The sequence below is a fragment of the Pelobates fuscus genome, chromosome 12 (assembly GCF_036172605.1).
Source record: "Pelobates fuscus isolate aPelFus1 chromosome 12, aPelFus1.pri, whole genome shotgun sequence".
Taxonomy (NCBI): Eukaryota; Metazoa; Chordata; class Amphibia; order Anura; family Pelobatidae; genus Pelobates; species Pelobates fuscus.
This window is the reverse complement of record NC_086328.1, coordinates 38,429,034-38,673,169: the sequence shown is the minus strand read 5'-3', so window position 1 is coordinate 38,673,169 and position 244,136 is coordinate 38,429,034. Positions and strand designations below refer to the sequence as shown.

Genomic DNA, 244,136 nt, shown 5'->3' with positions numbered 1-244,136 from the left:
CAGTGGAGCCCTTTCTGACAGCTTTTTTCGCAACAACCCCAAAATCCAAGGTTACCAATACTCTGGGGAAGAGGTAAAGGTATCCGCCTTTGTGGACGACGTCCTTTTCACTATTACGGACCGGCTTCACACCCTTCTGCAGGTGAAGTCGGAAATACACAAATTCGGAACCCTCTCTAATTTTAAAATTAACTCAGAGAAATGTGAGATCCTAGGGATCTCTGTCCCCCCGAACCTGCAGACTCGCATCCGACAAACTCATAAGTACTCATGGACAAAAATGGGACTAACATATCTAGGAATACGTCTAACTCCGACACAAAAAAACATATACACACTAAATTACCCCCCCCCCTCCCCTTATGGATAACATTAAACAAGATTCCAAAAAATGGGACCTACCCCATTTTTCCCTAATGGGCCGAGTCAACATAATAAAGATGATGATTCTGCCAAAGGTATTGTACATGTTCCAGGCCCTTCCTATCCCACTCCCAGGAGAATTCTTCTGACATATGAGATCCATATTCATGAGCTATACATGGGGAAACAAACGGGCAAGACTAGCTTACTCCACATTGACATCCACCAGGGGAGGGTTGGGACTACCTCATCTATACAAGTATTATGTCGCTGCCCTACTCACACGCATCAGGGAATGGACGGATATGACCAAGAGGAAATCATGGTACGGGCTAGAACAGAGCTTTGCGAAGGTCCCCCTCCATACGTTACCCTGGCAGACATGCCAACTTCACAAACTATCCCCTACACTCCATCCATTGATACACAACACCCTCAGGGTGTGGAGACGACACAAGGAGGTTTGGGGATTATCCCTGGGTCTTTCCCCGTATTTACCTATAGCAGCCAACCCAGACTTCCAAAATGGCCAGGGAAGCACCATACTATCCTGATTACTGGGGACCCATAATCCCGACATCACAGCACTTGTGACAGAGGACACCTCTCCCAAACTTAAAGTACTCCCCAATCTCAACAGGCAAGAGACGCTTCTAGACATCATGGGAAAGGCCCAACTGACCAACTTCCTGACCCACTCAGTCCTTCCCCACTGGCACACAAGGGACAAAACACCATTTGAACTTCTCTGCACTCCAGGGCATAAACTCAGACGACCCCTCTCAGCCATATACCGCATTCTACACACAGAAACAGGGGAACAACCAAGACCCACATTCCAACACAAATGGATGAGAGGCCTTCACATCCATATGACAGATGAGGATTGGGCCCACATTATGGTTACGGGAATTAAAACTCCACTCAGCATAGCTCAAAAAGAAACCTTCTATAAGAGGGCCACTAGATGGTACAGAACACCGGTACAGCTACATTCCTATTGGCCAGCAGTCAGTGACAAATGCTGGAGGTGCGGGAAGTACAGGGAGACATGGAACATATATGGTGGAACTGTAAAACCATAATACCATTTTGGACACAAATCCTAGCAGATATTACTAAAATGTTACCCAAGCAAGCGCAACTGTCCCCATCCCAAATTCTCCTAGGGTGCCCCGAGCCTTCAAGGAGTTACCCAAACAGCAACTCCTGAACTTACTTCTAGGAGAGGCTAACGCCCTGATCCTAAGGTACTGGCGATAAACTGTGATACCATCAAGAGAGATATGGATCCAACAGGTAGAAAAGATAAGGGAATAATAGGAGATACATTGGTCTACTTTGGGGAAGAGAGACAGACATCTCAAGACCTGGGAACCGTGGCTCAAGTTCTGGGGAAACACCACATAGGAATCACAGATTGGACCTCACGCAAGTAAGGACTATAGACGAGTAATACGCAACCTCATAATCCCATCTAGAACCTTAGCGGGAATAATATTAACTATGACCGACTTGGTACGCAGCAGGACAAACTACCCATTACCCCCCTCATCCCCCCTCACGACCCATCCACCCTACCGAATTCATCAAAACCACTCGCATAATGCTGATACATAGAGCTTTGGGTTAAAAGTGAATTTGGGTAGAATATGTGATATGTTAGCGTTCCCCTAGATGTAACCAATATGCTTAACCCTTTTTCTTTCTTCTGTATCCCTTCTATACTTTTTGATTGAAAACAAAATGAAATTATATTAAACAAAAACATATATGAAACAATGTAAAATAAAGTTAAGTATCTATAAATAGGTAGAGAGAGGAAAAAGGGGGAATGTTGCCTAAATGTCTAGTTGGAAAAAACAGACTTAAGTGAAGTTCCTGTCTGAATCCAAGAAATTCAAAACAAAATAGTAGTACATATAGTACTAGGATATAATCTATAGTGTGAACTTGGCTGGAAGTTGGTGGGTTAACTGAAACGACAAGTAACTGGTGCTGATTAGTAGAGATGAGCGGACACCTGGATGTTCGGGTTCGCCGGGTTCGTCCGAACTTCGGCAAAAAGTCAATGGGACCCGAACTTTTGGCACTAAAATGGCTATAAAAACGTCCTGGAAAGGGCTAGAGGGCTGCAAAAGGAAGTAAAATGGAGGTAAGAGTAGGACAAGTGCCCTGCAAACAAATGTGGATAGGGAAATAACTTAAATAACATAAAATACATACAAATCTAAAATAATAATCTTGAACTAGGAGGAGGAGGTGGATGTGGAGTAGGAGGTTGAGGAGGCGGTGACCGTGGCAGTGTAGGTGGAAGCGGCGGTTGAGGCGGAGGAGGTAGCCAACACTGTTTTTTATTAGTTTTTTGTTTTGTTGTTTTGTAATTGGGGTAGCCCCCAAAATATTGGGACATATAAAAAAAGAAAAAGAATAAGTGCACTTGAGTATAACAATGGTTGGGTGAGGCCGGTATAAATGTCTATTCTGCACAAGGTACAGACAAGTGTGGTGGGATCCATGCCTGGTTCATTTTAATAAACGTGAGCTTGTCCACGTTGACTGTGGACAGGCGGCTGCGCTTGTCTGTGATAACGCCCCCTGCCGGTGTATTGTCCGCTTGTTCAGACAATACACTGGCTACAGGGCAGGCCAGCACCTCCAAGGCATAAAGGGCAAACTCAGGCCATGTGCCCAATTTGGAGACCCAGTAGTTGAATGGGGCAGACCCATCAGTCAGTACGTGTAGGTGTGTGCACCCGTACTGTTCCACCATGTTGCTGAAATGCTGTCTCATGCTAAGATGTTCCATATCAGTTGGTGGTGCTGGTTGTTGTGGCATGCTGACTGTTGCTGGTTGTTGTGGCATGTTTCCACATTTCATCCATGCTAACCCTGCCTTCTGAGGTACTGGCGGTGCCCCAGCTGCGTTGGCGACTTCTTCCTCCTCTGCCTTCTCCTTGTGCTTCCACTGAGCCCCTGGTGTCAGTTGGGAATGCCCTCAGAAGTGCGTCTACCGGTGTGCGCTTGTAGTCGCGCATCTTCCGATCACCCTCCAGTGAGGTGAATTAAGGATGGCACGTTGTCCTTGTAATGGGGATCCAGCAGGGTGGCCACCCAGTAATCAGCACAAGTTAGAATGTGGACAACTCGGCAGTCGTTGCGCAGGCACTGCAGCATGTAATCGCTCATGTGTGCCAGGCTGCCCAGAGGCAAGGACAAGCTGTCCTCTGTGGGAGGTGATGTGGGACTGATGCCCACGAGCTGCGTTGGGTGCCACCCTGCTGTAAACACGGTTCCTCCTCCTCCTCCTCCTCCTCATCCTCCAGAACTGTGCCCTGGCTGGACAATTGTGTAACTGGCCTATGCTGGTGCAGGAACCCACCCTCTGAGCCACTTGTGAATGACTGGCCTGATAACCATGGAAATGACCCCTCTTCCTCCTCCTGTTCCTCCTGTGCCACATGCTCTTCCATCATCGCCCAAAGTGTTTTTTCAAGGAGACATAGAAGCGGGATAGTAAGGCTGAGAAAAGCGTCATCGGCACTGGCTATGTTTGTGGAGTACTCAAAACAGCGCAAAATGGCACACAGGTCTCGCAAGGAGGCCCACTCATTGATGGTGAAGTGGTGCTGTTCTGCAGAGCGACTGATTCATGCATTCTGCAGCTGAAACTCCACTATCGCCTGCTGCTGCTCGCACAGTATCTCCAGCATGTGCAAGGTGGAGTTCCACCTTGTGAGCATGTTGCATATAAGGCGGTGAGCTTGAAGGCCGAAGTTACGCTGCAGCACAGACAGGCGAGCAGCAGCAGGGTGAGATCGCCGAAAGCGCGCACAGATGGCCCGCACTTTCTGCAGCAGCTCTGATATATCTGGGTAGTTTTTCAGGAATTTCTGCACTACCAAATTCAGTACATGCGCCAGGCAAGGGATGTGCGTCAAAGCGGCTAGGCCCAGAACTGCTAAAAGATTTTGTCCATTATCGCACACCACCAGGCCGGGCTTGAGGCCCAGTGGCAACAACCACTCATCAGTCTGTTGTTCCATGCCCGTCCACAGCTCCTGCGCAGTGTGGGTTTTTTTCCCCAAACATCTGAGTTTTAAAACAGCCTGCTGTCATTTCCCCCTGGCTGTGCTGAAGTTGGTGGTGAATGTGTTACGCTGACCGGATGAGGAGGTAGTAGAGGAGGAGGAAGCAACAGGAGGCAAAAGAGAAATGCCCTGCAATCCTCGGTGGCGGAAGGACATGCTCCAAACTGCTATCCGTCTCAGACCCAGCCGCCAATACATTTGCCCAGTGTGCAGTTAGGGAGATATAGCGTCCCTGCCCGTGCTTACTGGTCCACGTATCAGTGGTTATGTGGATCTTGCCACAGATGGCGTTGCACAGTGCACACCTGATTTTGTCCGCCAATTGGATGTGCAGGGAAGGGATGGCTTGTCTGGAAAAGTAGTGGTGGCTGGGAACCATGTACTGTGGGACAGCCACTGCCATCAGGTTTTTAAAAATGTCTGTCTCCACCAGACTGAATGACAGCATTTCAAAGGCCAGGAATTTTGAAATGCTGGCATTCAGGGCCAGGGATCGCGGGTGGGTACTTCCTCTTTCTCTCCAGTGTTTGGGAGATGGACAGCTGAACGCTTCCATGGGACAGTGTGGAGATGCTTGGGGATGGTGGTGGACGTGGTGGCGTCGCTGCCGCATCCTCTGTTTGCTGGGTGGCAGGTGCCACTGTGACTCCAGAGGTGGAGGAAGAGGCCGAGACAGCAGCAGAAGAGGAAACAGGAGCCTGAGACCTTTCTTGGTTTTTGAGGTGCTTATTCCACTGCAGCTCATGCTTTTGCTTTGCGTGCTTTGCATGGTCATGCAGGTTGTGCTCAGGTTTAGAACGTTTATGCCTCGCTTCAGGCTCTGATTGCACAGAGTGCAAACCACTCGTGTCTTGTCGTCAGCACATTGTCTGAAGAACTGCCACGCCAGGGAACTCCTTGGAGCTGGCTTTGGTGTGCTCGGTCCCTGGGTGCGGTGGGCAGTAGCAGGCGTACTGTCTAAGGGACGGCCTATCCGCTTTTGCACCCTGCTCCCTCATCTGCTGTGCTGGTGCCTCTGTGCGACTACCGCCTTTTCCTCCAAACTGGACACATCACTTGCATGACTTTGATTCCATGTGGGGTCTAGGACCTCATCATACTCCACATCATCTTCCACCCACTCCTCAGCCCTGCCCTCCTTGCCGGTCTGCACACTGCAGAAAGCCACAGCTGTGTTTCGTCATCATCAGAGACATGCTGCGGTGGTGTCAGGATTACAGAATGATCCAGCACGTAGAATTGTGTAACACAGAGGACTGATAGGTAACGTATACCGGACCTTAGAATGGCCGGACTAACGTACCAAAGAATAGTCAGAAATAGCCGAGGTCAAGGGAAACAGAAAGAGACACAACGATAAGGAAAAGCCAGGAGTTAGGGATGCCAGAAAACAGGGAAGTCAAAAACAAGCCAAAGTCAAATAACCAGAATTACCAGAATCAATAACGCGCTCTCGGACAATCACACTGAAAACACGACAGGGCACTGAGCAGGATGAGAACTGGGCCTAAATACTCTTCCTCTAGATCTGATAGGCTGTAAGCGGCCTTTGACCCCAAAAGCAGTTACCAGGTTCCCATTTGCATAATTGCTGCTCAGCATTAACCCTTCTGTGGATTTGGTTGCTGCTCGGCACAACTTTTCCTGTGTGGACAGTAAATGTCATTAACCACATTTTTTATAAGAGGATGAATATGTGACAGGTGGTCCTCGCATGTCCACATCCTGACACATAAGTGGTTGTGCATCAGTGCACTCAATCTCTTCCACTTCTGGGGCAGGGCTAGGTAGATGGCCCACGGAAACCCCGCCAGCAGAATCATCAAAAAGCATAAGAGACTGCTGCATGACTTGTGGCTCAGACTGCTTGGCTGATTTGCAAGGGGCTGAGGTGAAAAACAGATGGCCATGGGCTGCAGGTGCCAACTCTGAGCTTTCAGCAGGGGACCGGGTGGGAGACAATGTGAAGGAACTGGAGGCACTGTCAGCCATCCAATCTACTATCACCTGTACTTGTTCTAGCCTCACCATTCATATCGTGGCATTCGGGCCTACCAAATAACACTGAAGGTTCTGTCGCCTACTCGCACCTGAGGAAGGTGTTTCACTTGTGCCGGTAGCTGGCACAGATCGACCACGTCCTCTCCCTGCGACAGGAGCTCCACCAACACCAGCAGCACCACGACCAGGACCCTTATTTGATGCTCTCCTCATTCAAAGTGCGATGTAACCACAGTATTTGATGGTTTTTTTTGACTCTCAGATATGAAGTGCACACCCCAAATTTACTTTTTAGCACCATAAAAATTTACATTTTTCAAAGTGCTGTGATAAGGTGAGTGGGGTGGTCTGTGAGGGAGTTTATATTTCGTACCACAACTGATATAAGGTAACAGACAAGGAAATATTTGTTATATTAATCAAATGTCGGGCTGCATCACATACAGGGGAGCGACTTAATACTACTTAGAAATGCAAATTGGTATGTGAGCGCTCCAAAAATCAGATATAATAAAATAGTGACCACTGAAGTACTGTACCTCAATTTATACAGCAAATAAACACAAAAAATAAAACCTAGTAATAAACCAGGGTTAATAAAAATGAATGAGTGGGTAGCATTAATGATCTTGCCATGTGTCAACAGTATAAAACATATTTATTCAGCATAGACACAATATAAAAGCAACAAATTTTATACCACAAAAAAATTAACATATATATCGACAACATAAAAGTCCAGAGCTAATGTCAAGAAAACAGAAGTATAAGCACAGTGTGGGGCCCCCTAAACACTGGCACATAGGCTGCTGGCAAGAACTGTGCACTTATAAAAAATATATATGTGGGGTATGGAAAAAATAAATAGGAACAAAAGTAGAATGATCCCCCAGCTCCTGCACTATCCCTATCGGGGGGAGCTCATCAACCAACCAGGCTATCGGGTCTGGGCTAAGGGGGCAGCAATGGTGAAAACCCAGAGTACACAAAATCAGTAGATACTCTGGGAATCAGCCAGAGCAACTTACCCTGTTCGCCCGACCTCCGACCCTAGGATAGGGTATATATACCCACTTTGGTGAAAGTTGGATGTTGTCTTGATAAAGTCCTCCAGCAAGGACGAAACGCGTAGACGGTCGTTCACCTATTTCGCCGTGCTGTACCTCTGTTCCGGACCTTCATTTGCGGTCTGGCCGTGACGTGTGGTAGCTGTCGTGATCGGATCGCTCACTGACTCACATCTCGTGTTGAGGGGTTGGCGTGCTCCCTTTACCTCGCTCGGAGGTCGGGCGAACAGGGTAAGTTGCTCTGGCTGATTCCCAGAGTATCTACTGATTTTGTGTACTCTGGGTTTTCACCATTGCTGCCCCCTTAGCCCAGACCCGATAGCCTGGTTGGTTGATGAGCTCCCCCCGATAGGGATAGTGCAGGAGCTGGGGGATCATTCTACTTTTGTTCCTATTTATTTTTTCCATACCCCACATATATATTTTTTATAAGTGCACAGTTCTTGCCAGCAGCCTATGTGCCAGTGTTTAGGGGGCCCCACACTGTGCTTATACTTCTGTTTTCTTGACATTAGCTCTGGACTTTTATGTTGTCGATATATATGTTAATTTTTTTGTGGTATAAAATTTGTTGCTTTTATATTGTGTCTATGCTGAATAAATATGTTTTATACTGTTGACACATGGCAAGATCATTAATGCTACCCACTCATTAATTTTTATTAACCCTGGTTTATTACTAGGTTTTATTTTTTGTGTTTATTTGCTGTATAAATTGAGGTACAGTACTTCAGTGGTCACTATTTTATTATATCTGATTTTTGGAGCGCTCACATACCAATTTGCATTTCTAAGTTTATATTTCAACTGAATTGTTCAGAGAGGAATTGTCCAGGGGGAGTGTGTGTTTCTGTGTGTATATAACCAAAATGAATATTTAGTTATGGGCCCCTGTGGTGGAGCATTTGGAGAGCAGGGTGGGCCAGTGCTCCACTCCGCAGTTTAGCGTTTTTCTTGGGAGACATAGATCCAGGACAGGGTTTTTGGACTGTCTCCAACCCACTGCTCAGCTGCAGGTAATCAGCTGCAGCAGTGGGAATAAACCCCTCCCTGCTGGGCAGGTAAGGGGAGAATGTTTGTTTTCTCTCTTGAAGAGCTGGAAGCAGCAGGCTGACTAAACACTGGAGTGCTGAGAGCTGATAAAGACACTAGGTTGGTGAAACCAATATTATTTTGTTATAGTTTAACCCCTGAGAGATAGGGAATCTGTTAGTTAGTGCTCAGACACGCTAGGATTTTGTTTATAGGGATTTGTGTTATATTTATGTTTTCATTTACTGCTGTCTCCTGTGTGGACTTACAAATAAAGTGCCTGGAGTATATGAAAATAAAAGGAGTGTGCCTGTTGTTTACCCTAGGACCGTGCTATCTGCAAACAAGGATCACAATATGGTGGAGAATGCGGGTACAGTAGCACATTGAGGGTCTGTGGGTGTGCCAATCATCCGTCAGTCTGCTTAGTGAGGACTCTTATTTTTGCAGACCTGTTAAGCCAATAAATAGCACAGCACCTTTAAGACTGTTATCTGCCTAGCGCTAAAATGGAGGAAATGGTGAAAGCTCTGGTACAGGCAACCGCTGTACAAGAAACAAATCGTCTACTGGTTACACAGGTTGAGAACCTGAAAGAAGCCCAGCAGATGGATAGAGCTGCCCTTACTGAGGTGTTGCAGAGAGTGATATTGCCATCTGCAGGGAGCCCCCCTGTGGAAAGGGGATTCCGTATCCGTGCCACTGACTTCCTGCATAACATGACAGAGGTAGATGATGTGGAGGCTTATCTCACCACTTTCGAGAGGGTTGCTGCCCGGGAAAGATGGCCATTGGACCAGTGGGCAGGGCTTCTAGCTCCATGCCTGAGTGGGGAGTGCCAAAAAGCCTATGAAGACCTACCTTCCGACCAGACCCAGGATTACAAGCAACTTAAAGCTGAAATTCTAAAGCGCATAGGCGTAACACCAGCCATTAGAGCCCAAAGGTTTCATAATTGGGCATACGACGTGAGTAAACCTACCAGGACCCAGATGTATGGCTCGCTCAGAAGTGGCTGGAGCCAGAGCGCAACCCTGCTACCAAGATAGTGGAGATGGTTGTTATGGACCGTTTTCTCAGACACCTGCCAACAGGACTGCGACAATGGGTCTGCCAAGGGGAACCTTTGGGATCCAGAAGCAATGATGTGCCTGATTGAGAGGTATTTGGTCGCCAAGGAGCCATACAGTAATGATCCTCATCAGAAGTCCCGACCGGCTAACAACCGGATAAGCGGGAAAGTGGGAAACAAAGGACAAAACTTTGTACCGAACCTTGGACCATATGACAGGGGTGGCAGAAGGTCCCCACCAGCTCCATTACGGCTACAAGACTAAGCTGTGGGACAACTCCGGTGCTTTAAATGCCATGAGCCTGGACATTTTGCACATAACTGTCTAGAGAATGGAGAGCCCATGCAGTGTGATGTAGGAACAAGGGCTCTGCATAGGACTGTATTGACTTGCTCAAAGATGTTTGTGTGTGTGGTGACTAGAGCTATTAATGCAATGCATTTAATAATGGTGAGGGTGGAAGGAAAGAATGTACAAGCTCAAGCCCCCTCCTCACTGTAGCAGATGGTGTCAGGGCTGTCCTAAAAGACTGTACTATTATTGCAATTCGTGTGTTATTGTTATTCCTATGGTTAAAATGTATGTGGAATTCATATAATAGTTCGGTAGTTTCCATCCGTACTCCATACGAATGTAAACTACTGAATCCCTAGACCACCTCAGAGAGAAGTGTGTATCTTATTAATCGTTTACACTTCTCTAACTGCAAGTTAATTGGTACTTTTGTGCAGTATCTGGGTGGCCGCTGTTCGGGATACGAACACGTGGCGGCGGCCATCTTACGCACGAAAATCTCAGCGGTGTTTGGTTGTCGAGTGTCCGGAACTCAAATCGGACACTCGATTACCCGAACACCGCTGAAACCTCCATAGCTCCGTAACTCACGAACGGGAATACTAATCAGTCTCCTGTTCGGTAGTTTCAAAGTACCGAACAAGGGGGTTCATACGAATCCAAGATTAATCATGGATGGAAATGTTTAATGTGTATTTTACCTCCCGAACGAAGACCGACCGCAGGGCCAAAATCTATGGAACCCTTTTCGGATACCACCTCGTGTGCGGTCGGTCAAATTATACCCTACACCCAACTCCCGAACCCCTGGACCGATCTGGGTGATTTTTGGATATGTCAGTCACCCAGATCAGTGCTACTAGAGGGTAGCCCCAGAATTATTGTAACTACTTGTTTTAGGGTACATCCAGAACTGGGGGGAATTTACAGTATGTGTAACGGATCACCTGGCACCCCGACCTGGTACCTCCGTTAATGGATGCTCCTAGTGCTTCCTGAGGACTCCAAGCACTCTGGCAGACACCACAATCACCGAATCCGAGAAACCTTTTAAATTCTCCCAAGCATATGAATGCTGTAGACCATTGAATAGGAACCATACGAATAGGCTTGTACTCCTAGCAGTCAACTGGAACAGCATACAATAAATCCTTCCCCCAATAATGAGACGACACATCACTTTGAGGTTAAAACAGGAACTCTGGACTGTCTCATCCAGCCTGGCTTTTATTACAATAATACACATACAGGCCACACCCAGGGGGAGGCATAAAATAACCAATCACATACATGGTTCAGCCCACACATCCCCTCCCCTCAGATAACATTAAACCCAATTATCCGGTACACTTTTTCAGCCAAGTTCTGGATGTACCCCAAAACCCGGGGGTACACCTTTAAATCCAGCATCGCTGGATAGCCCTTATTCAGGGGGACAACATATCCAAAATTCAAGTAATTCGGATGAATGGTTCGGGAGATATGGGGTTCCAAAGATTTGACCGACCGCATGGGTAAAGTATCCGAAAACAGTTCCATGCATTTTGGCCCTGCGGTCGGTCACAAACAAGGGAATGAAAACAGACGAATTGCCTGTGTTATAGAGCCTGGAGAGGGTTTGAATGAATTCCCTTGTTTGTGGGGTTCTTTCTACCGAACGGCGGGTCATTCGGTAGTTTCCATACGAATTTCTGGAAGTATGGAGGTCTCAGCGGTGTTTGCCTAGTCAAGTGTCCGATTTTAGTTCCAGACACTCGACGGCAAAACACCGCTGTTCGGTAGTTTAAGATGGCCGCCGCCACGTGTTTGTTTCCCGAATGGCGGCCACCCAGAGGACAAAGAATACATTACACTGATTGCCAATTACCCGTTCGCAACATTGTTGCAAACTGTAATTGGAGGCACACTTATTCCTGGGTGGTCTGGTTGTTCGGTAGTTTCACTCAATATAATAAATGGAGTGATTCTACCGAACAATCAGATGAATGCTGCATACATATCCCAGGTTAAACTTAATACACATATACACATATAATATTACAGGCAATATACTAGAATATGTATCACAGTCTTAAAGGGACAGTAGTCCCAAAAGTCCCAATATGTCCATAGATGCTGTTAAAAGGGCCAGTAGCAGCGATATACAGTACAATATGCCCCAAATAACCCAGGGGCCATAGTCAGCAGGTAGGAGGCTAGCAAACAGGCTTCTCCAGGGCCCAGTGGCGAGGTTGGTTTCGCCACAGTATGTATAATGGGATTAAGTGTCATACTGAGGGGAGGAGATGTGTGGGAGGTAACGGTTATATTATTGGTTACTGTCCTAATTAATGTGAATCCCTCCCTTGCATGGGAGAATGCTTTATAAGGAGACTGTGTGTATTAAAAGTCAGTTCTGTTCCTGATGCTGTGTGTCGTCCAGTTATTGGGAGTGCTGTTGGGATATTATTGGATTCTTTTCCCTGCTGAAATTACTACTCTATGGATCTATAATACTTGTTCCTGAGCCTCACTGGGATCTATAGTGGAGTTAACCTGTGAAATATCAGGCCTCCGCTACACTCACTGCTTCCCTCTCAACAGCCAAAAGTGATGGAAAAGTTGTTTCAAGGGGACTAACACCTGGACTGTGGCATGCCGGAGGGGGATCCATGGCAAAACTCCCATGGAAAATTACACAGTTGATGCAGAGTCTGGTTTTAATCCATAAAGGGCAGAAATCACCTAACATTCCTAAATCACAATGGATATGGATTGACACCTGACATATGACATATTGACACCTTGACATATGGATTGACACCTGTCCTCAGAGACCCTGATACACACTGACACAGAGCAGAATAGGGACTGTTCCCCCTACATAGGGTCATTTGGCAGATATGGATTGACACCTATCCTAAGGATCCCTGATACACACTGACACAGAGCAGAATAGAGACATCAACAGGCACGACAGCATGAAAGACCCCATTTGCACAAGGTGGGATGCCGAGCTACTCATTTCCCGTTCCTCCTCCTCACACAGAGCAGAATAGGGACTGTTCCCCCTACATAGGGTCACTTGGCAGACATGGATTGACACCTATCCTAAGGATCCCTGAAACAGAGCAGAATAGAGAATGCTCCCCCTACATAGGGTCACTTGGCAGATATGGATTGACACCTATCTTAAGGATCCCTAAAACACACTGACACAGAGCAGAATAGAGAATGTTCCCCCTACATAGGGTCACTTGGCAGATATGGATTGACACCTGTCCTCAGAGACCATGATACACATTGACACAGAGCAGAATAGAGACTGTTCCCCCTACATAGGGTCACTTGGCAGATATGGATTGACACCTGTCCTCAGAGACCATGATACACACTGAAACAGAGCAGGATAGAGACTGTTCCCCCTACATAGGGTCACTTGGCAGATATGGATTGACACCTATCCTAAGGATCCCTGATACACACTGACACAGAGCAGAATAGAGACTGTTCCCCCTACATAGGGTCACTTGGCAGATATGGATTAACATCTGTCCTCAGAGACCATGATACACACTGACACAGAGCAGAATAGGGATGTGGAATAGCACCTGGGGAGCTGGGGGGGTGCCGTTGATGTGGAGCAAGACGCAGCAGCAGAAGAGGACTCGCCAAGGAGGTTATGGAAGAGGATGGAGTAGGAGGAGTAGAGGAGGTGGCAGCAGGCCTGCCTGCAAGTCGTGGCGGTGTCACCAACTCCTCTGCACGCATTCCATGCTTGGCAGCCGTCAGCAGGTTTACCCAATGCGCAGTGTAGGGAATATACCTGCCCTGACCATGCTTTGCAGACCAGGTATCAGTGGTCAGATGGACCCTTGCCCCAACACTGTGTGCCAGACATGCCATTACTTCCTTTTGCACAATAGAGTACAGGTTGGGGATTTCCTTTTTTGAAAAGAAATTTCGGCCGGGTACCTTCCACTGCGGTGTCCCAATAGCTACAAATTTTTTGAACACCCGCTTGAAGGACACTGACTGCTATTAGCTTACAGTGAAAAGCTGTTTTTCTTTTTAAAGGCACGCTATTGTGACACCAGATATGAGTGGCAAAGTACACTGGCAGAGGTTGGCAGAGTACACGCTGAAGGCCTGACACCCGCTTGAAGGACACTGACTGCTATTAGCTTACAGTGAAAAACTTTTTTCTTTTTAAAGGCACGCTATTGTGACACCAGATATGAGTGGCAAAGTGGACTGGCAGAAGTTGGCAGAGTACACGCTGAAGGCCTGACACCCAGACGCTTGCAGACAACTAACTCCTATTCAATCTATTACAGTGAAAACATTTTTTTTTTTTTTATATGCAAGCTATTGTGACACCAGATATGAGTGGTGGCACTGGGCAAGTGGGCACAGTATCCACTGTGAGCCTGAAAAAAAGCTGCCAGGCAGGCAACTGCAATTACATTACACAAAAAAAACAAAAAACAAAAAAACAGACTGATGTTCCAGCCCTAAAAAGGGCTTTTTGGGGTGCTGTCCTTACAGCAGAGATCAGATGAGTCCTTCAAGACTGTAGTGGACACTGAATACCCAAGCCTAGCTATCAATTTCCCTATCTAATGAGCAGCAGCTACACTTTCCCTCCTCTATCTAAGAATGCAGCTTCAGAATGAATCTAAAATGGATGCTGTACAGGAGGTGGGAGGGTCTGGAAGGGAGGGTCTGCTTCTAATTTGCTGGAATGTGTCTGCTGACCGTGAGGCACACGGTCAAAGTTTACTCAATGATGACGAATAGGAGGCGGATCGAACCGCGCATGTGTTCGCTCGCCGTGGCGAACGCAAACACGCTATGTTCGCCAGGAACTATTCGCTGGCGAACAGTTCGGTACATCACTAGCGATGAGCCTTCCATGGGTGAAGATGGATTAGTTATATTGCAGTGGTTTTTTTTCTTTACTGGCATTTGTATTTGATTTGTGAATCCGTTATACCTATTATTTTCATTAGTTATGTTAAGAATTATTGATTTTTATTTGCCCTTTTTTCACAGATATCAGGTTAATTTTCTCCTCCCTTCATTATTATTAGGATGAAACGATTGAGGTAGGGTTATATATTTTTATTGGGGGGGAGAGGGAGGGAAAGGGGGGTGGCTAATGGATTGGATACCTCAAAGAGGTAGTGGTAATAATATTTAGAGATGTGGGCAGTAGCATGTACATCCCATTTAATTTGGGTTTAGCACTGGGTGGGTCCTGAACTAATTAAACACATCAAGACTGCAGTGTTAGCAGAGCCGGATTTACCCTCCTTCTTGCCCTCTAGTGCAGTGTTCCCCAACCCAGTCCTCATGGACCACCAACAGTCCAGGTTTTGTTAGTATCTCCATTGGAATAAAGCAGGGACACACATAAATCCTGGACTGTAGGTGATCCATGAGGACTGGATTGGGGAACACTGCTCTAGTGGATTGTGGATAGTGGGTATAGTTGTGTGACAGGAGCTATAGTTGTGTGATTGGGGCTATAGTGGGGAATGTGTGCTGTTGTGGAAGGATAGGGACCACTGTGGGGGGATAGTAAGTATAGTGGGGTGATGGGCAGTACTGGAGTGATGAGGGCTGTAGTGGAAGGAAAGGGACTATTGTGAGGTGGATGGAGGCTATAGAGGGTTGACAGGTGCTATAGTGGGGGATAGGGTCACCCTACTACAGCCCCTATCACTCTGCTAGAAATCCTATAGGGTTTGCAGTGGGGACGACATTTAGAGTAGTATTTATAGGGGTCTTAATAAAAATAAAAATAAACTACGTTTCTTTAAAGATTTCCCTCTCCCTGAGGCTTACCTTGGGGCCACAGAGGGGAGAAGAAAGTATCAGACAGGTTCTCTGAAATGTAATAGAGTGTTGTTGTGGTAACACGCGGCAATGCTCTGACACTGTAGAGGTGAGGGAAAGCAAGTGCAGCCTCTTCATTCAGCACCCGCCACAAAGGAGGAGAATGGGCTGGCCAGTGAGGGAGATCTTTGATTTCCCCATATGCCAATGCGTCTCTCATGCCTACTGCCCCAGGGACATGACAGTGGTGGCCTTGTGGGAAATCTGACAACGAGCATTGGGAATACAGGTATATATGTAAATACAGATTATGTAACAATGCACATAAGAAAGTACAATCTTAAATTTTACAAAGTTACATAACATCACCTATTTTAGCATACAAATATGGGAATCTAGTTGCACTGTTTGTCCATATTGTTTTAAGCCCACCACAGCTTCAAAGTACACCGATATCTGTGGGTCATACACTAATTATAACATGGGAGATTAACACTGCCATGCTTATTGTTTAAACTGCTTCCAGAGTCCGCTCAATTTAATCTTTACTGTGGTCACCTCCAAAGGGGCACTTAGAGTGGATGGGTGGTGTGCTCAGCTCAAAGTGAATCTGTATTCCTAATGCTACAATGTTCTTTTTTTTTTTTTTAATTCTTTATTTTTGAGTGCAGGATGAAAGTTACATACATGTCGGTGTTGTCATTTCAGTAGTAATCGGCCAATAATGGTTAACAGAGCTACGACATTGATTAAGACTGCACAATTTTTGTTTTTAGTAATCAAGCCTGACACAATATTTAGAAAAAATGATATTAAGATAAAAATGCAAACAGAAACAGCTATGAGCATCAGCCCATCAGAACTGCCTTAATGGTAAAGAGAAAAGTAATGATAGTTACATGCTTGTGTATCTATAGCAATAGAGTCTGCCGTTGAGCCTGCCGCCGTAGTATAAGATATAAGAATTAAGACTGCTGAATGGTTGATTTTAGTATTCTAGCTTGTCACGATTTTAAGAATAAACGATATTAAGAACAAAAGAAAAATGCAAACATAAACAGATATGGGCATCAGCCCATCAGAACTGCCTTAATGGTAAAGAGAAAGTTAGTGATAGTTACATGCTTGTGTATCTATAGCAATAGAGTCTGCCGTTGAGCCTGCCGCTGAAGTATAAGATATAATAATTAAGACTGCTCAATGGTTGTTTTTAGTATTGAAGCTTGACACGATATTAAGAAAAAACGATACTAAGAACAAAAAAGAATGCAAACATAAACAGATATGAGCATCAGCCCAACAGAACTGCCTTAATGGTAAAGAGAAAGGTAATGATAGTTACATGCATGTGTATCTATAGCAATTGAGTCTGCCGTTGAGCCTGCCGCTGTAGTATGAGATATTAGAACTAAGACTGCACAATTTGTGTTTTTAGTATTCAAGTTTGACACGATATTAAAAAAAAACGATATTAGAAAAAAAAAAAATAATAAAAAAAAAAGTAAAAAACTAAATGCAAACATAAATAGAGAGTAGATCTAAATTTGTCTGAGTGAATCGTTCTAACGTGAATACAAAGCTTAGTGAGACACACTCACACTAATACTATGGGCCTGGAAGCTTAGGTGGGCCTCTAATGTTATGGCCTCTGGTTTGTCAGTGCTGTCGTGTAGTTAGTGATGTCCCTGTTACCCTGGGACGGGGGGGGGGGGGAGCGGTGTGACATGGAGTCATCCTTTCCTCGGTAGTTATGGTGACCTGCGGGGGTCTGCTATACATGATGTCTGAGCCCTCTCTCCCGTCATGGTAGGGTGTCTGTGGTCTCTATTGTTAGGGGACTGTGTCTATCTATAAGGGATGGAATGAGAGAACAGTGTCCCGAAAGGTTGCAATATTAGTCCCAAGTTCAGTTCAAGTTGAGCCTGTGGCTGAAGGCGTTGGGCGTCTGGGTATAAATGCTGGAGCTGCTGCATTGCCCCAGTGTAGAGGGTAAGTGGGATCCGTTGGGGGCGTTGGTGTGGTAAGTGAGTCCAGGGGGAGTTCCAGTAGTCTCAGGGATCTGTCGGCCTCCTGTAAGTTGCGTATGTTGTGTGTGGCATCGCCCTTAGTGACCTGCAGGGTATGGTTCGGGCCCCAGCGGTACCTGACATGCTTCGTTCTCAGGAGGGAGGTGAACTGTTGTAGTGTTTTCCTCCAAGCCATGGTAGCTCCCGAGAGGTCTGGATAGAATGTGAGGTTCATTCCTTCAAAGGTGTAAGTCGGGTGGTCTCTGACTGCTGTCAGAACTGCGGCCCTATCCTTCAGGGTCTGGAACTGTGTGATGACATCTCTCGTGGCCGAAGATGGGGCCTTAGGAGGCTTGGGGATGCGGAATATGCCTTCAATAGCTACCGCTTTGGTTAGTTTCGGGGTGAGTAACGTTGTCAACAGCCTTCTGAGTAGGTGAGGCAGCTCGGCGTCCGGTACATTTTCCGCTATGCCCCTGATCTTTAGGTGTTTCATGCGGCGTTTATCCTCCAATGAGGCTAGTTTCAATTCGTGGACTTGGTGTTGCTTCCTGAGTTCTTGTACCTCTTGTTGCAGCTCCATGATTTGGCCTTTCTGGGTGTCTGTGGTTACTTCCACCGCTCCCAGGCGGCCATTAAGTCCTTGCAGGGTTTCTCTGAGTGAGGCTACATCGGCCGCGATTTTCTGGTGGTGATCTGCCATTAAATCCCGTATAGCTTCCATGCTTACTGGTGTAGAGGAGGTAGCAGGTAGTTTTTGTTGCGTCCGGGCTGGCAGTGATTGTGGCTGGGCCTGTGTGGTGTCCCCCTCCGCTTCATCCGACGAGTCTTCATAGAAGTCGGAACAGCCGCCGTGGAGGGACTCCATTCTAGATTTTGAGGCTTCTGAGGCCTGCCGCCAAAGCTCGCCGATATGCATGCTTTGCCTCGGTTTTTCGGGCTTCATTTTTTTAGTTTTCCGCCCCATGAGGTATTAGTAAGTATATGGCTTTGTATGTAGCTGCCGTGTAGAGAAGCCTCCAGGCCCTGGAGCGTTGGCGCGTAGTAGGCCGCAGGCTGGTGTCATGGCTTGGTGAGTTTTGCCAGGTGCAAAAGCGGTATCAGTCGGTAGGGTGTCAAGCAGGTCAGTCCCCTGGGGTGTTTTTATGGTTGGATGGGGCTTAGGTGGGGGGATATTTGGCGGATTCAGGCTGCATTTGGGAGAGCTCTCAGGAATGGCGGCCGTTCTGGTCGGTTAGCAAGCCCCGCCCCTCGCTACAATGTTCTTTTAAGAGAGCCCTCTCCACTGCTTTCTGCTGCACCTAATTATTTCAGTGAAGTAAAAGCTATACATTATTACTGATGTTTAAATCCTCCATTAACATTAGTATCAAATGTTCATTTTGAATACAATTTTATCTATCAAAATCTCCTAATTTCTAATATATGGGTCTTTAAAATGGGTATCTCCCATTTTGAGGTAAGTGCAGAGTGGGAGAAGTTTAAAAGAACACTATAGGGTTACAAATAAAAACATATATTCTTGATCCTATAATGTTAAAAAAAAAAAAAACAGGTCCCTTGGCTGAGATCATCAGAATTGGCAATCTCAACCAATCCAATGCTGTGTGTGGAAGCAAATGCAATGCTGGAAAATCAGCATCTCCTCGTAGAGATGCATCTCTATGGGGGAAGTTCAACATCTCCATGCAGAGCATGCAACACTGACCCAAAAAAACACCTCTAGTGGCCATCTCAGTGACTGTCATTCGAGGTGTTACAAGGCAGTAATGTAAACACTACCTTTTCTGAAAAGGCGGTATTTATATTAGAATGCCTGTATACTATACATACTATACACACCAGAACAATTACATTGAGCTCTAGTTGTTCTGGTTAATATAGTGTCCTTTTAAGTATTTTGAGCACCTAGGCATTGTTTATGTGTTTCACAAGTCAGAGAGACAGAGCCCAGGGCTCTAGGAGTAGGTCCCAATTGACCAATCTGGAAAACCTTAATCTTAGGCTTTTCCTATAATGCTTCTGCTGCTAAATGTAAAATCTGACCACCCTTCTATGTAACGGTATTGTTGTAAAATAATATATCATATTCAAATGTATAGGAATCATAAACTCGTTTGTATTTTTAATTATATTTTAAATTATTCACAGTTATTTTAAACAAGTTTTTCAGCTTTTAGATTCCTTTGCATGTAACTTTGAGATCCACCCATAGACAGTATGCTTCTGTTGCGTGTAACCAAACGTTAAATACAAGAATCTTCAAATTCAACACATAACAAACTTTCAAAATGTTTCCCATTGTGCCCCTGCTGCTCATTCTCACCTTTTTGGGTAAGTAATGTAATACTTTTTATTTATCATTTTGATTAGATGGTCTTGGACTTTTTTTTACATAACCTTAGGTCTGACATTGAATGAGCTTAAAGAACTATACTAAATATTCAGCAACTGAAATTTCTATTCTGAAAGTCATATTTTAAATAGGACACAAAGTGATCAGATTTTTTACTCAACATGCTTTTCCTCTTCAAATATTTTTATGTTGTAAGTGTGTGTGTGCTAGCATGTTAAACCATATAAACAAGTCTATCAAAGTGTGCCAAGGACTGGTAATATTTGACATGCAATGTTTCTCTACGCAGTGGTTTCCAACCTTTTTTGACTTGAGTACCCCTTGGCAGACCATTTCCATAAATTTTTACCCCCATATTAGCAAAATGTTTGTAATTAATATAGTTACTATTATTTCAAATGTATACGTTTTTCTCTGCCCAATTTCCCATTTTTTCTACCTGCTCGTCCTCTGACAGTGGGTGTGGGAGTGTGACAGTGTGGGGGCAGTGTGTGGGAGGGTGACATTGTGGGGGGCAGTGTGTGGAAAGGTGACATTTTGTGGAGGCAATGTGTGGGGAGGGTGTCAGTGTGGGGGAGTGGGGTTACAGTGTGTGGAAAGGGGATTGTGGGGGGGGCAGGATGTAGGGAGGGCAGTTGGGGGGGAAATGTGTGGGAAGGAGGACAGTGTGGATGGAGAATAGGTGACAGTGTGTGGGGGAAGTGTTTGGGGATGGTGACAGTGTGGGGGAGGACAGGTGACAGTATGTGGGAAAGTTGACGACAGTGTGAGGGGGGTGACAATGTGGGTGTGTGTGTGTGTGACAGTGTGGGAGGAGGGCAGGTGAAAGTGGAAGGGGCAGTGTGTGGGGAGGGTGACATTGTGGGAGGGAGACAGAGGGGAGGGGGCAGTGACAGTGTGAAAGGGTAGAAGTGACAGTGTGAAAGGGGCAGTGAAGTAAGGAGGGGGCAGTGGCAGTGTGGTAGGGAAACAGTGGGGAGGAGGGCAGTGACAGTGTGGGAGGATAACAGTAGGAGGGGGGCAGTGACAGGGTGGTAGGTGGGCAGTGACAGGGTGGTAGGGTGACAGTGGGGGGGGCAGTGGCAATGTGGGAGGGATACAGTAGGGAGGGGGCAGTGGCAGTGTGGGAGGATGACAGTGGGGAGGGGGCAGTGGCAGTGTGACAGTATGGAAGGGTCGCATACATACAAATTAGGACACTCACACATATATACAGATTCAGACACACACATACATACAAATTCAGACACTCACACATACATACATACATAAATACAGATTCAGACACTCACACATAAATACAGATTCAGACACTCACCCATACATACAGATTTAGACACTCATACAAACATACAGATTCTGACACTCACACATACATACAGATTCAGACACTCACACATACATACTTACAGATTTAGACACTCACACATACATACAGATTCAGACACTCACACATACATACTTACAGATTCAGACACTCACACATACATACAGATTCAGACATTCTCACACATACATACAGATTCAGACATTCTCACACATACATACATATTCAGACACTAACACATACATACATATAGATTCAGACACTCACACATACACAGACATACAGATTCTGACACTTACACATACATACAGGATAAGATTTTAGCCCCCCTCCTGCCTTTTGACAGCAGGAGGGTGACTTCCATTAATGGGGCTGTTAGGAGTTGGGTTTCTTGCTTCCAGTCCTGGTCCGGCTTGCCACATCGCGAATCGACGCCCCCTCCCTCCCGCGCGGCTCGGAGTAAGTCAGCTGGGAGGAAGTGACAGGATCACACTTCCTCCCAGCTCTCCAGGCGGACTGGGTCCCTTAATGGCAGATGTCCATCAGGTGGCCCCAAGTGCATGGGCCATCCGATGGACTGGCGGTTCCCAGCCTGTGCGGTGCGGCTGCACGGACAGGGCTGCCATTACCGATTTCTGTTCGTGTACCCCCTGGAGCACTGAATTGTACCCCTGGAGGGGGTTGGGAACCGCTGCTCGAGGGTACTGAGTTGATTTTCCATGGTACTCTTTAGAGGCATACTGAGTTATTCAGTAAAGTGAGACTTCAAAGTAAATTTAAAGCCAAAGTAGCTGAACTAAAAGAATCTCTGATTTAGAGAAAAATTCCAGTTTGGCAATTTTACCTTGCATTTGAAAGTCACTTTGAGTTCTCACTTTAGTGAATGACCCTGTGCCTTCAGCTGTGGATCAGAAAGAGAGTGCATGGACCTAGGGTCACTTCTGATTTGGGAACCTTTCAGCCACTTTCAATTCCAATTTTTTGTGTACCTTAATAAAAGCACAACGCTTGCGCAGCAGACACATACCAGTCAGGGAACCTTTTTTTGTAGGGGTTATTGAAAAGCACTTTAATCTATTACCATATGAGGAACTACTGGCGGTGTGGCTGCACCGGGTCCCATGGGCAAACCCGAAAGGTAGGCAGGTCTCATTAGGGACCTGTGGCCCTTCAGCAGCACGGCTGGCCCCCTTTAATATGTGCACAGTGTGCTGGGAGGAGAAAGTGACAACCTATCACTTCCTCCCAGCTTACAGACCATGATGAGTCTGGGAGGACACAGAGGAGGCACAGAATGGGAAGGAGGGCTCACTGCATGCCAGACTCCCATCAGTGTAAGCCAGCCCCAGAAAGTCACCTTCTTTTGCTATAATATTGATTAGACCCTGAGCAAAGCATTTGCTTGGGCCCCCTGGGCTCTGCATCTCCCCTACACACACACACACACTTTCTGGCATGCAATCATGCCCTCCACCCCAATGCAGTAGGGAACTAAAGTAGAGAGGGGCAAGAAAAATTGCCCCTATCGCAAAGATGAGCAAAAGTTATATCCCCATCTGTCGTGCAACTCCAACAATGCTTTGACAGATGGGGCTCTTGTTTGTGTGATTGAAATGTAAGCTTGTTTTTTATGGAGTATGTTTGTGTAAATGTTGAGATGTGTTTGTATGTGGTGTTGGTGTTTGAATGCAAGCATGTATTTATATGTAGTGTTCGTTTTTGAATGCAGGGGTGAGTGTATATAATTGTAATGTTTAACACATAGGTGGGTTTGTTTGTTGTTTTGATGCTTAGATGCAGTAGTGTGTTTGTATGTGTGTTGAAGTTTGTAGTGTGTAGTGAGTTTGAATGCAGGGGTGTATTTGTGTGTAGTGTTGTTTTGTGAATGCTGAGATATATGTACATATACACATATGCACACACACACACACACACACACACACACACACACACACACACACACACTGAAACACATGCAGATACACATATATAAACACTGACACACATTCAGATACAGTCACCAGGGCCGTCTTTAATACTGATTGGACCCTGGGCAGGTATTTGATTGGGGCCCCTTGACCTAGCCCTTCCCCTTCCTAGCATGTAATCACGCCATCAACGCCCACACAAAAAAAACAAAAACATACTTAGCCGTCTCATTTCTTACTGAGACAAAATACACACACTAACACACAGGTACAGACATACATAGAGAGATACGCAGACACACAAGTGCATACACAGATACACATGCAGATACACACTGACACACCTACATACACTGTTGCACAGATACACTCACTGACAAACATGCAGATAAACAGAATCACTAACACACAAACACACTGACATACATGTAGATACACACAATAACATATTGATTAATACACGGACCCACAAGCAGATACACAGATGCACACAGATACAGATGTTATAGTATAATTTAGAAATAAACAAAGATGTTTAAATGTCTATCTGTTCCTGTCCAAATTAGAGAAAATTAAATTGCGTATATACGCTGAAGTAATTCAGACTGACACACGGAGTTCAGGTTAAAATAACTTCGAGGAAATTTATTGGCAAGTGAAGCAAGAGCGGGCTCGCAGGCCCTTTTAAGAGGCATTTTGCGTCATTATTGATTATCAAGATATCAGTAAATAAACATCATTAATTGGATTAATTGTTAAGTGTCTGGGTTAGTGTCCACCTATCAATATAATTAATTGGCTCAAAAACTAAGTGGTTAGCTAAGTGTCCACCCACCGATAGGTGGTATTGTTCTGGACACGGGTGGGGACAGAGGGCTCAAGCGCCATCTTCCCTAGCATGAGGTTTACTCGGTGGAAAGGGGGGCTTGAGCGTCATTTTACACAGTCAGTGATGTCAGGTCTTGTGGTCAGGTGCAAGGTTCTCTTATGAATAGAACATTTCATTAGTACAGTGTTCTCATGGCCTTCAAATTATACTATGTTGCAAGTTATAGGGAAATTCAGCAGTTCCTGAGTTAGTCATGTCTTTATAGAGAATACAGTCTCTGTTCATTGTATTAAATGTGCTGGGAAACTCTGTCATGTAATGTAGTTTGAAATGGATCAAAATGGAGGATCTGTCAGGTAATGAGGACAAAATGGAGGGTCTGTCACAATGTGAGGTTAATATGGGGTTAGTACAATAATTCAGTACAAGTTCAATAAAGATTTTAATAATTCTACATCAGTCCCCCCTATGAAATGTTAGATTCTAAGAGATAAACTTTATTTGTTAATACCAGAAGACGTGTTAGCCCAAAGGCACAGAAACCCTGTGGCCGCTAGCTAGGTGTTAATGCAAAGTGCAATTCTGTCCCTAACTCTGACCCTAATAGGCTAACTCATCGTCAGTATGGCTCTCGAACACTTCACTCCCATGGGTGGCCCATGGTGGCTTGTCCACCACTTCTCCACACGGGGCCTTTACCATTCACTGACAGATGCTGTCCCTAAGCTGGTCCCTTCCTAGAACTCTCGCACTTTATCAACAAAAGGGATAGTTTGCAGCGGTAAACAGGGTGAGTTGAGATCTTGGAAATCTTGGTCATCAACTTCTAGATGCGTGAAAGTAGGTGTCGCTTGGTCTACAGTCTTCATGAGGGATTTTCTCAGACAAGGGAGGACACAACAAAAGAGAAGAGCAAAGATAAAAAGAAAAATTAGTATTGCTATACCAATATGCATTAAAGCCTTTTGCCATCCTGTCATCCAACCAAACCATCTTTCCCAGGGATCTTTTATCCCAGAATTCCTCTTTAACTCTTCAGAGAGCTCATTCAATTTTTCTATGGCTAAGGTAACTTTACCATTAGGGCCTGTGTTTTCTGGGATGTAGGTACAACATGTCATGGTGTCGGGCAAAATTTTACATACTCCTCCTTTTTCGGCTAGAATCATATCTAAGGCCATTCTGTTCTGGAAGGCCATTTGGGATGTGGCCTGCAACTGTTCGGCTAATCCCTGGAGGGCATCTCTGGTGTAATTAACAAAGCGCTGTTGGTTATAATAGATGTAATTTATCCAATTTAAATTCTTGTTTGCAGTAACTATGGTAAAAAGTGATTCAAATCCTGCAGCAACTTCATCTCTTGCTTTAAATTCATTGGGCACCCCTCTAGGCACCCCAATGGCATCAATATAAATGTGAGGATCAAAACTTCCTTTTACTGGGGCTTCGCGCTTAACCTTAGTGTGACTGGACTCATGGGTGTTGAGGTGTGTGTCAGAGATAATGTGTATGGGCATAATGGCTTTAGCCAAAGTACACTCCCCCCACCATTCTTTGTCCATTCTGGATCTTAGCTGTAAATCCCCACATAACCAGTAAATATCCCCTAATGATCTAGTATGAAACTGCAACAAGTTCATGGAGACATTTCTGTAGGTAGCACAATACCCCTTAGAGAATTTACCCAAGAATCTACCAATTCCATCATAATTAGCATAACAAGTGTAATTACCTTTATATACTGTAATACCATCTGGGGGTTTGACATCCTTGGTTAGAAGAGGATACTCTACTGTCCATGCTTTACATATGGACCTGTTGAAATCGTAGTGATAGGCAAAAAGACTCAAAACACATTCTTCTATATCTACTGGCAGGATTAAAGGCACGGTGCCCAGATGAGGCCGGGCACCGCCACACACATAGCATGCGGTCTTGTTATGCTTATTGGCATTATATTTCATCCATTCTAACCATAAATTGACATCATTAAAACCTGTTTCAGCGGCCATGGTATCTTCAAAGGTGGGGTTAGCAATGGCCATCATGTCTTGAAAGGTCTGGATGTGTGGTTTTAATGGATTAGGGACCATATGGGTGGCCCCTTGCCACTCAGAAGAGTTGCACATATCTTTGAGGTAGAAATGCCCTAACTTGTTATAGGAACCCTTTTTCCAATACATTCCCATTACATACTGGTCTGCATCAGTTGGACTTGGATGCTCAATATTGAGGATTAATTTCATTGGTGTACCCCCCCCAGGCTTTCTCAAAGTCATTCTCTGGAGAAGGGATCTACCATGATCATCTACTTTAGATAAGGCACTTTTTGGTTTGTAACCCCAGGCAGGCCCGGCATTCCATCCCGCCGCCCCCCAATGGTCACAATTGTGCCCCCATTGTTTGTCAACTACACAAACATATGGGTCTTTTGCATGAGGGATATCTCTATAGATATTCTGAATTTGTGATGTAGGGAATGGGCATTCTACGATGTCACAATAATCAAAGGTATAGGTAGCCACATGGGTACATGATGAATTATACCAGAAGGTGTACCCACTAACATCTTTGGTGATGGCTACCTGCTGGGCCTTAATTAGGCTAATTAAGGAGATGATGTACCAGAGGTACATGGTTGTGCGGTATCTGCTTCCTCTGGGGCAGAAGACTTCTTGCAGTGGGAAGCGTGGATCCAATGTGGCCTGCCGGCCAATTTGACGGAGGTTGCGGTGATCAGGAGAACTTGGAATGGACCGTCAAATCTTGGTTCCAGGGTATTTTTCCGCACAAATTTCTTGACCAGAACCCAATCTCCGGGAAGCAGGCTGTGGGTACCTGTATCCAAATCGGGATCTGGAATTGAAGAGAAAACTTGGGCATGTATTTTGTTTAAGGCACTTGCAAGTTCAGTTACATAGTCTACTAAAACATCTGATTGAAGCTGTAACTGTTGCGGATAATAACAACCTAGCCTGGGTGCTGTTCCAAATAGAATCTCATATGGGGATAATGAGTGCTTCCCTCTAGGTGTGTGCCTAACGCTGAATAGGGCTATTGGCAGGCTCTCTGGCCAGGGCATCTTTGTTTCTTGTGACATTTTTAACATTCTGGCTTTTAAAGTGCAGTTCATGCTCTCTACTTTAACACTACTTTGTGGGTGGTAAGGGGTGTGAAAGGCTAGGGTCACCCCCAGAGCAGTCCAAATTTCTTTAGTCACCGTTGCTGTAAAAGCTGGGCCCTGATCACTTTCAATGACTTCTGGAAGTCCAAATCTACATACAATATCTGCGAGTAGACGTTTTGCTGTTGTTTTGGCAGTGATATTGGCCACTGGGTAAGCTTCTGGCCAGCCTGAGAACATGTCCACTATTACTAGTGCATATTCATGAGGCCCACTCTTGGGCATTTGTATATGGTCAATCTGAATTCTCTGGAATGGGTACATGGGTTTTGCCAGGTGTTTTGGAGGCACCTTGATTGGTTTTCCTGGATTGCATTTTGCACAAATGACACAGGCCCTACAGAAGCTGTTGATCAATGTTGTGATTCCAGGTGCTTCATAATACTTTTGTATGAGGGCGGCCATTAGGTCTTTTGACAAATGTGCAGGTCCATGTGCCCATTGGACAACTGCTGGATATAAATTTTTCGGAAGGCAGAACTTGAAGTTGTTGTAGTATATTCCGTCCTTTAGGATAGCGCCTTTCTTCTTCCATTTCTGGATTTCTTCAGGGGTAATTGCAGCTTGCTGTTCTCGCAAAATTCTTAGATCAGTGGGAAGGGTTTGCAGGGTAAAAATAGGAACTTCTTCTTGTCCGGACACTTCTTCATCCACTTTCTGCAAATCTCTGGCTGCTTGCTTAGCAGCCTGGTCAGCCAAATGGTTGCCCTTTGCTTCATCTGTATCCAACTTCCCATGTGCCTTCACTTTCAAAACGGCCACTTCTTCAGGGAGTAGGAGGGCATCCATTAGCTCCTTGATTGCAGAGCTGTGTTTGACTGGTGTACCGGCAGTGGTAAGAAATCCTCTTGTCTTCCAAATGAGGCCGAAGTCATGTGCCACACCCAGAGCATATCTTGAATCTGTATAGATGTTGGCACGTTTTCCTTCGGAAATTTTGCATGCTGAAGTCAGGGCTTGTAATTCAGCTTCCTGCGCAGACATTGCAGGTGGTAAAGATGATGACTTGATAACTTCATCTGTTGTGGTTACGGCGTACCCTGTATGGTATTTTCCTTCTTCATCAGCATACCTTGAACCGTCCACAAACAGGGTAAGATCAGGATTTGGTAATGGATTCTCATGCACAGTTGGTAAGTGTATTGTCTCCATTTTCATCTGTTCAAAACAGTCATGAGGTGTTTCTGGGTCATAATCATTCACTATGAGCAGATCTTGAAATTATTTTTCCAGGAAATGGCGTGGCCATGCTTCAAGAAGATCAGTTGTTGGGTATTTGGCAATACCATTTTCCTGTAGCTGTGATTCATCCATGGTGGCCCATAATTTTGCCATGGGCCCAAGATCATTCCATGACCTTGTTTTTAACTTGGTAACGGGGACATGTGGGATAGCAGTATCCCAATGACGGTACAGGTAATTGAGTTCTGGAGGTAGTTGGATCAGGACCATGCTATTGCCTTCAGAGTCACAATAGAAATCTTGAGCAGTGAGCTTCACATCTATCCAATGATAAAGCTCATCTTCATAGCAAGGTTCAGGAGTAATGTTTGGCTTGTACCACATGGTACAGAAGGCGTAATCCGGGCCTTCACAAAGAGGTGTATTTTCTTCATAAAATGTTAAATCTGGATGCATCCTCTTGATGCACCCGCAGAGAAGGTAGATGTAGGTTTCATCCATGATAAACCCATAGTAGATACCCCCCTCAGGGAGTGGAAGAAGAGTGGATGGATTAAGAACTTGACATCTTTGTATGGAAATGTTGTCAGGCAGAAGAAGATGACATTGTAGACGCAGGTGTCTGGCAGGAGACACGTGCTTGAGCTGGACTTGGTTGATAATGGCAGAGATGTCACGAGGGGCCAAAACAACCAGAGGGTGGCCGAGGACCAGGTCTGCAGTTCTTTCAATAAGTTCTCTTGCAGCAAAAACAGCCCTAAGGCAGGAAGGAGTCCCTCTGGCCACAATATGCAGCTGGCAGGAAAAATATCCAATAGGCCTTTGGCGGCCTCTTAAGTCATTAGTTTGGGTAAGAACTCCTGTAGCATGGCCTTGTCTTTCAGAGACAAATAATTTGAAGGGTTTGGTATAGTCTGGTAGGCCCAAAGCAGGAGCAGAAGCAATGGCACGTTTTAGAGAGTTGAAATTATCCAGAGCTTCATTAGTCAGGCAGAATGGGTCTGACTTGAGTGCATCATAGAGAGGTTGCATAAGCAGAGAGGCTTCTGGGATCCATGCTCTGCAGTAGGAAATGAGGCCTAAAAAGGCATGAAGAGATTTTGAAGTCCTTGGAGGTGGGATATCCAGTACCGCTCTTACTCGGTCCCGAGTGAGATGTCTGGTACCTTGAGATAGGCAATGACCAAGGAAAATTACTGAAGGTTGACAGAACTGCAGCTTGAGGAGTGAAGCTTTGCATCCTTGTTCTGCTAAATAGCAAAGGAGACTAATTGAACAGTCTTCAGTTGTGGGTATATCATCTCTACAGAGCAGTAAATCATCCACATACTGGAGCAAGACAACTTCTGGGTGTTCAGCTTGCCATGGGTCAAGGATGGAGCACATGGCTCTTGCAAATTGACTTGGAGAATTTTGTGCCCCTTGGGGCATGACAGTCCAGGTATACTGTTGCATTTCATGGGTGAAAGCAAACAAGTATTGACAGGTTGGATCCAGTGGAACACTGAAAAAGGCATTAGCCAGGTCAATGACTGTGAAATACTTTGCAGATGGTGGGACTCCAGAGAGCAGAGTGTGAGGGTTTGGTACAAGAGGGGTGTCCAGGACAGTTGCTTCATTGACAGCACGGAGATCCTGAACCATCCTGTACTTTTCTGGCTCACCTTTTGGAGTTTTCTTCTTCACAGGAAACAATGGAGTATTACATTCTGATTTACATTTCACTAGAGCACCCTTCTCCAAGAGTGCTTTGATTTGAATTGAAATGGCTGCAGCCTGTGCTGGTTTTAAAGGATATTGTGGTTTTCTTGGTAACTTAGCTCCTGGGACAAGCTTTACCACCACAGGTGGGACATTTAGGTGACCTATGTCCTCTGGGCCTGAGGACCATAATTTAGCAGACACCTTTGTTTTTAACACATCTGGAAAGTTGGACCTCTGTTCTGTTGCTGCCCCACGGGGTTCTTCTAAATGCAGCATCAGAGGTAGGGAGCATAAGGCTGAGGTGTCTGATTCAGATAGAGGTGTAGACATTTCTACTTGTCCATCTGGAGTGAAGGTGATAGATGCCTGCAGGCGTGAGAGGACATCAGCGCCTAACAGGTTAATTGGGCATGTGGAGGATACCACAAACCGAGCAAGCAGGCTAGTGCCAACTCGTAGTGGAGTTGTTAAAGGACTGTGTCTTGGCTGGCCATCCACTCCAACACAAGAGACATCAATATTTGACAGAAAGGATGGGTCTGGCAGGTCTTGTTCGCGTAGAACACTTCGGGCTGCACCTGTGTCAACAAGAAATGTGGTGGGTTGGCCTTCAATGGGTAAAGTCACTGTAGCAAGTGCCCCCCCCTTGTCCCCTGTAGACACTGCCATGACAGGGGTTAATGACACAGGCTTGCCAATTTCCTAATCATCTGGTTCCTCAACTATTGGAACTGTTTTAGTGGCTTTGGGAGCCGGGGCAGGCTTAGGCAGCCTCTTGGGTTCTTTCTTGGTTTCAGGGCAATCACTTCTGAAGTGTCCCTTAGCCCCGCAATTAAAGCAGTGTCCATCCTCAGGTTTGGTGCCTTTTGGTACAGGAGTGGAGTGGGACACCATGAGGGGAGCTGAGGTGCGTCTCCTGGGGGTCTGGGCAGATTCCAGACCTCTAGCAACTAAGAGTAAAGTATCCAGAGGAACAACCTTATATTCAGGGCGTGCAGCAATGATTCCCTTACGTATGGAGTCTCTAACACCTTGGACAAACGCACCTGACAGCATTTGTGAATGAATCTTGTCAGTAAGATCAAACCCCAAATCTGTAAACATTTGATACAGTCTTGCATGAAACCTTTCCACTGATTCTCCTTTATCTTGTATAATATCAGTAAGGCCAGCAGCTTGATCTGCAAGTTTGTCTTTCAATTGGTTGCAAAAAGTTACTCCGGAAGGGTAATCAACATCACTTACAAGCAGATCTGTACTGAGGTGGCGGGCCATGCTGGGCCAATATGCATCCCGGGCTTTAATAGCACAAATGCTTAGTAAATCACGCCATGCTGCGGAATATGTCTTTTGAATTTGAACTATCCCTCGGTAAAAAGGCATAGGCTGCTTTTCTGGGTCAGGGAGTGACTTCATTAAAGCACTAGCTTGAGTGGGGTTAAAGGCAACATATTTAGGAGGGGCCCGTTCTCCCCGACCCTTATGTCCAAAAGGATCATCGATGGAACGGTGGGCCGAGACCCCCGCAGCCTCCAGTGAGTCCTGGGATACCCTGTCATCCTCTTCCTCCTCTATTTCTACGATCTGGGCCCTTCTGCGTGAGGGGACCGCCTGAGGTGACAGAACCGGGGGATGGGAGGGAGTCCCAGATGCGGGGGTGGCTAGTGGGTCATAGTCTTGGGATAAGTAGTCACCGGGAAGTACCGGCATCAGGGGTGCTGAATGACTGGGGGCCGCCATATTGGGGGCGTGAAAGGAGGCTGCATTGGGGTTAAGGGAAGAAGTGGCGGCCATGTTGGATGTGGGCACATCCGGGGCAGACTGTGCCGGACTGGGCATGACCGGAATCTGGGGAGTGGTTTGGGGAAGGGGGTATGGATAATTTGGATAGGGCAGGGCCATGGGGTATGGGAAAGGGTATGGCCAGGCTGGGGAGGGCAGGAGAGTTGGGTGGGGATTGGGAAGGAGGTGGGAACTTGGGCCGTGGTAGGGGCGGGTAAAGGAGAGGACGGAGAGGGATTAGTAGAGTTGGGTGTAGAAGGAGGAGCCGGAGCGGGTGTAGTAGGATTAGCGGCAGCAAGGGAGGAGGGGTTAATTAGTTGGGCGGATGCAGATGGGAGGGTAGGATTATCAATGGAGAGGGAGTGTAGAGAAGAAATGGCAGATGAAATATTAGGATTAGGTACAGAAGGTAGTGTGGGGATGGATGAGGATGATGGGAATGTTAGGGATGGGGAAGGGGAAAAGAAAGATCCATCAGAATTCAGGACCGGGCAGACAGGGGAGGTGACGGGATAGGCATCGGGAGGATTGGGAGTGGGGAACATAGTCAGCTGGCTATCACCTATTGCTGACTGAACCTTGGGGATAGACATCCCCTGGGCGCCATTTTGGGGCGCTGGCTAAGGGAACACCCCAGCAACACAGTTATTATGATACACAAACAATTTCACACCCTTGTGATTTATTTCTTCCTCAACCCAACCTTCCTGCTGAATAGCCTTCGCTACTCTGTACCACGCTTCAGCAGTCTTTATTAAACCGATATCTGTAAGCTTGCCTTTCTTCTCTGTCAGTAATCTACGCCAGCTTTCTGGCTGCAATCTACCACATGAAGGCACAGCAATTTTACACACTTTAGCAATCTTTTCAACACCTTTAACCATCTCCTCTCCCTCTCTGTCTTCAACTAAATCACATGCGAGCCAGCCCTTACTGGGCCTACTCAATTCCTGCCCCATATTCCCCCCTATACAGGCGTCCCAGATATAGGGAAAGAAAAATGAAACAGAACGTCTACAATGCTCGACTGCCACTCAAGAAGGGTGGGTCCCCCTCAAGTGCGTCTTCCCAAAACGTAGACTAGTCACTGAATCCGCCTACCCGGGGTGGTAGACACGGATTGGAGCGAGGTGAGAAGTGTGTGACCAATCACTTCTCTATCAAGAGAAATAGGAGTGGATAGAGTAATAATACAGGAAGTGTAGGAAAAGTAAAAAGTAAGGAGAAATTTTAGAGACAGACGCAGGAGTTTGAATGACTCCTAATTAAACAAACAGGACAACAATACAATTGAAATACAGTGCATGCATCACAGTTCAAATAAAATCAACAGTAATCCTTTCCTTTACTCGCGTGACCGAAGTCACCTCCCTCAACCTCGTAGTGTCCCCGCTCGGAGAACGACTTTCATAAGTCTCACTACCAGCGGCCACAGGAAACAGCAATCCTCTCCGACCCGAATCCTGTCTAGCCTCCCTCGTTACAGCAGTCCACTAAGTGTGGCCACCTCTATCCTCACTCCCGTAGCGCCCCTATGAACCCACTCATAAGTCTCACTACTACGTGGTGCTGGAGACAAGCAATGCCTGCTTGAATCCGCCCGCCACAAATAAAAAAATTGGAATTCCACCAGCCTCAGCGCTCGAAGCTGTGGGTTACCACCTCTCTGCAAGCAGAGTTACGTGCACAATGAGGCTAGCTAGGCTATCAAAGTGACACAAGAAGGATCACAGGAAACTATGAGTCTACACAATTTCCACAGTTCCAACACACCTCTTTTTCCATACAGCCACAGTCACGAGGCTCCTAAAAGAGGTAAACAGGCAAAGAAGACCCCCAGGAAAACATCCACAGGTCCACCCCCCTTTTTCCATACAGCCACAGCCACGTGGCTCCTAAAAGGAGTAAACAGGCAACAGGACTCCAGGCAAATCCCCCGGGTCCACCCCCATTTATCCCAAAAGGGGTAACAGACAAACACAGGACCCCCAGGCAAACTTCCACAGGTCCACCCCCCCTTTTATCCCCAAAAAAAGGGGAAACAAATAAACACTCAACCCGGGCACTTAACTAAAACAGGCCAATTCAAACACACCCAGGCAACAGATAGACTAAATGCAGGTAAACAAGTGAGTAACGAGACACCGGGCAAGATATTACCTGTCTTTGATGTCCTCCCGGGAAGCAGTCACAGACACGTGGACGGGTCAATCAAAGGGGCCGGAACATACCGGTGGCTCTGCAGAAGTCTCTACCGTGTACCTGGAGGTGATCAGTCTCCTTTCCTTCCCCCCGGATTCCTCCGTCCAACAGCGTCTTCCTTAGGACGGCTCACCGGTCAGACATAGCCCGGTGCCCCACGTTGGGCGCCAAATTTGTTATAGTATAATTTAGAAATAAACAAAGATGTTTAAATGTCTATCTGTTCCTGTCCAAATTAGAGAAAATTAAATTGCGTATATACGCTGAAGTAATTCAGACTGACACACGGAGTTCAGGTTAAAATAACTTCGAGGAAATTTATTGGCAAGTGAAGCAAGAGCGGTCTCGCAGGCCCTTTTAAGAGGCATTTTGCGTCATCATTGATTATCAAGATATCAGTAAATAAACATCATTAATTGGATTAATTGTTAAGTGTCTGGGTTAGTGTCCACCTATCAATATAATTAATTGGCTCAAAAACTAAGTGGTTAGCTAAGTGTCCACCCACCGATAGGTGGTATTGTTCTGGACACGGGTGGGGACAGAGGGCTCAAGCGCCATCTTCCCTAGCATGAGGTTTACTCGGTGGAAAGGGGGGCTTGAGCGTCATTTTACACAGTCAGTGATGTCAGGTCTTGTGGTCAGGTGCAAGGTTCTCTTATGAATAGAACATTTCATTAGTACAGTGTTCTCATGGCCTTCAAATTATACTATGTTGCAAGTTATAGGGAAATTCAGCAGTTCCTGAGTTAGTCATGTCTTTATAGAGAATACAGTCTCTGTTCATTGTATTAAATGTGCTGGGAAACTCTGTCATGTAATGTAGTTTGAAATGGATCAAAATGGAGGATCTGTCAGGTAATGAGGACAAAATGGAGGGTCTGTCACAATGTGAGGTTAATATGGGGTTAGTACAATAATCCAGTACAAGTTCAATAAAGATTTTAATAATTCTACATCACAGACACTGACACATATACAGATACACAGACACACATGCAGCTACACATACACACAGAATGATACACATTCAAATACAACAAATGACACTCACACAGATGCAGATACACACTGACACACATGCAGATACAAAGACATGCAGGCACACATACAAACATACACACAGATACATATATACACATATAGCCATACACATATACAAACAGACACAGAGACACACAGATATACATATATACAAAGACACACATACGGACATACAGAAACATACGGATACACAGGGTCATATAGAGACACATGCAGATACAGAAACACACACACATACATACAAACAGATACACACATGCATACACACAGACACTTACATACAAACAGATACACACATACAAACAGACATACATACAAACAGACAGACACATACATACATGCACATTTTTATGTGTTTTCTACCTTTGGAGTGCAGGAGGCTGGTTCAGGCTGATGGGAGTCAGAGCTTTTCTTCTCCTCCTCCCACACGGCGCTCGGTGAATGCTGGGAGGAAGTGACCGGCTGTCACTCCCTCCCCGCATCCTGACATCATCACAGTGGATCTGTTCGAGCTCTCAAAGCGGCCGGGCACTTGAAAATCCATTGCCATCTGGTGGCCCTTAGAGCATTGGCCAACTGATGAGCCTCCACATCGCACGGGCCGCGGTGGTAGTTCTACGCGGGCCGCACGCCCCACGGGTCCGGAGGGCTAAAGGGGCAACTGCTTTGGGCCCCCAAAGACTGACTGGGCCCAGGGCAGCTGCCCCTTTTGCCCCGTGTTAAAGAAGGCCCTGACAGTCACACAGATGTACGTACTGACACATAGATACACAACCTGACACACATATACACACACACACATATATACACACTGACACATACACAGATACACATACTGGCAAAGTACAGATTAACACTTTGACACAGAAACACCAATACACAACCTACACACATGCAGATACACAGATACACACACTTACTACATACAGATATCCACATTGACACATACACACAAAGATAAACATACTGATACATACAATGACAGCATTTCTCTTTTTCTGTTTAATTTAAAAACATTTTTCCCTTTTTTCTTATATATATATATATATTATTTCTATGCTGTTTGTATAAAAAACATTTTCCCTTTTTTTTTCTTTTTCCCTCTTTTTTTTTCTCTTGCTGTTTTTATTCCCCTCCTTTTGTGTGCTCTTGCTGAACTAATTACGGAGAGTGCCACTTAATTTCCACCTGTGTGGGATTTGTACTGCCAATATAAACCCACTACTGACTCACAGAGCTTGCTCACTGGAGTTTGCTTGAAAGTAGTCTATTTTAAGTAGGAGTTGAAACAACAGGAGTTTAAACTATAAGCGAGTTTAAACCATGATGATTAATATTGTTTTGCTCACTTGTGTTTTTTAGAAACTAGTGATGCGTCAAGTTTGCGAGTTTTACTCAGTGCACATCCTGCTGCATGTATGCATGCCTGGATGAATCTGTCCAGGGTCCATGTGGCAGGTGTGAGCGAGTGGCTTTTCTGGAAGCTCAGATTGGAGATCTGGAGAGGCAAATTGCAAACACTGAGGGAGATTGACAATCTTGAGAGGAGTTTAGTGGGTGCAGGCAGTGGAGTGGGAGGAGATGAGACAGTTGGTGAACAGGCACATAGCTTGGTAACAGTCGGGCAAGGAGGCAGGCAGGGAGGGAAGAGGAAAGGTTTAGCTAATCCTGATCTTGTGCTGCCTAACAGATTTGCCCGTTTGAGTGAAGATGCTGGGAGCATCAGCTCAGGAGTAGCTGTACTGCAGGAAGCTGTTCTTTCTAACAGACGTGGGAACAGCTTGTACGGGTGGGGTTGAGAGTGTAAGGAAGGCTAGACAGGTTGTGGTGGTGGTAGGGGACTCTATTATTAAGAGAGTAAATAGGGTAATCTGTCACTCTGATCGTCTCAACAGGACAGTTTGCTGTCTCCCGGTGCTCGGGTCCGGCATGCTGCTGACAGAGTGGAGGTATTATTGGGAGGGGTTGGGGATGACCCAGCTAATATAAGTAAAAAATACAAATATCAGTAAAAAAAAAAGTCCAATAAAAAGAATCTTACTCAGATTAAATATAGAATAAGGTGCTTAAACAGGAGTAATATCCTCAGTGTATTTTTCCGGATGAATCCACTCATATGAAAGACAAAAACCAGATAAAAAAAAAACAATAGTGCAATATGAATGGTCCAATGTGTATATAAATGAAATAAATGGGAATAAAATCACATTTAGTAGAGCTATAGCTAGCTCTAGTGTGAAGGGCGTACAGCAGTATAATCCCAGTTTATGGGATATGGTGTGGGTTTCTTCCGTCTGGGATATGGTCCACACTCAGGAAAGTGGGTAAAAAGAGACAACTAATAGTGCTCACTGAAAAAAAAACAGTATTATAATAACTAAAATACTACTCACAAGCAAGGAGTAGGCTATCTGCTCCTTGGTAACAGCGCTGGTGGTATGATTCCCACCTCGGATTCCTTGGAGGGCAGGATACTAAAAAATGCCAGCTGAAAAAAGTGTATAAAAAAGATAGTTGGCACCAGGGAAGTGACCAAAAAATCTTTATTACAATACACAATTAAAAATCCACAAATGTGTTTCGCCTCAGGGCTTTATCAAATGGAATATTTTAGCTTTTATATCAAAATGGGGAACCTAGAGGCAATAGCATACACTAAACAATATGATATAATAGGCATAACTGCTTCCTCTCCTCCTTTATTTTTCTACTTTTTTTCAGTTTTTTCAAATATTTTCTGATCGTTTCCTTTTTATCTCCTTTTTTTCACGCTTTTCTTTTACCTTCCTTATGTCAATGTCCAAAAGTAAGGCTGAGCTAGTTAACCCACTTATAATTATTAGCCAACAACAATTCTCTACTTCTCCTGCCTATACATTTTCTTTCTCCTATTTTACAACTGCTCTGCTCCGCTTCTGCCTCACCCTGCTATCGTGCATCAGCTCCCACTCCTCCCCTTCCTCTTCCCACGTGTTACACTCGCTCGTGTTGGCACACACGTGCATGCATGTGTTCTCTTTTTCACATGCACGCATTCTCTTGTTTTCATGAGTTTGCATGCATATGTATGCATTCATGCGCGTTTGTGCACTCGCGCCCGCCCACTCTCTCGATGGAAGGAGGATTCAGCTTGTTGTGCTGCCGAACCCCCTACCGCCCACCTGGAATCCTGAAACCCCCACAACTGGGCGGTAGGGACCAGGTTGACGACCCATGGTCTAGATGACTATTCTTGTTCTTAGGTAGAACATTGGCTTAAGGATAGAGTACAACGAGTTGTCATTAATGGTAAATTTTCAAGCTGGTCAAAAGTGGTAAGTGGTGTCCCTCGGGGTTCTGTTTTGGGACCGCTTATATTTAACATATTTATAAATGATCTTGCAATAGGCATTGAAAGCCATGTTTTAGTGTTTGCATATATGAAAAACAATCTCAGGCACTCACTGTGATTACTTCCAGGCAGTTTATTGCAACGTTTCGACCTGAAAACAGGTCTTTATCAAGCTAACACCACAGTGACAAAAAAGCATTTTTATACACACATAATAATCAATCAATGTGAAATTACAAAATTCATTAACATAGAAAGTGATAAAAAACAGATGATGAATTAATTTAGTTGATGGACTCATTAAATCTATGTTTAAGTACCTTAAAAAAAATGGGAATGAACCAGCAAGTACTTGGCACACATAAGAGATTGAAATAAAAGTAGAATGAAAATAAAAATGAAAGGAAAAGGCATCAGAAAAAAATCCATGTATTAGAATAGACAGATCAAGGCATTATAATTAACTTATACTTTAGTGTTTGCAGATGACACAAAACTTTGTAAAGTAATACAATGTGAGCAGGATATTGCTTTGTGGCAGAAGGATTTAGATAGATTGGGGGTCTGGGCACTAAAATGACAGATGAAATTTAATGTAGCGAAATGCAAAGTTATGCACTTCGGGGTCAAGAATGCACACGCAACTTACACCCTAAATGTTAGTGAATTATGGATAACCACACACGAGAAGGATTTGGGAATTGTTATAGACAACAAATTAGGCAGCAATAAGCAATGTCAATCTGCAGTTGCAAAGGCCAGTAAGATTTTGTCATGTATAAATAGGGACATAAATTCTTAGGACGAAAATATAATTTTGCCTCTTTATAAATCACTGGTAAGACCATACCTTGAATATGCTGAGCAATTTTGGGCACCTGTTCTAAAGAAGGATATCATGGCACTAAAAAATATGAAGAGACGAGCTACAAAATTGATAAAAGGAATGGAGCATTTTAGTTACGAAGAAAGGTTAAACAATTTAAATCTCTTTAGTTTGGAAATACGGCACCTCAGAGGGGATATGATAACTTTATACAAATATATTCAGGGCCAGTACAAACCATTATCTGGAAGTCTATTGATAAATATGGCTATACAGAAGACAAAAGGTCATGCATTTAGCCTGGAAGAAAGGAGATTTAATCTAAGGCAAAGAAAAGGTTAAGAACTATAAGGATATTGAATTCTCTGCCTGAAGATGTGGGTTTATCAGCGTCCATACAGATGTTTAAACAGGAATTGGATAAATACTTTCAGAAACATAACATGCAGGAATATAATTTAGTGGGGTAATAGCTGCTTGATCCAAGGAGATGTCTGCCATTTTGGGGTCAAGAAGGATTTTTCCCTAGTTTGTTGCCAAATTGGAAGCGCTTCAGACTGGGTTTGTTCCCTTCTTTTGGATCAACAGCAAAAACATATGTGAAGAAGGCTGAACTTGATGGACGCAAGTCTCTTTTCAGCTATGTAACTATGTAACTATGTAACATATAGGTACACACACTGACACATAGATACAGACACATATAGTGACAGACATACTGACACACACACATACACATACACAGACAGATATACTGACACACACATGCACACTCTGACAGACATACAGACATACACACAATGACTGACAAACTGACACAAACATATACTGACAGACATACTGACACACACAGACACATACACTGACAGACATACTGACAAACACAGACTAATACACTAACAGACATACTGTCACACACACTGACATACATACTCACACTCATTCACACATACAGACACACACAGACACACACAGACACATATACAAACATACTGACATATGCTCAGACAGACATATTGACACACACACACACACACACACTGACAGAAATAATGATAGACACACTGGCAGACATACTGACACATACATACACTGACAGAAATACTGACACACACACCTACACACACACTGACAGACACATACACATACACACTGGCAGTCATACTGACACACACTTACACATGCACTGACAGACAAACTGACACACAGACATATGACACTCACACACATACACTGACAGACATACTGGCACACACATACACTAGCAGACACACTGACACACACAATCTGACAGACATACTGACACATCCACACACACACACACATACATACGGACATACTGACACACACTGACAGACATACTGACACACATACACATACAATGACACACACGTACATATACACTGACACACACACACACGTAGTGATAGGCATATTGACACACATTCAGACACACATACACACACATACAGATATACTGACACATACACAGACAGACATACTGACACACACACACAATGACAGACACGCTGATACACAGACACATGCACTGACCAACATAGTGACTCACGCATACACAAACATACAGACATACTGACACACACAGACATACTGACACACAGACACAAAATGCAGTTAAAGGAACAGTGCACACACAAGTAAAAATACAGTTTTACATTTAACAAGGCTATTTAAAATGTGTATATGTAATACATAGTTACATAGTTACATAGCTGAAAATAGACTTGCGTACATCAAGTTCAGCCTTTCTCACATATGTTTTGATAAGTAGGTATGGGTATGTGTGTGTATCTATGTGTGTGTTTGTCTAGATATGTTTGTATCTGTGTGTGCTAGTTTGTGTATATATGTACGTATGTGTGTACCTGTGTGTGCCAATGTATGTGTCTGTGAAGGTATATGTTTGTATCTATGTGTGTGTATCTATGTGTTCCAGTGTGTGTATGTGTGTATATGTGTATGTATGTTTGGGTAACTGTGTGTGTTCACCAATGTGTGTATGTGTGAGCACGTGTAGGTATGGGTATGTGTGCATCTGTGTGTGTGTAGGTATGTGTCTGTATATGTTTGTATTTCTCTGTGTGTGTATGTTAAGACATGCATCTGTGTATGCCAGTGTGTGCATGTGTGTATCTGTGTGTGTATGTGTGTGTGTCTGTTTTATGTGTAGGTATGGGTATGTGTGTATCTGTGTGTATGTGTGTCTGTGTAGGTATATTTGTATCTATGTGTGCATGTTTAGGTATGTGTGCCAACATATGTGTCTGTGAAGGTATATGTTCGTATCTATGTGTGTATGTATGTATGTATAGGTATGTATCTATGTGTGGGTATCTGTGTATGTGCACCAGTGTGCATGTGTAATTATATGTGTGTGTTACAATCCAATGCCACATTACATGCAATCAGAATCCAACACTTCATGCAAATACACCCTGCAATCAAATGCCAACACTACATACAAGCACACCCATGCATTCAAACACACTACACACATACACCACTGCTTTTAAGTGTCAACAGTACAAATTAATACACAACTGCATTCAAAGGCCAACACTACACACACATACACCCCTTCATTCACACACACATACTCCATACATAAACATACTTACATTCAAACACACAAACAATGCTCACAATTAAAACCCTGCAATGATAGGCAAATGGTAGATCCCCAGCTGGCATTGCATTGTAGGATATGTACAACAGGTGGGGTATTAGAAAATATCTGCTATCAAAATCATGCATGTACCTACTGAAGAGTGGAAACAGATTGACTTCTCATTATTTTTACAGAAAATACCCTCTAAGTCTCCTTAAATATAACTACATCTTGTGCTAGGGGGGCGAGGCCCCTCGCAACAGGTCCCTTTCTGCTTTAGTTCCACCTTAGTCTCTTACCACCACATAATGAAATTGTCAGTGTCACCTGGAACTTGACAGATTAATTCTGTTATTTGCCAATTGCGCCATCAGGAGCCATTTCCCTGTCCATATTGGGAAAGTACCACTCTGATAGAATCCCACAGAGAATTTTCACTGTTGATGTCAGTAGTAAACATTAGTATTTGGGCTAAGGGTAATGTAAGCCTGAGGGTTGACAGTAGTGGATTTAGAGTTTTAGGTTTAAGGTTAGGGTGTTTAGGGTCAGGAGACTACAGGTTATATGAGACATACAGGTTTATTCACTAAAGTAAGAATTCAAAGGGATACGTAAGCAGGGCCGGCCTTAGGCCTTTAGGCGCCCTGTGCGAAAAATCTATACAGCGCACCCCGCCACCCCCCATCATACATGTATGATGTAATGTTTGTGTTGTCTGTGTATGTGATAGTAGGTATGATGACTGTGTGTGATATGTATGCTATGTGTTGGCTGTGCGTGATATTTGTAATGCGTGTATCAACAGTGTGTGATATGGGTGTATTGGTTTTATGTGATACACACACAGGAAGACATCCACACACACAGAGGCAGGCAGTCACACACACACACAGGCAGACAGTCACACACACACACACACACACACACACACAGGCAGTCAGTCACACACACACACACACACACACACAAGCAGTCATATACACACACACACAGTCACACACAGTCACACACAGGCACACACAGGCGCACACACACACAGGCAGTCACACACACACACACACACACACACACAGGCAGTCACACACACACACACACGCACATAGTCACACACACACACACACACACACACAGGTGCACACACACATGCAGTCACACACACACAGGCAGTCACACACACACACACACAGGCAGTCATACACACACACACAGGCATACAGACACACACACAGGCAGTCATACAGACACACACACACAGGCAGTCATACAGACACACACACACAGGCAGTCACACACAGACACAGGCAGTCATACAGACGCACACACAGGCAGTCACACACAGACATGGGCAGTCATACAGCCACACACACAGGCAGTCACACACAGACAGACAGTCATACACACACAGGCAGTCATACACACACACACACAGGCATACAGACACACACAGGCAGTCATACAGACACACACACAGGCAGTCATACAGACACACACACAGGCAGTCATACAGACACACACAGGCAGTCAAACAGACACACACACACAGGCAGTCATACAGAGACACACACAGGCAGTCAAACAGACACACACACACAGGCAGTCACACACATACAGTCATACAGACACACACACACAGGCAGCCACACACACACAGGCAGTCATACACACACAGGCAGTCATACACACAAACACACACAGTCATACACACACACACACAGATATACATACACACACACACACACACACACACAGGCAGTCATACAGACACACACACACACAGTCATACAGACACACACACAGGCAGTCACACACAGACAGTCATACAGACACACAGACAGGCAGTCACACACAGACAGGCAGTCATACACACACACAGGCAGTCATACACACACACACACAGGCAGTCATACACACACACACACACAGGCACACAGACACACACACAGGCAGTCATACACACACACAGGCAGTCATACACACACACACACACACACACAGGCATACAGACACACACACACAGGCAGTCATACAGACACACACACACACACAGGCAGTCATACAGACACACACACAGGCAGTCACAGACAGACAGTCATACACACACACATACACAGGCAGACAGTCACACTCACACTGACAATCACACAGTTACCTGTGGAGGTAATTGTGGAGGCAGACAGGCAGTGCAGCTCCTGGAGACTGTTTGTTGGGGGAAGCAGGGACTCCTTCCTGCTTCCCCTGCAGCAGTTCTCCGGTGCGTGTAGCCCCGCCCCCGTATCACGCTAAGCTCTGCCCCCGCCGCACCCTAAGCTCCGCCGCAAATCTTTTTTTTTTACATTCCAGCTGGCCATGTGTGAGCTGTGTCGGTCATAGGGCACCCCCCCTCCATGGCACTCCTAACTCCTAAGGCTGGACCTGTACGTAAGGCCAGCATAACAGAATTGAAAGCATTCCTGACATGTTTTCCAGTTAGTCTATTTTGACCTTAAATTTTAAATTTACTTTGAATTCTTACTTTAGTGAATAGCTCTGATAGACGTTGAGGTATTATAGGATTACAGGACACTTAGTATTAGAAAATATCTGCTATCAAAATGTCATGCATGTACCTACTGAAGAGTGGAAACAGATTGACTTCTCATTATTTTTACAGAAAATACCCTCTACGTCTCCTTAAATAAAACTACTACCTAACCTTACCAATAACGAGCTTAAGACATAGTCTTCACTTGCAAAAAAGGTAGCATGGGGACCAGATCTTAAACAATTACCACCACTAGTAAATTCATTTCTTCAGGTAGTACTAATACTGGTAGTAATATAGTATTACAAAGTAATATAATCTATATTGAATATAATCTTTATTAATTATACTACATGTGCAAAAGGTGAACAAAACAGTAAAAAACAAGATTGTGAAAAAATAAAATTAAAAATAAAAATAATAATTGTTAAAACAAATTGTTAAAAAAGAGAGAAGTCTGAATGAGCTTATACTTGTAGTCTAAGAAGTTACTTATACCTCACAGTTCTTATATACAGGCATGAACTGATATTGCAACTGCAGATTTCCAGTGATTTTATTTCCAGTGATTTATTTAGTGATTTCCAGAGTGCTCTTATTCAGTTAAAACAAATTCCAAATTAATCAATACAGCCGATTTGCCAGGTGGAATATTTTGGAGAGGTTACTCTGATGCCAGAGAAGCTACAGTGTTGTCCACATCAAAGTGGGGTATAGGGACACAAAGGGTAAAAGTAGGGATACAAAGTAGGTTGTTAGAAAAGTATTAATTGAGGGCTTAGTAGGTAATTCTTGAGAGTTGCAGGAGAGGAGTCATGGAGGGTGGAGATGGAAACCTGCTAACAGATTAATTGATATGCTTTCTTGAAGAAAAGAGTGGAGACCGGGTGAAATTCTTACAGAGAAGGGAAGGGAGTTCCACAGATGAGGTGCAGCTCTGGAAAAGCCTTGGAGGCAAGCGTTAGAGGTGGGAGTATGGACAGAGGATAGACGTAGGTCTTTGGCAGAGAGTAGGGGCCTCGACGGCAGGGAGTGCTGCAAAAACGTGGAAGGCTGCAAAATACTTCTTAAACTGTTTTCTTCTTGTTACTAGGGGTTAAAAAAAATTATATTCAAGTATTTTAGAGAATCTTTCGATTTGCCTTTAGTAACTACTAACACCCCCACCGCCTTCCATTGTAACTCACAGCACCAAAAGCAATACAGCTTCTTTAGACAGTTGCCATTATATTCCTATAGTGCTTGGCCTGTGTTAAACCCATTTGTCTGCTTTGACGTTTATAATGTAAAGCATGTACCCTGCAGTAATGTAGTTATTTTAAAGGGAAAACAAATCTCACTTACTGTATACAAGGATCATGGCTTTAGCACCAGCATGCCACTACCCTTTAAGAGATGCAGGTTCTGTAAAGGAGCAAAGGTGCAAAACAAAATGATGGCAAGTGCCATGTAAATTGGAAAACACAAGGAAATGTTTATTGCACCATGATCCCAAAAAAAGGGGAGGGAATCTGAAGAGGTGTTTCGGGGGCGAGAATAGAACCTTCCATTCCCTGGAATGTCCGTACGTAAAGTGAGGGTATGTAAAGCGGTGTATGCCTGTACACTTGGAGCTCCTTTCATTACAAATTTGTTACCCGTCAAAGTATCAATATTGGTCCACTTGACACTTCATACGGTAGAGTAAATGTAGCAAAAGCTATATCAAAACGGCAATTCTCAATTATATAGTTCAATGGGTTAATCTCAGAGAAAGTCTATACAGTACTAGGAGCGGTCTATATAATTGTAGATTATGCTAGCTTTAGTGTACATATATAAACAAAAACACATAGAGGTAAAACCACTATTAAAATGCACAGCATCCTGTGTTGGAATAGAAGGATAAAAATAATAACTTATACTTAACTGTATCAGGCAATATTCACTAGTACAGGAATATTGTTTCTAAAAGGAAATAGATAAAACATACATAGTGTAATCTATTACAATACAATGTACAATGAGTGTGTATATCATTTCACTCACAAGTATGGAGCCGTGCCAGGCTCTTTGTAAATAGCCTCAGGGTGCCAGTACTGGCTTTGGTAGGTGTCCACAGGTAAGACAGGCAGATGAAATTCAAAAAATAATTTATTAGAAAATTAAAATCTGGACATATAAAAAGCAGTGTGTAATACACAAATATATATATACACTACTGCACAGTGTCCTTGTAATGTAACAATACAAAATTACAGCAAATACAGCATACGCATTTCGACATAAAAGTCTTCCACAGTGCCATGTTGATAGATGCTCTGTGTTCACAATTTATGAGGTTAAGTTGATTGCTGAATTGATTCACCTGCCGGTCGAATACATTACTTCCGGGTTGTGGTCACTTCCGGTTGCGTTCGTCACTTTTGGTTCCGGTCGGCGTCGTAATGATGCCGCTTCCGGTCTCTTGTGTAACTGATCTCTCTAATAGGAAGTGCAGCAGTGTCCATATTGGAAATGGGCATATTTGCCCTTACCTTGCGTAATGCAAAATCTACAGTGTTCTGTGGACTTAGAAACACTTAGATTAGGTATTACAGACATGTTAAAAATACATAGTAACAAAATAACCCATAAACTAATGTATACAAATTAATATAAATAGAAACATAGTGAATATAATTAAGTACTGCTGGAAATGTAAACATTAAGCAAGATAAAATATAATATTTTATTAAGAATATAAAAATGTTAAAAATTATACTAAAAAGATTCCTTCAGCCTTTGTCACATGTGTTTTTGCTGTGTAGGTATGGGTATTTGTGTGTATCTATGTGTGTGTGTGTGTTTGTCTAGATATGTTTGTATATGTGTGTGCTAGTTTGTGTATATGTGTAAGTATGTGTGTACCTGTGTGTGCCAATGTATGTGTCTGTGAAGGTATATGTTTGTATCTATGTGTGTGTATCTATGTGTTCCAGTGTGTGTATGTGTGTATATGTGTATGTATGTTTGGGTAACTGTGTGTGTTCACCAATGTGTGTATGTGTGAGCACGAGTAGGTATGGGTATGTGTGCATCTGTGTGTGTGTGTAGGTATGTGTCTGAAAAGGTATATGTTTGTATCTCTGTGTGTGTATGTTAAGGTATGTATCTGTGTATGCCAGTGTGTGTATGTGTGTATCTGTGTGTGTATGTGTGGGTAACTGTTTGTGTGCACAAGTGTATGTATGTGTGTGTGTCTGTTTTATGTGTAGGTATGGGTATGTGTGTGTATGTGTGTCTGTGTAGGTATATTTGTATCTAAGTGTGCATGTTTAGGTATGTGTGCCAACATATGTGTCTGTGAAGGTATATGTTTGTATCTATGTGTGTATATATGTATGTATGTATGTGTAGGTATGTATCTATGTGTGGGTATCTGTGTATGTGCACCAGTGTGCATGTGTAATTATATATGTGTGTTACAATCTAATGCCACATTACATGCAATCAGAATCCAACACTTCATGCAAATACACCCTGCAATCAAATGCCAACACTACATACAAGCACACAGATTAATTCTGTTATTTGCCAATTGCACCAGCAGGAGTCATTTCCCTGTCCATATTGGGAAAGTATCACTCTGATAGAATCACACAGAGAATTTTCACTGTTGATGTCAGTAGTAAACATTGAATGCGTAGTATTTGGACTAAAGTTAATGTAAGCCTGAGGGTTGACAGTAGTGGATTTAGAGTTTTAGGTTTAAGGTTAGGGTGTTTAGGGTCAGGAGACTGCAGGTTATATGAGACATACAGGTTTATTCACTAAGGTAAGAATTCAAAGGGATACGTAAGGCCAGCATAACAGAATTGAAAGCATTCCTGACATGTTTTCCAGTTAGTCTATTTTGACCTTAAATTTTAGATTTACTTTAAATTTTACTTTAAATTCTTACTTTAGTGAATAGCCCTGATATACGTTGAGGTATTATAGGATTACAGGACACTTAGTATTAGAAAATATCTGCTATCAAAATGTCAAGGTGTTTCGGGGCGAGAATAGAACCTTCCATTCCCTGGAATGTCCGTACTCGAGAGGGACCTTTACGTACACTAGAGGGTATGTCTGTACTTGCGAGTGTACGTAAAGTGAAGGTATGTAAAGCGGTGTATGCCTATACACTTGGAGCTCCTTTCATTGCAAATTTGTTACCTGTCAAAGTATCAATATTGGTCCACTTGACATTAGGTAGAGTAAATGTAGCAAAAGCTATATCAAAACGGCAATTCTCAATTATATAGTTCAATGGGTTAATCTTAGAGAAAGTCTATACAGTACTAGGAGCGGTCTATATAATTTAAGATTATGCTAGCTTTAGTGTACATATAATCTTAATTTTATTATGGACACGAGGTGAATATTTTGCTTAACTTTCTTTACTAAAACACCATAGCAGCACAAGTTTGACTAGAAACAGAAACAACCAATCAGAAAACAACAGAGGTATTACAACTCCCTCCCTCTGATGACTCATCATCTTTCATGCTGCGAAAGAATCGAACAGGAACAGATGACCAGACAAAACTGTGTGAATCCATTGGGAAGTAATCAACTGAAAAATCCAGCACATTTCCAAAGGCAACAGGATAAGGCGTTAGGCATGACATTTATGAGGAACTTTAAACTGAAAAGAGAGTACAGAGTCAAAAAACAAGGATTAATGGCCGAACGGATCACATTGATGGAAAGATATGATTTCCCTAGATCAAGGGGTAAGAAAGAAAATTCAAGACTAAGAGAACAGGAGCAATAAAGCGATCAGTATGCCGTTTCAGGCACCAACTACACCAGGCATTCCAGGTGGAAAGATAACATCCCCTTGTTCCCGGGCCCAGGAGTTGCAGAAAAGGACTCTAGCTGTCTGCGATAGGCAAATTCCAGGATCCCTTGAAAGAGTCCAGGCTACTGAGTGCAGATGGTCTTCTGTCACCATATGATGAAGATTGCCCCCAAATCGAAGAGGAGAAGTGGATCTCGATAAGACAAGACCAGAAGAATCAGGAACCAAGCCTGGCCCTAAAAGTGGTATCAACAATACCAGAGTGACTTGTTGATGACAAACTTGAAGGAGAACTCTGGAAATCATGGAGGAAACATGCATCGTGCTGTCCTGGGGAAAAGCATCCACCACTGTGGATCCGGGAGCCAGCTGAAGAATTTGGAAGTCTGTTAATTAGTCCAGGAGACAATAAGATCTATCACGAATTGACCCCTCAATTGCGAAATGCGAACGAAGATCGATAGATAGAGACACTAGTCGCTGGTGTCCCTCCATTTCTGGGAAAACCAAACCACTGCTGTGAACTAAGAGGCAGGTTTGTACACTAATCTTTTCAGTGTTGGAATGTTAGTCAGTCTCACATTAAGTCTTTCAGTGATGGAATGTTAGTTAATCTCATATAATCCTTACAAGGACTAAATTGGGATATTTTACACTGTACCCACTGCTGGAACCTTTGATGCAGCATACATCATACACACAAGCTGAAACTCTTTAAAGCGCATAAAGTTTAAAAAAAAATATTGTATAACTTTTACACAACCCTCGACTTTACCCAACTTTTTTGCCATTCTATCCTAACCAAATGACTCATCTTAGAAGATAAAGGAACACTCCAGACATGTAAATGCAGAGATGCAATACTAGTAGCCAGGGGTCAAATTGTTAAAAGCGAGCGACTCACCATGTTATAAAAGTTGAAAAAAAAAAAATGAATACATGAAAAAGCCCATGAGTTCAATAAGACACACATATTACTATAAGGAAGGTGGGGGCATACTGGCAACTTGGGCTGCCTATTTAACAGAAAGGCCCCATCCTATAGTCTCCACATGCCTTAACCAGGGATCACTGTCCACCCACCTGTGGCCAGCCGGTGGGAACTATTAATAAAAGAAATTGAGGGGCATCATAATGTCCTGCCCCTACCTGTCATGATAGTGACCCCTTCTCGCAGAGTGTAACCTAACTATAGAACGTATACCGGACCTTAGAATGGCCGGACTCACGTTAGAGTAGTCAAATGGGATAGCCAGAGGTCAAGGGATAACAGAATACGGGAATAACGATAAGCAAGCCAAAGTACAGGGAACCAGAGAGTAGAGTAGTCAAATAGAGTAGCCAAAAGTCAAATACCAGAAGAGAATACAAATGTCACATAAATAGCACTAGGGGAACCAGGAAGAACCACACTAGGGCATCTTACTGCTGTCAGGACAGCCCTTTTATAGTGTGGTGAGTGTTACTTTAAAACCACGCCCCCAAAAGGTCCGGGGGCGTGGCTGCGTCAGGATCTTGTCGGCTTCAAGTAGACGGCGGTGGCGCGCATGCGCCGAACTTAGAAATTCCGCTCTGTCTGAGCGGCCGGCGTCAGAGGTGCCGTGCCGCTCAGTGAAGGAGGAGGCTGTAGTGCGTGGGTCCGAGGATGACAGGTAAGGTATCGTGACAGTACCCCCCCACAAGGACCGCCCCCAGGGCGGTTAGAACGCCTCCTTTCAAACAAACGAATCAGGCAAGGGGCGTGCACATCAGAAGCGTCCACCCATGAACGATCCTCAGGTCCATAACCCTTCCAGTCTAAAAGGTATTGAAGTTTACCCCTAGAAAAACGAGAATCCAAAATAGACCTCACTTCATATTCGTTTTGTCCTTCCACAACTTCAGGAAGAGGAGGAGGGGTATTACGAGTAAACCGATTACAAATTAATGGTTTAAGAAGTGAGACATGAAACGAATTCGGTATTTTCATATTAGAGGGCAAACGAAGACTGTAACAAACAGGGTTGACACGTTTGAGAACCTGAAATGGACCAATGAATCTGGGAGCAAATTTCATAGATGGGACCTTAAGTCTAATGTTACGGGTACTTAACCACACTTTATCCCCGATCATGAACGTGGGAGCAGGTTTCCGATGCCTGTCCGCATTAGCTTTGTACACACTAGCCCTTTGAGTCAATATTTGTTTAACCCCTAACCAAGTCTCCCTCATGTTTCTAACGGTGTCATCCACACTTGGCACTCCTGTAGAATGAATGGAACTTGGTAAAGTTGTAGGATTAAACCCATAATTTATAAAAAAAAGGGGCTGTGTAAAGTGGATTCATGGACATGATGATTGTGAGCAAATTCTGCCCATGATAACAAGTCCGCCCAGTCATCTTGATGAACCGAAGTGAAACAACGGATGTATTGTTCCAGGCATTGGTTCATCCTTTCCGTAACCCCATTAGATTGGGGATGATAAGAAGAGGAAAGGTTAAGGTTGATACCCAACTGTCCACAAAACGCTTTCCAGAAACGAGAAATAAATTGAGGGCCTCTATCAGAGACAATATCATGGGGTACCCCATGTAAACGGACCACTTCTCTTATAAATATATACGCCAGTTCAGATGATGTAGGTAATTTATAAAGAGGGACCAAATGAGACATCTTGGAAAATCTGTCAATTATCATTAATACGACAGTGTAGTTCTTAGAAGGGGGTAGGTCTACTACGAAATCCATGGCAATACTTGACCATGGAGTCTCCGGAATAGGTAAGGGCATGAGGAGTCCTATAGGACGACCCTTAGGAGATTTTGTAGTGGAACAAATATTACAAGCAAGGACAAACTCACGCACATCCTTCTTGTAGGAAGGCCACCAGAACCGTTCCGCCAGTAATGATGTGGTTTTATGTATCCCTTGATGCCCTGCCATTTTGGAGTCATGCATGAGGGATAGTACTCTATCCCGATAGGCTAATGGTACATATAGTTTTCCTTGTGGAACAGTCAAGGTAGTGCGATCTTGGAATGTAGAGATCTCCTCTATTAATCCCGATGAGACTTTAGCATAGACAGTTGCGACAATACGATTATGAGGGATTAAAGAGGACATAACTTCATTGGAGGAAGTAACAGGTTCATATTGGCGGGATAGGGCATCAGCCTTAATATTTTTTGACCCTGGCCTGTATGTAACAACATAATTGAAACGATTGAGATATAAAGACCAACGTACTTGTCTGTCAGACATTTTCTTGGCTTCACTGAAGTAAGAGAGGTTTTTATGATCTGTAAAAATGGTAACAGGGATGGGTGACCCTTCAAGCAAGTATCGCAATTCTTTAAGGGCAGAAATAATTGCCAACAACTCTCTCTCCCCTATATCGTATCTTTTCTCAGTTTCCGTTAATTTCTTAGAAAAAATCCCACATGGATGCAATGGTTGATCATCCGAAGGTCTTTGAGATAGTATTGCTCCTATCCCTGACTCGGATGCATCTACCTCCAGTATAGAAGGACGAGAAGGATCAGGGTGTCTTAATACTGGTGCTGAGGAAAAGGCTTCTTTCAACGAATCAAAAGCTCTTTTAGCTTCTGTACCCCATTCCCTGTGATTTCTGCCCTTCTTCGTCATAGCAGAAATAGGGGCTGTTATAGAAGAGAATCCTTTAACCCCTTAAGGACCGCTGACGGTTCAGGACCGTCAGCGGTAAAATGTGCGTTTGGACCGCTGACGGTCCTGAACCGTCATAACGGTCAGGGGCTACTTACCTGATCACCGTCGGTCCCACGGCGGCGATCAGTGCTCCTCCCGGTCCAGGGGGACTGCCTGTCTGCCCGGGCAGTCCCCCCTCGGCAGATCAGGACCCCACGGCCATGTGATCACTCGATCACATGACCGCAATAGGGGTCCATGTGTCTGCCTGCAGGGGGACTGTCTGTGCTGACAGGCAGTCTCCCTGCAAGTGTAAAATCCAAAATAAAGTGTAAAAAAAAAACAATCAGTGTAAAAAAAAAAATAATATGTGTATATATATATATGATATATATACATGTATTATATCTATATATACCTATATATAATATATGTATATATATCATATATATAATGTCATACTAAGTGTATTTTTATATTTATATATACGTATATTAATATAAAAATACACTTATATTTAAATTACACACGAATATATACAATATATATAATAACTATATATATGGTATATATATATTATTATAAAATACAAATAATATGTTAATAAAAATAAATAACAAAAAATAAAAATAATTTTTAATAATTAAAAAAAATTATATATATATATGCAATTTTATTCTAACAGTATTTTGATATTGATATATATATATTTATATCAAAATACACTTAGAATGTAATGATATATATATCTATGTATAAATAAATAAATAAAAATAATACGAAATATACATATGTCCACATACATGATTACATAAATAATTTCATAAATATACACGTAGACGTCAAATATATAAATATGTATATATATTAAAATTCTACGTGCATATTTATGTAATATTTTTACCTAATTAAGTAATTTTAATGATTGCAATTTGAGGGACCTGCCTGCCAACCCAGGCCAAAAGTCCAGATAATTTAATTTGCTAGCACTGTGTTTAACCCTGTAACTTTCTATGACACCCTAAATCCTGTACATGGGGGTACTGTTTTACTCGGGAGACTTCGCTGAACACAAATATTAGTGTTTCAAAACAGTAAAACATATCACAGCGATGATATTGTCAGTGAAAGTGAAGTTTTTTGCATTTTTCACACACAAACAGCTCTTTCACTGAGGATATTATTGCTGTGATATATTTTACTGTTCTGATACACTAATATTTGTGTTCAGCGAAGTCTCCTGAGTATAACAGTACCCCACATGTAGAGGTTTTATAGTGTTTGTGAAAGTTACAGGGTCAAATATAAGGCTTGATTTTACTTTTTTTTTTTTTATTGAAATTTATCAGATTGGTTAGGTTGCCTTTGAGAGCGTATGGTAGCCAAGGAATGAGAATTAGCCCCATGATGGCATACCATTTGCAAAAGAAGACAACCCAAGGTATTGCAAATGAGGTATGTTCAGCCTTTTGTAGTAGCCACTTAGTCACAAACACCGGCCAAAGTTAGCGTTTTTTGCATTTTTAACACACAAACAAATATAAATGCTAACTTTGGCCAGTGTTTGTGACTAGGTGGCTACTAAAAAAGACTGGACATACCCCATTTTGAATACCCTGGGTTGTCTACTTTAAAAAATATGTACATGTTAGGTGTGTTTCGGGGATTTATGACAGATAACGGTGTAACAATGTCACTATTGATACATTTAAAATATATATATATTGAAACCACAATTTCCTACTTGTATTTATAGGCCTATAACTTGCAAAAAAAAGCAATAAAGCATGTAAACACTGGGTGTTTTTAAACTCGGGACAACATTTTTAATCTATTTAGCAGTTTTTTTCATTAGCTTTTGTAGATAAGTAAAAGATTTTTCAAGTAAAAGTCCAAAAACATGTTTTTTTTGTTTTTTTTCACCATATTTTATTTTTTTTTTTAAATACAATATATGGCATAATATAAATACTGGTATGTAAAGAAAGCCCTTTTTGTCGTGAAAAAAACAATATATAACTTGTATGGGAACCGTAAATGAGAGAGCGGAAAATTACAGCTAAACACAAACACCACAAAAGTGTTAAAACTGCTCTGGTCCTTAACGTACAAACATCGCAAAAACAGGCCGGTCCTTAAGGGGTTAATGAATTTTCTATAGTAATTGGCAAACCCCAAGAAGCGTTGGATTGCTTTAAGTCCAACTGGTAAGGGCCATTGCTGAATGGCTTCTAACTTTTTCGGCTCCATTTGGAAACCCGTACTAGAAATGATATATCCCAGGAAATGCACTTCTTCCTTGTGGAACAAACATTTCTCCAGTTTACAATAGAGACCATTCTCTAATAACCTTGAAAGAACCAATCTGACATGTTCATAGTGTTCGTTCATGTTTTTAGAGTAAATCAGGATATCATCCAAGTATACTATTACAAACATTTGTAAAAATTCTCGCAACACATCATTAATGAAGTCCTGGAAGACTGCTGGGGCGTTACATAACCCGAAGGGCATAACTCGATACTCATAATGACCATAACGAGTATTAAAAGCAGTTTTCCATTCATGCCCTTCTTTTATTCTGATTAAATTATATGCTCCCCGCAAATCTAATTTAGAAAAGACAGTAGCTCCTTTCAACCTGTCAAATAGTTCAGTCACTAAGGGAATAGGGTAAGCATTACGTATAGTAATCTTATTTAACCCTCTGTAATCAATACAGGGTCTTAAATCCCCCTCTTTCTTAGATACAAAGAAAAACCCAGCGCCCGCAGGCGATGAAGATTTAGTGATAAACCCTTTCTTTAAGTTCTCGGCAATGTACTCCTCTAATACTTTATTCTCGGCTATCGACAGGGGATAAACCGTACCTCGTGGAGGCATAGTACCGGGCAACAATTCAATAGGACAATCATAGGGACGATGAGGAGGTAATTTTTCTGCCTCTTTAGGTTCAAAGACATCTTTAAGATCAATATATTGGTTGGGTATTTGGGTGGTCAATGGTTCCATAGTAGGTATATTGATTAACCCCACTGGTTTAATCGGAGTAATGCATTTACTGTGACAAGAATCTCCCCACTTAATAATCTCCCTCTTTTCCCAGTCAATCGACGGATTATGCTGGGCTAACCAAGGAAACCCAAGGATTACAGGAAAAATAGGAGATGTTATCTGTTGCAGAGTGATAACCTCCCTATGAAGAAGACCTGTAGATAATACTAGAGGAATGGTCTCCTGGGTAATAAGAGGTATCGATAATGGTCTACCATCTATGGCCTCAACGGCCAAGGGTGCCGATCTTTTTTGGAATGGAAGGGTATTTTTCTGCCCGAATAAGTGATCTACAAAATTCTCGGCAGCCCCAGAATCGATTAAAGCAAGGGTGGATACTTTCTTTCCCTCCCATTCTAAAGTAATAGGTAGAAGAAGCCGGAGATCTTTTTTATCATTGAAGGAGGACATACACATAACACCCAAGGCCTGTCCCCCCTGTGAACTTAGGTGCGAGAGTTTTCCGGCCGGTTAGGACAATTCACTCGTGTATGTCCCTTCCTGACACAATATAAACATAAACCTTCCCTCCTACGGTATTGTCTCTCTGTCTCAGACAATCTTGTAGCCCCTAATTGCATGGGTTCTGGAGGGGTTTCTGACGAGGGATAGGTTAGAGCAAGACGTTCCGGTACTCTCCTAGGTCTCTCTCTGGTATTCTGCCTATACCTAAGGCGTTCATCAATATGAGCTAAATATGTTATTAGCTCCTCTAGAGTGTCTGGTAAATCTCTTGTGGCCACTTCATCTAGGATTATATCAGACACTCCATTTAGGAACACATCCACGAATGCTTGTTCGTTCCATCTGACTTCTGCAGCTAAAGTACGGAACTCCAAAGCATAATCTACTAGAGAACGGGTACCTTGTCTTAGACGTAATAAGGATTTGGCAGCGTTAGTTTTTCTGCCTGGGGTATCAAAAGTTCTCCTGAAAGCTGCAACAAAGTTAGTGTAATTAAAGACTATTGGGTTGTCATTCTCCCATAAGGGATTAGCCCAGGTTAAAGCCTTATCAACTAACAGGGTGATAATATACCCAAACTTAGCTCTATCGGTAGGGTAAGCTCTAGGATGGAGTTCAAAGTAGATGCTTATCTGGTTTAGGAACCCCCTGCATCCGTTAGGATCACCCCCATACCTGAGAGGTGCTGTAGCCTGATTGGAAGTGCCTGTAGGTAGCACTTCCATGGGATGTTCTTGGGGTCTCTGACTAGGAGTCTGCTCCTCCGGCTGGAGATAAGCAGTGCGGTTAATTAATGTCTGTACGGCGAGGGCGATCTGGTCCATACGATGGTCCAGTTCCTCAAACCTATTGTCCGTACCAAGCCCAAGAGGGTTAACACCTGCAGGGTCCATGGCCCTAGTGTAATGTCACGATAGTGACCCCTTCTCGCAGAGTGTAACCTAACTATAGAACGTATACCGGACCTTAGAATGGCCGGACTCACGTTAGAGTAGTCAAATGGGATAGCCAGAGGTCAAGGGATAACAGAATACGGGAATAACGATAAGCAAGCCAAAGTACAGGGAACCAGAGAGTAGAGTAGTCAAATAGAGTAGCCAAAAGTCAAATACCAGAAGAGAATACAAATGTCACATAAATAGCACTAGGGGAACCAGGAAGAACCACACTAGGGCGTCTTACTGCTGTCAGGACAGCCCTTTTATAGTGTGGTGAGTGTTGCTTTAAAACCACGCCCCCAAAAGGTCCGGGGGCGTGGCTGCGTCAGGATCTTGTCGGCTTCAAGCCGACGGCGGTGGCGCGCATGCGCCGAACTTAGAAATTCCGCTCTGTCTGAGCGGCCGGCGTCAGAGGTGCCGTGCCGCTCAGTGAAGGAGGAGGCTGTAGTGCGTGGGTCCGAGGATGACAGGTAAGGTATCGTGACACTACCACACCCATGTTGAGTAGGTGGGATTATCATATTGTAAGGGGAGGATCTAGTGTCCCCCAACTCCCACCCATGTCTTAAATCCCCTAACCATTCCTATTAAAATAAAACAACTTTACCTACTCCCCTTCACCCTAATTATAGTGAGGTGGGTTGTAAAACGTAATACCTGTAAATAAAAAAAATATACTTACTTATCAGAAATCTTTTTTTTTCTAACTTTTTTTCAGCCTCCCAGAAAAGGCAAATTAAAATCCATAATTCCTGATACAACTAATGGAAATAAAAAAAACTATGAAAAACTCAAAAATGTGACGCAATAAAATTAATTCCTCTGCTCAGCGCAGACTGAACTCTCATAGGGGAGTTTTCCACATGTAATAGCTTACATACTGTGGGAAAGCCCCTATAAGTGTTTATTGTGTCAGTGAGTATAGATTTTTGTTTGCCTAGATTTTGACCATATGCATATGTTATTTGTGGGCAGTGAGGACACATGCACTAAAGCTACAAAACACATGACTAGATTTTGTGAAGATCATTGTGGTGTTTTTTTTTGTGTTTGTTTTTTTTAGATTGATTGCATGTTACTTGTCACATTATATTATTAATAAACATTTTTGTTCAATATACTTTGAGTGCATTATCGTTATTTCATTTTTGGAAGGATAATTTAATATTGTAAATTTGACTGACTCTTCTAAATAAAATACAATGCGAACATTTATTTATCTTCTGTATTTTATGGTGCATGAATAGCCCTGGATTGCAGCTGTACAGGCTTGGATGCATTTAAACATAACAAAAGAGTTTTAATTGATACATTTTAGTCAGCATTATTACAGATAATTTCAAGACCTATAAGACTAAGGAGACTATTAAAAAACAAACAAAAAAAACAAAAACCGATTGGGGTAGTTTAGACTGTAAGCTTGTTTGAGCAGGGTCCACATCAACTTATTATTCCTGTAACATTTTGTAATTGTCTCATTTATTGTTAAATTACCCTTTTGTGGGAGGGCGTGGCCAACTGCCTAACGAGACGGATGTGTTTCTGTGGATCTCCGTACCAGAGACTGACAAAATAGAACAAAAACACAAAAACGTCTCCCTCAAACAGCAGTACACGAGTCTCCCACACAAAGACTGTAATGGGGCATAAGAATAAGAAATTCAGCCTTCCGCAGCCACCTAAACCACCCAATATTAGGCTCTCGTTTGTGAGGCCTACTCCACCAGCACCTGCCAAGATGGCGCCCGAGCTACTCAGTGAGGAGGAGGCCTCGGAAGACTCCCATGAGGACAGCGAAAGTCATACCTCACCTCCGACAGCAGAAGGGGCCTAATACCAAGCTTCCAACTCGGAAGAAGACTCATCCCCAGTGACGAAGAGGGACATAAGAGACCTTCTAGAAGAAATTAGTGAGGTGTAGAGGGCAGTGGGAGATATCCAGAATAGGCTTACAGAGGTGGAAGCCAGAGAGAGCGCAAGAGACAACCAGCTGCAGAACTCCAGAGACGTTATGCAGGACCTTATATCACAGGTCCAGAAACTCACTCGGACTGTCACATCGTTAGAGGCCCGACATAGGATGCAGAATATTTGCATCAAAGGTATACCAGAGACTATTGACGGAGAAGCCCTAATGATCTACATAAACCGCTTATTAACAGTAATGGGCATAAGATGGAGCAACAAGCCCGGCATGATAATGTCCGTTTTTAGAATCCGCAAAGCCACAACAGCACCAGCGGACAAACTCAGAGACACCATAGTAGTCACAAAAGACGTATGGTTCAAAATATGTTAAAGGAAAGCCAGATTGTACGTTTGAGCACTCGGAGAAGCAATTAGACACACACACAATGTTGTTTGCAAAATCAAAAGATGCTTCTGCTTTTTAATGGGAGAGCATACAAGATTATATAGTAAATAGCTTTGTGACTTACGCGACAAACACAGGATGCTTGAAGGCACTTTGTACCATATAAGGAATTTACAGAACTATGCATATTTCAACGGTTTTATATAAAAAAAAAAACATGGTTACTGAGGACACAAGAAGGGGGGAAAAGGGTGACAGTTGCAATCTTCTCCTCAGACACCACAGGATGTCACAAGTAAAAGAGATTGTGCAAACGTGTCAGGCACTAAAACTAGGGTAAAGTTAATCAACATATAAAGCATATCATGATCTAAATGGCAAATTTTAAACAGACTAGTCATCCAGTAATGAGCCTTGGTTCAGGTATAATCCTTCACACAACCAGATCCGTGATCATCTCCCGTTTCAGAACGCTAGGTACTGTGCAGTTCGAGGGTAGCACACTGACTTTCTATGCAGCCCTTGTAGAAAGGAGACAACTGGCACCAACAGCCAGATCTCCTCAGACGACCAAAAGAAATTCATCCGACAGCTGAACTTGCAAGATGTGGACAAGGGAGAGACCAGAAAGGAAGATGACCAGATGCAGCGACAACCGAAGAGTGATCAAGGAGAGAAAAAAACAAAAAGCTAATATGTGCCAGTCATGACGAAGAAACAACCCTGCACTAAAGCAAGTAGCCACCGCACTCATCTTGAGGGACTATCACAGCCTCCCGCAGCCGCAAGACACAGCGAAAAAGAGAACTGACCACCACAGCCCCACAAAGTCCTTGTATTTAACGTTGGGCAAAGCTTACAGGCTCCTGGCTCCTGTAGACTGTCCAAATTGTTTAAAATGTCTCCACTATCATTGACCCATGATAACCCCTAGTTATCATGTATCTCTTTCTATGTTTGCTACATAGAAAGAGATCCTTTGGTAACCCGTACCAGTCGTTTATGAAGTGATGTTACTGTGTAATTGTTATTATTGCTACTCTCATACCATGACAAAGTTGTATTCTGAGCTTCTAAACTCCAATAAAATACAAATTAAAAAAAATTACCCTTTTATAATATCGTAAAGCAGTAAAGAATAAGTTGGAGCTATATAGATGCTAAAAAATTATAATAAATGCGTTCGTTCTTTTTAACTGCATCTTTCTCATGTTACAGGTGTAGGCCAGTCCCAGACAAATTGCACTTTCGTTGCTCTGCTAAAAGACCTGAATAGTAATTTACAAATAAATGTGCGTCCAACGAAACAATGGACATCTCCAACAAATGTATTTTTGGACCTTCGCTTATTTGCTATTGTAGATATGGTAAGAATTTCACCAATCCTACTTTTATAATGTTCTGTGATTCTAAGAAATAGAAGGATAAAGATCAAACAGGGACCTATGCAGGAGACCTATCCGGAGACAGTAAATGGGGTCAAGCAATTTCATGGTTCTGGGCTCCTTTCTAATTCCTGTTCCTGAACCCTAGGCAGCTGGCTCCAGTTACAAAATATTTAATATGCAAACATGCTCTCTTTAAAAAGACACTCCAAGCACCATAGCCACTTAAAAGTATATGAGCAGTTATGGTTACCTTTTTATATTGTTTTTGTTACGATTCGCTGTGTCCAAGTATCATGTGGGAAAGTTTAGTTTTCCCAATACGTTTTTCAACTTTTCAACAAAGTGGGAAAATACCTTTTAAATAATTTCCCAAGCTTTTACTTCTCATTACAGCGCTCTAATTGACTGGCTTGTAAGACTTGCCATGGGAACAGTCTATTTATTATACCTATTGCACTTTATTTTTAAAAATCAATTTCCTTTCAAAATATGATGAAAGGATTATTAAATGTTTTAAAAAAATGTTTTGAGGTGATAGTTTATTATACTATTAGTAACACTTCATTGTTCTTCCCAATTTATGCCATTGAGATCCTCTATCCCTATCTATTTATTTGTGGAAATTAAAAGATATTGAGAACCGATTAGAAAAATGTATTACATATAGAATGCAATTTGCTTACATCATACTGATCATCTCTTATTCCTTTTAGGATATGAATTTGCAGTCTATAACCACATATTTCTGGATGAACGTGGTAAGATTCTGAGCATTCCATCCTTTGGTGCGGGAGAGGGGTTGTCATTAACTGTTATAAAAAATACTGTGACAGATTCCCTGTCCCTGATTAACTGTTTTATTTAACTGATCCGATATACGAACTCAACCGAACAATCTACCTAATGGATTGACCAGCCAGTGCAGTCGTGTGGCTCTCATTAACCTGGCTGACTTCTTTTCACACTTGCGAAAACCACAATATGAGTAACATCCTAAGTGGTCGGCTGGGTGTCCGTTGTTCGTATGGGCGAACACGAGGCGGCGGCCATCTTAACTCCGCGAATGCCTACCGCGGTGTTTGTTAGTGCGTGGAACTAAAATCGGCCACTCGATGGTGCGAACACCACTGGGACTTCCAGACTCCAGGGATATAACTTTTGTGAGGTTGATATGAGGTTTTGGGGTACTTTGGGTTGCCTGTAAAATTGTGTTTTTTTCGCCTGGAGATAATTGAATTAGTAAAGTACCTGACTCAATTATCTCCCAGGAGGAGGGAAGGGATTGTACGATTATGTATGGTGTCATGTACTTGAACAACTTTGTCATTGGTCTGTAACTTTGTACTGTAGTCTTCCATCAGGTCCAGGTGGGAGTACCCCTAGCATGGGGATTGTCATAAAAGGCCAAGTGTGGTCCCATTAAAGTCAGTTCACTTCACCCTCAACACAGAGCCTCGTGATTGTAGGGAACAGCTATACCTGCTATAACCACTAGCTCTTGTAAGGGCTGAAAAGCTATACTTGCTCTATTGCTGGTTTGGAGATCAACTTGGGAATACTACTGTACTACCCACACTAGGGGAAAGGGACATCTCTGGCGGTGGATACCCCTCCTCTCTCACGAGAACCGCCACAAAGACCTTTTATTTCTTAACTTTTTCTACTTTTCATATTGTGCAACTGTGACGGACCGCCTGTCACCCCGACTAGGTACCTCCATCAATCGCTGCTTCCTAGTACTTGCAATCACCATAAGAACTGTACTGGAACACCATAACCACCGTAGACTCCCACAAACCGCTGCAGCTTGGTTGTGGATCTCGCCGTCCTCCACCCACCCTGGACCCAAGAAAAGGATCCAGCTTCCTGCTAGGCTCTCCTAGTCCAGAGAGCCTAGCAGGGACAGCTCTTATAAGAGCTAGTGATTATACTCAGTGGAGTATTGTGATATAGCAATCCCCAGAGTGCATGTAGTTCTCCAATCCCCCAAACATGAGCCAATACTTCATGAAGGGGTAAACAAATATCTCTTTAATGGAAGCCACACTGGCCTTTCATGCAAGTCTCCAAGCAAGGTGTACGCCCACATGGACCTTGTTGGGGACAGGGACACAAACTTACAAACCAATAATAACACATGTACAATGTAAGGCACTCCCACACATAGGACACAATCCCACCCCTCTGCAAATTAATGTATCTCTCCTTCGTTTACAAAGTATTTCTAGTGTAATGAAATTTAGTGTGGTCCACCAAATTGTCTGTAAAAGGAACAGTCTAGCATTAGGAATACATATCTTTATTCCTAGCACTACAGCCCTGATGCTCCTTGTTATTTAGGCCCCCCATGTGTGAAAATGAAAAACGAAATGAATAAATATTAAACGAATAACTCACCTTTTTTCCAGACTTGAGTCTCCTTTGGTGCTGTTGCGACATTATCCTCGAGTTATGTTATCCTGGAGGCGTGCTTCCAGGATGACTGGCCAATCCTATGCTCCTCATATAGGAGCAATTGGGAACTTCATCTGATGTGTTCAATGAATTTCTGTGATCGACTGTAGCGGCACTGCACATGCGCATGTGATCTAACAGTATGCTATGGTATGAGAGCCGGGATGTACGATTCCCATTCATAGTTACATATTTACCTAGTTACATAGTTACATAGCTGAAAAGAGACTTGCATCCATCAAGTTCAGCCTTCCTCACATATGTTTTTGCTGTTGATCCAAAAGAAGGTTCCAATTTTGCAACAAACTAGGAAAAAATTCCTTCTTGACCCCAAAATAGCAGTCAGATGTCTCCTTGGATCAAGCAGCTATTATCCCACTAATTGGAAATTATATCCCTGTATGTTATGTTTTTGCAAGTATTTATCCAACTGCAGTTTAAACATCTGTATAGACTCTGAAAAAAATCACCTCTTCAGGCAAAGACTTCCATATCCTTATTGTTCTTACCGTACAAAAACCTTTTATTTGCCTTAGATAAAATCTCCTTTCTTCCAGCCTAAATGTGTGACCTTGTGTCCTATGTATAGCCCTGTTTATGAATAGATTTCCATATAATGATTTGTACTGGCCTCGAATATATTTGTATAATGTTATCCTATCCCCTCTCAGGCGACGTTTTTCCAAACTAAACAGGTTTAATTTTTTTAACCTTTCTTCATAACTAAAATGCTCCATTCCTTTTTATCAATTTTGTAGCTCGTCTCTGCACTTTTTCTAGTGCCATGATATCTTTCTTTAGAACAGGTGCCCAAAATTGCACAGCATATTCAAGGTGTGGTCTTACCAGCGATTTATAAAGAGGCAAAATTATATTTTCATCTCGAGAATTTATGCCCCTATTTATACATGACAAAACCTTAATGGCCTAAGCAACTGCAGATTGACATTGCATATTGCTGCCTAATTTGTTGTCTATAATAATTCCCAAATCCTTCTCGTGTGTGGTTATCCCTAGTTCACTACCATTTAGGGTGTAAATTGCTTGTGCATTCTTAACCCCAAAGTGCATAATTTTGCATTCCTCTATGTTAAATTCCATCTGCCATTTTAGTGCCCAGTCCCCCAATCTATCCAAATCCCTCTGCAGCAAGGCAATATCCTGCTCACATTTTATTACTTTACAAAGTTTTGTGTCATCTGCAAACACTGCTACATGGCTTTCAATGCCCATTTCAAGATCATTTATAAATATGTTAAATAAAAGCGGTCCGAAAACAGAACCCTGAGGGACACCACTTACCACTTTTGTCCAGCTTGAAAATTTACCATTAATGACAACTCTATCCTTAAACCAATGTTCTACCCAAGAACAAGAATATTCATCTACACCAATTTATTTTAGTTTGAAGACTAACCTATTGTGAGGAACCGTATCAAATGCCTTGGCAAAATCCAAGTAGATCACATCCACTGCAACACCCTTATCTATACTTTTACTTACTTCTTCGTAGAATGCAATTAGGTTAGTTTGACATGACCTATGTTTCATAAAACCATGCTGATTATTGCTAATAACACAGTTCTTCCCAATGTATTCCTGAATATTATCCCTTAATAGGCGTTCAAATAATTTCCCAGTCACAGAAGTTAAGCTCACAGGTCTATAATTTCCAGACAAGGATTTTGAACCATTTTTTTTTTTTTGTCAATCTTTCTTTTATTGAAGCATTTGTGATGGGGTACATAAAAGAAGAGGGAAACGTATAAGTCGGTTACAGTATGGGGTTAAGACATTGTCAGCTTTGAAATAGTACATTTCCGGCATGGGGATGCTTCATTTTTCCATTTTTATCTTGTCGTTTAGCAAAGACATATACAATACAATTTAAATATATATAGCGTGAGTCAGGCTGGGTTCTCTCCCAAAGCACCCAAACAGAACGCAACAAAACACAACCAAAGTAGCGTCACAGGTATACATATATTGTAGGCGGGTATAACCGTTGTGTGGGCTAGGTTAACTGTCATACGACTTCCATTAATGTCTAGTGCCTCCCTTCCGTTAGTGTCCCCCACATAGGCTATTGCTTACGCGATTGGGTGTTGGACATAAAGACAATAGTAATATTTCTATATGTACTGGTTCCCTGTCTGTGTAGTTCAGTGCACCTACGTTGAACAAGTACTATGGTCACCAATGTACATATATACATCATGTTTATGATTCAAGTGCATGTGAGCGTGTGCCCTCGAGAGTGTACTAGGTTTGTTGGCAAGAGTGTGTCTGTATAGGCATTTGGTCTAACCTCTAGTAATCGTTTGTTTGAAGCAAGCGGTATGTGTCATGGCATAAAACAGTTTACCTGTGTATTAAGGTATAAGGCAAGCATAATATGAATCGTATTGTCCACAAGCGTGTCCAACCTTTCGGTAGGATCTGCAAATTCGCTGTTAGGGCATGTCAGCGCCCAAGATACTCGGTGCTCGCAGTGTGACAGTGTCCCATATCAGCGATTACATGTGGCCCCCATCCGATTCTCCATCACCCGATGCCGTCTCTGTATAGGCGGTGCGTGTCTGTTTCTGGGTTCCTGTGGCCCGTTGCATTATCGGTGTCGGAGAGGGTGTCCCCCCAGCCCCAGGCTGGAGTGCAGGACTGCATCTTCTTGCCACAAACTCGGTTGCCACTGGGGTCCGGGTTTACTCCACTTGCGGGAGGGACGGAGGAGCGGGTCGTTGGTCGTCGTGTTCGTTGCTTCTTCCTCCGCCAGTGTGGGTGATGCTCGTGGGCATTATGCCCTGTGACCTGCCGCCCGGGTGGGTAAGGTTGCGCATACATGGGTGGGTAAGACGAGTGTGTACCCAGGGGTAATCCCTCCACTCCCCGACTCTTGCGGTTCCGCTCACCCTTCTTCTGTGGTGGAGACGATTTAGGTCGGGCTGCTTGTTGTCGCCACCCTAGCGAGTCCCAGAGGTGGAACAGGGTCGCATCCGGGCGCTTCAGGGGTGTAGTCGATGGCAGCGTCATGTTCGCCATGCGGGTTGTTTTGCCGGCCGCCATTTTAGTTGAGACCTTTAGGGGCCTGTAGATTAGTATGCCCGGGTCATGCTTGTGTGGTCTGCTTAGTTGTGTGCTCCTGGGACAGAGAGCGGACCGGGATAACCCCCACCGGTCCAGGGGGGGGGGAGGAGCAGAGATAAGTGCTTGAAGGGGTTGGTGTCTGGCTTTACCATCCAGGAGAGCGGCCGTCTCTCCCTGGCTCTGGCTCAGGTAGGCCCCATTAACGTAGATCGGGTTTCCGGGCGATTTGCGACTCGTGCGTTGATTCTTTCGATGCCCCATGGTTACCCTGCTTCGCTGAGTGCACTCCGGCTCCAGATCGTGTCCGTTATCGGGGTTTATACCCCTGATTTCGTCGCTTATTGCGGGAGCTGCTGTACAGCACGTCTGGTCGGCTCGGTGGTTAGGCTCCGCCCCCTGAACCATTTTTAAATATAGGAACAACATCTGCCTTCCTCCAATCCTCCGGTACAATACCTGAAACAAAAGAATCTTGAAAAATTAAATACAGAGGTTCACTTATTTCCCCACTTAGCTCCTTAAGTACTCGTGGGTGGATACCGTCAGGCCCCAGAGCTTTATTTACATTAATTTTCTTTAATAGCTGCAGCACCTTGTCTCGAGTTATCCAATCACAAGTTATCTGCAAGTTTTGTTGCAGCAATCATTTGCTCATCTCTTTCCATAGGATCCTCATTAATATATACTGAAGAAAAATAGTTATTCTCATACCCAGAGGGCTTGGAGGTATGCTTAAAGCCATGCATCCAAGACTTCTATTTAGTCTAATATTGAGTGTTGGGAGTAGGACAGGGTGGTTACTACTGAAAACACTATAACAACTTCAATAATACATTTTAGATGAGATTGCAAAATCATACATTTGTTTTTTAACTTACCATAACTATGGACACGATTTAGTAAGCTTTCCAAATTATTCAATACTGTTAGATAAACTTTACAAACAATATATCTACAGACACCACCATTAAAGACTATAGGAATTTTGTTTTTTAAATTGTTGGAAACAGTATTGAATCATTAGGAAAGCTTATTAAATCAAAGCCTATATGAGTTAGTGAATTACATTTTTGGGGATTTACTAAATCTAAGCTATTGGGAGGAAGTTGCCTTTCAATGTAAGTGGGCAATAGAGAAGAGAAGATGCAGAGAGGAATAAAGAAATGGGGGACAAGTAAGATAAAAGTTGTCATTTTAGGGAGGTGGTGGAAGGAAATGAGGGAGAGCCAAAAGAGTAGACAGAGGAAAGCTTACTACTCAACCAGATTCTCTGTAGACATGGGCTCGAGTGTCAGCAGAATACAGAAATAGGATGGAAAGGCTTTTAAATATAAATGAACTACCAAAGAAGAGAGAGACCTATAGAAACACTAATAGAAATGTCTGAACTGAGAGCTTGGCTCTGATTATAACAAAAAAACGGAACCTATCTTATTTGGCAGAGAGAAAATCTATGGCAGCTGTGAAGAAAATGCAAGTATGGAAGTTGTCAAAATATGCAGTAAATTAAGTAGGAATTTGTAATAGGGCCAGCTAGGCAAATAAAATGGGGCACAATTAGAGTGCAACTAATGCCAGATGATACTGTGTCACTTTATAATGTTAGAAGTGTCAGGTCTTCACACCTTCACAAAAGGGTATCACATCTACTCTTTTGGCCCCTTTACAAATCTTTAATTCATATATACACAGCATTACAGCATTCCAGATACAAACAGTATACTGAAATATATAAAAAAAAAAAAAGTCTAATTATATCTAGGAAGAGTGAAGTTTAAACTTGATTTTCAGATACACTTTTCACTTCCTAGTAAAAGCATTCATCATTTAGGCACAATGTGTTTATCTACATGACAACATCAACCAAAGTGGCAATGTATATAACAATGCAGCATTATCGGTCCTTTGAAAAGAGTCAAAAGAATCAAATAGTGAGAAATCAACCTGACAGATCATAATAGGAGGGGGTGAATAATAACAGATGTAATTGTGTTAGACGTGTAAAATTGGCAAAGCAAAACAAGTTTGTAAAAGTCAATTAAGCTCTTTCCTTATGTATAAAGTGACATTTTATAGTTTGGGCCTTACCTTAATATTAGATCAGAGCGTAATAATTTGTCTCTTTTAAGACTTTTTACAATATATATTTTTTTTATTTTAGACATGGAGAAATGATTTCACACAATGGAATCCAGAAACTTACTGTGGTATTAAGAGCTTTTTTGTTCCTGACACCAAATTCTGGAAACCAGACATTTACATTTCTGAATTGTAAGTCTGATGGTTTATATGTGTATACATCTATTTTTATATAAAAGGCAACATAAATAAAAAGAAGATGAAAATGTACTACACTTTTTTGGGTTTTACAGACCTTGGCCCCAAGCATTTTTCTATCAATTAAATGTATACCTGCTGTATTCTTCTTAGGTTTCCAATAAGTGTGTTTCACAATTTTATTTGCTCTCTTGTGCTTGCAACAGAACTAAAAATTACATCTATGACTTTATTGTAATGTTTCCATTCAATAGATGTAATGGAAACCTAATACAATGGACTTCACAATTCCTTCCAAACAGATTTAACTGTGGTAGTAATATTTATACTCTTTCCGTAGGGGAGGTTCTTTCTCCATTCTCAATATGCACATAAGCAGGCATGATTATTCATCTGTGGGTTATTATTATTGTTTATTTTGGGTATGTCACTGTAACACAATGGTTGTCTTAAATGCTAATGGTCATTAACATATCAAGCAACTCCACTATCTAAGAGGGGATAAAAAGGCATAGGGAAAATTAGAGAGTTCATTTTTATTGAAGTAGACTCGGAGGCAACATTTCACACCTTGCAGAGGGGCTCTGCAGTCACAGGTTCAAATGGGTTGTAAACCTTATGTATACCACTCATGTAAATCTCGGTATACCCCTCATTCAAAAGGTAACCTCATTAGCTGTTGATGCCATAAATGGGAGATGGTAGACCTTTATTCACTCAGATTACCCATGAGACTGAGATTACCATGAAATTAAGTATGACTGTTGGGGTTTTGCACAAGGAATGCAAAATAGTCCAGGTTATAACTTCACCTTGATATCATGTATTATGGTTTCCCTGGTTGGTGAAACATAACCCTATCATAAACTCAGAATTAGAGGAGATTATCATCTGGGGTAAAAAGTTGTCTACAGGAGTGTCTATATGTAATATACTCTACTTACCATTAACGTGCCCACTGCTGCTACGTTGTCTACTTCTATCCCTTTACAGTATAGTGAACAACATAAAGTATTCAAAAAGAAGAAGGCGGGTAATCTCCCACCTCATCACCTGTATAATCGAAACATAGACCTGTTTCCTGGTACTATACCTCCTTAAGGTAGAATTTATCCATTGTCAGAAAATTAAAAAGGTGATTTATTGCCATGTATAAATTATTAAATTAAAGGAATTAAACCAAATCACAATCTGTAATGTGCATCCGATCCTCTCAGTCACAAAGTAATTTGACAGTCTAATGGTACTAAGGTTTTCACAAAATTAGACTTGAAAGGAGCTTACAATCTGGTCAGGATTCAAGATCGTAATTAATAAAAGTTGACCAAAATACCAGTGGGTATTATGAATTTGCCTTTTTCAATACCATGCCAATTTCCAGGATCTCATTACCATTCATTATCTTTTACCTATTTGTGTTAAAGGGACACTCCAGGCACCCAGACCACTTCTGCTCATTGGAGTGGTCTGGGTGCCAACTCCCACTACCCTTAACCCTGCAAGTGTAATTATTGCAGTTTTTTTTAAACTGCAATAATTACCTTGCATGGTTAAGTCCTCCCCTAGTGGCCACTAGAGAGAACTTCCTGCTTCATAGCACAGGTTTTCTGTGCTAGAGCGTCGCTGGACGTCCTCACGCTGTGTGAGGACCTCCAGCGTCGCTCTATTCCCCATAGGGAAGCATTGAAATTAATTTTCAATGCTTTCGTATGGAGTGCGCTAATGCGCATGCGCGGCATTGCCGCGCATGCGCATTAGGTCTCCTCGGCCGGCCGGCGAGATCAGTCTCGCCCACCGGCCAACGTAAGCAGAAGGAGGAGCGGCGGGGGAGGAGGAAGCAGCGACGTGGGACCTGTCGCTGCCTCTGGTAAGTCACTGAAGGGGTTTTCACCCCTTCAGCAACTGGGGATTGGGGGGTGGGAGGGAGAGGGACCCTCCAGTGCCAGGAAAACGGATCGTTTTCCTGGCACTGGAGTTTCCCTTTAAAGCTATTAACCAGTTTATTGGATTTGCCAATTACTATAGGATTTGCCTATTACTATAAATTCATATGTAATTTCTCCAGTGTCATTGCTCCCATTATGCAAATGACAAAGAAAGGGGTGAACCCTCACATCTGGTCACTGGAAGCTTTAGCTGCTATAGAGAAGCTACACCTGTGTTGGAACACCCTGACATCTTTATCATAGAGATTGATGCCTCTGAATCTGGGGATGGTGCAATATTATCACAGAGAATAGCTCCAGACCAGCCTCTTCTTCTATATTAAGAGATATAGAAAAAAAATATGGTATAGGAAATAGGGAACTCCAACAATTGTATTAGCATTCAAGATTGGGAGACACTTATTAACACTGACCATAAAAAATTGTCTTACATCGCAGAGTCTAAACACTTGCCATGGAGGCAAGCTTATTGATCTCTTTTCTTATCACGTGTCAGGGGTCCGCGGGCGGCTAGGAGGGGAGGCTGCTCACAACTTGCAGCACTCACCCTCAGTCCATCGCCGCCCGCGGTCTCTCCTCCTCCTACCTGTCGGCGAGCGGCGTCTCCTCTCTGCCGCTCGCCGCTCGCATCCTTCACGCCTCCCAGCGGCAGCATGTATAACGCTGCACGCTGGAAGGCCGTTAATTTATGCAAACGCCGGGGTCACGTGAGTGACCCGGCGTTAAAGCACCAGTACCACAATCACAGTGGAAGGCTTAGATATCTCCCACGTGTGATTGTTAATTCTGATTGGACGTTATCCAATCAGAATTAAACCTAGGGTATTTATACTTACCTTTCCTGTTCCTCCCTGCCCTGTTGTGGTCTTTGCTTTATAGTATTGATACTGAACTTGTGATTTCTGGTTACGTACTCTCTGGCTTGTTAAACTGACTTTGTGACTTTCTCCTACCCTTTGACCTCGGCTTGTTTCTCGTTTTCCTGTCTTCTGGTTCCCCTGACTCGGCTTGTCTCCTGACTATTCTGTGTGTGCTTAGCCCGGCCACTCTAAGGTCCGGTACGGCACCTTTTCTGTGTGTGTGTGTGTGTGTCTGTTAGCGTGTTGGGTTCCCGGAATCGTGACATTACAACAGGGCCATTATGGAACCTGCTGACATTCCACAGCTCCTAGTTAATCAGGAGGCTAGAATGGATGGTTTAGACCATCGTATGGATCACTTTGCCCAGGCTTTACAAACCATACTGGCTCGTACTGCCCACTTGCAACCTGCCGTTCAAGAAGTTGTTGCTGCTGGGCCAGAACCCAGTCCTGATCCAGTAACCGCTCCTGCTCACGTGGTTCACATGATGCCACCTCAGTGCTATAGCGGTGATCCAGCATCGTGCCGGGGTTTCCTTAACCAAATTGATATTCATTTGGTGATGAATCCGCGCTCCTACCCCACTGACAGAACCAAAATTGCTTTTCTGATCAACCATTTGTCGGGAAAGCTCTAGCATGGGCCAACCCCATGTGGGAGAACACGTCCCCAATGTCCTTTGCAGACTTTCTAACAGCTTTCAAACTTACGTTTGATCAGCCCGGCCGGGTTGCTTCTGCTGGCAAAGCTCTGCTTAGGATCCGACAGGGCAGTAGATCAGTAGCGGATTATACCATTGAATTCCGCACTCTGGCAGCTGAAGTGGTTTGGAATAACGACTCTCTCGTAACAGCTTTTCAGGAGGGTTTGGCGCTTACCTGAAGCTGAAAGAATGTACCGCAGAAGGGAGGGCTTGTGCCTTTATTGTGGTAAGAGGGGGCATCTCTGAAGTAACTGTCCTAGTTTACAGGGAAACTACAGCACCTAAGGCTTAGAGAGGGGTCGGCCTCGGGTGTTATGGTTTTTTCCCCTCATGTATCCATCTCCAGACCATTCATTACGGTTACTCTTTTGGTCAATCAAACCACGGTTACAACTAAAGCCTTGATCGATTCAGGTGCTGCAGATAACTTTATCGATGAGAACTTTGCTAAAACCGCAGCCTTGAATCTGATCCAAAAGGCCACACCCTTGGCCGTTGAGGCCATAGATGGTAGACCACTTGAGAAACCTATAGTGACCCATGAGACCCAAGAAATGGTTATGGCCGTGGGTGCCTTACACAAAGAAAGGATAACCTTCCAAATAATTGACTCCCCTACAGCTTCCATCATACTGGGCTTCCCCTGGTTAGTTAAGCATAACCCGGTACTTGATTGGGGTTGTTTGGATATACTCTCCTGGGGGGAATCCTGTCAACAAGACTGTATGGCGTGTTTACGTCCAGTTTGTTTACTCAATGTGCCTACAGCTAAACCACTTTCTGTTTCTGTCCCTCCTGTGTATGCAGACCTCGCATTGGTCTTTGAAAAAAGGGAAGCTGATAGACTACCCCCACACCGGGATTATGATTGTGCCATAAACTTGTTACCTGGAACGATGCCTCCTAGGGGCAAGGTCTACCCGCTTTCTGAGAAAGAAAACCAGGTCATGGAGGAGTACATACAGGAATCCTTACGTAAAGGTTTTATCAGAAGGTCCTCCTCTCCGGCTGGTGCTGGTTTCTTTTTTGTTGCCAAGAAAGAGGGCAATTTAAGGTCATGTATAGACTATAGAGGCCTGAATAATATAACAGTTAAAAATGCTTATCCTATCCCTCTCATTACTGAGTTGTTTGACCGTGTCAAAGGTTCTAGATTTTTTACCAAACTAGACCTCAGGGGGGCTTATAACTTGGTTCGTATAAAAGAAAACGATGAATGGAAGACAGCGTTCGATACACGCAGTGGGCTTTACGAGTATCTAGTTATGCCTTTCGGACTGTGTAATGCTCCTGCTGTCTTTCAGGACCTCATAAATGATGTCCTTAGAGATTTACTACACGTCTGTGCCGTGGTCTATCTCGATGATATACTTGTATTTTCTCCTGATCTGGAGTCTCATCATGCCCATGTGAGGAAGGTACTTAAGAGATTGCTACAAAATGGTCTTTATTGTAAATTGGAGAAATTTTTATTCGACCAAAAATCAGTACAATTCCTAGGGTACATCATTTCTGAACAGGGGTTCAGCATGGATCCTTCAAAATTAGAAGCCATGTTGTCTTGGCCTCTTCCTCAAGGCCTTAAGGCAATACAGCGATTTATAGGCTTTGCCAATTATTATCGCAGGTTTATTAAAAACTTTTCATCAGTCATTTCTCCTATCACTAAACTGACTAAAAAGGGTTTGCACCCCAGGGTCTGGACTCCTGAAGCCATTAATGCCTTTGGGACTCTCAAAAAGGCATTTGCCACTGCCCCTGTGCTACACCACCCCGATCCTTCCCTTCCCTTTGTAATGGAAGTAGACGCTTCAGAATCAGGTGTGGGAGCTGTATTATCACAAAGACTATCCTATAACGAACCCCTCCATCCCTGTTGTTACTTTTCTAAAAAACTATCTGATTCGGAAAAGAATTACGACGTTGGGAACAGGGAACTATTGGCTATTGTGATGGCTTTTAAAGAGTGGAGATACTTATTAGAAGGAGCCAGACACGAAATCCTGGTTATAACTGATCATAAAAATCTCTCCTATATAGCTGATGCTAAAAGGTTGTCCTCTCGTCAAGCCAGATGGTCCTTATTTCTTTCACGCTTTCAGTTCATTATCACATATAGGCCTGGGTACCGTAATGTCAAGGCTGATGCTATCTCCCGACAATACGAACCTTTGGAGTCTATTGCCCCCGCTCCTGAACCCATTGTACCCACGTCTAAGATAATAGCAGCTACCCGTTTGGTTATTTCGTCCCTTTTCCTTGATGGTATCAAGGCATACCAAACCCAAGCACCCTCTGAGACACCTGTTGATATATTATATGTGAAAGAAAAAGATAGAAAGAAATTGTTCGTTTTATTTCACACCGACAAAATGGCTGATCACCCAGGGGTTACCAAAACATACAAGGGTCTCCTTCAACAGTTTTGGTGGCCTTCACTTCAGCAAGACGTAGTGGATTATGCCTCCTGATGCCTCTATCCGTACCCAAGAAACCATGGACCCACTTATCCATGGACTTTATTGTGGATCTTCCTTCATCCGATGGAATGACAGTAATTTTGACTGTGACTGATATGTTCTCTAAGATGGCACACTTTATTCCACTCAAAAAACTACCTTCTGCGGTTCAGTTGGCTCGGGTGTTTGCCAACGAGGTTTTCCGCTTGCATGGTATACCACAGGATATCGTATCCGACAGGGGTCCTCAATTTGTCTCTCGGTTTTGGAGGGGCTTTTGTGCTGAGATGGGGATTTCCTTGTCATTTACCTCCTCCTATCATCCACAATCCAATGGAGCTGCCGAAAGGGGGAATCAATCTGTGGAGTTGTATTTACGCTGCTTCACGAATGCACACCAGGACAACTGGTCTTACTTCCTTCCCTGGGCTGAATTCGCCAGAAACACTGTGACTCATTCGTCCACTGGCTTAAGTCCTTTTTTGGTTGCTTATGGGTTCCAACCCTCTGTCCTTCCCGGCGTATTCTCCGACAAGGGAATACCCGCTTTGGACGAGCACCTAACCTCCTTACGGAAGATGTGGGATCAGGTCCATGCTACTCTTTCTCGAGTGGCTGATACTCAGAAGAGATTTGCTGATCGTCGTAGAGGTGCTGCTCCTTCTTATGTTCCGGGTGATAGGGTTTGGTTGTCCTCTAAGAATCTCCGCCTCAGGGTCCCCTCGATGAAATTCGCGCCCAGGTTCCTTGGCCCCTACAAGGTATTGCGTAGGGTCAATCCTGTGTCCTACTCCCTGGCCTTACCTCCTTCCATGCACATTCCTAACACTTTTCACACCTCCCTTTTGAAGCCCCTGCTCTGTAATCGATTCTCTGGTCCTCTCAGGCGTCCGGATTCCCTCCGCGCTGTCTCTAGTGACGTGTACGAAGTGGCTGCCCTGCTTGATTCTCTCGGGGTCGCTTGCAGTATCTGGTTGACTGGAAGGGATACGGCCCTGAGGAGCGGTCCTGGGTTTCTGCCTTTGACGTGAACGTGCCCTCTTTGGTCCGCTCCTTTCATGCGCGGTTTCCTTTGAAGCCTTCGGCTTCCCGCCCGTTGGGCGGTCCTCGAGGGGGTGTTATGTCAGGGGTCCGCGGGCAGCTAGGAGGGGAGGCTGCTCGCAACTTGCAGCACTCACCCTCAGTCCATCGCCGCCCGCGTTCTCTCCTCCTCCTACCTGTCGTCTCCTCCTACCTGTGGCGTCTCCTCTCCGCCGCTCGCCGCTCGCATCCTTCACGCCTCCCAGCGGCAGCATGTATAACGCTGCACGCTGGAAGGCCGTTAATTTATGCAAACGCCGGGATCACGTGAGTGACCCGGCGTTAAAGCAACAGTACCACAATCACTGTGGGAGGCTTAGATATCTCCCACGTGTGATTGTTAATTCTGATTGGAAGTTATCCAATCAGAATTAAACCTAGGGTATTTATACTTACCTTTCCTGTTCCTCCCTGCCCTGTTGTGGTCTTTGCTTTATAGTATTGATACTGAACTTGTGATTTCTGGTTACGTACTCTCTGGCTTGTTAAACTGACTTTGTGACTTTCTCCTACCCTTTGACCTCGGCTTGTTTCTCGTTTTCCTGTCTTCTGGTTCCCCTGACTCAGCTTGTCTCCTGACTATTCTGTGTGTGCTTAGCCCGGCCACTCTAAGGTCCGGTACGGCACCTTTTCTGTGTGTGTGTGTGTCTGTTAGCGTGTTGGGTTCCCGGAATCGTGACATCACGTTTCAACTACATTATCATGTATAGACCTGGTTATGGTAATTCAAAAGCAGATGCCATATCTAGGCAAGTCTTACCCTCTAGATTTAGAACAGGTAGTACCTCTAATCCTGAACTAATTATTGCTTGCACACAAACCACTCTTACCTCTGATTTATTGCAAGATTAAGCACCTTCTACAAGACCCCCTGAACAGTTATATGTAGGTAATGATAGGAAAGAGGTATTTTCTTTGCACAATTCTTCCAAAAGAGCTGGCCATTCTTGTATTAATACGATCTATTGTTCAATACTTCTTTCTGGTGACTGCTATGATAACAGATTTTACAGAGTATGTCCAAGTTTGTTTTGTTTGTACAAAGTCTATACAAAAACCAGCAGTCATGCTCTAAGCTTTGTTTATACTTTCCAAACATTGGACTCACTTGTCCATTAAGTATATAGACAATATACCTCCATCTGAAGGCAACAACGTCACAATCATAAATCTGCTCAGAGTTGTGAACGTGCCTTTCCTACTCTTCTGCTTACCATCTCCAGACTAACAGATCTGTTTAAAGAGTTAAGCAGTCTCTGGAACAATACTTGCGCTGCTGAATCTCCACTATTGACCAGGATGATTGGCCTAGGATTAACCCCTTCAGGACCGCTGACGGTTCAGGACCGTCAGCGGTAAAACGTGCGTTTGGACCGCTGACGGTCCTGAACCGTCATAACGGTCTGGGGCTACTTACCTGATCGCCGTCGGTCCCACGGCGGCGATCAGTGCTCCACCCGGTCCAGGGGGGTTGCCTGTCTGCCCGGGCAGTCCCCCCTCGGCAGATCAGGACCCCACGGCCATGTGATCACTCGATCACATGACCGCAATAGGTGTCTGTGTATCTGCCTGCAGGGGGACTGTCTGTGCTGACAGGCAGTCTCCCTGCAAGTGAAAAATCAAAAAAATAAAGTAAAAAAAAAACCAGTGTAAAATCAGTGTAAAAAAATAATAATAATATGTGTATATATATATATATATATGATATATATACATGTATTATATCTATATATAATATATGTATATGTATCATATATATAATGTCATATTAAGTGTATTTTTATATTTATATATACGTATATTAATATAAAAATACACTTATATTTAAATTACACACGAATATATACAATATATATATAATTGCTATATATATGGTATATAAATATATATTATAAAATACAAATAATATGTTAATAAAAATAAATAACAAAAAATAAAAATAATTTTTAATAATTATAAAAAAAATATTTATATATGCAATTTTATTCTAACAGTATTTTGATATATATATATATATATATATATATTTATATCAAAATACACTTAGAATGTAATGATATATATATCTATGTATAAATAAATAAATAAATAAAAACAATACGAAATATACATATGTCCATATACATAATTACATAAATAATTTCATAAATATACACGTAGACGTCAAATATATAAATATGTATATATATTAAAATTCTACATGTGTATTTATGTAATATTTTTACCTAATTAAGTAATTTTAATGATTGCAATTTGAGGGACCTGCCTGCCAACCCAGGCCAAAAGTCCAGATAATTTAATTTGCTAGCACTGTGTTTAACCCTGTAACTTTCTATGACACCCTAAAACCTGTACATGGGGGTACTCTTTTACTCGGGAGACTTCGCTGAACACAAATATTAGTGTTTCAAAACAGTAAAACATATCACAGCGATGATATTGTCAGTGAAACTGAAGTTTTTTGCATTTTTCACAGACAAACAGCACTTTCACTGAGGATATTATTGCTGTGATACATTTTACTGTTCTGATACACTGATATTTGTGTTCAGCGAAGTCTCCTGAGTATAACAGTACCCCACATGTAGAGGTTTTATAGTGTTTGTGAAAGTTACAGGGTCAAATATAAGGCTTGATTTTACTTTTTTTTTTTATTGAAATTTGTCGGATTGGTTAGGTTGCCTTTGAGAGCGTATGTGTCAGGGTACCTGAAGCCTCTACCTCTGAGAGAGGTAGAGACTTAGAAGTTTATCCATCCGGACGGCATGTCTCCTCGGCCCCTCGCGGTTCACTCGGTCTTGCTAACGCCGGCCGCGAGGGAGTCACTTCCTTTTATAACAGGAGGACCGGAGGTAGACGTCATGACGCCAACCCGGAACGTCCTGTCACTCAAATCTCGGGAGACGAATCAGGACTCGCCGGAGGCGTGTCTTCTCTCCCTAGCCAGGATACTTAACAGTGGCTCTCTCATTCACTCATTGCCCTGTCGTGGTTCTAGTCCGCCTAGTCACTCAGTGCTTTGTTATTCTCTTGTCTTTTGGTTCCGACCCGGCTTTCATATTTACTCTCCTGTCTTTCTATTATCCTTGACCCGGCTTGTCTCTCGCTTACCTGTCTTCTCGTTCCCTCGACCTCGGCTTGTCTCTGACCATTCTATCGTAGTTATACGTTAAGTCCGGCCATTCTAAGGACCGGTATACGTATCTGCTACTCTTTGTACTCTGCGTGTTGGATCCCTGACCCGATCCTGACATTACGACAGGGCCATGGATCCTGCAGGTACAAATTGTCAGCTTGGTTCTCCTGATCCTAGGTTTGACGCCATGGATCATAGGATGGATCAGATGGCTCTAGCACTACAGGCGCTGCTGTCTCGTCCTATTAATCCACCTGAAGAGATGCGTAATATGTCTGCTTCTTCTGTGGGTTCAGGGCTAGAGGTAGTTACTGTAGGTGCTTCTTCCCGAGTTACCCCACCTGTACGTTATGCTGGTTCTCCTGAGAGGTGTCGTGGCTTTTTGAACCAGATTAGTATTCATTTCGAACTACAGCCTCGTTCATACCCTACTGATAGGGCAAAAGTGGGATTTATTATTACCTTACTCATTGAGAAAGCTCTGAGATGGGCTAATCCGTTGTGGGAGAATGATAATCCATTAGTCTATAACTATAATGCCTTTGTAGCTGCTTTTAAAAGAACTTTTGATCCCCCTGGCAGGAGGGTCAATGCAGCCAGATTACTGTTGCGCCTTAGACAAGACAACCAAACACTTGTGGATTACGCACTAGAGTTCAGGTCTTTGGCGGCAGAGGTAAAATGGAATGAACAGGCCTATATAGATGTATTCTTAAATGGATTATCTGATGTAATACTTGATGAGGTAGCGACAAGAGAGCTTCCCGAGAATCTGGAGGACTTAATTTCCTTTATCTCTCGTATTGACGAACGTCTAAGGGAGAGACAAAATACTCGAGATAGAACCGGTAAATCTTCCTTTAGACTAGCACCATCATTTCAAATTTCTGAAACCAAAAATCCACAGGTTTCAGAACCTATGCAGTTAGGCCTTACTCGTCTATCAGAGGAGGAGAGACAGTACAAGAGAAGGGAGGGACTGTGTATGTATTGTGGGGCCAGAGGTCATGTACGTTTGAGCTGTCCCAGTCGTCCGGGAAACGCTCGCACCTAAGTTTCTCTAGAGGACAGACCTTGGGTGTTTCGATTTTGTCCTCTACTCATAACTACAAAGAACATAGACTCCTATTACCGGTCTCTTTAACTTGGGAGAAGGGAACTTTAGAGACTATGGCATTGATAGACTCCGGCGCTGCTGAGAGTTTTATCGACCAAGAGTTTCTCACCAAACACACTATCCCATCCCAGTTAAGGAAGACACCCTTGGCTGTTGAAGCCATTGATGGTAGACCTTTAGTTGAGCCTGTGATTTTCCGGGAGACCACACCTCTTTACTTAACTACTGGTATTCTACACAAGGAGGAAATATCCCTACTACTCATTTCATCTCCTTCTGTTCCCATAGTCCTGGGATACTCCTGGCTTAAGAGACATAACCCCGTTATAGATTGGAGATCAGGGGAAATAGTTTCGTGGGGTCAGGATTGTCAAGAGAATTGTTTAAAGAAAGTGTCACCTCTTTGTAGTGTCAACTCACTTAATAACGCTACCGACTCTACCAAAGTACAGATACCGTCCTTGTATCAAGATTTAAAGGCAGTATTTGACAAAGGAAAGGCTGATACCTTACCACCACATAGGCCTTTTGATTGCAAAATTAATTTACTTTCTGGTACCATGCCCCCCAGGGGTCATGTATACCCTTTGTCTACGAATGAAAACTTAGTTCTAGAGGAGTATATTCGTGAAAACCTAGACAAGGGGTTCATTAGAAGATCCTCCTCTCCTGCTGGGGCTGGATTTTTTTTTGTTAAAAAGAAGGATGGTTCTTTAAGACCCTGCATTGACTACCGAGGTCTTAACAAGATAACCATCAGAAACGTATATCCGATTCCCTTGATCACCGAGCTTTTTGATCGATTAAAAAGTTCTAAAATTTTCACTAAGTTAGACCTTAGAGGTGCTTATAATTTGGTGAGAATTCACGACGGTGACGAGTGGAAAACTGCATTCAATACTCGATATGGGCACTATGAGTATACTGTAATGCCTTTTGGTCTCTGCAATGCCCCGGCGGTATTTCAGGACCTTATTAATGAGGTTCTTAGGGAGTTTCAAGATGACTGTGTGATTGTATACCTTGATGATATACTTATACATTCCAGGGATATTGAGACTCACCACGGACAAGTCAGAAGGGTTTTACACAAACTCCTTCAGCATGGCTTATACTGCAAACTAGAGAAATGCAGCTTTGACCAATCCCAAACTACCTTTCTTGGTTATGTGATTTCTGGGGAAGGGTTTGAAATTAACCCGGAGAAGCTCCAATCCATATTAGATTGGCCTTTACCTAAGGGTCTCAAGGCTATCCAGAGATTTATTGGTTTCTCCAATTACTACAGACGTTTCATTAAGGGATACTCCTCTATCATTGCTCCCATCACCAATATGACCAAACAAGGGGCTGAGACTAAGAATTGGTCTACTGAAGCACTTCTGGCTTTTAAAACACTCAAGGAGCTGTTTGCTTCCGCACCAATTTTAGTTCACCCTGATACTACACTACCTTTCCTACTCGAAGTTGACGCTTCTGAGACAGGTATAGGTGCTGTTCTGTCCCAAAGGTTGGGTGTAGATAAACCATTACATCCTTGTGGATACTTTTCCAAAAAATTGTCAGGTACTGAAAGCAGATATGACATTGGTGACAGGGAACTACTAGCGGTTATAATGGCCTTGAAGGAGTGGAGACATTTATTGGAGGGTACTTTGCATCCTGTTACTATTTTGACAGATCATAAAAACTTATCCTATATTGGAGAGGCTAAACGACTATCATCTAGACAGGCTCGTTGGTCCATATTTCTCACTCACTTCAACTACGTACTCACATATAGGCCAGGTTCTAAGAATTCTAAAGCCGACGCCTTATCTCGCCAGTATGAACCTGCTGCCGTATCTGAGCCGGTTTTGTCCTCTATAGTACCCAAGTGTAACATTATCGCTAACACTACTCTCAAAGTCCATTCTCCGCTACTTGATCAGATAAGGAGCTTGCAGCATCTGGCACCTAGACTGACCCCGGCTTCCAGACTTTTCGTTCCTCCTGAACTCCAATTGGAGCTCTTACAGTGTCTTCACGAGAGTAAGGTGGCTGGTCATCCGGGTGTTCGCAAGACGTATTCTTTGATCTCCAAGGATTTCTGGTGGCCTTCGTTACGGAAGGATATTAAGGATTTTATCGGAGTTTGTGTGGTCTGTACTAAGACTAAACTACCGCATTCGCTTCCTTGTGGCCTTCTGCAGCCTCTGGAAATTCCTGGCAAACCTTGGTCCTGTGTGGCAATGGACTTTATTGTGGATTTGCCTGTTTCTAAAAAGCACACTGTTATCCTCACCGTAGTCGATAGGTTTACCAAGATGGCACATTTCGTACCGTTGCCTAAACTCCCGACTTCTCCTGAATTGGCGGAAATCTTTGCTAAAGAGATTTTTCGCTTGCATGGGATTCCCTCGGAGATCACTTCTGATAGAGGCTCCCAATTTGTTTCACGCTTCTGGAGGTCGTTCTGTTCTCAATTAGGCATCAAATTGAATTTTTCGTCCGCCTATCATCCTCAGTCTAACGGAGCTGCCGAACGAACCAACCAGAAGATTGAGCAATACTTACGTTGTTTTGTTTCCGAACACCAGGACGATTGGGTCGGTTTGATTCCTTGGGCGGAGTTTGCGCACAACAATCTCGTTTGTGACTCTACGCATTCAAGCCCCTTCTTCATGAACTATGGCTTTCATCCATCTATTCTTCCCTCGGTTTCTCCTTCCCAAGGAGTGCCGTCGGTTGATGTCCATGTGGCCAATTTGAGGAAGTTGTGGGATCAGACTCGACAGATTCTTCTACACAATTCTGTACTGGTTAAGAAACATGCTGACAAACGTAGAAGGGCGGCTCCGAATTTTGTTCCAGGCGATAGAGTTTGGTTGAGTACTAGGAATATTCGTCTTAAAGTTCCTTCCATGAAATTCGCTCCTCGTTATATTGGTCCCTACAGGATCTTGACTCGAATTAACCCAGTGGCGTATCGTCTAGCTCTCCCAGCTACTTTACGCGTCCCGAACTCCTTTCACGTGTCATTGCTGAAACCTCTAATCTGTAACAGATTCTCCTCCACAATCGCCCCTCCGCGCCCTGTTCAGGTGGAGGGTCAGGAGGAGTATGAGGTTAACTCCATTATTGATTCTCGTGTCTCCCGGGGGAGAGTACAATATTTAGTTGACTGGAAGGGATATGGTCCTGAGGAGAGGAGTTGGGTACCACAAGAGGATGTTCATGCTCCTCGCCTTCGCAGGGCATTTCACTCCCGCTTTCCATCTCGCCCCGGCTCCTTCCGCCCGGTGGGCGTATCTGAGAGGGGGGGTACTGTCAGGGTACCTGAAGCCTCTACCTCTGAGAGAGGTAGAGACTTAGAAGTTTATCCATCCGGACGGCATGTCTCCTCGGCCCCTCGCGGTTCACTCGGTCTTGCTAACGCCGGCCGCGAGGGAGTCACTTCCTTTTATAACAGGAGGACCGGAGGTAGACGTCATGACGCCAACCCGGAACGTCCTGTCACTCAAATCTCGGGAGACGAATCAGGACTCGCCGGAGGCGTGTCTTCTCTCCCTAGCCAGGATACTTAACAGTGGCTCTCTCATTCACTCATTGCCCTGTCGTGGTTCTAGTCCGCCTAGTCACTCAGTGCTTTGTTATTCTCTTGTCTTTTGGTTCCGACCCGGCTTTCATATTTACTCTCCTGTCTTTCTATTATCCTTGACCCAGCTTGTCTCTCGCTTACCTGTCTTCTCGTTCCCTCGACCTCGGCTTGTCTCTGACCATTCTATCGTAGTTATACGTTAAGTCCGGCCATTCTAAGGACCGGTATACGTATCTGCTACTCTTTGTACTCTGCGTGTTGGATCCCTGACCCGATCCTGACAGTATGGTAGCCAAGGAATGAGAATTAGCCCCATGATGGCATACCATTTGCAAAAGAAGACAACCCAAGGTATTGCAAATGGGGTATGTTCAGCCTTTTTTAGTAGCCACTTAGTCACAAACACCGGCCAAAGTTAGCGTTTCTTGCATTTTTAACACACAAACAAATATAAATGCTAACTTTGGCCAGTGTTTGTGACTAGGTGACTACTAAAAAAAACTGGACATACCCAATTTTGAATACCCTGGGTTGTCTACTTTAAAAAAATATGTACATGTTAGGTGTGTTTCGGGGATTTATGACAGATAACGGTGTTACAAGGTCACTATTGATACATTTAAAATATATATATATTGAAACAGCAATTTCCTACTTGTATTTATAGGCCTATAACTTGCAAAAAAAAGCAATAAAGCATGTAAACACTGGGTGTTTTTAAACTCGGGACAAAATTTTGAATCTATTTAGCAGTTTTTTTCATTAGCTTTTGTAGATAAGTAAAAGATTTTTCAAGTAAAAGTCCAAAAACATGGTTTTTTTTTTAATTTTTCACCATATTTTATTATTTTTTTTAAATACAATATATGACATAATACAAATAATGGTATGTAAAGAAAGCCCCTTTTGTCCTGAAAAAAACAATATATAACTTGTATGGGAACCGTAAATGAGAGAGCGGAAAATTTCAGCTAAACACAAACACCACAAAAGTGTTAAAACTGCTCTGGTCCTTAACGTACAAACATCGCAAAAACAGGCCGGTCCTTAAGGGGTTAAGGTATCAGTTAGAGAAGGTGATAGAATTTACTTGTTATATAAGAGAGGGTTTTTTTTTTTATTTTTCATCTTTACTTCAGCTGTGAGGAAACCATTGAGATTGAATAAAGAATGGCATGTCAGTGTTCTTTTTATCTTGAGTGGAATTGTAGATTGTTTGCTGGTATAGTCCTGTTATTTCCTGGTTCCTGCTTTACATAACCACTCTCCCTTTTCATTATAATTTTTTTTTCTTTTGCATGACAATTGTTGTTCATGTCAGTAATATGTACTATGTATTTTGAAAATGTCAATTATTTGTTAACTTATAAAACTCTCTGCACAAATGAATTAGTATTGTGTGAGAAGTGATTTGTAACAATCACTATACTTTAACAAAAATTAGTTAAATAATAAGGAATAAAAGCATTTACACCATATACTATACGTGGACTCTAGTAACATGCACATTTTTCTTGCTTAAATACTTTGATATTGTTATTTTATTTTCTCAATAAGAATTATTTTATATATTGTGCATCAGATAGATTTAGAGTACTCTGTCTTTATAACTTTCATTATGGGTTTGATAAACTATGTCTGCCATTACATTGTAATTATTATTTAGCATTAATGGTGTATTTGGTGATATAAATATATTGTGGGTTTTTAAGTTCCGTTGTTTTTCTTTTTTACATTTTTATTCAGGACTCAGTCTGATGAAAAACCTCTTGTAATCCCCTATTTCAATTTGTCATCTGATGGCCATGTGATTCAAGAAAAACCATTACGGATTGTTAGCACCTGTAACTTAGACATTTACAAGTTCCCCTTTGATACACAGAGTTGTTCCCTGACTTTTGGCTCTAACGTGTACGGAGGTATGTTTCTAAAATAGAAATAAAAGAAGGATGATGGCTGTGCATATCTATATGAAGTCTTCCAGGTAAATAGCCAGTAAGCAGAACTAGACTCATGGTTACTTAACAATATAACATATAAAATTAGTTTGGATAGGTCAGCACAAAATTACATGTTAGTGCAAATGTTATTATTAATTATATAGTGCCAAGAAATTTGGCAGTACTTTACAATCACAGAATGGGAATAACTGACAACAAGTACTTGACATTCAATATATTAAAAGAGAAAATAGGTTAAAAAACAAAGCGCTGCTCAAACAAGCTTACAATCTGTGAGGAAGGGGTACAGACACACAAGAGGAATAACAGCATGTCACAGGGAAAGAGGAACTGATGGATAAGATACCTGTGTCGAAATAAGCTAGTCGGAGTGATGTGTGGAAGAACTGGACAGTGTAATGAGGGAGAACGGGCTGAGCTATGGAGAAGGAACTGAGGAGGACATTTGTAATTAGATAAGTGTCACACAGAAAGATGGTAGGCTAACATAGAGAGGTGTGTTTTCAAGGCCTTCCTAAAGAACTGGAGGCTAGGAGAGAGACCAATAGCATGGGGTAGGGAATGGGTTAGTCTTTAAAAAATCCTCCAAATGAGAGATGACAGTGCAGGGATGAGCAGATGTCTAAAGAAAGTCACTCACAGAGCAAAGGGAACACTTATTTGCTGAATGAGGGGGCAATATAATGAGGAGTGGGGTTATTGAGGGCTTTACAGGTAAATGCTCCAAACTTGTGCTGTTACAGTCCATAATGAATGCGGCAGCGAGGCTCATCTTCCTGTCCGCCCGCACCTCCCACACCTCACCTTTCTGTCTTTCTGTCTTGCTTTCAAATATCTACATAATGCTGTTCCCATCTATCTATCCACACTAATACACAAGTATGTCCCATCTAGGCCCTTACGCTCTGCTGAAGACTTATGTATATCTTCTGTCCGTGCTTCAACCTCTGATGCTCGCCTTCAAGACTTCTCCAGGGCTGCACCATTCTTGTGGAACTCACTTCCTTCCTCCGTTAGATGCTCACCCAGTCTCCACTCCTTCAACAAATCATTAAAAACCCACTTCTTTATGAAAGCGTATCCATTAAACTGTTAATAGCTCCCGACTGCTTCCTCTCTTGCAACTGTCATTAGTCTAATACTATCCTTACCCTTTGTGTCACTTTACCCCACTCCCTCTAGCATGTAAGCTCATTGAGCAGGGCACTCAACCCCTCTGTTCCTGTGTGTCCAACTTGTCTGGCTACAACCACATGTTAGGAAGATTAGCCTGGTGGCAGCATTCATAAAAAAATATGAAAAGAAAAAAAAAAAATATGAAAAGGGGCAATGGAAGTATTTAGAAATCTGATGAGTAGTGAGTTGCAGTAGTCAAGTCAGGAAATGATGAGTGCATTAACACTAACATGCTTTAGATGTATCTTAAGTTAGAAAAGGGCAAATGACTCCACACAACCTCTGAACGTGTCATGTGGTATCTGGCACCAAGACGTTAGCAGCAGATCATTTAAGTCCTGCAAGTTGGATTGGATTTGTTGTTCCAGCACATCCCACAGATGGTCAATCAGATTGAGATCTGGGGAATTTGGAGGCTAATGGAAAAACTTTGAACTTTGCTCCTCAAACTATTCCTGAACCATTTTTACAGTGTAGCAGGATACACACCTTGGCAGATTCCATTTTAATGATGTAATTAATGTTATACCCTTCACCTGTCAGTGGTTTTAAAGTTGTGGCTGATCAGTGTGTATTCATCAATATTGTAGGGAGTCACTGAGATTGCTATCAGAATGTATTTTGCTGTTCAACTGGTTTGTTGTTTAAACACTTTCCTTTAATATACAGTAACCAACAAGTGACATAGATAAATTAATACGTACATTACATATTTGATATTTAATAGCATTATTATACATAACTTTCCAGGATTTTTCATATTTTTTTTTCTCATCTGTTTTATTTAACAGGTATGTATATATTCTTGTTTAATAAAATGAAATAGACACTATAAGCACCAAATCTATTTTAGCTTAACCCCTTAAGGACACATGACATGTGTGACATGTCATGATTCCCTTTTATTCCAGAAGTTTGGTCCTTAAGGGGTTAATGGAGTGTTTTTGTTGTGTATAGATCATGCCACTGCATTCTAAATGCTCAATTCTATGCCATTTAGGAGTTAAACAACTCTATTTTGAGATTAAAACTTCTAAAGTAAACACACTGTACTGATTGAAAACAAAACAATTATTTTGTGCAGGCTTTGTGAGTCACGATATACATATGCATAATGTAAATATTACAGATATATGTTTCAGTACACTGATTTGGTTTACAGATCAAGTGAGAAAAGTTAACTAAAAAAGGAACCGTAAAAAATCTATATTTATATAATATATATTAAATAGGGAGAGTCTATTTCATTTACCATTGTCCCTAACTCAACCCTGTTTAGCTAATTAAATGTGCGAACCTCATCCCAAAATACATATAGTATAACTTCACATTGATTTATATAGACAGAAAAACAGAAAGCAAAAGCTTAAAGAAACTCAGTAGCTTGTCCTTCGTTTATTCCCTGCTCAGGTCTCAACATGTTTTTCCTCATTTGGGCCATTACAAATAGAATCTATATATTCACATATCAGACTGATCTCACCCAGAAGGGAAGTCCAGAACCAAAGTGCTGACAAATCCTCTCTGCATGAAAGATACAGCAACACCGGACAATCGCTTTGACCTTCTTTGGGCCTTGTCATCCAGGTGTATCTGATACCACTCTGGGCACAGGGTCAGCATCGGGATTATCCGTTTAGCTTAGGTAGAGTCCAAGTAAATGCATTGCAACAAAAACAGAGAGTATGAGAACTCTGAGATGGACAAAATGCTTACAAAAGCTCAGTTTGGTTAGTCCCAGTTCAGATGTTTTTGCGCAATTGTGCCATTACAAAGAGAACCTATACATTTACATATCAGACTGATCCCACCCATAGGGACAATATTTTATTTGCCTCTTGCCTACCCACTCACCTTATCAACAGTTAATATTGTGCTCAAACTGTATTATCCACCTAACATTTTGTCACCTTAAAATACTGCCACGTAACTTTTAAGGCTCACTGTAAGATTGTTAAAAAATATATTTAAGATGTGTGGGTCTAGAACAGAACCCTGAAGAACTTAGATTGTACAGCTATCCAAGTATTTAATATTGATACTATATCGATTGAAACGTTTTTATGTTCTTAGTCTACAAAATTCTAATTGAGGCAGTATTTGTAAACTTAACAAAGAGAGGGGAAGATACAGCGCTCACTCAAATGGCAGCAGATTCTGTTAACTGGATACCGTAACAATCCAAGGGAAAACAATAGGTAGAAAACAAGAAAAAAACAGATTTTATCCAAGTATACTTTGAAATAAATATAGATGTACATGTATATATATATATATATATATACAGTACAACTAAATAATGGTAGAAATAACTTAGATATACTTAAAAAGCCCCATTGGAATAAAACAAGGGTCTTTTTGAGGAGGTGATGATTTAGTGTAGTTCAGTCAAAAGTCCTCCTTGGCATTCAAATAAATTTGGTTTTGATTGAGTAAGGGAGTTCTGTTATTGGCATCTCATGTAAAATATAAGCAGAAAAGTGCAACCCAGTATGTTCAATATCTCAATTATGTGGAAAAAAAAAAAGAACACACTCACAAGGATAGAGCCTCCAATCAGCTCTTAGATAAGGCTTTGAGTGGTATAATCCCCACGCAAGGATGCAACTGGATTTTTTTCTCTTTGAGTGTTCACAGTGGAAATGGCATATGAAAGAATAACAACAGGAGATAGTGCTCACTGTTTCAAACAAAAAAAAAGTGTGTGGAAAAGTATGAAAATTACTCATAATTTTAAGAGCACTTTATGCTCAATGATATCAGCTTAGGTGGAATGATTCCTACTGAGGATATTTATCAGTAGAGGTAGATGATGGGAGGGTTCCTAGAGAGGCTTCTTTAAAAAGATAAAATAAATACAGGATAAAAAAAATAATAAAAATATAACGTTTTGAGGGTAAAAATATACCACAAAAAATGAAATAAAAGCACATTAAAAAGTCCTCCTGAATAGTCACAATCGGTTTCGCCCTTGGGCTTTCTCGAGTGATCAAAAACATCAGTCCTGCATGTGGCCCTTTTAAAGGGTTTTGAAATTAACAATATTTTTAAAAAGTCGCATTATTATGATATGATTATGTCACATGGTAACCATTGGTAACCATGGTAACCATGGTAACCAATGGTAAATCATTAATTGTGAAACCAAAGCATTTAAAAAACAAATTGTTTTATACATACATATCTTCTAAGAATATTAGGTACACATTATAAAACAGTAACATACTATATTTCTTCAAAAACCGTAAAATAATATTTTTTTATAAGATCGGCATAAAATGACCGCCGAAAAGGAACTACATATCACATGATGTCTGTAGGAAAAAATAAATATTTTTATAATTTTTTTTTTAAATAAATATATATATATAAAATCATCATCAGTTGTTACGTAGATCTAGTAAGTAGAATTTTAGGTAGATAAATCTAATGAATAGAGATAGGATTTTTAAAATCTTTAATAAAATACTAATGGAAAAACTGGTTTGTATATTATAAATAGGAGAACTGTGCCTATTTATATATAAATACATTTTATTCAAAATGGGAAGAAAGTGTATATAATAGGCAGTCAAATACAAATTTAAAAATAAAAATTAAGTTATAATTAAAAACTAAAGATTAGAGATTTAACATATAGCTAGTGATTAATATAGGAATTTATAAAAAAAAAATAATAAATCATGTGTTTTGGATTTTAGGGATAAAACATGTTTTTAAAAAAAATCTATATTCAAAACTAGTTTATTAAAACTGAGAATAAGGGGATGTGGGGTCATGATTATGTTAAAGAAAATTATGTAAATCAAAATCTACGTTGAGTCCATCTGGCTGTAAAGCTTTTCAGTCATATACCAAATTCCTCTTTATTCTTCCCAAAATTCTCATGATATCCCCTAGTCTCCAGGGTTTTTTACATTTGTGTATACCATAGGCTGTAAAAAGTTTCAGATCTCTATGGTAGGTTAAAAAATGCTTAGAAACAGAATGATATTCGAAAACCTTTTATGATGTTTCAGCAGTGTTTGATCATTCTTACTTGCAAGTTCTTTGTAGTCATTCCCACGTATTTGTGACCGCAGAGGCACTCCAATACGCAGATTGCATTTTTTTGACTGACAAGTTATGAAAATTTGAATGGAAAGCAAATTTTTTGTGATATTGGATTTGAAGCTTGTGATTTTTCTTTCAGCGCAGTTAGTGTTTCAACACACCACACAATTTCTGCACCTGAAAAAACCTTTTTGGTCTGTTAGCGTACCTGTATGTTTTGTGGTCATTTTTTTTGTCATTTCTTGTTAATTGAGCTTATAGGTTGGGTGCCTCTAAAAAAAATTTTTGGTCTGTTTGGGATAAAACACTTAAATAATAATTATGTGTATATATATATATATATATATATATATATATATACTAATAATAATAATAATAATAATAATAATAATAATAATAATAATAGCTACACATTGTAAAACAGTAGCATACTATATTTCTTCAAAAAACTTAAAATAATAATTATTTATAAGATTGACATAAAATGACCACCGAGAAGGAACTACATATCCCATGATGCCTGTAGAAAAAAAATATTTTATACATATATATATATTTGTAGTCGGGACATAAGCCGTAATAATAAGCAAGTAGTAGTAAGCACAAGTCGGTTGTGGTGTGCCGGAATCGACGTATAGGGTAGGCCTGTAGTAAAAGAGGGCAAAAAGTTGATAAATACTTATATAATCTTTATTACATAAACGTTACAACGCTAAATCTTTAAATGCTAGTCGTAATTCCTGTTCTGGCTGAGGTATGTATCTGAAATAGGTGGCTGACTTTCAGCCCTAATCTTTAAATGATATTAGCAGTTACATTGTAACTTGATGCCGCAGAAGCGGCTCCAATTCTGAAGGAATGATCTGAAAAGTCCAAGGGGTTAAGAGCGAGTCTTATGAAAGGTGTTCCAATGTATAATATGAATTTGGTAGTGGTGAGAGGTTTGCCATGTAGAAGGAGTAGCGGCGCGTTTGGCTTTAGCCCGCTAAGTAATTGGCAATATGACCCCGTAATTTAACTGGCCACCAATGATTACTCCTGGAGTAGTAGCATACTGCAGTAGGTGGACCTAACTGGTTTGTCTTGGTGTGATCATTGTCTTAGTAGTGGTAGTGGGTTTGTCCCGACGTTGTATACCTTGAGTATATTCTTGACAGAATAGGCTGGTCTGAAAGGATTAGTGCTAGGGAAGGCACTTAGGGTATGATTGTTGTATACTGGTGAGATAAAGTTTGATGGTGTTTAGTGATAGTTTTAGGTTGAGGTGGCAAAAAGAGATAAACGCCACTATGAAGTCTAGTGAGTGTGTGTCGCAGAGATGAATTTAGAAAAGAGAGTGAATGCTCTATTGTATGCCTGTGACATATTGCTAGGGAGGGCAGAGCTGGCCAGATATCTGCTGTGTGCCATGAGGTGACTTAGTCCAGGATTAAGTCTTGGTATGAGGGAGTGTGCATCTTACTGATGTCGGCTGTTGGGTGGGCTTAGAAGAAATCCTGAAATTTAGAACGAGAAAATGTGTCGGCGGCTGTATCAATGCAGCCAGAATATGTATGCAAGTGATGTGAAATTGTAATGTAGCTGCTATCCATGTCAGTTGTCTAATTAGTCTCATGATGGTGAAAAATAAGGATCTGCCCTTATAGATAATGTTGCAAGCTGCTTTATTGTTGGAGAAGCATTTCTTCTGCTTCCCCCTTCCATATATATATATATAAAAGGGGGTAGCAGAAAAATGCTTCTTCAACAATATATATACAGTCAGGTCCATAAATATTGGGACATCTACACAATTCTAATCTTTTTGGCTCTATACACAATCACAATGGGTTTGAAATAAAACAAACAAGATGTGCTTTAACTGCAGACATTCAGCTTTAATTTGAGGGTATTTGCATCCAAATCAGGTGAACGGTGTAGGAATTACAACAGTTTGTATTTGTGCCTCCCACTTTTTAAGGGACCAAAAGTAATGCGAAAGATAAACAGTCATACATCAAACTTTCACTTTTGAATACATGGTTGCAAATCCTTCGCAGTCAATTACAGCCTGAAGTCTGGAATGCATAGACATCACCAGACGCTGGGTTTCATCCCTGGTGATGCTCTGCCAGGCCTCTACTGCAACTGTCTTCAGTTCCTGCTTGTTCTTGGGGCATTTTCCCTTCAGTTTTGTCTTCATCAAGTGAAATGCATGCTCAATCGGATTCAGATCAGGTGATTGACTTGGCCATTGCATAACATTCCACTTATTTCCCTTAACCCCTCAAGGACCAAACTTCTGGAATAAAAGGGAATCATGACATGTCACACATGTCATGTGTCCTTAAGGGTTTAAAAAACTCTTTGGTTGCTTTTGCAGTATGCTTTGGGTCATTGTCCATCTGCACTGTGAAGCGCCGTCCAATAAGTTCTGAAGCATTTGGCTGAATATGAGCAGATAATATTGCCGGAAACACTTCAGAATTCATCCTGCTGCTTTTGTCAGCAGTCACATCATCAATAAATACAAGAGAACCAGTTCCATTGGCAGCCATACATGCCCACGCCATGATACTACCACCACTATGCTTCACTGATGAGGTGGTATGCTTTGGATCATGAGCAGTTCCCTTCCTTCTCCATACTCTTCTCTTCCCATCACTCTGGTACAAGTTGATATTGGTCTCATCTGTCCATAGGATGTTGTTCCAGAACTGTGAAGGCTTTTTTAGATGTTGTTTGGCAAACTCTAATCTGGCCTTCCTGTTTTTGAGGCTCACCAATGGTTTACATCTTGTGGTGAACTCTCTGTATTCATTCTGGTGAAGTCTTCTCTTGATTGTTGACTTTGACACACATACACCTACCTCCTGGAGAGTGTTCTTGATCTGGCCAACTGTTGTGAAGGGTTTTTTCTTCAACAGAGAAATAATTCTTCGGTCATCCACCACAGTTGTTTTCCGTGGTCTTCCGGGTCTTCCGGGTCTTTTGGTGTTGCTGAGCTCACAGGTGCGTTCTTTCTTTTTAAGGATGTTCCAGACAGTTGATTTGGCCACACCTAATGTTTTTGTTATCTCTCTGATGGGTTTGTTTTGTTTTTTCAGCCTAATGATGGCTTGCTTCACTGATAGTGACAGCTCTTTGGATCTCATATTGAGAGTTGACAGCAACGGATTCCAAATGCAAATAGCACACTTGAAATGAACTCTGGACCTTGTATCTGCTCCTTGTAAATGGGATAATGAGGGAATAACACACACCATGGAACAGCTGAGCAGCCAACTGTCCCATTACTTTTGGTCCCTTGAAAAGTGGGAGGCACATATACAAACTGTTGTAATTCCTACACCGTTCACCTGATTTGGATGTAAATACCATCAAATTAAAGCTGAAAGTCTGCAGTTAAAGCACGTCTTGTTCATTTCATTTCAAATCCATTGTGGTGGTGCATAGAGCCAAAAAGATTAGAATTGTGTCGATGTCCCAATATTTATGGACCTGACTGTATATGCCCCCAGGCTTTAGTGACGGCTTCGATAGTGTAGACTTCAAATAGTTCATATGTAGTGTAGAAAGAGGGTAGACCAAGGGTCTCGACTGGCCAAATATCTGAACCAGGAGTCACTGAAGATAGTTGCAAACCCTGTATGGGCTACATCATTGGTCTATGTTATAAGGGAAATTCAGAGATGGGGGAAAAAGGATTGTAACAGAGCTTCCTGTATCCTGTTTGGGTACCTCCACCGACGTATGCTCCTAGTGCTTACCAAGGGCATCAAGCACTTCTCCAGACACCATAAGTACTGCAGACCCCATGAACTGCAGCAGCTTAGTTTGGGTCTCGCCGTCTCCTACCTACCCTTGACCTATGACAAGGTTCCAGGTTCCAGTGGGTGAACCTCTCTTCCTCCAGAGAGCAAAGCAGGAACAGCTCTTGCAAGAGCTAGTAATTATTCAAGGGAGTATGAAGAGCATAGCAATCCCTTGTAGCAGTTTCCCCCAATAAGAGACAAGACTCTACATTGAGGGTAAATCAGGAACAGGAAGTCTAATGGCACACACTGTTTTTTTATACAAGTTTTACAGCAAAGGTAACACCCAGGTGGACCTAGTTGGGCACCGAATACAAAACACACAAGCCATTAAAAACAGAGGTTTACATTCAGACACTCCCATACAGTGTACACAATCCCTCCCCTCTGCCTGTGATGCAATTAACGAAGACGATGAACTGACTCAATTAACTCTAAGAAGAATAAACATACATTTTTACAAACTCCAAAAAGTACCCCAAAATACAATATATCCCCACCAAGCCACATCCCCTGATAGCCCCGATCCGGGTGAACAACATATCCAAAAATCACTCAGATTGGGTTATGGGCTCAGGAATTTCCTGGAAGTCTTATTTTTGCCCCACCGTGCACATGGTCCCATGCCCAAAACAGTTCCATACACTCGACGACAAAACACTGCTGGACAATTTAAGATGGCCGCTGCCGCCACATGTTTGAATCTGTGTCAGTTAAAAGTCCAAGGGGCAGAAACAGTACTTTTGAACATGGGTTATCACAGGGCCCATAGTCCCAGGGTAGGAGGCTGGCAAGCAGGCCCATCAAAAAACTCATGGCAAACTCCCTTAAAAAGATTCCCATTGTAAGTGAAAGGTGAGACTAAGTTTCTAACTGTCATTTTAGAAATTACAGCAGGAATTGGAGACACACTGTCTGGGCAAAATCTAAAGAAACTTTTTGAACTGACAAGTAACTTAAAATTATGGCAACCATAAAGATAAGCTAAATGATGTTAAAATAGCCACCAGGAAAAGTTAACTCTTTCCTTGATAGGAATGTTTAGTGGGACGAGACTGCCCTCTATAGACCAAATACTTAAATTGTTAATTGGAAGGTAACCACACCTCCAGTTTTCTATTGGTCTATCACCTAGTGACGAACAGAGAATATTTCCCTTTAAAAAGGTAAGCAAGAAAGGGAAGAGAGGGGGCAAAGCAGTCGGAAGCGGAAAAAGTCAAAGAGTCGGAGTTGAAGTGAGTTGGAGTTTGGGTTTCAGATTCGGCCATGCAGAGAAATCCATGACAGATATCCACTCCAGGGCACTCAGAATTTCTTACACACCAACAGGGCCGCCATCAGGGGGTGACAACCATAACCACACACTTAGGGCCACATATCTTCAGGGGCCCGGTCAGCGCTGTGGCCGTTGTATAGCGCGACCGGGCCCCTTTAAAAAAAAAAAAAAAGCAGCCGCAAGTACTGCTGGGAGGAAGTGGTCACTTCCTCCCAGCACACTCTGCGCGGGAGGAGCGCGCGCCAGTGAAGAGGGAGAGCCAGGCAGTGAAGAGGCAGCCGCGCCGACTCCCATCATCCCCAGCCACCCTCCTGCAAAGAAAAGGTAAGAGACAGGAGGGTGGCTGGAAAATGAGCTATGTCTGTCTGTTTGTATGTCTGTGTATGTATGCATGTATGTCTGTCTGTATGTATGTATGTCTGTGTGTATGTATGTATGCATGTATGTATGTCTGTCTGTATATATGTATGTCTATGTATGTCTGTCTGTCTGTATGCATGTATGTCTGTATGCATGTATGTCTGTATGCATGTATGTCTGTATGCATGTATGTATGTATGCATGTATGTCTGTATGCATGTATGTCTGTCTGTCTGTATGCATGTATGTATGTATGTATGCATGTCTGTCTATGTCTGTCTGTATGTCTATGTCTGTCTGTATGCATGTATGTCTGTCTGTATGTATGTATGTATGGCTGTATGCATGCATGTCTGTGTGTATGTATGGCTGTGTGTATGTCTGTCTGACTGTATGCATGCATGTATGTCTATGTATGTATGTCTGTGTGTGTATATATGTCTATGGATGTATGTATGTCTGTCTGTAGGTATGTCTATGTATGTCTGTATGTTATTATATATGTATATATGTATGTCTGTAAGTCAGTATGAATGTATGTCTGCATATTATTATGAACGTATGTCTGTGTGTATGTGTATATGGATGTCTGTATGCATGTATGTCTGTCAGTATGTCTGTACATATGCGTGTCAGTCTGAATGTATGTATGTATGTATGTATGTATGTATGTCTGTATGCCATTATGAATGTATGTCTGTGTATGTCTGTATGCCATTATGAATGAATGTGTGTATGGATGTCAGTGTCTGTATGTCTGTCAGTATGTTTGCATGTATGAATGTATGTGTGTGTGTATGTATGTATGTCGGTGTCTGTATGTATGTGTCTTTATGTCCTCGTGCATGTGTGTCTGTATGTATGTTAGCATGTGTCTGTCTGTCACTATGTATGACTGTGTGTATGTCCCAGTATGTGTGTGTCAGTATGTATGCCTGTATGCATGTATCTGTGTCCTTTTGTATCAGTGTGTGTGTTTGTGTCTGTGTGTGTATTCCTGTGGGCGATATTTGGAGGCGGATTCAGGGGGGGGGATGGGGCAATTGTGTGTGTCCCCCCCCCAAGAAAACCGACGGTCTCCCTCTCCCCTGCCAGCACATGCAGGTGCTAGCCCTGCAATGTGCCTGCGGACCGGAGGGGAGATCACACTGCCCCCCATACACACACACTGCCCCCCCAATACACACATACTGCCCCCTATACACACATACTGCCCCCCATACACACACACTGCCCCTCATACACACACACACTGCCCCCCCATACACACACACACTGCCCACCCATACACACACTGCCCCTATACACACATACTGCCCCCCATACACACACACTGCCCCCATACACACACACTGCCCCTCATACACACACACTGCCCCCATACACACACACACTGCCCCCATAGACACACACTGTCCCTATACACATACTGCCCCTATACACATACTGCCCTTATACACATACTGCTCTCCATACACACACACTGCCCCCCATACACACATACACTGCCCACATACACTGCTCCCCATACACACACACTGCCCCAGACACACATACACTGCCCCCATACTCACACACTGCCCCATACACACATTGCCCCCATACACACATACACTGCAACTGTCACACACACATACTGACACATACATACACACTGCACCCCTGACATACACTGCCGCCCTCACTCACACACTGCAACCTTCACACACTGTCCCCCTCACACACACACACACACACACTGCACCCCCACACATTGCACCACTCACACACACCACTGCTCCTATGCCCTATGACAGCCCCATTTCCCAGCAGACCTCAGGTAAGTTGTCAAACTGTTCTTAAACAGTTTGACTACTTACTCTGGGAGGGGGTCCTGGCACTATTGGCACCATAACCACTACACTGAGCTGTAGTGGTTATTGTGTCTGGATTATTTAGTTAAATAATCTACAAGTGCCCCTCCCGAGATCAGGCTCTGGATCCGCCACTGACCCAGTGGGCATATTTGGAGGCGGGCCCCAGGGGGCCCAGACCCTGAGCTGAGTTAGGGGCCCCAAAAATTCTGGTGGCGGCCCTTCACACCAATCACACATCCATTCAGTTCCTGAGACTACCTACTCATCTGATGAGAATGTCTACTCAACTGGTAATTATACTGGTTTCATTTAATTAATCTAAATTAATTAAAATTTTCTAATAGCATGATATATGACTGGATAAATCACGATCAGATTTCGATATTTAGAAATCTTAGTTACTAAAGAATATATAGTTATAGCATCCCATTCTGCAAGTGGGAAAAGAATAATTATATATTAATGTGGTTACAATCACATGTTAGCATATCGTGATATTTATCCAGGTGTATTGATTTGCTATAAAATAAGATAAAATATCTGTTTAGGCAAGTTAAAATTTCAGCTTGTAGAATCTGGTAGATTATTTTTATTGGATGGTTCCAGGAAATGACTAATGAGCTGGTTTAGATGTTGTGTTAATTAAATTTACATGAGAATAGGTCTTAATTACCTAGGAGGTCTAGCCAGCATTGAAAGGGTTATTCTAACTGTTAGCTAAAGTTTTATGGCCTTACACTGCAAGCTGTGTGAGAGAAAGTTTTTCTGTGTGTGTAAACTTTCACTTTCTTTTTCTGTGAAGCCCATCATAAATCTTGTCTTGACAATTGGCTGTGTTAGCCATTGGAATGTATTACCATTTTTATTGCATACTCATGTTATACTGAATATTCATTGATTATTGTCACGCATGTTACTTATTATTATTATTATTATTTAATTTGTCACAATAAATTGTATCTATTTTTATAACAAATTGTGATTTTATTTATATGGAATACATTTCACTTACATGATAACGATCTTTGGGATCTGAGAATTGAAATAGTGGGTAATTCTCAACTGTTTACTATTATTATCCAATAAATATCCCCACAGTGTGCATCTGTGTCAACTGGCTCTAGCTAAAGGCAGACATGAAGAAATTATATGAACTACTAATGTTAATGTTAATGCTAATGTCAAGTGACTAAGAGAGGCTATACCTATGGTGAGGGATGAGTGGGCGGGGCCCACTGAAAAATGTGTCAGGAACGTTGGCCTCTCGGTGATGGTAAAAAAAGGCAATATGAGTGGACATGTGAAGTGAGGCCCTAACTGTTAACCAAGAGAGGTTGCCCCTTGGACCAAGGGGCGAATACCTCCATGCGTGGATGGTTGTTGGCCTCACAGGAATTAATTAAAGTACAGCTAGTTATTGACATAGTAGAAAAAGAACAGCCAGTTGACATTACCCTAACAGAGAACAGGATGAGTGTTTAGAAGAGCATGAATTAATTAAAATGTACCAATGTTCTCAGACAGAGGAATGAAATATTGGAGAAGCTAAGGAAAGAATATGGGAGGGAAAGGTAAGATCTGGCTTGGGTGGGTAATGTACTGTGAGTAAAAGCCACCTGTAGTAATGTGTCCAGCAGTCTTATGGATACTTTAGAAATATGTAACCTGAGGACGAGTGAGAATTAACCCCTTGCCAACTAAGAATACGTACAAGGAACATAGCAAGGAAACTAAATATATATATACCTGAACAATTGAGTAGAGTAAGGATCATGGGGTTCTACATAATTATGGGGAGGACTGTAATGGAGATTGTAACTTATGATTGGACATAGACATAAATGAGTGACCACAATTTTGGTCCTACAGATACTTAGGGTGATAGACTATTCATCACTAAACTGGGTCTAGTTTGCCTAGGCTATAGTATATGAGAAAGGAGTGAGGAAAATTAAGGATCCCTGGGAGTTAGGCCTGTGAATGGCTTGTAGGGGAGGTGCGTTACCAGCGCAGTTATAGCCGTGTTTGACCCAGCAATGATGACTATGGTGAGGAGGCTACTGTAACTATGTTATGATGGACAGGCTGGATGAACATACTAGTGGGAGTACAATGTAACTGCAAAATATTATATGAATACATAAGAAAATTTATTATATTTAGGCACAGGAGTTTTAGAAGTTTGAGTTGTAATATGGAATGGATCAGCATGCTTGATTTTGTGCTAGGAACTTGTCCATACATAGCATGAGTATGGGGAGAATGACATGACACTTTAGTAGTTAAGCAAATTGCCAGTACAGTGAGGGGGAACACTGTAACATAGAACAGTACTGAATAATAGTATCATTATAACTATGACTGCTAGAGTGGTAGTAATGTTGCATATAGTGATTCGTACGGGTGAATTCAGTTGAACGGCTGGCTGACGACTGCTATGCGTAGCACCGAACAAAGAGGTAAGTATGAATGAATGGTATAAATGAGTCGATTAGTGTGAAAGAATGCCGTGTGTATGAGACCCTTTTGGGAAAAACTCACAGTTTGTGACCGAGGAAGTGTAACTCTTAAGCAGTGTGGAGGTAAGAGATCGGCGAGATAGGAACTTGGCAGCGAGAACGGCTGGACGGGATGGGAGTTGGTGCCTGAAGGAGTCTGGGAAAGCCTGAGGCACCTGCCAAGCACAGCCAGCGGGAGGAGAAGCCCCAACAGGGTAAGGTACGGAGGTCTGAGCAAGGAGAACTTGGCCTGTAGCGAGACCACGTGGGAGCGATGTCCTGGTGTGTTGAACCGAAACCGGAAGTCAGAGGTTCTGAATGAACCCAGCGGTGACAGTCCTGTAATGGAGGGGGCCTGAATTTTTATAGCTAGGTAACCCCTCCCACAATTACAGGCTAGGCCTTAATATATATCTATATAATTGTGACCTAATGATGTCTTAATATTGCGACCTTTGTCTTTTTTTTTTTACTACAGGCATCATGGGATATGTAGTTCCTTTTTCGAGGTTATTTTATGCCGATCTTATTAATAATTATTATTTTAAGTGTTTATGAGGAAATAAAGTATGTTAGATTGTGCCTAATAGTATTAATATTTTTATATATGCATAAAACAATTTGTTTTTTAAATGCCTTGGTTTCACAACGAATTATCTGATATTATACACATGTAAATGGTTACCATGTGACTTAATGATGTTATAATGTGACTTTTTAAAAAATTTGTACGTTTCAAAAGCCCTATAAAAGGGCCACATGCAGGACTAATGTTTTTGATCACCTGAGAAATCCCAAGGGCGAAACTGGTTGTGACTATTCAAAAGGACTTTTTAATTTGTTTATTTAATTTATTTGTGGTATATTACAATAAATATTGTTTTCACCCTTTTAATGTTTAATGCTTTTAATTTTTTTTGTCCTGCATTTATTGTATCATCTTAAAGAAACCTCTCCAGGGACCAATAAAACATCTACCTCTACTGATAAATATCCTCAGTAGGGATCATTCCACCTAAGCTGATATCATTGAGCATAAGGTGCTCTTAAAATTATGAGTAATTTTCATACTTTTCCACACACTTCTATTGGTTTAAAACAGTAAACACTATATCCTGTTTTTATTCTTTCATATGCCATTTCCACTGTGAACACTCAAAGAGAAAAAATTCCAGTATCATCCCTGCGTGGGGATTATACCACTCAGAGCCTTATCCAAGAGCTGATTGGAGGCTCTATCCTTGTGAGTGTGTTCTTTATTTTCCCACATAATTGAGATATTGAACATACTGGGTTGCACTTTTCCGCTTATATTTTACATGAGATGCCAATAACAGAGGTCCCTTACTCAATCAAAACCTAATTTATGAATGTCAAGGATTACTTTTGACTGAACTACACCAAATCATCACCTCCTCAAAGGCTTATAGAAAATAGACTCTTGTGACCCCTCTGGGACATTTTAAGTATCTCAGATAGTGTTATTGTGTTTAAGGAAAACATCAAGTACCATAAGCACTACAGGCCAGGAGTGACCTAGTGCAGTCCCTCAAGATTTATTTATTTAAAAAATATTTTATCAGGAATAATGCATTGAGATTTTAGTTTTTAAGTATGTCCTGGGTCCGCAAAACATTGCATTGATACAATAAGGTACAACAAAATACAAAAACAATATTAATAGAACAAGTAAGAAATATATAATCAACCATGACAGGTGCATTCTGTTTTGAAATATGTGGAGAGGGATCTCTTAAAGTATTTTACGCCTAGGGAAGATTTGAAAATGTGCGGAAGGTCGTTCCATAATTGTGGTGCTCTGTTGGAAAAGGAGGATCGAGACGCTTTCTTTTTTTATTGAGGTAGACTAAATAAAGTGCTGGTACTGGATCTGAGGTTATAGGAGGTTGGAATAGCCAGGGAGAGCATTATGCTCAGGGAGGGTGGGAGCTTCCCAGGAAAGCTCTTAAACACAGGGCTGGAAAGATGAAGGGTGCATCTGGATTCCAGTGACAGCCAATGTTAGAATGTCACAATGGTGGGCCATGTAATTACATTGTAGCAGAAAGTGGCAGAACGAGTTATGCAATGTATTAAAGGGACACTCCAAGCACCCAGACCACTTCTGCCCATTGGACTCCCACTACCCTTAACCCTGCAAGTGTAATTATTGCAGTTTTTTTAATAAACTGCAATAATTACCTTGCAGGGTTAACTCCTCCTCTAGTGGCTGTCTACTAGACAGCCACTAGAGGGCACTTCCGTGTCTATAGCACAGGTTTTCTGTTGTGTGAGGACTTCCAGCGTCGCTCAATTCCCCATAGGAAAGCATTTAAAAGCATTTTCAATGCTTTCCTATAGAGAGCTCTAATGTGCGTGCGCGGCATTGCCGCCCATGCGCATTAGGTCTCCCCGGCCGGTGAGCGGGATCAGTCTCGCCCACCGGCTGATGTAAGGAAGGGGAGGAGAGGCGGCGATCCGAAACCACCGCCGGCAGGGGTCTCAGGTAAGTGACTGAAGGGGTTTTCACCCCTTCAGCAACCAGGGATGGGAGGTGGGAGGGAGAGGGGACCTGCAGTGCCAGGAAAACGGATTGCTTTCCTGGCACTGGAGTGTCCCTTTAAGTTTATTAAGGTGGGTTTGCGGTAAAATAAGATGTAAAATTATTTTATTATGGTTTAATAAATTACCTGGGTCCCTTCAGACATTCACGGCAGCAGGGCCTGCATCTATTGTTCTCCAGAAGTTAAAGGACCTGAAAAGTTTTTACAAGGGAATTTTTTGGATTTATAAAAATAAGAGTTATATTCTGCAGTCGATCTTGTTTTTAGTGGAATGGTGAAATATGCCTATAAACTATAAATGGGTGCCAACTACCTGCTATTATGAATCATGTTTTGAATTAGTGAAATCGTACAATATCTTACATATCTGCTTACTTTGTTTTAGTAATCATGCCAGAAAATGCTAAACGGACCAGGCAAAATCTGAATTTTAGGTATACATCTTACATGCATTATTTTCTTCTATAGGTAAAGATATTATTCTTGCTCCAAGTAGAGACAGCTACAGTGTTACAAAACGTTCACTAGAAGTGTTTGCTAGCAAAGGAGAATGGATCCTCGCAGACATTGATGTCCAAAATTATGAAAACTCACAGATGGTAATGTATATGGTAAGAATTAAAACAATTCAAGTCACTGGTCAGTTTACTGCAGTTTAAATAATTTTTTTTCTAGAAATCAGCCACTACTCATTACCTTGCCTATCACAACTGTTGGGAAGTTGCAGCTGTTTTGTGTCTGCAAAATTCGCTAAGTAGTGACAGAGGATTACCAGTTATCGTTACTAAAAATCTGTCACTAAGTATTAACTAACATCTAGCATTATCATCTCTTGAAGCCACTAACCTAACCACTACTTAATGTCTGCTTCCTAACAAAAAACAGGGCCGGTGCAAGGATTTTTGGCTACACAGGTGAAGATGCATTTTGCCTCCCGCCGCCCACCTCAGAAAAATGTGTCTTCACCTGTATCTCGTAGCCCCCCCCCCTTGAATTTCTTATTAATTCAGAGTATTGTATCCCCCATTTGTGTGTCTTACACCCCTATGCGTGCCTCTTACAGGCCCTCTTGTAAATCTCTTACTTCCCCAGCCCATTTGTGTGTCTTTCTTTCCCACAGCTCTTTTCTGTGGCTCTCTCCCTTCAGCTTGTTTTGTATGTGTCACGCCAATGTCAGAGGGCAGCATGGGTACTGGCGGGCACATATCGCTACGGCTGTATTCCCACACCTAAGGGGAATACTGCCAAACACTCCCTGGAGGTGACCTCTCCTCTCTCAGCAGCCGGGTCTGTATCATTAAAGACGCCGCCCGCTGCAGCTGTGAATAATTTAAGGAATTCCTGTTTAACCCTTAAAGGGCCAGATAAATTAATTTAATATGGGTGTGTTACACACATAAGCTTGATCACATGTTTCCCTACAGCCTATCAGGAAAGCCTTTAGCTATTTAAACCTAGTTTGTCCATTTCTCAGTGGCCTGTTGTGGTTACCAGTTGGTTATCTGAGAGCGCGTTCCTTGTATTGATTTCTTGTGTATTTGACCTTGGCTTCCCTTATTGACTATCCGATCTCTGTATTCCTTGACTTTTGGCTTGGCTCCTGACTATTCTGATATCTCCATTCCTTGACCGTTGGCTTGTTTATCATTTGCATTATACCTGTGTTTTTCCTCACAAGCCATATAGACATAGATGTATAGCAAAACACACAGTCACCGAGATATGCAGCCACATAATCAAAAAAACACAGTCATACAATCTACACATACAGGGGCATGGTCATACAAACAGACAAAGTCATAGAGGGACACAAAGATACATCCAGACACTGTCATACAGAGATATACAGACACAGACATACAGTCATACTGATACATAGACACAGTTATGCATAGTCATAAAGTCATAGGCATACAGTGACAAACAGAACAAGGCATACATAGACATACGGACAAAGTCATACAGAGACACACAGACACAGGCATACAAAGACATACATATACAGTCATACACAGGCATATAGTCATACAGACACAGGCATACAGAGCAGGGGAAGATCTAGAACCTAATCTCAGGAGGGACACTGGTAATGGGTTGTGGTAGGGTGATAGGGACTATAATTGAGTTAGGGGCTGTAGTAGGGAGGTAGGGGCTGTAGCGTTGGGAGAGAAGCTGTAGTGGAAGGGATATGTAGTAGAGACGTTAGATGTAAAGGGGTGCACAGGGGCTGTGGTGGGAGCACAGGCCTGTGGTCGGGGGAGCATGGGTTGTGGTGGGGGGCAATGGGGTTTTAGTAAGGGACAGGGGCAGTAGAGGGGGGCACAGGGGCAGTAGAGGTGGGGAAGGGGCAGTAGAGGGGGGCACAGGGGCAGCATAGGTGGGCACAGGGGCAGTAGAGGGTGAGATGGGGCAGTAGAGGGTGGCACATAGGCACTAGAGGGGAGCACAGGGGCAGTAGAGTTGGGCACAGGGGCAGAAAGGGAGCGCAGGGGCAGTAGGGGGACACAGGAGCAGTAGAGAGGGGGCACAAGGGCAATAGAGGGGGCACAGGTGCAATAGAGAGGAACATGAACAGTAGAGGGGTGACAGGGGCTATAGAGGGGGGACATGATCTGTAGAGGGGGCACAGGCGCAGTAGAAGGGAACATAAGCTGTAGAGGGGGTCAGGAGTAGTACTGAGGGCAATAAGGCAGTAGTGAAGGCACAGGGGCAGTATAGGGGGCAAAGGGACAGTGGAGGGGGCAGGGGTGGTATATGGTGCAGGGGCAGTAGAGGGGAGCACAGGGGCAGTAAATGGGGGGAAAATAAGTAGAGGGGGCACAGGGGCAGTAGAGGGGGGACAGGGGCAGTAGAGGGGAGCACATGATCTCTAGAGGGGGGCAGGGGCTGTAAAGGGGGAGAGGCGCTGTTGAGTGGGGCACAGGGCCAGTAGAGGGGCAAAGGGGCAGTAGAAGAGCACAGGAGCTGTAGATGGGGACACATGGGCAGTAGAGGGGCACATGAGCTGTAGAGGAGGGACAGGAGCTGAAGAAGGGGGCAAAGAAGCAGTAGAGGGGCACAGGGGCAGTAGAGGGGGGGACAGGAGCAGTGGAAGGGTGCACAGGGGCTGCTTAAAAAAAAAAAAATTGATGAATAATAAACTATATTGTATTCCCCCCTCCCTGAGGATTACCTTGGGCAGGGGGACCATATCTCCCACTAAGAGCAGTAAAGTCACGCCCTTCTGACATCATCAGAAAGATGAAATCCGTATAAGTGGAGCGCCCAAAAATGTCCAATATATAGTAGATGTGAGAAAGGGTAAAACAAATAGAAGACCAAAAGTAAAGACAAATAAGTCAATGGGACCTGATGGAATACACCCAAAGCTATTAAAAGAGCTTAGTGGTGTACTAGCAAAACCATTAACAGATTTATTTAACCAATCATTGATAACAGGAGTAGTCCCAGAAGATTGGAAGTTAGCGAATGTTGTGCCCATTCACAAGAAAGGTAATAGGGAGGAGTCGGGCAACTATAGGCCAGTAAGCCTTACTTCAGTAGTGGGGAAAGTGATGGAAACCATGTTAAAGGATAGGATTGTTGAACATCTAAAAACACATGGATTTCAAGACCAGAGACAACATGGGTTTACTTCAGGGAGATCATGCCAAACTAATCTTATTGATTTTTTTGATTGGGTAACTAAAATTATAGATCAGGGTGGTGCAGTAGACATTGCTTACCTAGATTTCAGTAAGGCTTTTGACACTGTTGCACATAGAAGGCTTATCAATAAACTACAATCTTTGAGTTTGGATTCGAATATTGTTGAATGGGTAAGGCAGTGGCTGAGTGACAGGCAACAGAGGGTTGTAGTCAATGGAGTATATTCGAAGCTTGGGCTTGTCACCAGTGGGGTACCTCAGGGATCTGTACTTGGACCCATTCTCTTTAATATTTTTATTAGTGATATTGCAGAAGGTCTTGATGGTAAGGTGTGTCTTTTTGCAGATGATACTAAGATATGTAACAGGGTTGATGTTCCAGGAGGGATAAGCCAAATGGAAAATGATTTAGGTAAACTAGAAAAATGGTCAGAGTTGTGGCAACTGACATTTAATGTGGATAAGTGCAAGATAATGCATCTTGGACGTAAAAACCCAAGGGTAGAGTACAAAATATTTGATAGAGTCCTAACCTCAACATCTGAGGAAAGGGATTTAGGGGTGATTATTTCTGATGACTTAAAGGTAGGCAGACAATGTAATAGAGCAGCAGGAAATGCTAGCAGAATGCTTGGTTGTATAGGGAGAGGTATTAGCAGTAGAAAGAGGGAAGTGCTCATGCCATTGTACAGAACACTGGTGAGACCTCACTTGTAGTACTGTACACAGTACTGGAGACCCTATCTTCAGAAGGATATTGATACCTTAGAGAGAGTTCAAAGAAGGGCTTCTAAACTGGTTCATGGATTGCAGGATAAAACTTACCAGGAAAGGTTAAAGGATCTTAACATGTATAGCTTGGAGGAAAGACGAGACAGGGGGGATATGATAGAAACATTTAAATACATAAAGGGAATCAACACAGTAAAGGAGGAGACTATATTTAAAAGAAGAAAAACTACCACAACAAGAGGACATAGTCTTAAATTAGAGGGACAAAGGTTTAAAAATAATATCAGGAAGTATTACTTTACTGAGAGGGTAGTGGATGCATGGAATAGCCTTCCAGCTGAAGTGGTAGAGGTTAACACAGTAAAGGAGTTTAAGCATGCGTGGGATAGGCATAAGGCTATCCTGACTATAAGATAAGGCCAGGGACTAATGAAAGTATTTAGAAAACTGGGCAGACTAGATGGGCCGAATGGTTCTTATCTGCCGTCACATTCTATGTTTCTATGTTTCTAAGACCTAACTACCTATTAATAAAATGCATACAAAATATAAGAGAATACCCTTGATCTCTGTCAAACTTCAAAGTATATTACCAAAGGATAATATCCTACAGCAAATTATATTCTATTTCAGTGACAATGTATATTACATGAAAAAGAATAATCACATAGAACAGAAAACTATATAGGTGAAACTGGATGAAACAGACTTAAATGCAAATGAAAGTCCAGTAATAAGTCCGTGTAGTTGATAAATCCAGGTGATCTCCCTGGATGCTGCTATTCCATGATATAGCTCCAATCCATTAAATATAAATGACAGAAAAAAACAGAAATTAGATGATAGAACCTATATTATTATTATAGGTTCTATATACCAACAAAAGGATTAGTGCTAAAATTTAATTTATTAAAATCATAACTTCATAAAACATGAAAACTAACATGTAAAATCTACCATGTAAAAACTACAAAGACTCCCTTTGGTCTATATGATCTCTAAAACAGAGAGAGAGCATGAGAAGTGCCGTCCTTGAATGTATTACTCGGCGTCCCGAGTCAGTAGAAAGTGGAAGTTTACTGATAACAGACGTGAAGGCAAAGACTCAGTGCTGGCTCTCAGTGATGATCGTGCAGTCTTCTCCAAACGCGTTTCGCCGTTATCGCGGCTTTTTCAATGGATACAGACATCTTATTGCTCTCTTCTTATATAGCGACATAATCAATCAATTTGCAACAGTATTAATATACAATGTATTACATCTATAGTGATATCACTCGGTTATAATGTTAAATACAATATTCAGCATCCTTCAACCTTCCTATTTTGATCTATATTAAAAAATACATTCAAATTCCCTTAATGTTACTATGGTTACTCCCACCCGGGATTATTTCAAACCAAACTGTCATATGCTTCAGCCATATGTTTTTGAGGTTAAGTCTCATCTGAAAGATACTACGCAGATGATCCGTGAACTGGCTACTATAAAGTGGAATGAGAACTCTACCCTAGTATCTATGGATGTTACTTCATTGTACACCATAATCGAACATGAACAAGGGTGTAACTCCGTAATGAACACACTAAAAAGAACTGGAAGACTGACAGATGCACAGATCAATTTTATTATAGATGGTATTGGATTTATACTTAAGAACAACTATTTTCCGTTTGAAGGTCAATTCTATTTACAGAAAAGAGGTAATACGATGGGGACGAAATTCGCCCCTAGTTTCGCGAATATATTTATGGGGGAATGGGAGGAGTATCATATTTGGAATACAAACCCCTGGAATGGCAATATCCTTAATTATAAAAGGTATATAGATGATATCTTCTTCATCTGGGAAGGAGACATAGAAGAATTACAAAAATTCCTTGAATATACCAACAAAAACAACTGGGGAGTATCATTGAATACAGTCTACAGCAGATCAGAGGTTGAATTTTTGGATCTCACCATTTATATAGAGTCTGATGTGATTAAAACTAAAACCCACTTTAAAGAAGTTGATGTGAACAGCTTTATCTTAAAAGAAAGCTGTCATCTTCCTACATGGTTGAAGAATGTTCCGTATAATGAATTTAGAAGATTAAGACGTAATTGTACAGACCATCGAGTGTTTATGGAACAAGCAAAAAGTGTGAGAGAAATTTTTTTTGCCAAAAACTATGATTCTGCGGAAGTACATGATGCACTTGTGAAGATGGAAAAACTAGAACAGAGTGACCTACTGGAAGAAAAAAGAAAGATAGAGACATCAGAGTCAGATAAGAAGTTTCCAGCGATAATCCTGGATTATAACAAGGAAAATATGCAACTTAAGAGGATACTTCGAAAACACTGGCATTTACTGAAGAAGGACAAACTACTTGCTAGTAGCCTACCAGAAAAACCACGCATAATCTTTAGGGGAGCTAAGAACATCAAGAGGAAATTAACTAACAACCACCTCAAAAGAAAAGAAAAAAAATATAGGACCAAAGAAAAAAGTTTTTTTCTACTGTCAGGACTGTATTGCCTGTAGAACTAGTAAGCTAAAAATCACGAAAGGAGTATATGAGATTCCAAAAAGAAACGTAAGTAAGTCACATGAAAATTTTAAGATTAGGGATTTCATTACGTGCCATAGTACTAATGTGATCTACGTACTTGAGTGCCCATGTGGGCTCCAGTACGTAGGGAGGACCAAGAGGAAACTATACATCAGAATTAGAGAACATATGCTGAACATCAAAAAGAAGTACCGTATATGAATGCAGTGTGTGTGTATGAGTGCAGCGTGTGTATGAATGCAGTGTGTGTGTATGAGTGCAGCGTGTGTATGAATGCAGTGTGTATGAGTGCAGTGTGTGTGTATGAGTGCAGTGTGTGTGTATGAGTGCAGTGTGTGTGTATGAGTGCAGTGTGTGTGTGTGTGTGTGTGTGTTGCAGAGCCTTGGTGGGGGGTGGGCAATTTTATTATTATTTTTTTAATTATTTTGATATATTTTTATTATTATTATTTCTTATTATTATTTTTTATTTAATTTAATAATTTTTTTATTTTATTATTATTATATATTTTTTTTCGTCCCCCCTCCCTGCTTGATATATGGCAGCGAGAGCCGCTCTCCTTCCCTGGTGGTCCAGTGGCATTGGCAGTTCAGTGGGGGAGAGGGGGGCTGGCAGAGCTGTAACTTATCTCTCTTGCAGCTCCTGTCAGCTCTCTCCTCCTCCGCGCCGGTCCGTGCAGCTCCTCTGTCAGCTCACAGTGTAAGTCTCGCAAGAGCCGCATCTCTCGCGAGATTTACACTGGGAGCTGACCGAGGTGCTGAACGGACGGCGCGGAGGAGGAGAGAGCTGACAGGAGCTTCAGGAGAGGTAAGTTACAGCTCTGCCAGCCCCCACAGCCCCCAGTCTGTATTATGGCAATTTGCATTGCCATAATTCAGACTATTGACTCGAGTATAAGTCGAGTTGGGGTTTTTCAGCACAAAAAATGTGCTGAAAAACCCATTATATACTCGAGTATATTCGGTTCCTACAACATACTGTACCATCTCATTTTGCGCAATATCATCAATCAGATACGAGTCTCCTCAATTTCAAGGCTATCTGCAAAGTGAAGAAAAATTGGACAGGCGGGGACTACAATAAACAACTAGGAATAGAAGAGATGAAATGGATTTATTTATTTTTTTTATTTTTTTTTTTTTAATTCTTTATTTTTGTTGTGCATAAAATATAACACAGACAGGTCAGAGGTGCCCCAAGAGCAGTCCTCCGGCTTTTCCCACGCTCAACATGCGGGGCATAAGATGAATAAGCACAGTTTATAATATTGAAAAATAACTCGAGAAACAGACGCTTGTGTAGGTAGCTATTTGGTAAATTTAGGCTAGATCTATGCAACAAACAATATATCTGGTGAAGATAAACTAAAGCATTATGGTTAGGCATGAACAATTCTGGCTTGTAACGTTATGCATTGATTAGCAGTAGGTAAATGGTAGCTACATCACATGTTATAGCTGTGAAGTGCAAAACTAAACAGGCAGTATATGCAGACATGTAATCATGAAATACAATAAGAGTTCTGGGTTCCCTCGCTTATGCTATAAAAGCACCCCAACACCCCAGTAGCAGGCCGTCAGGCACCTGTACTCCAAGGTGGGATGTTATGCAGTTTCAGTGTCCCCAGTGGGGGGGGGCAGCAGGGAGAAATGGGGACACTGAGACACTAGGGGACACAGACACTAGAGGACACTGAGATACTTGTGGACACTGGAAAACATGGGGACACAGACACTAGGGGACACTGTGAGACATGGGGACGCTGAGACACATGGGACGCTGTGAGACATAGGGACATTGGGAGACACTGAGACATTGGGACATGGAGACACTAGGGACACTTAGTGTCCCTAGTGACTCAGAGTCCCCATGTCTCCCAGCCAGTGTCCCCATGTCTGTAAGCCAATGTCTTCAGTGTCCCCAAGTCTCCCAGTGTGTGTCCCCATGTCTCCCAGTGTCCCCAGTGTCCCCATGTCTTTGTCCACAAGTGTCCCTAGTGTCTCAGTGTCCCCTAGTCTCCCATGTCTCTCAATGTACCTAGTGTCTCAGTGTCCCCATTTCTCCCAGTGTCCCCAAATATTTGAGTCCCTGTAGCGGATGGTACTAGGGCTGTCCTAAAAGACTGTGGTAAAATTGCAATTTATGTGTTATTTTCTATTTATATAGGTAAACTGTATGTGGAATTCGTATGCTTGTTCGGTAGTTTCCATCCGTACTCCATACGAATGGAAACTACCGAACCAATAGACCACCCCAGAGAGAAGTGTGTACCTTATTAAGCTTTCACACTTCTCTAACCGCAAGTTAATCGGTACTTTATTGATGTAACTGGGTGGCCGCCGTTCAGTATACGAACACTTGGCGGCGGCCATCTTACGCACGAAAATCTCAGCGGTGTTTGGTCATCGAGTGTCTGGAACTCAAACCGGACACTCGATTACCCGAACACCGCTGAGACCTCCGGAGCTCCGTAACTCCCGAGCGGGAAGGCTAATCAGCCCCCCGTTCGGTAAGTTTAAAGTACCGAACAAGGGGATGCATACAAATGCAAGGTTAATCGTGGATGGCAGTATTTTTTGTGTATTTTACCTCCCGAACGAAGACCGACTGCAGGGCCAAAACACATGGAACCCTTTTCGGATACCACCTCGTGTGCGGTCGGTCAAATTACACCCTCCACCTAACTCCCGAACCCCTGGACCGATCTGGGTGAATTTTGGATATGTTAGTCACCCAGATCAGGGCTACCAGGGGGTACCCAAAGTAGTATTGTCACTGCTGGTTTTAGGGTACATTCAGAACTCTGGGAAAACTACAGTATGTGTAATGGGATTAAGTGTCATACTAAGGGGAGGTAATTGTTACACTATTGGGTACTGTATTGATTAAGGTGAATCCCTCCCTTGCATGGGAGAATGCTTTATAAGGAGACTGTCTGGATTAAAAGTCAGTTCTGCTCCTGATTCTGTGTGTCGTCCAGTCATTGGGATCTGTATGGGGATATTCGTGGATTACTTGTTTGCTGGAATTATTGCTTCATGGTGTTTTTACTACTTGTTCCTGAGCCTCACTGGGATCTATAGTGGAGTTAACTTGTGGAATACCAGGCCTCCGCTACAGACCCCATGTCTCCCAGTGTCCCCATGTTTCACTGTGTCCCCTAGTATCCTAGTGACATGGGGACACACAGACATGGGGACACTGGGCGACATAGGGACACTGACACTTTGATACATAGGGACACAGACACTGGGTGACTTGCGAAACTGAGACACTGGGAGACAGGGAGACACTGGGAGCAATTCATCTATACAGCAGAATCAAACTGTGAGTAGTTTGTTGTCTCTTATATCACTCCTTGTGATTTACATCATGTGATGTCATGCATAACTAATTAATTATACAAATGATTAAGCCTGGTAGTGATGTCCCGAACGGTTCGCTGGCGAATAGTTCCTGGCGAACATAGCATGTTCGCGTTCGCCACCGCGGGCGAACACATGCAATGTTCGGTCCGTCCCCTATTCTTTATCATTGAATAAACTTTGACCCTGTACCTCACAGTCAGCAGACACATTCCAGCCAATCAGCAGCACACCCTCCCTAGAAGACCCTCCCACCTACTGGACAGCATCCATTTTAGATTCATTCGGAAGCTGCAACCATTTTATTTATTTTTTTCAATTTATTATTTTTTTTACTGCATATAAATGTTACAAGCAGATACTAGCCCCAGACACTCTGTATTACTGCAGATACTCCCCCCAGGCACTTTGTGTTAATGCAGATACTCCCTCCAGACACTCTGTGTTACTGCAGATACTCCCTCCAGACACCCTGTGTTACTGCAGATACTACCTCCAGACACTCTGTGTTACTGCAGATACTCCCTCCAGACACCCTGTGTTACTGCAGATACTCCCTCCAGACACTCTGTGTTACTGCAGATACTCCCTCCAGACACCCTGTGTTACTGCAGATACCCCCACTAGAAACCCTGTGTTACTGCGGATACTCCCTCCAGACACTCTGTATTACTGCAGATACTCCCCCCCAGACAATGACACAGAGCAGAATAGGGACTGTTCCCCCTACATAGGGTCACTTGGCAGATATGGATTGACACCTATCCTAAGGATCCCTGATACACACTGACACAGAGCAGAATAGGGACTGTTCCCCCTACATAGGTTCACTTGGCAGATATGGATTGACACCTATCCTAAGGATCCCTGATACACACTGACACAGAGCAGAATAGGGACTGTTCCCCCTACATAGGGTCACTTGCCAGATATGGATTGACACCTATCCTAAGGATCCCTGATACACACTGACACAGAGCAGAATAGGGACTGTTCCCCCTACATAGGGTCACTTGGCAGATATGGAATGACACCTATCCTAATGATCCCTGATACACACTGACACAGAGCAGAATAGGGACTGTTCCCCCTACATAGGGTCACTTGGCAGATAAGGATTGACACCTATCCTAAGGATCCCTGATACACACTGACACAGAGCAGAATAGGGACTGTTCCCCCTACATAGGGTCACTTGCCAGATATGGATTGACACCTATCCTAAGGATCCCTGATACACACTGACACAGAGAAGAATAGGGACTGTTCCCCCTACATAGGGTCACTTGCCAAACATGGATTGACACCTGTCCTCAGAGACCCTGATACACACTGGCACAGAGCAGAATAGGGACTGTTACCCCTACATAGGGTCACTTGGCAGATATGGATTGACACCTATCCTAAGGATTCCTGATACACACTGACACAGAGCAGAATAGGGACTGTTCCCCCTACATAGGGTCACTTGGCAGATATGGATTGACACCTATCCTAAGGACCCCTGATACACACTGACACAGAGCAGAATAGGGACTGTTCCTCCTACATAGGGTCACTTGGCAGATATGGATTGACACCCATCCTAAGGATCCCTGATACACACTGACATAGAGCAGAATAGGGACTGTTCCCCCTACATAGGGTCACTTGGCAGATATGGATTGACACCTATCCTAAGGATCCCTGATACACACTGACACAGAGCAGAATAGGGACTGTTCCCCCTACATAGGGTCACTTGGCAGATATAGATTGACACCTATCCGAAGGATCCCTGATACACACTGACACAGAGCAGAATAGGGACTGTTCCCCCTACATAGGGTCACTTGGCAGATATGGATTGACACCTATCCTAAGGATCCCTGATACACACTGACACAGAGCAGAATAGGGACTGTTCCCCCTACATAGGGTCACTTGCCAGATATGGATTGACACCTGTCCTCAGAGACCCTGATACACACTGACACAGAGCAGAATAGGGACTTTTACCCTACATAGGGTCACTTGGCAGATATGGATTGACTCCTATCCTAAGGATCCCTGATACAAACTGACACAGAGCAGAATAGGGACTATTCCCCCACATAGGGTCACTTGGCAGATATGGATTGACACCTATCCTAAGGATCCCTGATACACACTGACACAGAGCAGAATAGAGACTGTTCCCCCTACATAGGGTCACTTGGCAGATATGGATTGACACCTGTCCTCAGGGACCCGGATACACACTGGGGGGGACCTACTGTCCTCCCCTCGCCCCCACCCCTGCGCGGTGGGTGGGGGTCATAAATCACAATGGGGGGAGGACCTACTGTCCTCCCCCACCCCCACCCCTGCGTGGTGGGTGGGGGCCATAAAAATTATGAGAGGGGGGACCTACTGTCCTCCCCCCGGCCCCCACACCTGCGTGGTGGGTGGGGGCCAAAAATCACAATGGGGGAGGACCTACTGTCCTCCCCCTGCCCCCACCCCTGCGCGGTGGGTGGGGGCCATAAAAATAATGAGGGGGGACATACTGTCCTCCCCGCCTGGCCCCCACCCCTGAGCGGTGGGTGGGGGCCCTAAAAAAAACAATAAGGGGGGGACCTACTGTCCCCCCCAGCCCCCACCCCTGAGTGGTGGGTGGGGGCCCTAAATAAAAATTTCCCCCCCCAATCAAAGGTGACTAGGGGTCCCCAAGCCCCTAGTCACCCACCCCCCAAAAAATTACCCCCTACCTACCCCCCTCACCCTAAAAAATAGTGAAGGGGGATTAAAATAACTAACCTGTAAAGAAAAATTCAACTTACCATTTGACGTCTTCTTTTTTCTAAAATCTTCTTTTTTCAGCCCCAAAAAAGGCCAAAAAAAGCCATAAGAACCGACGCAATAAAAAAAAAAAAAAAAAAAAAAACGAGCGCAAAAAAAATAATCCATCTTCACCCATGGAGGGCTCCGCGCCGACTGAGCTCTGCAGGGCGGGGGAAGGCTTATAAAGCCTTGCCACGCCCTGCAATTAGGCTAAGAACACTCTGATTGGCTGGTTTAAGCCAATCAGAGTGCTTTTTGTCATTTTACAAAGCGTGGGAAAATTCCAAAGAACTTTCCCACGCTGTGTAAAATGACACAGAGCACTCTGATTGGTTAGATTCCAAGCCCACCAATCACAGTGCTCTGTGTCATTTTACACAGCGTGGGAAAGTTCTTTGGAATTTTCCTACTCTGTGTAAAATGTCAAAGAGCACTCTGATTGGTGGGCTTGGAATCTAACCAATCAGTGTTCTGTGTCATTTTACACAGCGTGGGAAAGTTCTTTGGAATTTTCCCACGCGGTGTAAAATGACAACGAACACTCTGATTGGTGGGCTTGGAATCTAACCACTCAGAGTGTTCTGTGTTTTATGGCCCCCACCCACCGCACAGGGGTGGGGGCGGGGGGAGAACACTAGGTCCCCCCAGTGTGTATTAGGGTCCCTGAGGACAGGTGTCAATCCATATCTGCCAAGTGACCCTATGTAGGGGGAACAGTCCCTATTCTGCTCTGTGTCAGTGTGTGTCAGGGATCCTTAGGATAGGTGTCAATCCATATCTGCCAAGTGACCCTATGTAGGGGGAACAGTCCCTATTCTGCTCTGTGTCAGTGTGTATCAGGGATCCTTAGGATAGTTGTCAATCCTTATCTGCCAAGTGACCCTATGTAGGGGGAACAGTCCCTATTCTGCTCTGTGTCAGTGTGTATCAGGGTATCTGAGGACAGGTGTCAATCCATATGTCAAGGTATCAATATGTCATATGTCAGGTGTCAATCCATATCCATTGTGATTTAGGAATGTTAGGTGATTTATGCCCTTTATGGATTAAAACAAGACTCTGCATCAACTGTGTAATTTTCCATTGGAGTTTTGCCATGGATCCCCCTCCGGCATGCCACAGTCCAGGTGTTAGTCCCCTTGAAACAACTTTTCCATCACTATTGTGGCCGGAAAGAGTCCCTGTGGGTTTTTTAAATTCGCCTGCCCATTGAAGTTTATGGCGGTTCGCCCGGTTTGCCGGTTCGCGAACGTTTGCGGAAGTTCACGTTCGCTGTTCGCGAACGGAAGATTTTATGTTCGCGACATCACTAAAGGCTGGTATATTTTTTTTCAAGAAAGGTGGCAACTCTAACTACTCTTCACATACTCTTGCTTAAAGGAACACTATAGGGTCAGGAACACAATCGTGTATTTCTGACCCTATTATGTAAAAACCACCATCTAGCCCCCCTGGCCCCCTGTTGCCTCCCTAAATATAGTAAAATCTTACTTGTATTCAAGTCTGCAGATGCTGGCTCTGCCTCTGAACTGACATAATCAGAAGTGGTGGTCTGAGCAAATTGTAGATTATGCTAGCTTTAGTGTACCTATAATCTTAATTTTATTAATGACAGGAGGCGAGTATTTGCTTAAGTCTCTCTTTATTAGAACTCCACAGCAGCACAGAAAAACAACCAATCAGAAAAAAGTTAGGTACTATAAAACTCCCCTCCCCATGCCTCATTTCCTCTTTCAAGCTGCGACAAAAAACAGAATAAAAGGCAGAAAAACATAATGGGGAAGAAACGAAGTCCTAGATACAACGATGTCCACCTTCCGAGAAGAGCTGTCAAACCAGATAACGTTGATGGACTGTAAACTGAAACAAGAGAAAAAACAGAATCGAACAGGTTGATTATCCAAAGAAATGTACTCTGAATAAACATGTAGGCACCCAATGTAGCAACCAAAGTCATCTTAACATGTAGATATCCCAACCCTACTATGAAAAACAGAGATAAGAAACAAGCGACAGGTAGCAGAGACAACAAGCAGAGTTGCATACGTACCTGATTAATCTAAACTATAACATTAAACAAGGGAGGGATAAGAATGGGTGGGAAATACTCGCCTCCTGTCATTAATAAAATTAAGATTATAGGTACACTAAAGCTAGGATAATCTACAATTTTACAACATGACAGGAGGCTTCGTATTTGCTGTTTTAACGCTCAGTAAACAAATCCAACGCTGTTTGTGTCGCTGGTACTTATCCTCGGAGCTACCCGAGCAATCATAAATGGACTTACCAACAGCGATAAATACCTCGACCGATGGGGATGCCAGTTGATGAGGTATCCCAACAACGGAAAAAAGAGAAACATCCTCCGCTGATAGATCCAATATACGTGGGGTCGCGACCTGTTACCTACCAGCTGGTCCATGAGCTGATAAACTGACCTATTAGCCATTATCCTGCAGTTATAAAATGTCGAAGGTCATTTGTGGACTCAGGGCCGCGATAAGACACTGCCACTATGCCTCAATTCTTGATGTATAAGATTGCTCCACCGATCGTGCCAGGGTCACCCGGCAATGTGGCCTTGCAGGCAGATTTTCAATCCCAAGGAATGCATCTAAGTCCACCACCAAATCGCGATAGGACCGAGCAGACTCTTTCGTTCCCTCCTGGCCTACCCGGTGAGATGTCTCCTCCGAGAATAAATTTATAATGCAGGCAAGAATGTGGTCAAACTAGCCATATCCTAAGTGATTCCAATATTCCAAGTGAACTGTGTAATCCTGGACGCGGTAGAGGAAAGACTCCACCTCAGGGTTCCGAACTGAACTTGTGTGGAGGGACGGTGGTCGACTATTCTGGGGGTAGCGAATCCCAGGAATATTCAAAGGGATGGGCAGCGCCAATCAGGCCTGAGGTTTAGGGCCTTCACCCTTCCTACCATATCCAGATGGCCGTATATTGGTGTCCTCTTGGATAGTATGGCAATAGTGCTTGTCTGGACACCTGCCTATTTCCATGTCACTGGTGGGCACTGGCTTCTTCTCAGTGATATTCCCCCAGGCCTGCGGCCAAAAGGGGTTCGGCACCAATAGAGCAGGCCCAGCAGGCCAAACTAATGGACACAGAATAGTTGGCCAAGCAAATAGGCACCGACATAGTAGGCCATTCAAATAGGCACCGACATAGTAGGCCAATAAATGGGGCACAGACATAGCAGGCCGTTCTTATGGGCACAGACATAGCAGGCCGTTCTTATGGGCACGGACATAGCAGGCCGTTCTTATGGGCACAGACATAGCAGGCCGTTCTTATGGGCACAGACATAGCAGGCCGTTCTTATGGGCACGGACATAGCAGGCCGTTCTTATGGGCACAGACATAGCAGGCCGTTCTTATGGGCACAGACCAAGCAGGCCGTTCTTATGGGCACAGACATAGCAGGCCATTCTTATGGGCACAGACATAGCAGGCCGTTCTTATGGGCACAGACATAGCAGGCCGCTCTTATGGGCACAGACATAGCAGGCCGCTCTTATGGGCACAGACATAGCAGGCCGTTCTTATGGGCACAGACATAGCAGGCCGTTCTTATGGGCACAGACATAGCAGGCCGTTCTTATGGGCACAGACATAGCAGGCCGTTCTTATGGGCACAGACATAGCAGGCCGTTCTTATGGGCACAGACATAGCAGGCCGTTCTTATGGGCACAGACATAGCAGGCCAATCAATGGGGCACAGACATAGCAGGCCAATCAATGGGGCACAGACATAGCAGGCCAATCAATGGGGCACAGACATAGCAGGCCAATCAATGGGGCACAGACATAGCAGGCCAATCAATGGGGCACAGACATAGCAGGCCAATCCTGGGTTGCATATCATTATTATATGAATATATGTTATTTATATAGCGCCATCCAATTCCACAGCGCTTTACCATGGGTCTTGAATGAGTAATGGGGACCTCTGAGCTTGGGCAGAGTTCCCCAAAAAATTGTAGATCCTCAGAGCACCCTGTGACATAGGGTCCCCAGACATCAACCCTTTTAGACAGCGTAATGCCATGTGAATAACCTGCACCGGGCCTGGCAGTCCCCAAATGCCCAGCAGGCAAATAGTGGTATTCCAGTTGTATTGGACATAAGCCGAAGTTGTTCCAGTGGTAATAGTGTCCATAAAATCAAGATATACTGACCGACATCCTCCTTAAACTGTGAAAAGGTATGCACATGTACATACAGATCTGTGAGAATTCTCCTCATAATTATAGATCATCATACCACCTGAAGGGTATTGTACCCATGGTCTATCTCTGGAGTAGGGCTAAACCATAGCCAATACAATGAGTCTCCCTACATAACCTGATAGAATATCAGCGTTGACTGGTCTCCCATACCAGTTGAACCAGGGCCAGGTATGTTGGCTTAAAATATCTGTCATGGACAGTGAAATCATACCAGAGGAGACTCACCTGGGACTCCATAGCTGGGCCAGACGAAATCTATACTGTGAAACACATACACCTTAGAGCCAACTAGCAGTCTGGCTCTGAACAGAGCCTATGCACTGAGATTCGTATATACATGAAACTCCCAGATTGAGATATATACTGCCAGTAAACTCCCAGGAATCCGTGATATATACTGCCATAAAGCACACAGAATAAGTGATACATAGTGCCATAAAGCACACAGAATCTTATATATAGTGCCATAAGCACACAGAATAAGTGATACATAGTGCCATAAAGCACACAGAATCTTATATATAGTGCCATAAGCACACAGAATCAGTGATACATAGTGCCATAAAGCACACAGAATCTTATATATAGTGCCATAAGCACACAGAATCAGTGATACATAGTGCCATAATGCACACAGAATCTGTGAGATATACCTTGTCATTAAAACTCACAGAAATCTGTGATATAAGCATGGTCATAGAAGCTCAGGGTTTGAGATAGAGACTGTCTTAAAAACCTTGCTGTGACATATACGCGGTTTGGGAACTCAGTAATCCGATATCAAATTTGTCAAAACACTCACACAGCAAGTTGTGAGATCTGCACTGTCCTACCAACTACAGAAAACTGTGATAAGGGTCATATCTGTAGGTAAAACTACAGAAATACGTTGAGATCCGCCGGGGAATCCCAGCAGGGCAACAAACGCTGAAATCCGACCGTGGAAGGAGGAGGGGCCGCAAGCAGGCGCCCTTTCTCCAGCCGGTCGGATCCACGTGGCTTAAAGAAACCCGGTCGCGGCGAGGCGGCCACGTGTGTGAGCAGACCCGGTCGCGGGGTGCTCGCGTCAGACCGCGAGAAACCCCGGGCGCCGGCAGGCTCACACCAGAGCTCGGTGAGTCAGAGGAGGCAGCCAGGTGGCTAGGCTCCTGACACCCCGAGCGGAGCGCCCGCAGCCCCACAGGGGGGGAACTAATAGAACGGCGCCAGGGAGTGGGGTGGGAGGGGGGGAACAAACCGTTAGGCATCCCCAGGGACCCTCAAATAGCGCTACCAGACGCAAACATCCCCAAGAACAGGGGAAGCAGGAGTGAAAAACGGGTAGAATCCCGAGATAAAAAACCAAAATAAAACAAAATACAATACACAACTAATAAATAAATAATATGAAGAAAAATCTAATGGATGAACAAATACCATAGACATAAAATATAGATGGGAAATATAAAAATGATATCAAATAATGTAAATATAATAAATACAACATATAATAATATAATAAGCAAGTAGTTAAATAAATAGTCTGAAGCAAACTATAATAGACAGAACTAAAAACCAGAAACATAAAATACAATAATAAATATAATATATAAACAAATAAATATAATTCTAAATAAGTCGAACTAAATCCCAAAGCCCCCAAATAATATTAGTAGGAGGCAGTGGTACTCTGACCTGTACTGTCTGCAGAGCAGCAAAGAAAGAGGGAAATCAGGCATGGGGAGGGGAGTTTTATAGTACCTAACTTTTTTCTGATTGGTTGTTTTTCTGTGCTGCTGTGGAGTTCTAGTAAAGAGAGACTTAATCAAATACGAAGCCTCCTGTCATGTTATAAAATTATAATGCTTCCCCATAAGATTGTCTGAGACTGTCAATTAGGCAGATCAGGGGCAGAGCCAGCACAAGTCAAACATAGCCCTGGCCAATCAGCATCTCCTCATAAAGATAAATTGAATCAATGCATCCCTATGAGGAAAGTTTAGTGTCTGCATGCAGAGGGTGGAGACACTGAATGGCAGTGCTTCACACTAGGCAGTACTGTCCCAGGAAGCAACTCTAGCAGCCATCTAAGGAGTGGCTAGTGGAGTTATTTACTCTGAAAAGATAGTGTATAATGCAAAAAGCCTGAAGGGAATGATTCTACTTACCATAACAAATACAATAAGCTGTAGTTGTTCTGGTGACTATAGTGTCCATTTAAGTTTGGAAGCTCAAGAGGGATGTATGGCAACAAAACATGTGTGGACTGGCTGACAATAAAATTAGTTTAGGTAATGCAGACTTTGGTTTCTCTAACACTGTGGCATGTCTCCTTTCTTCTACACTCACTGCATACACCTTTACTCTGTCCCAGACTATATACCAGGAATTTCTGCCTGCTAGCAAGAAGGTAAGGAGACAAGTGTACATGTGAGTGCTAGGGGACAGTCCTTAGAAAGCGTGGAGTAGGCGCATCATTTAATGCATTTATGACAAGCTCAGGGTTCTGCCTGCATTGTATGCCCTTAGTTGGACAGTCTGTATGATTGGCAGGTGGCCTGACATGCATTTATGCCAGGCTGGCCATCCAATTCTTTGGACAAACATGCCATGTTCACCCCTTTTGCCAGGTCTGGTCACGTGATTCGCGTCAGTGGCACACCCTTTTACCCTGCCCATTGACTTCCTGCTTCACTGGACATTGCTATTAGGGGGTATTGATTTACTTGAAAGATGAAAGCATAAATTAGAGAGAGATTAGCATAGAGTATGTGTTTTCGTATAGCTGCATCCTTTCCCTCCAACACCATCGCCATAAGATACATGACAATTGGGAGGTATGGTTGTTTTAGTGTTTTTGGTCGATAAGATTCTGTAATTAGGCCCATCATAATTGTCAGCTCCAGGCCCACTGGGCTCTTAATCTGGCCCTGCCTAAGGCAGCCACCTCTGCAGCCTTATGGGAGCAGCTGAATCTCTTTTGAAGCAGAAAGTCTTCTTCCAACCCTGTCACAAAATGTTATTGTCCAGCCACTGCTTGGCTGCCGCTACTGGCTACATGGGGTGAAATGAGCCTGCTCAGATGTGTGTTTCTATGCTTTAACAGCAAACCACTAAAATTAGGATGGCTGATATCTGTAGTGGCATCCATTATTAGAAACAAGCTACAAATATGTTGCAACCAAGGTGGGAACCCTAGTAGTAATTACACAATACTGTTAATATTGACAGCTTAGATGCAAGCATGTCAAACTGAAAGGCAAACACAAGCCCAAAAAAGGTTTATGTGGGCTGCAAAAAAAAATAAACTTCAGTTTTCATAGAAACGTAGCTTTATTTAGAAATGTACAGTATAAAAAAAGTTGCCTAACTGACACTGGATGTCCTCACGCTCGTAGGGCTTCAAAGTAAACAAAAGAGCGAATTTATTTTAAGGAGACGGGCATTTGCATATAACCAATCTTTCAGTCCAACTACCTTGACATATGAAGAAGAGTTTGGTAATGAGACTGAAATAGTGAATGTATGCTGTTGCACAGCTATAATAAACAAATGATGATATCTTGTTGATTTTGAAGTCCTATGAGTTTGTTCTGCTCTGTGGCTGAGATCATGAATCTTGACGATCTCAGCCAATCCAATGCTTTCCCATTGGAAATAGCTGCGCGGTCAATCAGCATCTCTATGGGGAGTGTTCAGCGCCTCCATGCAGACCCAATCTAATACACTGCCCCTCCACCTCATTTATTTTTTTCACATATCTCTTTTTTGTTGATATTTTTCAAGCAAAATAACATACAGTACAGTATTACAGTGCATAAACTTGTAGCATTTGGTATCATCGGCTATAATGTCAGGGTAATGTCATGACAGAACATAACATACCCCTACATGCCCCCTAACATGTACAGGGCCGGCGCCACCTGTAAGGCGACCTAGGCAGCCGCCTAGGGCGCAACTTACCAGGGGGCGCCGGATCCCTGTGCCCGGTGTGGCTCCTCATGCTGCGCCGCCTGAGCGCTTTAACAAGCCCCAGGCGGCGCAGCACTGCTGCATGGAGGGCGGCCGGGTTTCAGTGACCGGCAGGAGGGAAGTGCAGAGCGCTCCCTCCTGCCGGTCTCTCCATGTAGCGTGGCCGGGCGGCGCGGAACCCGGGACAGGAACCTCTGTTTCCTGTACCCGGCCGCCGGCGGACTGAAGGGAAGCGCTCACTGAGTGAGCACTTCCTGTCAGTCCGCCGGCGGCCGGGTACAGGAAACAGAGGTTCCTGTCCCGGGTTCCGCGCCGCCCGGCCACACTACATGGGCAGGAGGGGAGGGTAAGGACCACTATGGGAGGGGGGGGGGGGAATAACGGACCACTATGGGAGGGGGGGTGGGGGGGGGAATAACGGACCACTATGGGACCGGGGGGGGGGCTAAGGACCTGGGGGGTAAGGACCATGAGGGGGGAAAAGGACCACTAGGTGAGGGGAGGGAGGATAAGGACCACTAGGGGAGGGAGGGAGAGGGGGGGGGATAAGGACCACTGGGGGGGGTAAGGACCAGGGGGGGTAAGGACCACTAGGGGAGGGGGAGGAAGGACCACTAGGGGAGGGGAGGGAGGGTAAGGACTACTACGGGAGGGGAGGAGGGAGGAAGGACCACTAGGGGAGGGGAGGGTAAGGACCACTAGGGGAGGGGTGAGTCAGGACCACTGGGGGGAGGGGGGTGAAGGAACACAGGGGGAACAGGGGTGGGAAGGTAAGGACCACTGAGGGAGGAGGAGGGGAGGTCCACTAGGTGTTTGGGAGAGGGAAGACCACTAAGGAGGGGAAGGACCACCAAAGAGGGGTAAGGAGGGAGGACTACTAAGGAGAGGGAAGGAGGGTAAGGACCACTAAGGGGGGGGGGGATTACCACTAAGGGGGTGGTGGGAGTAGGGGAAGGTCTACTAAGGGGTTTGAGAGAGGGAGGACCACTAAGGGGGGGAGAGGGGAGTGAGAAGACCACCAAGGGGGGACTGCAGAGGGACAGGGGGCCAAGGGAGAGCACTAAGTGAGACACACACACACACACAGAAACATACAATGCATTCCTACTCACACACAATACATCCCTTACGTTCTCTTACATAATTAATGCACCCCTTACAGACACACACTGCATTCAATTACATACACAGAAACAAACCTTGCACCCCTTACACACACACACACACACACACACACAGAAACATACAATGCATTCCTTACACGCAAACACACACTACATCCCATATAAACACACTACATCCCTTACACAAATTGCACACATAAAAAATCCCCAACTCATGGATGGGCCATGTAGGTGGATTTATGGGTGGGCATTGTAGGCGTATGCCCCCTGGGGGCCCAGACCTTGAGCTGTGTAAGGGGCCCTAAAAAATTGAGCTGCTTCCTGTTTGTTAATTGTTGTGAGCACTGTTAAAAACAGTCTCCAGAGAGCCTCTTCTACACCAGACCTGTGGAGCCAGACTGAGCCCATCATCAGCCTCTTGTCCTCATCTGGTGGTAAGTAGGCAATCCAATATATTATTAGTGGCACTAATCTCTAATTTACCGCACATTAAATGGATACTATAACACCAGAAGCACTACAGCATAATGTAGTGGTTCTGGTGTCTATAGCCTCTGCCTGTAGGCTTTTTAATGTAAACACACTGTCTTTTCAGATAAAAGACACTTTGTGAAGACTGGCGTTGGCCCATATGGCAGAGCATATGGGCGGGGCATTGTGATGTCACATGGTGGGCAGGACATATGGGGGGGGGGGCGGCAAAATTGTTTTTGCCTAGGGCGGCAAAAATCCTTGCACCGGCCCTGAACATGTAGCATAAGTATACCATAGCAATCTGAACAGACACTCAGCCGTGGCATTTTATTGGCAAAGAGATTTAACTGGTATAATCTAGATTAGCTGATCGTGAGCATTGTTAGATGTACGCGCTCCTAGCGATTACATAGTTACATAGTTACATAGCTGAAAAGAGACTTGCGTCCATCAAGTTCAGCCTTCCTCACATATGTTGTTGCTGTTGATCCAAAAGAAGGCAAAAAACCTAGTCTGAAGCGCTTCCAATTTTGCCACAAATTAGGAGAAAATTCCTTCATAACCCCAAAATAGCAGTCAGATGTCTCCTTGGATCAAGCAGCTATTACCCCACTAATTAGAAATTATATCCCAGTATGTTATGTTTTTGTAAGTATTTATCCAATTGCAGTTTAAACATCTGCAGTGACTCTGACAAAACCACCTCTTCAGGCAGAGAATTCCATATCATTTTTGCTCTTACTGTAAAAAAAACCTTTTCTTTGCCTTAGATGAAATCTCCTTTCTTCCAGCCTAAATATGTGACCTCGTGTCATATGTATAGCCCTGTTTATGAATAGATTTCCAGATAAAGGTTTGTACTGGCCCCGAATATATTTGTATAAAGTTATCATATCCCCTCTCAGGCGCCGTTTTTCCAAACTAAACAGGTTTAATTTTTTTAACCTTTCTTCATAACTAAAATGCTCCATTCCTTTTATCAATTTTGTAGCTCGTCTCTGGACTTTTTCTAGTGCCATGATATCTTTCTTTAGAACAGGCACCCAGAATTGCACAGCATATTCAAGGTGTGGTCTTACCAGCGATTTATAAAGAGGCAAAATTATATTTTCATTTATGCCCCTAGAATTTATGCCCCTATTTATACATGACAAAACCTTACTGGCCTGTCTATAACAATTCCCAAATCCTTCTGGTGTGTGGTTATCCCTAATTCACTATCATTTAGTGTGTAAGTTGCTTGTGCATTCTTAACCCCGTAGTGCATAACTTTGCATTTCTCTACGTTAAATTTCATCTGCCATTTTAGTGCCCATTCCCCCAATCTATCCAAATCTCTCTGCAGCAAAGCAATATCCTGCTCACATTTTATTACTTTACAAAGTTTTGTGTCATCTGCAAACACTCATTTATAAATATGTTAAATAGAAGTGGTCCCAAAACAGAACCCTGAGGGACACCACTTATCACTTTTGTCCAACCTGAAAATTTACCATTAATTACAACTCGTTGTACTCTATCCTTAATCCAATGTTCTACCCAAGAACAAGAATATTCATCTAGACCAATTTCTTTTAGTTTGAAGACTAACCTATTGTGAGGAACCGTGATTGTTGCACATGATTCCACTATGCACAGTGATAGGTTTGTACTTCTCTGGTACAAGCAAAAATTGAAAAGAAGGTAGCGCCACTAGGGTTAAATGGGATAAATGATGAATAAATATACAGTAAATACAACAAGTTGAGAGATAACAGAGAGTATATGGATAGAGTCTAAAAGTTCTGAGTAAGAAGTGTCTTTATGGTGGATAAAATCAACACCAGTCCGCTGTGGGGGAGGATATCGTTTTTGATAGTAGGTGTATTCCTCAGAGGTTGTATGGGTACGTCTTTGTAGTTTAATATGAAAGAGATAACAAATAACAACTAATGGTGCAGTATGTCCCAAACAGGGTGGAATGTAGTGTAAAAAAGTATGTGGTCCTACTCACGTTTTAAAGAGCTATGTACTTAGCTCTAGTGTTGACAGCATACAGTGGTACAATCCCCACTTATGGGATACGTGAGTTTTTTTCAGTCTTTCTTGATTTAGGAACCATATGGGGAATAAAAGGAGACAGCAATAGTGCTCAAAGTATAAAAAAACAGATGTGAAAGAATAATATACCAAGTGATTGAGCAGGCTAACTGCTCAATGGATACAGCTTGAGTGGTATAATCCCCACCTAGGATTCTTTGGAGTAATATCCTCACTGGAAAGTAAAAACTTCTGGTGCCAGATAATAAGGATGGTAGTAATAGTAATAAAATGCTTTATTAAATCAAATACTGATAAAACTTTTGTGGCTTCTTTTATCAGTATTTGTTTTAATAAATAATTGTATTACTATTACTACCATCCTTATTATCTGGCACCAGAAGTTTTTACTTTCCAGTGAGGATATTACTCCAAAGAATCCTAGGTGGGGATTATACCACTCAAGCTGTTTCCATTGAGCAGTTAGCCTGCTCAATCAAATGTGAGTAACCACTTGGTATTTTATTCTTTCACCTCTGTTTTTATTATACTTTGAGCACTATCTCCTTTTATTCCCCATATGGTTTCTAAATCAAGAAAGACTGAAAAAACCTCACATATCGCATAAGTGGGGATTGTACCACTGTATGCTGTCAACACTAGAGCTAAGTACATAGCTCTTTAAAACGTGAGTAGGACCACATACTTTTTTATACTACATTCCACCCCGTTTGGGACTTACTGCACCATTAGTTGTTATTTTTTATCTCTTTTTCATATTTACAAAGACGTACCCATACAACCTCTGAGGAATACACCTACTATCAAAAACTACATCCTCCCCCACAGCGGACTCCCTTCATAATTTATCCCATTTAACCCTAGTGGCGCTACCTTCTTTTCAATTTTTGCTTGTACCATTTATGTTATAAGGCCTGTGAGGGAGCCTTATTATTTAGGTGTGCTGCCACCCATATACTTATATCTATATTTATCTTTTATTGTGTGCTGTTTAGAAATAGAGCGCTGATCCTTCTCCTTTTGTATTGTACTTCTCTGGTGCCTACACCTAACTTATGAACCATGTGCTAACATCACCAGCTCCAGCACCTGTTTACAGTTGACCACCATGTACCCATTAGCTATCGGCTCTCTTCCTTCGCGCATAAATAACCTGACAGGTGCAGCTCCTGAGAACATGTACTAATAGTGTTAGGGTGTACTGTGGGGAGGGTTAACTTGGTGGGGATTAGGAAAGAAGAAGGGGTTGGATGTGGAAGGAGTGGACCATGGCCCATGATTGGTTCTGTGGTAGGCTGTGAATGATGATGAAGGTAGTCCCAGTGCCATACTGCGGGGACCTTACTTATTCAAAGCCTATTGCAGCCTGTAAAAGCAAAAACAAAAAAAAACACAACCAAAGAAAAACGGCTGTGTAGCATATTGGGTCGTGGGGTCGTGTGTCTCCTCAATAAAAGTGTCTGTATGTGCTGCTCATTTACTGTGTCTAGAGTACAACATGTCCCACTTAGCTTAGTCACAACTGAGAATGGACAGTTTCTCTCCCTTTCAGTCAATATGCCATTTGTTCATAATGGTAACTTGTTTCTACCCTATTCCTCTGTGGGCACATTCACACTTTGCCACTGGTTTGCTATGCTAGTTTATGCTGCTAGGAGTATGTGAATCACCACAATCTTGTTCGGGGAAGATCAGAGTTCAGGTACAATATGTAGGAGAAAACATTCTGGCTTCAGGGGTAGTTTAACCCGTGTTATGAACCTATGGTATCTTTTAACGTAAGCCAAAACTTTGTTAGTTTACGGCAATCCAAAAATATGTTTCAGTGCGCCCGATTGATGATCACATCTCCAGCACTTGGCTATATTCTGGTCAACCTAGTAGGTACCCAGTACCACCTCATCAAAATCTTGCTATAATATTGCCAGTGAGATAGGTTGTCCGATGAGGCCTTAGTAGTCTGTATAGCTTGTAGCCATATAGGGATGGTAAACGAGCCATCTGTCAGGATTACAGAATGATCCAGCACGTAGAATTGTGTAACACAGAGGACTGATAGGTAACGTACCAAAGAATAGTCAGGAATAGTCGAGGTCAAGGGATACTGAAAGATACACAATGATAAGGAAAAGCCAGGAGTCAGGGATGCCAGAAAACAGGGAAGTCAAACACACTGCCAAAGTCAAATAACCAGAATAACCAAAATCAATAACGCGCTCTCGGACAACCACAAGGGAAACCACGACAGGGCACTGAGCAGGATGAGAACTGGGCCTAAATACCCCTCCTCTAGATCTGATAGGCTCTAACCGGCCTTTGACCCCAAAAGCAGTTACCAGGTTCCCATTTGCATAATTGCTGCTCAGCATTAACCCTTCTGTGGATTTGGTTGCTGCTCGGCACAACTTTTCATGTGTTGACAGTAAATGCCATTAACCACATTTTTATAAGCAGATGAATACGTGACACCATCCAGGTCTACTTCCCATTTGGTCATATATGGTAATTAAGCCATGGTTTCTGTGTTTATAAGTGCATCGTAGCACAGCAAGAGCAACGTTTAGAGGTATCAGTGGTGTTGTAATAGGGACTGCGCAGAAAGGAACCATGGGACGCAATACCCCCTCCCGCCTATACACCCAATCACTCCCCTCTGAAAGTGTCCTGCTACCGGTGCCTTGCACTCAACATTGTGATGGGTCCCTGTGACAGATCCCCTGTCCATCTAGTATAATTTTTCCTTTTATTTGGTTCGCTATACGAATACCCCCATACAGACTGAATAACTTGGTTCATATACCGAACTATTTACCGAATGGATTGACCACCCAGAACAGTTGTGTGCCACTAATTAACCTGGCTGAACTCATTTTACACTTTTGGAAACCGCAATCACCAACGTTCTAAGTGGTTGGCTGGGTGGCCGTCGTTTGTATGGTCAAACACGAGGCAGCGGCCATCTTGCTTCACAAATGCGGGCAGCTGTGTTTTGTCATTGAGTGTATGGAAGTAAAATTGGCCACTCGACGGCATGAACACCACTGGGACTTCCAGACCCACACAGGTTCGGTTTAACTGGATTCACTAGAGCTGCGTTCGGCAGAAATAAACTTGAGAACAAGGGGCACACAACTGATCCTCATACGAACATATCCTTTCATTATTTTGTTGTAATTTGGTACTTTCGAAAGAGACCAACCGCACAGCCTGAATCAATGGAACTCTGTTGGGCAGGCGCCTCGTGTGGGGTCGGTCAAAACTCTGCCTCAGTTGATCTGAGCGTATTTCAGATAGGTTGGGTGCTCAGACCCCAGCTATCTGGGGATATGGTATTTAGGGGGGTACCTCACTGTTAATTGTGTGTTTTGGGGTGTTTGAATAATGTATGTGTACCTGAGAGATTTTGGCATCATGTGTGTACTTTTCTGCAGTCTACTCTCAGGTCCAGTGGAGAAACCCCTTGCATGGGGATTTGTATATAAAGCCAGCTGTGGCTCCCATTAAACCAGTTCAGCTTCAACCGCAACACAGAGCCTCGTCTCGTGCTTGTAGGGAACCGCTATACCTGCTTGGGAACATTTTAGCACCACTCATACTTGGGGGAAAGGACATCTCTGATGTCGGAAACCCCTGCTCTCACGCGGTGGCCACCACAGTCCCACTGAAATTTATATGCAATACCTTATACATAAATTTTACACATGCATGATTGTTAAATACCCGGTGACCTTTTATGGCAGTCTAGCTTAACTCCTAGAATCCTAGAATCTACAAGCTTCACTAAAAGGCTTATGCTACTACTAGAACGGAGATATGACAATGAGATGGTCCTATACCTGAACTGTTAGCTATTGCATACATTTGTGCAAAGTTTGCTACACAAATCTGTTTTCTTAACACTATAGTGCTCTAGTGCTCTCTGGTCCCTCCTCACTCGTGCCCCCACCCAACCCCCTGTGTAACACAAAGGGTTAAAAATCCTTTATTTACTCACCTAATTTCAGCGCCAATGTCCCTCCTCCAAAATCATGAGATGGGGGGGTTGGGGGGAATGTGCATTAGGGCGTGAATCAATCTTTTCTTATGGAGATTTTACTGATGCTGGATGTATGCAGAACATGAGGATGGCCAGAGTCAGTTGACCATCCTACAGTCCGGTAAACTCCTGGTAGCCCCTGTGGTAGACAGACACTGGAGGCTGTCTTACCCGTGCAATGTAAATATTGCAGTTTCCAAAAAACTGCAATATTTTACATTGCTGGACTAAGTGGGACAGGGTCTTCATCAATGAAGATTTACATACATGAGTGTTTCATTAAACCTAACTTTAACCCTAATACACTAGCTCTAGCATGTAAGCTAATAGAGGAACAATTTCAAAAGTGTGAATTGAGGAAAATAATGCCATTTTGGGATTCTGGAATATCCTCCTTCAGTTTCCAGAGCACCTTAATGGTGCTGTTTTCCCATAATATATGATTCACTGTTATGTCTTCTCTCTATATATAATTTAATATTTATATATATCATTTTAGATGTTAGATGCCATGAAATTGTTTCTAACATTCTTTCTCTTCCTAGATTTCCATAGAGAGAATTCCTTTAAAGTATATCATTAACATCATTATCCCAGCTTTCTTAATGGTTTGTATGGATATTGTCAGTATGTTCATCCACCCAAATGGAGATAGACTTGGTTTTAAAATTACCGTGGTCTTCGGATTCTCTGTGATACTTCTGATTCTGAATAACATACTCCCTAATTCCGACAGTCCACCAGCTTTGGGTAGGTATCATTTCAAGAACAATTTGCTATTATTCATTTTGTGATTGTTCATTCTCAAAAGGTAGATCTGAGAAAGAAGAACAGAGACTTGATGTATTTTCCATATGTCCTAGTTTTGATAACATAAGTGAATGGGCAAAGAAGGCCTCAAGTGTTGGTCACTAAAGCAAGTTGGTTTTACTAAGATACAAACTGATAATATCACTTGTTTTGTCATCTGCTTCTATCCTCCTGCACACTGAGTGTTGGGCACACAGATACGTAGAAGTTGGTAGAACAAAATGATTATCCACTAAAGAGAATTCACTAAAAGTTAAGTTATGTGTAATGCTGTTGTCACACAATGCTGTCTGGCGTAGTGGAAAGAAAAGCAATACATACAGTGATCAGCCACAACATTAATACCACTAGCAGTTGAAGTGAATAACAATGACCATATTGTTACAATGGCACCTGTCAATGGATATATTAGGCAGCAAGTGAACAGTCAGTTCTTGAATTTCATGTGCTCGAAGTAGGAAAAATGGGCAAGCAAAAATATCTGAATGACTTTTACTGGGGCCAAATGTGATGGCTAGATAACTGGGTCAGAGCATCCCCAAAATGGCAAGTCCTATGGGATGTTACCGATACACAGTGGTTAGTATCACAGGTTTGATCAATTAGAAGAGCTACTGTAACTCAAATTTCTGTCTGGCCACAATAGAACAGTACAAGTGGCAATTGGATCAGCGCTTAGAGACCAATAAACAGCTAAATTCTAATAAAGTATGGGCCGCAACCTAAGGGTATGATGTTCCCTCACAATACATCAACAAACCTATTTTCTGGTTTTTACCACAATAGAACAGTGTTAGAACACTGATGCTTGTTGTGTATTCCCAAATTATATAAATTATATAGTGTTCAAGTAAAGATTGTAGCCGTATTATTCCAGTGATGTAGATGTAAAAAAAACATCTACATCATATATGCATACACATATAAACTCTGGTCCATCTACTTATATTTATTCAGAGACAAAACAACAAAAACTTACAAATAACAACACACAATCTAACTAACTAAAACAATAACAACAACCACAATCTAACTAACTAACAATACCAACTAAAGCCTATACAGTCATCAGATCCCACTCACAGTTCACCAGGATAAAAATTAGCCTATGCCTGCTCAGTAGCACAGCCAAAAAGGAACAGAGAGGAATGGAGATAGGAGTAAATATCTCTTTCTTGAGTTATAAAGGTATTGAATCACCTAATTACCATATCAAAGGGTAAAACTTATCCCCCTGTAAGAGAAGCATACCTGAGTTTGGTCACATGACCCCTGGTCACCATATTAGTTTGATGAGAGAATTTCACCACATTCCCTCACCTTTTCTTCTCTTATGTTGAGCACATTTAAAATAATTATAGTAAGTGAGATGAGCAAGGTTAAAGAAAATAGTCAAATAGGGGTTGCATCATCTTCGCTCACTTTTTCTTCTTCTATGTTGCTCTGTTATCTAGTTATCCCTCTAGTACAGGAGAACCTAGTGTGAGCAAAAACCTGATATATAGGAGAAATTCAACCCACCGTCCCTCTGGGATAGCTCCCTCAGTGACATGAGTTCTTCTGTACTTTTCTATGGCTGTTAATCCACATGTTATACAAAGTGTCCCCCCCAAAAAAACTAAACTTAAAGCATTAGTATGTAGTTGATAGAATTTAGGTGAGTGTGTGCAATCCTTAACTGAAAGAATGTTTGTGCATGTGCAATGTAAAACTTTATTGAAGAATGTATGCTAGAGAGAGAGAATAATAATAATAATAATTTTTAAAAAAAATCCCCCTTTGCAAATGAACATGAGTACTAGCGACAGAGTTCGTATGACTGGATGTGTCTCTACATTGGTAAGAATAATCCTTTTTAATAGTGTCCTTTAAATCTGCAAACAGAACAAAATATGACAGTTCCCACTTCTTAATACTGTTAGCAATGGAAGCAATATACTCCTTCACCGGATGTAGGTTGTGGGCAATAGTGTGTATGTACTATGTCTGTTAGTCTTCTCACTAAAAGGGAGTCAGCTACCCCATCTTTTTTCATAGCATGTCCCATGCCATCAGTGGGGGAGTTTGTCCTGCTGTGAAGTCCAATGATATTTGCTGAATTCCCTACTCCCAATTCAGTTCTGACTCCTCCCAGAGTGGCTGTAAAAGTTTCCCATTTGTCCCTGCTTTACCTACACCATTGTCGCTGTGGTTCTGGACACCTTGGAGGAATAGAAAGATAATTAAAATGTAGACGCTAATCTTTTTAAACATTCTCCCTTATTTGCAGTATATTCTGGTCGTATTGCCTGTCTTCCCATCCCTACTGTGATACAGCTTATACTTATCCATCATGTAACAAGGATCCACCACGTTCTTCTTCTGACACACATCATCATCCTAATACAGCTTTGCCTTGTTCTGTGGGAACACTAGATTTAATCATTAAAATATATAGACATATGGGAGACTGTAGCTCTAAAAGAGAAAAAGCAAAACAAAAGAACAATTGTTCAGCCTTTCCCTCCTCTCTCCTCTGTTCCCTAAGCGCTTTCATGTCTGCCTCCAATCTCTCAGTCTGTCTCTTTAGGTCTCAGTATTCTCTATTCCCTTCTTTGTTCCTAAGATTATCCCAATTTTGTAGCCAAAGGACCCATAGCATATTATAACAGTTCTGTCCATTCCACTAAGTTAAGACCTCCTTTTTAGCTCTATCTATTTAGCTCTATCTGCTCCCCTCATAAACCAATGTGCAAAAGTATTAAAGTTGTTAGTTGGCATACTTCCCAACCATTTGTGAAAATGTTCTTTGTCTGTTATTGACATAGGTCTTGTCTGCCTAAAGAAGCTAGTAGGCATTTCTCTTGCATTAAAGTGTTCAGTTATTATTATAGGTGCTATTATAGGTGTTATTATTAATAGACACAATTTGCAATTGGCACACTCCCCTTGTGTTTTGTTCCCAGATATAAAATAAGACTGGCCTGGGCATACTTTAGGAATCTCCGTATCCCATTTATTTGTGTTTTCTTTAGTTTTCATTTTATATTCCATGACTAGGTTTTGGAGTTCAGTGATTTTAGCACTATATATATCTCTCTGTTGTTCTATTTCCTTTAATTCCTTCTCCAACCCCTCAATCATTGTGTTTGTTCTTAGGGCAGCTTTTTTTAAAAAAAAAAAAAACCTCTTTCATCAAAAGTATCTTCCATTTTATTAGTGGTTACTAAATTATCTTGCCGCAATTCGAGTACCATGCTTGCCAAACCCCTTATTGCAAAAACAACTGCTTGTGCCACCAAGCTTTTCCTTTTCTCAACCCCTTAAGGACACATGACGGAAATATTCCGTCATGATTCCCTTTTAATCCAGAAGTTGTGTCCTTAAGGGGCTAATATGGCACTTTTTCATCCATGAAACCTTCATATTTTCAACAATTGGGACCTGCTTGTTCTGGAAGCTCATATGGTCCATCATGTTTGTCAATATCATTCTTGAAGTACTCTTGTAATTTTGCAGAAAAATACTTAGCACCTAGAAATGAAATTTTAAAACAGAGTTCTCCCTGAACCACTGAGTCTTTAACCAAAATAGATCAGCAGACTTAGTAAAAAAAAACAAAAAACAAAGAGCTTTTAACCCCTTAACGACGAGTGACGGACGAGGTCCGTCACTCAGGGGAATGCGTTAATGACGAGTGACGGACCTCGTCCGTCACCCGTTAAAATTAACCCCAGATCGCCGCAATCGCGGCGATCGCGGGGTTAATGGTGCTCCGGTCTGCCTCTGCATTAGAGGCAAACCGGGAGCACCGGATCGGGCTGTCAGAGTACATGTGCCCGCTCTGACAGCATGCCAGAGCGGGCACATGTGCTCTCTATACTCACCTCCGCCTCCCTGCACTTCCTGGTTCTGTGTGAAGTGCAGGGAGACGGATCTTCAGTGATCCTGCCCCCTGGTGGAAAGAAAACATTGTAAAATTAAAATCCCACCCCCCTTTACCCCCCCTTTACCCATTTTAATAAAAAATTAACCCCTTCCCTGCCAAAATTAACCCCTTCCCTGACTACAGTGATCAATTGGCAGGGATTACATTTTACTAAGATCTGATTTTTTTTTTAACCCCTGAGGGTTAATTCTTTTTTTTTTAACCCTCAGGGGTTCAATTTATTTTATTAATTAATTTAAATATTTTTAAATTATAAATTTAGCTAGCTGGGGAGGGTGGAAGTTAGTGGGGAATTGGGGGATTTAGTATTACGCTAACTAGGGGTTAACGTTAAAAAAAGTTTAAAAATAAGCTTTAAAAAGTTAAAAAATTAAGTTAAAAAAAAAGTTTTAATAACATTTAAGTAAAACATTTAAAAAAATAAACCCTTTACCCAGTCCAAATAAAAATTAACCCCTTCCCTGCCAGTCGATCACTGCCTACAGTGATCAAAATACAGATCACAGTATTATACTGTTCTAATTTTTTTTTTAACCCCTGACGATTAACTTTTATTTATTTTTTAACCCTCAGGGGCTAAATTTATTTAATTAACTAATTTAAATATTGTATAATTAAATATTTTGCTAGCTGGGGTGGGTGGGATTTATGGGAAAATGGGGAATTTACTGTTAGTGCTGCTTACTGCTAGTTAGGGGTTAACGTAAAAAAAAAGCTTAGAAAAATGTTAAATCTGTAAAAAAAAGTTTTACGAAAGTTTAGGAAACTTTCAAAAAATGAATAATCAAAACAAAAGTTTAAAAAATAGTTTTAAAAAGTAAAAAAAGTTTTAAAAAGTAAAAAAATACATTTAATAACGCTCATTACCACTACACCTGGTACAAGCTAGCGGAAAAATGATCCCACGCTAAGGTTCAAAATATGCCTTTTGAAATACCCTGGGATGTCTTCTTTAAGAAATGGTGTGGCTTTATGGGGTATTTGGTTTATATAGCCTGGTAAAATACTCTAAAATGGGACATGGGCACAGCGTAAAAATTTTAAGTTTGAAAAAAAATGGAATGGCTGTGTCCCAAATGTGCCCCTCCGATGTCCACATATACCTGGCAAAGGTACATACGGGGGTATTTTTGTACTCAGCAGACATAGCTGAGCAACATATGAAGTATTATACAGTGGTAGTACACATAAGGTTTGCAAAATATACTGTGCAAACTCACTTTGTGTGTCAAAAAGGCAGAAAAAACGCTTATTACCACTACACCTGGTACAAGCTAGCGGAAAAAGGATTCCACGCTAAGGTTCAAAATATGCCTTTTGAAATACCCTGGGATGTCTTCTTTAAGAAATGGTATGGCTTTATGGGGTATTTGGATTATATAGCCTGGTAAAATACTCTAAAATGGGACATGGGCACAGCGTAAAAATTCAAAATTTGAAAAAAAATGGAATGGCTGTGTCCCAAATGTGCCCCTCCGATGTCCACATATACCTGGCAAAGGTACATACGGGGGTATTTTTGTACTCAGCAGACATAGCTGAGCAAAATATGAAGTATTATACAGTGGTAGTACACATATGGTTTGCAAAATATACTGTGCAAACTCACTTTGTGTGTCAAAAAGGCAGAAAAAAACGCTTATAACCACTACACCTGGTACACGCTAGCGGAAAAATGATCCCACGCTAAGGTTCAAAATATGCCTTTTGAAATAACCTGGAGTGTCTACTTTAAGAAATGGTAGGCCTTTGTGGGGTAGTTTGAATTTAAAACCTGCAAAGATGCTTGGAAATTGCACATAGGCCCGGCGTCAAAATTCAAAGTTCGGTCAAAACTGATATGGCTTGGTCTCCTATATGGCACTGTAGCTTCACAAAATAGTGCCATAGACATACAATGGGGGTGTCCTTTTACTCAGAAGACTTAGCTGAGCATAATTTGGGGGGTTTGAACTTAGTGGCACACATGAAATATACAAAATGCCCAGCAAAAATGCAATCCGTATGTAAAAACTGCACAAAATTATTTTTTACCACATACTTTGGCATGTAATGGTAAAAAAATGGGGGCATGTTAAGGCACAATATGCACCTTATGAGATACCCTGGAGTGTCTTCTTTTACAAATGGTAGGCCTTTGTGGGGTGTTTTGAACAGTCAAACTGTTATAATACCCCAAATGGAAGCATAGGCTCATTAAATCCGTCTCTCAAAATTCTACTGTGAATACTGAAAAGGACAGGTCTCCTGTATGGCACTGTAGCTTCACGAAATAGTGCCATAGACATACAATGGGGGTGTCCTTTTACTCAGAAGACTTAGCTGAGCATAATTTGGGGGGTTTGAACTTAGTGGCACACATGAAATATACAAAATGCCCAGCAAAAATGCAATCCGTATGTAAAATATGCACAAAATTATTTTTTACCACATACTTTGGCATGTAATGGTAAAAAAATGGGGGCATGTTAAGGCACAATATGCACCTTATGAGATACCCTGGAGTGTCTACTTTTACAAATGGTAGGCCTTTGTGGGTTTTTTTTGAACAGTCAAACTACTATAATACCCCAAATGGAAGCATAGGCTCATTAAATCCGTCTCTCAAAATTCTACTGTGAATACTGAAAAGGACAGGTCTCCTATATGGCACTGTAGCTTCACGAAATAGTGACAAAGACATACAATGGGGGTACCGTTGTACTCAGCAGAAGTAACTGAACACATTATAAAACTTTGTACAGGAATAGCACACACCAACTTTACAAAATACACATGAGAAGTTCTTTGTTATAAGTTTGTGTGCGAAAACCCCCAAAAAACACAATTTTACACCAATATTTAGCAGAGGTTGGCGGTAAAATGGCTACGTAGAAAGTGTCAAAACAACCTTAGGTAAATAGCCTGTGGTGTCTACTTTATATAAATATATACTTTTGTGTGGCAATTTTGTTTTCTTTTATGGCTATTAGGCTTACAAGACAAACATACCAAATTCTAAAATCGCTCCACATAAAAAGTTTATTTTACTCCTTGTGCTTTGTGACCTGTAACTACCAAAAAAAACTTAAAATCCCAGACACATTATATATTCTGTAATTCGGAACAACTAAATGAATTTATTTTTAATTACTTTCCTTAACCTGCACTAATTATGTACACATTATTATTGCAAAAACTGTAAAAAAACCACACAAAAATTCATTTTTTTGCATATTTCTGTATTTTTTTTATAATAAATAAGCATGTATATATATATGTGTTACATCAAATTAAAGCCCTTTCTGTCCTTTAAAAAACGGTATATAATATGTGTCGGTGCAATAAATTAGTAAAATGCAAATTGCAGTTGAACGCAAATAGCAAAAAATGCAAAAAATGCCGTTGTCATTAAGTGAAAGACAAGCTTCTGAAGCTCTGTCCTTAAGGGGTTAACAATAGGACTAATTAAAAACAAACAAACAGAAACTGGTTCCAAAGAAATTGAGCCACTTGAGCAACTTAATTACTTTAACCTATTCAAACAAACTCATGTCTTTAAAAAAAAAAAATTGACTTCACAGTCTCAAAACAACAAATGCCCACAAATTGCAAAACACAAAATCACCATTCTGCCTTTGTTTAAGTGCAGTGGTGGTTTTATAGAAATAAGCAGAATGAGTCAAAGGAAGATCATGGGAACTGGAAAATACCTGACAGTAACTTCAGCACAATGATATTTCCAACCATATAACAATCTAACATAGGAACCTTTACTTCATAATACTATTTACCCCAAATGCAAACTGTTAATTTGCTATTAAACACACTCCAGTCTTAAAATGGAAATGTTAACTTGGCTAAACAATAGCCACCCCACTGTATTAGCCCTGATACCTTTTTCATGTAAGCACAATGCTCCTACCCAGGATTCAATGGTTAAAACAGACAAAAGATAAAAAAAAAAACTTGGTTTGCTATTTAAGCTTAAAACGCAGCGACGCCACGCAATTTAACATATAAGAAACAATTAAAATAGATTCAGTTTCTAGTTAGTTGCACAGCACATGGGCAATTAAAAATGGCCGAAACATCAAAGTTACCAATGCAGTGCAACTATGTTATCTTCCCCTACTATCACCAATACTTTAAAACTGTGCAGAAACAAAGTAAAACCTATAAATGCTACAATTTGCAACAAAATATGTTCTGTCAGTCACAATGCACAATATATATATATGTATGTTGGTATATATTGGTCACTGTTGCACTGTACTGTATTGTTCTGCTGTTCTAATTTTTGACCCTGAGGAAGGTCCCGAACGAAACGTTGGTCGTTTTTAATGATAATTGAATAAATTTTTATGTTTTAAAGTCCGGAGAGCAGCCTTCCCTTCTGTTTTTTCTACATTATTTGGAGCTCTGGTGGTGCGCCCGGCATTGGACTGGCTTTTAAGCGTGAGTGCAGGGGACACATCTATTTTCTCTCTCTCTCTCTCTCTCTCTCTCTCTCTCTCTATATATATATATATATATATATATATATCCAAAACAGTCAACAAAACACATATGTATATTTGTTTCAACAAAATAAATCCTATGTTATAAACTCTCTAGCTCTTAGATTATGCATCAATCCGGTAGTTATTGCGCCTCACAAACATTTGTTTAGAAGTCTCCTACTTCATGGTCGCCAACATGTGGTGTATTCCCAAATTCTATAAATTATGTATGCATACACATATAAACTCTGGTCCGTCTACTTTAACAAATATTTATTCAGAGACAAAACAACAACACCATACAAATAATGACACACAATCTAACTAACTAAAACAATAACAACAACCACAATCAAATTAGCCCATGTCTGCTCAGTAGCACAGCCAAGAAGGAACAGAGAGGAATAGAGATAGAAAGAAGTGTGTAAAGGTATTGAATTACCTATTACCATATCAAAGGGTAATGCTTATCCCCCTGTAAGAAAGGCATACCTGAGCTTGGTCACATGACCCCTGGTCACCATATTAGATTTATGACAACATTTTACCACATTGTGCACGGGGCTGCGTAGCCTCAGACTGCAAAGAGTGCCCATGATGACTCCTGTCCACTGCCAAAAGCCTCTTCATGGGGATATAAGCATGAAAATTGGACGAGGGAACAATGGAGGAAGGTTGCCTTTTTTGATGATTTATGTTTTATTTTTTTAGATCAGGTGGATGGCAGAGTGGGTGTGCGTCATTTACCTGGGAAAGAGAGCATTATGCTCTGGGCAATGCTCTTCTGGGAAATCTTAGGTCCTGGCATTTATGTGGATGTTACTTTGACACGTTCCACCTACCTAGAGATTGTTGCAGACCACATACACCCTTTAATGGCAATGATGTTCCCTGACGGCAGTGCCTTTCAGCAGGACAATGCACCTTGCCACACTGCAAACATGTTTAGAAAAGGTTTGAGGAACCTGACAGAGAGTTCAAGATGTTGCCATGGCCTCTGAATTCCACAGATCTTAATCCAGTACCGAAAAGACAGGACACATTCAGAGGTCTTGAGGAGTTCATGCCTCAATGCATCAGTGCTGTCTTGGCAGCACGAGGGGGAGATGCACAATATTAGACATTAATAGTCCGGTGGTTTTAATGTTGTGAGTGATTAGTGCATATACTCTATATCCCCATGGCTAAAAGGCTTCCCTTAAGCCTGAAATAAATATTGTCCATCTGCTACAGACAGTATAACCTATATGGCAAGTTAAGTGACTTAGTTCCCCCATATGTGAGCTTTGCATTGCATTTGTAGCAGAGCTCCCTGTAGCCCTGCTGGGTACCTCCGCCAAGGATCACTTCCTAGATGGAACTGGGGAAACCTCGCCGTGGCTTGACTGGGGTCCTCCTGGAGCCACTCTGTCCTGGAACAGAGCAGGGGACTAGCTCTATTTCCTCCCAGGGACTGGACGACACTCAGTCCTGGGAGCTACAGTCCTTACAAGGAGTTTCCCTGCTGAATCCTCCACAAACTAGAACAAAACGCTGAGCAGTGAATAGCCCTTTTCCCTCCCAGTAACTAGGCAAAATGTAGTTCTGGGAGTATAACTGATTAAGATGCCTTTTATGCACAGACCCCGGCATGGGGTCTACAAACAATACAATTCAAGCCCCTCCCAGAGATCCCTGTGCCTGGGGGATAATTTAATTAAAGACCAGTATACCAGTTAGCTCCCAGTAACAGAGAGCCAAACATAAAAACATTAAAACATAAAAGTACCTCAAAACATCATAAAATCATACAATAACCCTACATGTCCTACATCCCCAAACAGCCCTGGTCTGAGCACCCATGCAGTGTTGGGGAAGTGCCACTGGGGCAAAGATCTGACCGTCCGCACACATGGTCCTATACCCAAAATAGTTCCAGAGAAATGTGTACTCTCAGGGAGCATTAGTTCCTCTTAGTCTTAGGCACCTTCCCTCGAAAAATCGCTCTCCTGGTGAGTTGCAAAATGGTTCAAAACATCGGACCAAGTTGCCTGGGAACTGCAAGGTCACATAGCTGAAAACAATTCCATAACATTTGCAGCTGAGGACCGTTCATCAGTTGGTTCATGTGAACGGCCACCAGGGAGTGAGCATTTGGTTAAATACAGAGATGGGAAAGAGCCGAACCAGGGGCATCAGGGGAAGTCTCTAAGTGTGGCTGGGCAGGATAACTCCAGAACGGGGTCTCAGACCTGGACCATAGTCGGTGGGCAGGAGGCCAGCTTCCACACTCCTCCAGGAGTTCATGGCAAACGTTTATGGGAAGGAGCGCTTGTCACAGCATTTTTCACTGGAAATATAAAAAACATCTTTACTTTAAAATATAGTGTCCTATATTATTGGTGGTGGGACATCCTAGAATACAAATAGCCATTATGAGGCATTCTAGTCACTGTTGCCTCCCCAATATGGATGAATATGCAGCAATGTCACTCCTGGTAACGAACTACAGATACATCTTTCCAAAATGAGACCACCATAGACAACTATACATTCCAGTAAACATAAAGTAGGCATACAAATTGCTGTAAATTCTATGGACTAGAAAGTGATTTTACACTGTAGAACAGAGTGAAAGATAACTACAACATTCTATTCTCTTATAACATCTGGAAATAAGGCAAATTACATTGATCAAAATAAGGAACACTTGAAGTGTCCTGGTGCCCACCTCCCCCATTGTATGAACTCAAAAGGTTTTAGAACAACTCCTACCTGGCGTCCGCCAGATGCCACTCCTGGCCTATAATACTTCTGAGAGCATGAAGCTCTTAAAGCATGACTCCTAAGCAGGGCTTAGCTCTTGATTGAGAGTATCAAATGATCACTCTCAGTCAATGAACTAAGCCCTGCACTGCTAGGCACAGTTTAGATAGAGAGCTTCCAGGTCTCCATAGGAAATAGTGGAAGCATGACCCTGCAGAACCCAGGTAACATATATGTTCTAAAACAGTATGACTCTTTGCAAGCTGTAGTAGTTATGGAGCTACAAGTGTTCCTGTAAACATCTACCCTACCACATTGTTCTTCTTCTGTGACATTATATAGTGTCATACTCTGCCAGGGAAAGCAAATCATAAGGGTATACATTTCATTTAGGGATATTTCACAAAACAAGCCCCAATATATATTTTTTCATATATTAAAAAAAAAGACATGATAAGATAAGAATGAGTGAAAATAACACACACTATTTTTGTGACCATAACCTTGCTTGTTTTTTACACAGGTATATTCTGCTGTGCATTCATGGCTATAATGATTTTCAGTATAGCTGGATATGTGTTGACCTCGTACATGGTGGACCTTTCTTTTAAACAATCAAAGGTCCCAAGATGGATAATGATTTGCTTTCTAAAGAAGTTGGCACCTGTGATTGGGGTAAAATTAAAGGTGGCTAAAAAAGATATGGAAAGAGTGCTTGCAGTAGAAAATGGTAAGTGTATATAGAACCTAATTAGATCAAATATAGATAATAATAACCTAAGGTCAAATAAAACTTACTAATGACCACAATAGTCACTTTAGTTGTTAGATTTTTAGATACTGCAATAAAGCATGCTTTAGCACAAGGAGTACTCCTTAAAGCAGCACTGTCACTCAGAACTTACATTCAAGTACTTTCTCAATCGCTTCTCTTCTCTTCCTCTTTCAGGATCTGTTCTTCTTTTCTTCCTATCTTATCTAGTTTTCTTTAAAACATAAGACAAAGTAGGGACTACTTTGTCGTATGGATTTTTCCTACGCTTGACCATCTTTGACCCAAGGAGGAGCTTAAATCCATTCCATTTCCTATGGTCAAAGAAATTTTACCCAATAGTTACCCTCCTCCGTGATCATGTGTTGCTTCATTCGTCATTCGAACGTCCTATCACACAGACAGGATGCCAGTAAAACTACCAAATTTCGTCCTAACAGAATGAGTACAGTTTGTCCGTTCATGTTAGGATGACATTTGATAATTTTTGTTCGGTTCAGAATTTCATTCCTGCGGATGCATCTTGCAGCTGCTTTGTATATAGCTCCATAATTCCCACAGTATTATGGGGCTACTAAAAAAGGAAAAATATAAATCCATAAAACCAATTGAATTAATTACATTTAAAAAAATACCTGAGCGCCCAAAAAAAGCCGCAATAAAAAAATTCCAAAGGCTAAAAAAAAGAATCCATCTTCACCCAACGAGGGCTCTACGCAGACTGAGCAGGGTGGGGAAAGACATATAAAGCCTTTCAATTTGACTCAGCGTGCTCTGATTGGTTGGCTTAAGCCAGTATATAAATACTCTATTTACTTTTTGATGTCAGGTATCTCAAAAGAAGAGAGGAAACAAAATACAGAAAATAGTAAAGTATGGTTTAACAATTGGCTACCTACAATACAATAATGTAACAGGGATACACTCAAACTTTGTAGAGTTACTGAAAGCTCTGCTGTTTTCAGTTTGGACAGTATAATTCCTAAGTATATAATACAGCAGTGATGGTATTTCTCCAGAAAGTAAATTATGTGGAGACAAAAAGTGGAGATATCCAATGGTACAATTAAGCACCGGACAATCATGGAGATTAAAAGGTAGGTATCCTACTTACATTTTCCAGAGCATGGGCCTGCTCTAGTATTTAGAACGTTGGTGGTATAATTCCCACCTGGGATTTGTAGCACCAGAAAGTCAGTAGGTAAGAGAGTTACAAATCCAAAATAAATTAAATTTAAAAGGATTAACTTTATTACAATATAAAAATCATCAATAGTATAAAAAAGAATCCAAATATACTATAAAACATAAAGAGCCAGAAATATATCAGCACTATGGAGATAAGATAATACTCAATTTTAGCTGTGCTGTACCGCAGTGACACATACAGCATACACCAACAGAATGATATTACCAAAATAAGCACGCTTAAATTGAAGAGGAAATATTCTGAAAGTAACAAAAACAAATATAGTGCAGACTATCTAATTAAATGTAAAGCACAAATGGGGTAAAGGGGAGAACTCACATGGACCAGAGCCCTATCACCCATCGCTCTGTGTTTGAAAAGCTCCACTTGAGAGGGATGTTCCCAGTAGTCTGGTGGTTCTATGCAACATAGGACAAAGAGAGGAAGAAACCCCTCTCTTTGTCCTGGTTGGCTTCACTAATTGCTTCTGGTTCAGGCTGTCGACAATTGATGACATCATAATAGATGCTCTTTATTTATTGGTGGGGTAGTATGTAATAACATTTTAAAATATGCGCGAGCGTCACCGGATGTAACATCTCACAGCTCTTCACATAAATAGGTATCTTTTGGCGCTTTCATCACCCGGAAGTGACGTAGTGCCGCGGAAGTATGGGAGATGTAGTCTGTCTGTGGTTTGCGCTTGCGTAGTTGTCTTGTCGATTGCGAATGCATAATGTAAATCTGGCCTGAGTTTTCAAAAATAGAGCAGAAATATATAATCTGTCATCTTGTCATCTTGTCCAAATCTAAAAAAATTATTGTTTCGTCGCAGTCATCGTTCCCTCTGCCTATTCCTATGCAAACCTTTTTCCAGGCAGGTACACACTTCTGCCTGCAGCGTGATAGCTCCTGTCTTGCAGCTCTTAGGACTAGCTCTCTTTTAACCCTCAGACTAGAAGGATCATGCAGCAAGCCAACAGGTCTGAAGACTGTTACTGGGATATTTAAAAATCCATACAGCTAACACAGCTCCAAAAGGACCTAACATACTCAACTTTATTTGTTTTTCTCAAAACTAACCCATAGGCTCATTTCATAAAACCTATGGTGACAACTCAATAAAAATACAAACAATCAAATCACATTAGACAACATACAGGAACTTATAACAACATGAGATATTTATAAACGGGTGGGGAAGACAATAATTAACACAAAATATCTCTCCACAAAATATCTCTCTATAGAATTAGCAATATGCAAATCTACCTGAATATACAAATTAACAAGCCTTGTTATTTAGGTAGTGCATATAGCTGTTGCTGCCAACAGAGAGTGTTATACAGGCTCCATAACCAAATCCACCTAGCTGGTAACAAGCTATGCCGCTTTAATGGCATTAAATCCCTCCTTTCATAGGGTGGCATAGCAAGCCCTAACTTCATTAACGTGTTAAGAACAGCCGGAAGCTAATAGTGGCTAATAATTGTTAAGTTTCCAAACATTATTGCTACTTTTTAATGGATGGTTGCCAGATTTATAATTTGATGATCAACCACAGAAACACGTACTGTGTAAATTGTTATCATAGCAACCACACCTTCAGGGCCGGATTAACATAGGGGCTGATGGAGCTGCAGCTCCAGGCCCAGGCCCATGGAATAGGCCCATTAAAAAAAAAAAAAAAATAATAATTCTGCACACACTCCTGACTGGTATTTTACTGGCACAGTCGGTATTTGAGGCTGCCTGGCTGTGCAGGTATTGCAGTAATACCGGCAATACAAATGCAGGTATTTTTCTCAGTATAGATGGAGATTACTCTGCAATACCAGCACCGTCCAGTTGGGGTCACTGTGTGTGGAGAGAGGCAGGGATAGGAAGTTACAGCATATCCCTGCCTCTCTCTACTACTCACTGATCTGTGAGGGAACAGCTACACAGCACGGAGAATCCAGACAGCAGCTTAAGTAAGTGAGGAATGGCGGGGGGGGGGGGGGGGGGGGAGGGGCAGCAGGGAGAAATGGGGACACTGAGACACTAGGGGACACAGACACTAGAGGACACTGAGATACTTGTGGACACTGGAAAACATGGGGACACAGACACTAGGGGACACTGTGAGACATGGGGACGCTGAGACACATGGGACGCTGTGAGACATAGGGACATTGGGAGACACTGAGACATTGGGACATGGAGACACTAGGGACACTTAGTGTCCCTAGTGACTCAGAGTCCCCATGTCTCCCAGCCAGTGTCCCCATGTCTTTAAGCCAATGTCTTCAGTGTCCCCAAGTCTCCCAGTGTGTGTCCCCATGTCTCCCAGTGTCCCCATGTCTTTGTCCACAAGTGTCCCTAGTGTCTCAGTGTCCCCTAGTCTCCCATGTCTCTCAATGTCCCTAGTGACTTAGTGTCCCTAGTGTCTCAGTGTCCCCATTTCTCCCAGTGTCCCCAAATATTTGAGTCCCTGTAGCGTATGGTACTAGGGCTGTCCTAAAAGACTGTGGTAAAATTGCAATTTATGTGTTATTTTCTATTTATATAGGTAAATTGTATGTGGAATTCGTATGCTTGTTCGGTAGTTTCCATCCGTACTCCATACGAATCGAAACTACCGAACCAATAGACCACCCCAGAGAGAAGTGTGTACCTTATTAAGCTTTCACACTTCTCTAACCACAAGTTAATCGGTACATGTATCTGGGTGGCCGCCGTTCGGTATACGAACACTTGGCGGCGGCCATCTTACGCATGAAAATCTCAGCGGTGCTTGGTCATCGAGTGTCTGGAACTCAAACCGGACACTCGATTACCCGAACACCGCTGAGACCTCCGGAGCTCCGTAACTCCCGAGCGGGAAGGCTAATCAGCCCCCCGTTCGGTAAGTTTAAAGTACCAAACAAGGGGATGCATACAAATGCAAGGTTAATCGTGGATGGCAGTATTTTTTGTGTGTTTTACCTCCCGAACGAAGACCGACTGCAGGGCCAAAAAACATGGAACCCTTTTCGGATACCACCTCGTGTGCGGTCGGTCAAATTACACCCTCCACCTTACTCCCGAACCCCTGGACCGATCTGGGTGAATTTTGGATATGTTAGTCACCCAGATCAGGGCTACCAGGGGGTACCCAAAGTAGGATTGTCACTGCTGGTTTTAGGGTACATTCAGAACTCGGGGAAAACTACAGTATGTGTAATGGGATTAAGTGTCATACTAAGGGGAGGTAACTGTTACACTATTGGGTACTGTATTGATTAAGGTGAATCCCTCCCTTGCATGGGAGAATGCTTTATAAGGAGACTGTGTGGATTAAAAGTCAGTTCTGCTCCTGATGCTGTGTGTCGTCCAGTCATTGGGATCTGTATGGGGATATTCGTGGATTACTTGTTTGCTGGAATTATTGCTTCATGGTGTTTTTACTACTTGTTCCTGAGCCTCACTGGGATCTATAGTGGAGTTAACCTGTGGAATACCAGGCCTCCGCTACAGACCCCATGTCTCCCAGTGTCCCCTTGTTTCACTGTGTCCCCTAGTATCCTAGTGACATGGGGACACACAGACATGGGGACACTGGGCGACATGGGGACACTGACACTTTGATACATAGGGACACAGACACTGGGTGACTTGCAAAACTGAGACAATGGGAGACAGGGAGACACTGGGAGCAATTCATCTATACAGCAGAATCAAACTGTGTAGTTTGTTGGTGATTTTACAGAATTGTCTCTTATATCACTCCTTGTGATTTACATCATGTGATGTCATTCATAACTAATTAATTATACAAATGATTAAGCCTGGTAGTGATGTCCCGAACGGTTCTCTGGTAAATAGTTCCTGGCGAACATAGCATGTTCGCGTTCGCCACCGCGGGCGAACACATGCAATGTTCGGTCCGCCCCCTATTCTTTATCATTGAATAAACTTTGACCCTGTACCTCACAGTCAGCAGAACACCCTCCCTAGCAGACCCTCCCACCTACTGGACAGCATCCATTTTAGATTCATTCGGAAGCTGCAACCATTTTATTTATTTTTTTCAATTTATTTATTTTTTTAGTGCATATAAATACTCCCCCCAGACACTCTGTATTACTGCAGATACTCCCCCCAGGCACTTTGTGTTACTGCAGATACTCCCTCCAGACACTCTGTGCTACTGCAGATACTACCTCCAGACACCCCCAATCAGAGTGCTATTTGTCATTTTACACAGCGTGGGAAAATTCCAAAGAACTTTCCCACGCTGTGTAAAATGACACAGAGCACTCTGATTGGTTAGATTCCAAGCCCACCAATCACAGTGCTCTGTGTCATTTTACACAGCGTGGGAAAGTTCTTTGGAATTTTCCTACTCTGTGTAAAATGTCAAAGAGCACTCTGATTGGTGGGCTTGGAATCTAACCAATCAGTGTTCTGTGTCATTTTACACAGCGTGGGAAAGTTCTTTGGAATTTTCCCACGCGGTGTAAAATGACAAAGAACACTCTGATTGGTGGGCTTGGAATCTAACCACTCAGAGTGTTCTGTGTTTTATGGCCCCCACCCATCGCGCAGGGGTGGGGGCGGGGGGAGGACAGTAGGTCCCCCCCAGTGTGTATTAGGGTCCCTGAGGACAGGTGTCAATCCATATCTGCCAAGTGACCCTATGTAGGCGGAACAGTCCCTATACTGCTCTGTGTCAGTGTGTGTCAGGGATCCTTAGGATAGGTGTCAATCCATATCTGCCAAGTGACCCTATGTAGGGGGAACAGTCCCTATTCTGCTCTGTGTCAGTGTGTATCAGGGATCCTTAGGATAGGTGTCAATCCTTATCTGCCAAGTGACCCTATGTAGGGGGAACAGTCCCTATTCTGCTCTGTGTCAGTGTGTATCAGGGTCTCTGAGAACAGGTGTCAATCCATATGTCAAGGTATCAATATGTCATATGTCAGGTGTCAATCCATATCCATTGTGATTTAGGAATGTTAGGTGATTTATGCCCTTTATGGATTAAAACCAGACTCTGCATCAACTGTGTAATTTTCCATGGGAGTTTTGCCATGGATCCCCCTCCGGCATGCCACAGTCCAGGTGTTAGTCCCCTTGAAACAACTTTTCCATCACTATTGTGGCCCGAAAGAGTCCCTGTGCCTGCCCATTGAAGTTTATGGCGGTTCGCCCGGTTTGCCGGTTCGCGAACGTTTGCGGAAGTTCACGTTCGCTGTTCGAACAGAAGATTTTATGTTCGCGACATCACTAAAGGCTGGTATTTTTTTTTCCAAGAAAGGTGACAACTCTAACTACTCTTCACATACTCTTGCTTAACCCCTTAAGGACCAAACTTCTGGAATAAAAGGGAATCATGACATGTCACACATGTCATGTGTCCTTAAGGGGTTAAAGGAACACTATAGGGTCAGGAACACAATCGTGTATTTCTGACCCTATTATGTAAAAAACACCATCTAGCCCCCCTGACCCCCTGTTGCCTCCCTAAATATAGTAAAATCTTACTTGTATTCAAGTCTGCAGATGCTGGCTCTGCCTCTGAACTGACATAATCAGAAGTGGTGGTCTGAGCAAATTATAATGCTTCCCCATAAGATTGTCTGAGACTGTCAATTAGGCAGATCAGGGGCAGAGCCAGCACAAGTCAAACATAGCCCTGGCCAATCAGCATCTCCTCATAAAGATAAATTGAATCAATGCATCTCTATGAGGAAAGTTTAGTGTCTGCATGCAGAGGGTGGAGACACTGAATGGCAGTGCTTCACACTAGGCAGTACTGTCCCAGGAAGCAACTCTAGCAGCCATCTAAGGAGTGGCTAGTGGAGTTATTTTCTCTGAAAAGACTATAATGCAAAAAGCCTGAAGGGAATGATTCTACTTACCATAACAAATACAATAAGCTGTAGTTGTTCTGGCGACTATAGTGTCCCTTTAAGTTTGGAAGCTCAAGAGGGATGTATGGCAACAAAACATGTGTGGACTGGCTGACAATAAAATTAGTTTAGGTAATGCAGACTTTGGTTTCTCTAACACTGTGGCATGTCTCCTTTCTTCTACACTCACTGCATACACCTTTACTCTGTCCCAGACTATATACCAGGAATTTCTGCCTGCTAGCAAGAAGGTAAGGAGACAAGTGTACATGTGAGTGCTAGGGGACAGTCCTTAGAAAGCGTGGAGTAGGCGCATCATTTAATGCATTTATGACAAGCTCAGGGTTCTGCCTGCATTGTATGCCCTTAGTTGGACAGTCTGTATGATTGGCAGGTGGCCTGACATGCATTTATGCCAGGCTGGCCATCCAATTCTTTGGACAAACATGCCATGTTCACCCCTTTTGCCAGGTCTGGTCACGTGATTCGCGTCAGTGGCACACCCTTTTACCCTGCCCATTGACTTCCTGCTTCACTGGACATTGCTATTAGGGGGTATTGATTTACTTGAAAGATGAAAGCATAAATTAGAGAGAGATTAGCATAGAGTATGTGTTTTCGTATAGCTGCATCCTTTCCCTCCAACACCATCGCCATAAGATACATGACAATTGGGAGGTATGGTTGTTTTAGTGTTTTTGGTCAATAAGATTCTGTAATTAGGCCCATCATAATTGTCAGCTCCAGGCCCACTGGGCTCTTAATCTGGCCCTGCACACCTTGCAAGTAATAAAGGCACATCCTGAGCATGTGTACTTCCATTTGTGAATGGACTTAGCAGGAGATAGCGATGATGTATTCAATATATTAAACTGTGATTTTGTATGCAGCCAAACTGTAGTGACAAAAAAACTGTAGAGTAAAAACTGGTCAAAAAAAGTAGTGTCAATATTGGAAACAAGCACAGATGGTCCAGATGTCATTAGGAGTAAGATTAGGGAACAGAAAACAGATATCAAATATATCACAATAGGACAATAGGTTTGGCAAGTCTGTATAACACACAATGCAAGTCCTAACTTACAATCATTTATCATGTCTACAGATTGTTATGATAACAACACAAAAAGAAAATTACAACTTTACAAGAAGAGAAAGAACTTTCATCGAAAAGTCATCCTGGATGCAAAGATCCTAAGGAAGATGCTGGCAGAGATTGTTAGCATCCAAGAAAAGTGGAACATGTCTATTAGCAAGGATAATATGGAGTCCGAGTGGTATACAGCAGCAGAAGTGATACAGCGTCTGATCCTGATTTTTTATATTTTGCTTGTGATTGTTGTGTTTATTTTCCTAATTGTTGCTTGGGTGAATTGAAATTGGGGTGGGCTTTATAAAAATCTCTCAGTCGAAATGCAATATTTTTCTCATTCATTCTTTTTACAATCTTCATTTAACTAAGAAAGAACAAAACACTTTGAAAAAAGTATAACAAATTAATGGAAAACCATGCTATTTTTTTCAGTATAAAGTTCACTTTATAAATTGTGGCAATTTGTAGAAAGATGGTCTTATTCCTTTAATAACTCATGTTTGCTCCTCTATAGCCCTGAGTCTCTAACTCCCTGATCTCTTGAATTTTAGCAAACCACTACTGCATATTCAGAGGTTTGAAGCGGATTCCACAGGTTTAGCAGATATGGCTAGTTTTTTTCTTTTAATTTTTCAAGGGAACTATCTGTGTAGAAAAAAGACAGTTTTTTAGAAGGTTGGAAGGACGGGTAAACAAATTATATCAACACTTCCAGAACAGGAGGATGCTATCAGTGCAAATTCCCACCAGGTGGGATAGAAGAAACTTTTGCTACCACCACATCTCCACCTCTAGGCTGAATTGTTGATATTAATTTTCTGCAGTACATATGGGGCTCTTTACAATATAGTGAGAACCTTAGTACCAGTGTACTAAATTGTAAAACAGATAGAACTCTAATGTGTCAGAATTAGCTTTTTTTATGGTTAATAAAGAGTACTCCACACAGGGCTTGTTCCCATCTATGTTGGAATACAAACTTGGAATCATCCCTGAAATTTTAATATAGGGAGGAACTGTTATGATCTAACTGTTCTCCACTCATGCACAGTTGCTCATAAGGGAACAACAGTTTTTGACGTTTCTTTTTCTGGACACTGTTCAATTTGTGTATATTAGCATGTGAAAATCTAACAGAGAAGGAAGGGGTTTCAGCCCTATAGGTTATTTGTACTTCTATTGCCCCCTACTCCTCCTTATTTCACAACACAAAGTTACACCTCTCCCCAATATATAACCACACACACATTATTTATTCCAGTGAACCAATTCCCACTCCAAAATAATACATCCCCACATGCACAATACCAATCAACTCCCTTCACAAAACATATGCTTAACAATTATTGCCCTTCCTCCACAAAATAGAAATTACTCCATTTGTCTTCCTTCTCCTTCCTAATTTATTACACAAATTCTACATCCAATTCCTCCAATTTACACAGCAAGATATGTATGCCAATGAATCCCCTTTCATTCCAAAAAAACAATTCCAAAATAGCTCCTTATATACCTCTACCAATTATTCTCCTTTTTCCTAAAAATAGTTCCCACATATTTCCTACCATTTTAACGCCACTGGCCAGGCTTGGTCAGGGAATGTCACATGACCTGGGCTGGGAAAACAACAACATATCGATCTGTCTAAGTGGGCCATCATTGGTAGTGATAATGGTCTCCCTCAGCCTGGCACATTTTTTTTTAACATTGCACAACACTAAGGGGCAGCAGAAATGCTAGCTACCTAAAAACTAGGATCTTGGATCCTTTCTCCAGAATGTTCCCGCCCCCTCAACCCCTCCGATTTGGCTATTTCTATGTTCATAGATGCTTATTTCATTCGTATGAAGTATGAATTCATATGAACCGTGTGATGTATTGCGGTAGAAACGGGCGAACAGCTGTTTTAGCATAGGCTGTTTGCACGATTCTTCCAGATTGCCTGTCTCCAGCATTTTACAGTTGAACGTTTATATGTTACTTCGAGACTGGTGCCCCCTACTGGTTAAACTAGATATTACAGTTAGATTATAATTAACTTCTCGTATATCTAACCTGCTATTTTAGCTGACATCTCATGTCCTCTTGATGTTCTACCCACAGGTGCATTGCACAACTATTAACCCCTTAAGGACCAAACTTCTGGAATAAAAGGGAATCATGACATGTCATACATGTCGTGTGTCCTTAAGGGGTTAATCAGAGGAATTGTTCCTGTTTCGGTCAACTTCCCTATACTGTCAATTTAGCCTGGTAAAATTTGTATAAACTTGGTTTATTTAGATAATCCCTCCTGGTTTTCCATTGGTGTCAATTTCAGACCAGACTGTTTTCTTTTTTCTTTTTTTTTTTTTTTATATTATTTCTTTATTTGTCATTTAGTATCATTTACATAGAACACCAAAAGACACTACAGACATAGAAAACAGCAAATAACAAAGGGAAGGATAACATGTTACACTTGAAAACAGTGCCAATTAGTCTATACAAATATGAAAACAATTTATTATTTAACACATACAGTATTACGCTGCAAAAAATTGTAACCTCAGGTCAAAGTCGATCTAAAAATACCAATGATACTATTAATTACTCTAGTTAATAAGTAGGAAGATAGTCTACCAGACATATTGGTTTCTAATACCCATCTCTGTAGAAGACAATCTAATAAGATATTTTGTAACGTCTGGATCCGTTTAATATAATGCTGCTGTTCATTTATGGTATAGGGAGAAGAAGCCAAGAGGTCTTTTTCCATACGGAGCTGGAATAATAGTTGAACCATAAACTGTCTTTTTTGGAATGGTAAATAAGACTTCCACTGTCTTGCAATTACAATCTTAGCAGATAGAAAGCAATGAGTTACAAGACCTTTAGATAAAGAGGGGGTTCAATTCCATTTTAAATGTAATAAAGCTGTGTCAGGCCCTTTTTTAATTAGGATATTGAAAGATTTAAGAATTTCGAAGGCCCAACTCCATAAACATTTTACTAATTTACAGTACCACCATATATGGATGAGAGACCCATCCAGACATCCACATCGACAACAATGAGGGAGTTGACCGGGATACATCTTATTTATCCTTTCTGGTGTCAGATACCATAAGCTTATCCTGGCATTCTATAAGATTCAAACAATGGATGTTTTTACAAATGTCTATAAGAGTAGAACACTATTCATTATTAGGCATGTGCATGGGAAAAATTTCGCTTCGGTTCGGCATTCCGAAATTCGGGATTTTCGCAATTCGGGACTTCGACACTTCGGAACTTCGCACTTCGACACTTCGGAAATTCGGCAACTTCAGCAGTTCGACACTTCGGAACTTCGGAATTTTGGAACTTCGGCATTTCGGAATTTCAGGACTTCGGGACTTCTATTCCATGGTATTAGGGAGTTATTTACCAAAAGGCTGAAAGACCTAAATTGGTCTTTTAGCCAAATTTACTAATACTAAGTAAAAATTACTTAGTATTAGTAAATTTTGCCCCACTCGCTACAGGGGCATGTCTATTAAACAGTGAGCAGCCTGTCTCCCGAGCCCCCTCCCGAGCTCCCACCTGTGACGTGCGAGTGGGGGCTTTTAAACTAAAGGGGGACCTATTGCCCCCCGGCCCCCACCCCTGAGTGGTGGGTGGGGGCACTAAATACTAACAAGAGTGGGGACCTAATGTCCTTCCCCCTGGCCCCCACCCCTGAGCGGCGGGAAGGGGCCCTAAATTTGAATAAGGGGGGACCTAATGTCCTCCCCCTGGCCCCCACCCCTAAGCAGTGGGTGGGTGCCCTAAATACTAATAAGGGGGGCCTAATGTTCTCCCCCCTGGGACCCACCCCTGAGCGGCAGGTGGGGGCCCTAAATTGGAATAAGGGGGGACCTAATGTCCTCCCCCTGGCCCCCACCCCTGAGTGGTGGGTGGGGGCCCTAAAAACTAATAAGGGAGGGGCCTAATGTCCTCCCCCTGGCCCCCACCCCTGAGTGGCGGGTGGGGGCCCTATAGTAAATTAAAGGGGGGACCTAATGTCCCTGAGCGGTGGGTGGGGGCCCTAAATACTAATAAGGGTGGGGACCTAATGTCCTTCCCCCTGGCCCCCACCCCTGAACAGCGGGAAGGGGCCCTAAATTTTAATAAGGGGGGGACCTAATGTCCTCCCCCCTGGCCCCCACCCCTGAGCAGTGGGTGGGCGCCCTAAATACTAATAAGGGGGGGCCTAATGTTCTTTCCCCTGGCCCCCACCCCTGAGCAGCAGGTGGAGGCCCTAAATTGGAATAAGGGGGGACCTAATGTCCTCCCTCCTGGCCCCCACCACCGCTCAGGGGTGGGGGCCCTTAATACTAATAAGGGGGGGCCTAATGTTCTACCCCCTGGCCCCCACACCTGAGCGGCAGTTGCCCTAAATTGGAATAAGGTACCTAGTACCTAATACCCTCCCCTGTGGCCCCCATCCCTGAACGGCGGGTGGGGGCCCTAAATTGGAATAGGGGAGGGAACCTAATGTCCTCCCCTCTGGCCCCCACCCCTGAGCGGTGGGTGGGGGTCCTAAATACTAATAAGGGGGGGACATAATGTCCTCACCCTGGCCCCCACTCCTGAGCGGCGGGTGGGGGCCATAAATTGGAATAAGGGGGGGGGGGGAACCTAATGTCCTGCCCCCTGCAGGGCCGTTTGAAGGAATTTGGGGGCCCCAAGCAAAATAGACATGGAGCCCCCCCCCTCCACGCCCTCCCCACCTTACGCACGCAAAGCCTACAGGAACCACAATAATTAACATACACCACCCCATAATTAATACACCCCCATAATATACACCCCCCATAATTAATCCACCCCCCCATAATTAATCCACCCCCCATAATTAATCCACTCCCCCATAATATACACCCCCCCATAATTAATACACTCCCCCATAATTAATCCACCCCCCATAATTAATATACACCCCCCATTATTAATACACCCCCATAATTAATATACACCCCCCATAATTAATACACTCCCCCATAATTAATACACTCCCCCATAATTAATACACTTCCCCATAATTAATCCACTCCCCCATAATTAATCCACCCCCCCATAATTAATATACACCCCCCCATACTTAATACACCCCCCATAATTAATATACACCCCCCCATAATTAATATACCCCCCATAATTAATATACACCCCCCATAATTAATATACACCCCCCATAATTAATATACCATCCCATAATTAATATGCACCCCCATAATTAATACAACCCCCATAATTAATACACCCCCATAATTAATACACCCCATAATTAATACACCCCATAATTAATACACCCCATAATTAATCCACCCCCCATAATTAATCCACCCCCCATAATTAACATACACCACCCCATAATTAATACACCCCCATAATTAATATACACCCCCCCATAATTAATCTACCCCCCCATAATTAATACACCCCCCATAATTAATACACTCCCCCATAATTAATACACTCCCCCACAATTAATACACTCCCCCACAATTAATATACACCACCCCATTATTAATACACCCCCATAATTAATATACACCCCCCATACTTAATACACTCCCCCATAATTAATACACTCCCCCATAATTAATACACTCCCCCACAATTAATATACACCACCCCATTATTAATACACCCCCATAATTAATATACACCCCCATACTTAATACACCCCCCATAATTAATATACACCCCCCAATAATTAATATACCCCCCATAATTAATCCACCCCCCATAATTAATACACTCCCCCATAATTAATACACTCCCCCATAATTAATATACACCACCCCATTATTTATACACCCCCATAATTAATCCACCCCCCATAATTAATATACACCACCCCATTATTAATACACCCCCATAATTAATCCACTCCCCCATAATTAATATACACCCCCCATACTTAATATACACCCCCCATAATTAATATACACCCCCCCATAATTAATATACACCCCCATAATTAATATACCTCCCATAATTAATATACACCCCCCATAATTAATATACACCCCCATAATTAATACACCCCCTTTAATTATTTAAAAAACATTACATAAATTACAAAAACACAAATTACTACTCACGTTTTGATGATGCCTTCCCTCCGAGACCGACCACTGGATCCTTGCGCTGAAGATCCGTGAAGGCGGATTGACGGCGGCGCTGCGTACGGCGTCATCACGCCGCATACCAAAGACTCCTCCCCCTTCTCAAAGGTGCGGCTGAGCGCAGCGTGATGATTGGGGCCGGGAGGGGCGACACATGACACGTGAAGTCATCGCACCCCCCTGGACAGTGGCACCCCTGAGCGGTGGGTGGGGGTCCTAAATACTAATAAGGGGGGGACATAATGTCCTCACCCTGGCCCCCACCCCTGAGCGGCGGGTGGGGGCCATAAATTGGAATAAGGGGGGGGACCTAATGTCCTGCCCCCTGAGCGGTGGGTGGGGGCCCTAAATACTAATAAGGGGGATCTAATATCCTCCTCCCTGGCCCCCACCCTTGAGTGGAGGGTAGGGGGCCTACAGTAAAATAAAGGCAGGGGACCTAATGTCCCTGAGCGGTGGGTGGGGGCCCTAAATACTAATAAGAGGGTACCTAATGTCCTCCCCCCTGGCCCCCACCCCTGAGCGGCGGGTGGGGGCCCTAAATTGGAATAAGGGGGGACCTAATGTCCTCCCCCTGGCCCCCACCCCTGAGCGGCGGGTGGGGGCCCTAAATACTAATAAGGGGGGCGGACCTAATGTCCTTCCCCCTGGCCCCCACACCTGAGCGGCGGGTGGTGGCCCAAAATACTAATAAAGGGGGGGACCTAATGTCCTCCCCCCTGGCCCCCAACCCTGAGTGGTGGGTGGGGGCCCTAAATTGGAATAAGGGGGGAAACTAATGTCCTCCCCTGAGCGGTGGGTGGGGGCCCTAAATACTAATAAGGGGGCACCTAATGTCCTTCCCCCTTGCCCCCACCACTGAGCAGTGGGTGGGGGCCCTAAATACCAATGGGGGGACCTAAAACCCCTAGTCACTCCCTTCCCCCCCCAAAAAATGTATCCCCCTACCTACCCCCCTCACCCTAAAAATAATGAGGGGGGGACCTTTAACTAAGTACCTGTAAAAAAAACAACAACTTACCATTCAATGTTTTCTTTCTTTTAAAATCTTCTTTTTTCAGCCCCAAAAAATAATAAATAATAAAAAAAAAAAAAAAGAGCGCAAAAAAAAATCCATCTATGACAAACTGCCATTTGCTACTGGGCATTGGAGAGGACTTATCGCTAGCCTCGTTCCTCATGACTATGGCCCCTGGGAGATTGTGCCACTGAAAACTTATGGACTTTTATTGGGTGTGTATGGCCCTTTAAGAACCGTCTGGGGACATATTGTGACTTTGGTGAACAATGCCCCTTTAAGACTGTAAATGTCCCCAGACCTGTAAAATAACTTGTCCCTGGCTTTCTCCCACTTGGTTCAGTAAATGGGGCTTACTGAACCAAGTACCACACAGGCGGATCACCCAGAAGTGGAAGTGTGCAGGCAATTTACCTCCCAGGCTGTGAGGTTACTGCAGGTTAATTGCCGACCGCTGGGTGGCCGCAGTTCGTGCAAACGAACACGTGGCGGCGGCCATCTTTGTTCTTCGAACAAGGTCAGCGGTATGTGTAGCCAAATTCATGGAACTAAAATCAGCTACACATTTCCGCGAACACCGCTGACCCTTACCTTCTTATTCACTGAACTTTCAGCCACACAGACTAAGTCCCGTTCGAAGATTCGAACGCACGTTCGAATGGGACTTAGTCGTTTTTCTGCATGAAATTGACCAACCGCACATCCCAAATCTATGGAACTGTTTTGGGCAGGAAAAAGTGCTTGCGGTCGGTCATATAGGACCTCCGTCTAACTTTTGATCTACTGGATGGATTTGGCTGATTTTTGAGAGTGTTTATGTTTAAAGTGTGCTGATTAATAATATGTATTTTTATGAAGATCGGATGTATGGTTTTAAGTTACAGGGTATGTGTAAAAACTGTATTTTTACTGTCTGTGATAATTATGTTAATCCATTGTGTAACATAATTATATCACAGGCAGAGGGGAGGATTTTGTGTGTAATTGCTGGGAGTGTTTTCTGTAATGTACGTGTGTGATTGGTTTTTTTGTAACGCCCTGTGGGTGGTCCTATCTAAGGGGAACCTGCATAAAAGAAGGTTCTTTTGGTGCCAATAAACAGAGTTCTTCTTGACCCTCAACACGGAGTCTTCTCACGTGATTGGAGGGTACAGCTGTATTCACACTGGGGATTGCTATGCGCTGCATATTCCCCTGAGCTTTAATCACTTAGCGCTTTTGAGAGCTTGATCCTGTTACGCTCTCCTTGGAGGAGAGGTCTTTCCCACACGGTCCTGAATGCTGGAGGTTCATACAGTGTGGAAGGAAGACGGCGCAGCTCCAGTTAAGCTACGGCAGTTGTGGAGTCTGCGGTGGTTGTGGTGACATCTGCAGTGCTTGGAGTCCTCAGGAAGTGCTAGGAGCATCCGTCAACGGAAGGTGTCCGTTACACCATCTTCACCCGGTGAGGGTTCCGCGCAGCCCTGCAATTAGGCTCAGAGCACTCTGGTTGGTTGGTTTAAGCCATCCAATCAGAGTGCTCTGACAGGTAAATGAAGAGACTGATTCATTGGGGGCTTTCTTGGGGGCTGAAAAAATAAGATTAAAGAAGAAAGTAAACATTGAATGGTAAGTTTTATTTTTTTTTACAGGAACTTAGTTAAAGGCCCCCCCCTCATTATTTTTAGGTTTGGGGGGGGGTAGGTAGGGGGTTAATTTTTTGTGGGGGAGGGGGTGACTAGGGGTTTGGGGACCCCTAGTCACCAGGGGGGTGGGTAAACTTTTTTTTTTAGGCCCCCAACTGCCGCTCACGGGTGGGGGCCGGGGGGGAGGACAATAGGTTCCCCCCTATTGGTATTTAGGGCCCCCACCCGCCACTCAGGGGTGGGGGCCGGAGGGGAGGACAATAGGTCCGCCCCTATTGGTATTTAGGGCCCCCACCCGCCGCTCAGGGGTGGGGGCCGGGGGGGAGGACAATAGGTCTGCCCCTGTTGGTATTTAGGGCCCCCACCCGCCACTCAGGGGTGGGGACCGGGGAGGAGGACAATAGGTCCGCCCTCTATTGGTATTTGGGCCCCCACCCACCGCTCAGGGGTGGGGGCCAGGGATGAGGACATTAGGCCCCCCCTTATTTCAATTTAGTGCCCCCATCCGCCGCTCAGGGGTGGGGGCCAGGGGGGAGGACATTAGGTCCCCCCATTATAAGTGTTTAGGGCCCCCACCCACCGCTCAGGGGTGGGGGCCAGCGGGAGGACATTAGGTCCCTCCCTCTTATTCCAATTTAGGGCCCCACCCGCCGCTCAGGGGTGGGGGCCAGGGGGAGGACATTAGGTCCCCCATTATAAGTATTTAGGGCCCCCACCCACCGCTCAGGGGTGAGGGCAAGGGGGAGGACATTAGGTCCCCCCTTATTAGTATTTAGGGCCCCCACCCACCGCTCAGGGGTGGGGGCCAGGGGGGAGGACATTAGGTCCCCCCTTATTAGTATTTAGGGCCCCCACCCACCGCTCAAGGATGGGGGTCAGGGGGAGGACATTAGATCCCCCCCTTATTAGTATTTAAGGCCCCCACCCACCGCTCAGGGGTGGGGGCCAGGGGGGAGGACATTAGGTCCCCCCCTTATTATAATTTAGGGCACCCACCGCTCAGAGGTGGGGACCAGAGGGCAGGACATTAGGTACCCCCTCTTATTAGTATTTAGGGCCCTCACCCTCCACTCAGGGATGGGGGCCAGGGGTGAGGAAATTAGGTATTTAGGGCCCCCACCCGCCGCTCAGGGGTGGGGTCCAGGGGGAAGAACATTAGGTCCCCCCCCTTATTAGTATTTAGGGGCCCCACCCGCTGCTCAGAGGTGGGGGCCCAGGGGGAAGACAATAGGTATTTTACATTAGGGCCCCCACCCGCCGCTCAGGGGTGGTCAGGCTGCTCACTGTCTTATAGACATGCCCCTACTCACGGTATAGCGAATAGGGGCATAATTTACTAATATTAGGTAATCTTTACTTAGTATTAGTAAATTTGTCTGAAAGACCAATTTAGGTCTTTCAGCCTTTTAGTAGATAGCTCCCTAATACCGTGGGAATTAGGGAGTTATCTACTTATTCATTCCTGTCATTACATTGACAGGCTAAGTAACTTACATTTTATATGAATGTATGTTACTTGATTGTTGTAAGTGTTGCAAATGCTTACAGCTGAATCCTGGCTATGTTTGTATACTTTTTATTTAAAATTGTATACAATGTAACATTCTTCTTCTTTCACTGGGTAAGTATATTAGTACTTAGGCAATACTGTGCTTCGGCACTTTGACACTTCGGAAATTCGGTAATTTCGGAACTTCGGGACCTCGGCAATTTAGGACTTCGGCAATTCGGCACTTCGGCAATTCGTACATTCGGAGTTACCCGAATGTCCGAATTGCCCGAAATTCGTCCGAATTCATATTCGGACCGAAACGAATTGCACATGTCTATTCATTATCAGTGATATCGATATCTAGTTCTTTTTTCCATTGATTAATCTTATTTAGTGGATATTGGCCAGAAATATGAATCAAATTGGTGGCCTTTGAAATAACTTTATTAACTTTCATATAATTAAAGATATTCTGAATAGGAGAATTAATTTCTAAAGTGGACTTCATCAAACATGAGTTCAAGAAAATCTTAAAGAGAAAAACTCCCTGTTAGGGAGATGTAGTTTGGTTTGAATAACATGAAAGGGTAGTATTAAGTCGTTCTGTATAATATCATTAATGGACCATTGGGACCTTGTCCAATTTTGTAGTGATATATCCTGCATGTAGTCCTCCAGAACTTCTAAATGACAAATATCAATTACTTTATTTGAAATTTTTAAGTGTTTTTTTCACAGAGTCCCATTCTCTTATTATTTGTGAGAGGATTGAGGATTTTTTAGCTAATTCAAGCGGGGGTCCGGTCACATGCTGTAGCTCTTCAACAGCGCGACCGGGCTCTTTGCTTTTCAGCAGCGCTGGGAGGAAGTGATGGCTGCGAGTCACTTTCTCCCACTAAGGAGAGGAACCGCGCGGGAGACAAAGGAAGGAGCCTGGGCCGGGAGAGGCAGATCCCAACAGCCTCAGCCTTCAGTCCGGACACTGGGGAACCACCTTCCAAGGTAGGAATCTAGAGGGTGGGTTTAAAAGTGTAAATTTATGTCAGTATGTCTGTCTGTGTATGTGTCTGGTCTTGTGTCAGTATGTCTGTCAGTGTATATTTATGTCAGTATGTCTGTCTGTGTATGTGTCTGTGTTTGTGTCAGTATGTCTGTCTGTGTATGTGTCTGTGTTTGTGTCAGTATGTCTATCATTGTATGTTTATGTCAGTATGTCTGTCTGTGTATGTTTATGTCAGTATGTCTGTCAGTGTATGTGTCTGTGCTTGTGTCAGTATGTCTGTCAGTGTATGTTTATGTCAGTATGTCTGTCTGTGTATGTGTCTGTGTTTGTGTCAGTATGTCTGTCTTTGTATGTGTCTGTGTTTGTGTCAGTATGTCTGTCAGTGTATGTTTATGTCTGTGTATGTGTCTGTGTTTGAGTCAGTATGTCTGTCTGTGTATGTCTATGTCAGTATGTCTGTCAGTGTATGTGTCTGTGTCAGTATGCCTGTCAGTGTATGTTTATGTCTGTGTTTGTGTCAGTATGTCTGTCATTATATATTTATGTCAGTATGTCTGTCAGTGTATGTCTCTGTGTATGTGTGTTAGTATGTCTGGCAGGGGGCAGGGTCCAGGGGCCCCAAGCAAATGGTTGCCCAGGGTCCGGACAATAATAAATATGGCCCTGTATGCAAGTCCCCATGCAAGGGGCACTCCCCCTTGGACCTGAGAATAAACCACAGCAGAAACACTTACACAATTACATTGGCTCTCAGATCCAGGACACTCCCATACATAAAAAGAGAATATCTCCCCTGTGCCTGGGAGATAATTGAGTCAAGTGCTGTATTAACTCAATTATTTCTAGACGCAAAAACACACATTTTTATAAAACCCAAAAATACATTTAAAACACACAAACCCCCCACAAAAGTTATATCCCCTAATAGCTCCGATCTGGGTGAACAACATATCCAAGAATCACCAGGAACAGTTCAGGGGGTAACGAATTTCCTTGAAGTCCTATTTTTGATAGGACCGCACGCATGGTCCAATGCCCAAAATAGTTCCATAGAATCAGCGCTAGTGGTCGGTCTAGTTCCGTAGTTGAAAAATAAACAAACTACCGAACATAGTTAATATTCATACGGTGGAGCTTCTTCACCTCATTCAGACGAACGATTCCACCGAACAGCGCTCTTCGAGGATCTAAAGTACCGAATGATGGAAGTCCAGCAGTTTTCGGGAGTTTCAGTGTCCGAAAACAGTTCCATGAACTTGACGACCAAACACCACTGCCTGCGTTCACGGGAACAAAATGGCCACCAGCTCGTGGTCGACCATGCAAACTGCAGCCACCCACACGAACAATTAGAACGGTTCCCCAACAGGATAGCAATAAGGCACGAACAAAGTCTTTTATGAACCTTTTTGCATGGCCCATAGTCCTGAGGCAGGAGGCTGGCAAACAGGCCTCTCCAAGAACAAGAAGCGAGGTTACTTTTGCCACACAGGACATACGCGTATGGGGACATATCAGCGGTACTGAGGGCTAGAGATCCTAGGCTAAATAAAACATTTCCATACCCAAATTTTTTTAGGTTTTGGCATCTACAGGGATGTGTACTGCTTAGTTTATCCAGAGAAAAGGGAAGAGTTGGATGTATACTTGCACAAACTTGTGGATCTGGGGCATAAATACGGTGGTTCAGCCTTCTATGACTACCACCGTTCCTTCTCTGCGAAGGTGGCTGCAGCTCTGGCTCAGTTTAACTACAGCATCAACTGGATCAGATTAGATGCTGAGCTATCCTGCAGGCATTTTTCAGTCCCCAGTTTGTGCAATTTGTGCATCCACGGCACACTCCCCCAATCAATGCCCTAATTCGGCTGAAGTGGAACATGGCCACTCAGTCCCTAACTCTGCAAGGCCAACTAAAGGGTTAAAGGATAAACTGGGTAGACATATCATTTTTATAGGCAAATCCCAGATTTGTAATAATTTTTATGCAGGATCTTGTGGGTTTAGTTCCTGTAGATTGCTAAACGTCTGTGCCTTCTGTTTCAGGGCACACGCAAAAACCATGTGCCCTAATAAACTATTCCCTAAACCCTACATCACTTGCATCAATGTCACTGTATTTACTATTCTACTGCAACACCAGCCCTCACAACACTTGGTTAGATTTCTCATCGAAGGGTTGTCTAATGGGTTTCATATGGGCATTATCCACTTACCGTCAGGTACGCTCGAATGCAAGAATTTGCTAACAGCGATAGTGGACCCAGAGTTGGTTGATGATCTTATCAAAATTGAATTGGGACAGGGTTTTGTGCTAGGGCCTTTCAATTACCCTCATTTCTCTTCATGGAGAACTAACCCCACTAGGATCGTCACAGGCAAGACATCATCGACTCTTCAGCACCACATTCCTCCACGGTACCCAGTCTAAATTTCCTCATACACTCTGATGAATTTTCACTGCAATATTCCACAATTGACAATGCCATCTGGGCCATTGTGGCTGTTTGGCCATTCACCCTTCACTTTGGCATCTGCACGGCATTAAGTGGCGAGGGCTATATTATTTCGTCTCCCGGCTCACTTTCAGCTCAAAAAGAGCCCCAAAATATTTGTTATTTTTGCCAAGACCCTGTGTTGGTTACTAATTCATGTCTGCAGATGTCCGATGGTAATTCACATTTTAGACGATTTCCTCACTATTGAAAACAACTCACTTCCCCTACTAGCCTGACACAAATGTTGACTCTTTTTAAATCCCTGAGTATACCAGTTGTGAAGAAAATAGACTTTTAATTCGGGATTTTATAAAGCCATTCGTTATTTTGATGTTTTATTTGTTCGGTAGTTTGAAACTACTGAACGCTGACCACCCTCCTGACTCATTATCTACAAAGGGAACCATCAATTTAGCGCTCTCTCTGGGTGTCCACCGTTCGTATAGTCGAACGCCACGTGGAAGAGAAAACGGCGGCCATCTGGTTTGCACAAAAGGAGGCAGCGTGACTTGGTCGTCGAGTGTCTGGAACTAAAATCGGACACTCGACTTCCCGAACACCGCTGAAACCATACGAACGCCTGCTTTCTTTTGTCGAATGGCTAGGAGAGCGCCGTTCAGTAGTTTGGTTTCAACGAACCAGGGGAACAATCGCTCCTATGAGCCAGGAGGCTCCGTTTGTGCTTTTATTTGTTTTTATGACTTTATCGAAATTGACCGACCGCACATACTGAATTCATGGAACTGTTTTTGGCAGGAGTCTTGTGTGCGGTCGGTGAACCTGGGTGAAATTTGAATATGTTGATCACCCAGATCGGGGCTATCACTGGATGTGTCACTCTGGCTGGAGATAATTGGGTTATCCTTTAGCTTACCTAATAATCTCACAGGCAGAGAGCAGGAGATTGTATGTTTGCAATAGGAGTGTTTAATTGTAACAAAGTAATATTATTGGTTGTCACTTTTGTGTCCTGGTGCCCAACAAGGTCTAGGTGGGAGGTCCCCTTGCATGGGGACTTGCATAAAAGTCAGTGTGGCATCAATAAAATTTTATTCCTGTTGTACCCTTCATGAAGTCTAGGCTCATGTTCGGGTAACTCTTTATTGGCTGGGGAAATTCATCTTGGAAGCTGCATTCATCTGAACTATTCATCTCTACACCCAAGCTGCAGCTATAATCACTAAGGCTCAGCAATTGAGAAAGAATAAGCAACAAGGTACCATAGCTACTGACGTTCATAACACCAGTCTCCCCTAAAAAGACGGAAGGTCCGGACACAGGTATAAATTTTCTGGGGATTCAACTTGATTCAGTTCACATGCAGGCAAGTCTTACTCACAATAAGATTGGGCGCACCCTAGCAAGCATTGAATTGCACTTACAACTAGATTCTTGTAACTGAAAGGAACTTCAATCCCTGCTGGGGTCGCTCAATTTTGCAATGAGGATCATTCCCCAAGGTAGATCTTTTATCTCACGGTTACATTCTTTATTCTCAAACCTCCTCTCAGACGAGTCACGCACCACGATAGACACACACGCGACGGCCGATTTACGTATGTGGAACACTTTTCTCACCTCCTGAAATGGTTCATGTAACGGACCGTTTCACTCACAAGAGGATAAAAAACGTTTAGGCGATAATCCCCTTTTCCATAGACCAGCAGCTACTGCAAGCACCAATCTCCCGAACTGCAAACTGTACAAATCTTCCAACTCCCGAACTGGAAACACACGAACCCTGGAATAGCTGAACAGGAAAAGCATATAATCCGCTTACACTCCTGGCAGTCAGCATACAATCCAATTCCCCCCAATAACAAGACGACACTTCGTTTTGAGGGTCAAGCAGAATCTGAGGTGCTGGCACACCCAGCCTGGTTTTTATTGCAGTTGTTACAAATACAGGTCCGCCCCCACAGGGAGGTATAAAACAACCACTCACACATCAGTTACATCCCACATATCCCCTTCCCTTATCCTGAGAGGAAACTCAATTATACATACAGTTAAAACATACTTTCTACCCAACTTTCATAACTCTAAAACCATACATCACATTCACATAAAAATACATATCCACAATCAGGGGAACAACATGTAAAAAAATGGCATGAATCAGACCAGGGGTTCAAAAGTTAGTAAAGTATCTTTTAAAACCCCTGCCAGCATGGCTTTCCGGCTCAGACCGGTTTTACAGAGCCCTCTCTCCTGGAGACAATAGAGAAGTAATGCAATTACCTCCCAGGACAGAGACAGACTCCATTGAGCACATGGGGACACAAAGACAGTAAAACACTTTAAAATACATAAACACCTTTTACACATAACACACAGACATTTCACATATCCCCAGATAGCTGGGATCTGAGCGCACAAAACTACCGAATAGCACGCAGATCCTATTCACACAGTTCAATTGCCAAGGAGCCGAAGTCTTTAACTACACGAATGGGCTCCATGGCATAGCTATCTGGGTTAACACATTCACATAAAGTCGGGTCCATAGTCCAAAGGCAAGAGGCGGGCAAGCAGCCCCCTCCAAGGACACGTGGCGAGGTCGGTTTCGCCACAGTTCATACCCCCAATTTCAGACAATTCTATTACACTCTGGGCCCATGGCTTAGAGAACTTAGTTCTCTTCCTGGCTTCTACACTACATCTGCTTTGTTTGAACTGTACCCAATCGTGGCTGCTGCTATCACTTGGGGAACAGACTGGGTGGGCCAATCTGTCAGATGTTATTCAGATAACCTGGCCACTTGCCATATCGTAAATAAAGGCCGGTCTTCCTCATTGGTTATTGTAACAGATCCTCTGTCTTGGATCTGTAATTTGTGAACAGCCGTTCATTTGAACCATTCGTTTAATTGCCTGAGTTTTATGTTACAGTAAGGGCCATTCGAATCACAAATTTTCCACTGAACACCCAACCACCCAGAACAGAAGTGTGGCACTCATTAACCTCCCTGACTTGTGTAATACCTCAGAAACTGCAAACACTTCATCGTTGTAATTGCTATACAGGGTGGTCGGCGTTCGTCTGCACGAACACGTGGTGGTGGGCATTTTGTTTAGTCAAACGCACTCAGTGGTGTTTGGTCGTCGAACGAGTGAAACTATTTTCGGCTACCTTTTTCCACAAACACCGCTGAAACATACCTTTCGTGCGTTTGGCTGAACTCATGCGAACAGAGCGCTATTTCTAAGGAATAAACACTTGAACAAGCCGCATCTAAAGATAGTAAGCACGAACTGATCCGTTCGTGCAATTTGAACTTTATTCGAAATGAAAGATAGACTGGCCGCACAGCCTGAATCTGTGGAACTGTTTTGGGCATGCAAACAGGCGTGCGGTCGGTCAAAAGAGACTTTCTCCTATGTCCCGAACCCCTGAACAGATTCATGTGATCTTCAAATATGTTTGTGCTCTAGTTACACTGGTTATAAAAATATATAATATAATATATAATTTATTAATATTGGATGTATAATCATGGAGTTATAAAAATGTATAAAAAGTATGATTTTTAGCTTGGAGATAATTGAGTTGATACAGTAATTAACTCAATTATCTCCCAAGCAGAGGAGAGGAATTCACTGTACTAAGTGGGAGTTATTATCTAAATGCCTGTACTCTATTGGTTGCAAAGTTTGCAGTTTCAGTGCCCCACAAGGTCCACGTGGGTGGTAACCTTGTGGGGAAATGTGTATAAAAACAGCAGTAAAGCCTCAGTGCACTCAGTCCTTCTTCACCCTTAATCTAGAGTCTTGTCTCTTATTGGGGGTAACAGCTATACAGCTATCACACTAGCTCTTCTAAGAGCCTCTTCACTTGGATGACTACTGGATGCTGAGAATACCCCTCACTCATTGGGAGAAGTACGCCCTCCAGCGGTGGAAACCCCTCTACTCACTAGGGTAACCACTACAGTTATTATGAGGTTTTAAGGACGGTCACTTGGGTGGAGGTCACCAGACAATTTTTCATCACCTGTATTCACGTTCCGGGTGTCACGAATATAGCTGCTGTTCCCTTATCTCGTTTTAACTTTCAGATCTTCCTTCAGACTTACCCACCGCTTTCAATCAGGCTACTCCTACTTCTCCTTTCCTGGACAAGATTCTGGATTAACCGTTCTATTGACTCATGCATGTAACCTTTTCCACCAGGCACTTTCAGTAAGCTCTAGGATGTCTAAACAATATACTAGCCGTGATGGGAGACTGCTGATCCTAGCAGTTCTGATTACTGTGGTTTCACTGTATGCCCCTAATGACATGCAGACGTCTTTCCTGAGTATGGCTTTTCACAAAACAGAACAGTATAAGGCAGGACACACAATCATATGTGGGGACTTTAACTGCACTTCGCAGACACCGGCCTCCGAGCATCAGGCATCCTGCGTCCCTTCCGACTCAGGATGCTCGATGCCATCTGGCCCAACTGCACGTCTTTCACGAGCTTCCTCCACACCACCGCAGATTGCGCAACGCCAATGACCCCTCCCTGTCCCAGAAAGGAATGAAGAAACCCAATTGGAAACCCTCACGCAGTAAGTCGGTCACCACCCGATTACCGTAGCAGCTTAGCCACTTAGCCAACTTCACTGGGGTTAGGCCCCATGGCAGTGGGTGCACCCCCTGCCGCTGCGGACCCCCCCAGCTCTAGTACGCTTGAAACACCTATCAAGTCCGTGGGTGCCCCCGCAACCCGAGCACTCGTGCTTGAACCAACATGCGGGACCCCACTTGCCTGGCCCTTGTTGAAGAGCCAGCATAAGCCCTTTGGCAAGGCGGCCGACAAAGAACACTTTCCCCTTGTGCCAGCCGTCTGTCGAAAGGGCTGCACCATCATCAGCTTCATCCAGAGAGGCAGGTCCATCTTGTCCTACCTCATACCCGGATTAGCCGCCAGCCGCTGCTGGTACGTGCGGTATGCTTCCCAGATGCCGTCCAGAACAACGATGTACACAACCTTGGTGACTTCTCGCCCAGGACACTGGCCAGGATGCAGAATGCCCTCAACCAATTCTCAAAGGACTTCGGTATCTTCCGTTACCGTTTCTGTTTTTCTTCCTCTTCCTTTTTTTTGTGTTTCTTGTCCTCATACTTGAGGTCGAAAAGGAGAAGTGAGAAAATTTAGCAAAAATCACCCTTCCACAATGTCTTCTTCACGTCCTGTTTTAGGTGTACCTCTAATGGACCCGCAAATGACACATACGTGTGCTGCCGCGCTGCGTCTGGGATGCCGCACGTCAATTCTACCATCTCGGTCGCAACCACAGCTGCCCCTACCATTGGCCCCGCGGTCCCACCCGGGCCACCCCCAGTGCCTGACTCAGAGTTCGCCGCTGTCTAAGCCCTGTGAGCCCACACTTGGCCCAGGCTAGCCCCCTTATACCCCCAGCACTCAAGAAAAGAAGCAGGGGCTCCAGTGTGTTCAGCAAAGTGTAAGAACGAAGTGCAATGTCTGACTCACCATCCAAGCCCCCCCCCCCGTAGGTGGCTCCGCCGAATCCAACCGGTCCATGATGCGCCGCATCCGCTGCTTGCATTCCAACCGGGGGATCCACCCTATGCCGAGACGGACCAGAGGAAGAACAACTCTGAGACCTGCAATGAGAATGAGAAGTCCTGGGCAGGGTGCACCATACCCAAGCAACCCCCCTGTCCTGCCCCTGGGAGCGCCTGTCCGACACCAAGGCCCCCCGCTGGGAATCGACATACCTCCTCCCCCTGGGGGCCCGAGAGGCTCCTGCCATCCCCCCTAAGAGACATGGCCTGCCGCCCCCACCTGGACCTCACAGAACATTCCCCTGCCAAACTACCGGAAGCAGACCGGTGCTGCCGTGCAGAACCGGGAGAGGAACTGCCAATCCTCGACCCCCTATGGGACCCAACCCTGAGGGACCTACCACATGACTGGTGCCTCCTGTGGCACCGAGACCTGGAGGATGGCCCCCCACCCGCCAAAATACAACCCAAATGTTCTACCGGCTCCCCAACCTGGCCCATCTCTCCCCCGACCGACCCGCCTGCTCCCTACCCTGGGCCGTCAGATGCCTACCATTCCCCTGTCTGGTGGCGTTCCCCCCTGCAGGCACCCCCACCTGAACCTCCACCTGAGCAACCACCCTCACCAGTCCGGGGAGGGGGCCCACACTGCACCCCCGCCCCACCTCACTAACGGGACCAACTATATCCTGGCCTGACTCAGATCCCCCCCCCTCGCAGGTAGCACCTCCCCCCTTGACACCCCCAGACTTGCCAAGGGAGACCCCCTGCCCAGCACTTGCCTGCCTGGTGGTTGGCCGCCTCCGGCACTCTCCGCCAGGGGCCGACCTCCCGGCTTGCGGCCCCGTGCCACGTGGTAATCCTGGGGACCCTCCCGCACCCCCGGGTTCCCCGCTACAAGAGTGGCCCCAGCATGCATGGAGGCCGCGCTGCCCGTGTCCTGGGATGTGGCCCGTCTGAAGGAGTTCCTCCTGGCTCCGGCGACAGGTGACAGGCGGAGCCTCGACCATGTAGCCACCTCACCTGGTTTGCGGCCTGCTCCTGCTGCCTCCTCACTGCCCAATCTCACCTTACCGGGGCCCGAGTCGACGTTGGGGTCTCCTGGCTTTTGTAGTCTGACCACCGCCGCCGTCCTGTTCCTCCTCTGCTGCCAGCACCAATCCCAGCTGGGCCCAGATCCACTCCGCAGTTCCTCGCCACCATCCTGAGCCCCTCCAGCATCTTCTCCAGGACGTCCATCCTGCAGGGGAGAGAAAAAAGAAACCTACCAAGCCAAATTAGTATACACACGAGGTATACACAAACTCAGCCATGTAGGCAAGTTAGAAGTGACTCTTCCAAGATGTCTGCCTATTTATATTACCCACAAGCCACCAATCCCCAATTTGATTCCTCCTATGCCCGCCTCCTAACCCCTTTCAAGGCCCCTTTCCACTAAGCTGCGCTTTTGCTACATGGGGCTACAGTGCGGGTGAGTTGTGCATTGGGTGTACCTGTGGGGTAATGTGTGTGTGTGTGTGAGGGGAGCAGTGTGTGAGGGAGCAGTGTGAGTGAGAGGTACACTGAGTATGAGAGAGGTGATGTTTGTGTGTGAGGGGTGCAGTGTGCGTGAAGGGTGCAGTGTGTGTATGCTTGGGGCAGTGTGTGTATGAAAGATGCAATGTGTGTGTGAGATGTGCAGTGTGTGTGAGGGATGCAGTGTTCAGTCCACACTTCACTCTTGCTTCTAACCCTTTTTTTGAGAAATCCAAAATCAGAAGTTTGGTAATATTACAGAGGCTGGATGCCGCAGTGTCTTCACCTTTGGAGGTGAAAACAATAGAATGTGCCAAATAATAAACTTAATGTGTCCACAATAAATTTACATCACTAATGTTTGCAATATTAAAGGGAAAAATAACTGCTGATGCTTAGATAATTTTGAGGAAGCATAATTTTTTAATTGCTATGCTGTGTTAAAACTCATTTTAATTAATGTTGATCTAAGAATCATGAGATGAGGAATAATTGGACATCGCGGATGGCAGGATTCGTTTTCTGTATTAATGTTCAATAAACAAAATTTTTGTAAGAACCCCTGTTCTTGAAATTCTGTTGCTGTTCAGGGATACTTGTTAACACCATTTTAGTTGTGCCGAATTATATTAGCTCGGGACAACAACAATTGTAAAATAAACTTAGAATGTTACATTTTTTATATACTTAGTACAAAAATGTTGGATTGTTTGTGTGATAGTTTAAAGTGCGTAGGTATTGTAAACAGGTTTTTCAGCTTTTAGATTCCTTTGCAATTTAGGTTTACTTCCCTCCCACCCAGAATATTTGTGTCACCAGCTGGTAAGAAATCAGAACTTCGATTCAGCATTTTGTATTTTCATCAAAATGTTTCTCTTTTTGTCCCTGCTGCTCACATTCTCTTTTTTGGGTAAGTAGCTTTATACTTCATATTTATAACTTTGATTATATGTTCCTGTCTACCTGAGACTAGTGGGAGTTACTCTCCAAGAGAGCAGCTGCTATTTGAAGATGCCTCCAGAGGATTGAATTAAAATTCAACTTCAGTCCAGGAAGTTTAACTCTCACTAATCTCGGGCACACCTAGACATAATGAGCAGATTGTGTTTTCATGGTATAATAGACAGACGGACAGAAGGGCAGACAGAGTACATGTAATGATGAGAATGCTTATTCAATTGTATTTCCCTTTATCTTCATTCAATGTGCTTGTATAATCAAATGAAAGCTTAGACACTCCATTGGCTCTAAATCACTCTAATTTCTAGGAATATAGATTCTTCCTGACTTCCCAACAATCTACTGGTAACGATATACATTTGCTTAGAAAGCTAGGGTAGACATCTAATTTTTCTATGAATATTTCCTTATTGGTTGCATGTGACATAAAAGAAAGTATATATATATATATATATATGTGTGTGTTTATAGAAAACCAGTCTGACTTTTAAATATTTCATGAGAAAGGGGGAGAGACTACTTATAGCATAAAAACTGGTGTAATTGGGTGAGGATGGGTGCCTAAGTAACTAAATTAGTATTTGTAATAAAACCATGAACATAATTGACGCACAACTCTGGACCGAATGAGCGCGCCACAAATGTCATTTGGGAAGTACAGCCTCCTGGAGTGTTTCAGCCCTCCCAATCTCCTCTTTCTGAACACGCCGAATGCCAAAAGGGAATGCCGAAAGGGAAGCTACATGCTCCTCTATATATAGTAAAATGACGCCTAGCATAATTTGCAGTGCCACAACATCACTACGATCCCATTCCAGCACTTTTTGGAGTTGCAGGGGTGACATGGACCAATCAGGGTGCACCATAATGTTTACATAAAGCTTTAGTCCCATTTCGCATTGCCCTGTTGTGGTTTTCTCTTGGTTCCTGGTATAGTGCGTTATATTGTTCCCTGATTTTCTGTTTTTTAGCTTTTTGCTTGTTATACTGACTCTTCTGACTTCTGAATCTTGATTTGGCTCGTTATATCATATTCCAGTATTTCTGGTATCCTGATCGTGGCTTGTTTCACATTTATGCTTTCTCTCATTTTCACGTTAAACTAAACCCTTCCATTCTAAGGTCTGGTAATTTGTTCTTTATGTCTATTTGTGCCTGACCTATACTTGTAAGTTGACATTATGTAATGAAAAAAAAAACGAAAAAACATAGGCCTCTGATAGTGTAGTATTTTCAGCCCCATAAGTCACTGCGCCATATATTGTCGCATGTAATATGTAAGGCTATGTCTTGCCACCCTTGATGACAGATGATTAAGTAATATATATATATATATATATATATATATTGCTTTTTCTAATATAAAATATTGGTCCTTTCAGAGTAAAATGTTTAATTATACAGTAAGCATACTCACATGCAGACACAGACAATCTCACTGACATCTCAATGACACACACAAGCTCATTGAAACACAGCCTCATAGACAAACAATCTCACTGATATACATCAGCTCATTGACATAAAAACACAAGCTCACTCACTAGCAGGCACACACATGCAAACAAGCTCACTCACTAGCAGATGCACACACACACACAGCTTAATGTAGTGGTACTGGTGTCTATAGCATGTCCCTACAGGCTTTTCAACGTAAACACTGACTTTTCAGAGAAAAGGAAGTGTTTACATTGCTTTAAAGTGACACCGCTAGTGACAGTCACTCAGACGGTCACTAGAGGTGCTTCCTGTGTCAGTGCACCTACATTCAGGGCCTCCACACTCTGGAGGCGCTGAATGTTCCCGATAGAGATACATTGATTCAATGCATCTCTATAAGGAGATGCTGATTGGTGTAGCGTTTTGCAGCAAAGCAAAAGCATGGCAAAGCATTGTATTGGCTGAGATCATCAAGCTTGATGATCTCAGCCATAGAGGCAGGGCCAGTCGAGGGGAGACCAGCACGCTGCGTGGGGAAAAAAAAGGTGAGCAAAAACACAATTTTTAAACACACATATATACCATGACAGACACAGAAACACACATATACCATGACAGATACACACCCCATGACAGACACACACACACACACACCATGACACAGACAGACACACACACACACCATGACACACACACATATACCATGACACACACACCATGACACAGACAGACAGACACACAACCCCATGACACAGACAGACACACACACCATGACAGACAGACAGACAGACAGACACACACACCATGACGGACAGACAGACACCATGACACATATAGACAGACACACCATGACACACACATATACCATGACACACACCATGACACAGACAGACACACACCCCATGACGGACAGACACACACCCCATGACACAGACAGACACACACCCCATGATGGACATACACACACCCCATAACACAGACAGACACACACACCATGACAGACAGACACACACACACCATGACGGACAGACAGACACCAGGACACAGACAGATATACACACCATGACACAGACAGATAGGCACATACCACGACACAGACAGACACACACACACCATAACAGACAGACACACACCATGACACAGACAGACAGACACACACACCATAACAGACAGACACACGCCATGACACAGACAGACAGACACACACCATAACAGACAGGCACACACACACCATAACAGACAGACATACACCATGACAGTGTAAGACAGACACACACCATGACAGACAGACAGATAGGCACATGCCACGACACAGACAGACACACACACACCATAACAGACAGACACACAACATGACACAGACAGACAGACACACACACACACCATAACAGACAGACACACGCCACGACACAGACAGACAGACACACACCATAACAGACAGGCACACACACACCATAACAGACAGACATACACCATGACAGTGTTAGACTGACACACACCATGACAGACAGACAGACACACACCATACCAGACACACACACCATAACAGACAGACACACACCATGACACTGACAGACAGACACACACCATAACAGACAGACACACACCATGACACTGACAGACAGACACACACCATGACACAGACAGACAGACACACACACACCATAACAGACAGACACACACCATGACACTGACAGACAGACACACACCATAGCAGACATACACACACACCATAACAGACAGACAAACTCACACTGACACACATTACAACTACCTGCCAGGGGGTTGTGCAGTGCAGACGGCTGTCTGTGCTGGCGGCTGCTGGGGGACCTGTGCTGGTGGCTGCTGAGGGACCTGTGCTGGCGGCCACTGGGGCACTTGTGCTGGCGGATGCTGGGGGAGCTGCGCTGGCTCTGCTCTCCCGCCCTTGCGCGCTGCTGAATGAGACCGTGGCCAGAAAATGATGTCATATTCCGGCCCCGGTCTCATTAAGCTGCGCGCTGGGGAGCAGAGACAGCACAGCTCCCCCAGCGGCCGCCAGCACAAGTCCCCCAATGGCCGCCAGCACAAGTCCCCCAGCACACCCAGCTGTTTGCCCGGCCCCAGGTGCCGACGGCCCACCGGGAAATTTAAATTTTCTTACTGTTAAGGACCAGAGTTGTTTTTACATTTCTGCGGTATTTACTGTATCCATTATATACTGTTTTTCTCTCCATTAAATGGTATTTTTAAAGATACCATTATTTTCATCATAATTTACTATAAAAAGCTTTTATAAAATATCATGAAACTATTTAAAACAACACATTTTTTCTAATTTTAACCCCTTAAGGACGCAGGACGGTTCAGGACCGTCATCGGCATTTTTACATTGCCGACCGCTGATGGTCCTGAACCGTCCTAACTTTAAGATTTACTTACCCGATCGCCGTCGTTCCCGGGGTGATCCCGTTGTGGGGAGACTGCCTGCAGCCCAGACAGTCTCCCCATGGCGAATTAGGACCCCTGTGGCCATGTGATCGCTCAACAGGGCGACCACATGGTCACAATAGGTGTCCATGTGTCTGCCTGCAGGGGGACTGTCTGTGCTGACAGGCAGTCTCCCTGCTAGTGTAAAATAAAAAAATAAATAAAGTTAAAGTTAATAAATAAATAATAATTATATATGTGTATATATATAAATGATATATAGACATATATTATACCTATATAATATATGTCTATATATCATATATATATAATGTCATACTAAGTGTATTTTTATATTAATATGTACCTATATTATTTGTAAATAATTGTAAATTTTATATGTAAATATAAAAATACACTTATAATTAAATTACACATGTGTATATATATATAATATATATAATAACTATATATATTGTATATATATTATTATAAAATACAAATAATAAGTAATTTAAATTAAATTAAACATGTAAAAATAATAATACAATTTAAAAAAAATTATATATCTATACGAAATTTTATTCTAACTGTATTTTGATATTAATATATATATATATATATATATTTATATCAAAATACACTTAGAATGAAATTGTATATATATCTATGTATATATAAATAAATAAAAAGAATACGAACTATTCATATGTCCATATACAAAATTACATAAATAATTATATAAATATACATGTAGACTTCAAATATATAAATATGCATATATATTTAAATTCTACGTGCGTATTTCTGCAATATTTTTACATAATTAAGTTATTTTATTGATTGCAATTTAAGGGACCTGCCTGCCAACCCAGGCCGAAAGTCCAGAGAATTTAATTTGCTATCACTGTATTTTACCCTGTAACATTCTACGACACCCTAAAACCTGTACATGGGGGGTACTGTTTTACTCGGGAGACTTCGCTGAACACAAATATTAGTGATTCAAAACAGTAAAACATATCACAGCGATCATATTGTCAGTGAAAGTGACTTTTTTTTGCATTTTTCACACACAAACAGCACTTTTACTGATGAGATAATTGTTGTGATACATTTTCCAGTTTTGAAACACTAATATTTGTGTTCAGCAAAGTCTCCTGAGTATAACAGTACCCCCCATGTACAGGTTTTATAGCGTTTTTGAAAGTTACAGGGTCAAATATATGGGTCAAATATTTTTACATTGAAAATGGCCAGGTTGGTTACGTTGCCTTTGAGAGCGTATGGTAGCCCAGGAATGAGAATTACCCCCATGATGGCATACCATTTGCAAAAGAAGACAACCCAAGGTATTGCAAATGGGGTATGTCCAGTCTTTTTTAGTAACCACTTAGTCACAAACACTGGCCAAAATTAGCATTCAATTTAGTTTTTTACTTTTTTCACACACAAACAAATATGAACGCTAACTTTGGCCAGCATTTGCGACTAAGTGGCTACTAAAAAAGTCTGGACATACCCCATATTGAATACCCTGGGTTGTCTACTTTAAGAAAAATATGTACATGTGGGGTGTTATTCAGCGATTTATGACAGATAGTAGTGTTACAATGTCACTATTGATACATTTTAAAAATTTATGTTTTGAAACCGCAATATCCTACTTGTACTTATAGCCCTATAACATGCAAAAAAATAGCAAAAAGCATGTAAACACTGGGTATTTTTAAACTCAGGACAAAATTTTGAATCTATTTAGCAGTTTTTTTCATTCGCTTTTGTAGATGAGTAAAAGAGTTTTCACATAAAAGTCAAAAAACATGTATTTTTTTCAATTTTTCATCATATTTTTTCATTTTTGAAAAATTTAATTACATGAGATTATATAAATAATGGTATGTAAAGAAAGCCCCTTTTGTCCTGTAAAAAACAATATATAATTTGTATGGGAACAGTAAATGAGAGAGCGGAAAATTACAGCTAAACACAAACACCACAAAAGTGTAAAAAGATGCCTGGTCGCAAATGTACAACATCGCAAAAACAGTCCGATCCTTAAGGGGTTAAACTCCAAAACCTGTTACGCATCTACAACCGCCAAAAAACACCCATACTAAATAGTTTCACAATTTTGTCCTGAGTTTAGAAATACTCTTAGCTTTTTTTTGCAAGTTATAGGCCTATAAGTACAAGTAGGACATTGCTGTTTCAAAATATATATTTTCAACATTGATCAATAGTGACATTGCAACACTGTTATCTGTCATAAATCTCTGAATCACACTTCACATGTACATATTTTTTTTTAAGTAGACAACCCAGGGTGTTCAATATGGGGTATGTCCAGTCTTTTTAGCAGCCACTTAGTCACAAACACTGGCCAAAGTTAGCATTTATATTTGTTTGTGTTTTAAAAATGCAAATAATTATTTTGAACGCTAACTTTGGCCAGTGTTTGTGACTAAGTGGCTACTAAAAAAGACTGAACATACCCCATTTGCAATACCTTCAGTTATCTTCTTTTGCAAATGATATGCCATCATGGGGGTAATTCTCATTCCTAGGCTACCATATGCTCTCAAAGGCAACATAACCAATCTGGCAAATTTCAATGTGAAAAAAACTGAAAATCAAGCCTTATAATTGACCCTTTAACTTTCAAAAACACTATAAAACCTGTACATGGGGGGTACTGTTATACTCTGGAGATATCGCTAAAACACATATATTTATAAATATTTTTTATTGTATTTCAATATAATAGATATAACAATCAGACGTGTCGACATTTGACAAAATTATTTCGTAAATTTCCAGAAAATTCTTGTATTGTCTGATATTGACAAGACATAAATAAATAAATACATACATATAATGGCAATACAAAAACTTGTGTTGTATTCTTCTCTCTCAAATGGAAATAAACTAAACAGCTATAGTTTCTCCGGTCTCCTGTAACAATGGAGATTCACTCTAGGCATCATTAGTTAAAATTTCACATTGCCATATAACATACAATTAATTGACATACATATAAACTACATTGGTGTTGAGTTGACCCAAATTATTCAATATAGAGGGGCCAGGTGCGCGCTGGGGAGGTAGGGAGGGAAAGGAAAACGCTGAGCAGTCATAGAGTAGCTGATGTTAATATGAAGATTCAGATGTGTCCATGGAATTTCTATCTTAGCCCAGTCAATTAATTGATAATCTGTTTACCCCATTGTAATATTCAAACCATCTAGACCAAATTTTATTATATTTCGGAATATTACCCTTATTAAACTCCTTGGTAATTGCTTTGAGTCAAAATTTCAGTTTTGGGGGGAATATTTGTACTCTTCCAATATCTTGAAATACAAATCTTTATTGCCATTAATATATTTATTAACAGATATCTTTCAAATTTCTTTAAGCCATTAATGTTCAGATGAAAAAGAAACTTTTCGGGCGTTAATTCTGGTATCTTTAGTTCTAGGTCTTTAAAAAGATGTAGCGCAAAATCTTTAATCGGACCTAGATTTGGGCAGTCCCACCATATACGTTTCAGTGTCCCAATTTCCCTGTTACATCTCCCTCATTGATTCGTGTGTTGGGACTTAACTTTGCATAATTTAGAGGGGACTAGGTACCATCTATTTAAGATTTTGTAAAAGTTTTCTAGAATATTTGTACAATGTACCGATTTTCTAAGCTAGTCTAAAGACTCCGTCCATAAGTGATAAGGGAAGGTGATATCTAAGTCTTCTTCCCACTTTAAAATGGAATTTATTTTAGTTTCTGGCGTAGATTTGTTAATAATCTCTAATTTTAGAAGATCCTAAAAGTTGTGATCTGTACAGGATCGCATCTAAGGAAGACTGATCTATTATTTGTATTGTTCTGAGGAAATTAACAATTCTTAAATATGTGAATCTTTCTTTATTGGGCAAATCATATTTCTGTTGAAGATCATAAAAAATATTGGGAGAAATATTAGAAGCACCCATCTTTCGACTGGCACTCCAACAATCGGAGAATACATTCTAAGTAACCTACTCTGTAAAGCAGTCTTCTTTTCTGACTTTAACCACGCCAAGGAGACAATATTCTTTAGAGATTCCAGGTAGGAAAATGTCTCTTTTCTCCTTGCATCTGAGAAAAAAATGGACGATGGAGGATCTTTAACTGGGTCATGTTGATGAATCATATTTCTTATAGCCCTAATCAGATCCTCTACCAATCTAAAGTCTGGGAAATCTGCAGAAGCCACTTCTGATGAAGACCCAATGTTCTTGTCCCAAGTAGAAATAGGGATGGGATTCTATATCAGAATCTCATTCTGACTCTCTTCTGACTAGAACTTGCCGATTGCTGACACCCATGGAAACAGCCTCAGAAATTAATTTAGCAACATTCTGTGGAATGGAAGAATACTTAAGTATGATCTATTTCCTTAAAGCAATCCACACATAGGTGTTTACCCTCTAATGCCTTCTTATCACAGACAGAACATCTTGGAGACTTTTCCCTACGCCTCTTAGGAAGGACAGGAAATACACATAAATGGACATCCCCCTAAAAATGACACTTTTAAAAATTCATAAAACTCATCTGAATAGTCAGAAATATGTTAATATATACACAAACACCTTAATATCCATGGCACAGAGAGAATGTGTAAAATACATACCGTATATACTCGAGTATAAGCCGACCCGAATATAAGCCGAGGCCCCTAATTTTACCAAAAAAAAACTGGAAAACCTTATTGACTCGAGTATAAGACTAGGGTGGGAAATGCAGCAGCTACTGGTAAATTTCTAAATAAAATTAGATCCTAAAAAAAATTATATTAATTGAATATTTATTTACAGTGTGTGTATAATGAATGCAGTGTGTGTATGAGTGCAGCGTGTGTGTATGAGTGCAGCGTGTGTGTATGAGTGCAGCGTGTGTGTATGAATGCAGCGTGTGTGTATGAGTGCAGCGTGTATGAGTGCAGCGTGTATGAGTGCAGCGTGTGTGTGTATGAGTGCAGCGTGTGTGTATGAGTGCAGCAAGTGTGTATGAGTGCAGCGTGTATGAGTGCAGTGTGTGTGTGTGTGAGTGGTGTGTGTGTGTTGCAGAGCCCTGGTGGGGGGTGGGCATTTTTTTTTTGTATTTTTTTATTATTTAATTTTTTTATTATTATTATTTATTATTATTATTTTATTTAATGTAATTATTATTATTTTTTATTATTATTTATTATTTAATTTAATTATTATAATTTTTTTTATTATTACTACATATTTTTTTCGTCCCCCCTCCCTGCTTGATACATGGCAGGGAGGGGGGCTCTCCTTCCCTGGTGGTCCAGCATTGGCAGTTCAGTGGGGGTGAGAGGGGGGCTGGCAGAGCTTTAACTTACCTGTCCTGCAGCTCCTGTCAGCTCTCTCCTCCTCCGCGCCGTCCGTTCAGCTCTTCTGTCAGCTCACACTGTAAGTCTCGCGAGAGCCGCGGATCTCGCGAGACTTACACTGGGAGCTGACCGAGGTGCTGAACGGACGGCGCGGAGGAGGAGAGAGCTGACAGGAGCTGCAGGACAGGTAAGTTACAGCTCTGCCAGCCCCAGTCTGTATTATGGCAATTTAAATTGTCATAATACAGACTATTGACTCGAGTATAAGCCGAGTTGGGGTTTTTCAGCACAAAAAATGTGCTGAAAAACTCGGCTTATACTCGAGTATATACGGTATTATTAATGCATAAAGCTGCTACCTACATTATTATTATTATTATTGCCACTTATATAGCGCCAACAGATTCCGTAGTGCTTTACAATATTATGAGGGGGGGGGGATTTAACTATAAATAGGACAATTACAAGAAAACTTACAGGAACGATAGGTTGAAGAGGACCCTGCTCAAACAAGCTTACATTCTGACCACTGCAGCAATCTATCTAGTCACTAAAGAGGGTCTTTGGGGAGACACCTGTACAGGAGCTGTATCAATGATTCCAGAACAAGAGAGGCATAGCTTCTCTGGGAGAATAAGGGGTATAAATAAAAAATCCTTAAAATCCAAAAGAAGACCCCCCTAAAAAAAAAGACTTTCCTGTCCTGAGACAGAAAAAAAAATAGTTGGATTAAATGGTATGAGAGTGAGTAGTTATCACTTATCAATACTGCCATGGGAAGCTGGGGAATATATATCTGTTATGCATCACCTGCATACATCAAGCTTAACTTTGATAAGTTTTGATTGGGCACAGAAACTAGAGAAAACATGTTTCCACAACTATCTCAGAGTTCCGAGCTTGTCATGCACATGAGTACAGACAGGTATTGTGTTTCAGAATTAAACAGCATTTCAGCAGATACCCTTAGCAATGGATAAGGTGTTAAACAATGCTTTTTTTTTAAACTGAAGCATGGGCTATAATCCAAAAGGCACAATGACTAGAAACCAGTCATGAAATACAGCTTCGACTTTGTTAGTCTCATCATCATGATGCCGGCTCTGATCAGGAAGTGCAAGTCTCTCTGAGAGCATTGAGTGTGTTGTTTGTGTGTGTATTGTTTGTGTATATACTTTTTATCTTGATAACAGTCCATCTTTCATTATTGTGTCTTTCTCATTCCCAAAGGTGTGGGACAGTGTCAGCAAAATTGCAGTTTCAATGACCTTGAAAAGGATATAAGACAGAACTATTCTATAAAATTGCGTCCAACGAAAAAGGCAGCAAATCCAACAAATCTAAACATAGATATACGCTTATATGCTATTGTGAACTTGGTAAGAATATCAATTCCACTTTTGAAATTGTGTCTCTTTCTAATAATAAGTCTACACACACACACACACAAAAAAAGAATACCAATTTGTGTTATCACTTAAAATTCCCAAGGACAAATATATTCTACTTAATAAAGTTCAGGAGGTTAGTGTGCATGTGTTTGCAGCCAACAGTGTTAAAGTTGTGTTTACAAAGATAAGTAACTCAAGGCAGTTGTGTCCACCCCCTTAGCTCACCAATAAGGTATATATTTCATATCAGCTGTACCCCATACATGGTCTGCCCTGACAGTGAAGGCTATAGGTAGGACTTGCCACCTACTTTAGGGGCAGCCTGCCTACTTCATGAGTGGCAATAGGTGGGCCCACCACCTTCACAGCTGGACCTCTTTCTGGGCTCATTTCCCCCAAAACTGCAAGGATAATGTTAGCAATATAGACACTGAGCAGACTAAGAGGGTGGCTCCAGTGAAAAGGGATTGGCGAGTGTTTAAACTGATCAGTATTATGCAGTTCCTAGCTGATTGGGCCTATTTAATAGTATGGTCCATGCTAAAATGGTCCATGCTAAAATGGTCCTGCAAAAGAGGCAAAAATCTGGATTTCAATTCACATTTCCAGAATGCCGTGGTGACATAGTGCCTGGGATTTATCGAGCCTGACTTAAATCTGTAATGTAAACCTTGACTTGGATTGAACATTAAGGTAAAATCAATTCAGCAAAACCTACCCTAAATACATATTCCTATATACCCTTTGTATGTTCCAGAGACAAATTATTAGTGCACTCTTCCGGACCCTTTTCTTTCAGTATTTAATCATACAATGTGAATTTAAAGAAAATCATAATTTTATCACATGACAGGAGGCTTCGTATTTTGCATAACTTTCTTTACTTTATGCCTCCAGCAGCACAAGTCAATCAGAAAACTTTAAACCAATCAGTAACCAGCATCACATCTATATAAAGCCCTGACAGTCACATGATTTCCTCTTTCTTTGCTGCTTCCAGCCAAGGCACAGGTCAGAGTATTAAGCTCTCAACTGTTTTATATATATAATGCAAATTTATTTTGTGGTCTCTTTAAATTGTTTTGGCATTGTACCTTTTAATTTCCCCCCTGTCTGGGGCCCCCCTCTTTCATCTGCCTCCTCTACTTCTCTCTGCTGTACCCATCCTTCTCCCTGGACTGTAAGGTGTTTTTTTCCCCACTGTTTTTTCCCCTGCTGGGATCTGTTGCTGTCTGCCTGCTTGCCTGTTTGTCCCTCGCGATTCGCGGCATTTTACCGCGATCGCGCGGGACCACCAGGCTTCTCCAAGAGTCCCAGGGTACCGAGGGGTGGGTAGGGGGGCGCGAGGGGGCACCGACCGATACCGTCGGACCGCAATCGCGGGCCGCGATCGCGGACTGCGCGGCAATTTTGCGCGCGAACGGCGGCCATCTTGGATCTCGCGATACCGCGAGATCCTGGGCGGCCATCTTAGTTTCGCCAGTTCGTGATTCCCACGAACTGGCACATAGTTTTTTCTGCTTCTATAAATGTTTTATGTGCCATTAAGAGTTACCTGAATAAATTGGTCCTACCCACAGGACACCTCACCTAGTTTTAAAGGTGAAGTGTCAAAATGCTGGACATTGTCGGAAATAAAGTTTTGCCACATAATATAAGGTGTAAAAACTAAACACACTCCCCACATCAGGCTTAACACACTTATCACTGCAGTTAACCCCTGCAACTCTGTGCTAAAGGGCCACTGCAGATAACTTACCATTAGGATTGTATTGCACCAAACCAGGAACAACTCCCATCAGGCTAAGCACACTTCTCACTGCAGTTAACCCCTGCAACTATGTGCTAAATGGCCACTGCAGGTAACTTACCATTGGGATTGTATTACACCAAGCCAGGAACAACTCCCATCAGGCTAAGCACACTTCTCACTGCAGTTAACCCCTGCAACTCTGTGCTAAATGGCCACTGCAGGTAACTTACCATTGGGATTGTATTACACCAAGCCAGGAACAACTCCCACCAGGCTTAACACACTTCTAACTGCAGTTAACCCCTGCAACTCTGTGCTAAAGGGCCACTGCAGATAACTTACCATTAGAATTGTATTGCACCAAACCAGGAACAACTCCCATCAGGCTAAGCACACTTCTCACTGCAGTTAACCCCTGCAACTCTGTGCTAAAGGGCCACTGCAGGTAACTTACCATTGGGATTATATTGCACCAAACCAGGAACAACTCCCATCAGGCTGCACTGCCCAATCGGGTGAACACTCACAGAAGGCAATGAGGATTGGTATAAACCACTGAAGAACTACCCAGAAATCATTACAAACAAACAAACAACAACAACAAAAAATCTGGCATTATCCGAAATGACAATTTTGTTTTACAAAGGGTGACCACCACACCCAATCTAGGGCTTATAACGAAGTACGCACAATCCACAATGGCAAAATTTCCACAAAATTCCATACACAAGGGTGAAAGCGTACTGAGGTCTTCGATACCTCCCATTACCGGGCTCCATCCCGACCATTACCGGGCTCCGTCCCGACCATTACCGGGCTCCGTCCCGACCATTACCGGGCTCCGTCCCGACCATTACCGGGCTCCGTCCCGACCATTACCGGGCTCCGTCCCGACCATTACCGGGCTCCGGCCCAACATTTAAGACCGTTCACCCCGGTCGATAAGAGGGTGACCCCTCTTCAGACCACTAGTCAAATTCCTAGTGGTACTGATTACATGATACCTGGGTGTCCCCCAGTTGTATGTGGAAGCCACTGTGTAGCTACATACGCACTGACGTATACTCTGTCTCCCCACAGACGGGAAGAATCATACTACCTTTGTGTCAGACACTCCACAAGACCCCCATCAGGGGATGAGGAACCATTATCTCCACTGTCCTTAGAAATCATAGACGAATGGAGGGCAGAGGACTCGCCCTCGGAGGAGGAGGACTGGTAAGACATACCTCAGGAAGTCAGAGAACCCAGCCTAGACCCGGAATGGCTAGGGACATATAGATATTGAGGTCTAATCCCCACGCCCTTGGACGGGCTGATAACCACGGAGTACGATCTGTTACACAATGGATACAGGTATGTCGACAGCACCAAGAAGGAGAGCTCACGGTGCTGCCAAAGCTCCACAGTACTATATCCAATAAGGGTGACCCATTGGATAATTTGGAGACTACCGTACCCCCATACGGGCTTACGTCCCGACATTTCTGACCGTTCATCCCGGTCTTATTGAGGGCGACCCCCTCCTCAGGCCACTCCAGGAAATCTCTAAGTGGTATTGATGGAAACAGTTCTGGGTGAACCCCAGCCGTAGGTGGAGACCCACTAGTGACTATAAGTGTATTACCATACCTGACACCTGTCTCGGTACCCCCACAGACCGGAAGAGGGTCCCAACAAGACCAGGGCACACTACAGGCATGTGTGCCGACACCTCCATGTTTCAATTGGAGGACCCGTACGCCCTTCCCTTAACCGAGAAGGAGAACCCACTATACCGCCAAACTCCACAATTCTAGGACATATAAGGATGAACCATTGGATTATACATAGGGAGACTTTCACGTCTCCCATACCCGGGTACGTCCCGGTCCTACGGAGAGTGTCCTCATGCTCAGACAACTGCCCAGATCCTGCGAAAGTGGTACCAATTAATCAAAATGCTGGGTGACCCCGGTTATACACAGAGGCACACTGAGTGACAATAAGCGTACTGTTATACGATCCTGACTCCACAAACCGAAAGGGTGTGAACCAACAGGTCGGATTTCCCTCAATTCACCGAACAATTTCCAAGTGAAGAAGCCCTCTCCAGGGGGCTGACTAACAAGTCGGGCATCCTACCACCTAAGCACCATGGGAATGGCCCAACGCGACTTCCCCAATGGGGAAAGAGAAAACCACGACTTAGCGGAACCGTCTCTCAGAACATCCTACACATTGAACATCTCAGACTCCATCATCAGGGGACGAGGACTCCATCCCCCCCCCCCCCCCTTCTCTGGAAATCATAGAGAAGGGAGAGTCTTCATCGGTAGAGGGAAAGTGACAGAATCCGCCTGGCAAGAAAAGTTTCCTTTGGCACACTGGAAAACCTTGGTTGACTCGCGCACCACCAGACACCCAGGATCACCCGAAAGGGGTTTGCCGAAGCACCGGGCACACCTTGCCAACCTCCGGCTTCGGGGAAAAGAAGTACGAAACAAGCTCAGGATGGAATGGCCATGTCATCTAGGAACGTACAAGATAGTCCTCAACAGGGAGCTCGGTGTCACTACAGGGATATCTATGCCCCGATCAGACCGAGGTCCACGTAAAAGTAGTAAAGAAGAAGACAGGAGACTCTCACCTAGTCATCAACATAGGCCAACCCAATGGCTTTGGGACGTACTGACATCTCAAGAAGGAAGGTATACACCTGTTAGGAGACCTGCTCCTCCAAAGGGTTTTGCAAGGTAAGATTTGAAAGGACACTTACCTATTGGCTCACATAGTACCTCAAGAAGTTTTGGAAGCTGGTCAGGACGCACTGAGGAGCAAAGGGTATCCGCTGTAGCATACCTAGTCAACTTGCTGACCTTTGCAAGCCCAATTCCTAACTGCGTATACAAACGAGATTTATTGTTACAGTTTCTGGAATTGTTGGGATTCATAATGAACAGAGCGGAGTCGGTTCGACTCCAGCTCCGAGTAACTACGTACCTCTACTTCGGAATAGATTCCACCTTGGACGGATTGCACTTTTTCCACATCAGCGATAGCGATTTTTCGTAAGGAAATGCGACGGATATGGCGGAAAGGCTCCATAGTACCTTGACTATTTCCCATGACCACTTCACGGACAGGCCAGACATCGACTGAAAGCTCGCTGCCTGAGATCCGGGCACACCTATGAAATTGGGATCAGAATGGCAAGGACTTCGATAGCACTCATTACAGAGGTAAAGGAGCTAAGCGTGACACCTAGAATGATTTGTCTTTAATTCGGATCATCCTCTGCTTCTTCAGTTCTAACTTGCCTTCGGGCAGATCAAAAGGGAGAACATCATCATCAATTGTTAATGCAGGGGCGGCTAGAGTTGGTGAATTGGTGTCCTTCAAGGGAGACTGGTATGTCAAGGGACTATCGCAACCAACTAGAGTCATGGGACTCATGGACAACAGGTATTCCCCGAAATAACTTATCCACATGGAACACTTGGAAGTCACTGGGGTATGGAAAGGGACTACGGTCTTTTTTACTACCCCTATCTACCTCGATGTTGAATCTTGCTCATAATTTTCACGACGGGCCGATCGACACGATCCGACCGCTCCATTAACGGGTTCCGCTCCGTTAGTTCGACAGCGCATAGTACGATTCACGACACTCCGGTCGATCAAGAACCTTTTCATAGGTCGTTTTTCCACGGGGTAACGTACGGTCCAGAACCATGAGTTAAAGTTTCACTGTTGTGAGACTTTGATTGGGGTTTTCGAAACTAGTCTGATAACACGAACCTATCCCTCCGTCAACCGTCAGTCATAATCACGTTACGTTAGATTTTTTTCGTCGGGTATCAGATACTCTGGAGGTCGACGTAAATGGTTTTTCGGTATCACCAGAAGGGAGGACCTCTACGATGTTTCGTAGAACTAATCCCTTTCGCGTCCGCATTTTACCCGGTTCCCGGCGGTCTCCCCGTCTTTGTGCAGTTATAGCGGTGTTCGGTTATATGGAGATCCCGACATCACTTAGATTGACACAGTAAGACATCTGCGGGATTTATAACAACCATACAAGCCAGTTTCCATGAACACTCTGTCTGGATGGGTTCACTGGTGGTTATCGTTAACGGGAGTGGAGACGTGCTTTAGGTACTCATTCGGTACGAGGCACGGCCGCTTCTCAGGCCTTCAGGGGGGCCTCTATAATTTTTACGGGTGGCGAATCGGACGCGGCGAGACAACTTCCGTATATTTTCGTCAACCACACACGCATCCTTTTCGCTCATACCACAGCTTTAAAAATGCAAAATACGAAGCCTCCTGTCATGTGATAAAATTGTAGATTATGCTAACGTAGTGTACCTATAATCTTAATTTTAATAATGACAGGAGGCGAGTATTTTCCCTCCCTGTTTCCCTCCCTATACTCTGGGAAATTCTATTTTCTGGTTGTCATCCTCAGTCTAATTATAAGATTTTGGATATTTCAGTATATTTTATGGGATGCTTATTTGGTTGACGGGTGTTTCAGCCGTGGCGATTATTAAAGTATTCTACGGTTGTTTAATGTTTTAGTATATTAACGTAATATAAATATAGATACATATAATACTGGATTTAATGTGGACATCAGTTGGGTTCCATCACCTTTCACGTATTTCTGTTCTTTTCAGAGTAACCATCATAAAGATAAAGATCAAGATAAAGCTGGAAGGTTTCAAGCCTCGTTACAAGTTATGTTCTACACGTTACTCAGGACTGTTATTTGAATTCCCTGACGTTATAATGGACTGTTTTCGCATCAAAGAAAGAGGAAATCATGTGACTGTCAGGGCTTTATATAGATGTGATGCTGGTTACTGATTGGTTTAAAGTTTTCTGATTGACTTGTGCTGCTGGAGGCATAAAGTAAAGAAAGTTATGCAAAATACTCGCCTCCTGTCATTATTAAAATTAAGATTATAGGTACACTACGTTAGCATAATCTACAATTTCAGCCCACATTTATATTATAAAATCTATTCTAAACACAAGTTTGTATTTTATATAATTTAAATTCATGCCCTTTGGTTTTATATTCTGTATAGTGGTTATGGCATTGCTGTCTTATGTAACTTTATACATGTAAGGAAATAATATATTTTTTTTCCAAACATAGTGAACTGGACTAACCTTTTACATTAGAGAGAGCCCAAGAAAATACTTTGACACTAGGTTAATTATTTTAATTAGTGGGGCACTTTATAGGAGGCCAGAGGCAAAAGGCCAGAGACAAAATGTAAGCTTTCAACATTCTGTTAGGATGAAATATGGTGAATCGCAGGCTCCCTGTCTACATGACAGGACATTCGAATGGCGAATGAGGGAACTAGAGAACACGCGGGAGAGGTGAGTATTATGCGAAAATTTCTTTGACCACAGAAAATGAAGCTGACTTAAGCGTCTCCTTTGGTCAAAGAAAGTGAAGCATATAAAAAATAAATAAGACAAAGTAGTCTCTATTTTGTCTTATGTTTTAAAGAAAACTCGATCAGAAAGGAAGAAAATAAGAACAGATTCTGAGAGAGGAAGAGAAGAGGAAATATATGAGAAATATCAGTTTGGCATGACAGTGCCGCTTTAAATGTAATAAGTTTAAAAACATGGAAATTGAAAATTTGATGACAGTTGTTCTTTGAGCTGGTCTGGTGAGAAATACGATTTTCTGAATAAAATGAATATTTTTTATTTACCATTAGTTGCACTATTGCTGTTTTTTTTAACACAACTATATGTTTACAAATGGCTATGGATAATAGATGTATTTGTACAATATCCTTTATTTACTCCAAACTGATAATCTGCTATTTTCCTTAGGATATGAGTATGCAGGCTTTAACCACATTTCTTTGGTTGAACATGGTAAGAAAACCCATATCTCTATCCATCAGTCCCATTTCTATTTTCCTTTTCCCCGGACCCATATAGCTCTCTCTGGCAAAGGTGCATACAGACACTCACTGCCACACACAAACACACCGATACACACAATGACACACACACACTGTGAACAAAACAAAAATATTGGCTATAGTAGAGGACAACTAGCTTAAAACTAATGAAAAAAGTAGATTAACATACTGTAGTGTGTGACAAAAAGAAACAAACAAATAAATGTGGCTCTGGGGGATAAGTCCAAATGAATGGCCTTGTTTGCATATGAAACTCACAGATCTTTGTGGGAGGTCTCTGAAGCATGCACTATATAGATTTGACAAATCAAGGGGGCTGGTTTTGCAAGTGGTACCATTGTATATCCCTGCAACCTCCATCAGTATGATGAATAGTGTGCACAGACAGTATGAAGGAAGACTCATTTGAAGGAAGACTCTGTTTCTCATTGGCTCCATTGTCACGTATGACATCCGGTGTGTGTTTTGAATATCATGATCACTGTCTCATCTCTGCAGTCATTGACACCTTCAAGGATATCACACATACTGATCATATTTTGATAGACTAGTCAACTTCAGATAGGACAGTGCACTAGGAAGTAACACAGTGGGTAGGCCCTGGACTGGAGAGCAATGAGGCCACAAGCTCACGCACGAACCTTCACCGTGTTGAAATAGGAAAGGCCTTCCTCTTGTCATAGTTATGCAGACACCTCAATACAACTCATTGCTATTTTAATTGTTAGAAGAATGTTTTGAAAAGATAATGGGTACCGCACTCTCCAGAGTGCTCAGGATCTGAGGATGACCAAAGATCCTGCTGGGTCGAAACATTGCTGTTGTTTTGCTCTAAATAAAGCTAATATTTTGGCTTTTATCTTTGAGTGCCTGGACCAAAATATTTATTTTCTATATCTAGAAGAATGGTTTGAGGTTGCAGACTATAACCCTTGTTTTCCAGTCCTCTGTTGCAAGTAACCCGAGGGGAATTAGCCCACCTGCCGCCCTTGCAGGCCCTCCCATGGGAGTATATAAACAATACTAGAAATACTTTGTTAGATACTTTGTTTTGGTATTCGGGATTCTATTTCCTTTAGGCTTGTGCTAAATATATGGTTTTATATTATGTATTTTGTTTTGCACTTTAATATAGATGAAAAGATTGTATGGTTGATTCTATGAATTTAAAAAGCACTTGGTGTTTCACAAATTTGATCACACACAAACACACACTACAAAATAACTAGTAAGGCTGAAAGTGAAAGTCAATCTGCAGTATCTCACTGTCAGGGTTATTCACTAATGTGCTAATTGCAGGAATTTAAAGTAAATTTAATTTTGAAAGGGAAACTGTAGTGTCAGGAAAAATAAGTTGTTTCCTGGCACTATAGCTCCCAATAGTGCCGACCTCTGTCCCCCCATGGTGCAGTAGAGGAAGAAGAGTACAGGGGGGACATCGGTGCTGGTTCCGGCTCCGCCTTCAGTCCTCCCCGACAAACATCAGCTGGCATGCCTGCTGACATGCGCAGCAATGGCTGTACTCGCATTAGTATTTCCCCCATAGCAAAGCATGTATAATGCTTTAATATGGGGTTTTATATGACGCTATATGTGCTCATGCATAGCGTGAGGATGTCCAGTGTCAGTTAGGGACCAAAAGTCGCCTAATGGCCCGGAAGTCCCTCTTGTGGCTGTCTTGTAGACAGCCAATCGAGGTGGAGTTAACACTCAAAAGTAATTATTGCAGTTTATCAAGAACTGCAATAATTACCTTTGCAAGGTTAGGGGACCTGGGACTATACACCCAGACCACTTAAATGAGCTGAAGTGGTTTGGGTGCCTAAAGTGTCCCTTGAAGGCCAAAATATCCAAACTAGGCAGGCATTGCAAGAATACTAATTACTTTCCCATTTTTTCCCACTTTATCTACATATCACCATTACCAGGGCCGGCGCATCCATAAGGCGGCACAGGCGGCCGCCTTAGGGCGCACCGGCTCTGGGGGCGCAAAATTCCAGTGACCGGCAGGAGGGAAGTGCTCCCTCCTGCCTGGTCACCTCCTGGATCCCCGGAGCGGCGCGGCGTGTGGCTGAACTGGATTAGGAGGCGGCGAGGGAGCTCTGATCTCTCTGACCGGCTCCCTCGCGCGCCTTTTGCTGATGCCGCGGGAGCCGGAATATGACGTCATATTCCGGCTCACGCGGCATCAGAAAACAGCCTGCGAGGGAGCAGATCAGAGAGATCAGAGCTCCCTCGCCGCCTCCTAATCCAGTTCAGCCGCACGACTCCCAGCTGCCTCACTGGACCACCAATGAGAGACCCACGCCAGCTTCAGGTAGGGAGGGTGGATGGGAAATTTACATTTAATTTAGATTTGTAATTACTGTGTGTATGTATGTGTGTCTGTGAGTTTGTGTGTGTCTGTCAGTGTGTGTGAGTGAGTGAGTGAGTGTGTGTGTGTGTGTATGTGAGTATGTGTGTCTGTCAGAAAAGGGAATGAAACAGACGAATTGCCTGGGTTATAGAGACTAAGGGGAATTCGCATGAATCCCCTAGTTTGTGAGTTTCTTTCTACCGAACGGCGGGTCATTCGGTAGTTTCTATACGAATTTCTGGAAGTATGGAGGTCTCAGCGGTGTTTGCCTAGTTAAGTGTCCGATTTTAGTTCCAGACACTCGACGGCAAAACACCGCTGTTCGGTAGTTTAAGATGGCCGCCGCCACGTGTTCGTATCCCGAATGGCGGCCACCCAGAGGACAAAGACCCCACTGCACGAATAGGTAATTACCCGTTTGCAACATTGTTGCAAACGGTAATTGAAGGCACACTTTACACAGGGTGGTCTGGTTGTTCGGTAGTTTCATTCCCTTGTTTCATTCGAATGATTCTACCGAACAACCAGAGGAATACAGTACTTTACACACATTCAACTGCCAATATACCCGGATACAATGATTTCTATGCATGTTCACACACATTAAACTAGCAATATGACCAAATACAATTATCCCCATACATGTTGTAGGACAGCCCGGTACCAATCCGCTACAACACACAAAGGCAAAAATAGGAGATAAAATACACTAAAGGGAGTCAGATATTTAAAGACAGGGTAAGAAACACAAAAGGGAGGTTAAGAGGCACACAGGTGCAGATGTTTTTGAGGGGGCGGATAAATGCATCTTCGCCTATGTACCCAAAATTCTTTGCACCGGCCCTGACCATTACACCCTTGTATATCTTTCTCCAAGTAAATGCTAGTTGGTGCTTTTTCTAATTATAATTTTTAGAATAACACTTGAAAATTGTAATGTTTGTTAGATCTTTTATTTTTTTTATTTTCAGTATTGGAAAAATGATTATTTATCATGGAATTCTTCTCAGTATTGTGGGATTACGAAACTGCACGTTCCTTACACAGATTTCTGGAAACCAGACCTTTACATCTATGAAATGTAAGTCTGATGATAGTTAATAATATGTATTTTTACTGAAAAATAAAATGCCAGTTAAATGATATATGTCTACACTTAACAAAAAAAACCTTAAAGTTACAGTAGAGATGCATTTATAGTTTTATTGTTTTGTCAAACCTCCCAACATCTGCAATCCCAGTATCGTGATGCCCGTGAAAAGGGGGTAAAGGCGGTGGACTTCATAGAGAAGTCTTTGATTTGAAGGATTGGATGAAAGGAGGGGAGAGGGAGGGAACGGAGGAGAATGGAGGAAGGAGGGCAGAGGATTAAAAAATATTGCGGAGGAGATAAGGAGGAGAGATTGATTCAATCAGTGTGAGAGAGAGGGCATAAATGAGCTTCCTCTTGCATGCTCTGTCTGCAATGTAGAAGCTGTTACATGTGTAACAAGTAATAGATGATTAATAAAATTCCTGATTTCTCTTGAAATTAGTAGTTTTATAAAATAGGATGAAAGGGAACTTAACCCAACTTGAATGCTTTGGGCAATTGGAGAGTTCCTCCAATTAGTCCAATAATATAAATATAAAATGGTGAAAGTAACTCTACCGAGTGTGTTAAAAAATGATAAGCTTAGAGTCATGTCTACAAATGCTCGCAGTTTAGATCCATGAAGATCCATGAACTTGTGGCAATAATGGCAACTAAGAATGCAGATTTAGTGGCTGTTACTGAGACATGGTATAATGAGAAAAATGACTGGGATATAGCAATACCAGGGTACTTTTATATAGAAAAGACAGGGAAGGCAAAAAGGGTGGAGGGGTGGCCCTGTATATGAAGGATAGCATAAAACCTAACCTAATAACATTTAGTGATGTGAACATAGAGTCTGTTTGGGTTACGTTAGAATTTGTAAATCACACAGTAACTCATGTAGGTGTGATTTAAAGGCCCCCTGGACAAATAAAGAGTTAGACAATCTACTAGTTGAGCATATAGCTAAAATGACAATGAAGGGGAAGTTATCATTATGATGTGAACTGGAAAACAGAAAACAGCTGATTGTGTCAGGAGCACACATATTCTAAACTCCCTACTGGGATTGGCTCTAAAACCGGTGAGGAACCAACTCATAAGGAGACCATACTAGATTTAGTGTTAACAAAATTTGGTTTAAAATATTACTGTAGGTGAAAGTTTAGGATCTAGTGATCACCAGTCAGTGTGGTTTAATATAAGAACAGTGACTGAGTCACACCACACAAACATTGATTTTAGAAAAACAGATTGGAGCAGTTTGGAGTCCAGGAGAAATGAGATTATTTACATTTTGCACTTCTGAAAGCAACAGAAAATTCCATTAGGCCTGTCAGGAAGAGCAAAAAAAAAAAAAAATAAGAAAACACGGTGGCCAAAATAGTATAAAACTAAAAGTTAGCATTTAGTAATTATAAGAAAAAACAGGGTTAGGAAGACAGACAGATCTATAAGATTAGGCAGAAAGAGGCAAAGCAAGTTATAAGAGTTTCCAAAGCACACAAAGAGAGAATAGCATAGTCAGTAAAAAAGGGGGATAAAACATTTTTTAGATACATAAATGAGAAAAGAAAAGTAAAGCAAGGAATAGTTAGATTAAAAACAAAAGAAGGAAGGTGTGTAGAAGAGGATAAAGGTCTAGCTGACTGCCTTAATGAATATTTTTGTTCAATATTTACAGATAAAAATGAGGGAGAGGGACTTCAGTTAAGAAAACGGACAAATGGGTCATTTGGTACATGTACATTTACAGAGGAAGATGTTCTATTTTAACTGTCAAGAGTAAAGACAAATACGTTGATAGGGCCTGATGGGATACACCCAAAGTTATTAAAAGATTTATTTAACCAACCATTATTAACAGGAGTAGTCCCAGAAGATTGGAAATTAGCAAATGTTGTTCCCTTTTTTCAAGAAAGGTAGTAGGGAGGAGTTGGGCAACTACAGGCCAGTAAGTCTTACTTCAGTAGTGGGGAAATTGATGGAAATCATGTTAAAGAACATAATTATTGAACATCTAAAATCACATGGATTTCAAGATCAGAGACAACATAGGTTTACTTCAGGGAGATCATGCCAAACTAATCTTATAGATTTTTTGATTGTGTAACTAAAATAATAGATCATGGTAGTGCAGTAGACATTGCTTGCCTAGATTTCAGTAAGGCTTTTGACACTGTTCCAAATAGAAGGCTCATCAATAAACTGCAATCTTTAAGTTTGGATTCCAATAGTGTTGAATGGCTAAAGCAGTGGCTGAATGATAGGCAACAGAGGGTTGTAGTCAACGGAGTATATTTGAAGCAAAGTCTAGTTACCAGTGGGGTACCTCAGGGATCTCCACTTGGACCCATTTTTAAAAATATTTTTATTAGTGATAATGCAGAGGGTCTTTTGGACCCTTAAAAAGTGGGAGGCACATATACAAACTGTTGTAATTCCTACACCGTTGCATTTGGATGTAAATACCCTAAAATTAAAGCTGAAAGTCTGCAGTAAAAGCACATCTTGTTTATTTCATTTCAAACCTATTGTGTTGGTTGTATAGAGCCAAAAAGATTAGAATTGTGTCGATGTCCCAATATTTATGGACCTGACTGTATGTCTTTTTGCTGATGATACTGAAATTTGCAACAGGGTTGATGTTCCAGGAGGAATAAGCCAAATGGCAACTGATTTTGGTAAATTAGAAAAACGGTCAGAGCTGTGGCAACTGACATTTAATGTGGATCAGTGCAAGATAATGCATCTTGGACATAAAAACCCAAGGGCAGAGTATAGAATATTTGATACCCTACTAACCTAAACTAACCCCCAACACACAATCCCTTCTAACATGTATACACAGCACTCTCACACACATCACACTCATCACACTCGGCACTCTCACACACATCACACTCAGGACTCTCACACACACAGCACTCTCACACACACACACATCATACACAGCACTACCACACACAACATACACAGCACTATCACACTCAGCACTCTCACACACATCATACACAGCACTCTCACACACATCACACTCAGCACTCTCACACACATCATACACAGCACTATCACACTCAGCACTCTCACACACACATAGCACTCTCACACACATTACTATCAATCACACACTGCACCCTCACACACACATCATACACAGCACTATCACACTCAGCACTCTCACCCACATCACACACAGCACTCTCACACACATCAAACGCAACACTATCACACTCAGCACTCTCACCCACATCACACACAGCAATCTCACACACATAATACACAGAACCCAAACACACAGCACTCTCACACACAGCACTCTCACACACAGCACTCTCACACACAGCACACTCAGCACTCTCACACACATCACTCTCACACACATCATACACAGCACCCACACACACAAATCACCCACAGCACCCTCACACACATCACACAGCACCCTCACACAAATCAATCACACATAGCACCACAGCACCCACACACACAGCACCCACCGCACCCTCACACACATCACACCTCACACACACATACTGCACCCCTCACATACACACTAAACCCCTCACATACACACAGAACCCCCCCCCGACACACTGCACCACACACATACACAATACTTCCAAACATATTTATATAATATACACACACACATACACACTCTGAATCCCCTATACACACACTAGATTCCTTGTAAGCAAACACATACTACACTCCTAAACACACACTCTCTACAAACACTACATCACCTACACACACACACACACACACACTATAGCCTGTAGGCACACTCTTGCTACATCCCCTATACAAAAGAAAAAACGATTATAAATAGGATGGCGCAAATCCCCTATACACACATTCTCTACAGGCCCTAGCCACATATGCATGACTGCTGACTAGATGGAATGTCCCCCAACCCGTTGCCCCCATTGACACACAAGAGACCTTGTTAAGTTGGGTAAGGGCAACGGCCACAGCTTTATTGATTATACATGCCAGCAAGTCAATACTGTCAGCTGTTGGGGTGATTCACCAACAGACAAGTCTATCCTATCAAACCATGAGTCCAGAGCAACCTGCCTCAGCCATCAGCTCCCAGCAGGCTGCGACTCCCCAATCCTCCTGGGCAACTTCTTCACTTCTGCCTGCGCTGGCCAGGACCGCAATGATGACATTCATTCAAGCTTATTGTCGTCATCGCACACCCCGCAGACAGCGCAGCCTCGATCCCACTCTGTAAACCTGCATTAAAAATATCCAAACCGATGGAATTTAAGTATTACCCCGTCCTTCCTCATCAGATTCAGGTTATCGCCCTCGAGCTCCACATGCCGGACAACTACCCCACCTAAACGGCGTACGAACTTCCCCAGCGCAATATTAAGCTTGCACTGGCTCTTCTCCAATCTGCGTGAGTATGGTAGCACACACCAGCACGGCCTGGAGACCACCTCTGACCAAACCAAGGTCATGTCCGGAAAAAGAGCCATGCACCTCGCCTGGTCGTGCCTGATCACGTGGAGAAGGTCCACTGTCCTGGAATTCCCTAAGTCATTCCCACCCGCATGAACCACCACCACCAACGGCCCTGAGACAAACTTATGCAGCACCATGAATTCTGGGTATACTTGATGCCAGAGAAGACCCCTAATGCCCTTCCACAGGACCCAAGCTAATTCAAATGAGCACCCCAAATTCCGTCCGTAGGACCGGTCTTCTGCTAGCCGAGCAGCCCAGTATACGTAGGACTGCCCTATAATCCACACATACCGGGGCAGAGCACCTACAACGAGAAGAGGATTACAACATATGAGGATGGACATAAGACTTCCCACCTACCAATGCGCCTAATGCTCGCTGCCGAGTAGCCCAATAAACTCGCCTGAGTGGCGGCCCCGATACGAAAGGAATGGGCCGAAAACCCTTGTGCATCGATCCCGCCGGCCGCCAATGCTCTCCATAGCATCGCAGAGAACTGGTACCGCGTGAGAGGTGACCCATTCGAGTGAACTAGCAATGGGCCCCCCTGTTCCGACCAAACACTTATAAACCTGAGAAAAGCCCCCAACCGGACAGACTTCGTCCCCGGTGGCCCCTAAACGAACCCATGCGCCACGGGCCTCACGATCCGTGTTAGACGGCCGGACAAAAATGTCGATGGAAGAATTAGACCACCGAACTTCAGACAGAGCCAACGGCGAGGCCGTCCTCCTGTTTGGAACGACCAGCTCGCCGATGCGGAAAGCTCCAAAGAAACAAAACGAGAAGACCAAGCGAAACAGGTGGGAATCAAACTCTGAACTACAGACCGTCGGCTAAACTGCGAGAATCCGGCGCAACATATTCACCGAAATCGGGCTATTTATAACTCTCTGCATCCCAAATTCTTTGGTTATATCGCTCCAACCCATGCAATGAAACAGAAAAGACAGAGCAGCCAGTGCCTTCTCTGCCGCCGCGCAAGACCTACCTCGCTTGAGCATATCGTCCAACATCAACAAAGTCGCTTCGAGAAGCTCGGGTTCAGATGATATACCCCCGTCCCGGGCTGTCAACAGCCATGGTCCCCACACCATCTGGTATGCCCTCCAGGAAGACTCTACCAAGGAATCCTTCACCAAGTCCATCAGGCATCGAAATCGAGCTTCCATAAGGAGTCTGGACAGGTCAGACCAATCCGCCGAGCCTCTGGCGCTGCCTCGTGAAACCGCTCCTACTGCAATCGAGACAAGGCGTCAGCCACCACATTTTCCACACCCGGGACATGACGAGCATGCACCCAAACATTAAACTGCAGACTGAGTAGTACGAGCCACCGCAGCAGCGCCAAAACCGGAGGAGAGGAGGAGGATGACCGAGCAATCACATGGACAACACTCATGTTGTCCGTGTGAAAGACCACCGTGTGATTTCTGAGGTCCTCACCCCACAGTTCCAGTGCGACACTATAGGGAACAGCTCAAGAAAGGATCAGCCTCCGCGCGATTGTGGAGTTCCGCCAATCGTCGGGCCACACTCCCACGCACCACTGGCCCGAAAATATGCACCGAAACCGATGGACATCGAGGCATCCATAAAAGATCTAACACTGGGTTGGGGGTGGCCTCCCTCAACCAGCAAGAGTGTCCGTTATAATGGCGTAGGAAAGAGCTCCACAGTGCCAGATCCACCCGAAGGCGCCGCGTGATCCGGATGTAGTGGAAGGGTTCCCTTACCTCCACCGTTGACAACGACAACCTGTGACAGAATGCCCAACCCATCGGCAATACTATGCATGCGAAAACCAAGTGGCCCAGTAGGCTCTGCATTTGGTGCAACTGAACCTTTTTGGAACCCTTGACTAAGTCAACCAGACAAAGCAACACCACCAACTTGTCCTCCGGGAGCTGAAAAACCATACTCTCAGTATCAATCTCGATACCCAGAAATGACAGCACCGACATTGGCCAGACCATTTTCTGCTCCGAAACCAGAACCCTGAAGTCTAACGTCACGCGTCGGAAGGCCTGGAGCAAAGAAAAGCAATCCTGAGAACCCGCCAGGCCGACGAACAAAAAATTGTCCAAGTAATGAGTCAAGGATCCCAGACCCGACACGCGCGCCGTAGCCCACTCCAAAAAGGAGGAAAACAGTTTGAAATAATAATAAGAAATAGCGCAGCCCATGGGCATGCACATGTCATAATAGTACAACCCGTGAGCAAAACACCCTAGTAAGTGGAAACAATCCGGATGAACCGGCAACAATCGAAAGGCGGACTCGATATCTGATTTCGACAATAACGCCCCTCGACCCGCCCACCGAAGGAGGCGCAACATGAGTCAAAGGAAGCGTAGCGTACACTGCACACCTCCTTGTCGATGTCGTCGTTGACCGACGCACCCGCAGGGTATGACAGATGAGGAATTAACCTGAAAGCTCCAGGATCCTTTCTGGGAACCAAGCCAAAAGGAGACACCCTCAAATTGTGTAAAGAGGGGGAGTCAAAGGGGCAGGCCATACGTCTCCATTGGATCTCCGCCTCCAATTTTTCCCGGAAACAATTCCTCCTTACCCTGAGTAGAGTGAAGATTGTTAGCAAACTGACCCTCGTCCAAAGCCACAAAAGGAATCCAGAAACCTGTGAACCCGTCGAACTAGAGGACTGCGACGTCCCGTTTAGGATACCGGTCGAGCCACGGCCGCATCCTTTCCGTGGTCATTGGAGTCCTCACCGCGAGAAATGTCATCCCGACCAGCGCCCTTTGCGGCGGAGGGTCTACCCTTCCGGAAACAGCGGAGGGCAGGGTGGGCCCGCCGCAGTGGGCACACTCGTGCCGGAATCTACATGAGCTAAACCATTTACAATGGCTCTCATTGAAGAGCCAGCAGACTCCTTTTCTCTGACCCACCGACGTACCAGAGGGCACGCCGGCAGCTCCTGGAAAGGGAGTGGGACAGCACGGGGTCATCAGTAGCAGCCACAGGCTGCCGTCCTGCACCCCAAACCCCATGCCCGGGCACGCCGCCATCTTCTGGCGGAATTGCTGGTCATATTTAAACCAGCATTGCCCGCCATAGACTTTGTATGCTCCCCAAATTAAAAAGATAACCGAACAACGAAGGGGCCCCCTCGGGGAAGCGACGCACTAGGACACTTGCACAGATGTTAAATCCCTGCAACCAATTCCCAAACGTACGTGGGATAGCCTTACCCTTCTCTCCTTCCAATTGTTCCCCACGCCGTGGTCTGTCCACCGACTCCTTGTCTGGTGGAACCAGGGAAAGGAGATCCACAAACTCACCTCGGATAATTTTTTCTTGTACCTCCGGCAGCACGTGCAATCCTAAAGGGGACAATTAACACCAGGGGAGAAAGGAACGGTACCCATCCCAGGTACCACTACCCCCCTGACTGTCAGCGGGAACATGACCTCTAGCCCCTGTCCCACTACCCCTAGCCTGCCCATCCACTAACATTCTTAGCAGGCGCAGCACCTCACTATCTGTCAGGATCGGGACAGGGATCCAACACGCAGAGTACAAAGAGTGGAAAGGTACGTATACCGGGCCTTAGAATGGCCGGACTAACGTACCGAGAGTGAAGAATAGTCAGAGGCAAGCCGAGGTCGAGGGAACGAGAAGACAGATAAGCGAGAGACAAGCCGGGTCAAGGGATAACAGAGAAACAGGGTAGTACAACGAGCCGAGTCAAAACCAAAAGAGCAAACTAGAATACCAGAGCACTGAGTGACTAGACAAGCTAGAACCACGACAGGGCAATGAGCTGAAGTAAGGAGTAAGCTTAAATACCCTGGCTCTGGATGGAAATCACGCCTCTGACAAGTACCGATTGGATATCGGACACTTGAGTGACAGATTGCTCGTGCTAGCGTCATGACGTCACGTATTGAGCGTCCTGCTAGAAAAGGACGTGGATTCCTCGCGGCCGGTGTTTAAGTGACTGGATGAACCGCGAGGAACGGAGGAAACAGCTCGCCTGGACGGATACACCACCAAGTCTCTACCTCCCTTAGAGGTAGAGGCCTCAGGTACCCTGACAGTACCCCCCCTCTCAGATACGCCCACCGGGCGGAATGAACCGGGGCGAGATGGGAAGCGAAGGTGAAATGCTCTGCGAAGGCGAGAAGCATGGACGTCCTCCTGAGGTACCCAACTCCTCTCCTCAGGACCATATCCCCTCCAGTTGACCAGATATTGCAATTTTCCTCTTGAAATTCTGGAGTCAATGATGGAGCTGACCTCGTACTCCTCCCGACCCTCCACCTGAACAGGACGAGGCGAGGAGACCTTAGAGGAGAATTTGTTGCAAATGAGGGGTTTCAACAAGGAGACATGAAAAGAGTTAGGAATGCGTAAGGCAGGTGGCAGAGCAAGGCGATACGCAACCGGATTGATACGAGTGAGAACCCTGTAAGGGCCTATGTAACGAGGAGCAAATTTCATGGACGGAACTTTTAGGCGAATATTCTTAGTACTCAACCATACCCTATCCCCAGGAACAAAAACAGGAGCCGCTCTTCTATGTTTGTCAGCGTGTTTCTTGAACAGCGAGGAACTATGTAATAGAATTTGTCGAGTCTGATCCCATAATTTCTTCAGGTTGGCGACATGATCATCAACCGACGGTATCCCCTGAGAAGAGGAAACCGAAGGAAAAATCGAAGGATGAAAGCCATAGTTCATGAAGAAAGGGCTAGAGCGAGTTGAATCGCAAACAAGGTTATTGTGTGCGAACTCCGCCCAAGGAATCAGACCGACCCAATCGTCCTGGTGTTCGGAAACAAAGCAACGCAGATACTGTTCGATCTTTTGATTAGTACGTTCAGCAGCTCCGTTAGACTGAGGGTGATAGGCAGAGGAAAAGTTCAATTTGATGCCCATTTGAGAACAAAAGGATCTCCAGAAACGTGAGACAAATTGAGAACCTCTATCAGAAACAATCTCTGAAGGAATCCCATGTAGGCGAAAAATTTCTCTCGCAAAAATCTCCGCCAATTCAGGAGAAGTCGGAAGTTTAGGTAATGGCACGAAATGGGCCATCTTGGTAAATCTATCCACCACCGTGAGAATAACAGTCTGTCTTTTGGAAGCAGGCAAATCAACGATAAAGTCAATGGACAAACAGGACCAAGGTTTCTCAGGAATGTCCAAGGGGTGTAACAGGCCACATGGGGATGCATGAGATAGTTTAGTCTTGGCACAAGTCTCACAAGCTGCGACGAACTCCTCAATATCCTTACGAAGTGAAGGCCACCAGAAATCCTTGGATATCAGAGAGTACGTCTTGCGAATACCAGGATGACCAGCTATTTTACTCTCATGAAAACATTGTAAGAGCTCCAGTTGAAGTTCAGGAGGAACAAAGTTTCTTCCCTCAGGAGTGTTTCCGGGAGCTAGATGTTGTGACTTCAAGATCTGGTCAAGTAGCGGGGAATGAATTTTGAGACTGGTATTAGCAATAATATTGCATTTGGGTACAATGGAAGACAAAAGTGGTTCAACTGAAGCAGAGGGTTCATATTGGCGAGATAGCGCATCGGCTTTAGAATTCTTTGACCCAGGTCTGTAAGTCAGAACGTAATTGAAATGGGTAAGAAACAACGACCAACGAGCCTGCCTGGAGGACAGACGCTTGGCCTCTCCGATATAGGACAAGTTTTTGTGGTCTGTCAGGATGGTAACAGGATGTAATGTACCTTCCAATAAATGTCTCCATTCTTTCAAAGCCTTGATAACCGCTAGTAATTCTCTGTCACCAATGTCATACCTGCTTTCAGTACCGGTCAATTTTTTAGAGAAAAATCCACATGGATGTAATGGTTTATCAACACCCAACCTTTGAGATAGAACAGCACCTAAACCAGTCTCTGATGCGTCTACCTCGAGCAAAAATGGCAGAGAAGTGTCAGGGTGAACTAAAATTGGAGCGGAAGCGAAAAGCTCCTTGAGAGTCTTGAACGCAAGGAGAGCTTCAGTAGTCCAATTCTTAGTGTCAGCCCCCTGTTTGGTCATGTTAGTGATAGGTGCAATAATGGAAGAATAGCCCTTAATAAAGCGCCTATAATAATTGGAAAAACCAATAAATCTCTGTATGGCTTTAAGACCTGTGGGTAAAGGCCACTCTAGAATGGATTGGAGCTTATCCGGATCCATCTTAAATCCCTCCCCAGAGATCACATAGCCGAGAAAGGTTACCTGGGTTTGATCAAAGCTACATTTCTCCAACTTGCAGTACAAGCCATGCTGGAGAAGCTTGTGCAAAACCCTCCTGACTTGTTTGTGATGAATCTCAATGTCACTAGAATGAATGAGTATATCATCTAGGTATACAATGACGCACTCTTGCTGAAATTCCCTAAGAACCTCATTAATCAGATCTTGGAATACTGCTGGCGCATTGCATAACCCAAAAGGCATGACAGTATATTCATAGTGGCCATATCGAGTATTGAATGCCGTCATCCACTCATGTCCCTGCTGGATTCTCACCAAGTTATATGCCCCTCTGAGGTCTAACTTGGTGAAAATTGTAGAGCCCTTCAAACGATCGAAGAGTTCGGTGATCAAGGGAATCGGGTAGGCATTTTTAATGGTTATCTTATTCAAGCCTCGATAATCAATACAAGGTCTCAAAGAACCATCTTTCTTTTTAACAAAAAAAAATCCAGCCCCGGCAGGGGAGGAGGACCTCCTGATGAATCCCTTGTCTAAATTCTCGTGAATATATTCCTCTAGGACTGAGTTCTCCTTTATAGATAATGGGTATACATGACCTCTGGGAGGCATGGTACCAGGGAGTAGGTTAATTTTGCAATCAAAGGACCTGTGTGGGGGTAAGGTATCGGCTTTCTTTTTGTCAAATACTGCCTTTAAATCTAAATACTGAGGCGGAATTTGTGTCTCTGTAGGATTGTCAGAGGTATTCGATGTATTAGTTAATCCAAGAGGTAAGACCTTCCGCAAGCATTTTTCTTGACAATTCTCTCCCCACGAAACTATCTCCCCTGATTCCCAATTAATAATAGGGTTGTGTCTCCTCAGCCAGGAGTACCCCAGAACTATGGGAATAGACGGAGAAGAAATGAGCATCAAGGATATATCCTCTTTATGCAGGATGCCAACAGTCAAGTTAATCGGTATGGTCTCATGAAAAATAACAGGCTCAAGTAACGGTCTACCATCGATGGCCTCAACAGCCAGAGGTGTCTCTTTTAACTGGGATGGAATAGCATGCTTGGCAGCAAAACCCTGATCTATAAAGCTCTCAGCAGCTCCAGAATCGATTAGTGCCATAGTCTTAACTACTCCCTTCTCCCACTTTAAAGAAACGGGTAACACAAGCCTGAGCTCCTTGTAGTTGTGAATAGAGGACAAAGTAGAAACACCCAAGACCTGTCCTCTAGAGGAACTTAGGTGCGAGCGTTTCCCGAACGATTGGGACAATTAGGCGTAAATGACCCCTGACTCCACAATACATACATAAACCCTCCCTTCTCCTGTACTGTCTCTCCCTTTCAGTGAGATGAGTATTGCCTATCTGCATAGGTTCAGGAATACGTAAGTCTTCGAACTCAGAGATTTGAAAGGTAGGCGCTAGTTTAAAGGAGGGTCTACGGGTCCTATCTCGAGTGTTCTGCCTCTCTCTTAAGCGTTCATCAATACGAGATATAAAAGAAATTAAATCCTCCAAATTTTCAGGGAGTTCTCTAGTAACGACCTCGTCAAGAATTACATCTGATAACCCATTCAGAAACACATCTATATAAGCCTGTTCGTTCCACTTAACTTCTGCCGCCAAGGATCTGAACTCTAGTGCATAATCCACAAGTGTTCGATTGTCCTGTTTAAGGCGCAACATTAATCTAGCTGCATTGACCTTTCTGCCAGGAGGGTCAAAAGTTCTTCTAAACGCAGCTACAAAGGCATTATAATTATAGACGAGTGGATTATCATTCTCCCATAAAGGATTGGCCCATCTCAAAGCTTTTTCAATGAGCAGAGTAATAATAAATCCAACCTTTGCTCTATCTGTAGGATAAGAGCGGGGTTGTAGTTCGAAATGGATGCTAATCTGGTTTAGAAAGCCACGACACTTCTCCGGTGACCCGCCATAACGTACTGGTGGGGTAATACGGGAAGAAGCACCTACAGTGGCTACCTCTAGACCTGAGACTGCAGGAGAGATAGAAGGAGTACGTGTCTCCTCAGGTGGATTACTAGCACGAGACAAAAGTGCCTGTAGTGCCAAAGCCATCTGATCCATCCTATGTTCCATGGCGTCAAACCTGGGATCCGAAGAACCAAGCTGACTGTTTGTACCTGCAGGATCCATTGGCCCTGTCGTAATGTCAGGATCGGGACAGGGATCCAACACGCAGAGTACAAAGAGTGGAAAGGTACGTATACCGGGCCTTAGAATGGCCGGACTAACGTACCGAGAGTGAAGAATAGTCAGAGGCAAGCCGAGGTCGAGGGAACGAGAAGACAGATAAGCGAGAGACAAGCCGGGTCAAGGGATAACAGAGAAACAGGGTAGTACAACGAGCCGAGTCAAAACCAAAAGAGCAAACTAGAATACCAGAGCACTGAGTGACTAGACAAGCTAGAACCACGACAGGGCAATGAGCTGAAGTAAGGAGTAAGCTTAAATACCCTGGCTCTGGATGGAAATCACGCCTCTGACAAGTACCGATTGGATATCGGACACTTGAGTGACAGATTGCTCGTGCTAGCGTCATGACGTCACGTATTGAGCGTCCTGCTAGAAAAGGACGTGGATTCCTCGCGGCCGGTGTTTAAGTGACTGGATGAACCGCGAGGAACGGAGGAAACAGCTCGCCTGGACGGATACACCACCAAGTCTCTACCTCCCTTAGAGGTAGAGGCCTCAGGTACCCTGACACTATCCTGCCCAGATCCCCAGCAGAACCCCATGCGCTACCGCTGGCCAACTCACCAAATTGAGGCAGGCTTAGTTATTCTGTCTCTCCATCACCAGCTCTCTCCTCCTTTGAATCCTCGTCATTCGATTCAACCTGGAGCCTCCCAGCTCCCAGGGGTGCTGTGGCCGACATGGTCTCCCGACCGCCGGCATCCTGGTGTCTGGACCTTGGGGCTGCCGCCCGAGACGCGGCACCCAATGCGCCATACCAGTCCTGCATCTTCTTCCCGGTTCCAGGTGGCTGTCTGACGACTTTCGGTGCGACCCGGCGCCATCTTCTGACCTCACTTTTGGTGTCGCTCCCATACGTGACCTACGTCCTGACATCACTTCCAGCTGCGCCGGAAGAGAAGGGGGACTCCTCGATCTTCCTGCTGATCCTCCATCTTGGGCCTGGCTGCCGGATCCAACCGCAGACCTCCTCCGTGGCCGGGCCGCTCTCGGGGATGTTGCAAGGCTCGGCCCTGATGCACCAGCCACCTCAGCTCGTCGACTCCTGCGTCCATCACCTCCTCTTCTCACCAGGCTGGGAGACAGGCGCAACATCCTGGAACACCTGGCCCGCCGTCCGCCATCCACCGACACCGACGCCTCTCTGGAACCCGGGGTAGCTCCCGGTCCCCGGACACCTTCCACGCCGGCCAGCACTGCCTCCAGCGAGCCCGCTCCGTGCGCGGCCCGGTAAGCTTGCAATAGGGCAACCAAAGACTCCTGGGAGACGTCCATGTCGAGCAGGAGTACAGGTAGACGTGGAAAGATGTCTGTAAAATATATATATATATATTTTTATTTATTTTTCTGACAGCGAACAGTGTCAGCAGATAGAAGAATTAGACAGAAAGTCAGGATCCCTGCTCTTTCTAACGCTGACTGGTAAGTCTACTTAGGTAAGACTACTTAGCCTTGCATCAGTCATGTCCCCCCTTCCTTGTCAGTCCAGGGAGGGTTTTTACATTACAGCCAAACACAACACGACTAAAACCGACCTTATAACACAATACCACACCACAATCAGCTCACTCTGCACACAAGCAATACCACAAGCAGACTCCAAACACATGCGCAATACTCTTTCCTGGCATTTTTGTCTTCTCGTATCCATTTATAGAGACACCAGAGACAAGTTGCAAGGAAACACAGTGCAAGCATGTTGTTAAATTTGCTTGCGCTGTGCAGAACAAATACAGGGCTTTTTTCTCATGCTAGAGCTCTTCGGCAGAGCTCTGCGCATGGTCTGCCCTGGAAGAGCATTGAACCAACATGCTCACTTTGAGAGGGGGCGTGTTTGTCATTAGTGATGACAAAACACACCCTCTCTGCCCCACCCCCTTCTTAGTGGGCCGCTATGATAAAAATATGCCCGGGACAAATTTTGTTCCCAGTCTGGCCCTGTTAACATGTATAGCGTGGAGGAAAGACGAGATATGGGGGATATGGTAAAAACTTTAAATACATAAAGGGAATCAACACATTAAAGGAGGAGGCTATATTTAAAAGAAGAAAAAAATACCACAATAAGAGGACATAGTGTTAAATTAGAGGGGCAAAGGTTTTTAAAAATAATTTAAGGTATTACTTTACTGAGAGGATAGTGGATGCATGGAATAGTCTTCCAGCTGAAGTGGTAGAGGTTAACACAGTGAAGGAGTTTAACCCCTTCAGGACCGAGGACGGTTCAGGACCGTCATCGGCATTTTTGCGTTGCCGACCAGTGACGGTCCTGAACCGTCCTAACAGTCTTATGTCGTTCCCCCGGCGGCGATCAGCGTTGCTCCCAGTGTGGGGAGACTGCCTGCAGCCCAGACAGTCTCCCCACTGAGCGATCACATGGTCACAATAGGTGTCCATGTGTCTGCCAGCAGGGGGACTGCCTGTGCTGACAGGCAGTCTCCCTGCTAGTGTAAAATAAAATAAAAAAAAATTAAAGGTTAATATTAATTTAAAAAATTATTATTATATATGTGTATATATATATGATATATAGACATATATTATATCTATATAATGTGTCTATATATCATATATATAATGTCATACTAAGTGTATTTTTATATTAATATGTACTTATATTAATATAAAACTACACTTATAATTAAATTACACACGCATATATAAAATATATATAATAACTATATATATTATATATATATATATATATATATATATATATATATATAATAAAATACAAATAACAAGTAAATTAAATTAAATATTTTTTTAAAATAATACACATTTAAAAAAATATTATATATCTATAAGAAATGTTATTCTAACTGTATTTTGATATTAATATATATATATTTATATCAAAATACACTTAGAATGAAATTGTGTATATATATCTATGTATATATAAATAAATAAAAAATATACATATGTCCATAAACAAAATTACATAAATAATTATATAAATATACACGTATAGTTCAATATATAAATATGCATATATATTTAAATTCTAAGTGCGTATTTATGTAATATTTTTACATAATTAAGTAATTTTTTTAATTGCAATTTAAGGGACCTGCCTGCCAACCCAGGCCGAAAAATCCAGATAATTTAATTTGCTAGCACTGTATTTTACCCTGTAACTTTCTATGACACCCTAAAACCTGTACATGGGGGGTACCGTTTTACTCAGGAGACTTCGCTGAACACAAATATTAGTGATTCAAAACAGTAAAACATATAACAGCGATGATATTGTCAGTGAAAGTGACTTTTTTCGCATTTTTCACACACAAACAGCACTTTTACTGATGATATAATTGTTGTGATACGTTTTCCTGTTTTGAAACACTAATATTTGTGTTCAACAAAGTCTCCCGAGTATAACAGTACCCCCCATGTACAGATTTCATAGCGTTTTTTAAAGTTACAGGGTCAAATATATGGGTCCAATATTTTTACATTGAAAATGGCCAGGTTGGTTATGTTACCTTTGAGAGCGTATGGTAGCCCAGGAATGAGAATTACCCCTATGATGGCATACCATTTGCAAAATAAGACAACCCAAGGTATTGCAAATGGGGTATGTCCAGTCTATTTTAGTAGCCACTTAGTCACAAACACTGGCCAAAATTAGCGTTCAATTTAGTTTTTTACTTTTTTCACACACAAACAAATATGAACGCTAACTTTGGCCAGTGTTTGCGACTAGGTGGCTGCTAAAAAAGACTGGACATACCCCATATTGAATACCCTGGGTTGTCTCATATTATGCAAGTTCAAAGCTGTGCCACCACTTGAGATGCGATGTGTTCAATTGGTCTGAAATAGAAGTCCCTGAAGGTCGACTCTCGAGACCAGTCTGCAGCGCGCATGATGTCCTCCAGGCGGCAACCTACTGTAGATGCCTTCAAGGCCATAGCACCCCATACAGAATGAGGTGTAAAGATAGACGTGTCTATACCCGCCAGGGATAAAAGCCAACGAATCCAACGCGCTAGCGTCGGTGTCGAAACTGGCTGATGAGGCGCCTTAAAGGAAATGAAGAGCGGATGTCGATCAGATGAACGAAACATCCGTGTAACATCCAGGTATCCTTCAGACAATCCACCGGACAGAGTGCCGGGCATCCCGAGAATCTGGGATACACAAAGGATTTGGATGCCGACTTAGTCCTCCTAGATATATTGAAAGTAACACTTTCAGGAGTAAACACAATGGCACCCCAGTCAAGGGCCCTGACATCGGAGACCCTCTTACAAGAGATCAAACAAAGCAGCATAACCAGCTTGAAGGATAACTGCTTGAGAGTCAATTCTTGGTTAGGGCACCAACCCGACAGGAACTATAACATAACGTTGACGTCCCAAAAGGCGAAAAACGCGTCCGAGGCAGACGGGCGAGGCGAATACCCTTAAGAAGGCGGCATACAAAAGGATGCCTGCCGACGGGTAAACCTTCCAAACCGCCGTGTCCGGCAGAGATAGCCGAGCGGAAAAGATTGATAGTTCTGTACGCTTTGCCCGAGTCGAACAGGAACGTGAGGAACTCCAGGATCAAATGGAGAGGGGCAGATACGGGATCCATTGCCCGTTCCATGCACCAACCAGACCAAGACTTCCATGCAGCACGGTAAGCTGATCGTGTGCCCGGAGCCCAGGCGTTATCGAGGAGCAAGAGAGTTGTCTGTGGATGTCATGCCTTAACTATGGTATCCTCTTACTTCCTGGTTCCACGGAGCCTAGCCACACCCCTTTATGACACGGTCTGCCTATTTAATCTGACTGCACCAGCTGATCAGGGCTGGATTATTGAACTACGTTCCTTACTCACAACCCGGCTACAACTTCATGGTGAAAGCCTCTGCTACCAGACCGGACTGAAAGACTCTGCAAAGTTCCCTTCACCTCTCCTCATCCACGACTAAGGATTAAACACTCTTCATACGCCTCTGAGGAGATCTCGGGAACCAGTGTTCTATGTGCCGGAAGCTAAGTAAAACCAATGTGATAAGAGTTGCATTTAAAAGCTGTTATTACCTGTCTCCAAAAGTCCTTCGGAAAAAACAATCCCGTTACAGCTAACTTCAATTCATACTTCATATCAGTTATCTGCATCTGTCTTGCTTCAGTTAAAGTATGGAACAGCTATTATAATTACTTATCACCTAAACCGTTAACTCTACTAAGAGACTCTTTATTGATTCAGTGTCTGCAATTTACTACCGTTTACTCCTTAAAGCTACAGTGCCTGTAACTGTGGACTTCAGTTATCATTTACTACTTAAAGCTTCAGTACCTGTAAATTGGAATTAAAGTCTTTTCCTTTTACTTTCGTTAATAAAAATTCAACTATACGAAATCTGCAGTTGTGTTCCTTCATAACAAATGTTTAAACGTGACAGAATAATCCAGCCCTTGTAATGGATCCAGCAGATTTCGATTCTACTATAACTACGCTGAATCAAAGAGTTGATACACTAACCCAAGGTGTGCAAGACCTGCAAGTCACTAACGAGAGACTTCTCACTTATGTCAGAGAATTACAAACTCGTACTCCTCATACTACTCTGCTCTCGGCTAGCGATCCTGCTGTATGTAACCCTGAAAAATTCTATGGTGATCGTTCCAAATATAAGGAGTTTTTTTATTCCTGCAAACTATTGATTGCTTTAAAACCTAGAGCTTATCCCACAGAAAGATCTAAGGTTTTTTCAGTTATTTCCTTTCTAAGAGGTGAACCTATGTTCTGGGCCCATACCTTTTTGGACAATGATGACCCCATCTTAGGCTCACTGGATGAATTTTTTGAAGCCATGTCTCTTCTCTATGAAGATCCTAATAAACAAGCTACAGCTGATTTAACAATCAGAACACTACAGCAAAGAAATAGACCCGTTGAAGATTATATTGCTGAATTCAAAAGATGGGCTGTTGAAACGCAATGGAATGACATCACATTGCGCAACCAGTTTCGAATTGGTTTATCTGAAGCTGTAAAAGATGAACTCTCTAGAACAGAACTCCCTACTACTTTGAACGCTCTAATTCACTTATCAATCAGCATTGACAGAAGATTAAGAGAAAGAAAGGCAGAAAAAGCCCTTTTTCATTCTAAAGACCGAAAATCTTTTACTCCCTCAAAAGCTCCAGAAAAAACTTCTTTACCAAGTGAACCCATGGAATTAGGGGTAATAAGAAGTCCTCTCACTCCTGCAGAAAAGAACCGAAGACGTCAATTAAACCTATGTATGTATTGTGCCTCTCAAGATCATCTGGTCTCTGATTGTCCCTTACTAAAACGGACAAAGGCCGGTCGACAATCCTATACCTCTGCGATCTTCAGTGCAACCCCCTCAACATCGACCACTCCGTTCACACCTGTATCCCTTGTAATACAGTGGGATAAGGTGAGAATTGTGACTGAAGCTCTCATCGATTCTGGTGCACATGGAGTATTCATCGATTCAACCTTTGTAACAAAGAATAAAATTCCTTGTGTTCAAAAAGCCATTTCTGTTCCTGTTAAAGTGATTGACGGCTCCTTTATCTCCTCGGGACCGATTCTTCATGAAACCATCCCTCTAAAGGTAACCACCAATCATTTTCATACTGAATTTCTAGTATTTGATGTTATTCCATCACCTCTCTATCCCGTTATAATAGGGATCAATTGGTTAAGGAACCACAACCCTCAAATTTCATGGTCTCCTTTCTCTATCACCTTTAACTCACATTATTGTAAAGAAACATGTTTACAGCAAATTCCTATTTTTCAAATCTCCAAAGAACCAACCATACCTTCTTGTTATTCAGACTTCTCAGATGTCTTCAGTAAAAAAGAAGCTGAAACGCTCCCGCCTCATCGTTCCTACGATTGTCCTATAGACCTCATACCTGGTGCCCCAGTACCTTTTGGGCACATCTACCCTCTCTCTGAGGCTGAATTACAAATTCTCAAAGAATATCTAGATGAAAACCTACGGAAAGGGTTCATTAGACCCTCTAGTTCACCTGCTGCCTCAAGTATGTTTTTCGTAAGAAACAAAGACCAGACTATACGTCCTATCATTGATTACAGAGCCTTAAACAAAATAACAGTTAAAAATCGTTATCCTCTTCCCCTCATAAATGAACTGGTTGAACGATTGAAAACTGCTACCATCTACACTAAGCTTGACCTTCGCGGGGCATATAATCTCATCAGGATAAAGGCTAATGATGAATGGAAAACTGCTTTCCGAACAAGATATGGCCTCTTCGAATATCTGGTGATGCCTTTTGGCCTCTGCAACGCCCCTGCAACTTTTCAACATTTCATAAATGATATCTTTAGAGACCTATTGGACGTCTGTGTCATCATTTATTTAGATGATATTCTCATATACTCCAACACTCCTGAGGAACATAGAAAACATGTCAGATGGGTATTATCAAGACTCAGAACTCACAAATTATTCGCTAAACCCGAAAAATGTGTTTTTCACGTCAAAGAAATAACCTTCTTAGGTTATGTCATCTCCCCTCATTCAATAGGTATGGATAATTCAAAAGTCAATTGTATCATCAACTGGCCTGTTCCCTCTACAGTAAAAGAATTACAGCGATTTCTAGGGTTCGCCAACTTCTACAGAAAATTTATTAAAAACTACTCTGAAATAGCTCACCCACTCAATCAACTTATCAGTAAAAAACATCCCTTCAATTGGAACGAGAAGGCTCAAACTGCCTTCACTGAATTAAAGAGAAAATTTACAACAGCTCCTATTCTTCAACTTCCAAATCCTTCATATCTTTATGTCCTTGAAACGGATGCTTCGGAAATTGCAATTGGAGCTGTCCTTTCTCAACACAAAACTCCTCAAGAACCTCTTCATCCTGTTGCCTTCTTCTCACGATCATTATCTCCTGCCGAAAAGAATTATCCTACAGGAGAAAAAGAATTATTAAGTATCAAAGTGGCTTTAGAAACCTGGAGACACCTTCTTGAAGGTGCTCAGAACTCTTTAATCATATATACTGACCATAAAAATCTCGAATATCTTCACTCCAATAAAACACTGTCTGCTCGACAAGTGAGATGGAATCTCTTTTTTTCCCGGTTCAACTTCCAAATCGTCTTTAGACCTGGGTCTAGAAACAAAAAGGCTGATGCCCTTTCCAGGATCCATAAAGACACTCAAATTGAACCTCCTTCGCCTAAAGTCATTGGAATCTTATCTTCTCTTATTGATGACATTAAAGATCTCAGTGAAGATGCTCTCGAACTTCCTAAATCAATTCAATTATCCAAGAAAAACGGTCTTTACTACTTCAAAGACCGGATTTACGTACCTCCCTCTTTCAGAATTAAAGTACTCGAATTTATTCATGATTCTCCTCTGGCAGGTCATCCAGGTATAAAAAAGACCCTTGAATTGTCTAAAAGATACTATTGGTGGCCTCGTCAAGACCAAACTATTGAATCTTATGTCAAATCTTATTCTGTATGCCAAAGATCAAAACATGCCCATCATCAACCATTTGGTCAATTATTGAATTTACCAATTCCTGAACGACCTTGGCAATCCATTTCTATGGATTTTTTGGTAGAATTACCTCCTTCTCATCATCATACCACCATTTTAGTGGTGGTAGACCGCTTCACGAAAATGTCTCATTTCATTCCTTTAAAGAAGTTACCCACATCCTCTGAACTTTCGAAAATATTTCTTGATAACATAGTCAAACTTCACGGACTGCCAGACGAAATCATTTCAGACCGAGGAACTCAGTTTACCTCCAAATTTTGGAATGCATTATGTGCCACTCTTCATATCCAACGTAAACTATCATCTGCATATCATCCTCAAACAGATGGACAAACTGAAAGAGTCAACCAATGCTTAGAACAATATCTACGATGTTATTGCTCTCACTTACAAGACGATTGGATAACTTGGTTACCTATGGCAGAATTTGCATACAACAACTCTTTTCATACCAGCAGTAAAATGACTCCATTTTTATCCAATTATGGATTTCATCCTTCTTCATTTCCTGCTCAGACAGTTTCTTCATCTAATCTCTCCGATTCGAATCAAATCTCTCATATGTCCTCTTTATTCAAGAAATTGCATGAGAATCTAGAATTGGCCTCCTCCAATCAAAAGAAGTTTTTTGATACAAAAAGACAACCTTCACCTTCTTATAAAATTGGTGATCTTGTCTGGCTTTCCTCAAAGAACATCTCTACAAATCGTCCATCAAAGAAGTTAAGTTCTCTTTTCCTTGGTCCTTTTCCAATAATATCGGTTATCAACCGTAATGTTGTTAAATTGAAACTTCCACCAACTTTAAAGCTACATCCTGTTTTTCATGTGTCCTTGTTGAAGCCTCATCATCCTGACCCTTTCCAAAGAAATGTCACTACTTCTCCTGATCCCATATTGGTCCAGGGTGAAGAAGAATACGAAATTCAAAGTATACTGGATTCAAGGATCCATCGTGGCTCCTTACAATACCTCATCAGATGGAAAGGATATGGAATTGATGAAGATACATGGGAAAACTCCTCTGTCGTTCATGCTGACAAATTGGTTTCCAATTTTCACAAGCGTTACCCTTCTAAACCAAGTCAATAGCACCCAGAGGTTGCTCATTAAAGAGGGGGTACTGTCATGCCTTAACTATGGTATCCTCTTACTTCCTGGTTCCACGGAGCCTAGCCACACCCCTTTATGACACGGTCTGCCTATTTAATCTGACTGCACCAGCTGATCAGGGCTGGATTATTGAACTACGTTCCTTACTCACAACCCGGCTACAACTTCATGGTGAAAGCCTCTGCTACCAGACCGGACTGAAAGACTCTGCAAAGTTCCCTTCACCTCTCCTCATCCACGACTAAGGATTAAACACTCTTCATACGCCTCTGAGGAGATCTCGGGAACCAGTGTTCTATGTGCCGGAAGCTAAGTAAAACCAATGTGATAAGAGTTGCATTTAAAAGCTGTTATTACCTGTCTCCAAAAGTCCTTCGGAAAAAACAATCCCGTTACAGCTAACTTCAATTCATACTTCATATCAGTTATCTGCATCTGTCTTGCTTCAGTTAAAGTATGGAACAGCTATTATAATTACTTATCACCTAAACCGTTAACTCTACTAAGAGACTCTTTATTGATTCAGTGTCTGCAATTTACTACCGTTTACTCCTTAAAGCTACAGTGCCTGTAACTGTGGACTTCAGTTATCATTTACTACTTAAAGCTTCAGTACCTGTAAATTGGAATTAAAGTCTTTTCCTTTTACTTTCGTTAATAAAAATTCAACTATACGAAATCTGCAGTTGTGTTCCTTCATAACAAATGTTTAAACGTGACAGTGGAACGTCAGGGACAATCCAGCGTCCCCTGAAAGGAACCACGCTACCAGGGGCAACTGACGCCGTAATACCAATTCGTGCGAGTTCCCATCCGGATCCAGAAGGAGGTCTTGGAAGTTCGGTAACAGACGTGGGAAGTCTATTGACAACTCCATCAGTCGAGGGAACCATGGACGGGATCTCCACAGAGGGGTGATCAGAGCCAGACAACAGTCGTGACAAACCATTTTCGAGATTGTGCGAGCAATCATGTTGAATGGAGGAAAGGCATACAGGCGGCCCGGCGGCCACTCTTGAAGAAAGGCATCCGTCGCTACTGCCGCCGGATCCGGTCTCCAACTGTAGAACTTCGGTAACTGAGTGTTCAGGCGAGAGGCGAACAGGTCCATCTCGAATTGTCCCCACAAACTGGTTAGGCTTCGGAAGACAAGCAAGCGCCAGTCTCCAGAGTCTCTTAAATGTATGGAATTCCAATCCGCACCCGAATTGTCCAGACCCGGAATATGTTCCGCCGTCACCAAAACGTTGTTGAAAAGGCAGAACTGCCAAAAATCTTTTGCCAAGAGAGCCAACATCCTGGATTTGGTGCCACCCAGGTGATTTATGTATCGAACCGCCGATACGTTGTCCAACTTGAGGAGAACGCAACAGTTCGCCCGTCCAGGGGTAAGGCTGCAAATCGCAAAAGCCCCTGCCAGGAGTTCTAGGCAGTTGATGTGTAATGACTTCTCTGTGTCGGAACATCTGCCTCCTGTGGAAATGTTGCCACAACGAGCACCCCAGCCGTGCAAGCTGGCATCTGATTCTATGACCACGTCCGGAATGGAACCGAAAATCGCCCTTCTGTTCCAGGCTTCCATGTGCGCCAGCCACCATACCAGCTCGTCCAAACATATCCGTGTTTTCTCGTCCAAACATATCCGTGATTCGTATGAGTGGCCCGAATGTAGGTGCGACCCCTTGAACCGCTGGAGGGCCCGGTAATGCAAAGGGCCTGGGAATATCGCCTGAATGGAGGACACCAGCAGACCGATGATCCTCGCTAACTGCTGTACCGATAAGTCTGAAGCTCGAAGAGCTCGCCGAAGCTCCTTCTGGATGGCCTTCATTTTGGATTCCGGCAAGTACAGGAATTGCCGTATGGAATCCACCTGGAACCCCAAAAACTCCATCGACTGGGCGAGGGCCAGGACCAACTTGTCCCAGTTGATCAGAAAACCTAGGTTCTGCAAAAGGTTGATTGTCCAGTCCAAATGCAGCCCCGGGCATTCCATCGATTGGGACATGATCAAGATGTCGTCCAGGTAAATGATCAGGCGAACCCCCCGGGTACGGAGGTACGCCACCACCGGCTTCATTACCTTGGTGAAACACCAAGGGGCCGAGGAGAGACCGAACGGCAGGCATGTAAAACGCCAACGCCGTCCGTGCCAGGTGAAGTGTAAGTAGTCCCTGGACTCCACCGCTATTGGAACCATACAATCTGACTGTCGCAGAAGGTCTCTGAGACAATGAATGCCTTCCATCTGAAAATGTTGGAGACAATTCCCTGGGGGCAGAAATTTGAACAGGCAGGGAAACAAACTCTAGTTGATAACCCTTTACGCATTGCAGAACCCAAGCATCTGAGGTTATATCTGCCCACCTTAGGTAGAATAAAGCCAGCCTCCCCGCCACCCGAACATGATCGAGAGGGGAAGAAAGGGTACTCACCGTAAGGGCGTCTGCCCGAAGACCCACCACGGGGGTATCTGGAGCCCCATGATCTCCCTCTTGCCGGAAAGAAGGGAGGCGTTTTCGGATCTTGGAATCCTCGGGAGGGAAAAAAGGAACCTCTGGTGGCATGGAACAAGCCTCGGAAACCACGGCCGGGTGGACGGTTCCTGCTACGCCCGGCCCCTCCGAAAACCTTGGGCGCGAATACGCGCTTCATATTTGTCTGCGCCTTGTCAATTGCCGTAAAGGTCTTGACATAAGATCCCATGTCCTTCACGAAGGATGTGCCGAACAACATCCCCTCATCGGCTGAATCAGGCTCCGCCACGGTCATAGCGGCCAGTTTAGGGTCTATTTTTAAGAGAATTGCCTTGTGTCTCTCGGAAGACATAGCCGTGTTAGCATTCCCTAGAAGGCAGATAGCCCGCTGGACCTACCCGATGGCCACATCGATATCCAAAACAGAGTCCCCAGTTCTAGCGGCGTCAAGAAGCTCGTACAGCTTCGACAGGGGACCCAGTGTATCTTGTGTGTCTTGGCACCCTTTCAGGGAGTGATCTAGACCTTTCTTAGGTTTCCAGCCAGACTTATTTAAAAATTGGGCCATTTGGGGGTCAACGTCTGGGGTCTTACAGGCAGCGCCAGGGAGGGAAGGCCGTGGGCATTCGGCGCGCAACTTATTGCGGCCTTCTTTGGATAGAGGTGTGCGTATCCGTTTAGCCACATATTGGGCGATCTGGTCCGGAGGGACCCATTCAGCAGACCGCAGGTGACGGAGGTCGTCCGGGTCAAACAGGGGGTTACCCTGTGGGTCTAAAAGTGCTTTATTATCATCCTCAGCGGGGCCTGGCACCTTCCCTCGGGGGTTGGCAGAGGACCCAGAAGGGGTTACACCCGTAGGGGGTAGATCCTCGCCCGACTCGCCCTCAACATAGGAGTCGTACTCCATAATATCGGAATCATCTTCCACACTCCGGTCGGTATCCAACCCATTATCCAGGGCTCAAGCCCGTTTCCACAATCTAGCCTTTTTAGCCCGGCCGGGGCTCTTGTGTGCGTGGGAGGCGCGCTATCTGTGACCGCCAGAGGGAGTGGGAGTCGATATGTCGAGATTTTGCCTTCGCCTTATGGGCACCCGGCACAGTTTGGGCAGGGGAAGGGGACCCCACACCCAGGGGGGCAGGGGTAGCCATGTAAGGCAAAAACACTGAGTGTAGTGACTGGGTAAAGGAGAATGAAACAGCCCCCATTGCTGAGGCAATAGCCTTTTGAAGGGAGGAAGCCATAGTGGCCTCTAATAAGGCTTGGAACTGCTGAGAGGCCATAGCACCCTCAGGGTTATCAATTGGGAAATCCCCAGAGGGATCAGTAGGCCCATCTTTACTATCCTGCATAATGGCAGTAGTCACTTAGAGAAAAACGGGCACTAAGTGAAGTATAAAAGAAGCACTAGATAAATGGGTTGATTAACCCAGCAGAAAAAACAACACAAATTATGACCTGATCGTTGGTGTAGCAGGGGAACCCGGAGCAAAACAGAGACCGACCGCACGGCAGAACAGGGAGTGATGCGAGTGATCGCACAAAATGGCCACCGCACGTGTCAGAGTGCGCTCGTGGACAGGCTCCCGGCAGGGGGAAGGGGCGCGTGCGCCTACCCGCGCGGGCAGCCCGCGAGAGGGAAACGAGCACACCCAGCCGCGGTTGCAAGGAGAAAGGATCGCCGCGGCAGAGGGTAGCGCTGGGAAGCGTGCAGGGTAAACAGGCACGGGAGGGAGGGGAAACACCCAAGTACACCAACGATGTAGGTAACAGAAAATACCAAGTACACATAAAAGTATAATAATAATAGCAATAAGCAATAAGCCAAAAAGACATTAACCACAAGTAAACATCACAAAATAAAATGCAATGAGTAGGAGAGCTCAAGTAAGACACTTAGCTGTCTGAGGAAGCAGCAAAGAAAGAGGGGGATTGTGGGAGACACAGGCCTTATATAGTCACTTCCTCTGTTATGTTATTGGTTGCCTGTGTACCTATACATTTTTTTCCTTTCAATTTGATAATATTTATATTCCTCTATCTTTGCTGCTGAGGAAATAAAGAAAGAGTTATGCATAATATGAGCCTTGCAAAAAACTTGCAAAAAATAGCAAAAAAGCATGTAAACACTGGGTATTTTTAAAATGTTGAATCTATTTAGCAGTTTGTTTTCATTCCCTTTAGTAGATGAGTAAAAATTTTATCAAGTAAAAGTAAAAAAACATGTATTTTTTTCAATTTTTTATCATATTTTTTAATTTTTTAAAAAATTTAATTACATGAAATTATATAAATAATGATATGTAAAGAAAGGCTTTTTTGTCCTGAAAAAAACAAACAATATATAGTTTGTATAGGAACAGTAAATGAGAGAGCGGAAAATTACAGCTAAACACAAACACCACAAAAGTGTAAAAAGATGCCTGGTCGCAAATGTACAACATCGCAAAAACAGTCGAGTCCTTAAGGGGTTAAGTATGCGTTTGATAGGCATAAGGCTATCCTAACTATAAGATAAGGCCAGGGACTAATCAAAGTATAAAGAAAATTGGGCAAACTAGATGGGCCAAATGGTTCTTATCTGCCGTCTGATTCAAAATTTTTATGATATGTTTCTATGATAATATGTGACCATTAAATGTAAGATAATATTTTCCATTTCACCATGTCATTTTCCCATTATTTGGTGTATGCATGAAGCGAGTTCATGGTTCATGTAATGTTAAATAATTATATATTTTTTCTATCCAGGATTGATGGAAATTCCAAACCACTAGTATTTCCCTATTTTATGCTTGAATATGATGGTAAAGTAACTGAGGCAAGGCCATTACGGATTGTTAGCACCTGCAAATTAGATGTTTTCAAGTTCCCTTTTGACACACAGACTTGTAACCTGACTTTTGGTTCTTACGTGTACTTAGGTATGTACAATATAAATAAACCAAGCAAGGAATATAATGATGATAATGAGTTATGTAATGTGCAGTCTTAAATTACAGCTTAAAGAAACACTACAAGTAGTATAGCTACAACAGAGATGTGCAGTGGTTATAGTGCCAGTAGTGCTCTTTCGCCTATCCCTCCTATTTAAGTAGTTAAAAGTTTGACAACAGCTTGACTTCTTAACTTTGGTCTGTCAGTGCATTGCAACTAATCTGTTGGTTAACATTTAACTAGTTGTACAAGGTAAACCGTTTTTTATTTAAAAGTTAATTTTGTATAAGTCTTCATTTTAAAAGTAGGTGCACCTCTGAACATTATATTTGGTTCTTTCACTGTCAAATCTTTAAGGGCTTTGTGCTTCTGCAGGATATGCCAATGTTTCTTAAAAAAAATCTTTAGTCTTACATTTTCCCTATTATAGTCAGGGATAATTTTAGGATAATGTTCTTCCTGGCTTGTGGAAAATGTTTTGACGGTTGTTACAATACTTTCTTATCTATCAATAATGCTTCTTCAATAATAGCAACCACCATTTTTTTTCTTTGATGGCTGATGAATGTTCTTTGAATACTTCAAATACTGAAAAGTTCCTTCTTAGTCTAATCATCTCGTTCTGGGGCAAATTTTTAACCTAACTTGATAGATGGCAACCATAAAATGGTATGAAACACAGGGGAAGTGCACAATTGGATATTACACCAAATATACACTACTGGGCAATGATTATATATATATATATATATATATATATATATATATATATATATATATATATATATACATACACACACACACACACGGAATGCCAATATTGTAGCTTTAAATACATACTCCAAGACCATGATAAACAATGCATTAAAAGAAAAGAGTAATCAAATTACTTCAGTGAGATTATTTCAAAAGAGGTGATAAGCTTAAAAATGAATTGCCATATACATAGATAAAACACCAAAATTCAAGACCAACCTCTTTTCGAGCAACAAAATTGTAGTACAAAGTCCCACTGGTCTAGACTCCTGGGTGCTATAATACCTGGGTATGCACAATAAAGGCTAGTGGTAGTCTCAAATAAACTCCTGAGGAAATCCAGATGGTGATGGGATGAAGCACGTCTAGCAGAGAAGGAACACTTTGAAAAGATTCGGGACTACCACTACCATTTATTATGCATACCCAGGTATTATTGTCCTTTGGTTGATCCTGGATATTGGTATCATAGTAGGAGTTACAGAGCGTTTTATCTATGCATATGGCTAGTAATTTTTCATTCCTTGTTTTTTATGCTCTTGAGTGTTTTAAAGCAACAAGATTGGTAAATATTTTTTTGCATGGCGGGTATGTAGCGCCCTCCAGAGTATCTTTGATGTATTATCCAATTGTGCACTTCCCATTTCTTTTATTTGCATCAAGTCCTTTTGGGAATGGGTCGCTTAGTAGAAGCATTTATTTCAGACGTTTTCCAAACTAGTTTTTATAATTTATGGTTAAAAAATAAAATAAACATTTTATTTTTCTGGTTGAATATTTATTTTTTCTACAAATTAAGGGAAATACAGTGGCGACTAAGTTTGCCCCCAGTTTTGTCAACCTATTTATGTGTGGTCTGGGGAGAAACCCTAGTCTCCTGTAGGTGACATATAGATTTTGTTTATGATTTGGAAGAGAGAGGAGGAGTATCTGAAAGATTTTTAAAATGATCTTAACTCTTAAGCTACAGAACTACGTTTGCATTTCTAAGCCTAGTAGTTAATCCAAAATAGACAGACAATATAGGACAGTGGTTATAGGCGTCTGAGTGGTTTTCCAAATTAGTATTGGTCTGCATACTTTTTACTTGCCCTAAATGTATGCATAGATGACGCAGGAATGACACTTGGTAATCTGTACATGGAATATGATGCACATTCTATTTAAAATAATTGGGCATGTTGTATATCAAGATACATTGCGGTGAATGGTGCAGGAGGCAACAGGCAATGTTACAATTCAATCATTAGTAGCAACGTGTAACATCTATTTAGTGGTGAAACAGAATGATACAGATATCACTCCTGGCTTTGTGCCAAATGGTCTTGCTTCTAACACGACTTAATCCACGAGTACATGAAAAAAGGCAGAGAAGAGATTCAGTGGTGCAGTATATTTCAATAAAAAGAGAACACACAACAAAGAAAAAAGAGAATTCCCACTCACATGCTATAGAGCCCCAAACCAGCTCCAATTTTATTAGCGTGCAGTGCTATAATCCCCACTTATGGATACATGTATTTCATGCACAGCATTCAGCGGTGTTCAGTGATGGATGTACAATAATACAAAAGAGAGAGAAAAAAAATGCAATAGTGTAACATTGTAATTTTGACATGAATAATGTGGTAGATAAGAAATGCATCCTAAAGGAACACTCTGGTAACCATACCAACTTCATCTAAATTAAGTTGTTATGGTACCAGGACACCCCCAGGCGCACTTATACCTCAAGGAGTTAAACCCTGTTTGAACGGTTTAACCATTCCAACAGTGATCTACAGTAACCCCAGGAAGCATCCAGCTTCTGGATAGCCGTTACAGGAATTGATGAGTGACGCCTGGCAGGGGCACCGCTGATTGGCTTAGAGAGGTTAGATGATGCTTTAAGCCAATCAGTACTTCCCCATTAATAAAAAAAAAGGTACAGCCATTTATCGTGATGCATCCAATAGATTAAATAAATACTTTGTTCACTATAGTACAATATTTTGTGTATTATATATTTTATTACATCTGGCATATTGTATAAAACTATTTTTTTTTTTATAAAATAAATTACTAAAACCTTTATATACAAAACAGCTTTAACAGAAAAACAGTCCAGCAAGAGAATAAAACCTATCCAAAGTGCCTCTATCCACCATCTATTTTCACCACCAGAAAAGCCACAAAACAGGCAGCCTGATGTTCAATAGATGGTCTTTATATAAGCTATATGAAAAAAAGATTTAAGCATTCTAATAAAATAATGCTTAATAATATTCTGTATACATGCAGCATATACATTCTGTATATATGCAGCCTATACATTCTGTCAGGGCCGCCATCAGGGGGTGACAACCGTGACAGTTGTCACGGGCCCGGCGGCCCTGGGGGGCCCGGACTGCTCTGGCAGTCCTGGGCCCCACTTTCCCTCTCTGCACACATAGATAGCGAATATCGCTATCTATGTGTGCAGCCCCGGGCCCCCGGCTTCCCTGTTACCGCAGAGGGGGCCCAGGCAGCACACAGCTTCTCTTCTTCTCGTTTCTGCCAATAACTCTCGCGAGACCCGGTTGCCATGGCAACGCTCCGCGGGTCTCGCGAGAGTTATTGGAGGAGAGAAGAGAAGAGGCTGTGTGCTGCCTGGGCCCCCTCTGCGGTGGGAAGCCGGGGGGCCCCACCATGCCACCGGACCACCAGGGATGGAATCTCCCCCCTCCCTAGACACAGGTAAGCAGGGAGGGGGGAGAAACAATTTTTTTTTTTTTTAATTATGTTAAAATGCCCCCCCCCCCTCCCCCACACCCCAGCACATTTACACACACACACTGCATACACTGACACAGCACACACACACACACACACACACACACACACACTGCATACACTGACACAACACACACACACACACACACACACACTGCATACACTGACACAACACACACACACACACTGCATACACTGACACAACACACACACACACACTGCATACACTGACACAACACACACACACACACTGCCACAACACACACACACACACACACACACACACACACACTGCATACACTGACACAACACACACACACACACACTGCATACACTGACACAACACACACACACTGCATACACTGACACAACACACACACACACACACACACTGCATACACTGACACAACACACACACATACTGCATACACTGACACAACACACACACACTGCATACACTGACACAACACACACACACACACACACACACACACACTGCATACACTGACACAACACACACACACTGCATACACTGACACAACACACACATGCATACACACTGCATACACTGACACAACACACACACACACACTGCATACACTGACACAACACACACACACACACACTGCATACACTGACAACACACACACACTACATACACTGACACAGCACACACACTGCATACACTGACACAACACACACACACTACATACACTGACACAGCGCACACACACTACATACACTGACACAACACACACACATTGCATACACTGACACAACACACACACACACACATTGCATACACTGACACAACACACACACACTGCATACACTGACACAACACACACACACACACACTACATACACTGACACAGCACACACACTGCATACACTGACACAACACACACACACACACTATATACAATAACACAACACACACACACTACATACACTAACACAACACACACACTCTGCATACACTGACACAACACATTCTGCATACACTAACACAACACACACTGCATACACTAACACAACACACACTGCATACACTAACACAACACACACTCTGCATACACTGACACAAAACACTATGCATACACTGACACAAAACACTATGCATACACCAACACAACACTATGCATACACCAACACAACACACTCTGCATACACCAACACACTCTGCATACACCAACACAACACACTCTGCATACACTGACACAACACACTCTGCATACACTGACACAACACACACTGCATACACTAATACAACACACACTGCATACACTAACACACACACTGCATACACTAACACAACATACATACTGCATACACTAACACAACATACATACTGCATACACTAACACAACAAACACACTGCATACACTAATACAATACACACACTGCATTCACTAATACGACATGCACTCTGCATACACTACACACTAACACACTCACTGCATCCACTATACTGACACACACTCTGCATTCGCTACACATTAACACACTCTACATTCACTACACTAACACACACTCTGCATCCGCTACACACTAACACACTCTCTGCATTCACTACACATTAACACTCTGCATTCACTACACTAACACACACTCTGCATCCGCTACACACTAACACACTCTCTGCATCCGCTACACACTAACACACTTTCTGCATTCACTACACTAACACACTCTCTGCATTCACTACACATTAACACACTCTCTGCATTCACTACACATTAACACACACTCTGCATTCCCTACACATTAACACACACTCTGCATTCACTACACATTAACACACACTCTGCATTCACTACACATTAACACACTCTGCATTCACTACACACTTACACACACTCTGCATTCACTGCACTAACACACACACTACATTCATTACACTGACACACTGCATTCACTACACACTAACACACACTCTGCATTCATTACACACTAACACACACTCTGCATTCACTAAACTATGCACACACTCTGGATTCACTATACTGACACACACTCTGCATTAACTGTACACACAGCATCCACTACACAAACACCCTGTATTCACAGTACACACACTACATCCACCACAAATTGAAACACTCTGCATTCACTATACACAGACACTGCGTCTAATACACACACTACATCCACTACAGACACTGCATCCACTAAACACATTTCATCTAGTACATACAAACACTACATCCACTACACAAACACACACTACATCACTGTACACACACTACATCCACTACTCAAACACACTCTGCGTTCACTATACACACTGCATCCGCTACACAAACACACACTCTGCATTCACTGCACAAACAGTATCTAATACACACAAACACTACATCCATTACACACATTCTAATTCACTTCCACTATACACACCACATTCAGTCCCGCATCATTGTCAGCGGACTAGGTAGGGCGTGGGCGGGCCCGGGAGGGAGGGGGCGGGGAGGGGGGGCCCAGACCTTGTGCTTTGTCAGGGGCCCCAAAATTTCTGATGGCAGCCTTCTGTATACATGTAGCATATACATTCTGTATAAATGTAGCATACACATTCTGTTTACATGCAGCCTATACATTCTGTATACATGTAGCATATATATTCTGTATAAATCTAGCATACACATTGTGTTTACATGCAGCATGTACATTCTGTATACAAGCAGCATATACATTGTTTTCATGCATGGAAATGTTACCTTAACACTTTCATGATGTCTGTAATGTAGTCATACATGAGAATGCTAAATAAACCTTACAACACCTGTATCCTATACATTGTCTCCTTCTTTAGATGCAGAAATTGTGATGGGTGAAATCTATAATTCCTCCACTGTGACTCAACGGTCAGAAAATATACTTGCAAGCAAAGGAGAATGGAAACTCTTAAACATAATTGTATTTAACAGGACCAAATATTTCAGCAGTGGAGCAACTTTTAGTGAAGTGAGGTTTCGGGTAAGAGTAAGAAAGTCGTTTTATAGGCGCATTTACTGTGGTTTATATATGCATTGCTATACGTTATATTGCTGTGTTCTGTAATGTACTCAAACATGGGAGATTATAGAAAGAATAAATCTTAACCCCTTCACTACTAAATGTTTTTAAATCATTGGATGGGTAGCTAGCGAATAAACGTAGAATTAAACAGCAATTTTCGGAATAGATCACTTTTCAGACAAATGTAAAATTCTGTAAATTTCAAATGTTTTATTTTTGTATTTCTTTATTCAGACTTTTTGGAAATGCTTGGGAAATAAAAGCTTTAGACAGCATACAATGGAGCATGATTTAAACTGTAACAACGCTGTACTATCTCAGGTGCACAATTTAGTAGATGGTGCCCATGAGATAGTCAACACATGCTCATGGTTTAAGTCATGTGTGCACAATATAGTTCACTCATGAGCAAAATATACTAAATCGTGCACACTAGATAACTATACCCTGGGAAGCAAGGCTGGTGCTTCCTATTAGCACCTACCTCCCTGCTATCTCACTGGCTTTGGAGTAGCCTCTCCTCCCTGCTATCTGTAGTTTGCAGAATATTTAATGTTCTGTGACATACAGCTGAAGAGTCTTCTGCTCTCTCCTACAATCCACCTCCTTCTAATTCAGTGCTGAATCAGGAGGGCGGAAAGAAAGAGGGACAGGCACTGGCTTTTGAACATCAGAGGAGAAGTGGGGTTCTGCGAAATGCATAGTACCGGGGAGATACGACATCTCAATGTACTCCGAAAGCAAGTTGAGCAGCAGAATGTAGATGCTAATAGGAAGTGCTGGCCTTGCTTCCCATGGCATAGTTATCTTGTGTGCACCATTTAGTAGATAGTACCCATGAGTTAACTATATCGTGCTCACACGAGATTTAAATGTGTTAATTATATCATGGGCAATATCTATTAACTCATGCCCATATGATAGTACATCAGGGCTAGGATTTTTTGTGTTTTTTTTATTTATTTTGTTAAATGACATGTAGGATACTGTGACTCTTGCAATATTTAACACAAGATCTGAAATGTTAGTGTAAAGTAAAAATACTACTTTTATCACATACAGCAGGTGTGACAAAAAATAGATAAATAAAAATAACTAGCTTGCTTATAGGTATTTGTAAGAGCCGTGGTGGAATTATTAGCAGTGCAGCTTACAATGAAAGACAACTGAATGTAAAAAGAATGTCTGCATTTGAGCATATCATAATGTCAATATACAGTAAGTACAGTTCAATTATACATTTCTAACATAAAAGGTATTGAGGAAGTGCTATAGCAATCTTAATCAAACCATGTACCCTATAAGTGGAGAAGTAATTCACACCACTCCTGACAGTAGCATTGACACTTCCTTTACTGTTTGAAAGGAGTGGCAAACTGTCATTTTCAGCATGTTTGCCGATATTATATCAGTGGAATTGGTTCCTGGTAGAGAAATTATTCTTGTAATCATTTTGAATTATAATAATGATTACAAGCCTTGGAATATGAAACTGAGTGCACCTTTATAAAATAAATTATTCTAGACACAATTTTGGGAGAGAAGAGGTTAAGGGATAGTGTAATAAAATAATGCAGATTTGTGTAGGGGGGGGGAGGGGGGGGCTGGACACGCAGAGGATTACCAGTGCAGTCCGTGCCCCCCAGGAGCGCTGGGCCTGTGATGGCGGCCCTGCTGCTAATGATGCAGCCTGGAATGATCAGAGGTGGGGTTACACCTCAAACAGCAAACTTAAATATATCCTTATGCACAGCATTTTTTAGTGAAATGCTGCACGTACAGACTGCAAGCACCATGTCATCTCCAAAGCCCTGATGTTGTCATGGTGCTTGAAGTAAACCTTTTAAATATGTGTAAATTACATTTCATTCCTAAAGTGCTGACAGTGTCCATTAAAACCTTAAAAGGTACAGGAAGGGGCCTTCTTCTCATTTATGAATAGGTTATAGTGCTACATAAATTCTAGGGACAAACCAAGAGGCTCTTCCTGTAGACATCTATTGCTCAATTTCTGTTATTTTGGATATTTGACTTCATAATTATGTATTGGTTTCCTCTCCCTAGGTTTCGATACAGAGAGTTCCTCTAAAATACGTAAATAACCTTGTTGTCCCAGCTTTCCTCCTGGTTATTGCAGATGTTTTCAGTATGTTAATCCGGTCATATGAAGACAGACTCGTCTTTAAAATTTCTGTGGTCTTAGGATTCTCTGTGCTACTGGTGATTCTGAATACTATCCTCCCTAATTCTAAAAGTCCACCAATCTTGGGTAGGTACCTTGTTGTGCAATAGACAGTTGGTTATTGTTTTTTTCCTCTTTATGCAAAATCACATCTACAATGGCAAAATAAAGATCGGCCGAAGGCATAGAATTGAAAATACGTAATTTGCTAATTTTACCAATTAAATTAATTGGGGACATTTGACCAATTTGTCCATTTCTAGGTCCTAGTCCAATTGTCCCTGATTTGTTCTTCTGGTGTTCCACCACTGGGAATACCAGAGATAAACTCAGTTTAAGAGCAGTTTGAGTGAACCATTAGATGCATTCACACTTCACAAATTGAACTCAAGGGAGTCATCAGGGAACACTAATGATGACCATTGCCATAAAGGGGTGTATGTGGTCTGTAACAATCTGTAGGTATTTATACATGTCAAAGTAACATTCACATAAATTCCAGGACCCAGTTTCCCAGCAGAACATTGCCCAGGGCATAGCACTCCCTCTGCCGGCCTGCCTTCTTCCCATAGTGCATCCTGCTAACATTGCTCCCATAGGTAAATGATGCACACGCACCCGGCCATCCACCTGATTGTAAAGAAAACAGGATTCATGAAACCAGGCAACCTGTTCTCCACTAAACCTAATTGAATTGACCACATTATGGTAAAATCAGCAGCCTTTGGAGCACAGTTCAATGAGAACCGATGGAACTTACATGCACATGGATAACTTGTTGTTTGCAGCTAATTCTGGATTATTCTTGGAAAATCTCAGCAATTCACAGTATTCTTAGGATGTCCTTTCATAAACATTGATCCTATCAAGGTAGGGTCATATAAAAACTTCTGTGTGTAATATGTACGGTTTCTCTATAGCCAAAACATTAAAAACACCAATGCACTGGATAATTTAAACCATTATGTTCACCCACATGGGAACTATTTGTGGTTTAAGAGTGCCCAATTATTGATGGCCTTGGTTTCCAATGCAGATTTATTTATTTATTTTTTACTACCATCAGTCATACAAATTAAAATTTAAGATATCTTTCATTGTTCTAAAGATTAATATACTTGACTTTTAATCATTGCAATTGTTCTTAAACACTTCCTATATTTAGTACAAAATACAGCTGCTTTGGAAATAACATACATTTTATAACTAATTATATCATTAGACTAGAAGCATATGATAAAGCACAACGTTTGGAAACTTGAGTGTTTTTTCCATTTCTCCATGGTCTAGTTATAATGTTCATGTGCACATTAAAGGATCCTTTGGCAGTGGACAGGGGATCACTGACCGAGCTCTGACCAGTCTGCGACTATGCAGCCCCATGTTCATAAATAAGCCTTAAGCTCCCATGACGCAGACACCATTTCACTGGTTGTCCTTTCTTGCACCACTTTTGGTAGGTACTAACCAATGCATACCGGGAACACCCGAATGTGTTTTGTTGATGTTCTGACCCTGTCATCTAACCATCACTCTTTGGCTCTTGTCAAAGTCACTTTGATTTTGCCGCTTGCCAATTTTTCCTGCTTTCAATACATACAATTCAAGAATTGACTGTTCACTTGCTGCCTAAAACATCCCACCCCTTGACTGGTGCCATTGTAATGATAATCAATTTTATTCACTTTACCTGTCAGGGGTTTTAATGTTGTGGCTGATCAGTGTTTGCATGTAGGTGCAGTGATCACTTAGGGAGTACCAGTGTGGATTGATGGGGAAAGTAGTTCAGTTAGCGACATTTCACAGTGGAAAAAAAGAAAAGAAATTCAAAATAAAAGGCAGTGAAACAGGACCCTGTATTTAAGTAAACATTACCCTTTTGCTTCCCTTCTTACACAGGTATATTCTGCTGTGTGTGCATGGGTATGATGAGTTTCAGTACAGCTGGAAGTGTGTTGACCTCCTATATTGTGGAGTTATCTTCTAAAGATTGTAATGTCCCAAAATGGATGATTTGTCTTCTAAAGTATTTGGCACCAGTGGTGCGTGTCAAACCAACAATTACAAATAAAGTGGAGACAGTCATTTCAACAGACAAAGGTATGTGATAGCTAAATAAAAACTGGGAAACATCTGTCATGATATCAGGACCCTGAGGCAGCTAACTAGGGGTTGCTTGGTTCAAACAATAACTGTGGCTTAACTCTAGCCTGCAAATATTGTTATGTTTGTCCACCCAATGCCATTTTCCCCTTCCTAATGCAATGATACTGTTGTCTTGCAAATCTTGGTCATGATTCCTGCCCTAATGTTCTCCATCTCTCTGTTCCTTTACTCCCATGACTAGACATGTGCATCAGTGAAATTTTCATTTCGGACAAATTAATTTGTACTAAATAAAAATTTAATTTGTCCATTCTGAATTTCGTCCATAAAACATTAGTTTTTTGGACAAAATTTGGTAAAACATAATTTGTTTTTCGCCCATTAGGACAAAAATAACACTGCTCATGTGCAAAAAAAAAAAAAGCAAGGAGAGAGTTGGCAGCGCTACCAACTCCCTCCTTGTAATAATTAAATATTAACATTACATTTCCCCCCCAAAATAGTTCCAGGAGCAAAGTAGTGGCGGGCGGTCTCTTTCAGAAGTACGAAAACGAATAAAATACAAAACATATGCTTTAGCTGGTATGCAGATAGTGTTCACCTAATCCATGCGAACTATTCCACTGAACAGTACTCTTCCAGTATGCAAAGAAATGAACGCAGGCGGGATGGAAGTTTAGCGGAGGTTTAGCAGAGGTGGAATGTCCGATTTTAGTTCCATGCACTCGACGACCAAACACCGCTGCCTGCGTTTGTGCGAATAAGATGGCCGCCACCATGTGTTCGTGTATACGAACGGCGGCCACCCAGCCGACCACTTAGAACACTGAGGTGTGAATCGTTATTGAGATGTTAACGGGGGGAACAAGGTTAATAAGAATACGGGTGATCTGGGTATTTTGTGGCTTTGTTTGGTTACCGAACAAAGCAGGGAAAAAAGAACTGAAACGAAAAGGTAATGCATTCGGCATTTGCCCTTTCATTTTGTATATAATTCAAATGTACGGCTTTCGTTTATGTTTTAGTAAACGAATATGATAGTCAGAAAATTCGGACGAAATCATACATGTACGATAACGAATGCACATGTCTAGACCTGACCCAGACTACAGCCATATTATTCACTCTCTTTTTAGCTGTACTTTCATTTTAATACTTCTCATTCATATACAATGTTCTGTGCCATTCACTTTAATCACCCTCACATCTTATATCAACTTTCTTCTCATCTCTCTCTTACACTGTTCCACTCATTGTATGTTCCCTGTATTCCTTTTCAATTGCTGAACTGATGTTTTTCTTTTCTTTTTATCGTTCTTTTGTATTTATTTTCAGTTCCGTCTGTCTCGCTTCTAAACTTCCTCAACGCTCCCCAACTTTCCTTCATGATTTCTTGCTTACATTCTTTAATTTTTCATTCACCAAGATCTTGCTTCTATTATCAAACCTTTGTTTTTTTTCTCAAATCCATTTCCATACTTCCTCTTGCTATGCACATACACATTATCTAGTAACAGAGTTGTAATTGAAACCTTAGAAACATTCACAACTAACATTTTACACTACAAATGAATGCTCTATTCCTATAATTCTATCCTCTTCCTTGCCGGAAAGTGCATTTTACCCATCTCATCTGCATTTGCACATGATCCCAGACACCTTTTTGAATACTTTAAACTACCTTCTCTGCCCCACTACAATCTCACAATTTACAGCTACTGACTTCACAACCAACTAGTGATTTTTATACATCAGAAGCTTCTTCCCTTCAGACTGTGGTCTATAACATGGAGATTGAAGAAATTATACATTGTATTCAATCCAAGGAGAATACACTATTGTCTATCTCAAGCATGTCAAACTCAAAGGCTAACACAGGCCAAATAAACAAGGTTTAAGTTCATGTGGGCCACAAAAAAAAAAAAAAAAACTTCAGTTTTCATAGAAATGTAGGTTTATTTAGAAAAGTACAGTATAAAAACGTTGCCTAACTGACACTGGATGTCCTCACAATTGAAGGGCTTCAAAGTAAACAAAAGAGTGGATTTAGGAGACAGCATTTGCATATTACCAATGTTTCAGTCCAACTACCTTTACATATTAAGAAAAGTTTGGTAATAGGACTGAAATGATGACTGTATGCTTTAGCACAGCTGTAAAAAACAAACGTTATCTTTTTGATTTTGAATTAATATGAGTGTGTTCTTCACTTTGGCAGAGATCATCAAACTTGATGATCTCAGCCAATCCAATGCTTTCTCATAGTAAAGCATTGGGAGGCTATTGTGCATGTGTGGCAAAAAGCTACGCGGCCAGTAAGCATCTCCATGGGGAGAGTGCAGCGCCTCCATGCAGCCCCAAGCTATTACACTGCTCTCCTCCCACCACTCTAATACACTGCCCTCCCCTTTCACCACATTGCTCCCTCCTTCCCACAATTTAATACACTGCCTTCCACCCTCACCAAGTTAATAAACTGACCTCAATCTAACACACTGCCCCCCTACCACCACTCTAATACTGCATCACTCCCTCCCCTAAATTAATACACTGTCTGTGACAGACCGCCTGGCACCCAGACTGAGTACCTCCATCAATCGATGCTCCTAGTGCTCACAGAGGACTCCAAGCACTCCACCAGTCACCATCAGCACCGTAGACCCCCAAACCACCGCAACTTGGTTGGGGTCTGCCGTCCTCCCCTGGACCCAAGACCAGGATCCAGCTTCCAGTGGGTGAACCTCTCCTACTCCAGAGAGTGTAGTGATTGTGATATAGCAATCCACAGAGTGAATATAGTTGTCCCCCCCACACATGAGATGAGGCTCTATGTTGAGGGTGAAGAGGAACTGATTTTAATGGTGCCACACTTGGCCTTTTATGACAATCCCCATGCAAGGGGCACATCCACATGGACCTTGTGGAGAACTCTGTTACAAAGTCACAGACCAATAGTGTTACAATGCATGACACTCCCATATACAATACAATACACCTTCCCCTTTACTTAGGAGATAATTGAGTCAAGCACTATACTAAACTATACTCAATTATCTCCAAACACAAAAAAAAACACACATTTTTACCAAACCCCCAAAATACCTTAAAACACATAAAATCCCCACAGTTACACCCCCTGATAGCCCTGATCTGGGTGACCAACATATCCAAAAATAACCCATATCAGTTCAGGGGTTCAGGAATTTCCTGGAAGTCATAGTTTTTACCGACCGCACGTATGGTTCTATGCCCAAAACAGTTTCATAGAATCGCGTTTTAGTACCGCTGGAGACCGACCAGGAACTGCAAAGTCTTCGTGCCGAAAATATTTCTATAGAATCGGGGCTAAGCTGGGGGACCAACCAGGAACCGTGAATCTTCATGCAGAAAATAGTTCCAGATCATTCACGGCTAAGTCTCCCTGAAGCCTATTCGCGGTTTTGGTCCATGCGAACAGCCGCCAGGGAGCTAGTGTTCGGTTCTATGGAAAGTGCCGAACCAGGGGAGCCAGGGGGAATAAAATATGGGTCTTTACAGTCGTTGACTTGGCTCATAGTCTTTTGGCAAAAGGCTGGCCAGCAGGCCCCTCCTAGCACCCGTGACGAGGTTCAGTTTGTCACACTGTCTTTCCCTCAATTTTACACATTGCCCAGCTCCCTCCACTCTAGTACACTGCCCTTTACCTTACCCAATATAAAACATTGCCCCCTTCCTCCCTTAAAATAATACACTGCACCCCTCCCTCCCTCAAATTAATACACTAGCCCTCTCTCTCCTTCAAATTAATACACTGCCCCCCTCCCATATTTAAAAAAAAAACTGGCCCCCTCCTCCAAATTAATACACTGCCTCCTCTCTCTCCAAATTAATACACTGCCCCCCAGGGCCGGACTGGGAAAAAAATTAGGCCTGGGCATTTTTCAATCAGAGCGGCCCCCCTAAGAAGGGGGCAGGGGCCAGAGAGGGTGTGTTTTGTCATCACTAATGACAAGCACACCCCCTCTCAAAGTGAGCATGTTGGTTCAAACAAGCTTGTGCTGTGTTTGCTTTTAAATTGTCTCCACAACTGGGATATCAGAGGACAAAAGGGCCAGGAAAGTATATGCATGTGTTTGGAACCTGCTTGTGGGATTGCGTGTGTGTAGAGTGTGGTGTGGTATTGTGTATAGGTAAATTTAATTTGTGTTTGTAGTGTAATATGGCTAATATGGCTAGGGGCTGTAGAGAGTGTGTGTATAGGGGCATAGTGTTATAGGGGATGTAGCGAGTGTGTGCATACGGGCTGTAGTGTGTGTGTGTATAGGTGACGTAGTGTGTATAGAGGTTGTAGAGAGGGTGTGTTTAGAGAATGTTGTATATGTTTGCTTACAAGGAATGCAGTGTGTGTGTGTAGGTGGTGCAGTGTGTGTGTGTAGGAGATCTAGTGTGTAAAGGACCCAGAGTGTGTATAGAAGATTGTGTGTGTGTGTGTGTGTGTGTAGAGGATTAAGAGTGCATAAAGGGTAAGGGATCTAGCGTGTATCTGGAGCATAATGTGTGTAGTGGTGCAGTGTGAGGGGTGATGTACAGGGGTGCTGTACGGTGTGTGTATATATATATATATATATATATATATATATTTGGACGTATTGTATGTGTGAGGTGCGCAGTGTGTGTGTGTGTGTAAGAGGGGTGCTGTGTGTGAGGGTGTTTTTATCTGCCGTTACATTCTAAGTTTCTAATTTTCTTTGTCTGTTAACTCCCTGAGGGTTATTTTATATATATATATATATATATATATATATATATATATATATATATATATATATAAAATGTGTGTGTGGGAGTGTGCTGTGTGAGCGAGGGAGCTGTGTCTGTCTGAGGGTGCTGTGTGTGTCTGAGGGTGCGGTGTGAGTCTGGGGGTGCTGTGTGTGTGAGGGGGTGCTGTGTGTGTGAGGGGGCTGTTAGTGTGAGTGTGAATTTATTTTAATATATTTTTTTATTGATAATTAAAAAAAAAAAAGTTATATCCCCCGCTCCCTTTTTACCTTTAGCCTGGGAGAGGGGGGAGCCGGGTTTCCATGGAGGTGGATGCCGTGCTGCCATCCCTGGTGGTCCTAGTGGTGAGAATGAACTCTAGTCTGCAGGCTAGAGTTCACTCTCGCGAGATCTGAGCATTGCCACGGTAATCGCGGCAACACTCAAACCTCGTGAGAGGATCCCGGTGGAGCTGCTGGCTAGAGCTCCACCGGGTCCTCTCCTGCCTCTCTCCCTCCCAAGCCAGTGGCTGCATCTTTGGGCCGGTGAGGGAGATCTTTGATTTCCCCACCGGCCCATGAAGGCACACAGCAGGCCCTGCAGGGGCTGGCAGGGGAGATCCTGTGGGAGATCCACGGCCATCGTGGCCCACCGGGCATTTGCCAGGTATGCCCGATGGCCAGTCCAGGCCTGTTGCCCCCCCTCAAATAATACATTGCCCCTTCCTCCCTCAAATGAATACACTGCCCCCTCTCCCCAATTTAACACATTACACAGGAAGGTCCCTTAAGCCCCTCTTCCCCTACCTTAAGAGGAGTTGCAAGTCCTCCAGTTCCAGCCCTGCTCTTCTCTGCAGACTCTCCTCTGGCACTGTAAGCAGGAGGGACAGGGGAGTAGCTGGCCTGCTCTGCAGATAGACAGACACTCTGCCCTCTTGCGGCCGTGGGAGGAAAGATAAGAATCAGACAGGAAAGATCTTTCCTGTCTTGCAGCCCCAGCACAAAGCAGCCCCGGGGCAGGCAGTCCGCAAATATATTTATTGTGTAAGTTTGACATGCTTGGTCTATTTTTTTGTCTTTTTAAGATCTGCTGTATCCCCAGAATCTGTTCTATATATATTTTGTAATTTTTAGGGATCGGGGAAAAGTCCCTGGGAGATGCAGTCTATATTGATGAGTAACACTTACACTTATATAACTGTGTTGAGTGTGGGTTACCACATTTTTCCTTCCTGTTTGCACTATTCCACATCTGAACAATATGCCTCAAGCCACCTGTCCTTTTTATCCCATCACATCTTTCTGAACACCCATTTACTGTCTCCATCTCTAGAGTTACCTCCTCCCCGCTCTGTTCTTGGCCCTCTTTTATTCTTCATTTTCATTGCTACTTTTGGTAACCTTATTAACTATTTTAGATTCCAATACCATTTGTATGCTGACAATACAAACATGACACACACTGCTTCCAATCCATCTGTAAATGGATGTCCTCCCATTTTCTAAAGCTTAATATTTCTGTTACTGAACTTCTCATGTTTTCCCTATGAGTTATTCCACCTCCATCTATATCCCTGTCACATCTATGTCAATGGGGCACCTATTATCCAGATCCCTCAAGCTCACGGACTTGGACTTACTTTCAACTTAGGTCTTTTCTCCTCACATCCAGTCTCTAAATCCTGTAACATCCACCTTAAAAATATCACCATGTGTTTCCTTTTCTAATTCAAGGTACAACTAAGGCACTTGTTCATGCATTCATCATTTCCCAGCTTGACTATTACAAATCACGACTCATTTGCCTTCAGTATCCAATTCAAACACCTAACACTAACCCACAAAGCTCTCAATAATTCCACTCCTCATTACATTTCCTTTTTACTCAACAAATACACCACTTCTAATTCCCTTCTCTCTACAAGTTATCCCTTTTCCGATATCAACTCCTGCACTACAAGGCTGAGCTTTGTCAAACTAATAGAATCTCATATTGGTAGCCAGCCACAGCCTATTCAGAAGCAAACTGTAATAAATATGGGGCTTGGAGTGTCCCTTTAAACCAGCATGTACAAGTAAACACAAAAGTGAAAAAATAATAATCTGAATACATTGAAGACATTAGACTTGTGCATGGTGGAAAAAATTTGTTCAAATGAACCACTTTGTCAAAAAAAAAAATATTTGTTAGTCTATGTGGCAGTCAATTTGGGTTTTGTGAATATCACCTTGTTACGGATTTCTTACACTCCAGCTGAGTAAATTCGTGCAGCGTTTCCCGAAATCCAAATAAAGCAGAAGGTGTTGTGAATTATAGCTCCCAATCCCCCAAACATGAGCCAAGATTTCATGAAGGGGTAAAACAATCTGGTTTATTGATGGCCACTGCCTTTTATGCAGGTCCTCTAGCAAAGGACCTTGTGGAGGACAGGAACACAGAATACAGTAACCAATCATTTTACAATAAAATATAACACACTCCCACATGAACAGTGAACTCCCTCCTCTTTATCCTGGAGATAGTTGGGTTAAGTGGCCGGAGCAAACTTAATTATCTCCAGGTATAGAAAATATTTCTATTTTACAAAAGTAACAAAAATACATTAAAAAATATAACTTTGCTTTACCCAAACGGAACCCCCACATTCAACGGGTGGTCTGGCTGTTCGGTAGTTTGTTTGTATTTTTATAAAAAGAACGAAATAGGGCTAACTACACGAACAGCTGACGAAATACAAAAGTATGGGCATTTATAAAACAGGGGTTTTGTCACACACCTATTAAAAAATATTCAGACAAACCAAAATGTCGGAAAATATAACATAATAGAAATATTCGCAGTACACTTATAATTTCTAATTAGTGGAGTAATAGCTGCTTGATCCAAGGAGACATCTGACTGCTATTTTGGGGTCAAGAAGGAATTTTTTTCCTAGTTTGTTGCAAAATTAGAAGCGCTTCAGACTAGGTTTTTTGCCTTCTTTTGGATCAACAGCAAAAACATATGTGAGGAAGGCTGAACTTGATGGACGCAAGTCTCTTTTCAGCTATGTAACTATGTAACTTATAGGTACATTTTGTGCCATTTGGATCAAATGTAAAAAGTAACCATTTAAGGGGAAACTCACACACAGGTCTTGTTTTCATGTTATTTAATTTTTAATTTGATTTATTTTTATTTACAGATTGTTACAATTCTAAGAAAAGAGAGCTTAATTTGCAACCATTTCACAAGAGGAAGAACTGTTCTTCACCGGAAGAAAAAGTTCTAAGGAAGATACTAGCAGAGATTGTTAATATTCATAATGAGTGGAATATGTCCAATACCAAGGATGATAAGTGGTCTGAGTGGGATATTGCAGCAGCTGTGATAGATCGTCTGATCTTCATCATTTATGCTTTTATTGTAATAATTTTATTTATTGTCGTAATTATAGCTTGGTCGACATAAAAACTCTGAATGAGATGTAGTTTTAGTCTTCTGCTTAAAAATCTGGTATTTTTCAGTAATATTTTATCAATGCATTGTTTTTATTGCTTCAAGAAGACAAATTAAATGTGTTCTTCAACACTAGGGCAAAACCACAGCAATAAAAATGCACAACTTATTTTCTCACATGACCAAATACGTGTGATCTAGTACATTTCCTGGATGGCTATATTATGCAGGTGTTTCCCTCACTGTTGCCTTTTGAAAGATGCCGATTTTCAGTTTATTATTACAAGCTGATTATCAGCATTTTTACAGTTTTACAGACCTAAGCATGGCTTCCAAAATAAATAAATAAATAAATAATA

General features: G+C 42.9%; 2 protein-coding genes across 2 annotated transcripts; both read left to right on the top strand.

Moving 5' to 3' along the window:
* Positions 1 to 20,009: 20,009 nt before the first annotated feature.
* On the top strand, positions 20,010 to 153,601 carry LOC134578475 (uncharacterized). The gene is made up of 12 exons (XM_063437474.1): positions 20,010 to 20,081; positions 61,037 to 61,185; positions 61,920 to 61,964; positions 68,906 to 69,015; positions 85,650 to 85,822; positions 103,910 to 104,052; positions 109,242 to 109,524; positions 109,675 to 110,202; positions 132,503 to 132,603; positions 132,969 to 133,173; positions 144,911 to 145,117; positions 153,330 to 153,601. The coding sequence occupies exons 1-12, from the start codon at positions 20,039 to 20,041 to the stop codon at positions 153,599 to 153,601; spliced, it is 2,259 nt and encodes a 752-aa protein (XP_063293544.1). The 5' UTR covers positions 20,010 to 20,038.
* Positions 153,602 to 174,943: 21,342 nt separating this feature from the next.
* Positions 174,944 to 243,918, top strand: LOC134578578 (5-hydroxytryptamine receptor 3A-like). The gene is made up of 9 exons (XM_063437547.1): positions 174,944 to 175,032; positions 185,548 to 185,696; positions 193,306 to 193,350; positions 196,728 to 196,837; positions 224,604 to 224,776; positions 231,109 to 231,272; positions 233,379 to 233,583; positions 235,396 to 235,596; positions 243,524 to 243,918. The coding sequence occupies exons 1-9, from the start codon at positions 174,990 to 174,992 to the stop codon at positions 243,787 to 243,789; spliced, it is 1,356 nt and encodes a 451-aa protein (XP_063293617.1). The 5' UTR covers positions 174,944 to 174,989; the 3' UTR covers positions 243,790 to 243,918.
* The last annotated feature ends 218 nt before the right edge of the window (positions 243,919 to 244,136 follow it).

Coding starts and splice junctions, on each gene's coding strand:
- LOC134578475 (XM_063437474.1), top strand. CDS start 20,039: ATGTTTCCCATTGTGCCCCTGCTGCTCATTCTCACCTTTTTGG. Junction 69,016..85,649: donor GACATTTACATTTCTGAATT/GTAAGTCTGATG, acceptor ATTTTTATTCAG/GACTCAGTCTGATGAAAAAC. Junction 145,118..153,329: donor AGTGCTTGCAGTAGAAAATG/GTAAGTGTATAT, acceptor TCATGTCTACAG/ATTGTTATGATAACAACACA.
- LOC134578578 (XM_063437547.1), top strand. CDS start 174,990: ATGTTTCTCTTTTTGTCCCTGCTGCTCACATTCTCTTTTTTGG. Junction 224,777..231,108: donor TGGTTCTTACGTGTACTTAG/GTATGTACAATA, acceptor CTCCTTCTTTAG/ATGCAGAAATTGTGATGGGT. Junction 233,584..235,395: donor TAAAAGTCCACCAATCTTGG/GTAGGTACCTTG, acceptor CTTCTTACACAG/GTATATTCTGCTGTGTGTGC.